The sequence below is a fragment of the Ranitomeya imitator genome, chromosome 3 (genome assembly GCF_032444005.1).
Source record: "Ranitomeya imitator isolate aRanImi1 chromosome 3, aRanImi1.pri, whole genome shotgun sequence".
NCBI lineage: Eukaryota > Metazoa > Chordata > Amphibia > Anura > Dendrobatidae > Ranitomeya > Ranitomeya imitator.
This window is the reverse complement of record NC_091284.1, coordinates 685,419,429-685,707,786: the sequence shown is the minus strand read 5'-3', so window position 1 is coordinate 685,707,786 and position 288,358 is coordinate 685,419,429. Positions and strand designations below refer to the sequence as shown.

The following is a 288,358-nucleotide window of genomic DNA, read 5'->3' as shown; positions in this document are numbered from 1 at the left end:
GTTCATGAGATTGGGGCCTCGACATGGCCTCCAGCCTGGTCTTTGTACAGGAGATCAGGGCCTCTACATGGCCTACAGCCTGGCCTTTGTACAGGAGATCGGGGCCTCTACATGGCCTCCAGCCTCATCTTTGTACAGGAGATCAGCGCCTCTACATGGCCTCCAGCCTCGTCTTTGTACAGGAGATCAGAGCCTCTACATGACCTCCAGCCTGGCCTTTGTACAGGAGATCAGGGCCTCTACATGGCCTGCAGCCTGGCCTTTGTACAGGAGATCAGAGTCTCTTCATGGCCTCAAGCCTGGCCTTTGTACAGGAGATCAGGGCCTCTTCATGGCCTCAAGCCTGGCCTTTGTACAGGAGATCAGAGCCTCTACATGGCCTCCAGCCTGGCCTTTGTACAGATCAGGGCCTCTACATGACCTCCAGCCTGGCCTTTGTACAGGAGATCAGGGCCTCAACATGGCCTCCAGCCTGGCCTTTGTACAGGAGATCAGAGCCTCTACATGGCCTCCAGTCTGGCCTTTGCACAGGTTAGGGCCTCTACATGGCTTCCAGCCTGGCCTTTGTTCATGAGATTGGGGAATCTACATGGCCTCCAGCCTGGCCTTTGTACAGGAGATCAGGGCCTCTACATGGCCTCCAGCCTGGCCTTTGTTCATGAGATTGGGGCCTCTACATGGCCTCCAGCCTGGCCTTTGTACAGGAGATCCGGGCCTCTACATGGCCTCCAGCCTGGCCTTTGTACAGGAGATCAGGGCCTCTACATGGCCTCCAGCCTGGCCTTTGCACAGGAGGTTAGGGCCTCTACATGGCTTCCAGCCTGGCCTTTGTACAGGAGATCAGAGCCTCTACATGACCTCCAGCCTGGCCTTTGTACAGGAGATCAGGGCCTCTACATGGCCTCCAGTCTGGCCTTTGCACAGGTTAGGGCCTCTACATGGCTTCCAGCCTGGCCTTTGTTCATGAGATTGGGGCCTCTACATGGCCTCCAGCCTCATCTTTGTACAGATCAGAGCCTCTACATGGCCTCCAGCCTGGCCTTTGTACAGGAGATCAGAGCCTCTACATGACCTCCAGCCTGGCCTTTGTACAGGAGATCAGGGCCTCTACATGGCCTCCAGCCTGGCCTTTGCACAGGAGGTTAGGGCCTCTACATGGCTTCCAGCCTGGCCTTTGTACAGGAGATCAGAGCCCCTACATGGCCTCCAGCCTGGCCTTTGTACAGTAGGTTAGGGCCTTTACATCGCCTCCAGTCTGGCCTTTGTACAGGAGATCAGGGCCTCTACATCGCCTCCAGTCTGGCCTTTGTACAGATCATGGCCTCAAGTCTGGCCTTTGTAAAAGAGGTTAGGGCCTCTACATGGCCTCCAGCCTGACCTTTGCACAAGAGGTTATGGCCTCTACATAACCTCCAGCCTGGCCTTTGTATAGGTTAGGGCCTCTACATGGCCTCCAGCCAAGCCTTTCTACAGGTTAGTGCCTCTACATGGCCTCCAGCTTCGCCTTTGTATAGGAGGTTAGGGCATCTACATGGCCTCCAGTTTGGCCTTTGTACAGATCAGGGCCTCTTCATGGCCTCAAGCCTGGCCTTTGTACAGGAGATCAGGGCCTCTACATGGCCTCCAGCATGGCCTTTGTACAGGAGATCAGGGCCTCTACATGGCCTTTAGCCTCGACTTTGTACAGTAGATCAGAGCCTCTACATGACCTCCAGCCTGGCCTTTGTACACGAGATCAGGGCCTCTACATGGCCTCCAGCCTGGCCTTTGTACAGGAGATCAAGGCCTCCACATGGCCTCTAGCCTCATCTTTGTACAGGAGATCAGAGCCTCTACATGACCTCCAGCCTGGCCTTTGTACAGGAGATCAGGGCCTCTACATGGCCTCCAGTCTGGCCTTTGCACAGGTTAGGGCCTCTACATGGCTTCCAGCCTGGCCTTTGTTCATGAGATTGGGGCCTCGACATGGCCTCCAGCCTGGTCTTTGTACAGGAGATCAGGGCCTCTACATGGCCTACAGCCTGGCCTTTGTACAGGAGATCGGGGCCTCTACATGGCCTCCAGCCTCATCTTTGTACAGGAGATCAGCGCCTCTACATGGCCTCCAGCCTCGTCTTTGTACAGGAGATCAGAGCCTCTACATGACCTCCAGCCTGGCCTTTGTACAGGAGATCAGGGCCTCTACATGGCCTGCAGCCTGGCCTTTGTACAGGAGATCAGAGTCTCTTCATGGCCTCAAGCCTGGCCTTTGTACAGGAGATCAGGGCCTCTTCATGGCCTCAAGCCTGGCCTTTGTACAGGAGATCAGAGCCTCTACATGGCCTCCAGCCTGGCCTTTGTACAGATCAGGGCCTCTACATGACCTCCAGCCTGGCCTTTGTACAGGAGATCAGGGCCTCAACATGGCCTCCAGCCTGGCCTTTGTACAGGAGATCAGAGCCTCTACATGGCCTCCAGTCTGGCCTTTGCACAGGTTAGGGCCTCTACATGGCTTCCAGCCTGGCCTTTGTTCATGAGATTGGGGAATCTACATGGCCTCCAGCCTGGCCTTTGTACAGGAGATCAGGGCCTCTACATGGCCTCCAGCCTGGCCTTTGTTCATGAGATTGGGGCCTCTACATGGCCTCCAGCCTGGCCTTTGTACAGGAGATCCGGGCCTCTACATGGCCTCCAGCCTGGCCTTTGTACAGGAGATCAGGGCCTCTACATGGCCTCCAGCCTGGCCTTTGCACAGGAGGTTAGGGCCTCTACATGGCTTCCAGCCTGGCCTTTGTACAGGAGATCAGAGCCCCTACATGGCCTCCAGCCTGGCCTTTGTACAGGAGGTTAGGGCCTTTACATCGCCTCCAGTCTGGCCTTTGTACAGGGGATCAGGGCCTCTACATCGCCTCCAGTCTGGCCTTTGTACAGATCATGGCCTCAAGTCTGGCCTTTGTAAAAGAGGTTAGGGCCTCTACATGGCCTCCAGCCTGACCTTTGCACAAGAGGTTATGGCCTCTACATAACCTCCAGCCTGGCCTTTGTATAGGTTAGGGCCTCTACATGGCCTCCAGCCAAGCCTTTCTACAGGTTAGTGCCTCTACATGGCCTCCAGCTTCGCCTTTGTATAGGAGGTTAGGGCATCTACATGGCCTCCAGTTTGGCCTTTGTACAGATCAGGGCCTCTTCATGGCCTCAAGCCTGGCCTTTGTACAGGAGATCAGGGCCTCTACATGGCCTCCAGCATGGCCTTTGTACAGGAGATCAGGGCCTCTACATGGCCTTTAGCCTCGACTTTGTACAGTAGATCAGAGCCTCTACATGACCTCCAGCCTGGCCTTTGTACACGAGATCAGGGCCTCTACATGGCCTCCAGCCTGGCCTTTGTACAGGAGATCAAGGCCTCCACATGGCCTCTAGCCTCATCTTTGTACAGGAGATCAGAGCCTCTACATGACCTCCAGCCTGGCCTTTGTACAGGAGATCAGGGCCTCTACATGGCCTCCAGTCTGGCCTTTGCACAGGTTAGGGCCTCTACATGGCTTCCAGCCTGGCCTTTGTTCATGAGATTGGGGCCTCGACATGGCCTCCAGCCTGGTCTTTGTACAGGAGATCAGGGCCTCTACATGGCCTACAGCCTGGCCTTTGTACAGGAGATCGGGGCCTCTACATGGCCTCCAGCCTCATCTTTGTACAGGAGATCAGCGCCTCTACATGGCCTCCAGCCTCGTCTTTGTACAGGAGATCAGAGCCTCTACATGACCTCCAGCCTGGCCTTTGTACAGGAGATCAGGGCCTCTACATGGCCTGCAGCCTGGCCTTTGTACAGGAGATCAGAGTCTCTTCATGGCCTCAAGCCTGGCCTTTGTACAGGAGATCAGGGCCTCCTCATGGCCTCAAGCCTGGCCTTTGTACAGGAGATCAGAGCCTCTACATGGCCTCCAGCCTGGCCTTTGTACAGATCAGGGCCTCTACATGACCTCCAGCCTGGCCTTTGTACAGGAGATCAGGGCCTCAACATGGCCTCCAGCCTGGCCTTTGTACAGGAGATCAGAGCCTCTACATGGCCTCCAGTCTGGCCTTTGCACAGGTTAGGGCCTCTACATGGCTTCCAGCCTGGCCTTTGTTCATGAGATTGGGGCCTCTACATGGCCTCCAGCCTGGCCTTTGTACAGGAGATCAGGGCCTCTACATGGCCTCCAGCCTGGCCTTTGTTCATGAGATTGGGGCCTCTACATGGCCTCCAGCCTGGCCTTTGTACAGGAGATCCGGGCCTCTACATGGCCTCCAGCCTGGCCTTTGTACAGGAGATCAGGGCCTCTACATGGCTTCCAGCCTGGCCTTTGCTTATAAGAACAGGGCCTCTACATGGCCTCCAGCCTGGCCTTTGTACAGGAGATCAGGGCCTCTACATGGCCTCCAGCCTGGCCTTTGTACAGGAGATCAGGGCCTCTACTTGGCCTCCAGCCTGGCCTTTGTACAGGAGATCAGGGCCTCTACATGGCCTCCAGCCTGGCCTTTTTACAGGAGATCAGGGCCTCTACATGGCTTCCAGCCTGGCCTTTGTTCATGAGATTGGGGCCTCTACATGGCCTCCAGCCTGGTCTTTGTACAGGAGATCAGGGCCTCTACATGGCTTCCAGCATGGCCTTTGTACAGGAGATCAGGGCCTCTACATGGCCTCCAGTCTGGCCTTTGTACAGGAGATCAGGGCCTCTACATGGCCTCCAGCCTGGTCTCTGTACAGGAGATCAGAGCCTCTACATGGCCTCTAGCCTCGTCTTTGTACAGGAGATCAGAGCCTCTACATGACCTCCAGCCTGGCATTTGTACAGGAGATCAGAGCCTCTACATGACCTCCAGCCTGGCCTTTGTACAGGAGATCAGGGCCTCTACATGGCCTCCAGTCTGGCCTTTGCACAGGTTAGGGCCTCTACATGGCTTCCAGCCTGGCCTTTGTTCATGAGATTGGGGCCTCTACATGGCCTCCAGCCTGGCCTTTGTACAGGAGATCAGTGCCTCTACATGGCCTCCAGCCTGGCCTTTGTACAGGAGATCAGGGCCTCTACATGGCCTCCAGCCTGGCCTTTGTACAGGAGATCAGAGCCTATACATGGCCTCCAGTCTGGCCTTTGCACAGGTTAGGGCCTCTACATGGCTTCCAGCCTGGCCTTTGTTCATGCGATTGGGGCCTCTACATGGCCTCCAGTCTGGCCTTTGTACAGGAGATCAGGGCCTCTACATGGCCTCCAGCCTGGCCTTTGTACAGGAGATCAGGGCCTCTACATGGCCTCCAGCCTGGCCTTTGTACAGGAGATCAGGGCCTCTACATGGCCTCTGTACAGATCAGAGCCTCTACATGGCCTCCAGTCTGGCCTTTGCACAGGTGAGGGCCTCTACATGGCTTCCAGCCTGGCCTTTGTTCATGAGATTGGGGCCTCTACATGGCCTCCAGCCTGGCCTTTGTACAGGAGATCAGGGCCTCTACATGGCCTCCAGCCTGGCCTTTGTACAGGAGATCAGGGCCTCTACATGGCCTCCAGCCTGGCCTTTGTTCATGAGATTGGGGCCTCTACATGGCCTCCAGCCTGGCCTTTGTACAGGAGATCAGGGCCTCTACATGGCCTCCAGCCTTGCCTTTGTACAGGAGATCAGGGCCTCTACATGGCCTCCAGCCTGGCCTTTGTACAGGAGATCAGGGCCTCTACATGGCCTCCAGCCTGGCCTTTGTACAGGAGATCAGGGCCTCTACATGGCCTCCAGCCTGGCCTTTGTACAAGAGATCAGGGCCTCTACATGGCCTCCAGCCTGGCCTTTGTTCATGAGATTGGGGCCTCTACATGGCCTCCAGCCTGGCCTTTGTACAGGAGATCAGGGCCTCTACATGGCCTCCAGCCTGGCCTTTGTACAGGAGATCAGGGCCTCTACATGGCCTCCAGCCTGGCCTTTGTACAGGAGATCAGAGCCTCTACATGGCCTCCAGCCTGGCCTTTGTACAGGAAATCAGGGCCTCTACATGGCCTCCAGTCTGGCCTTTGTACAGGAGATCAGGGCCTCTACATGGCCTCCAGCCTGGCCTTTGTACAGGAGATCAGGGCCTCTACATGGCCTCCAGCCTGGCCTTTGTACAGGAGATCAGGGCCTCTACATGGCCTCTGTACAGATCAGAGCCTCTACATGGCCTCCAGTCTGGCCTTTGCACAGGTAAGGGCCTCTACATGGCTTCCAGCCTGGCCTTTGTTCATGAGATTGGGGCCTCTACATGGCCTCCAGCCTGGCCTTTGTACAGGAGATCAGGGCCTCTACATGGCCTCCAGCCTGGCCTTTGTACAGGAGATCAGGGCCTCTACATGGCCTCCAGCCTGGCCTTTGTACAGGAGATCAGGGCCTCTACATGGCCTCTGTACAGATCAGAGCCTCTACATGGCCTCCAGTCTGGCCTTTGCACAGGTTAGGGCCTCTACATGGCTTCCAGCCTGGCCTTTGTTTATGAGATTGGGGCCTCTACATGGCCTCCAGCCTGGCCTTTGTACAGGAGATCAGGGCCTCTACATGGCCTCCAGCCTGGCCTTTGTACAGGAGATCAGGGCCTCTACATGGCCTCCAGCCTGGCCTTTGTTCATGAGATTGGGGCCTCTACATGGCCTCCAGCCTGGCCTTTGTACAGGAGATCAGGGCCTCTACATGGCCTCCAGCCTGGCCTTTGTACAGGAGATCAGGGCCTCTACATGGCTTCCAGCCTGGCCTTTGTTCATGAGATTGGGGCCTCTACATGGCCTCCAGCCTGGCCTTTGTACAGGAGATCAGGGCCTCTACATGGCCTCCAGCCTGGCCTTTGTACAGGAGATCAGGGCCTCTACATGGCCTCCAGCCTGGCCTTTGTTCATGAGATTGGGGCTTCTACATGGCCTCCAGCCTGGCCTTTGTACAGGAGATCAGGGCCTCTACATGGCCTCCAGCCTGGCCTTTGTACAGGAGATCAGGGCCTCTACATGGCCTCCAGCCTGGCCTTTGTACAGGAGATCAGAGCCTCTACATGGCCTCCAGCCTGGCCTTTGTACAGGAGATCAGGGCCTCTACATGGCCTCCAGTCTGGCCTTTGTACAGGAGATCAGGGCCTCTACATGGCCTCCAGCCTGGCCTTTGTACAGGAGATCAGGGCCTCTACATGGCCTCCAGCCTGGCCTTTGTACAAGAGATCAGGGCCTCTACATGGCCTCTGTACAGATCAGAGCCTCTACATGGCCTCCAGTCTGGCCTTTGCACAGGTTAGGGCCTCTACATGGCTTCCAGCCTGGCCTTTGTTCATGAGATTGGGGCCTCTACATGGCCTCCAGCCTGGCCTTTGTACAGGAGATCAGGGCCTCTACATGGCCTCCAGCCTGGCCTTTGTACAGGAGATCAGGGCCTCTACATGGCCTCCAGCCTGGCCTTTGTTCATGAGATTGGGGCCTCTACATGGCCTCCAGCCTGGCCTTTGTACAGGAGATCAGGGCCTCTACATGGCCTCCAGCCTGGCCTTTGTACAGGAGATCAGGGCCTCTACATGGCTTCCAGCCTGGCCTTTGTTCATGAGATTAGGGCCTCTACATGGCCTCCAGCCTGGCCTTTGTACAGGAGATCAGGGCCTCTACATGGCCTCCAGCCTGGCCTTTGTTCATGATATTGGGGCCTCTACATGGCCTCCAGCCTGGCCTTTGTACAGGAGATCAGGGCCTCTACATGGCCTCCAGCCTGGCCTTTGTACAGGAGATCAGGGCCTCTACATGGCCTCCAGCCTGGCCTTTGTACAGGAGATCAGAGCCTCAACATGGCCTCCAGCCTGGCCTTTTAACAGGAGATCAGGGCCTCTACATGGCCTCCAGCCTGGCCTTTGTATAGGAGATCAGGGCCTCCACATGGCCTCCAGCCTGGCCTTTGTACAGGAGATCAGGGCCTCTACATGGCCTCCAGCCTGGCCTTTGTACAAGAGATCAGGGCCTCTACATGGCCTCCAGCCTGGCCTTTGTACAGGAGATCAGGGCCTCTACATGGCCTCCAGCCTGGCCTTTGTACAGGAGATCAGGGCCTCTACATGGCTTACAGCCTGGCCTTTGTTCATGAGATTAGGGCCTCTACATGGCCTCCAGCCTGGCCTTTGTACAGGAGATCAGGGCCTCTACATGGCCTCCAGCCTGGCCTTTGTTCATGAGATTGGGGCCTCTACATGGCCTCCAGCCTGGCCTTTGTACAGGAGATCAGGGCCTCTACATGGCCTCCAGCCTGGCCTTTGTACAGGAGATCAGGGCCTCTACATGGCTTCCAGCCTGGCCTTTGTTCATGAGATTGGGGCCTCTACATGGCCTCCAGCCTGGCCTTTGTACAGGAGATCAGGGCCTCTACATGGCCTCCAGCCTGGCCTTTGTACAGGAGATCAGGGCCTCTACATGGCCTCCAGCCTGGCCTTTGTTCATGAGATTGGGGCCTCTACATGGCCTCCAGCCTGGCCTTTGTACAGGAGATCAGGGCCTCTACATGGCCTCCAGCCTGGCCTTTGTACAGGAGATCAGGGCCTCTACATGGCCTCCAGCCTGGCCTTTGTACAGGAGATCAGAGCCTCTACATGGCCTCCAGCCTGGCCTTTGTACAGGAGATCAGGGCCTCTACATGGCCTCCAGTCTGGCCTTTGTACAGGAGATCAGGGCCTCTACATGGCCTCCAGCCTGGCCTTTGTACAGGAGATCAGGGCCTCTACATGGCCTCCAGCCTGGCCTTTGTACAGGAGATCAGGGCCTCTACATGGCCTCTGTACAGATCAGAGCCTCTACATGGCCTCCAGTCTAGCCTTTGCACAGGTTAGGGCCTCTACATGGCTTCCAGCCTGGCCTTTGTTCATGAGATTGGGGCCTCTACATGGCCTCCAGCCTGGCCTTTGTACAGGAGATCAGGGCCTCTACATGGCCTCCAGCCTGGCCTTTGTACAGGAGATCAGGGCCTCTACATGGCCTCCAGCCTGGCCTTTGTTCATGAGATTGGGGCCTCTACATGGCCTCCAGCCTGGCCTTTGTACAGGAGATCAGGGCCTCTACATGGCCTCCAGCCTGGCCTTTGTACAGGAGATCAGGGCCTCTACATGGCTTCCAGCCTGGCCTTTGTTCATGAGATTAGGGCCTCTACATGGCCTCCAGCCTGGCCTTTGTACAGGAGATCAGGGCCTCTACATGGCCTCCAGCCTGGCCTTTGTTCATGATATTGGGGCCTCTACATGGCCTCCAGCCTGGCCTTTGTACAGGAGATCAGGGCCTCTACATGGCCTCCAGCCTGGCCTTTGTACAGGAGATCAGGGCCTCTACATGGCCTCCAGCCTGGCCTTTGTACAGGAGATCAGAGCCTCAACATGGCCTCCAGCCTGGCCTTTTAACAGGAGATCAGGGCCTCTACATGGCCTCCAGCCTGGCCTTTGTATAGGAGATCAGGGCCTCTACATGGCCTCCAGCCTGGCCTTTGTACAGGAGATCAGGGCCTCTACATGGCCTCCAGCCTGGCCTTTGTACAAGAGATCAGGGCCTCTACATGGCCTCCAGCCTGGCCTTTGTACAGGAGATCAGGGCCTCTACATGGCCTCCAGCCTGGCCTTTGTACAGGAGATCAGGGCCTCTACATGGCTTACAGCCTGGCCTTTGTTCATGAGATTAGGGCCACTACATGGCCTCCAGCCTGGCCTTTGTACAGGAGATCAGGGCCTCTACATGGCCTCCAGCCTGGCCTTTGTTCATGAGATTGGGGCCTCTACATGGCCTCCAGCCTGGCCTTTGTACAGGAGATCAGGGCCTCTACATGGCCTCCAGCCTGGCCTTTGTACAGGAGATCAGGGCCTCTACATGGCCTCCAGCCTGGCCTTTGTACAGGAGATCAGGGCCTCTACATGGCCTCCAGCCTGGCCTTTGTACAGGAGATCAGAGCCTCTACATGGCCTCCAGCCTGGCCTTTTAACAGGAGATCAGGGCCTCTACATGGCCTCCAGCCTGGCCTTTGTATAGGAAATCAGGGCCTCTACATGGCCTCCAGCCTGGCCTTTGTACAGGAGATCAGGGCCTCTACATGGCCTCCAGCCTGGCCTTTGTACAGGAGATCAGGGCCTCTACATGGCCTCCAGCCTGGCCTTTGTACAGGAGATCAGAGCCTCTACATGGCCTCCAGCCTGGCCTTTGTACAGGAGATCAGGGCCTCTACATGGCCTCCAGCCTGGCCTTTGTACAGGAGATCAGGGCCTCTACATGGCCTCCAGCCTGGCCTTTGTACAGGAGATCAGGGCCACTACATGGCCTCCAGCCTGGCCTTTGTACAGGAGATCAGGGCCTCTACATGGCCTCCAGCCTGGCCTTTGTACAGGAGATCAGAGCCTCTACATGGCCTCCAGCCTGGCCTTTGTACAGGAGATCAGGGCCTCTACATGGCCTCCAGTCTGGCCTTTGTACAGGAGATCAGGGCCTCTACATGGCCTCCAGCCTGGCCTTTGTACAGGAGATCAGGGCCTCTACATGGCCTCCAGCCTGGCCTTTGTACAGGAGATCAGGGCCTCTACATGGCCTCTGTACAGATCAGAGCCTCTACATGGCCTCCAGTCTGGCCTTTGCACAGGTTAGGGCCTCTACATGGCTTCCAGCCTGGCCTTTGTTCATGAGATTGGGGCCTCTACATGGCCTCCAGCCTGGCCTTTGTACAGGAGATCAGGGCCTCTACATGGCCTCCAGCCTGGCCTTTGTACAGGAGATCAGGGCCTCTACATGGCCTCCAGCCTGGCCTTTGTTCATGAGATTGGGGCCTCTACATGGCCTCCAGCCTGGCCTTTGTACAGGAGATCAGGGCCTCTACATGGCCTCCAGCCTGGCCTTTGTACAGGAGATCAGGGCCTCTACATGGCCTCCAGCCTGGCCTTTGTTCATGAGATTGGGGTCTCTACATGGCCTCCAGCCTGGCCTTTGTACAGGAGATCAGGGCCTCTACATGGCCTCCAGCCTGGCCTTTGTACAGGAGATCAGGGCCTCTACATGGCCTCCAGCCTGGCCTTTGTACAGGAGATCAGAGCCTCTACATGGCCTCCAGCCTGGCCTTTGTACAGGAGATCAGGGCCTCTACATGGCCTCCAGTCTGGCCTTTGTACAGGAGATCAGGGCCTCTACATGGCCTCCAGCCTGGCCTTTGTACAGGAGATCAGGGCGTCTACATGGCCTCCAGCCTGGCCTTTGTACAGGAGATCAGGGCCTCTACATGGCCTCTGTACAGATCAGAGCCTCTACATGGCCTCCAGTCTGGCCTTTGCACAGGTAAGGGCCTCTACATGGCTTCCAGCCTGGTCTTTGTTCATGAGATTGGGGCCTCTACATGGCCTCCAGCCTGGCCTTTGTACAGGAGATCAGGGCCTCTACATGGCCTCCAGCCTGGCCTTTGTACAGGAGATCAGGGCCTCTACATGGCCTCCAGCCTGGCCTTTGTACAGGAGATCAGGGCCTCTACATGGCCTCTGTACAGATCAGAGCCTCTACATGGCCTCCAGTCTGGCCTTTGCACAGGTTAGGGCCTCTACATGGCTTCCAGCCTGGCCTTTGTTCATGAGATTGGGGCCTCTACATGGCCTCCAGCCTGGCCTTTGTACAGGAGATCAGGGCCTCTACATGGCCTCCAGCCTGGCCTTTGTACAGGAGATGAGGGCCTCTACATGGCCTCCAGCCTGGCCTTTGTTCATGAGATTGGGGCCTCTACATGGCCTCCAGCCTGGCCTTTGTACAGGAGATCAGGGCCTCTACATGGCCTCCAGCCTGGCCTTTGTACAGGAGATCAGGGCCTCTACATGGCTTCCAGCCTGGCCTTTGTTCATGAGATTGGGGCCTCTACATGGCCTCCAGCCTGGCCTTTGTACAGGAGATCAGGGCCTCTACATGGCCTCCAGCCTGGCCTTTGTACAGGAGATCAGGGCCTCTACATGGCCTCCAGCCTGGCCTTTGTTCATGAGATTGGGGCCTCTACATGGCCTCCAGCCTGGCCTTTGTACAGGAGATCAGGGCCTCTACATGGCCTCTAGCCTGGCCTTTGTACAGGAGATCAGGGCCTCTACATGGCCTCCAGCCTGGCCTTTGTACAGGAGATCAGAGCGTCTACATGGCCTCCAGCCTGGCCTTTGTACAGGAGATCAGGGCCTCTACATGGCCTCCAGTCTGGCCTTTGTACAGGAGATCAGGGCCTCTACATGGCCTCCAGCCTGGCCTTTGTACAGGAGATCAGGGCCTCTACATGGCCTCCAGCCTGGCCTTTGTACAGGAGATCAGGGCCTCTACATGGCCTCTGTACAGATCAGAGCCTCTACATGGCCTCCAGTCTGGCCTTTGCACAGGTAAGGGCCTCTACATGGCTTCCAGCCTGGCCTTTGTTCATGAGATTGGGGCCTCTACATGGCCTCCAGCCTGGCCTTTGTACAGGAGATCAGGGCCTCTACATGGACTCCAGCCTGGCCTTTGTACAGGAGATCAGGGCCTCTACATGGCCTCTGTACAGATCAGAGCCTCTACATGGCCTCCAGTCTGGCCTTTGCACAGGTTAGGGCCTCTACATGGCTTCCAGCCTGGCCTTTGTTCATGAGATTGGGGCCTCTACATGGCCTCCAGCCTGGCCTTTGTACAGGAGATCAGGGCCTCTACATGGCCTCCAGCCTGGCCTTTGTACAGGAGATCAGGGCCTCTACATGGCCTCCAGCCTGGCCTTTGTTCATGAGATTGGGGCCTCTACATGGCCTCCAGCCTGGCCTTTGTACAGGAGATCAGGGCCTCTACATGGCCTCCAGCCTGGCCTTTGTACAGGAGATCAGGGCCTCTACATGGCTTCCAGCCTGGCCTTTGTTCATGAGATTGGGGCCTCTACATGGCCTCCAGCCTGGCCTTTGTACAGGAGATCAGGGCCTCTACATGGCCTCCAGCCTGGCCTTTGTACAGGAGATCAGGGCCTCTACATGGCCTCCAGCCTGGCCTTTGTTCATGAGATTGGGGCCTCTACATGGCCTCCAGCCTGGCCTTTGTACAGGAGATCAGGGCCTCTACATGGCCTCCAGCCTGGCCTTTGTACAGGAGATCAGGGCCTCTACATGGCCTCCAGCCTGGCCTTTGTACAGGAGATCAGAGACTCTACATGGCCTCCAGCCTGGCCTTTGTACAGGAGATCAGGGCCTCTACATGGCCTCCAGCCTGGCCTTTGTACAGGAGATCAGGGCCTCTACATGGCCTCCAGCCTGGCCTTTGTTCATGAGATTGGGGCCTCTACATGGCCTCCAGCCTGGCCTTTGTACAGGAGATCAGGGCCTCTACATGGCCTCCAGCCTGGCCTTTGTACAGGAGATCAGGGCCTCTACATGGCCTCCAGCCTGGCCTTTGTACAGGAGATCAGAGCCTCTACATGGCCTCCAGCCTGGCCTTTGTACAGGAGATCAGGGCCTCTACATGGCCTCCAGTCTGGCCTTTGTACAGGAGATCAGGGCCTCTACATGGCCTCCAGCCTGGCCTTTGTACAGGAGATCAGGGCCTCTACATGGCCTCCAGCCTGGCCTTTGTACAGGAGATCAGGGCCTCTACATGGCCTCTGTACAGATCAGAGCCTCTACATGGCCTCCAGTCTGGCCTTTGCACAGGTTAGGGCCTCTACATGGCTTCCAGCCTGGCCTTTGTTCATGAGATTGGGGCCTCTACATGGCCTCCAGCCTGGCCTTTGTACAGGAGATCAGGGCCTCTACATGGCCTCCAGCCTGGCCTTTGTACAGGAGATCAGGGCCTCTACATGGCCTCCAGCCTGGCCTTTGTTCATGAGATTGGGGCCTCTACATGGCCTCCAGCCTGGCCTTTGTACAGGAGATCAGGGCCTCTACATGGCCTCCAGCCTGGCCTTTGTACAGGAGATCAGGGCCTCTACATGGCTTCCAGCCTGGCCTTTGTTCATGAGATTAGGGCCTCTACATGGCCTCCAGCCTGGCCTTTGTACAGGAGATCAGGGCCTCTACATGGCCTCCAGCCTGGCCTTTGTTCATGAGATTGGGGCCTCTACATGGCCTCCAGCCTGGCCTTTGTACAGGAGATCAGGGCCTCTACATGGCCTCCAGCCTGGCCTTTGTACAGGAGATCAGGGCCTCTACATGGCCTCCAGCCTGGCCTTTGTACAGGAGATCAGGGCCTCTACATGGCCTCCAGCCTGGCCTTTGTACAGGAGATCAGAGCCTCTACATGGCCTCCAGCCTGGCCTTTTAACAGGAGATCAGGGCCTCTACATGGCCTCCAGCCTGGCCTTTGTATAGGAGATCAGGGCCTCTACATGGCCTCCAGCCTGGCCTTTGTACAGGAGATCAGGGCCTCTACATGGCCTCCAGCCTGGCCTTTGTACAAGAGATCAGGGCCTCTACATGGCCTCCAGCCTGGCCTTTGTACAGGAGATCAGGGCCTCTACATGGCCTCCAGCCTGGCCTTTGTACAGGAGATCAGGGCCTCTACATGGCTTCCAGCCTGGCCTTTGTTCATGAGATTAGGGCCTCTACATGGCCTCCAGCCTGGCCTTTGTACAGGAGATCAGGGCCTCTACATGGCCTCCAGCCTGGCCTTTGTTCATGAGATTGGGGCCTCTACATGGCCTCCAGCCTGGCCTTTGTACAGGAGATCAGGGCCTCTACATGGCCTCCAGCCTGGCCTTTGTACAGGAGATCAGGGCCTCTACATGGCCTCCAGCCTGGCCTTTGTACAGGAGATCAGGGCCTCTACATGGCCTCCAGCCTGGCCTTTGTACAGGAGATCAGAGCCTCTACATGGCCTCCAGCCTGGCCTTTTAACAGGAGATCAGGGCCTCTACATGGCCTCCAGCCTGGCCTTTGTATAGGAGATCAGGGCCTCTACATGGCCTCCAGCCTGGCCTTTGTACAGGAGATCAGGGCCTCTACATGGCCTCCAGCCTGGCCTTTGTACAGGAGATCAGGGCCTCTACATGGCCTCCAGCCTGGCCTTTGTACAGGAGATCAGAGCCTCTACATGGCCTCCAGCCTGGCCTTTGTACAGGAGATCAGGGCCTCTACATGGCCTCCAGCCTGGCCTTTGTACAGGAGATCAGGGTCTCTACATGGCCTCCAGCCTGGCCTTTGTACAGGAGATCAGGGCCACTACATGGCCTCCAGCCTGGCCTTTGTACAGGAGATCAGGGCCTCTACATGGCCTCCAGCCTGGCCTTTGTACAGGAGATCAGAGCCTCTACATGGCCTCCAGCCTGGCCTTTGTACAGGAGATCAGGGCCTCTACATGGCCTCCAGTCTGGCCTTTGTACAGGAGATCAGGGCCTCTACATGGCCTCCAGCCTGGCCTTTGTATAGGAGATCAGGGCCTCTACATGGCCTCCAACCTGGCCTTTGTACAGGAGATCAGGGCCTCTACATGGCCTCTGTACAGATCAGAGCCTCTACATGGCCTCCAGTCTGGCCTTTGCACAGGTTAGGGCCTCTACATGGCTTCCAGCCTGGCCTTTGTTCATGAGATTGGGGCCTCTACATGGCCTCCAGCCTGGCCTTTGTACAGGAGATCAGGGCCTCTACATGGCCTCCAGCCTGGCCTTTGTACAGGAGATCAGGGCCTCTACATGGCCTCCAGCCTGGCCTTTGTTCATGAGATTGGGGCCTCTACATGGCCTCCAGCCTGGCCTTTGTACAGGAGATCAGGGCCTCTACATGGCCTCCAGCCTGGCCTTTGTACAGGAGATCAGGGCCTCTACATGGCCTCCAGCCTGGCCTTTGTTCATGAGATTGGGGTCTCTACATGGCCTCCAGCCTGGCCTTTGTACAGGAGATCAGGGCCTCTACATGGCCTCCAGCCTGGCCTTTGTACAGGAGATCACGGCCTCTACATGGCCTCCAGCCTGGCCTTTGTACAGGAGATCAGAGCCTCTACATGGCCTCCAGCCTGGCCTTTGTACAGGAGATCAGGGCCTCTACATGGCCTCCAGTCTGGCCTTTGTACAGGAGATCAGGGCCTCTACATGGCCTCCAGCCTGGCCTTTGTACAGGAGATCAGGGCGTGTACATGGCCTCCAGCCTGGCCTTTGTACAGGAGATCAGGGCCTCTACATGGCCTCTGTACAGATCAGAGCCTCTACATGGCCTCCAGTCTGGCCTTTGCACAGGTAAGGGCCTCTACATGGCTTCCAGCCTGGTCTTTGTTCATGAGATTGGGGCCTCTACATGGCCTCCAGCCTGGCCTTTGTACAGGAGATCAGGGCCTCTACATGGCCTCCAGCCTGGCCTTTGTACAGGAGATCAGGGCCTCTACATGGCCTCCAGCCTGGCCTTTGTACAGGAGATCAGGGCCTCTACATGGCCTCTGTACAGATCAGATTCCTCTACATGGCCTCCAGTCTGGCCTTTGCACAGGTTAGGGCCTCTACATGGCTTCCAGCCTGGCCTTTGTTCATGAGATTGGGGCCTCTACTTGGCCTCCAGCCTGGCCTTTGTACAGGAGATCAGGGCCTCTACATGGCCTCCAGCCTGGCCTTTGTACAGGAGATCAGGGCCTCTACATGGCCTCCAGCCTGGCCTTTGTTCATGAGATTGGGGCCTCTACATGGCCTCCAGCCTGGCCTTTGTACAGGAGATCAGGGCCTCTACATGGCCTCCAGCCTGGCCTTTGTACAGGAGATCAGGGCCTCTACATGGCTTCCAGCCTGGCCTTTGTTCATGAGATTGGGGCCTCTACATGGCCTCCAGCCTGGCCTTTGTACAGGAGATCAGGGCCTCTACATGGCCTCTAGCCTGGCCTTTGTACAGGAGATCAGGGCCTCTACATGGCCTCCAGCCTGGCCTTTGTTCATGAGATTGGGGCCTCTACATGGCCTCCAGCCTGGCCTTTGTACAGGAGATCAGGGCCTCTACATGGCCTCTAGCCTGGCCTTTGTACAGGAGATCAGGGCCTCTACATGGCCTCCAGCCTGGCCTTTGTACAGGAGATCGGAGCCTCTACATGGCCTCCAGCCTGGCCTTTGTACAGGAGATCAGGGCCTCTACATGGCCTCCAGTCTGGCCTTTGTACAGGAGATCAGGGCCTCTACATGGCCTCCAGCCTGGCCTTTGTACAGGAGATCAGGGCCTCTACATGGCCTCCAGCCTGGCCTTTGTACAGGAGATCAGGGCCTCTACATGGCCTCTGTACAGATCAGAGCCTCTACATGGCCTCCAGTCTGGCCTTTGCACAGGTAAGGGCCTCTACATGGCTTCCAGCCTGGCCTTTGTTCATGAGATTGGGGCCTCTACATGGCCTCCAGCCTGGCCTTTGTACAGGAGATCAGGGCCTCTACATGGCCTCCAGCCTGGCCTTTGTACAGGAGATCAGGGCCTCTACATGGCCTCCAGCCTGGCCTTTGTACAGGAGATCAGGGCCTCTACATGGCCTCTGTACAGATCAGAGCCTCTACATGGCCTCCAGTCTGGCCTTTGCACAGGTTAGGGCCTCTACATGGCTTCCAGTCTGGCCTTTGTTCATGAGATTGGGGCCTCTACATGGCCTCCAGCCTGGCCTTTGTACAGGAGATCAGGGCCTCTACATGGCCTCCAGCCTGGCCTTTGTACAGGAGATCAGGGCCTCTACATGGCCTCCAGCCTGGCCTTTGTTCATGAGATTGGGGCCTCTACATGGCCTCCAGCCTGGCCTTTGTACAGGAGATCAGGGCCTCTACATGGCCTCCAGCCTGGCCTTTGTACAGGAGATCAGGGCCTCTACATGGCTTCCAGCCTGGCCTTTGTTCATGAGATTGGGGCCTCTACATGGCCTCCAGCCTGGCCTTTGTACAGGAGATCAGGGCCTCTACATGGCCTCCAGCCTGGCCTTTGTACAGGAGATCAGGGCCTCTACATGGCCTCCAGCCTGGCCTTTGTTCATGAGATTGGGGCCTCTACATGGCCTCCAGCCTGGCCTTTGTACAGGAGATCAGGGCCTCTACATGGCCTCCAGCCTGGCCTTTGTACAGGAGATCAGGGCCTCTACATGGCCTCCAGCCTGGCCTTTGTACAGGAGATCAGAGCCTCTACATGGCCTCCAGCCTGGCCTTTGTACAGGAGATCAGGGCCTCTACATGGCCTCCAGTCTGGCCTTTGTACAGGAGATCAGGGCCTCTACATGGCCTCCAGCCTGGCCTTTGTACAGGAGATCAGGGCCTCTACATGGCCTCCAGCCTGGCCTTTGTACAGGAGATCAGGGCCTCTACATGGCCTCTGTACAGATCAGAGCCTCTACATGGCCTCCAGTCTGGCCTTTGCACAGGTTAGGGCCTCTACATGGCTTCCAGCCTGGCCTTTGTTCATGAGATTGGGGCCTCTACATGGCCTCCAGCCTGGCCTTTGTACAGGAGATCAGGGCCTCTACATGGCCTCCAGCCTGGCCTTTGTACAGGAGATCAGGGCCTCTACATGGCCTCCAGCCTGGCCTTTGTTCATGAGATTGGGGCCTCTACATGGCCTCCAGCCTGGCCTTTGTACAGGAGATCAGGGCCTCTACATGGCCTCCAGCCTGGCCTTTGTACAGGAGATCAGGGCCTCTACATGGCTTCCAGCCTGGCCTTTGTTCATGAGATTAGGGCCTCTACATGGCCTCCAGCCTGGCCTTTGTACAGGAGATCAGGGCCTCTACATGGCCTCCAGCCTGGCCTTTGTTCATGAGATTGGGGCCTCTACATGGCCTCCAGCCTGGCCTTTGTACAGGAGATCAGGGCCTCTACATGGCCTCCAGCCTGGCCTTTGTACAGGAGATCAGGGCCTCTACATGGCCTCCAGCCTGGCCTTTGTACAGGAGATCAGGGCCTCTACATGGCCTCCAGCCTGGCCTTTGTACAGGAGATCAGAGCCTCTACATGGCTTCCAGCCTGGCCTTTGTTCATGAGATTGGGACCTCTACATGGCCTCCAGCCTGGCCTTTGTACAGGAGATCAGGGCCTCTACATGGCCTCCAGCCTGGCCTTTGTACAGGAGATCAGGGCCTCTACATGGCCTCCAGCCTGGCCTTTGTACAGGAGATCAGGGCCTCTACATGGCCTCTGTACAGATCAGAGCCTCTACATGGCCTCCAGTCTGGCCTTTGCACAGGTTAGGGCCTCTACATGGCTTCCAGCCTGGCCTTTGTTCATGAGATTGGGGCCTCTACATGGCCTCCAGCCTGGCCTTTGTACAGGAGATCAGGGCCTCTACATGGCCTCCAGCCTGGCCTTTGTACAGGAGATCAGGGCCTCTACATGGCCTCCAGCCTGGCCTTTGTTCATGAGATTGGGGCCTCTACATGGCCTCCAGCCTGGCTTTTGTACAGGAGATCAGGGCCTCTACATGGCCTCCAGCCTGGCCTTTGTACAGGAGATCAGGGCCTCTACATGGCTTTCAGCCTGGCCTTTGTTCATGAGATTGGGGCCTCTACATGGCCTCCAGCCTGGCCTTTGTACAGGAGATCAGGGCCTCTACATGGCCTCCAGCCTGGCCTTTGTATAGGAGATCAGGGCCTCTACATGGCCTCCAGCCTGGCCTTTGTTCATGAGATTGGGGCCTCTACATGGCGTCCAGCCTGGCCTTTGTACAGGAGATCAGGGCCTCTACATGGCCTCCAGCCTGGCCTTTGTACAGGAGATCAGGGCCTCTACATGGCCTCCAGCCTGGCCTTTGTACAGGAGATCAGAGCCTCTACATGGCCTCCAGCCTGGCCTTTGTACAGGAGATCAGGGCCTCTACATGGCCTCCAGTCTGGCCTTTGTACAGGAGATCAGGGCCTCTACATGGCCACCAGCCTGGCCTTTGTACAGGAGATCAGGGCCTCTACATGGCCTCCAGCCTGGCCTTTGTACAGGAGATCAGGGCCTCTACATAACCTCCAGCCTGGCCTTTGTACAGGAGATCAGGGCCTCTACATGGCCTCCAGCCTGGCCTTTGTACGGGAGATCAGAGCCTCTACATGGCCTCCAGCCTGGCCTTTGTACAGGAGATCAGGGCCTCTACATGGCCTCCAGCCTGGCCTTTGTACAGGAGATCAGAGCCTCTAGATGGCCTCCAGCCTGGCCTTTGTGCAGGATATCAGGGCCTCTACATGGCCTCCAGTCTGGCCTTTGTACAGGAGATCAGGGCCTCTACATGGCCTCCAGCCTGGCCTTTGTACAGGAGATCAGGGCCTCTACATGGCCTCCAGCCTGGCCTTTGTACAGGAGAACAGGGCCTCTACATGGCCTCTGTACAGATCAGAGCCTCTACATGGCCTCCAGTCTGGCCTTTGCACAAGTTAGGGCCTCTACATGGCTTCCAGCCTGGCCTTTGTTCATGAGATTGGGGCCTCTACATGGCCTCCAGCCTGGCCTTTGTACAGGAGATCAGGGCCTCTACATGGCCTCCAGCCTGGCCTTTGTACAGGAGATCAGGGCCTCTACATGGCCTCCAGCCTGGCCTTTGTACAGGAGATCAGGGCCTCTACATAACCTCCAGCCTGGCCTTTGTACAGGAGATCAGGGTCTCTACATGGCCTCCAGCCTGGCCTTTGTACAGGAGATCAGGGCCTCTACATGGCTTCCAGCCTGGCCTTTGTTCATGAGATTGGGGCCTCTACATGGCCTCCAGCCTGGCCTTTGTACAGGAAATCAGGGCCTCTACATGGCCTCCAGCCTGGCCTTTGTACAGGAGATCAGGGCCTCTACATGGCCTCTGTACAGATCAGAGCCTCTACATGGCCTCCAGTCTGGCCTTTGCACAGGTAAGGGCCTCTACATGGCTTCCAGCCTGGCCTTTGTTCATGAGATTGGGGCCTCTACATGGCCTCCAGCCTGGCCTTTGTACAGGAGATCAGGGCCTCTACATGGCCTCCAGCCTGGCCTTTGTACAGGAGATCAGGGCCTCTACATGGCCTCCAGCCTGGCCTTTGTACAGGAGATCAGGGCCTCTACATGGCCTCTGTACAGATCAGAGCCTCTACATGGCCTCCAGTCTGGCCTTTGCACAGGTTAGGGCCTCTACATGGCTTCCAGTCTGGCCTTTGTTCATGAGATTGGGGCCTCTACATGGCCTCCAGCCTGGCCTTTGTACAGGAGATCAGGGCCTCTACATGGCCTCCAGCCTGGCCTTTGTACAGGAGATCAGGGCCTCTACATGGCCTCCAGCCTGGCCTTTGTTCATGAGATTGGGGCCTCTACATGGCCTCCAGCCTGGCCTTTGTACAGGAGATCAGGGCCTCTACATGGCCTCCAGCCTGGCCTTTGTACAGGAGATCAGGGCCTCTACATGGCTTCCAGCCTGGCCTTTGTTCATGACATTGGGGCCTCTACATGGCCTCCAGCCTGGCCTTTGTACAGGAGATCAGGGCCTCTACATGGCCTCCAGCCTGGCCTTTGTACAGGAGATCAGGGCCTCTACATGGCCTCCAGCCTGGCCTTTGTTCATGAGATTGGGGCCTCTACATGGCCTCCAGCCTGGCCTTTGTACAGGAGATCAGGGCCTCTACATGGCCTCCAGCCTGGCCTTTGTACAGGAGATCAGGGCCTCTACATGGCCTCCAGCCTGGCCTTTGTACAGGAGATCAGAGCCTCTACATGGCCTCCAGCCTGGCCTTTGTACAGGAGATCAGGGCCTCTACATGGCCTCCAGTCTGGCCTTTGTACAGGAGATCAGGGCCTCTACATGGCCTCCAGCCTGGCCTTTGTACAGGAGATCAGGGCCTCTACATGGCCTCCAGCCTGGCCTTTGTACAGGAGATCAGGGCCTCTACATGGCCTCTGTACAGATCAGAGCCTCTACATGGCCTCCAGTCTGGCCTTTGCACAGGTTAGGGCCTCTACATGGCTTCCAGCCTGGCCTTTGTTCATGAGATTGGGGCCTCTACATGGCCTCCAGCCTGGCCTTTGTACAGGAGATCAGGGCCTCTACATGGCCTCCAGCCTGGCCTTTGTACAGGAGATCAGGGCCTCTACATGGCCTCCAGCCTGGCCTTTGTTCATGAGATTGGGGCCTCTACATGGCCTCCAGCCTGGCCTTTGTACAGGAGATCAGGGCCTCTACATGGCCTCCAGCCTGGCCTTTGTACAGGAGATCAGGGCCTCTACATGGCTTCCAGCCTGGCCTTTGTTCATGAGATTAGGGCCTCTACATGGCCTCCAGCCTGGCCTTTGTACAGGAGATCAGGGCCTCTACATGGCCTCCAGCCTGGCCTTTGTTCATGAGATTGGGGCCTCTACATGGCCTCCAGCCTGGCCTTTGTACAGGAGATCAGGGCCTCTACATGGCCTCCAGCCTGGCCTTTGTACAGGAGATCAGGGCCTCTACATGGCCTCCAGCCTGGCCTTTGTACAGGAGATCAGGGCCTCTACATGGCCTCCAGCCTGGCCTTTGTACAGGAGATCAGAGCCTCTACATGGCTTCCAGCCTGGCCTTTGTTCATGAGATTGGGACCTCTACATGGCCTCCAGCCTGGCCTTTGTACAGGAGATCAGGGCCTCTACATGGCCTCCAGCCTGGCCTTTGTACAGGAGATCAGGGCCTCTACATGGCCTCCAGCCTGGCCTTTGTACAGGAGATCAGGGCCTCTACATGGCCTCTGTACAGATCAGAGCCTCTACATGGCCTCCAGTCTGGCCTTTGCACAGGTTAGGGCCTCTACATGGCTTCCAGCCTGGCCTTTGTTCATGAGATTGGGGCCTCTACATGGCCTCCAGCCTGGCCTTTGTACAGGAGATCAGGGCCTCTACATGGCCTCCAGCCTGGCCTTTGTACAGGAGATCAGGGCCTCTACATGGCCTCCAGCCTGGCCTTTGTTCATGAGATTGGGGCCTCTACATGGCCTCCAGCCTGGCTTTTGTACAGGAGATCAGGGCCTCTACATGGCCTCCAGCCTGGCCTTTGTACAGGAGATCAGGGCCTCTACATGGCTTCCAGCCTGGCCTTTGTTCATGAGATTGGGGCCTCTACATGGCCTCCAGCCTGGCCTTTGTACAGGAGATCAGGGCCTCTACATGGCCTCCAGCCTGGCCTTTGTACAGGAGATCAGGGCCTCTACATGGCCTCCAGCCTGGCCTTTGTTCATGAGATTGGGGCATCTACATGGCCTCCAGCCTGGCCTTTGTACAGGAGATCAGGGCCTCTACATGGCCTCCAGCCTGGCCTTTGTACAGGAGATCAGGGCCTCTACATGGCCTCCAGCCTGGCCTTTGTACAGGAGATCAGAGCCTCTACATGGCCTCCAGCCTGGCCTTTGTACAGGAGATCAGGGCCTCTACATGGCCTCCAGTCTGGCCTTTGTACAGGAGATCAGGGCCTCTACATGGCCTCCAGCCTGGCCTTTGTACAGGAGATCAGGGCCTCTACATGGCCTCCAGCCTGGCCTTTGTACAGGAGATCAGGGCCTCTACATAACCTCCAGCCTGGCCTTTGTACAGGAGATCAGGGCCTCTACATGGCCTCCAGCCTGGCCTTTGTACGGGAGATCAGAGCCTCTACATGGCCTCCAGCCTGGCCTTTGTACAGGAGATCAGGGCCTCTACATGGCCTCCAGCCTGGCCTTTGTACAGGAGATCAGAGCCTCTAGATGGCCTCCAGCCTGGCCTTTGTGCAGGATATCAGGGCCTCTACATGGCCTCCAGTCTGGCCTTTGTACAGGAGATCAGGGCCTCTACATGGCCTCCAGCCTGGCCTTTGTACAGGAGATCAGGGCCTCTACATGGCCTCCAGCCTGGCCTTTGTACAGGAGAACAGGGCCTCTACATGGCCTCTGTACAGATCAGAGCCTCTACATGGCCTCCAGTCTGGCCTTTGCACAAGTTAGGGCCTCTACATGGCTTCCAGCCTGGCCTTTGTTCATGAGATTGGGGCCTCTACATGGCCTCCAGCCTGGCCTTTGTACAGGAGATCAGGGCCTCTACATGGCCTCCAGCCTGGCCTTTGTACAGGAGATCAGGGCCTCTACATGGCCTCCAGCCTGGCCTTTGTACAGGAGATCAGGGCCTCTACATAACCTCCAGCCTGGCCTTTGTACAGGAGATCAGGGTCTCTACATGGCCTCCAGCCTGGCCTTTGTACAGGAGATCAGGGCCTCTACATGGCTTCCAGCCTGGCCTTTGTTCATGAGATTGGGGCCTCTACATGGCCTCCAGCCTGGCCTTTGTACAGGAAATCAGGGCCTCTACATGGCCTCCAGCCTGGCCTTTGTTCATGAGATTGGGGCCTCTACGTGGCCTCCAGCCTGGCCTTTGTATAGGAGATCAGGGCCTCTACATGGCTTCCAGCCTGGCCTTTGTACAAGAGATCAGGGCCTCTACATGGCCTCCAGCCTGGCCTTTGTACAGGAGATCAGGGCCTCTACATGGCCTCCAGCCTGGCCTTTGTACAGGAGATCAGAGCCTCTACATGGCCTCCAGCCTGGCCTTTGTACAGGAGATCAGGGCCTCTACATGGCCTCCAGCCTGGCCTTTGTACAGGAGATCAGGGCCTCTACATGGCCTCCAGCCTGGCCTTTGTACAGGAGATCAGGGCCTCTACATGGCCTCCAGTCTGGCCTTTGCACAGGAGATCAGGGCCTCTACATGGCCTCCAGCCTGGCCTTTGTACAGGAGATCAGGGCCTCTACATGGCCTCCAGTCTGGCCTTTGCACAGGTAAGGGCCTCTACATGGCCTCCAGCCTGGCCTTTGTACAGGAGATCAGGGCCTCTACATGGCCTCCAGCCTGGCCTTTGTACAGGAGATCAGGGCCTCTACATGGTCTCCAGCCTGGCCCTTGTAGAGGAGATCAGGGCCTCTACATAACCTCCAGCCTGGCCTTTGTACAGGAGATCAGGGCCTCTTCATAACCTCCAGCCTGGCCTTTGTACAGGAGATCAGGGCCTCTACATAACCTCCAGCCTGGCCTTTGTACAGGAGATCAGAGCCTCTTCATAACCTCCAGCCTGGCCTTTGTACAGGAGATCAGAGCCTCTACATGGCCTCCAGCCTGGCCTTTGTACAGGAGATCAGGGCCTCTACATGGCTTCCAGCCTGGCCTTTGTTCATGAGATTAGGGCCTCTACATGGCTTCCAGCCTGGCCTTTGTTCATGAGATTAGGGCCTCTACATGGCCTCCAGCCTGGCCTTTGTACAGGAGATCAGGGCCTCTACATGGCTTCCAGCCTGGCCTTTGTTCATGAGATTAGGGCCTCTACATGGCCTCCAGCCTGGCCTTTGTACAGGAGATCAGGGCCTCTACATGGCCTCCAGCCTGGCCTTTGTTCATGAGATTAGGGCCTCTACATGGCCTCCAGCCTGGCCTTTGTTCATGAGATTAGGGCCTCTACATGGCCTCCAGCCTGGCCTTTGTACAGGAGATCAGGGCCTCTACATGGCTTCCAGCCTGGCCTTTGTTCATGAGATTAGGGCCTCTACATGGCCTCCAGCCTGGCCTTTGTACAGGAGATCAGGGCCTCTACATGGCCTCCAGCCTGGCCTTTGTTCATGAGATTGGGGCCTCTACATGGCCTCCAGCCTGGCCTTTGTACAGGAGATCAGGGCCTCTACATGGCCTCCAGCCTGGCCTTTGTACAGGAGATCAGGGCCTCTACATGGCCTCCAGCCTGGCCTTTGTACAGGAGATCAGGGCCTCTACATGGCCTCCAGCCTGGCCTTTGTACAGGAGATCAGAGCCTCTACATGGCCTCCAGCCTGGCCTTTTAACAGGAGATCAGGGCCTCTACATGGCCTCCAGCCTGGCCTTTGTATAGGAGATCAGGGCCTCTACATGGCCTCCAGCCTGGCCTTTGTACAGGAGATCAGGGCCTCTACATGGCCTCCAGCCTGGCCTTTGTACAGGAGATCAGGGCCTCTACATGGCCTCCAGCCTGGCCTTTGTACAGGAGATCAGGGCCTCTACATGGCCTCCAGCCTGGCCTTTGTACAGGAGATCAGGGCCTCTACATGGCTTCCAGCCTGGCCTTTGTTCATGAGATTAGGGCCTCTACATGGCCTCCAGCCTGGCCTTTGTACAGGAGATCAGGGCCTCTACATGGCCTCCAGCCTGGCCTTTGTTCATGAGATTGGGGCCTCTACATGGCCTCCAGCCTGGCCTTTGTACAGGAGATCAGGGCCTCTACATGGCCTCCAGCCTGGCCTTTGTACAGGAGATCAGGGCCTCTACATGGCCTCCAGCCTGGCCTTTGTACAGGAGATCAGGGCCTCTACATGGCTTCCAGCCTGGCCTTTGTACAGGAGATCAGAGCCTCTACATGGCCTCCAGCCTGGCCTTTTAACAGGAGATCAGGGCCTCTACATGGCCTCCAGCCTGGCCTTTGTATAGGAGATCAGGGCCTCTACATGGCCTCCAGCCTGGCCTTTGTACAGGAGATCAGGGCCTCTACATGGCCTCCAGCCTGGCCTTTGTACAGGAGATCAGGGCCTCTACATGGCCTCCAGCCTGGCCTTTGTACAGGAGATCAGAGCCTCTACATGGCCTCCAGCCTGGCCTTTGTACAGGAGATCAGGGCCTCTACATGGCCTCCAGCCTGGCCTTTGTACAGGAGATCAGGGCCACTACATGGCCTCCAGCCTGGCCTTTGTACAGGAGATCAGGGCCTCCAGCCTGGCCTTTGTACAGGAGATCAGAGCCTCTACATGGCCTCCAGCCTGGCCTTTGTACAGGAGATCAGGGCCTCTACATGGCCTCCCGTCTGGCCTTTGTACAGGAGATCAGGGCCTCTACATGGCCTCCAGTCTGGCCTTTGTACAGGAGATCAGGGCCTCTACATGGCCTCCAGCCTGGCCTTTGTACAGGAGATCAGGGCCTCTACATGGCCTCTGTACAGATCAGAGCCTCTACATGGCCTCCAGTCTGGCCTTTGCACAGGTTAGGGCCTCTACATGGCTTCCAGCCTGGCCTTTGTTCATAAGATTGGGGCCTCTACATGGCCTCCAGCCTGGCCTTTGTACAGGAGATCAGGGCCTCTACATGGCCTCCAGCCTGGCCTTTGTACAGGAGATCAGGGCCTCTACATGGCCTCCAGCCTGGCCTTTGTTCATGAGATTGGGGCCTCTACATGGCCTCCAGCCTGGCCTTTGTACAGGAGATCAGGGCCTCTACATGGCCTCCAGCCTGGCCTTTGTACAGGAGATCAGGGCCTCTACATGGCTTCCAGCCTGGCCTTTGTTCATGAGATTGGGGCCTCTACATGGCCTCCAGCCTGGCCTTTGTACAGGAGATCAGGGCCTCTACGTGGCCTCCAGCCTGGCCTTTGTACAGGAGATCAGGGCCTCTACATGGCCTCCAGCCTGGCCTTTGTTCATGAGATTGGGGCCTCTACATGGCCTCCAGCCTGGCCTTTGTACAGGAGATCAGGGCCTCTACATGGCCTCCAGCCTGGCCTTTGTACAGGAGATCAGGGCCTCTACATGGCCTCCAGTCTGGCCTTTGTACAGGAGATCAGAGCCTCTACATGGCCTCCAGCCTGGCCTTTGTACAGGAGATCAGGGCCTCTACATGGCCTCCAGTCTGGCCTTTGTACAGGAGATCAGGGCCTCTACATGGCCTCCAGCCTGGCCTTTGTACAGGAGATCAGGGCCTCTACATGGCCTCCAGCCTGGCCTTTGTACAGGAGATCAGGGCCTCTACATGGCCTCTGTACAGATCAGAGCCTCTACATGGCCTCCAGTCTGGCCTTTGCACAGGTAAGGGCCTCTACATGGCTTCCAGCCTGGCCTTTGTTCATGAGATTGGGGCCTCTACATGGCCTCCAGCCTGGCCTTTGTACAGGAGATCAGGGCCTCTACATGGCCTCCAGCCTGGCCTTTGTACAGGAGATCAGGGCCTCTACATGGCCTCCAGCCTGGCCTTTGTACAGGAGATCAGGGCCTCTACATGGCCTCTGTACAGATCAGAGCCTCTACATGGCCTCCAGTCTGGCCTTTGCACAGGTTAGGGCCTCTACATGGCTTCCAGCCTGGCCTTTGTTCATGAGATTGGGGCCTCTACATGGCCTCCAGCCTGGCCTTTGTACAGGAGATCAGGGCCTCTACATGGCCTCCAGCCTGGCCTTTGTACAGGAGATCAGGGCCTCTACATGGCCTCCAGCCTGGCCTTTGTTCATGAGATTGGGGCCTCTACATGGCCTACAGCCTGGCCTTTGTACAGGAGATCAGGGCCTCTACATGGCCTCCAGCCTGGCCTTTGTACAGGAGATCAGGGCCTCTACATGGCTTCCAGCCTGGCCTTTGTTCATGAGATTGGGGCCTCTACATGGCCTCCAGCCTGGCCTTTGTACAGGAGATCAGGGCCTCTACATGGCCTCCAGCCTGGCCTTTGTACAGGAGATCAGGGCCTCTACATGGCCTCCAGCCTGGCCTTTGTTCATGAGATTGGGGCCTCTACATGGCCTCCAGCCTGGCCTTTGTACAGGAGATCAGGGCCTCTACATGGCCTCCAGCCTGGCCTTTGTACAGGAGATCAGGGCCTCTACATGGCCTCCAGCCTGGCCTTTGTACAGGAGATCAGAGCCTCTACATGGCCTCCAGCCTGGCCTTTGTACAGGAGATCAGGGCCTCTACATGGCCTCCAGTCTGGCCTTTGTACAGGAGATCAGGGCCTCTACATGGCCTCCAGCCTGGCCTTTGTACAGGAGATCAGGGCCTCTACATGGCCTCCAGCCTGGCCTTTGTACAGGAGATCAGGGCCTCTACATAACCTCCAGCCTGGCCTTTGTACAGGAGATCAGGGCCTCTACATGGCCTCCAGCCTGGCCTTTGTACGGGAGATCAGAGCCTCTACATGGCCTCCAGCCTGGCCTTTGTACAGGAGATCAGGGCCTCTACATGGCCTCCAGCCTGGTTTTTGTACAGGAGATCAGAGCCTCTACATGGCCTCCAGCCTGGCCTTTGTACAGGAGATCAGGGCCTCTACATGGCCTCCAGTCTGGCCTTTGTACAGGAGATCAGGGCCTCTACATGGCCTCCAGCCTGGCCTTTGTACAGGAGATCAGGGCCTCTACATGGCCTCCAGCCTGGCCTTTGTACAGGAGATCAGGGCCTCTACATGGCCTCTGTACAGATCAGAGCCTCTACATGGCCTCCAGTCTGGCCTTTGCACAGGTTAGGGCCTCTACATGGCTTCCAGCCTGGCCTTTGTTCATGAGATTGGGGCCTCTACATGGCCTCCAGCCTGGCCTTTGTACAGGAGATCAGGGCCTCTACATGGCCTCCAGCCTGGCCTTTGTACAGGAGATCAGGGCCTCTACATGGCCTCCAGCCTGGCCTTTGTTCATGAGATTGGGGCCTCTACATGGCCTACAGCCTGGCCTTTGTACAGGAGATCAGGGCCTCTACATGGCCTCCAGCCTGGCCTTTGTACAGGAGATCAGGGCCTCTACATGGCTTCCAGCCTGGCCTTTGTTCATGAGATTGGGGCCTCTACATGGCCTCCAGCCTGGCCTTTGTACAGGAGATCAGGGCCTCTACATGGCCTCCAGCCTGGCCTTTGTACAGGAGATCAGGGCCTCTACATGGCCTCCAGCCTGGCCTTTGTTCATGAGATTGGGGCCTCTACATGGCCTCCAGCCTGGCCTTTGTACAGGAGATCAGGGCCTCTACATGGCCTCCAGCCTGGCCTTTGTACAGGAGATCAGGGCCTCTACATGGCCTCCAGCCTGGCCTTTGTACAGGAGATCAGAGCCTCTACATGGCCTCCAGCCTGGCCTTTGTACAGGAGATCAGGGCCTCTACATGGCCTCCAGTCTGGCCTTTGTACAGGAGATCAGGGCCTCTACATGGCCTCCAGCCTGGCCTTTGTACAGGAGATCAGGGCCTCTACATGGCCTCCAGCCTGGCCTTTGTACAGGAGATCAGGGCCTCTACATAACCTCCAGCCTGGCCTTTGTACAGGAGATCAGGGCCTCTACATGGCCTCCAGCCTGGCCTTTGTACGGGAGATCAGAGCCTCTACATGGCCTCCAGCCTGGCCTTTGTACAGGAGATCAGGGCCTCTACATGGCCTCCAGCCTGGTTTTTGTACAGGAGATCAGAGCCTCTACATGGCCTCCAGCCTGGCCTTTGTACAGGAGATCAGGGCCTCTACATGGCCTCCAGTCTGGCCTTTGTACAGGAGATCAGGGCCTCTACATGGCCTCCAGCCTGGCCTTTGTACAGGAGATCAGGGCCTCTACATGGCCTCCAGCCTGGCCTTTGTACAGGAGATCAGGGCCTCTACATGGCCTCTGTACAGATCAGAGCCTCTACATGGCCTCCAGTCTGGCCTTTGCACAAGTTAGGGCCTCTACATGGCTTCCAGCCTGGCCTTTGTTCATGAGATTGGGGCCTCTACATGGCCTCCAGCCTGGCCTTTGTACAGGAGATCAGGGCCTCTACATGGCCCCCAGCCTGGCCTTTGTACAGGAGATCAGGGCCTCTACATGGCCTCCAGCCTGGCCTTTGTACAGGAGATCAGGGCCTCTACATAACCTCCAGCCTGGCCTTTGTACAGGAGATCAGGGTCTCTACATGGCCTCCAGCCTGGCCTTTGTACAGGAGATCAGGGCCTCTACATGGCTTCCAGCCTGGCCTTTGTTCATGAGATTGGGGCCTCTACATGGCCTCCAGCCTGGCCTTTGTACAGGAGATCAAGGCCTCTACATGGCCTCCAGCCTGGCCTTTGTTCATGAGATTGGGGCCTCTACATGGCCTCCAGCCTGGCCTTTGTACAGGAGATCAGGGCCTCTACATGGCCTCCAGCCTGGCCTTTGTGCAGGAGATCAGGGCCTCTACATGGCCTCCAGCCTGGCCTTTGTACAGGAGATCAGAGCCTCTACATGGCCTCCAGCCTGGCCTTTGTACAGGAGATCAGGGCCTCTACATGGCCTCCAGCCTGGCCTTTGTATAGGAGATCAAGGCCTCTACATGGCTTCCAGCCTGGCCTTTGTACAAGAGATCAGGGCCTCTACATGGCCTCCAGCCTGGCCTTTGTACAGGAGATCAGGGCCTCTACATGGCCTCCAGCCTGGCCTTTGTACAGGAGATCAGGGCCTCTACATGGCCTCCAGCCTGGCCTTTGTACTGGAGATCAGGGCCTCTACATGGCCTCCAGCCTGGCCTTTGTACAGGAGATCAGGGCCTCTACATGGCCTCCAGCCTGGCCTTTGTTCATGAGATCGGGGCCTCTACATGGCCTCCAGCCTGGCCTTTGTACAGGAGATCAGGGCCTCTACATGGCCTCCAGCCTGGCCTTTGTACAGGAGATCAGGGCCTCTACATGGCCTCCAGCCTGGCCTTTGTACAGGAGATCAGGGCCTCTACATGGCCTCCAGCCTGGCCTTTGTACAGGAGATCAGGGCCTCTACATGGCCTCCAGCCTGGCCTTTGTACAGGAGATCAGGGCCTCTACATGGCCTCCAGTCTGGCCTTTGCACAGGTAAGGGCCTCTACATGGCCTCCAGCCTGGCCTTTGTACAGGAGATCAGGGCCTCTACATGGCCTCCAGCCTGGCCTTTGTACAGGAGATCAGGGCCTCTACATAACCTCCAGCCTGGCCTTTGTACAGGAGATCAGGGCCTCTTCATAACCTCCAGCCTGGCCTTTGTACAGGAGATCAGAGCCTCTTCATAACCTCCAGCCTGGCCTTTGTACAGGAGATCAGAGCCTCTACATGGCCTCCAGCCTGGCCTTTGTTCATGAGATTGGGGCCTCTACATGGCCTCCAGCCTGGCCTTTGTACAGGAGATCAGGGCCTCTACATGGCCTCCAGCCTGGCCTTTGTATAGGAGATCAGAGCCTCTACATGGCTTCCAGCCTGGCCTTTGTACAAGAGATCAGGGCCTCTACATGGCCTCCAGCCTGGCCTTTGTACAGGAGATCAGGGCCTCTACATGGCCTCCAGCCTGGCCTTTGTACAGGAGATCAGAGCCTCTACATGGCCTCCAGCCTGGCCTTTGTACAGGAGATCAGGGCCTCTACATGGCCTCCAGCCTGGCCTTTGTACAGGAGATCAGGGCCTCTACATGGCCTCCAGCCTGGCCTTTGTACAGGAGATCAGGGCCTCTACATGGCCTCCAGCCTGGCCTTTGTACAGGAGATCAGGGCCTCTACATGGCCTCCAGCCTGGCCTTTGTTCATGAGATCGGGGCCTCTACATGGCCTCCAGCCTGGCCTTTGTACAGGAGATCAGGGCCTCTACATGGCCTCCAGCCTGGCCTTTGTACAGGAGATCAGGGCCTCTACATGGCCTCCAGCCTGGCCTTTGTACAGGAGATCAGGGCCTCTACATGGCCTCCAGCCTGGCCTTTGTACAGGAGATCAGGGCCTCTACATGGCCTCCAGCCTGGCCTTTGTACAGGAGATCAGGGCCTCTACATGGCCTCCAGTCTGGCCTTTGCACAGGTAAGGGCCTCTACATGGCCTCCAGCCTGGCCTTTGTACAGGAGATCAGGGCCTCTACATGGCCTCCAGCCTGGCCTTTGTACAGGAGATCAGGGCCTCTACATAACCTCCAGCCAGGCCTTTGTACAGGAGATCAGGGCCTCTACATAACCTCCAGCCTGGCCTTTGTACAGGAGATCAGGGCCTCTTCATAACCTCCAGCCTGGCCTTTGTACAGGAGATCAGAGCCTCTTCATAACCTCCAGCCTGGCCTTTGTACAGGAGATCAGGGCCTCTACATGGCCTCCAGCCTGGCCTTTGTACAGGAGATCAGAGCCTCTACATGGCCTCCAGCCTGGCCTTTGTTCATGAGATTGGGGCCTCTACATGGCCTCCAGCCTGGCCTTTGTACAAGAGATCAGGGCCTCTACATGGCCTCCAGCCTGGCCTTTGTACAGGAGATCAGGGTCTCTACATGGCCTCCAGCCTGGCCTTTGTACAGGAGATCAGGGCCTCTACATGGCCTCCAGCCTGGCCTTTGTACAGGAGATCAGGGCCTCTACATGGCCTCCAGCCTGGTCTTTGTACAGGAGATCAGGGCCTCTACATGGCCTCCAGCCTGGCCTTTGTACAGGAGATCAGGGCCTCTACATGGCCTCCAGCCTGGCCTTTGTACAGGAGATCAGGGCCTCTACATGGCCTCCAGCCTGGCCTTTGTTCATGAGATTGGGGCCTCTACATGGCCTCCAGCCTGGCCTTTGTACAGGAGATCAGGGCCTCTACATGGCCTCCAGCCTGGCCTTTGTACAGGAGATCAGGGCCTCTACATGGCTTCCAGCCTGGCCTTTGTTCATGAGATTGGGGCCTCTACATGGCCTCCAGCCTGGCCTTTGTACAGGAGATCAGGGCCTCTACATGGCCTCCAGCCTGGCCTTTGTACAGGAGATCAGGGCCTCTACATGGCCTCCAGCCTGGCCTTTGTTCATGAGATCGGGGCCTCTACATGGCCTCCAGCCTGGCCTTTGTACAGGAGATCAGGGCCTCTACATGGCCTCCAGCCTGGCCTTTGTACAGGAGATCAGGGCCTCTACATGGCCTCCAGCCTGGCCTTTGTACAGGAGATCAGAGCCTCTACATGGCCTCCAGCCTGGCCTTTGTACAGGAGATCAGGGCCTCTACATGGCCTCCAGTCTGGCCTTTGTACAGGAGATCAGGGCCTCTACATGGCCTCCAGCCTGGCCTTTGTACAGGAGATCAGGGCCTCTACATGGCCTCCAGCCTGGCCTTTGTACAGGAGATCAGGGCCTCTACATAACCTCCAGCCTGGCCTTTGTACAGGAGATCAGGGCCTCTACATGGCCTCCAGCCTGGCCTTTGTACGGGAGATCAGAGCCTCTACATGGCCTCCAGCCTGGCCTTTGTACAGGAGATCAGGGCCTCTACATGGCCTCCAGCCTGGCCTTTGTACAGGAGATCAGAGCCTCTACATGGCCTCCAGCCTGGCCTTTGTACAGGAGATCAGGGCCTCTACATGGCCTCCAGTCTGGCCTTTGTACAGGAGATCAGGGCCTCTACATGGCCTCCAGCCTGGCCTTTGTACAGGAGATCAGGGCCTCTACATGGCCTCCAGCCTGGCCTTTGTACAGGAGATCAGGGCCTCTACATGGCCTCTGTACAGATCAGAGCCTCTACATGGCCTCCAGTCTGGCCTTTGCACAAGTTAGGGCCTCTACATGGCTTCCAGCCTGGCCTTTGTTCATGAGATTGGGGCCTCTACATGGCCTCCAGCCTGGCCTTTGTACAGGAGATCAGGGCCTCTACATGGCCTCCAGCCTGGCCTTTGTACAGGAGATCAGGGCCTCTACATGGCCTCCAGCCTGGCCTTTGTACAGGAGATCAGGGCCTCTACATAACCTCCAGCCTGGCCTTTGTACAGGAGATCAGGGTCTCTACATGGCCTCCAGCCTGGCCTTTGTACAGGAGATCAGGGCCTCTACATGGCTTCCAGCCTGGCCTTTGTTCATGAGATTGGGGCCTCTACATGGCCTCCAGCCTGGCCTTTGTACAGGAGATCAGGGCCTCTACATGGCCTCCAGCCTGGCCTTTGTTCATGAGATTGGGGCCTCTACATGGCCTCCAGCCTGGCCTTTGTACAGGAGATCAGGGCCTCTACATGGCCTCCAGCCTGGCCTTTGTACAGGAGATCAGGGCCTCTACATGGCCTCCAGCCTGGCCTTTGTACAGGAGATCAGAGCCTCTACATGGCCTCCAGCCTGGCCTTTGTACAGGAGATCAGGGCCTCTACATGGCCTCCAGCCTGGCCTTTGTATAGGAGATCAGGGCCTCTACATGGCTTCCAGCCTGGCCTTTGTACAAGAGATCAGGGCCTCTACATGGCCTCCAGCCTGGCCTTTGTACAGGAGATCAGGGCCTCTACATGGCCTCCAGCATGGCCTTTGTACAGGAGATCAGAGCCTCTACATGGCCTCCAGCCTGGCCTTTGTACAGGAGATCAGGGCCTCTACATGGCCTCCAGCCTGGCCTTTGTACAGGAGATCAGGGCCTCTACATGGCCTCCAGCCTGGCCTTTGTACAGGAGATCAGGGCCTCTACATGGCCTCCAGCCTGGCCTTTGTACAGGAGATCAGGGCCTCTACATGGCCTCCAGCCTGGCCTTTGTTCATGAGATCGGGGCCTCTACATGGCCTCCAGCCTGGCCTTTGTACAGGAGATCAGGGCCTCTACATGGCCTCCAGCCTGGCCTTTGTACAGGAGATCAGGGCCTCTACATGGCCTCCAGCCTGGCCTTTGTACAGGAGATCAGGGCCTCTACATGGCCTCCAGCCTGGCCTTTGTACAGGAGATCAGGGCCTCTACATGGCCTCCAGCCTGGCCTTTGTACAGGAGATCAGGGCCTCTACATGGCCTCCAGTCTGGCCTTTGCACAGGTAAGGGCCTCTACATGGCCTCCAGCCTGGCCTTTGTACAGGAGATCAGGGCCTCTACATGGCCTCCAGCCTGGCCTTTGTACAGGAGATCAGGGCCTCTACATAACCTCCAGCCTGGCCTTTGTACAGGAGATCAGGGCCTCTTCATAACCTCCAGCCTGGCCTTTGTACAGGAGATCAGAGCCTCTTCATAACCTCCAGCCTGGCCTTTGTACAGGAAATCAGAGCCTCTACATGGCCTCCAGCCTGGCCTTTGTTCATGAGATTGGGGCCTCTACATGGCCTCCAGCCTGGCCTTTGTACAGGAGATCAGGGCCTCTACATGGCCTCCAGCCTGGCCTTTGTATAGGAGATCAGGGCCTCTACATGGCTTCCAGCCTGGCCTTTGTACAAGAGATCAGGGCCTCTACATGGCCTCCAGCCTGGCCTTTGTACAGGAGATCAGGGCCTCTACATGGCCTCCAGCCTGGCCTTTGTACAGGAGATCAGAGCCTCTACATGGCCTCCAGCCTGGCCTTTGTACAGGAGATCAGGGCCTCTACATGGCCTCCAGCCTGGCCTTTGTTCATGAGATTGGGGTCTCTACATGGCCTCCAGCCTGGCCTTTGTACAGGAGATCAGGGCCTCTACATGGCCTCCAGCCTGGCCTTTGTACAGGAGATCAGGGCCTCTACATGGCCTCCAGCCTGGCCTTTGTACAGGAGATCAGAGCCTCTACATGGCCTCCAGCCTGGCCTTTGTACAGGAGATCAGGGCCTCTACATGGCCTCCAGTCTGGCCTTTGTACAGGAGATCAGGGCCTCTACATGGCCTCCAGCCTGGCCTTTGTACAGGAGATCAGGGCGTCTACATGGCCTCCAGCCTGGCCTTTGTACAGGAGATCAGGGCCTCTACATGGCCTCTGTACAGATCAGAGCCTCTACATGGCCTCCAGTCTGGCCTTTGCACAGGTAAGGGCCTCTACATGGCTTCCAGCCTGGTCTTTGTTCATGAGATTGGGGCCTCTACATGGCCTCCAGCCTGGCCTTTGTACAGGAGATCAGGGCCTCTACATGGCCTCCAGCCTGGCCTTTGTACAGGAGATCAGGGCCTCTACATGGCCTCCAGCCTGGCCTTTGTACAGGAGATCAGGGCCTCTACATGGCCTCTGTACAGATCAGAGCCTCTACATGGCCTCCAGTCTGGCCTTTGCACAGGTTAGGGCCTCTACATGGCTTCCAGCCTGGCCTTTGTTCATGAGATTGGGGCCTCTACATGGCCTCCAGCCTGGCCTTTGTACAGGAGATCAGGGCCTCTACATGGCCTCCAGCCTGGCCTTTGTACAGGAGATCAGGGCCTCTACATGGCCTCCAGCCTGGCCTTTGTTCATGAGATTGGGGCCTCTACATGGCCTCCAGCCTGGCCTTTGTACAGGAGATCAGGGCCTCTACATGGCCTCCAGCCTGGCCTTTGTACAGGAGATCAGGGCCTCTACATGGCTTCCAGCCTGGCCTTTGTTCATGAGATTGGGGCCTCTACATGGCCTCCAGCCTGGCCTTTGTACAGGAGATCAGGGCCTCTACATGGCCTCCAGCCTGGCCTTTGTACAGGAGATCAGGGCCTCTACATGGCCTCCAGCCTGGCCTTTGTTCATGAGATTGGGGCCTCTACATGGCCTCCAGCCTGGCCTTTGTACAGGAGATCAGGGCCTCTACATGGCCTCTAGCCTGGCCTTTGTACAGGAGATCAGGGCCTCTACATGGCCTCCAGCCTGGCCTTTGTACAGGAGATCAGAGCGTCTACATGGCCTCCAGCCTGGCCTTTGTACAGGAGATCAGGGCCTCTACATGGCCTCCAGTCTGGCCTTTGTACAGGAGATCAGGGCCTCTACATGGCCTCCAGCCTGGCCTTTGTACAGGAGATCAGGGCCTCTACATGGCCTCCAGCCTGGCCTTTGTACAGGAGATCAGGGCCTCTACATGGCCTCTGTACAGATCAGAGCCTCTACATGGCCTCCAGTCTGGCCTTTGCACAGGTAAGGGCCTCTACATGGCTTCCAGCCTGGCCTTTGTTCATGAGATTGGGGCCTCTACATGGCCTCCAGCCTGGCCTTTGTACAGGAGATCAGGGCCTCTACATGGACTCCAGCCTGGCCTTTGTACAGGAGATCAGGGCCTCTACATGGCCTCTGTACAGATCAGAGCCTCTACATGGCCTCCAGTCTGGCCTTTGCACAGGTTAGGGCCTCTACATGGCTTCCAGCCTGGCCTTTGTTCATGAGATTGGGGCCTCTACATGGCCTCCAGCCTGGCCTTTGTACAGGAGATCAGGGCCTCTACATGGCCTCCAGCCTGGCCTTTGTACAGGAGATCAGGGCCTCTACATGGCCTCCAGCCTGGCCTTTGTTCATGAGATTGGGGCCTCTACATGGCCTCCAGCCTGGCCTTTGTACAGGAGATCAGGGCCTCTACATGGCCTCCAGCGTGGCCTTTGTACAGGAGATCAGGGCCTCTACATGGCTTCCAGCCTGGCCTTTGTTCATGAGATTGGGGCCTCTACATGGCCTCCAGCCTGGCCTTTGTACAGGAGATCAGGGCCTCTACATGGCCTCCAGCCTGGCCTTTGTACAGGAGATCAGGGCCTCTACATGGCCTCCAGCCTGGCCTTTGTTCATGAGATTGGGGCCTCTACATGGCCTCCAGCCTGGCCTTTGTACAGGAGATCAGGGCCTCTACATGGCCTCCAGCCTGGCCTTTGTACAGGAGATCAGTGCCTCTACATGGCCTCCAGCCTGGCCTTTGTACAGGAGATCAGAGACTCTACATGGCCTCCAGCCTGGCCTTTGTACAGGAGATCAGGGCCTCTACATGGCCTCCAGCCTGGCCTTTGTACAGGAGATCAGGGCCTCTACATGGCCTCCAGCCTGGCCTTTGTTCATGAGATTGGGGCCTCTACATGGCCTCCAGCCTGGCCTTTGTACAGGAGATCAGGGCCTCTACATGGCCTCCAGCCTGGCCTTTGTACAGGAGATCAGGGCCTCTACATGGCCTCCAGCCTGGCCTTTGTACAGGAGATCAGAGCCTCTACATGGCCTCCAGCCTGGCCTTTGTACAGGAGATCAGGGCCTCTACATGGCCTCCAGTCTGGCCTTTGTACAGGAGATCAGGGCCTCTACATGGCCTCCAGCCTGGCCTTTGTACAGGAGATCAGGGCCTCTACATGGCCTCCAGCCTGGCCTTTGTACAGGAGATCAGGGCCTCTACATGGCCTCTGTACAGATCAGAGCCTCTACATGGCCTCCAGTCTGGCCTTTGCACAGGTTAGGGCCTCTACATGGCTTCCAGCCTGGCCTTTGTTCATGAGATTGGGGCCTCTACATGGCCTCCAGCCTGGCCTTTGTACAGGAGATCAGGGCCTCTACATGGCCTCCAGCCTGGCCTTTGTACAGGAGATCAGGGCCTCTACATGGCCTCCAGCCTGGCCTTTGTTCATGAGATTGGGGCCTCTACATGGCCTCCAGCCTGGCCTTTGTACAGGAGATCAGGGCCTCTACATGGCCTCCAGCCTGGCCTTTGTACAGGAGATCAGGGCCTCTACATGGCTTCCAGCCTGGCCTTTGTTCATGAGATTAGGGCCTCTACATGGCCTCCAGCCTGGCCTTTGTACAGGAGATCAGGGCCTCTACATGGCCTCCAGCCTGGCCTTTGTTCATGAGATTGGGGCCTCTACATGGCCTCCAGCCTGGCCTTTGTACAGGAGATCAGGGCCTCTACATGGCCTCCAGCCTGGCCTTTGTACAGGAGATCAGGGCCTCTACATGGCCTCCAGCCTGGCCTTTGTACAGGAGATCAGGGCCTCTACATGGCCTCCAGCCTGGCCTTTGTACAGGAGATCAGAGCCTCTACATGGCCTCCAGCCTGGCCTTTTAACAGGAGATCAGGGCCTCTACATGGCCTCCAGCCTGGCCTTTGTATAGGAGATCAGGGCCTCTACATGGCCTCCAGCCTGGCCTTTGTACAGGAGATCAGGGCCTCTACATGGCCTCCAGCCTGGCCTTTGTACAAGAGATCAGGGCCTCTACATGGCCTCCAGCCTGGCCTTTGTACAGGAGATCAGGGCCTCTACATGGCCTCCAGCCTGGCCTTTGTACAGGAGATCAGGGCCTCTACATGGCTTCCAGCCTGGCCTTTGTTCATGAGATTAGGGCCTCTACATGGCCTCCAGCCTGGCCTTTGTACAGGAGATCAGGGCCTCTACATGGCCTCCAGCCTGGCCTTTGTTCATGAGATTGGGGCCTCTACATGGCCTCCAGCCTGGCCTTTGTACAGGAGATCAGGGCCTCTACATGGCCTCCAGCCTGGCCTTTGTACAGGAGATCAGGGCCTCTACATGGCCTCCAGCCTGGCCTTTGTACAGGAGATCAGGGCCTCTACATGGCCTCCAGCCTGGCCTTTGTACAGGAGATCAGAGCCTCTACATGGCCTCCAGCCTGGCCTTTTAACAGGAGATCAGGGCCTCTACATGGCCTCCAGCCTGGCCTTTGTATAGGAGATCAGGGCCTCTACATGGCCTCCAGCCTGGCCTTTGTACAGGAGATCAGGGCCTCTACATGGCCTCCAGCCTGGCCTTTGTACAGGAGATCAGGGCCTCTACATGGCCTCCAGCCTGGCCTTTGTACAGGAGATCAGAGCCTCTACATGGCCTCCAGCCTGGCCTTTGTACAGGAGATCAGGGCCTCTACATGGCCTCCAGCCTGGCCTTTGTACAGGAGATCAGGGTCTCTACATGGCCTCCAGCCTGGCCTTTGTACAGGAGATCAGGGCCACTACATGGCCTCCAGCCTGGCCTTTGTACAGGAGATCAGGGCCTCTACATGGCCTCCAGCCTGGCCTTTGTACAGGAGATCAGAGCCTCTACATGGCCTCCAGCCTGGCCTTTGTACAGGAGATCAGGGCCTCTACATGGCCTCCAGTCTGGCCTTTGTACAGGAGATCAGGGCCTCTACATGGCCTCCAGCCTGGCCTTTGTATAGGAGATCAGGGCCTCTACATGGCCTCCAACCTGGCCTTTGTACAGGAGATCAGGGCCTCTACATGGCCTCTGTACAGATCAGAGCCTCTACATGGCCTCCAGTCTGGCCTTTGCACAGGTTAGGGCCTCTACATGGCTTCCAGCCTGGCCTTTGTTCATGAGATTGGGGCCTCTACATGGCCTCCAGCCTGGCCTTTGTACAGGAGATCAGGGCCTCTACATGGCCTCCAGCCTGGCCTTTGTACAGGAGATCAGGGCCTCTACATGGCCTCCAGCCTGGCCTTTGTTCATGAGATTGGGGCCTCTACATGGCCTCCAGCCTGGCCTTTGTACAGGAGATCAGGGCCTCTACATGGCCTCCAGCCTGGCCTTTGTACAGGAGATCAGGGCCTCTACATGGCCTCCAGCCTGGCCTTTGTTCATGAGATTGGGGTCTCTACATGGCCTCCAGCCTGGCCTTTGTACAGGAGATCAGGGCCTCTACATGGCCTCCAGCCTGGCCTTTGTACAGGAGATCACGGCCTCTACATGGCCTCCAGCCTGGCCTTTGTACAGGAGATCAGAGCCTCTACATGGCCTCCAGCCTGGCCTTTGTACAGGAGATCAGGGCCTCTACATGGCCTCCAGTCTGGCCTTTGTACAGGAGATCAGGGCCTCTACATGGCCTCCAGCCTGGCCTTTGTACAGGAGATCAGGGCGTCTACATGGCCTCCAGCCTGGCCTTTGTACAGGAGATCAGGGCCTCTACATGGCCTCTGTACAGATCAGAGCCTCTACATGGCCTCCAGTCTGGCCTTTGCACAGGTAAGGGCCTCTACATGGCTTCCAGCCTGGTCTTTGTTCATGAGATTGGGGCCTCTACATGGCCTCCAGCCTGGCCTTTGTACAGGAGATCAGGGCCTCTACATGGCCTCCAGCCTGGCCTTTGTACAGGAGATCAGGGCCTCTACATGGCCTCCAGCCTGGCCTTTGTACAGGAGATCAGGGCCTCTACATGGCCTCTGTACAGATCAGATTCCTCTACATGGCCTCCAGTCTGGCCTTTGCACAGGTTAGGGCCTCTACATGGCTTCCAGCCTGGCCTTTGTTCATGAGATTGGGGCCTCTACTTGGCCTCCAGCCTGGCCTTTGTACAGGAGATCAGGGCCTCTACATGGCCTCCAGCCTGGCCTTTGTACAGGAGATCAGGGCCTCTACATGGCCTCCAGCCTGGCCTTTGTTCATGAGATTGGGGCCTCTACATGGCCTCCAGCCTGGCCTTTGTACAGGAGATCAGGGCCTCTACATGGCCTCCAGCCTGGCCTTTGTATAGGAGATCAGGGCCTCTACATGGCTTCCAGCCTGGCCTTTGTTCATGAGATTGGGGCCTCTACATGGCCTCCAGCCTGGCCTTTGTACAGGAGATCAGGGCCTCTACATGGCCTCTAGCCTGGCCTTTGTACAGGAGATCAGGGCCTCTACATGGCCTCCAGCCTGGCCTTTGTTCATGAGATTGGGGCCTCTACATGGCCTCCAGCCTGGCCTTTGTACAGGAGATCAGGGCCTCTACATGGCCTCTAGCCTGGCCTTTGTACAGGAGATCAGGGCCTCTACATGGCCTCCAGCCTGGCCTTTGTACAGGAGATCGGAGCCTCTACATGGCCTCCAGCCTGGCCTTTGTACAGGAGATCAGGGCCTCTACATGGCCTCCAGTCTGGCCTTTGTACAGGAGATCAAAGCCTCTACATGGCCTCCAGCCTGGCCTTTGTACAGGAGATCAGGGCCTCTACATGGCCTCCAGCCTGGCCTTTGTACAGGAGATCAGGGCCTCTACATGGCCTCTGTACAGATCAGAGCCTCTACATGGCCTCCAGTCTGGCCTTTGCACAGGTAAGGGCCTCTACATGGCTTCCAGCCTGGCCTTTGTTCATGAGATTGGGGCCTCTACATGGCCTCCAGCCTGGCCTTTGTACAGGAGATCAGGGCCTCTACATGGCCTCCAGCCTGGCCTTTGTACAGGAGATCAGGGCCTCTACATGGCCTCCAGCCTGGCCTTTGTACAGGAGATCAGGGCCTCTACATGGCCTCTGTACAGATCAGAGCCTCTACATGGCCTCCAGTCTGGCCTTTGCACAGGTTAGGGCCTCTACATGGCTTCCAGTCTGGCCTTTGTTCATGAGATTGGGGCCTCTACATGGCCTCCAGCCTGGCCTTTGTACAGGAGATCAGGGCCTCTACATGGCCTCCAGCCTGGCCTTTGTACAGGAGATCAGGGCCTCTACATGGCCTCCAGCCTGGCCTTTGTTCATGAGATTGGGGCCTCTACATGGCCTCCAGCCTGGCCTTTGTACAGGAGATCAGGGCCTCTACATGGCCTCCAGCCTGGCCTTTGTACAGGAGATCAGGGCCTCTACATGGCTTCCAGCCTGGCCTTTGTTCATGAGATTGGGGCCTCTACATGGCCTCCAGCCTGGCCTTTGTACAGGAGATCAGGGCCTCTACATGGCCTCCAGCCTGGCCTTTGTACAGGAGATCAGGGCCTCTACATGGCCTCCAGCCTGGCCTTTGTTCATGAGATTGGGGCCTCTACATGGCCTCCAGCCTGGCCTTTGTACAGGAGATCAGGGCCTCTACATGGCCTCCAGCCTGGCCTTTGTACAGGAGATCAGGGCCTCTACATGGCCTCCAGCCTGGCCTTTGTACAGGAGATCAGAGCCTCTACATGGCCTCCAGCCTGGCCTTTGTACAGGAGATCAGGGCCTCTACATGGCCTCCAGTCTGGCCTTTGTACAGGAGATCAGGGCCTCTACATGGCCTCCAGCCTGGCCTTTGTACAGGAGATCAGGGCCTCTACATGGCCTCCAGCCTGGCCTTTGTACAGGAGATCAGGGCCTCTACATGGCCTCTGTACAGATCAGAGCCTCTACATGGCCTCCAGTCTGGCCTTTGCACAGGTTAGGGCCTCTACATGGCTTCCAGCCTGGCCTTTGTTCATGAGATTGGGGCCTCTACATGGCCTCCAGCCTGGCCTTTGTACAGGAGATCAGGGCCTCTACATGGCCTCCAGCCTGGCCTTTGTACAGGAGATCAGGGCCTCTACATGGCCTCCAGCCTGGCCTTTGTTCATGAGATTGGGGCCTCTACATGGCCTCCAGCCTGGCCTTTGTACAGGAGATCAGGGCCTCTACATGGCCTCCAGCCTGGCCTTTGTACAGGAGATCAGGGCCTCTGCATGGCTTCCAGCCTGGCCTTTGTTCATGAGATTAGGGCCTCTACATGGCCTCCAGCCTGGCCTTTGTACAGGAGATCAGGGCCTCTACATGGCCTCCAGCCTGGCCTTTGTTCATGAGATTGGGGCCTCTACATGGCCTCCAGCCTGGCCTTTGTACAGGAGATCAGGGCCTCTACATGGCCTCCAGCCTGGCCTTTGTACAGGAGATCAGGGCCTCTACATGGCCTCCAGCCTGGCCTTTGTACAGGAGATCAGGGCCTCTACATGGCCTCCAGCCTGGCCTTTGTACAGGAGATCAGAGCCTCTACATGGCTTCCAGCCTGGCCTTTGTTCATGAGATTGGGACCTCTACATGGCCTCCAGCCTGGCCTTTGTACAGGAGATCAGGGCCTCTACATGGCCTCCAGCCTGGCCTTTGTACAGGAGATCAGGGCCTCTACATGGCCTCCAGCCTGGCCTTTGTACAGGAGATCAGGGCCTCTACATGGCCTCTGTACAGATCAGAGCCTCTACATGGCCTCCAGTCTGGCCTTTGCACAGGTTAGGGCCTCTACATGGCTTCCAGCCTGGCCTTTGTTCATGAGATTGGGGCCTCTACATGGCCTCCAGCCTGGCCTTTGTACAGGAGATCAGGGCCTCTACATGGCCTCCAGCCTGGCCTTTGTACAGGAGATCAGGGCCTCTACATGGCCTCCAGCCTGGCCTTTGTTCATGAGATTGGGGCCTCTACATGGCCTCCAGCCTGGCTTTTGTACAGGAGATCAGGGCCTCTACATGGCCTCCAGCCTGGCCTTTGTACAGGAGATCAGGGCCTCTACATGGCTTCCAGCCTGGCCTTTGTTCATGAGATTGGGGCCTCTACATGGCCTCCAGCCTGGCCTTTGTACAGGAGATCAGGGCCTCTACATGGCCTCCAGCCTGGCCTTTGTACAGGAGATCAGGGCCTCTACATGGCCTCCAGCCTGGCCTTTGTTCATGAGATTGGGGCCTCTACATGGCCTCCAGCCTGGCCTTTGTACAGGAGATCAGGGCCTCTACATGGCCTCCAGCCTGGCCTTTGTACAGGAGATCAGGGCCTCTACATGGCCTCCAGCCTGGCCTTTGTACAGGAGATCAGAGCCTCTACATGGCCTCCAGCCTGGCCTTTGTACAGGAGATCAGGGCCTCTACATGGCCTCCAGTCTGGCCTTTGTACAGGAGATCAGGGCCTCTACATGGCCTCCAGCCTGGCCTTTGTACAGGAGATCAGGGCCTCTACATGGCCTCCAGCCTGGCCTTTGTACAGGAGATCAGGGCCTCTACATAACCTCCAGCCTGGCCTTTGTACAGGAGATCAGGGCCTCTACATGGCCTCCAGCCTGGCCTTTGTACGGGAGATCAGAGCCTCTACATGGCCTCCAGCCTGGCCTTTGTACAGGAGATCAGGGCCTCTACATGGCCTCCAGCCTGGCCTTTGTACAGGAGATCAGAGCCTCTAGATGGCCTCCAGCCTGGCCTTTGTGCAGGATATCAGGGCCTCTACATGGCCTCCAGTCTGGCCTTTGTACAGGAGATCAGGGTCTCTACATGGCCTCCAGCCTGGCCTTTGTACAGGAGATCAGGGCCTCTACATGGCCTCCAGCCTGGCCTTTGTACAGGAGAACAGGGCCTCTACATGGCCTCTGTACAGATCAGAGCCTCTACATGGCCTCCAGTCTGGCCTTTGCACAAGTTAGGGCCTCTACATGGCTTCCAGCCTGGCCTTTGTTCATGAGATTGGGGCCTCTACATGGCCTCCAGCCTGGCCTTTGTACAGGAGATCAGGGCCTCTACATGGCCTCCAGCCTGGCCTTTGTACAGGAGATCAGGGCCTCTACATGGCCTCCAGCCTGGCCTTTGTACAGGAGATCAGGGCCTCTACATAACCTCCAGCCTGGCCTTTGTACAGGAGATCAGGGTCTCTACATGGCCTCCAGCCTGGCCTTTGTACAGGAGATCAGGGCCTCTACATGGCTTCCAGCCTGGCCTTTGTTCATGAGATTGGGGCCTCTACATGGCCTCCAGCCTGGCCTTTGTACAGGAAATCAGGGCCTCTACATGGCCTCCAGCCTGGCCTTTGTTCATGAGATTGGGGCCTCTACATGGCCTCCAGCCTGGCCTTTGTATAGGAGATCAGGGCCTCTACATGGCTTCCAGCCTGGCCTTTGTACAAGAGATCAGGGCCTCTACATGGCCTCCAGCCTGGCCTTTGTACAGGAGATCAGGGACTCTACATGGCCTCCAGCCTGGCCTTTGTACAGGAGATCAGAGCCTCTACATGGCCTCCAGCCTGGCCTTTGTACAGGAGATCAGGGCCTCTACATGGCCTCCAGCCTGGCCTTTGTACAGGAGATCAGGGCCTCTACATGGCCTCCAGCCTGGCCTTTGTACAGGAGATCAGGGCCTCTACATGGCCTCCAGTCTGGCCTTTGCACAGGAGATCAGGGCCTCTACATGGCCTCCAGCCTGGCCTTTGTACAGGAGATCAGGGCCTCTACATGGCCTCCAGTCTGGCCTTTGCACAGGTAAGGGCCTCTACATGGCCTCCAGCCTGGCCTTTGTACAGGAGATCAGGGCCTCTACATGGCCTCCAGCCTGGCCTTTGTACAGGAGATCAGGGCCTCTACATGGTCTCCAGCCTGGCCTTTGTAGAGGAGAGCAGGGCCTCTACATAACCTCCAGCCTGGCCTTTGTACAGGAGATCAGGGCCTCTTCATAACCTCCAGCCTGGCCTTTGTACAGGAGATCAGGGCCTCTACATAACCTCCAGCCTGGCCTTTGTACAGGAGATCAGAGCCTCTTCATAACCTCCAGCCTGGCCTTTGTACAGGAGATCAGAGCCTCTACATGGCCTCCAGCCTGGCCTTTGTACAGGAGATCAGGGCCTCTACATGGCTTCCAGCCTGGCCTTTGTTCATGAGATTAGGGCCTCTACATGGCTTCCAGCCTGGCCTTTGTTCATGAGATTAGGGCCTCTACATGGCCTCCAGCCTGGCCTTTGTACAGGAGATCAGGGCCTCTACATGGCTTCCAGCCTGGCCTTTGTTCATGAGATTAGGGCCTCTACATGGCCTCCAGCCTGGCCTTTGTACAGGAGATCAGGGCCTCTACATGGCCTCCAGCCTGGCCTTTGTTCATGAGATTAGGGCCTCTACATGGCCTCCAGCCTGGCCTTTGTTCATGAGATTAGGGCCTCTACATGGCCTCCAGCCTGGCCTTTGTACAGGAGATCAGGGCCTCTACATGGCTTCCAGCCTGGCCTTTGTTCATGAGATTAGGGCCTCTACATGGCCTCCAGCCTGGCCTTTGTACAGGAGATCAGGGCCTCTACATGGCCTCCAGCCTGGCCTTTGTTCATGAGATTGGGGCCTCTACATGGCCTCCAGCCTGGCCTTTGTACAGGAGATCAGGGCCTCTACATGGCCTCCAGCCTGGCCTTTGTACAGGAGATCAGGGCCTCTACATGGCCTCCAGCCTGGCCTTTGTACAGGAGATCAGGGCCTCTACATGGCCTCCAGCCTGGCCTTTGTACAGGAGATCAGAGCCTCTACATGGCCTCCAGCCTGGCCTTTTAACAGGAGATCAGGGCCTCTACATGGCCTCCAGCCTGGCCTTTGTATAGGAGATCAGGGCCTCTACATGGCCTCCAGCCTGGCCTTTGTACAGGAGATCAGGGCCTCTACATGGCCTCCAGCCTGGCCTTTGTACAGGAGATCAGGGCCTCTACATGGCCTCCAGCCTGGCCTTTGTACAGGAGATCAGGGCCTCTACATGGCCTCCAGCCTGGCCTTTGTACAGGAGATCAGGGCCTCTACATGGCTTCCAGCCTGGCCTTTGTTCATGAGATTAGGGCCTCTACATGGCCTCCAGCCTGGCCTTTGTACAGGAGATCAGGGCCTCTACATGGCCTCCAGCCTGGCCTTTGTTCATGAGATTGGGGCCTCTACATGGCCTCCAGCCTGGCCTTTGTACAGGAGATCAGGGCCTCTACATGGCCTCCAGCCTGGCCTTTGTACAGGAGATCAGGGCCTCTACATGGCTTCCAGCCTGGCCTTTGTTCATGAGATTAGGGCCTCTACATGGCCTCCAGCCTGGCCTTTGTACAGGAGATCAGGGCCTCTACATGGCCTCCAGCCTGGCCTTTGTTCATGAGATTGGGGCCTCTACATGGCCTCCAGCCTGGCCTTTGTACAGGAGATCAGGGCCTCTACATGGCCTCCAGCCTGGCCTTTGTACAGGAGATCAGGGCCTCTACATGGCCTCCAGCCTGGCCTTTGTACAGGAGATCAGGGCCTCTACATGGCCTCCAGCCTGGCCTTTGTACAGGAGATCAGAGCCTCTACATGGCCTCCAGCCTGGCCTTTTAACAGGAGATCAGGGCCTCTACATGGCCTCCAGCCTGGCCTTTGTATAGGAGATCAGGGCCTCTACATGGCCTCCAGCCTGGCCTTTGTACAGGAGATCAGGGCCTCTACATGGCCTCCAGCCTGGCCTTTGTACAAGAGATCAGGGCCTCTACATGGCCTCCAGCCTGGCCTTTGTACAGGAGATCAGGGCCTCTACATGGCCTCCAGCCTGGCCTTTGTACAGGAGATCAGGGCCTCTACATGGCTTCCAGCCTGGCCTTTGTTCATGAGATTAGGGCCTCTACATGGCCTCCAGCCTGGCCTTTGTACAGGAGATCAGGGCCTCTACATGGCCTCCAGCCTGGCCTTTGTTCATGAGATTGGGGCCTCTACATGGCCTCCAGCCTGGCCTTTGTACAGGAGATCAGGGCCTCTACATGGCCTCCAGCCTGGCCTTTGTACAGGAGATCAGGGCCTCTACATGGCCTCCAGCCTGGCCTTTGTACAGGAGATCAGGGCCTCTACATGGCCTCCAGCCTGGCCTTTGTACAGGAGATCAGAGCCTCTACATGGCCTCCAGCCTGGCCTTTTAACAGGAGATCAGGGCCTCTACATGGCCTCCAGCCTGGCCTTTGTATAGGAGATCAGGGCCTCTACATGGCCTCCAGCCTGGCCTTTGTACAGGAGATCAGGGCCTCTACATGGCCTCCAGCCTGGCCTTTGTACAGGAGATCAGGGCCTCTACATGGCCTCCAGCCTGGCCTTTGTACAGGAGATCAGAGCCTCTACATGGCCTCCAGCCTGGCCTTTGTACAGGAGATCAGGGCCTCTACATGGCCTCCAGCCTGGCCTTTGTACAGGAGATCAGGGTCTCTACATGGCCTCCAGCCTGGCCTTTGTACAGGAGATCAGGGCCACTACATGGCCTCCAGCCTGGCCTTTGTACAGGAGATCAGGGCCTCTACATGGCCTCCAGCCTGGCCTTTGTACAGGAGATCAGAGCCTCTACATGGCCTCCAGCCTGGCCTTTGTACAGGAGATCAGGGCCTCTACATGGCCTCCAGTCTGGCCTTTGTACAGGAGATCAGGGCCTCTACATGGCCTCCAGCCTGGCCTTTGTATAGGAGATCAGGGCCTCTACATGGCCTCCAACCTGGCCTTTGTACAGGAGATCAGGGCCTCTACATGGCCTCTGTACAGATCAGAGCCTCTACATGGCCTCCAGTCTGGCCTTTGCACAGGTTAGGGCCTCTACATGGCTTCCAGCCTGGCCTTTGTTCATGAGATTGGGGCCTCTACATGGCCTCCAGCCTGGCCTTTGTACAGGAGATCAGGGCCTCTACATGGCCTCCAGCCTGGCCTTTGTACAGGAGATCAGGGCCTCTACATGGCCTCCAGCCTGGCCTTTGTTCATGAGATTGGGGCCTCTACATGGCCTCCAGCCTGGCCTTTGTACAGGAGATCAGGGCCTCTACATGGCCTCCAGCCTGGCCTTTGTACAGGAGATCAGGGCCTCTACATGGCCTCCAGCCTGGCCTTTGTTCATGAGATTGGGGTCTCTACATGGCCTCCAGCCTGGCCTTTGTACAGGAGATCAGGGCCTCTACATGGCCTCCAGCCTGGCCTTTGTACAGGAGATCACGGCCTCTACATGGCCTCCAGCCTGGCCTTTGTACAGGAGATCAGAGCCTCTACATGGCCTCCAGCCTGGCCTTTGTACAGGAGATCAGGGCCTCTACATGGCCTCCAGTCTGGCCTTTGTACAGGAGATCAGGGCCTCTACATGGCCTCCAGCCTGGCCTTTGTACAGGAGATCAGGGCGTCTACATGGCCTCCAGCCTGGCCTTTGTACAGGAGATCAGGGCCTCTACATGGCCTCTGTACAGATCAGAGCCTCTACATGGCCTCCAGTCTGGCCTTTGCACAGGTAAGGGCCTCTACATGGCTTCCAGCCTGGTCTTTGTTCATGAGATTGGGGCCTCTACATGGCCTCCAGCCTGGCCTTTGTACAGGAGATCAGGGCCTCTACATGGCCTCCAGCCTGGCCTTTGTACAGGAGATCAGGGCCTCTACATGGCCTCCAGCCTGGCCTTTGTACAGGAGATCAGGGCCTCTACATGGCCTCTGTACAGATCAGATTCCTCTACATGGCCTCCAGTCTGGCCTTTGCACAGGTTAGGGCCTCTACATGGCTTCCAGCCTGGCCTTTGTTCATGAGATTGGGGCCTCTACTTGGCCTCCAGCCTGGCCTTTGTACAGGAGATCAGGGCCTCTACATGGCCTCCAGCCTGGCCTTTGTACAGGAGATCAGGGCCTCTACATGGCCTCCAGCCTGGCCTTTGTTCATGAGATTGGGGCCTCTACATGGCCTCCAGCCTGGCCTTTGTACAGGAGATCAGGGCCTCTACATGGCCTCCAGCCTGGCCTTTGTACAGGAGATCAGGGCCTCTACATGGCTTCCAGCCTGGCCTTTGTTCATGAGATTGGGGCCTCTACATGGCCTCCAGCCTGGCCTTTGTACAGGAGATCAGGGCCTCTACATGGCCTCTAGCCTGGCCTTTGTACAGGAGATCAGGGCCTCTACATGGCCTCCAGCCTGGCCTTTGTTCATGAGATTGGGGCCTCTACATGGCCTCCAGCCTGGCCTTTGTACAGGAGATCAGGGCCTCTACATGGCCTCTAGCCTGGCCTTTGTACAGGAGATCAGGGCCTCTACATGGCCTCCAGCCTGGCCTTTGTACAGGAGATCGGAGCCTCTACATGGCCTCCAGCCTGGCCTTTGTACAGGAGATCAGGGCCTCTACATGGCCTCCAGTCTGGCCTTTGTACAGGAGATCAGGGCCTCTACATGGCCTCCAGCCTGGCCTTTGTACAGGAGATCAGGGCCTCTACATGGCCTCCAGCCTGGCCTTTGTACAGGAGATCAGGGCCTCTACATGGCCTCTGTACAGATCAGAGCCTCTACATGGCCTCCAGTCTGGCCTTTGCACAGGTAAGGGCCTCTACATGGCTTCCAGCCTGGCCTTTGTTCATGAGATTGGGGCCTCTACATGGCCTCCAGCCTGGCCTTTGTACAGGAGATCAGGGCCTCTACATGGCCTCCAGCCTGGCCTTTGTACAGGAGATCAGGGCCTCTACATGGCCTCCAGCCTGGCCTTTGTACAGGAGATCAGGGCCTCTACATGGCCTCTGTACAGATCAGAGCCTCTACATGGCCTCCAGTCTGGCCTTTGCACAGGTTAGGGCCTCTACATGGCTTCCAGTCTGGCCTTTGTTCATGAGATTGGGGCCTCTACATGGCCTCCAGCCTGGCCTTTGTACAGGAGATCAGGGCCTCTACATGGCCTCCAGCCTGGCCTTTGTACAGGAGATCAGGGCCTCTACATGGCCTCCAGCCTGGCCTTTGTTCATGAGATTGGGGCCTCTACATGGCCTCCAGCCTGGCCTTTGTACAGGAGATCAGGGCCTCTACATGGCCTCCAGCCTGGCCTTTGTACAGGAGATCAGGGCCTCTACATGGCTTCCAGCCTGGCCTTTGTTCATGAGATTGGGGCCTCTACATGGCCTCCAGCCTGGCCTTTGTACAGGAGATCAGGGCCTCTACATGGCCTCCAGCCTGGCCTTTGTACAGGAGATCAGGGCCTCTACATGGCCTCCAGCCTGGCCTTTGTTCATGAGATTGGGGCCTCTACATGGCCTCCAGCCTGGCCTTTGTACAGGAGATCAGGGCCTCTACATGGCCTCCAGCCTGGCCTTTGTACAGGAGATCAGGGCCTCTACATGGCCTCCAGCCTGGCCTTTGTACAGGAGATCAGAGCCTCTACATGGCCTCCAGCCTGGCCTTTGTACAGGAGATCAGGGCCTCTACATGGCCTCCAGTCTGGCCTTTGTACAGGAGATCAGGGCCTCTACATGGCCTCCAGCCTGGCCTTTGTACAGGAGATCAGGGCCTCTACATGGCCTCCAGCCTGGCCTTTGTACAGGAGATCAGGGCCTCTACATGGCCTCTGTACAGATCAGAGCCTCTACATGGCCTCCAGTCTGGCCTTTGCACAGGTTAGGGCCTCTACATGGCTTCCAGCCTGGCCTTTGTTCATGAGATTGGGGCCTCTACATGGCCTCCAGCCTGGCCTTTGTACAGGAGATCAGGGCCTCTACATGGCCTCCAGCCTGGCCTTTGTACAGGAGATCAGGGCCTCTACATGGCCTCCAGCCTGGCCTTTGTTCATGAGATTGGGGCCTCTACATGGCCTCCAGCCTGGCCTTTGTACAGGAGATCAGGGCCTCTACATGGCCTCCAGCCTGGCCTTTGTACAGGAGATCAGGGCCTCTACATGGCTTCCAGCCTGGCCTTTGTTCATGAGATTGGGGCCTCTACATGGCCTCCAGCCTGGCCTTTGTACAGGAGATCAGGGCCTCTACATGGCCTCCAGCCTGGCCTTTGTACAGGAGATCAGGGCCTCTACATGGCCTCCAGCCTGGCCTTTGTTCATGAGATTGGGGCCTCTACATGGCCTCCAGCCTGGCCTTTGTACAGGAGATCAGGGCCTCTACATGGCCTCCAGCCTGGCCTTTGTACAGGAGATCAGGGCCTCTACATGGCCTCCAGCCTGGCCTTTGTACAGGAGATCAGAGCCTCTACATGGCCTCCAGCCTGGCCTTTGTACAGGAGATCAGGGCCTCTACATGGCCTCCAGTCTGGCCTTTGTACAGGAGATCAGGGCCTCTACATGGCCTCCAGCCTGGCCTTTGTACAGGAGATCAGGGCCTCTACATGGCCTCCAGCCTGGCCTTTGTACAGGAGATCAGGGCCTCTACATGGCCTCTGTACAGATCAGAGCCTCTACATGGCCTCCAGTCTGGCCTTTGCACAGGTTAGGGCCTCTACATGGCTTCCAGCCTGGCCTTTGTTCATGAGATTGGGGCCTCTACATGGCCTCCAGCCTGGCCTTTGTACAGGAGATCAGGGCCTCTACATGGCCTCCAGCCTGGCCTTTGTACAGGAGATCAGGGCCTCTACATGGCCTCCAGCCTGGCCTTTGTTCATGAGATTGGGGCCTCTACATGGCCTCCAGCCTGGCCTTTGTACAGGAGATCAGGGCCTCTACATGGCCTCCAGCCTGGCCTTTGTACAGGAGATCAGGGCCTCTACATGGCTTCCAGCCTGGCCTTTGTTCATGAGATTAGGGCCTCTACATGGCCTCCAGCCTGGCCTTTGTACAGGAGATCAGGGCCTCTACATGGCCTCCAGCCTGGCCTTTGTTCATGAGATTGGGGCCTCTACATGGCCTCCAGCCTGGCCTTTGTACAGGAGATCAGGGCCTCTACATGGCCTCCAGCCTGGCCTTTGTACAGGAGATCAGGGCCTCTACATGGCCTCCAGCCTGGCCTTTGTACAGGAGATCAGGGCCTCTACATGGCCTCCAGCCTGGCCTTTGTACAGGAGATCAGAGCCTCTACATGGCTTCCAGCCTGGCCTTTGTTCATGAGATTGGGACCTCTACATGGCCTCCAGCCTGGCCTTTGTACAGGAGATCAGGGCCTCTACATGGCCTCCAGCCTGGCCTTTGTACAGGAGATCAGGGCCTCTACATGGCCTCCAGCCTGGCCTTTGTACAGGAGATCAGGGCCTCTACATGGCCTCTGTACAGATCAGAGCCTCTACATGGCCTCCAGTCTGGCCTTTGCACAGGTTAGGGCCTCTACATGGCTTCCAGCCTGGCCTTTGTTCATGAGATTGGGGCCTCTACATGGCCTCCAGCCTGGCCTTTGTACAGGAGATCAGGGCCTCTACATGGCCTCCAGCCTGGCCTTTGTACAGGAGATCAGGGCCTCTACATGGCCTCCAGCCTGGCCTTTGTTCATGAGATTGGGGCCTCTACATGGCCTCCAGCCTGGCCTTTGTACAGGAGATCAGGGCCTCTACATGGCCTCCAGCCTGGCCTTTGTACAGGAGATCAGGGCCTCTACATGGCTTCCAGCCTGGCCTTTGTTCATGAGATTGGGGCCTCTACATGGCCTCCAGCCTGGCCTTTGTACAGGAGATCAGGGCCTCTACATGGCCTCCAGCCTGGCCTTTGTACAGGAGATCAGGGCCTCTACATGGCCTCCAGCCTGGCCTTTGTTCATGAGATTGGGGCCTCTACATGGCCTCCAGCCTGGCCTTTGTACAGGAGATCAGGGCCTCTACATGGCCTCCAGCCTGGCCTTTGTACAGGAGATCAGGGCCTCTACATGGCCTCCAGCCTGGCCTTTGTACAGGAGATCAGAGCCTCTACATGGCCTCCAGCCTGGCCTTTGTACAGGAGATCAGGGCCTCTACATGGCCTCCAGTCTGGCCTTTGTACAGGAGATCAGGGCCTCTACATGGCCTCCAGCCTGGCCTTTGTACAGGAGATCAGGGCCTCTACATGGCCTCCAGCCTGGCCTTTGTACAGGAGATCAGGGCCTCTACATAACCTCCAGCCTGGCCTTTGTACAGGAGATCAGGGCCTCTACATGGCCTCCAGCCTGGCCTTTGTACGGGAGATCAGAGCCTCTACATGGCCTCCAGCCTGGCCTTTGTACAGGAGATCAGGGCCTCTACATGGCCTCCAGCCTGGCCTTTGTACAGGAGATCAGAGCCTCTAGATGGCCTCCAGCCTGGCCTTTGTGCAGGATATCAGGGCCTCTACATGGCCTCCAGTCTGGCCTTTGTACAGGAGATCAGGGCCTCTACATGGCCTCCAGCCTGGCCTTTGTACAGGAGATCAGGGCCTCTACATGGCCTCCAGCCTGGCCTTTGTACAGGAGAACAGGGCCTCTACATGGCCTCTGTACAGATCAGAGCCTCTACATGGCCTCCAGTCTGGCCTTTGCACAAGTTAGGGCCTCTACATGGCTTCCAGCCTGGCCTTTGTTCATGAGATTGGGGCCTCTACATGGCCTCCAGCCTGGCCTTTGTACAGGAGATCAGGGCCTCTACATGGCCTCCAGCCTGGCCTTTGTACAGGAGATCAGGGCCTCTACATGGCCTCCAGCCTGGCCTTTGTACAGGAGATCAGGGCCTCTACATAACCTCCAGCCTGGCCTTTGTACAGGAGATCAGGGCCTCTACATGGCTTCCAGCCTGGCCTTTGTACAAGAGATCAGGGCCTCTACATGGCCTCCAGCCTGGCCTTTGTACAGGAGATCAGGGCCTCTACATGGCCTCCAGCCTGGCCTTTGTACAGGAGATCAGAGCCTCTACATGGCCTCCAGCCTGGCCTTTGTACAGGAGATCAGGGCCTCTACATGGCCTCCAGCCTGGCCTTTGTACAGGAGATCAGGGCCTCTACATGGCCTCCAGCCTGGCCTTTGTACAGGAGATCAGGGCCTCTACATGGCCTCCAGTCTGGCCTTTGCACAGGAGATCAGGGCCTCTACATGGCCTCCAGCCTGGCCTTTGTACAGGAGATCAGGGCCTCTACATGGCCTCCAGTCTGGCCTTTGCACAGGTAAGGGCCTCTACATGGCCTCCAGCCTGGCCTTTGTACAGGAGATCAGGGCCTCTACATGGCCTCCAGCCTGGCCTTTGTACAGGAGATCAGGGCCTCTACATGGTCTCCAGCCTGGCCTTTGTAGAGGAGATCAGGGCCTCTACATAACCTCCAGCCTGGCCTTTGTACAGGAGATCAGGGCCTCTTCATAACCTCCAGCCTGGCCTTTGTACAGGAGATCAGGGCCTCTACATAACCTCCAGCCTGGCCTTTGTACAGGAGATCAGAGCCTCTTCATAACCTCCAGCCTGGCCTTTGTACAGGAGATCAGAGCCTCTACATGGCCTCCAGCCTGGCCTTTGTACAGGAGATCAGGGCCTCTACATGGCTTCCAGCCTGGCCTTTGTTCATGAGATTAGGGCCTCTACATGGCTTCCAGCCTGGCCTTTGTTCATGAGATTAGGGCCTCTACATGGCCTCCAGCCTGGCCTTTGTACAGGAGATCAGGGCCTCTACATGGCTTCCAGCCTGGCCTTTGTTCATGAGATTAGGGCCTCTACATGGCCTCCAGCCTGGCCTTTGTACAGGAGATCAGGGCCTCTACATGGCCTCCAGCCTGGCCTTTGTTCATGAGATTAGGGCCTCTACATGGCCTCCAGCCTGGCCTTTGTTCATGAGATTAGGGCCTCTACATGGCCTCCAGCCTGGCCTTTGTACAGGAGATCAGGGCCTCTACATGGCTTCCAGCCTGGCCTTTGTTCATGAGATTAGGGCCTCTACATGGCCTCCAGCCTGGCCTTTGTACAGGAGATCAGGGCCTCTACATGGCCTCCAGCCTGGCCTTTGTTCATGAGATTGGGGCCTCTACATGGCCTCCAGCCTGGCCTTTGTACAGGAGATCAGGGCCTCTACATGGCCTCCAGCCTGGCCTTTGTACAGGAGATCAGGGCCTCTACATGGCCTCCAGCCTGGCCTTTGTACAGGAGATCAGGGCCTCTACATGGCCTCCAGCCTGGCCTTTGTACAGGAGATCAGAGCCTCTACATGGCCTCCAGCCTGGCCTTTTAACAGGAGATCAGGGCCTCTACATGGCCTCCAGCCTGGCCTTTGTATAGGAGATCAGGGCCTCTACATGGCCTCCAGCCTGGCCTTTGTACAGGAGATCAGGGCCTCTACATGGCCTCCAGCCTGGCCTTTGTACAGGAGATCAGGGCCTCTACATGGCCTCCAGCCTGGCCTTTGTACAGGAGATCAGGGCCTCTACATGGCCTCCAGCCTGGCCTTTTAACAGGAGATCAGGGCCTCTACATGGCCTCCAGCCTGGCCTTTGTATAGGAGATCAGGGCCTCTACATGGCCTCCAGCCTGGCCTTTGTACAGGAGATCAGGGCCTCTACATGGCCTCCAGCCTGGCCTTTGTACAGGAGATCAGGGCCTCTACATGGCCTCCAGCCTGGCCTTTGTACAGGAGATCAGAGCCTCTACATGGCCTCCAGCCTGGCCTTTGTACAGGAGATCAGGGCCTCTACATGGCCTCCAGCCTGGCCTTTGTACAGGAGATCAGGGCCTCTACATGGCCTCCAGCCTGGCCTTTGTACAGGAGATCAGGGCCACTACATGGCCTCCAGCCTGGCCTTTGTACAGGAGATCAGGGCCTCCAGCCTGGCCTTTGTACAGGAGATCAGAGCCTCTACATGGCCTCCAGCCTGGCCTTTGTACAGGAGATCAGGGCCTCTACATGGCCTCCCGTCTGGCCTTTGTACAGGAGATCAGGGCCTCTACATGGCCTCCAGTCTGGCCTTTGTACAGGAGATCAGGGCCTCTACATGGCCTCCAGCCTGGCCTTTGTACAGGAGATCAGGGCCTCTACATGGCCTCTGTACAGATCAGAGCCTCTACATGGCCTCCAGTCTGGCCTTTGCACAGGTTAGGGCCTCTACATGGCTTCCAGCCTGGCCTTTGTTCATAAGATTGGGGCCTCTACATGGCCTCCAGCCTGGCCTTTGTACAGGAGATCAGGGCCTCTACATGGCCTCCAGCCTGGCCTTTGTACAGGAGATCAGGGCCTCTACATGGCCTCCAGCCTGGCCTTTGTTCATGAGATTGGGGCCTCTACATGGCCTCCAGCCTGGCCTTTGTACAGGAGATCAGGGCCTCTACATGGCCTCCAGCCTGGCCTTTGTACAGGAGATCAGGGCCTCTACATGGCTTCCAGCCTGGCCTTTGTTCATGAGATTGGGGCCTCTACATGGCCTCCAGCCTGGCCTTTGTACAGGAGATCAGGGCCTCTACGTGGCCTCCAGCCTGGCCTTTGTACAGGAGATCAGGGCCTCTACATGGCCTCCAGCCTGGCCTTTGTTCATGAGATTGGGGCCTCTACATGGCCTCCAGCCTGGCCTTTGTACAGGAGATCAGGGCCTCTACATGGCCTCCAGCCTGGCCTTTGTACAGGAGATCAGGGCCTCTACATGGCCTCCAGTCTGGCCTTTGTACAGGAGATCAGAGCCTCTACATGGCCTCCAGCCTGGCCTTTGTACAGGAGATCAGGGCCTCTACATGGCCTCCAGTCTGGCCTTTGTACAGGAGATCAGGGCCTCTACATGGCCTCCAGCCTGGCCTTTGTACAGGAGATCAGGGCCTCTACATGGCCTCCAGCCTGGCCTTTGTACAGGAGATCAGGGCCTCTACATGGCCTCTGTACAGATCAGAGCCTCTACATGGCCTCCAGTCTGGCCTTTGCACAGGTAAGGGCCTCTACATGGCTTCCAGCCTGGCCTTTGTTCATGAGATTGGGGCCTCTACATGGCCTCCAGCCTGGCCTTTGTACAGGAGATCAGGGCCTCTACATGGCCTCCAGCCTGGCCTTTGTACAGGAGATCAGGGCCTCTACATGGCCTCCAGCCTGGCCTTTGTACAGGAGATCAGGGCCTCTACATGGTCTCTGTACAGATCAGAGCCTCTACATGGCCTCCAGTCTGGCCTTTGCACAGGTTAGGGCCTCTACATGGCTTCCAGCCTGGCCTTTGTTCATGAGATTGGGGCCTCTACATGGCCTCCAGCCTGGCCTTTGTACAGGAGATCAGGGCCTCTACATGGCCTCCAGCCTGGCCTTTGTACAGGAGATCAGGGCCTCTACATGGCCTCCAGCCTGGCCTTTGTTCATGAGATTGGGGCCTCTACATGGCCTACAGCCTGGCCTTTGTACAGGAGATCAGGGCCTCTACATGGCCTCCAGCCTGGCCTTTGTACAGGAGATCAGGGCCTCTACATGGCTTCCAGCCTGGCCTTTGTTCATGAGATTGGGGCCTCTACATGGCCTCCAGCCTGGCCTTTGTACAGGAGATCAGGGCCTCTACATGGCCTCCAGCCTGGCCTTTGTACAGGAGATCAGGGCCTCTACATGGCCTCCAGCCTGGCCTTTGTTCATGAGATTGGGGCCTCTACATGGCCTCCAGCCTGGCCTTTGTACAGGAGATCAGGGCCTCTACATGGCCTCCAGCCTGGCCTTTGTACAGGAGATCAGAGCCTCTACATGGCCTCCAGCCTGGCCTTTGTACAGGAGATCAGGGCCTCTACATGGCCTCCAGCCTGGCCTTTGTTCATGAGATTGGGGCCTCTACATGGCCTCCAGCCTGGCCTTTGTACAGGAGATCAGGGCCTCTACATGGCCTCCAGCCTGGCCTTTGTACAGGAGATCAGAGCCTCTACATGGCCTCCAGCCTGGCCTTTGTACAGGAGATCAGGGCCTCTACATGGCCTCCAGTCTGGCCTTTGTACAGGAGATCAGGGCCTCTACATGGCCTCCAGCCTGGCCTTTGTACAGGAGATCAGGGCCTCTACATGGCCTCCAGCCTGGCCTTTGTACAGGAGATCAGGGCCTCTACATAACCTCCAGCCTGGCCTTTGTACAGGAGATCAGGGCCTCTACATGGCCTCCAGCCTGGCCTTTGTACGGGAGATCAGAGCCTCTACATGGCCTCCAGCCTGGCCTTTGTACAGGAGATCAGGGCCTCTACATGGCCTCCAGCCTGGTTTTTGTACAGGAGATCAGAGCCTCTACATGGCCTCCAGCCTGGCCTTTGTACAGGAGATCAGGGCCTCTACATGGCCTCCAGTCTGGCCTTTGTACAGGAGATCAGGGCCTCTACATGGCCTCCAGCCTGGCCTTTGTACAGGAGATCAGGGCCTCTACATGGCCTCCAGCCTGGCCTTTGTACAGGAGATCAGGGCCTCTACATGGCCTCTGTACAGATCAGAGCCTCTACATGGCCTCCAGTCTGGCCTTTGCACAAGTTAGGGCCTCTACATGGCTTCCAGCCTGGCCTTTGTTCATGAGATTGGGGCCTCTACATGGCCTCCAGCCTGGCCTTTGTACAGGAGATCAGGGCCTCTACATGGCCTCCAGCCTGGCCTTTGTACAGGAGATCAGGGCCTCTACATGGCCTCCAGCCTGGCCTTTGTACAGGAGATCAGGGCCTCTACATAACCTCCAGCCTGGCCTTTGTACAGGAGATCAGGGTCTCTACATGGCCTCCAGCCTGGCCTTTGTACAGGAGATCAGGGCCTCTACATGGCTTCCAGCCTGGCCTTTGTTCATGAGATTGGGGCCTCTACATGGCCTCCAGCCTGGCCTTTGTACAGGAGATCAGGGCCTCTACATGGCCTCCAGCCTGGCCTTTGTTCATGAGATTGGGGCCTCTACATGGCCTCCAGCCTGGCCTTTGTACAGGAGATCAGGGCCTCTACATGGCCTCCAGCCTGGCCTTTGTGCAGGAGATCAGGGCCTCTACATGGCCTCCAGCCTGGCCTTTGTACAGGAGATCAGAGCCTCTACATGGCCTCCAGCCTGGCCTTTGTACAGGAGATCAGGGCCTCTACATGGCCTCCAGCCTGGCCTTTGTATAGGAGATCAAGGCCTCTACATGGCTTCCAGCCTGGCCTTTGTACAAGAGATCAGGGCCTCTACATGGCCTCCAGCCTGGCCTTTGTACAGGAGATCAGGGCCTCTACATGGCCTCCAGCCTGGCCTTTGTACAGGAGATCAGAGCCTCTACATAGCCTCCAGCCTGGCCTTTGTACAGGAGATCAGGGCCTCTACATGGCCTCCAGCCTGGCCTTTGTACAGGAGATCAGGGCCTCTACATGGCCTCCAGCCTGGCCTTTGTACAGGAGATCAGGGCCTCTACATGGCCTCCAGCCTGGCCTTTGTACAGGAGATCAGGGCCTCTACATGGCCTCCAGCCTGGCCTTTGTACAGGAGATCAGGGCCTCTACATGGCCTCCAGCCTGGCCTTTGTTCATGAGATCGGGGCCTCTACATGGCCTCCAGCCTGGCCTTTGTACAGGAGATCAGGGCCTCTACATGGCCTCCAGCCTGGCCTTTGTACAGGAGATCAGGGCCTCTACATGGCCTCCAGCCTGGCCTTTGTACAGGAGATCAGGGCCTCTACATGGCCTCCAGCCTGGCCTTTGTACAGGAGATCAGGGCCTCTACATGGCCTCCAGCCTGGCCTTTGTACAGGAGATCAGGGCCTCTACATGGCCTCCAGTCTGGCCTTTGCACAGGTAAGGGCCTCTACATGGCCTCCAGCCTGGCCTTTGTACAGGAGATCAGGGCCTCTACATGGCCTCCAGCCTGGCCTTTGTACAGGAGATCAGGGCCTCTACATAACCTCCAGCCTGGCCTTTGTACAGGAGATCAGGGCCTCTTCATAACCTCCAGCCTGGCCTTTGTACAGGAGATCAGAGCCTCTTCATAACCTCCAGCCTGGCCTTTGTACAGGAGATCAGAGCCTCTACATGGCCTCCAGCCTGGCCTTTGTTCATGAGATTGGGGCCTCTACATGGCCTCCAGCCTGGCCTTTGTACAGGAGATCAGGGCCTCTACATGGCCTCCAGCCTGGCCTTTGTATAGGAGATCAGAGCCTCTACATGGCTTCCAGCCTGGCCTTTGTACAAGAGATCAGGGCCTCTACATGGCCTCCAGCCTGGCCTTTGTACAGGAGATCAGGGCCTCTACATGGCCTCCAGCCTGGCCTTTGTACAGGAGATCAGAGCCTCTACATGGCCTCCAGCCTGGCCTTTGTACAGGAGATCAGGGCCTCTACATGGCCTCCAGCCTGGCCTTTGTACAGGAGATCAGGGCCTCTACATGGCCTCCAGCCTGGCCTTTGTACAGGAGATCAGGGCCTCTACATGGCCTCCAGCCTGGCCTTTGTACAGGAGATCAGGGCCTCTACATGGCCTCCAGCCTGGCCTTTGTTCATGAGATCGGGGCCTCTACATGGCCTCCAGCCTGGCCTTTGTACAGGAGATCAGGGCCTCTACATGGCCTCCAGCCTGGCCTTTGTACAGGAGATCAGGGCCTCTACATGGCCTCCAGCCTGGCCTTTGTACAGGAGATCAGGGCCTCTACATGGCCTCCAGCCTGGCCTTTGTACAGGAGATCAGGGCCTCTACATGGCCTCCAGCCTGGCCTTTGTACAGGAGATCAGGGCCTCTACATGGCCTCCAGTCTGGCCTTTGCACAGGTAAGGGCCTCTACATGGCCTCCAGCCTGGCCTTTGTACAGGAGATCAGGGCCTCTACATGGCCTCCAGCCTGGCCTTTGTACAGGAGATCAGGGCCTCTACATAACCTCCAGCCAGGCCTTTGTACAGGAGATCAGGGCCTCTACATAACCTCCAGCCTGGCCTTTGTACAGGAGATCAGGGCCTCTTCATAACCTCCAGCCTGGCCTTTGTACAGGAGATCAGAGCCTCTTCATAACCTCCAGCCTGGCCTTTGTACAGGAGATCAGGGCCTCTACATGGCCTCCAGCCTGGCCTTTGTACAGGAGATCAGAGCCTCTACATGGCCTCCAGCCTGGCCTTTGTTCATGAGATTGGGGCCTCTACATGGCCTCCAGCCTGGCCTTTGTACAAGAGATCAGGGCCTCTACATGGCCTCCAGCCTGGCCTTTGTACAGGAGATCAGGGTCTCTACATGGCCTCCAGCCTGGCCTTTGTACAGGAGATCAGGGCCTCTACATGGCCTCCAGCCTGGCCTTTGTACAGGAGATCAGGGCCTCTACAAGCCTGGTCTTTGTACAGGAGATCAGGGCCTCTACATGGCCTCCAGCCTGGCCTTTGTACAGGAGATCAGGGCCTCTACATGGCCTCCAGCCTGGCCTTTGTACAGGAGATCAGGGCCTCTACATGGCCTCCAGCCTGGCCTTTGTTCATGAGATTGGGGCCTCTACATGGCCTCCAGCCTGGCCTTTGTACAGGAGATCAGGGCCTCTACATAACCTCCAGCCTGGCCTTTGTACAGGAGATCAGGGCCTCTTCATAACCTCCAGCCTGGCCTTTGTACAGGAGATCAGAGCCTCTTCATAACCTCCAGCCTGGCCTTTGTACAGGAGATCAGGGCCTCTACATGGCCTCCAGCCTGGCCTTTGTACAGGAGATCAGAGCCTCTACATGGCCTCCAGCCTGGCCTTTGTTCATGAGATTGGGGCCTCTACATGGCCTCCAGCCTGGCCTTTGTACAGGAGATCAGGGCCTCTACATGGCCTCCAGCCTGGCCTTTGTACAGGAGATCAGGGTCTCTACATGGCCTCCAGCCTGGCCTTTGTACAGGAGATCAGGGCCTCTACATGGCCTCCAGCCTGGCCTTTGTACAGGAGATCAGGGCCTCTACATGGCCTCCAGCCTGGCCTTTGTACAGGAGATCAGGGTCTCTACATGGCCTCCAGCCTGGCCTTTGTACAGGAGATCAGGGCCTCTACATGGCCTCCAGCCTGGCCTTTGTACAGGAGATCAGGGCCTCTACATGGCCTCCAGCCTGGCCTTTGTACAGGAGATCAGGGCCTCTACATGGCCTCCAGCCTGGCCTTTGTTCATGAGATCGGGGCCTCTACATGGCCTCCAGCCTGGCCTTTGTACAGGAGATCAGGGCCTCTACATGGCCTCCAGCCTGGCCTTTGTACAGGAGATCAGGGCCTCTACATGGCCTCCAGCCTGGCCTTTGTACAGGAGATCAGGGCCTCTACATGGCCTCCAGCCTGGCCTTTGTACAGGAGATCAGGGCCTCTACATGGCCTCCAGCCTGGCCTTTGTACAGGAGATCAGGGCCTCTACATGGCCTCCAGTCTGGCCTTTGCACAGGTAAGGGCCTCTACATGGCCTCCAGCCTGGCCTTTGTACAGGAGATCAGGGCCTCTACATGGCCTCCAGCCTGGCCTTTGTACAGGAGATCAGGGCCTCTACATAACCTCCAGCCAGGCCTTTGTACAGGAGATCAGGGCCTCTACATAACCTCCAGCCTGGCCTTTGTACAGGAGATCAGGGCCTCTTCATAACCTCCAGCCTGGCCTTTGTACAGGAGATCAGAGCCTCTTCATAACCTCCAGCCTGGCCTTTGTACAGGAGATCAGGGCCTCTACATGGCCTCCAGCCTGGCCTTTGTACAGGAGATCAGAGCCTCTACATGGCCTCCAGCCTGGCCTTTGTTCATGAGATTGGGGCCTCTACATGGCCTCCAGCCTGGCCTTTGTACAAGAGATCAGGGCCTCTACATGGCCTCCAGCCTGGCCTTTGTACAGGAGATCAGGGTCTCTACATGGCCTCCAGCCTGGCCTTTGTACAGGAGATCAGGGCCTCTACATGGCCTCCAGCCTGGCCTTTGTACAGGAGATCAGGGCCTCTACAAGCCTGGTCTTTGTACAGGAGATCAGGGCCTCTACATGGCCTCCAGCCTGGCCTTTGTACAGGAGATCAGGGCCTCTACATGGCCTCCAGCCTGGCCTTTGTACAGGAGATCAGGGCCTCTACATGGCCTCCAGCCTGGCCTTTGTTCATGAGATTGGGGCCTCTACATGGCCTCCAGCCTGGCCTTTGTACAGGAGATCAGGGCCTCTACATGGCCTCCAGCCTGGCCTTTGTACAGGAGATCAGGGCCTCTACATGGCTTCCAGCCTGGCCTTTGTTCATGAGATTGGGGCCTCTACATGGCCTCCAGCCTGGCCTTTGTACAGGAGATCAGGGCCTCTACATGGCCTCCAGCCTGGCCTTTGTACAGGAGATCAGGGCCTCTACATGGCCTCCAGCCTGGCCTTTGTTCATGAGATCGGGGCCTCTACATGGCCTCCAGCCTGGCCTTTGTACAGGAGATCAGGGCCTCTACATGGCCTCCAGCCTGGCCTTTGTACAGGAGATCAGGGCCTCTACATGGCCTCCAGCCTGGCCTTTGTACAGGAGATCAGAGCCTCTACATGGCCTCCAGCCTGGCCTTTGTACAGGAGATCAGGGCCTCTACATGGCCTCCAGTCTGGCCTTTGTACAGGAGATCAGGGCCTCTACATGGCCTCCAGCCTGGCCTTTGTACAGGAGATCAGGGCCTCTACATGGCCTCCAGCCTGGCCTTTGTACAGGAGATCAGGGCCTCTACATAACCTCCAGCCTGGCCTTTGTACAGGAGATCAGGGCCTCTACATGGCCTCCAGCCTGGCCTTTGTACGGGAGATCAGAGCCTCTACATGGCCTCCAGCCTGGCCTTTGTACAGGAGATCAGGGCCTCTACATGGCCTCCAGCCTGGCCTTTGTACAGGAGATCAGAGCCTCTACATGGCCTCCAGCCTGGCCTTTGTACAGGAGATCAGGGCCTCTACATGGCCTCCAGTCTGGCCTTTGTACAGGAGATCAGGGCCTCTACATGGCCTCCAGCCTGGCCTTTGTACAGGAGATCAGGGCCTCTACATGGCCTCCAGCCTGGCCTTTGTACAGGAGATCAGGGCCTCTACATGGCCTCTGTACAGATCAGAGCCTCTACATGGCCTCCAGTCTGGCCTTTGCACAAGTTAGGGCCTCTACATGGCTTCCAGCCTGGCCTTTGTTCATGAGATTGGGGCCTCTACATGGCCTCCAGCCTGGCCTTTGTACAGGAGATCAGGGCCTCTACATGGCCTCCAGCCTGGCCTTTGTACAGGAGATCAGGGCCTCTACATGGCCTCCAGCCTGGCCTTTGTACAGGAGATCAGGGCCTCTACATAACCTCCAGCCTGGCCTTTGTACAGGAGATCAGGGTCTCTACATGGCCTCCAGCCTGGCCTTTGTACAGGAGATCAGGGCCTCTACATGGCCTCCAGCCTGGCCTTTGTTCATGAGATTGGGGCCTCTACATGGCCTCCAGCCTGGCCTTTGTACAGGAGATCAGGGCCTCTACATGGCCTCCAGCCTGGCCTTTGTTCATGAGATTGGGGCCTCTACATGGCCTCCAGCCTGGCCTTTGTACAGGAGATCAGGGCCTCTACATGGCCTCCAGCCTGGCCTTTGTACAGGAGATCAGGGCCTCTACATGGCCTCCAGCCTGGCCTTTGTACAGGAGATCAGAGCCTCTACATGGCCTCCAGCCTGGCCTTTGTACAGGAGATCAGGGCCTCTACATGGCCTCCAGCCTGGCCTTTGTATAGGAGATCAGGGCCTCTACATGGCTTCCAGCCTGGCCTTTGTACAAGAGATCAGGGCCTCTACATGGCCTCCAGCCTGGCCTTTGTACAGGAGATCAGGGCCTCTACATGGCCTCCAGCCTGGCCTTTGTACAGGAGATCAGAGCCTCTACATGGCCTCCAGCCTGGCCTTTGTACAGGAGATCAGGGCCTCTACATGGCCTCCAGCCTGGCCTTTGTACAGGAGATCAGGGCCTCTACATGGCCTCCAGCCTGGCCTTTGTACAGGAGATCAGGGCCTCTACATGGCCTCCAGCCTGGCCTTTGTACAGGAGATCAGGGCCTCTACATGGCCTCCAGCCTGGCCTTTGTTCATGAGATCGGGGCCTCTACATGGCCTCCAGCCTGGCCTTTGTACAGGAGATCAGGGCCTCTACATGGCCTCCAGCCTGGCCTTTGTACAGGAGATCAGGGCCTCTACATGGCCTCCAGCCTGGCCTTTGTACAGGAGATCAGGGCCTCTACATGGCCTCCAGCCTGGCCTTTGTACAGGAGATCAGGGCCTCTACATGGCCTCCAGCCTGGCCTTTGTACAGGAGATCAGGGCCTCTACATGGCCTCCAGTCTGGCCTTTGCACAGGTAAGGGCCTCTACATGGCCTCCAGCCTGGCCTTTGTACAGGAGATCAGGGCCTCTACATGGCCTCCAGCCTGGCCTTTGTACAGGAGATCAGGGCCTCTACATAACCTCCAGCCTGGCCTTTGTACAGGAGATCAGGGCCTCTTCATAACCTCCAGCCTGGCCTTTGTACAGGAGATCAGAGCCTCTTCATAACCTCCAGCCTGGCCTTTGTACAGGAGATCAGAGCCTCTACATGGCCTCCAGCCTGGCCTTTGTTCATGAGATTGGGGCCTCTACATGGCCTCCAGCCTGGCCTTTGTACAGGAGATCAGGGCCTCTACATGGCCTCCAGCCTGGCCTTTGTATAGGAGATCAGGGCCTCTACATGGCTTCCAGCCTGGCCTTTGTACAAGAGATCAGGGCCTCTACATGGCCTCCAGTCTGGCCTTTGTACAGGAGATCAGGGCCTCTACATGGCCTCCAGCCTGGCCTTTGTACAGGAGATCAGGGCCTCTACATGGCCTCCAGCCTGGCCTTTGTACAGGAGATCAGGGCCTCTACATAACCTCCAGCCTGGCCTTTGTACAGGAGATCAGGGCCTCTACATGGCCTCCAGCCTGGCCTTTGTACGGGAGATCAGAGCCTCTACATGGCCTCCAGCCTGGCCTTTGTACAGGAGATCAGGGCCTCTACATGGCCTCCAGCCTGGTTTTTGTACAGGAGATCAGAGCCTCTACATGGCCTCCAGCCTGGCCTTTGTACAGGAGATCAGGGCCTCTACATGGCCTCCAGTCTGGCCTTTGTACAGGAGATCAGGGCCTCTACATGGCCTCCAGCCTGGCCTTTGTACAGGAGATCAGGGCCTCTACATGGCCTCCAGCCTGGCCTTTGTACAGGAGATCAGGGCCTCTACATGGCCTCTGTACAGATCAGAGCCTCTACATGGCCTCCAGTCTGGCCTTTGCACAAGTTAGGGCCTCTACATGGCTTCCAGCCTGGCCTTTGTTCATGAGATTGGGGCCTCTACATGGCCTCCAGCCTGGCCTTTGTACAGGAGATCAGGGCCTCTACATGGCCTCCAGCCTGGCCTTTGTACAGGAGATCAGGGCCTCTACATGGCCTCCAGCCTGGCCTTTGTACAGGAGATCAGGGCCTCTACATAACCTCCAGCCTGGCCTTTGTACAGGAGATCAGGGTCTCTACATGGCCTCCAGCCTGGCCTTTGTACAGGAGATCAGGGCCTCTACATGGCTTCCAGCCTGGCCTTTGTTCATGAGATTGGGGCCTCTACATGGCCTCCAGCCTGGCCTTTGTACAGGAGATCAGGGCCTCTACATGGCCTCCAGCCTGGCCTTTGTTCATGAGATTGGGGCCTCTACATGGCCTCCAGCCTGGCCTTTGTACAGGAGATCAGGGCCTCTACATGGCCTCCAGCCTGGCCTTTGTGCAGGAGATCAGGGCCTCTACATGGCCTCCAGCCTGGCCTTTGTACAGGAGATCAGAGCCTCTACATGGCCTCCAGCCTGGCCTTTGTACAGGAGATCAGGGCCTCTACATGGCCTCCAGCCTGGCCTTTGTATAGGAGATCAAGGCCTCTACATGGCTTCCAGCCTGGCCTTTGTACAAGAGATCAGGGCCTCTACATGGCCTCCAGCCTGGCCTTTGTACAGGAGATCAGGGCCTCTACATGGCCTCCAGCCTGGCCTTTGTACAGGAGATCAGAGCCTCTACATGGCCTCCAGCCTGGCCTTTGTACAGGAGATCAGGGCCTCTACATGGCCTCCAGCCTGGCCTTTGTACAGGAGATCAGGGCCTCTACATGGCCTCCAGCCTGGCCTTTGTACAGGAGATCAGGGCCTCTACATGGCCTCCAGCCTGGCCTTTGTACAGGAGATCAGGGCCTCTACATGGCCTCCAGCCTGGCCTTTGTACAGGAGATCAGGGCCTCTACATGGCCTCCAGCCTGGCCTTTGTTCATGAGATCGGGGCCTCTACATGGCCTCCAGCCTGGCCTTTGTACAGGAGATCAGGGCCTCTACATGGCCTCCAGCCTGGCCTTTGTACAGGAGATCAGGGCCTCTACATGGCCTCCAGCCTGGCCTTTGTACAGGAGATCAGGGCCTCTACATGGCCTCCAGCCTGGCCTTTGTACAGGAGATCAGGGCCTCTACATGGCCTCCAGCCTGGCCTTTGTACAGGAGATCAGGGCCTCTACATGGCCTCCAGTCTGGCCTTTGCACAGGTAAGGGCCTCTACATGGCCTCCAGCCTGGCCTTTGTACAGGAGATCAGGGCCTCTACATGGCCTCCAGCCTGGCCTTTGTACAGGAGATCAGGGCCTCTACATAACCTCCAGCCTGGCCTTTGTACAGGAGATCAGGGCCTCTTCATAACCTCCAGCCTGGCCTTTGTACAGGAGATCAGAGCCTCTTCATAACCTCCAGCCTGGCCTTTGTACAGGAGATCAGAGCCTCTACATGGCCTCCAGCCTGGCCTTTGTTCATGAGATTGGGGCCTCTACATGGCCTCCAGCCTGGCCTTTGTACAGGAGATCAGGGCCTCTACATGGCCTCCAGCCTGGCCTTTGTATAGGAGATCAGAGCCTCTACATGGCTTCCAGCCTGGCCTTTGTACAAGAGATCAGGGCCTCTACATGGCCTCCAGCCTGGCCTTTGTACAGGAGATCAGGGCCTCTACATGGCCTCCAGCCTGGCCTTTGTACAGGAGATCAGAGCCTCTACATGGCCTCCAGCCTGGCCTTTGTACAGGAGATCAGGGCCTCTACATGGCCTCCAGCCTGGCCTTTGTACAGGAGATCAGGGCCTCTACATGGCCTCCAGCCTGGCCTTTGTACAGGAGATCAGGGCCTCTACATGGCCTCCAGCCTGGCCTTTGTACAGGAGATCAGGGCCTCTACATGGCCTCCAGCCTGGCCTTTGTTCATGAGATCGGGGCCTCTACATGGCCTCCAGCCTGGCCTTTGTACAGGAGATCAGGGCCTCTACATGGCCTCCAGCCTGGCCTTTGTACAGGAGATCAGGGCCTCTACATGGCCTCCAGCCTGGCCTTTGTACAGGAGATCAGGGCCTCTACATGGCCTCCAGCCTGGCCTTTGTACAGGAGATCAGGGCCTCTACATGGCCTCCAGCCTGGCCTTTGTACAGGAGATCAGGGCCTCTACATGGCCTCCAGCCTGGCCTTTGTACAGGAGATCAGGGCCTCTACATAACCTCCAGCCAGGCCTTTGTACAGGAGATCAGGGCCTCTACATAACCTCCAGCCTGGCCTTTGTACAGGAGATCAGGGCCTCTTCATAACCTCCAGCCTGGCCTTTGTACAGGAGATCAGAGCCTCTTCATAACCTCCAGCCTGGCCTTTGTACAGGAGATCAGGGCCTCTACATGGCCTCCAGCCTGGCCTTTGTACAGGAGATCAGAGCCTCTACATGGCCTCCAGCCTGGCCTTTGTTCATGAGATTGGGGCCTCTACATGGCCTCCAGCCTGGCCTTTGTACAAGAGATCAGGGCCTCTACATGGCCTCCAGCCTGGCCTTTGTACAGGAGATCAGGGTCTCTACATGGCCTCCAGCCTGGCCTTTGTACAGGAGATCAGGGCCTCTACATGGCCTCCAGCCTGGCCTTTGTACAGGAGATCAGGGCCTCTACAAGCCTGGTCTTTGTACAGGAGATCAGGGCCTCTACATGGCCTCCAGCCTGGCCTTTGTACAGGAGATCAGGGCCTCTACATGGCCTCCAGCCTGGCCTTTGTACAGGAGATCAGGGCCTCTACATGGCCTCCAGCCTGGCCTTTGTTCATGAGATTGGGGCCTCTACATGGCCTCCAGCCTGGCCTTTGTACAGGAGATCAGGGCCTCTACATGGCCTCCAGCCTGGCCTTTGTACAGGAGATCAGGGCCTCTACATGGCTTCCAGCCTGGCCTTTGTTCATGAGATTGGGGCCTCTACATGGCCTCCAGCCTGGCCTTTGTACAGGAGATCAGGGCCTCTACATGGCCTCCAGCCTGGCCTTTGTACAGGAGATCAGGGCCTCTACATGGCCTCCAGCCTGGCCTTTGTTCATGAGATCGGGGCCTCTACATGGCCTCCAGCCTGGCCTTTGTACAGGAGATCAGGGCCTCTACATGGCCTCCAGCCTGGCCTTTGTACAGGAGATCAGGGCCTCTACATGGCCTCCAGCCTGGCCTTTGTACAGGAGATCAGAGCCTCTACATGGCCTCCAGCCTGGCCTTTGTACAGGAGATCAGGGCCTCTACATGGCCTCCAGTCTGGCCTTTGTACAGGAGATCAGGGCCTCTACATGGCCTCCAGCCTGGCCTTTGTACAGGAGATCAGGGCCTCTACATGGCCTCCAGCCTGGCCTTTGTACAGGAGATCAGGGCCTCTACATAACCTCCAGCCTGGCCTTTGTACAGGAGATCAGGGCCTCTACATGGCCTCCAGCCTGGCCTTTGTACGGGAGATCAGAGCCTCTACATGGCCTCCAGCCTGGCCTTTGTACAGGAGATCAGGGCCTCTACATGGCCTCCAGCCTGGCCTTTGTACAGGAGATCAGAGCCTCTACATGGCCTCCAGCCTGGCCTTTGTACAGGAGATCAGGGCCTCTACATGGCCTCCAGTCTGGCCTTTGTACAGGAGATCAGGGCCTCTACATGGCCTCCAGCCTGGCCTTTGTACAGGAGATCAGGGCCTCTACATGGCCTCCAGCCTGGCCTTTGTACAGGAGATCAGGGCCTCTACATGGCCTCTGTACAGATCAGAGCCTCTACATGGCCTCCAGTCTGGCCTTTGCACAAGTTAGGGCCTCTACATGGCTTCCAGCCTGGCCTTTGTTCATGAGATTGGGGCCTCTACATGGCCTCCAGCCTGGCCTTTGTACAGGAGATCAGGGCCTCTACATGGCCTCCAGCCTGGCCTTTGTACAGGAGATCAGGGCCTCTACATGGCCTCCAGCCTGGCCTTTGTACAGGAGATCAGGGCCTCTACATAACCTCCAGCCTGGCCTTTGTACAGGAGATCAGGGTCTCTACATGGCCTCCAGCCTGGCCTTTGTACAGGAGATCAGGGCCTCTACATGGCTTCCAGCCTGGCCTTTGTTCATGAGATTGGGGCCTCTACATGGCCTCCAGCCTGGCCTTTGTACAGGAGATCAGGGCCTCTACATGGCCTCCAGCCTGGCCTTTGTTCATGAGATTGGGGCCTCTACATGGCCTCCAGCCTGGCCTTTGTACAGGAGATCAGGGCCTCTACATGGCCTCCAGCCTGGCCTTTGTACAGGAGATCAGGGCCTCTACATGGCCTCCAGCCTGGCCTTTGTACAGGAGATCAGAGCCTCTACATGGCCTCCAGCCTGGCCTTTGTACAGGAGATCAGGGCCTCTACATGGCCTCCAGCCTGGCCTTTGTATAGGAGATCAGGGCCTCTACATGGCTTCCAGCCTGGCCTTTGTACAAGAGATCAGGGCCTCTACATGGCCTCCAGCCTGGCCTTTGTACAGGAGATCAGGGCCTCTACATGGCCTCCAGCCTGGCCTTTGTACAGGAGATCAGAGCCTCTACATGGCCTCCAGCCTGGCCTTTGTACAGGAGATCAGGGCCTCTACATGGCCTCCAGCCTGGCCTTTGTACAGGAGATCAGGGCCTCTACATGGCCTCCAGCCTGGCCTTTGTACAGGAGATCAGGGCCTCTACATGGCCTCCAGCCTGGCCTTTGTACAGGAGATCAGGGCCTCTACATGGCCTCCAGCCTGGCCTTTGTTCATGAGATCGGGGCCTCTACATGGCCTCCAGCCTGGCCTTTGTACAGGAGATCAGGGCCTCTACATGGCCTCCAGCCTGGCCTTTGTACAGGAGATCAGGGCCTCTACATGGCCTCCAGCCTGGCCTTTGTACAGGAGATCAGGGCCTCTACATGGCCTCCAGCCTGGCCTTTGTACAGGAGATCAGGGCCTCTACATGGCCTCCAGCCTGGCCTTTGTACAGGAGATCAGGGCCTCTACATGGCCTCCAGTCTGGCCTTTGCACAGGTAAGGGCCTCTACATGGCCTCCAGCCTGGCCTTTGTACAGGAGATCAGGGCCTCTACATGGCCTCCAGCCTGGCCTTTGTACAGGAGATCAGGGCCTCTACATAACCTCCAGCCTGGCCTTTGTACAGGAGATCAGGGCCTCTTCATAACCTCCAGCCTGGCCTTTGTACAGGAGATCAGAGCCTCTTCATAACCTCCAGCCTGGCCTTTGTACAGGAGATCAGAGCCTCTACATGGCCTCCAGCCTGGCCTTTGTTCATGAGATTGGGGCCTCTACATGGCCTCCAGCCTGGCCTTTGTACAGGAGATCAGGGCCTCTACATGGCCTCCAGCCTGGCCTTTGTATAGGAGATCAGGGCCTCTACATGGCTTCCAGCCTGGCCTTTGTACAAGAGATCAGGGCCTCTACATGGCCTCCAGCCTGGCCTTTGTACAGGAGATCAGGGCCTCTACATGGCCTCCAGCCTGGCCTTTGTACAGGAGATCAGAGCCTCTACATGGCCTCCAGCCTGGCCTTTGTACAGGAGATGAGGGCCTCTACATGGCCTCCAGCCTGGCCTTTGTACAGGAGATCAGGGCCTCTACATGGCCTCCAGCCTGGCCTTTGTACAGGAGATCAGGGCCTCTACATGGCCTCCAGCCTGGCCTTTGTACAGGAGATCAGGGCCTCTACATGGCCTCCAGCCTGGCCTTTGTTCATGAGATCGGGGCCTCTACATGGCCTCCAGCCTGGCCTTTGCACAGGAGATCAGGGCCTCTACATGGCCTCCAGCCTGGCCTTTGTACAGGAGATCAGGGCCTCTACATGGCCTCCAGCCTGGCCTTTGTACAGGAGATCAGGGCCTCTACATGGCCTCCAGCCTGGCCTTTGTACAGGAGATCAGGGCCTCTACATGGCCTCCAGCCTGGCCTTTGTACAGGAGATCAGGGCCTCTACATGGCCTCCAGCCTGGCCTTTGTACAGGAGATCAGGGCCTCTACATGGCCTCCAGTCTGGCCTTTGCACAGGTAAGGGCCTCTACATGGCCTCCAGCCTGGCCTTTGTACAGGAGATCAGGGCCTCTACATGGCCTCCAGCCTGGCCTTTGTACAGGAGATCAGGGCCTCTACATAACCTCCAGCCAGGCCTTTGTACAGGAGATCAGGGCCTCTACATAACCTCCAGCCTGGCCTTTGTACAGGAGATCAGGGCCTCTTCATAACCTCCAGCCTGGCCTTTGTACAGGAGATCAGAGCCTCTTCATAACCTCCAGCCTGGCCTTTGTACAGGAGATCAGGGCCTCTACATGGCCTCCAGCCTGGCCTTTGTACAGGAGATCAGAGCCTCTACATGGCCTCCAGCCTGGCCTTTGTTCATGAGATTGGGGCCTCTACATGGCCTCCAGCCTGGCCTTTGTACAGGAGATCAGGGCCTCTACATGGCCTCCAGCCTGGCCTTTGTACAGGAGATCAGGGTCTCTACATGGCCTCCAGCCTGGCCTTTGTACAGGAGATCAGGGCCTCTACATGGCCTCCAGCCTGGCCTTTGTACAGGAGATCAGGGCCTCTACATGGCCTCCAGCCTGGCCTTTGTACAGGAGATCAGGGTCTCTACATGGCCTCCAGCCTGGCCTTTGTACAGGAGATCAGGGCCTCTACATGGCCTCCAGCCTGGCCTTTGTACAGGAGATCAGGGCCTCTACATGGCCTCCAGCCTGGCCTTTGTACAGGAGATCAGGGCCTCTACATGGCCTCCAGCCTGGCCTTTGTACAGGAGATCAGGGTCTCTACATGGCCTCCAGCCTGGCCTTTGTACGGGAGATCAGGGCCTCTACATGGCCTCCAGCCTGGCCTTTGTACAGGAGATCAGGGCCTCTACATAACCTCCAGCCTGGCCTTTGTACGGGAGATCAGGGCCTCTACATGGCCTCCAGCCTGGCCTTTGTACAGGAGATCAGGGTCTCTACATGGCCTCCAGTCTGGCCTTTGTACAGGAGATCAGGGTCTCTACATGGCCTCCAGCCTGGCCTTTGTACAGGAGATCAGGGCCTCTACATAACCTCCAGCCTGGCCTTTGTACAGGAGATCAGGGCCTCTACATGGCCTCCAGCCTGGCCTTTGTACAGGAGATCAGAGCCTCTACATGGCCTCCAGCCTGGCCTTTGTTCATGAGATTGGGGCCTCTACATGGCCTCCAGCCTGGCCTTTGTACAGGAGATCAGGGCCTCTACATGGCCTCCAGCCTGGCCTTTGTACAGGAGATCAGGGTCTCTACATGGCCTCCAGCCTGGCCTTTGTACAGGAGATCAGGGCCTCTACATGGCCTCCAGCCTGGCCTTTGTACAGGAGATCAGAGCCTCTACATGGCCTCCAGCCTGGCCTTTGTACAGGAGATCAGGGCCTCTACATGGCCTCCAGTCTGGCCTTTGTACAGGAGATCAGGGCCTCTACATGGCCTCCAGCCTGGCCTTTGTACAGGAGATCAGGGCCTCTACATGGCCTCCAGCCTGGCCTTTGTACAGGAGATCAGGGCCTCTACATAACCTCCAGCCTGGCCTTTGTACAGGAGATCAGGGCCTCTACATGGCCTCCAGCCTGGCCTTTGTACGGGAGATCAGAGCCTCTACATGGCCTCCAGCCTGGCCTTTGTACAGGAGATCAGGGCCTCTACATGGCCTCCAGCCTGGCCTTTGTACAGGAGATCAGAGCCTCTACATGGCCTCCAGCCTGGCCTTTGTACAGGAGATCAGGGCCTCTACATGGCCTCCAGTCTGGCCTTTGTACAGGAGATCAGGGCCTCTACATGGCCTCCAGCCTGGCCTTTGTACAGGAGATCAGGGCCTCTACATGGCCTCCAGCCTGGCCTTTGTACAGGAGATCAGGGCCTCTACATGGCCTCTGTACAGATCAGAGCCTCTACATGGCCTCCAGTCTGGCCTTTGCACAAGTTAGGGCCTCTACATGGCTTCCAGCCTGGCCTTTGTTCATGAGATTGGGGCCTCTACATGGCCTCCAGCCTGGCCTTTGTACAGGAGATCAGGGCCTCTACATGGCCTCCAGCCTGGCCTTTGTACAGGAGATCAGGGCCTCTACATGGCCTCCAGCCTGGCCTTTGTACAGGAGATCAGGGCCTCTACATAACCTCCAGCCTGGCCTTTGTACAGGAGATCAGGGTCTCTACATGGCCTCCAGCCTGGCCTTTGTACAGGAGATCAGGGCCTCTACATGGCTTCCAGCCTGGCCTTTGTTCATGAGATTGGGGCCTCTACATGGCCTCCAGCCTGGCCTTTGTACAGGAGATCAGGGCCTCTACATGGCCTCCAGCCTGGCCTTTGTTCATGAGATTGGGGCCTCTACATGGCCTCCAGCCTGGCCTTTGTACAGGAGATCAGGGCCTCTACATGGCCTCCAGCCTGGCCTTTGTACAGGAGATCAGGGCCTCTACATGGCCTCCAGCCTGGCCTTTGTACAGGAGATCAGAGCCTCTACATGGCCTCCAGCCTGGCCTTTGTACAGGAGATCAGGGCCTCTACATGGCCTCCAGCCTGGCCTTTGTATAGGAGATCAGGGCCTCTACATGGCTTCCAGCCTGGCCTTTGTACAAGAGATCAGGGCCTCTACATGGCCTCCAGCCTGGCCTTTGTACAGGAGATCAGGGCCTCTACATGGCCTCCAGCCTGGCCTTTGTACAGGAGATCAGAGCCTCTACATGGCCTCCAGCCTGGCCTTTGTACAGGAGATCAGGGCCTCTACATGGCCTCCAGCCTGGCCTTTGTACAGGAGATCAGGGCCTCTACATGGCCTCCAGCCTGGCCTTTGTACAGGAGATCAGGGCCTCTACATGGCCTCCAGCCTGGCCTTTGTACAGGAGATCAGGGCCTCTACATGGCCTCCAGCCTGGCCTTTGTTCATGAGATCGGGGCCTCTACATGGCCTCCAGCCTGGCCTTTGTACAGGAGATCAGGGCCTCTACATGGCCTCCAGCCTGGCCTTTGTACAGGAGATCAGGGCCTCTACATGGCCTCCAGCCTGGCCTTTGTACAGGAGATCAGGGCCTCTACATGGCCTCCAGCCTGGCCTTTGTACAGGAGATCAGGGCCTCTACATGGCCTCCAGCCTGGCCTTTGTACAGGAGATCAGGGCCTCTACATGGCCTCCAGTCTGGCCTTTGCACAGGTAAGGGCCTCTACATGGCCTCCAGCCTGGCCTTTGTACAGGAGATCAGGGCCTCTACATGGCCTCCAGCCTGGCCTTTGTACAGGAGATCAGGGCCTCTACATAACCTCCAGCCTGGCCTTTGTACAGGAGATCAGGGCCTCTTCATAACCTCCAGCCTGGCCTTTGTACAGGAGATCAGAGCCTCTTCATAACCTCCAGCCTGGCCTTTGTACAGGAGATCAGAGCCTCTACATGGCCTCCAGCCTGGCCTTTGTTCATGAGATTGGGGCCTCTACATGGCCTCCAGCCTGGCCTTTGTACAGGAGATCAGGGCCTCTACATGGCCTCCAGCCTGGCCTTTGTATAGGAGATCAGGGCCTCTACATGGCTTCCAGCCTGGCCTTTGTACAAGAGATCAGGGCCTCTACATGGCCTCCAGCCTGGCCTTTGTACAGGAGATCAGGGCCTCTACATGGCCTCCAGCCTGGCCTTTGTACAGGAGATCAGAGCCTCTACATGGCCTCCAGCCTGGCCTTTGTACAGGAGATGAGGGCCTCTACATGGCCTCCAGCCTGGCCTTTGTACAGGAGATCAGGGCCTCTACATGGCCTCCAGCCTGGCCTTTGTACAGGAGATCAGGGCCTCTACATGGCCTCCAGCCTGGCCTTTGTACAGGAGATCAGGGCCTCTACATGGCCTCCAGCCTGGCCTTTGTTCATGAGATCGGGGCCTCTACATGGCCTCCAGCCTGGCCTTTGCACAGGAGATCAGGGCCTCTACATGGCCTCCAGCCTGGCCTTTGTACAGGAGATCAGGGCCTCTACATGGCCTCCAGCCTGGCCTTTGTACAGGAGATCAGGGCCTCTACATGGCCTCCAGCCTGGCCTTTGTACAGGAGATCAGGGCCTCTACATGGCCTCCAGCCTGGCCTTTGTACAGGAGATCAGGGCCTCTACATGGCCTCCAGCCTGGCCTTTGTACAGGAGATCAGGGCCTCTACATGGCCTCCAGTCTGGCCTTTGCACAGGTAAGGGCCTCTACATGGCCTCCAGCCTGGCCTTTGTACAGGAGATCAGGGCCTCTACATGGCCTCCAGCCTGGCCTTTGTACAGGAGATCAGGGCCTCTACATAACCTCCAGCCAGGCCTTTGTACAGGAGATCAGGGCCTCTACATAACCTCCAGCCTGGCCTTTGTACAGGAGATCAGGGCCTCTTCATAACCTCCAGCCTGGCCTTTGTACAGGAGATCAGAGCCTCTTCATAACCTCCAGCCTGGCCTTTGTACAGGAGATCAGGGCCTCTACATGGCCTCCAGCCTGGCCTTTGTACAGGAGATCAGAGCCTCTACATGGCCTCCAGCCTGGCCTTTGTTCATGAGATTGGGGCCTCTACATGGCCTCCAGCCTGGCCTTTGTACAGGAGATCAGGGCCTCTACATGGCCTCCAGCCTGGCCTTTGTACAGGAGATCAGGGTCTCTACATGGCCTCCAGCCTGGCCTTTGTACAGGAGATCAGGGCCTCTACATGGCCTCCAGCCTGGCCTTTGTACAGGAGATCAGGGCCTCTACATGGCCTCCAGCCTGGCCTTTGTACAGGAGATCAGGGTCTCTACATGGCCTCCAGCCTGGCCTTTGTACAGGAGATCAGGGCCTCTACATGGCCTCCAGCCTGGCCTTTGTACAGGAGATCAGGGCCTCTACATGGCCTCCAGCCTGGCCTTTGTACAGGAGATCAGGGCCTCTACATGGCCTCCAGCCTGGCCTTTGTACAGGAGATCAGGGTCTCTACATGGCCTCCAGCCTGGCCTTTGTACGGGAGATCAGGGCCTCTACATGGCCTCCAGCCTGGCCTTTGTACAGGAGATCAGGGCCTCTACATAACCTCCAGCCTGGCCTTTGTACGGGAGATCAGGGCCTCTACATGGCCTCCAGCCTGGCCTTTGTACAGGAGATCAGGGTCTCTACATGGCCTCCAGTCTGGCCTTTGTACAGGAGATCAGGGTCTCTACATGGCCTCCAGCCTGGCCTTTGTACAGGAGATCAGGGCCTCTACATAACCTCCAGCCTGGCCTTTGTACAGGAGATCAGGGCCTCTACATAACCTCCAGCCTGGCCTTTGTACAGGAGATCAGGGCCTCTACATGGCCTCCAGCCTGGCCTTTGTACAGGAGATCAGAGCCTCTACATGGCCTCCAGCCTGGCCTTTGTTCATGAGATTGGGGCCTCTACATGGCCTCCAGCCTGGCCTTTGTACAGGAGATCAGAGCCTCTACATGGCCTCCAGCCTGGCCTTTGTTCATGAGATTGGGGCCTCTACATGGCTTCCAGCCTGGCCTTTGTTCATGAGATCAGGGCCTCTACATGGCCTCCAGCCTGGCCTTTGTACAGGAGATCAGGGTCTCTACATGGCCTCCAGCCTGGCCTTTGTACAGGAGATCAGGGCCTCTACATGGCCTCCAGCCTGGCCTTTGTACAGGAGATCAGGGCCTCTACATGGCCTCCAGCCTGGCCTTTGTACAGGAGATCAGGGTCTCTACATGGCCTCCAGCCTGGCCTTTGTACAGGAGATCAGGGCCTCTACATGGCCTCCAGCCTGGCCTTTGTACAGGAGATCAGGGCCTCTACATGGCCTCCAGCCTGGCCTTTGTACAGGAGATCAGGGCCTCTACATGGCCTCCAGCCTGGCCTTTGTACAGGAGATCAGGGTCTCTACATGGCCTCCAGCCTGGCCTTTGTACGGGAGATCAGGGCCTCTACATGGCCTCCAGCCTGGCCTTTGTACAGGAGATCAGGGCCTCTACATAACCTCCAGCCTGGCCTTTGTACGGGAGATCAGGGCCTCTACATGGCCTCCAGCCTGGCCTTTGTACAGGAGATCAGGGCCTCTACATGGCCTCCAGCCTGGCCTTTGTACAGGAGATCAGAGCCTCTACATGGCCTCGAGTCTGCTCGTTCACCGCTGCTCACGAGACATAGCCATGTGGAGCACGAACCCTCAGGTTTACGCCAGGCCTGCAGTGCATACACGGCTGTGCACACCTGCACCGTCACTGGCGGTCGCGGACGGAGGACAGCTCCGCTCCGCACGCAGCTGCCTCTCTACTTCCTTTCCACCATCTGTGAAAGACAGTGAAGGACATGACCGCACAGGTCACACCGCTCATAAGCCCCGCCCCCTCCTGACTGCTACTCCTCCAGCGCCTCATCCCGCCCCATTGCCATTTTGGCGTCCGGACGCTCCTCTGATTAGCCAATGGGATTAGAGGAGCTTGTAGAGTGACATTGGTATAGTCCAATAAGGTTTGTAGCACCTCCCCGTGACGTTGAACGCTTCTCATTTGTTTCCTCCCCCAGAGGTAGAGCTGCTGAGTGCGCCGTCTGCCTGTTGCTCTCTCCTTCAGCCGCCGCCATGTTAGGAGCCGTCGGACGCTGCACTGCGCGGGCCCTGAAGGCCTTTAGGCCCTCCGCCAGCTCTCAGCAGCTCGGGCAGACCCTGCTGAGAGCCTCCCCGGCAGCGCTGCACCCCCGTAAGTAGCCGCCGGCGGCCTCTCTGGCTGTGACCTAGCGGTGTCATTGGTGGCGAGGCCTGTGCGGGGAGGGCCGGAGCACGCCGCCGCCGGAGTGTGGTGCCGTACTGGTGAGGACTGACAGCCGGGTGTGTGCTCGGCGGCGGCCTCATCCGGGCTGACCCGGGACACATCACCGACCAGTGACCTTGCGCTCGGCCGCAGGACGCCCTGCCCTTGTGTCCAGCCGCGGAGCGCTCCGCCATGTGCAGCGCCATTGTGGGGAATAGCTTCTCTGGAGACCTCGGGCTCTGTGTGGAGCAGCACACCTCCTCCTGCTGGATGTCGCGGGCCCTGTGTCCTGGGAGGGCACCTGCAGACCTCGGGCACGGGGGTCACTATATCTGGGGCACAGGCTGCCGGTCTGTCAGTAATGCAGCAGGCTCATGTCTCACATGTGCTATTTATTTCTCTTCCCAGGTAGAGACTATGCAGCCCCCGCTACAGCGGCCAAGCCAGGCGTAGCCACCGGCCGCATTGTCGCCGTCATCGGAGCCGTGGTGGATGTCCAGTTTGATGAAGGCCTGCCGCCAATCTTGAATGCTCTGGAGGTCCAGGGCAGGGACACCAGGCTGGTTCTGGAAGTAGCACAGCACTTGGGTAACCCTTCTGACGTCCATTACTTATAATAAATCACTATACACATGTCAGCAAGGTTTGACCCTGTTCTCCTTGAAGATGCTGATGGTCCTCAATGACTTGATGACCCCATGATCGGCCATGTTACTGATAACCGTGCAGTGTCTGTGGCTTAGTATCATACGATGGTTCTGCAAATGCGCCAAATTCATAAGTGTTCCCATCTCCAAGCTCCTATCCCAATGTATATTAATATTGGGGAATGTAGTATAGTTTTTGTGATTAGCTTTGACATGAGCAGGCATTACAGGACCTTAAGTATCCATGGTTACATCCTCTGATAGTGGCATAGTTACTAGTAATGTGTGCATGTGCGATGCCTGCCCATGAGGAAAGAGACATGGTGAGTCATAAAAACTGTACACTTCTTCTAATAGCACTTATTTGCTGATACTATTTTTACACATATTGGGAAAAGATCTTGGAGATGGGAGTACCCCTTTAAGAATTTAGCATATCTCTGAGCACCCATGTGCCAGAGTAAGATGTGGTTGTCATGGACTAGAGTAATTCTAGGCACTTCTGTGGGGTAGATTATGATAAATTTGTTGGCTCACTGTTTCACACACTGATGATTTGATGCCTATGGGACAAGTCATTTTACACACTGGATAACATGGGTGTACCTGGAAGACCTCCTTCTGTGATGATCAATCATGACTTTCGTTCTTCTGAGTCTTCTGAAGCAACTAGTTAATCTGAGAAGGATGTGATCAACAGCTTAAAATGACCAATTCTTTAGATATTGTGGGGCTTATGCAGTCACATAGTAACTAGCACCAGGAGATCTGTGGGCAAATCCTTTGCTTGAAGGTGTGCTTTGTTTTTACATGGACCTTTCCTCTTGGAATAGGTGAGAACACTGTCCGTACCATCGCTATGGATGGTACCGAAGGTTTGGTCAGAGGGCAGAAGGTTCTTGATGCTGGCACACCAATCAGAATTCCTGTCGGTCCTGAGACCCTTGGGAGGATCATGAATGTCATCGGTGAACCTATCGATGAGAGAGGCCCTATTACAACAAAACAGTAAGTTCAACTTTTTTTTTTTTTTTTGTAACTACACTTCTGAGACTTTGTATTTTGTTATTTTAAGCTCTGTGGGAATTAGTATGTTGGCTTTTATTTTCTCGCATACAATTGACCGATTCTCTTTAGTTATGTTGATAGACATTGTACCCCTAAGTTAGTAGTATGGTGCTTTAAATGCTGCTGCCATCGGTCCTTGATCAGCTTTGGTTAGAACTGAATTCTGAAAGGGGTTCTGCCACAATGGTTATTTACCACTTCTGTATGGGATAGATATTAAACGTCTGACTGCTGGGGACCTCCTTTTAGCTTCACTACCACTGTTCTTGGTGACTTTCATTAGCGATATAGACATTGGGTTAACCAAGTGCCCTGCTGCTCCCTACTTCTGTTGTGTAGTGATGGGCTACATTTCCTTGTCTAATTTCTTATGTCTTCATGTCCTTGCAGGTTCGCTGCCATCCATGCTGAAGCCCCAGAGTTTGTTGAAATGAGTGTTGAGCAGGAAATTCTGGTTACTGGAATCAAGGTGGTAGATCTCCTTGCCCCCTATGCTAAAGGAGGAAAAATCGGTATGTTGTCAAGTGATTTGTTCCTTCCAATGATCTTATTTTTCATCTTGTATGTGACATATCTGGGACACTTAATTTGATATGCTGTTCGAAATAAGAGTTGATCCTGCATGTACAAAAATGAATACAAAGTACATACAGAGATGGTAATTACACCTGTTTAAACTTTGCTGTTAAAGTATTAAAAGGCAATCTTTAAAGTGAACCTGTCACCCCCAAAATCAAAGGTGAGCTAAGCACACCAGCATCAGGGGCTCATCTACAGCATTCTGTAATGCTGTAGATAAGCCCCCGATGTATCCTGAAAGATGTTAGATTATACTCGCCCAGGGGTGGGCAGTCGGTCCTGGTTCGATGGGCGCCGCGGTCCGGGGCCTCCCTTCTTCTTACGATGTCGTCCTCTTGTATTCACGCTCCGGCGCAGGTTTACTTTGTCTGCCCTGTTGAGGGCAGAGCAAAGTACTGCAGTGCGCAGGTGCCGGGAAAGGTGAGAGGCCCTGCGCACTGCAGTACTTTGTCTGCCCCTTGAGGGCAGAGCAGTGCCCCGGAGCCGCAGCGTGAATGCAAGAAGATGTCATCGTAAGAAGATGGGAGGCCCCGGACTGGACCACGACGCCCGTCGGACCGGGGACCATCCCTGGGTGAGTATAATCTAACCTCTTTTCCTCATCTTTCAGGTTATATTGGTGGCTTATGTACAGCATTACAGAATGCTTTAGATAAGCCCCTGATGCTGGTGGGCTTAGCTCACCTTCGATTTTGGGGGTGACAGGTTCCCATTAGGTCTTTAAACACGTTTCCACATGACCCAACCTGTGGTATCTGGCCTACAAGCTGCCCAAGAATGGTTTTAAGAGACCTTTTCACCGGTTGCATGATATAATTGTGTAGAAAAGAGGGAGTTGGGAGCCTAAATGCCAGTACTAAGCAAGAACTGCAAATAATATAAAAGTAACATGTAAAGTGTAACAATCCAAAAAGGATATATACAGACCAGGTATGCACTTGACTAGGGGTACAGCACACTGGCAAAGTCTTTTGATTTGTGGTAACATGCTTTCAGACTAGCTTCATCGGGTAGCATACACAGATGTATCTTACTTGAGAAGGTTTGTGTCCATCTTCAAAATGCATTTTAATCTCCAGCTCCATAATAAAGTAATAACTCAACTTACGGTCTTTAGACTTGTCAATCTTCAGCCACTGGCAGACTAGTAAAGAGTGCATCAAAATTACTGTATAGGCTGTATCCATATGTATTAGTATAAACCAGCCCCTTCTACTCACCTGTCGTAGAGATGGTGAGCTGTCTGAAGATCATGTCTAAGGAAAGGCAGCAGTTAGGTTTCTCCACACTGTTTTGCAGAGATTTGTTCACCTCTTTTGCAGTTGCTAAATTGTCATGTCTACAAGCACTAAACACAATGTTGAGGTGTCTCTTGGGTTCTTTTCATGGAAACTGCTTTGTCCTGTAACTGTCTATTTGACACCCTCCTAAAGTTTCTTATGATGAGTTACTTTGACTTTCGTTCTTCTGAAACTTCTGAAGACATCTAATCAATCTGAAGAAACTGTTAAAGAATGACTCTGCATCACGTGTTAAGTTTGATTTCTTTAACTTTTTTTTTTCTCTCTTTCCCCTCTTTCCTTTAAGGTTTGTTTGGCGGTGCTGGTGTAGGTAAAACTGTGCTCATCATGGAGCTGATCAACAATGTGGCTAAAGCCCATGGTGGTTACTCGGTGTTTGCAGGAGTGGGAGAGCGTACCCGTGAAGGAAACGACTTGTACCATGAAATGATTGAGTCTGGTGTCATTAACCTGAAGGACACAACATCAAAGGTTTGCTCAGGTTTTTTTTGTTGATGTTTTGAGCAGTTTCCGCAAAGCTTCAAGCCTCTACACATCCCCTGCACCAAATATTGCATGGGAAATGTTATTTGATGCAGCTCTCATTAGTGTGGACTTGCCATAATGCTGACTGATACTGTAGTGGAGTTGATGAGTTTTGTCAATCAAGACCTCATGTGTACTAAACTTCTGACAAGTCTTAAAATGCAGCTTTCTCATGGTCTATCACTCTAAATCATGGCTTTATCTATAGCCAAGTAGGAAGTCACATCTTCATCTGATCTAAGGGGTAACGTCTCCTTGAGGCTGTGTAGGGAGATTTCTAGGCTATGCAGTGCTTTTGGGAATATAAAGATCCAAATAGCCTCTTCAGAGAGGAGGGCTAGCACTCTAGTTCCACCCATTGGGGGCAGCAATCCTATGTCAGTATTGACCCTCTAACAAGCCTGATTATGTGGCTTGGAACTAGACTTCATATCCTTTTCTTCTCTGAAGAGGCCATTTCCATGTGGTCATCTAGTACAGTTTTTGCTGTCATCAAAGGATGTGGCTGACGTAGCACCCTCTGCTTTGTCTCCGTGTCATTTACCTGATTTGGCTGTTTGCATGCTTGTTAGGCTAGGTTCACACTACGTTAGTGCAGTCCGTTCAACATATCCGTTAAACGGACTGCACTAACGCAAGTGCCGGCACTTGCATAGCGCTAGCGCAGATGGAGCTTCTGCTAGCTCCATCTGCGCTAGCGGCGAGCTAGCAGTGACGGACCCGGAAACGCTGCAGGCGGCATCTCGGGTCCGTCACTCAATGACGGCACTTCGCTAGCGCACGCCCATTGTGGGCGTGCACTAGCGATGCGCTCGCCATTGCTTGTAATGGCGGCGTTAACGGACTACGTTACACCGCGGTGTAACGTAGTCCGTTAAACTGGTTCACACAACGCAGTGTGAACCCAGCCTTACTTGATGGGTTTTTATATATCTTATTTTTTTTCCCCATCCCTTTCGTAGGTAGCCCTAGTATATGGACAGATGAATGAACCACCAGGTGCCAGAGCTCGTGTTGCGTTGACTGGTCTGACTGTTGCTGAATACTTTAGAGATCAAGAAGGACAAGATGTGCTGCTTTTCATTGACAATATCTTCAGGTTTACTCAGGCTGGTTCAGAGGTAAACCCCCAGACTTATTTTTTACATTTGGTCCAAATCATAAATGCTAAACTTCGACTTTTCTCTTAGGTATCCGCCTTACTGGGTCGTATTCCCTCTGCTGTCGGTTACCAACCAACCCTGGCTACAGACATGGGTACCATGCAGGAGAGAATTACCACCACAAAGAAGGGATCCATTACCTCTGTGCAGGTTTGTAGCCGGCTCCTGAATTAAAGTCTCTAGGCGTTGAAAAGGTATTAAATTTAAAAGGTGCTATATAAAATATCACCCCATCCCCCTTAGGCTACGTTCACATTGGCGTTCCGCCAATGTGCGTCGCTGTTGCGCCGGCGACGCGCCCCTATGTTTAACATGGGGGACGCGTGCGTTGTTTTGGTGGCGTTTTTGCCACGTGCGTCGTTTCCGACGCTAGCGTCGGACGCAAGAAAACGCTACATTGTAGCATTTTCTGTGCGTCCGATTTTCGTCAAAAATGAAGCACGCGTCGCAAAACGCGTGCGTTTTTGCGCGCGTTTTTACGTGCGTCGCGCGTTGCGTCGCCGACGCAGGGCGGCGCAACGCTAGTGTGAACCTAGCCTGAGTGCAAAGTTAAGCAACTTTAAAAATGGCCTACATTAAACTTTACTATGTCGCTGCTGCAGAGTGTAAATCCTTTATATAGCGGAATGCTCTGCAATAGTTAGAAATCTATGCTCCCCCACACCCTTCTGTTAGATGTGGCAACAGGGAGAGGTTGGGGCTGTACATAGATCTCCACAGATGGACCGAGGCGGAATTATAGCAAAGAGGAATGCCTGTGGAAAAGGTGGAATGCGCATGAAAAGCAAATTAGTTTATTAGAAATGGCTGTGATAAATGTGTTACTGAAAGGTCTCGGCACTGAGCATACACAGACCTTGCATCCAGCCAGTATTAATAGACTTCACCCTCTTCACAAGCGAGATCCCTAACTACAAACTGCATTATAAGGGGGCTTGAAAAGCAATGAATGACGGCAGTGTGACATTTCATGCAGTTTTAGTGAAAATAAACGTTTGGAGAAAGTCAAGTGTCCATAACTTAATTAGGTAAATGTCTTTTATGCCCCACAAAACCCTCACAGGGTTGGTTTTACTATTGTGTGTACAGTTTTACACAGTGCCTGAAATGATGAGTAACTTCAGACTTTCGTTCTTCTGACTTTGCTGAAGCCATATTTTTCTATCTGAGCAGGCATTTATATCTGATCACTATTCTTGTGAAGTAAAAAAAAAATTAAAATATAATTTATACAATTTTTTTTTTTTTTTTTTTTTTAACGTGTTCCTCTGTGTTCTAGGCTATCTATGTGCCTGCTGATGACTTGACAGATCCTGCCCCTGCTACCACATTTGCTCACTTGGACGCTACCACTGTATTGTCGCGTGCTATTGCTGAGCTTGGAATCTACCCAGCTGTGGATCCTTTGGATTCAACCTCCCGTATCATGGACCCCAATATCGTGGGCCAGGAGCACTATGATGTAGCTCGTGGTGTGCAGAAGATCTTGCAGGTTTGTTCTGTCTAAAATAAAATAACTTGTGTGACTTTTCAGCATTGTTAGGCTTGGGTTATGATTCCGATCTTATTTTTTTTATAGGACTACAAGTCACTGCAGGATATTATTGCTATCTTGGGTATGGATGAATTGTCAGAAGAAGATAAACTTACTGTAGCCAGAGCCCGGAAGATCCAACGTTTCCTGTCCCAGCCATTCCAGGTTGCTGAAGTCTTTACAGGACATATGGGCAAACTGGTTCCACTTAAAGAGACCATCAAGGGTTTCAAGCAGATCCTCCACGGTAATATAAATGTGGCAATGAATCAATTTATTTATAATCAACCTGAATTGTTTGCTATAGCCAAGACTAGATCATTGATGGAACCAGTCATTCCTAAAGTTGATGTCAGCCCCTACAAAGTTGTAGAGTATCCCAGTGATATGGCCACTTTCATTTGTGTGAAGAGAACTGATGTTGCCCTGCCAAGGCAAATTTACAACTAAACTTTTTTTTGCTTCTCATCCTTGCAGGAGAATACGATAACCTGCCTGAACAGGCTTTCTACATGGTAGGCCCTATTGAAGAAGCCGTAGCAAAGGCTGAAAAACTTGCAGAAGAGCACTCTTAAAGACTTGATAAAATGTTTCCTCGAAAGCACTCATCCACAACACCTCATCCTCAGTAATGCTTTTTGCCTGTCTGTATTGGATCCTGTCGGCAAAGCGTATTTAAAATTTACAATAAAACATCTGTGTAAAGACCATGTGTGAGATATTGGCTTCATAGTGAACATGCAGTCGATTGTTGCTGTATCGTGAGTTTAAACTAAAATTGAACATGGGATATTAGAACTATCTCTTGTGAGCCTATATAGTTAATGCACCCCATGTGGTATATTACCCTTAATGGGATTCTGACAATCGCCAAATTGCAAATTAAACTGTTAAATATAGTCAAGTTCCCTAGATATCTCTATCATGCCTGCACTATATAGATGGATACAAATGTATATAAAGTGTTGTAGTAACTCTCTCCAGGAGCTCCATGCACAATGCCTTTCCCTTCTCTGTATCATTGGGTGTGTTGATGAAAGGGAAATTGCCCTGCGATATGCTGCTGGCTTCTTCAGTCAGTGTTCCCATTTCACGTTGCTGTTTGTGTTCAGGCAGTGCTTGCTTTGGCAGCACTTGCTTTACTAATCTGAATAAGGAACTTCTAATAATGGAAAATTAATGGTTGTAGCGGTGCATTGAACCCTTGGCTACACCAAAGGTGCACCGAATCCTCTTTATTTACATATGCAAATACAGTGAGTTATCAAAGTAATTGCAACAACGAAATAAAATCGTACCTGTATAATAAGGTTTAAGTTCTCCCATATAACTTTTGAGTGGTCTGTTCTGCAAAGGTATTCCATGCTTGGACTTGACATTTACTTTGTAGGCTCAGGATTTAGAATTTCATACCGGAAATACTTAATTCAATTAAAGATTATTATTGAGATCCGAATTCCTGTCCTTGACAGTCTGGAATTGGTTTCTCAACTTAGAATAGTCAAATTTATTGAACATGTTTAAGAAGCTGCGCAGTTCAATTAAGGTGGAGAAACATCTACCAAACTGTTCTTCTGTTCCAGTGGGAGTGGATGGCTTCTTCCAAACCTAGGTAGGGTCTAATTTAAGTGGCTTCCATCCAGAGCTATGAATTGCCAATGTCGTTATGAGGAGTATGTGGAGCAAACTTCTAGAAAATGGGTAAAGTTACACAGGACAGAAATGCTGTGGATCTGCAACAGGCTATGTAATGTTTTAAATAAAAAATCTACAGTTTGTTTTTTTTGTCAAACTTGGTATAAAAGTTGTTTGCCGTTTTCTGAAAACTAACCTTTTATTTTCCAGGACACCCTTCCTGAGGAGCACACGAGGAGGTAGTCCTTCTGAACCTCTAGGGACAGGAAGTTAAAAGCCACCCTCAGTTTTTTTTTTTTTTTTCTTTTCCCCCCTTTGTCCCTAGGTGGATAGATGCAGAGCAGATGCGTAGGAATTACCTTGAACAAGCTCAGGGGGATTGGACGCAGTGAAGTCCCTCAGCTGGGTCAGTAGAGCGGGATGCGGCTCCTGACACTTTGCTGCTTTCCTCTTCTGTGGGCTCTCAATTCCCTGCCACAGTCTTTCCCAGTGCATGCTTATAATTATACACATGGCATATGCTCCCAGGGTGGAACACATTTCCTGTTTATAAGGGGAAGGCGCAGATTGATCTGCAGGATTATGGATGGTTATGTCGAGGCATACTCCTAATGGAAGGCCAGGTAAGACACTAACGGCACCTTGTGCACATCAGGAACCCAATGCAGTCTGCTCATGAAGTCTAATCCTATCCATTCAGAGACACCCCCCCCCCTAAAGATAGTTAGAACAATGAGTGCATAATTTCATGTTTCCTAAAAAACATGTATATATGATATGCTGCCAATATTTGTCTAATAAAATTTAACATCTATATGACCACATCTTGGTTTGTTCTCCATGTGGTTTTCACTTATGAAAGCCAGAAGGTTTTGGGATAGAATTTAATTTTAGGACTGGGGAATCCCTATGGGGTCTGGTTCTTCCACCAAGGAAAAAAAAAAAACCATGTAAGGCCTGTTTCACACATCCTGATATTTTTGGTACTAGAGCTATTCATGTACGTGTGTAATGCATACAGGTGTCGGGGAAGCGGCGGTACAGTTATAGCTGTCAGTTACAGCGATCAGCGTGAGCAGGGGAGAGTAAGAGTTCTATTCAACTGATAAGTGAGCAGGCAGCTGCTGGGAGTATTCATCAGCCTGCACTATAAAATAAAAACAAACTGGTTCACCTGTATTCTTTGACAACCAGCCTTGCTAAAGCAAACGGCTGGGGGCTAGTATTCTCAGGCTGATAACGAGCCATGGATATTGACCCCCCCCTCAGCCTAAAAATAGCAGCCCACAGATGCTCAGAAAATGCACATTTATTAGATGCGCCAATTCTGGTTCTCTTCCCACTTGCCCTGTCATCAATGTGCATGCGTGCGGGATACTTAACAGCCCCTTCTTGCAGTGAAAAGAAAAAACTGATATTTCAATGTATTTCGCCCACGTTCTGTGGGGAATTCAGACAGGTGCACAGACCCATTCACTTGAATGGGTCTATGTGTGTAAGTGCCACCACACGTACTGGAGACAGACATCTGAAAGAGGCCTAATGCTAAATTACCGTACCCGAGATACATAAACAGCGGTGTTACAAAAATTGTAAAGGCGGAGCAGACCTCATTCATGGCTGACATGAGTATAATATATAATAATGGAAGAAGTGCAACAGTTTCCAGTCTAGTTCAACCTCAGACAGTACAGGTCTTCTGTTGTAAGAGAGCCAAATGGGAAATGGAAGTTTAATCGGAGGAAGATGAAGGCTCTTTTCTCTTACCCCATGACGGCACTACCGAGAGAGAGGGATCCGCCCTCGGACAGGAAACCCACAGGTTAAAAAGGCGGGACCTCTCCTCCACCTCAGTTCGGTTTCCTGTCCCCGACGGGGATCCCACAGCTCACCATCCAGGAGTCCAGGGACCATCGGGCCGAGTTCTGGCAGCGGGGGGCCCTGCCACGGTCTCAGGTGGATTCCTCCCTGAGGGCGCGTTCCGGGGTCGGCGGGCCTCGTAGATATGCGCGGAGGGGAGGCAGTAAAGAGGACCAAGAAGACAGCCTGCCTCTTCCCTTTCAAAGGAGACGATCGGTAATAGGTAGCGGCGGCTACCTGGAGTTTTTTCTCCGCCGGTCCATGAGGCGCACAGGGGGTGGTGACGCCGGTCACCGACAAGCGGCAGAACGCAGGGAGCAGCAGCGGCTGCGGAAGCTCCGTCCCTCCTGTGAGCCAGTAACTAGTGAGCGCGCGCAAGGTTCGGCGACTTACTGCGCAGGCGCGGGGGTCACTTCCGGGGCGGCGCAGGGTACCTCTGGGTAAACCGGAAGTTGCCTGGCGCCGCTCTGTCAGTATATATCCGAAAGGAAAGGGGCATACCGCTGCTCAGAGATTACCACCATGAGTGGAATAGAGCAGTCGGTGGAAGAAATTTCACAGGCCCCTGTGACAAAGAATCCGAAGGAGCGCCATTCGTCACGAAAACCTACGCAGCGCAGCAGAGGCTCTGGTGGATCCAGGAGGGAGACGGTGGTTCAAGTGGAGGAGGCATCCTCAAGGCCACAACCGGTATCTTCCTCACATTAGGAGGGTAAGTGACCTCCGTGAAAGTGTATATTCTAATAGGGGTTTATTGTTTCCTAGGGAAAGAAATGCCAGGGGAAAAGTAAACATAAAGTGTGCCCGCTTTGTTCAGCAGATTTGCCAGATTCATGGGTTAAAAAACTCTGTGCGTCATGTATTAAGAACACCATTAATGAGGAGACGCCGAGTTTCACATCTGAATTAAGACTTAATTAAAACCCAAGTGGCAGACGCACTAAAAAGTGTAAAAAACCGTAAAAGAAAACGTAAAGAAAAAACTCCAGATTACAGCTCCAGCGAGGGAGATAGCACTAGTGAGGATTCAGATAGCTCTACAGCTTCAGCATCCTCCTCTGCATCTTCAGAAAGCGGTCGCAACTGTTTCCCAATAGATGAAACGGATGCGCTGGTAAAAATGGTTAGGGCGACAATGGGTCTGGCAGACACTCGTTCCAAAAAATCTGTACAAGATCTTATGTTTAGTGGCCTGGAACAAAAGAAGTACAGAGTGTTCCCATTAAACGAAAAAATACAAGCCCTTATAAAAAAGGAGTGGAAAAGACCAGACAAAAAAGTACTGTTAACACCCAAAAGGAAATACCCATTTGATGACCCAGCCTGCGCCTCATGGGGAAAGGCGCCAAAATTAGACGTCGCCATTGCGAAAGCCTCCAAAAAATTCGCTCTGCCTTTTGAGGATATGGGGACCCTCAAGGATCCTATGGATAAAAAGGCCGATGTCTTCTTAAAGGGGTCCTGGGAGGCCGCCAGCGGGGGGCTAAAACCCGGTATAGCTGCTACTTGTACAGCGAGAGCGCTGATGGTCTGGCTGGATCATTTAGAAACTCAATTAAAAAATAAAACCCCGAGAGAGTCTATACTGGACTCCGTGTCGGCGATGAGAGGTGCCGCTGCGTATCTAGCAGATGCCTCAATAGACTCAGGCTGACGGCAAGATCAGCTTCTTTTTCAAATGCGGCTAGGAGAGCACTATGGCTGAAGTGCTGGCCGGGGGACCTGCAAACTAAAGCCAAGTTGTGTTCCACACCGTGTGAAGGTGAATATTTGTTCGGTCCCACCCTAGACGATGTCCTCGAAAAAGCGGTGGATAAAAAGAAAGCCTTTCCAGGATTCCCAAATCAGTCTTACAGGCGGCCCCTTCGAGGGAGGAGGTTCACACAAAGACGCCTCCCAAAAAACCAAAAGGAGGGGTGGGAAGACAGAAAATTCAAAAGAGGAGGTTTTATGTTTAACAAACCGGATAATAAAAAACAGCCACAATGAGGGTGCGCCCCAGGTAGGAGGGAGACTGACGCACTTTCTTCAAACCTGGGAAAAAATTTCTGGAAGTGCCTGGACTTTAAACATCATAAAGACGGGCCTAAGACTAGTTTTTCACACAATGCCACACAGTCAGTTTGTGGTTACACCACAAAGAAAGTCGGAGATCGAGCAACTGAGTATCCAGAGGGAAGTTCTCAGTCTTCTGGAAAAGAAAGTCATACAGGAAGTTCTGCGACAGGAAGAGACGAGGGGATTTTATTCTCCGCTCTTTCTTCGAACGAAGCCGGACGGAACTTTCAGGGTAATAATAAATTTGAAACAACTAAACAAATACCTGGTGATAGAAAAATTCAAAATAGAAACAATAAAATCATGTGTCAGATCCCTTATCCCGTCTTGTTTCATGACTGTTATAGACTTAAAAGACGCATATTATCATGTGCCAATCCATCCGGAGTTCCGAAAATACCTCAGGGTTGCAGTAATGATACAAGGGAAACTGAAACATTACCAATACAGGTATGCAGTAAAAGAGAAGAAACTAATGCGGCACTCACCCCGAATTTGCTGTGAAGATTGTGATCTTTAATGGAGAAAGATGAAAATTACATCCATCCAGGCCTGGACCCGTAGAAGCACCTGTGTGTGCGAAACGGCCGTCGTCCGTGCTCCTATACCGCACCCTCATATGTACCTGATGTCCTGATGGATGTAATTTTCATCTTTCTCCATTAAAGATCACAATCTTCACAGCAAATTCGGGGTGAGTGCCGCATTAGTTTCTTCTCTTTTACTGCATACCGATTACTCTCTGGACATTCATGCAGAGCACCATTACCCTTTACGATTGTGACACCTGAATACACAGCTGTCCATTAACAGTCCTGCATGCTTGGAAACATTCTGCTCTAGTGCCGTTCTGCTCCCTATACTATTACCAATACAGGGCTCTTCCGTTTGGTCTAGCCATTGCTCCGAGGGTATTTACAAAATTAATGGCGGAATTAATGGCCCATATAAGGGAACAAAACATATTGATTGTGCCTTATCTGGACGACCTCCTAGTGATGGGCAGTTCCTCTCTACATTGCAGCCAGCAACTAAACAGAGTGATGGTAGCCCTATCGAATCTAGGATGGTTTTTGAACCTGGAAAAGTCCAGGCTTATCCCGTCTCAAGTGCAGTTGTACTTAGGGATAGTAATAGACTCAACAAAGCAAGAGTCGTCTGCCGGAAGAAAAAGTATCCAATATGATACATCTAGTGAATCAGTTGAGTGTCTCTCCTCTGATCACTTTAAGGAGAGCCATGTCCATACTGGGGTCAATGACATCCTGTATCCCAGCGGTCCAGTGGGCTCAGAGCCACTCGAGAGATCTCCAGTGGGAAATACTAGAGGCGGTATCCCACGCAGGAGGAAATTTAGAGAAGCAATTAAAAATATCCTCTCGGACAAAAACTTCCTTAGCTTGGTGGACAAATCCGTCCAATCTCAGGAGGGGGGTTCCATGGGTGTGGCCGGTCTCGATAATCCTGACCACAGACGCAAGTCCTTGGGGGTGGGGGGCCCACCTAAAAAGGCAAATTGCCCAAGGTCCTTGGTCAGGGGAAGAAAAAGACCTTACTTCAAACATGAAAGAGCTTTTAGCAGTTCAGTACGCCATCAATCATTTTTTAACATCCCTCCGTTCCCACCACGTGAGAGTACTGACGGACAACAGGGTGGTAGTAGCATATTTAAATCATCAGGGAGGGACGAGGTCTCAATCCCTAATGAAAGTAACAAATTTCATCATGTCACAAGCAGAAGCCAACTTGTCCTCCCTGACAGCCCTTCACATAAAAGGGTCAGAAAATCAAACTGCAGATTTTCTTAGCAGAACCCAATTAAAACAGGGGGAATGGGAGTTAAATACAAAAATATTCAAACGCATAGTGGATCTTTGGGGGGCCCCGGATATAGATCTGTTTGCAAACAATCAAAATCGGAAAACGGAGGCCTTCTGCTCGATAGATCCTCGGGGGAGTCCAGTGGCTATAGACGCGTTGTTAATTCCATGGAAGTTCCATCTAGCTTATGTGTTTCCTCCGATAGCTCTAATTCCCTTAGTCTTGAAGAAGATCAGGGAGGACAGAGCCAAAGTGATATTGATAGCTCCGTTCTGGCCGAAAAGAGTATGGTTCCCATGGTTACGCCTAATGTCTATAGCGGATCCATGGGTACTCCCAGATATCCCAGACCTTCTGCATCAAGGGCCAGTGAATCACCCACAATTAAAAAGTTTGCATATGACGGCCTGGCTTTTGAAAGGGAACTGTTAACAAAAAGGGGGTTTTCTTCAAATCTAATTTCTACCCTGCTGGCCAGTAGAAAACCAATAACCACCAGAGCATACGGCAAAGTCTGGAAAAAGTTCCTCTCCACGTCAGGGGTTGTCCTATCAAATCAGATGCCAATTCAGGAAATTCTAGAATTTCTTCAAAAAGGATTAGAGAAAGGCCTAGCAACAAACACTCTGAAAGTTCAGATTGCAGCATTGGGTGCACTTTACAACCAGGATTTGGCGGGGAATCACTGGGTAAAAAGATTTATTAGAGCATCTACTAGGTCTAGACCAGTTATACATCTCACCGCTCCTCCCTGGGATTTGAACCTAGTCCTTTCAGCTCTAACTAAAGCTCCGTTTGAACCTTTATCTCAGGCTTCATTGAAAATAATATCCTTGAAAACCTGTTTATTGGTGGCTCTAACCTCAGCCCGCAGGATTAGTGATTTGCAGGCCTTATCAGCTTACCCACCTCTGACCCAAATATTAGATGACAGAGTAATCCTTAGAACTGACCCTTCTTATCTCCCCAAAGTGGCGTCAAAATTCCACAGAGCTCAAGAGATAGCTTTACCATCTTTTTGCCCTAATCCTAAAAACAAAAAAGAGGAGGCTCTACACACACTAGATGTAAAGAGATGTCTAACACACCATCAGCTACAAGGGAGTGTAGGAAAGGGAGGGCTCTGTTTGTCTGCTTTCAGGGACCAAATAAGGGTCACAAAGCATCGAAAGCCACGTTGGCAAGGTGGGTAAGAGATGCCATCACGATGTCATATACCTCATCCGGGGAGCAAGTTCCAGACACAATTAAAGCCCATTCAACCAGGTCGGTGGCAACCTCTTGGGCAGAACGTGGTGGAGCATCAATAGATCAAATATGTAGAGCAGCCACTTGGTCTTCCCCCTCTACATTCTTCAAGCACTATCAGCTTAATCTATCTTCTCCCTCAGACTTAACTTTTGGTAGGAGAGTTCTTGAGGCAGTTAAGAGAATATCGTAGTTACTTACCGATAACGGTATTTCTCTGATCCCATGACGGCACCTGTATATTCCCTCCCTTCACGTATGGGTGTACACACTACTAATATTTTAAGTCACGAGGTGTCAAAAAAAAAAAAAAATATATATATATAGAGGAGCTTATATAAGTTTATATAGTTATGATTTGTTGTGTATAAATAACCAATTAAGTTACAGCAGAAATTCCCTGCAAGGCTCTGTAAACCAACTGAGGTGGAGGAGAGGTCCCGCCTTTTAAACCTGTGGGTTTCCTGTCCCTGAGCGCGGATCCCTCTCTCTCGGTAGTGCCGTCATGGGATCAGAGAAATACCGTTATCGGTAAGTAACTACGATATTTCTGTCCAAGAGCTGGAGGGTGGAGAAGAAATGCTTCAGGTTCTTACAGAGTAAAGGGAACGGAGTACAATGAAATTTGAGGAAGCACAAGTGGCTTATTTGATACAGGGTGAAATGTTTGGGGGCTTGGGAACCCAGAGAAACAGTCTGTCCCATTAACAAGCACATGAAAGCCATGATAATGGAAAAGTGAGAATAAGCTTGATATACCTAAAAACTTTGTCCACCAGACCCTCAGACTCCCTACAGAGGTTCAAAATAGATGTCAGAAAACGAATAGCATCGGCTGTTAATCCTATTCCCCACTCAGAATAATAGCAGGGACAATACTTTAGTCTCTTTTCCATTAGAAAAAATACATTGAGGGAGGGGGAAGTTTTGTACCATCATAAATTTAAAGCCCTTAAACCAGTGGGTCAGGTGCAGGAAATTCAGAATGGAGACTATAAGATCAACAATCCCTTTAATGGGAAAAGCTATGCTAATGTGCACCTTGGATTTAAAAGATGCGTATTATCATGTACCAATTCATCCATCTAGTCAGCGAGCGCTAAAACATGAAGAGGCAGTTCATCATTTTCAGTTCCAATAAAACAGGAGGAAGTCGAGAACAACGTTCGGTCTTTCCAAGGGAAAAAGTTGATATCAATCAGACTCCTGAGAGTGCTGCGAATAATGACATGCTATATTCCAAGTGTAATGAGGGGCCAAGCCCAATCAAGAAATCTTCAAAAAGTGATATTGTCCACTTGGGACAAGTGACCATCAGAGCTGGACATGATGGTTATAGCTGCAGAAGAAAGGAAGTTATTGACATGGTGGACGTCTCTTAAAAATAAAAAAAAATTCCAGAGAGGGGTGCCTTGGATCCTTTCCTCATGCGTCTGGGTCAGCAAGGTTGGGGTGCTGAGGTAGGTCGGTAACTGCAGGAGACATGTTCTCAAACTACAGGAGCGTCTCTGCAGGCAGTATAGGAGACGCTCCAGGTCTGAGGCCAAGTAAGTGAAGAGTCCAAATTTCAGCTACGAGGGTCTTTTTTGACTATCCATTGGCGAACTATCCCTGAGTCGCTAGATTTTCTAAAGCAATTAGCAAATTGAGACACACAATTAGTAAATTGGTACCCCGCGAGATTTAAACCTAGTACTAAATGCCCTATGTACTGTAAGCAGGGCCGTATTTGCCACTAGGCACTTGAGGCACGTGCCTAGGGCAGGACGATGCATAGGGGGCGGCACCTGAGCAAGTTTAAATTTTTTTTTCTTCTGTCCGGAGTTGTCCCGCCCACCCACCTCAGTCTTCCGGCTGCTGGGGAAGGGGGTCTCGGGCGAGTCACTGCTGAGGAGAGGACATCCAGCAGAAAGCCTGGAGGAATCTCTGCGCAGCGCTCAGGTAGCTGCGACAAAGGCTTTGATAGTTCTGTACAGTTCAGACAATTAATTTAAATGGGCATCATGTACTGCTTAATTTAACATATGGTGGCGCTACAGGGAAACTTGCTGGAGGGTTTCCACACAGACCAGAGGATCGTTGAGCGGCTCTCTGCTCCTAGCTGTGCTGCAGCCCCACGCCTCCCTCCCGTCACCTTTAGCTGCAGCCCACACCTCCGTCCCATCACCCTGTGCTGCAGCCCACGCCTCCGTCCCGTCACCCTGTGCTGCAGCCCCACGCCTCCCTCCAGTCACCCTGTGCTGCAGCCCCATGCCTCCCTCCAGTCACCCTGTGCTGCAGCCCCACGCCTCCCTCCAGTCACCCTGTGCTGTAGCCCATGCCTCCCTCCTGTCACCCTTTGCTGCAGCCCCACGCCTCCCTCCCGTCACCCTGTGCTGCAGCCCACGCCTCCATCCCATCACCCTGTGCTGCAGCCTCATGCCTCCCTCTCGTCACCCTGTGCTGCAACCCCATGTCTCCCTCCCGTCACCCTGTGCTGCAGCAACATAGTTCTTGCTGTTCAAACCATGGACAGCTTGGATCACAGAGCGTGACTGCATAGTCGAAGCACAGTATGAAAAGCTAGCCAGGGAGAGATGTGACTAGTCCAGCGCTGCCCCCAGAGGACTTCTTCATGGGCTCATGCTGTGTATATAGGGAGGCTGTGTGGAGCTCATGCTGTACATGGGGAGGCTGTGTGGGGCTCAGGCTGTATATAGGGAGGCTGCGTGGGGATCATGCTGTATATAGGGAGGCTGCGTGGGTCTCATGCTATACATTGGGAGGCTGTGTGGGGCTCAGGCTGTATATAGGGAGGCTGTGTGGGGCTCATGCTGTATATAGGGAGGTTGTGTGGGGCTCAGGCTGTATATAGGGAGGCTGTGTGGGGCTCAGGCTGTATATAGGGAGGCTGTGTGGGGCTCAGGCTGTATATAGGGAGGCTTTGTGGGGCTCATGCTGTATATAGGGAGGCTGTGTGGGGCTCATGCTGTATATAGGGAGGCTGCGTGGGGATCATGCTGTATATAGGGAGGCTGCGTGGGGCTCATGCTATACATGGGGAGGCTGTGTGGGGCTCAGGCTGTATATAGGGAGGCTGTGTGGGGCTCATGCTGTATATAGGGAGGCTGTGTGGGGCTCAGGCTGTATATGGGGAAGGCTGTGTGGGGCTCATGCTGTATATGGGGAGGCTGGGGCTCAGGCTGTATATGGGGAGGCTGTGTGGGGCTCATGCTGTATATAGGGAGGCTGTGTAGGGCTCATGCTGTATATAGGGAGGCTGTGTGGGGCTCATGCTGTATATAAGGGGCTGTGGGGGGATTTAAAGATATATAGGGGGGTGTCAGCATACTTAATTCTGCTCCATATTATTATTATTTATATAGCACCATTGATTCCATGGCACTGTACATGAGAAGGGGTTACATACAAGTTACAGATATCACATACTGTAAACAAACTAACAATGATGGACTGATACAGAGGGGCGAGGACCCTGCCCTTGCGGGCTTACATTCCATATTAAGTGATACAATTAATATTAATAAATTAATATTGAGTAGAATTATTTTCAAGCTATTGATTCGGCCCTCCACAACAGTCATGGTCTCTCATGTGGCCCCTCGGGAAAATTAACTGCCCACCCCTGATGTAGAGACATGGAGTGAGAAGCCCACAGACGATAGCAACAGATTAGTCAGTTCTCTCACTAAATTACCCACCCAGCTCTTCAAACTATTCTCTCTGAAACCTCAGAGGATTCCAGAGATAAACTTGCCTGTTTGCAGTCTGAGTGATGCTTCCCGTGGTTTTAGTAATATGAATCGACTGACGGGTTCCCTTTAACAATCTGTCAGCCAAACCTTGCAACCATGGCAGAATCAACTGACCGTGTAATGTGTATGAGATTCACCAGATTCTCACATGACAACTAATGGAAAGGTTTGCGAAGGCTACTTTCACATCAGCTATTTTCTCCATTTGCGGCAGATCCTGCAGTTTTTCCCGCATCTACCGTGTAACGGATCACTTACGGACCGGCAACTCTGCGTTCGGCCTCATTCATTCCCTATGGGACTTGCGCCGCACTTGAAGTTTTGCACTTGCGGTGAGACAAAAAAAAACACTGCTTAGCAGCATATATTTTTCTGTTGCTGCAAGCACCGCATTTGCCGGATCACGGCAAAACCGCAAGTGCCGCACTTGTCCTCAAGTCCCATAGGGAATGAATGAGGCTGAACACAGTGTTGCCGTAAGTGATCTGTTACGCAGCACATGAGGAAAAATTGCCGGATCTGCCGCAAATGGCACAAATCGCTGATGTGAAAGTAGCCTAAGTCACTGCCGACAGTGTCTGCATTAGTCATACTCACCAATAGGGGAGGCAGCATGAAAAGTGCCTAGGGCAGCATAAACTCTAAATACGGCCCTTACTGTAAGTCTTATGAACCCTAGGAAGACATTAGTATCAAAATGCTATTTTTGAAGTTAAGTTTCTTGGTAGCCATCACTTCAGCAAAAGAATTGGGTAAATTATCATACTTAGACCAGTCCCAACATTTCTTCCAAAAGTTGTGTCCAGTGCCAACATTTTGCTAACAACCGAAAAACCCGAAGGAAGGAATATTTCTTTCACTGGATGTAAGTCAGACTGTTCTGCTGCATTTGGGGGCTACTTAAGGTTGGAGGTGGGATTCAAACCTCTTCATCCCATTTGCAGGGAAAAATTAAGGCAAGAAGACTTCAATGTCAACATTGGCCAGATGGATCATATCTGCAATTTCCCTGGCGTACATCTCAGAAAGGAAAGCACTGCTGGAAGGTGTTAGAGCGCATTCAATGAGGGTGATCTACGCTTCGTAGGCTAAACGGGCAGGAGCCTCGGATCAGATTTGTAAGACTGCAACCTGGTCCAGCCTGAATACCTCTGTAGACATTACAAGTTGGACGTCGTGTTATCTGGGCTACAGATGGCGTATGAAGGAAAGTCCTTCAGGCAGCAGTCCCTCCCTAAATAGATTAATTTGGTATTTCTCCTGGGGTGCTGTCAGGAGGGACATCCTGGAAAATAGAAATTAGTCCTACCGGTAATTTTATTTCCAGGAGTCCATCATGACTGCATCCAATCTATCCTTGTGTGGTGATTGGTAAAGACACTGAAGGTCAGATAGGGGGTGGAGGTTTTTAACCTCTAGTGTTTCCGTCCAGAGAGCATGAGAACTACCTCCTGTTATGCTGTCATGATGGACTCCTGGAAATACAATTACCATTAGGACTAATTCCTACTTTTTACATCTATGGAGTTGTATGAGGTTTTTCTTATACACCACAAGCTGTCATTTAACATTTTTGTCGTAGATATGATTTGACACCTTATTGCATTCTTTTGGCATAAATTGCAATTATGACATCTCAATTTCCTCCCTCCGTCAGATTTTACTTGTTAATTTTATATTGGACTTTTCCAGATGCAGCAATACCAAATGTTTTTAATGAGGGTGAGATATAAATTTATAATTCTACCCTTTTTTTTAGGGGAGGGGGTAACCCAATGGGTGAATGTATTGAATGCACAGCAGCAACTGGCCTTCAAAGAGTTGCACTTATTGCACACATAGGGACCTTCCGCAAGTGCCTGCAGTCATGGCAAACTATTCCACACCGTGCACCTTAAAGGTGTATGGTCCAAATCAGTAATTCTGCAGTCTGTGTAACTACAGACTTATGAATCCCCCTCCCCCCCAGTGCACACAATGTGCACTATGGGGGTTTGCTGGTTTCTGATCCGGGACCAACGGGTATGTATGAGTTATTTTTTATTATAGCACCATTTATTCCATGGCGTTTTACATGTCAAAAGGGGTGTACACCAAAAAAAACAAGTGCAATAATCTTCAACAGAACGAGTCACCGACTGGTCCAGGAGGAGAGAGAACCCTGCCCGCGAGGGCTCACAGTCTACAATGAGTTAGGCCGGAGTCGCACTACAGAGAGATACAGCCGAGTCTCGCAGGTTAAAAACAAGCTCTGGCATCGGCACTCCGGAGCGGAGCGTGCGGCTTCATATATTGCTATGTGGCCGCACGCTCTGCTCTGGAGTGCCGATGCCAGAGCTTGGTTTTAACCTGCGAGACTCGGCCGTATCTCGCTGTGTGTGATCCCGGCCTTATACATATTCCCGGCCAGTAGATGGCTGTGTCATCAATCCGGGTGCAGCCTCGCTCAATATAAGTGAATGGAGCGAGGGCTCGCCCACTGGACAGGCTCTGGCCCAGAGTATGTATAACACATACCTGCTGGTCCCAGCTCAGAAACCAGTGAATACCTGCAGCACACTGTGCGTGCGCTGGGGGGATTCATAAGTGCAGTCACACAGAGTGACTGCAGACTTATCAATTTGGTGACCAGACAACCCCGTTAAATTCCATGATGAGAGATTGACAGCAGCAATGTGAGAGGCAGATGCTGACTGTGTAACACAGCAATACTGAGTATGGTGAGCCTCCTTCTTGCATGTGGACTCGACCCTGAATGTACCAATACGTTGGATGTTATAAGGGGCTAAAGCACCATTAATTTCCATGTCCTGCCCAATGAGGAGGGTTTGCAGATATCAAATAAAGCAAGTACAAAAAAAAAGGATGACTGGCTGGTACAAAAGGAGAGGACCCCTAGAATCTACAAGGTGGCAGGGAGACAGTAGGTCAGGGGATAAGAAGCAGCTCTGGGGGTAATGAGGTGCTAACAGCGTTTTTACAGATTTGCAATATGTACAAAGATTCTCATTTTGCTCTTCAATGATGTGTTGTCTGATGTGTTGCAGTACTAAGTTCTAGCTAGAGTATGCAGGATGAGACGCTTGTGTGAGGATCTCACGAGGAGAGCACAGAAGGCCTTGTGCAGACTGGTAATGTATGGGTCAAGTTATGGACAGTCATGTATTCCATTGATAACACATTAAACTGAATTTTCTAGGTCATGGGGAGCCAGTAAAAGGGTTGGCAGATGGAGTCAAATTAGCTGTGGCAGAATGGAGGATGGATTCGAGAGGCACAAGGGAGTACTAACATTTTTTTGACTCAAGTCTGAGGAAAGGGTGGATTCGAGCAAAGATTTTCTAGTTTGTAGGCAGGGTGTCAAAAGGACATTTCTGACGAAGGCACATGGAATTTGTAAGATGTTTAATTTGTAATGAACCGGGATCTTCATTCTGGAAAAATCAAAATCTGATGCCACAGAATGAGACAATTTGTAATAGGAGGGAGTGGTTGATTGTGTCAGAACCAGAGGACAGGCGTAAGAGGAAGAGAACATTGTTGAATGATTTTCATAATCAGCAGGCCACTTGTGAATAGTTCACATGCTGCTTTTGGTAAAAGTGTAGCAGCTTTAGTGCTTTTGGAATGTTGCAGCAAAAAAAAGCATTGTGTGAATACTGGCTTAAGGTACCGTCACACTAGACGATATCGCTAGCGATCCGTGACGTTGCAGCGTCCTGGCTAGCGATATCGTCCAGTGTGACAAGCAGCAGCGATCAGGCCCCTGCTGTGCTGTCGCTGGTCAGGGAAGAAAGTCCAGAACTTTGTTTCGTCGCTGGACTCCCCGCAGACATCGCTGAATCAGCGTGTGTGACACCAATTCAGCGATGTCTTCGCTGGTAACCAGGGTAAACATCGGGTTACTAAGCGCAGGGCCGCGCTTAGTAACCCGATGTTTACCCTGGTTGCCATCGTTAAAGTAAAAAAAACAACCGCTACATACTTACCTACCGCTGTCTGTCCTCGGCGCTCTGCTTCTCTGCTCTGGATGTGAGCACAGCGGCCGGAAAGCAGAGCGGTGACAGACAGCGGTAGGTAAGTATGTAGCGTTTGTTTTTTTACTTTTAGGATGGTAACCAGGGTAAACATCGGGTTACTAAGCGCGGCCCTGCGCTTAGTAACCCGATGTTTACCCTGGTTACCGGGGACCTCGGGATCGTTGGTCACTGGAGAGCTGTCTGTGTGACAGCTCTCCAGCGACCAAACAGCGACGCTGCAGCGATCCGGATCGTTGTCGGTATCGCTGCAGCGTCGCTTAGTGTGACGGTACCTTTAGAGTAGGTACAGAGGAATGATGGGGACGAAAGCTGGTCAAAAAGTGTCTGAGTAGAGGTGGGAGACGAGTTCAAGTTGGTGTAATTCAAAGAGTTTTGAGACAAATCAAATGGGCATAATGATATCGGGTTTTTAGCTCTACTAAATGTCAAATAAATGGCTGCAGCCCTGATCAGAGCCTTGAGGAACACCAAATAGAGATGGTGTGAGTAGAAGAATATAAATGTGAGCAGTGATGCCAAGGGATGTGGATTTGTAGTAGGAGCGAGTCATAGACTGAGCTTCTCCTAAACTTCTCCTGTGCCTTTGATCAGGAAAGGTAAAGGATCCAGTTTCCAATATATACGCTACAGCATTTGAAAGGAGTTGGTTTTTTTTATGGAGGGCATGCACTTCAACTTTTTGCAAAGTACGGTATGTATATTTTGTCACTTTTTTTTAGTAAATTAAATATAATTTGATGCTTGCTTTTATATGTACTGGAATCTGGATCCTTTACCTTTCTTGGACATATCTACCTAAAATGCCATGCAGTGGTGTGCGTTCCGGGCTTCCCCATTGAATGGTTTAATTTGGGGAACGGGGACCTCGATCATTTTATTTATTTGAACTTTGCCTTTGACACAGGGAAATATTGGTTGCCTTTGGCATTCAGCAAGTTGTACGTGATTAGTAGGGCAGATTTAGGAAGTTGGTAGGGAAAGAAGCCAGATTGTAGCTTCTCAAAAAGTGTGTTGGATAAGGGGTTGGTGGAAAGTTTAAGGTGGACATGCTATTCATGGACCTTTTAAGCAACTGGGAGTAATGGGGTATTGGTTAGAAGTAGAGGGCAGATCAAGGAATGGCTTCATGTGGATGGCTGTGATGGGGGCATATTCCAAAGGAGGAAAGGAAGTCACCAGTGGTCACGGCTGAGATACATACACTAAGGCCGGGATCACACTTGCGAGTTCAATGCGAGAAACTCGCACGAGTCTCTCGCATCAAGTCCCGTCACTGCCGTCGGCACTCGGGAACGGAGCGTGTGGCTGCATGTATTTCTATGCAGCTGAATGCTTCGTTCCCAGGAGCCAGCGGCAGTGACGGGACTTGATCTCGCAAGTGTGTGATCCCAGCTTAAGGATAATATGGGGTCAAGCACTCGGTTAATGGTGGAGGAAGACTATGCAGTAAAGGGGTTGTGTGGTTTGTAGGTTACAGCTTTCACTAATCTAGTTAATCTTATTTCTGAAATGTGAATCGGAGGATGGAGCCCGGAGTTAAAATAATTATAGTTTGGTGTAGTAGGACAGAGGTAGTAGGACAGAGAAGATATGAAAGCAGTTTAGTCCTGCTCTCCAGACATGAGGGCAGACTTGGAATTAAAAACTGCTTTTTCTACAGTAGTATTCAAAATAATAGCAGTCCAATATGACTAACCAGATTAATAACCGTTTTTGGTATAATTTATATTACTACATGTCAAACAACTTACCAGTTGGTGCAGTAGATTCTAAGAAAACTAACACACTCCGCATTCATGAGCTGCATGTTTTTGAGTCTGTGTATTACAATAATTAATTGAAAGGGGCTGCGCTCAAAATAAGAGCAGTGTGGAGTTCAATGAGTGAGGTCAATCATTCTGTGAAGAAACAGGAGTGGATCAGGTGGCCCTTTTTTAAGGGTGAAGCCAGGATATGTTGTACATGCATTTCTCTTTGAAAGCCTGAGAAAGATGGGTCGTTTGAGACATTGTTCAGAAGAACAACGTACTTTGATTAAAAAGTTGTTTGGAGAGGGTAAAACTTATAAAGAAGTGCAGACAATGATAGGCTGTTCAGCTAAAATAATCTCCAATGCTTTAAAAGGGAAAGCCAAACCAGAGAGAATGGAAGAAAATGGAAGACTACCATTCGAATGGATGGAAGAATAGCCAGAATGGCAAAGGATAAGCAAATAATCAGTGATTAAAGACAGTCTCACGTTATGTGTGAGCAGCTGGCATAACTACCACGGTCGCAGCAGTCGCCACTGCGACCGGGCCCGGGGGGGTCAGGGGCCCAGCAGATCAGAAGCATGCCGACACAAGCAAAAAAGTTAAAATCTGTTGCCGTGCAGGAGATTCCTCCCACACAGCAACAGACAGACCTGCCCTCCACCTGATCTGCAGGGTACACACGTCAGCTCAGCAGCCAACACCTGAACTGTTAGAAAGGAAGAGCTGAAGGACCTGTGGTGACATCATCACTCCTTTGGACTTTCTTTACTCCTTTGGAATATGCCCCCATCACAGCCATCCTCATGAAGCCATAGGTCCTTCACCATTTATCAGCTCCGCCTCCTGATCATATGACGATGACATCACCACAGGTCCTTCAGCTCTCAGCAGCAGCTGAGTTGTGTGCAGCTCATGTTCTCTGGTATCAGCCAGCAGCAGATTTTCGATTCCTGCCGTTCCGGTGAGATGTGGAGTCAGATGGGGCAGAATCATGGGCAGGATGTGGATTTGGGTGGGGAATATTTTGGCGGGGGGGGGGGGGGGGGGTTCCCATGTGAAAGATCGCACCAGGACCCATAACTTTGTAGTTATGCCACTGCCTGTGAGTACTGTGACAGAAGATGCCTGTGTAAAGCTAATCTCTTAGCAAGAAGTCCCTGCAAAATCCCATTGTTAAAACAACAAAAAACGTACTGAAGCTGATACAATTTGCCAAAGAACACATCAATTGGCCTAAAGAGGAATGGAGAAACATTTCTGGACTGATAAAATAAAATTGTTCTTTTTCAGTCCAAGGGCCGCTGACAGTTCTTCAGACAACCCCCAAACTCTGCATGCATGCCACAGTACACTCTGAAGACAGTGAAGCATGGTGGTGCAAGCATCATGATTTGGGCATGTTTCTCTTACTATGGTGCCAAACCTATTTACCGCATACCAGGGATCATGGACCAGTTTGCATATATTAAAATACTTGAAAAGGTCATGTTGCCTTACGCTGAAGAGGAGATATGCCCTTGAAATGGGTGTTTCAGCAAGACAATGACTCTAAACACACCAGTTAACGAGCAAAATCTTGGTTCAAGTCCAACAAAATTGAGGTTATGGAGTGGCCAGCCCAATACCCGGACCTTAATCTGATAGAACACTTGTGATGTGAAATAAAAAATGCTGTTTCTGAGGCAAAGCCAACAAATGCCAAAAAATTGTGGGATGTAGTCCAATCATCCTGGGCTGGAATAACAGTTGACGGGTGCCAGAAGTTGGTAGACTGTGCAACATACCGTATTTTTCGGACTATAAGATGCACCTGACCATAAGATGCACCTAGGTTTTAGAGGAGGGAATTAGGGGAAAAAAAGTTGAAGCACAAAATGTGGTCGGTACTGTACTTATTATCCCCTATCCTGGTATATATGTTCCCCTCATCCCCATCCTGATACACATGGCCCCCTCATCCCTACCCTGGTATGCATGGATCTTGTTATACATGGATACCTCATCCCTATCCTGGTATGCATGCCCCCTCATCCCTATCCTGGTAGAAATGGTCCGCCTCATCCCTATCCTAGTATGCAGGGCCCCCATCTCGTCCTAGTATGCATGGCCCCATCCCTATCCTGGTATGCAGGGCCCCCATCCTTATCGTGGTATGTAGGGCCCCATCCCTATCATGGTATACAGGGCCCTATCTCTATTCTTATATGATTGGCCCCCACCCCCATCCTGGTATGCATGGCCCCATCAGAAATCATTAAACAACAAACCTCTACACTTACCTTCCCGAGGTGAATATTCATTTCTCTTAAGTAGCAGCACATGTGACCACCCAGCAGCTACAGGAAGGTACCGGCCGACTATGACAATGAATATTCACTGTTCTCTGCATGCACAGTCCCGGCGTGCAGAGCAGTGAGTATTCCGGCAGCTGCCCTTCGGCTTGCAAGCAGCACATGAAATCCCTGTCATGCGCTGCATACAAGCATAAAGCAGCTGCTGGCAACGTAGAAGGAAACTGCAAGGGAGTGCCGGGAAGGTAAGTGTAATGTTTTGTTTTTTTTAATGATTTCTGATGGAGCCATGCATACCAGGAGCAGGGTTGGGGGCCAATAATACCAGAATAAGTATGGGGCCATGCATACCACTACTGGGATGAGGGAAATAATCAGACCAGGATGCTAAAGAAAAATGAATGGATGTGGAATGCAGTGAATATTCATTTCTCATTAGCAGCGGGCGCAGGAGTTAGCCACCGGTGCCAGCCTCCTGTGACCCGCTGCTCTGTCGATGCCGCTCTCCCACCTCCCCACCACAGCCAGAGCCGTTACATCCGGACTATGAGACTCAAACTAGCATTTTCCTCCACATTTTGACAGCACCACAAGCATGAGAAAGTTATCCTGCTCACGGTGCCTTCAGACAGGTCCTGCGAGTTCACAGCCAATAAACTCACTACACCTTTCTGACATCAATGTGAGCGCCATCACAGGAGAACTTTCTCACGCTCGCGGTGCCATCAGATAGGTAATAGGAGTTCACAGCTGGATGATGGGCTGCATGGTCGCATCATGCAAGCATGCCGCCTGCCATCTAGATGTAGCAGAGCTGGACCCGTCGTGGGACAAATGGTTTAGCAGCATCTCTGCGGAAAGGTGAGAAATATTGATGTTTGGGTTTTTTTTTACCCTTTTGCAGATGACGAGGGCATCGAGGGAGTGGGCGAGGTCGTAAGTATGGTTTAATTAGGATTATTAAAGGAGTCTGTGTCATTCTTTCAATTAAAGGACTTTTTCTGGGTGTCTAACTATGGGGTTAGTAATGGGGGCGTCTTTTTGATGCCTCTCCATTACTAACTTCCGGGTTTGATGTCATCTCACAATACAAAGGTGACATCAACCTCCCCCAACTATCACTCCACTTGCCACCGCTACAGGGTAAGTGGGAAGAGCGAGGCTAAGTACCAGAACTGGCGGGGCAGCTGAGAGCTGATGTTTTTAGCCTGGGGGAGGCAGTATCCATGACCTCTTCCTAGGCTATTAATATCAGCCCGTAGCTGTGTGCATAGCCTTTGCTGGTTATTAATTTTAGGTCATTTTTTTTTTTAGGGTCCCCCATTTTAATAGCCAGTAAAGGCTAAGTATACAGTTGTGAGCTGATATTAATAGCCTGGGAAGCTCCATGGGTATTTCCCCCTTCCCAGGCTATAAACATCTGCTCCAATCATCTGCTTTCCCTCTGCTGGTTACGAAAATTGCACGGAAGTCCATGCCATTTTTTCTGAAAAATAATCTTTTATTAATTAAATACATGTGCATTAATTTGCACACACACTGCACTAATTGTATTTGTCACTGACATCTAAATATCTATCTGTTCTATGTGTATTTACTGTATGTAATCCATCTTCTCTATCCTGTTGGCTCCTGCTGTGTTTTCACAGTACGTGGCACATGAATTGCCAGCTTTTCTTCTATGTATGTACTATATATATATGTGTGTGTCACTGACATCTATATATCTATGTATTCTATGTGTATATATCTGTTCTACATGTCAGTGTGATTTTACTGTATGCGGTACATGAAGTGCCAGCTTTTCAAAGGACACCGCTGCTTAAAAATTGGACAGTACTAGCATGGTCCGAATGCTGTGTGATTTTTTTTTTTTTTTCTCACACCTATAGGCTTGCATTGGCGAGTCTCGGCCGAGTCTTGGTGACAATCGCAGCATGCTGCAAATTTTTTTTTTTTTTTTTTTTACACGCACGCTGAATACGCCCGAGAAAATATTGTGAGCTTCCCCATATATTTACACTGGTCCAAGTGCTATGCGATGTTTTCTTGCATAGCCCGTATTCTACGGTAGTGTGACGCTGGCCTAACACCATTTATTCTAGCACATGGGTTGAACCTGCACACTTTTTAATGTGGGTTCTTTTGCTGTAGTTGTCCTTCATTCATTTACGAACCCAGTGGCGTAGGAATGGGGTGCGGGGGGGCGGTCCGCCACGGGCGGCACAATGCGGGGGGCGGCCGGCGCTGCAGGAGGAGAAAGAGAAGAAAAAAAAGACGCCCCTTTAAATCTTCGGGCGGCGCCGTCCGCCGCTACGACCAGGCTCCCCCCACCCCCGGGCCCCCGCCCCCGCCCCCCGCTCTAATACTCACCTCTCCTGGTTCCTGCGGCGCCGGCAGCTGCAGCGTCCTCTGACTCTGCGATGTCTCAGAGCAGAGGGCGCGATGACGTCACTACTGTGCGCGCCGCTCAGCCTCTCTGTCCTGAGCGTCGCAGAGCCGGAGAGACGCTGACTACTGCACCGGACCTGCGCTAGGAACGGGAGAGGTGAGGATTTTACTTTTTTTTTTTTTCTTTATGTCTGACTCTGTCTGGGGGCAATGCTGGACACACTGGGGCAATACTGAAGACCATGGGGCAGATTGCTGGACACACTGGGGCAATACTGGAGACCATGGGGCAGAATGCTGGACACGCTGGGGCAATACTGGAGACCATGGGGCAGAATGCTGGACACACTGGGGCAATACTGGAGACCATGGGGAAGAATGCTGGACACACTGGGGCAATACTGGAGACCATGGGGCAGAATGCTGGACACACTGGGGCAATACTGGAGACCATGGGGCAGAATGCTGGACACACTGGGGCAATACTGGAGACCATGGGGCAGAATGCTGGACACACTGGGGCAATACTGGAGACCATGGGGCAGAATGCTGGACACACTGGGGCAATACTGGAGACCATGGGGCAGATTGCTGGACACACTGGGGCAATACTGGAGACCATGGGGCAGAATGCTGGACACACTGGGGCAATACAGGAGACTATGGGGCAGATTGCTGGACACACTGGGGCAATACTGGAGACCATGGGGCAGAATGCTGGACACACTGGGGCAATACTGGAGACCATGGGGCAGAATGCTGGACACACTGGGGCAATAAAGGAGACTATGGGGCAGATTGCTGGACACACTGAATACTGGAGACCATGGGGCAGATTTCAGGACACATTGAGGCAATGCTGGAGACCCTGGGGCAGACTTCTGGACATACTGGGGCAATACTGGAGACCATGGGGCAGATTGCTGGACACACCGGGGCAATACTGGAGACCATGGGGCAGATTGCTGGACACACTGGGGCAATACTGGAGACCATGGGGCAGATTGCTGGACACACTGGGGCAATACCCGAGACCATGGGGCAGAATGCTGGACACACTGGGGCAATACTGGAGACCATGGGGCAGAATGCTGGACACACTGGGGCAATACTGGAGACCATGGGGCAGAATGCTGGACACACTGGGGCAATACAGGAGACCATGGGGCAGATTGCTGGACACACTGGGGCAATACTGGAGACCCTGGGGCAGATTTCCGGACACATTGAGGCAATGCTGGAGACCCTGGGGCAGACTTCTGGACACAATGGGGCAATGCTGGACACTGGGGCAGATTGCTGGACACACTGGAGGTAATATGCTGGACACACTGGGGCAATGCTGGACACTGGGGGTAATATGCTGGACACACTGGGGGTAATATGCTGGACACACTGGGGCAGACTGCTGGACACACTGGGGCAATGCTGGACACTGGGGCAGATTGCTGGACACACTGGGGGCAGTGCTGGACATACTGGGGCAGATTGCTGGACACACTGGGAGTAATATGCTGGACACACTGGGGCAGATTGCTGGACAACATGGGGGTAATATGCTGGACACACTGGGGCAGATTGCTGGACACACTGGGGGCAGGACTTGAGGCATGGGCAGAATGTAGATACGGGGCATGATTGGAGACACGGGGCAGGATTGGATCATGGGGCAGGACGGATACGATGGAGGCTGGTGGGGCAGGATGGGGAGATCATATGGGGTAGAATGGATACTCATGAGGGCAGGATGCGAGAACATATGGCTGGAGCCAGGAATGAGATAAACGGGGCCAGGGTGGGGAATAGTGTTACCATAGGGGCTAATTAAGGGATATTATTACTGCAGTGATGTATTTATTTTATTTTTTGAGTATACTGTTTTAAATGGGGGGGCGGTCCTGTTACTGTGCAGAGTGACACTATATCACCTTTTTTTCTTCATGTGATGTAATGTAGAAGTTGTGAAAAATTAAGTAATGTGTTCTGCAAGCGGAGCTCGAGATAACTGTGTTATTTCCTGCAGAAACGAGTGCTGGCTGGAAGGAATGATGGCGGTCTGTGCTGGATGAAAGATGAAGGACTTCACCTAGAGACGTCACTGGTGAGTCAGTGTTACCTATACACTGAGACTATACACTGTATACTATATAGAGGTCCTGTGTATAATGTCACCAGTGATCTCTGTATTACCTCTACACAGACACTGCATACTAAGTACAGATCTCCTGTGAATACTGGCACTTATGGTGATAGTATTGTGTTTTGTTTTTTTTTATTACTGATCAGTAGGGTTGAGCGAAACGGATCGTTCATTTTCAAAAGTCGCCGACTTTTGTGTGGGGTCGGCCATGCGGTACACGACTTTCGCGCCAAAGTCGCGTTTCGTATGACGCGCTTGGCGCCATTTTTTTCAGCCAATGAAGGGGCGTGGGCAGAGTGATGACATAGGTCTTAGGGGCGTGGACGCCTATCGCCATGTTGTCGCTTGTGCGCTGTAGCGATTTGCACTGTGTAACACCAGCTTTTCAGTTCAGGGACGGACGGGGAGAGAGAGAGAGAGAGAGAGAGACTAAAAAAGTCAAGGTCGCTCAACCCTAGTACTGAGTACAGGAGTCATTTTGGTTATCTGGAACCCATTTCGGGTAAAAATGCGTGAATCCTATGAACGTTGTATTTCATTATACATTGCAAGTCCATTACATGAGTTCTCCAGCAAAAGCAAGGCGATGCCTGGGCCTAACTATTCATGGATAAGTGTTAAAACAAAATGTAAAATATTGCTCTGATTAACTTTTATTATGTCTCCTACAACCAATAATAACATAAACCCCTTCATGACCATCAGATTTTCCCTTTTATTTATTTGTTTTTAATCTTTTCTTCCTCTTATTCCAAGAGACATAACATTTTCTTTTTCCGTCTCCATAGCAGTATGATGGCTTGTTTTTTGCAGGTTGAATTGTACTTTAAAATGACACCATTCATTTTATCATTTAATGCGCTGGAAAACGGGAAAAGGATTCCAAGTACGTTGAAATTGCAAAAAAAAGTGCAATTCTGCAATTTTTTTATTTATTATGTACACAATACTGTAAAACTAACCCTACAATATGATTCTCCAGGTCAGTATTATTACACGATATCAAATGTATAGCTTTTTTCATTTCATTTAAATATTTAAAAATTAATTTTTTTATGTCAGTGGTAATACACACCTCTTTTTTATGGGCACTGCATTCAGGAATCCTCTGTGCAGGTGCCGGTGGCTTCCACTCCAATGATCTCCAGCGTACACGATGATAAGGTGCTCTCCCCATTTCCTCCCTGCATAGTCAACATGGTTCCTAGTGATGACTACGCAGGGAGGAAGTGGGAAGAGCACCTTATCTGCGCGCACTCCGGAGGTCACAATGACTCACCAATCCCTGCGCAGAAGATACCTGAATGCAGCGCCCATAGAAGGGAGGAAAAGGTGTGTATTGTGGAAGGAGTGCAAGGTGCAGGATTCCAGCACCAGAGCTAACATGGATAGGAGGGGGGTAGTATAATGAAGACAGGAGGCAGGGATGTCTTCCAGGCACCGCACACCCCGTTGCCTGGAAGAAATCGGTAGCATAAAGAGATAATATAAGATTTCTCAACAACAAGACCACTAATATGAGGCATACAGGTAGGACTAGTGTAACATTTCTATTTCCTGTATGCCAATATTAATAGGTCATATACCTCCCCAACTCTGGTCCATCCAGATGGTGTGTCGAGCAATGACCTGAGTAATGTGACCACTCAGCACGTCAGTCAGAACACACCGATAGCCGTACACGAATCAAGCTGCTGCGACAAGCGTCAACTTCACTAAGGTTATCGCAGTTCATAGCCGATGAACTGCGGTAACCTCACTGACGTCACTGCTCGCTGCGTGACAAATTTCTGACATTAACCCCAAAACCAATACCCTGCTTGCCAACACACCAGGACAGGCTGGATGAGCATAGGCTAAGAGCCAGAGTTGTCATATCTAATGGATGCACTATTTATGGGGCGGCTGAGGGCTGGTGTTATTAGTCTGAGAGGCGACTGATATTTCCTTGATAGGGCATTGATCCAGGGAACTAGTCTGATTGCCGTATGTGGAGTCGGGAAGGAATTTTTTTCCCCAATGTGGAGCTTACTCTTTGCCACATGGTTTTTTTTTGCCTTCCTCTGGATCAACATGTTAGGGCATGTTAGGTTAGGCTCTGGGTTGAACTGCATGGACTTAAAGTCTTCCTTCAACCTTAATAACTATATTACTATTTTACATTACATACAGATAGCATACTCATGTCATATGATGCTAGATGAGGCGAAACGCACACTCGCTTGACACTCTCATGGCATACAGACAGAGGTGCAGCTAGGGTTTTGGTTCGGGGGGACGAAGCTTCTGAGTGGGCCCCTAACCAGGTAACCTTGATTACAGCTCGGTAACACACCTTTATGGTGTGTGCACACTTTGCGGATTTTGCTGCGGATCCGCAGTGGATTGGTTGTTGCGGATTCACAGCAGTTTTCCATGAGTTTACAGTACCATGTTAACCTATGGAAAACAAAATCCGCAGTGCACATGATGCAGAAAAAAATGCGAGGAAAACCTGCGTTGTTTATTCCGCAGCATGTCAATTCTTAGTGCGGATTCCGCAGCGGTTTACACCTGCTCCATAATAGGAATCAGCAGGTGTAAAACCGCAGATGAAATCCGCACAAAAACCGTGCCAGGAGCACTGCTCTGTATCCAGATATTACCAGGCAGCTTATTATTGGTCCATCACCTACTTCTGGACCACAGACCTCCACACCACTAGAAGGTTACCTACAATGGTCACAAGAATAGTGGGACAGTAATAGCCGCCTTCTGGCACTAAGCGGAGATCTACCCCTTATTCTGCACCTTATCTATTATCTGGCTTTGGATTAAGCGATTAAGTGAATAAGGCTCTGGCAGAGCCGAAACGTCAGTGTTGATATCGCTTCTACTATATATTCTTGTTTCTTCTCCCATATATTGTGTATATATAATAACATTTAAAGTAATTAGCATGAAATCTATATGAGTGTGTTGTGAAATCATACTATACTGTTACTAGGGCCAATTGGTCCATTACACTGGCACCTCACATTTTGGACCGAGTGCACGCTAACCTTACCCCTATTCTGTTAAATGGGACATTCCTAAGGTCGACTCACAAGTAGCAAGAGTTGCAAAAAGAACCGCCCTTCCTTTTGAGGATTCTTAGCAGCTGAAGGATCCAATGGACAGGAAAAATGAAAGTCTCTTGAAAAAATCCTGGGAGACTTCTACGGTAGCATTAAAAGCAAATATTGCCTCTACTTGTGTAACTAGAGCTCTGGTTCGCTGGTTGGGGGAATTAGAGTCCCATATATCTCAGGGTACCTCCAGAGGTGAACTGCTAGACTCCCTACCCAGTCTTCTTAGAGCTACTGTTTTTTTGGCGGATGCCTCCCTGGAAACTATCAGCAAGGCCGGCTCCAGGTTTTCATGGACCCTGGGCGAAAGAGTCCCAGTGGGCCCCTTTAACACATACCACAATTCATAATGCACCGATACGGCAGAGAAATAATAAAGGTATAGTACAATGCCAAAGATTTCACTTACTTCTTACATTACATGAGTGATATCTATTGTACATTCTACATTAGCTCAGAAACCGGACAGTATAGTCCTCTATACAGAATAATGAGCCCCATATATTGCTCCAAACAGAATAATGAGCCCCATATATTTCCCCAAACAGTATAATACCCCCATATAGTGCTCCATGCAGTATAATTGGCACCACATAGTCTTCTATACAGAATAATGAGCCCCATATATTGCTCCAAACAGAATAATGAGCCTCATATAATGCTCCATACAGTACAATGGGCACCACAGAGTGCTCCATACAGAATGAGCCGCATATATTGCTGCATACGGAATTGACCCCATATAATGCTCCATACAGTATAGTGAGCCACATATAATTCTCCATACAGTATATGATGGGCCCCATCTATTGCTCCATATATAATGGGCCTCATATAATGCTCCATACAGTATATGATCGGCCCCATACAGTATACTGAGTCCCATATATTGCTCCATACAGAATGGGCCCATATAATGCCCCAAAATAATTGGCCCCATAAGATGCTCCATGTATAATGGGCCCCATATAATGCTCCATATATAATTGGCCATATAAAATGCTCCATATATAATTAGTCCCATAAGATGCTTCATATATTATTGGCCCCATATACTGCTCCATACAGTATGTAATTGGCCCCATATACTGCTCCATATTGGTGTTAGAGCATATGTTTGCAGCCAGGTCTAGTGCCTTTGATCATGTAACCTCCCCTGGGGTGTTGGCCAATTCCTAATTTATCCCAAATAAGGACCCACAATCCCTCTCACCTGATCCGTTAGTCAGTCCTATAAATTTAGTAGCATCTTAAGGGGGACATGCGTGTGGGTCAGGCACGCGCATCCCTGCAGCAAAGCATCACGGCAGCTAAGCATACAGACGCCGCAGTTATTTCAACGGCAGTTAGTCACGGCAGGTGTCAGGACCCAACTCTATGTTCTGTTTCTTCTGGGTGCGTCTTCTGAGTAAGCACTTCTTATTACTAGGATCTAGCTTTTCTATTAACCCATCTTACTTCTTCGCCATGTTTACCTATGCCCCTACAGTGTTTGCTCCACTAGTCCTCTCTCTCCTTCGCTATCACAAATCCCAGCACTCTCTAACCTAGTAATCATCTCCCCCTCCCTCTTACCTCCCCACCTGTCCTCTGCTGACTGCTCCTCAACCTCAAATCTGTCCTACAAACACATAAAACAAGTTGTCCACTCTCTTTCTCCCACCTGCTCTCTCTCTCTCTGCTTCTCCTCACTGCTGGAGACATATCTCCCATCCCTGGACCCCCACAGCTCATACCTCCTATTACTACCCCCTCCTATCACTCCCTATCCAACATGAACTTCCGCAATCTTTACAACATAAAACCCGTGCCCGTGACGCCCACCCCCCTGCTCCCTCTCTCTGGAGCACTCTGGAATGCCCGCTCAATCTGCAATAAGCTTCATGTGATTCACGACCTTTTTTTCTCCCGCAACCTTGCCTTCCTTGGCCTCACAGAAACATGGCTAACACCCTCTGACACCGCCTCCCCTGCTGCGCTGTGTTACGGAGGCCTCCACTTCACCCACCCCTCGAACTGGGAACAAATATGGTGGAGGAGTGGGTCTTCTCATTTCTTCAAACTGCGCCTTTAACCCAATCCCACCTCTTCCCTCCCTTATCCTCCCCTCTTTTGAAGTCCATTCTGTCCGCATCTACTCTCTCTCCAACCTCCAAGTGGCCATCATATACCGACCTCCGGGCCCGGCCACTGCCTTTATTGTCCAATTCTCCACCTGACTTCTTCACTTTCTCTCTGCTGACATTCCCACCATCATCATGGGTGACTTCAACATCCCCATTGATACCCTTCAGTCAACAGCCTCCAAACTTCTGTCCCTTACCTCATCCTTTGGACTTACTCTGGTCCTCCGCAGCCACCCACACGGATGGGCATACACTAGACCTGGTATTCACCCATCTCTGCTCTCTATCTAACTTCACCACCTCCCCTCTCCCTCTATCTGACCACCATCTGCTCACCTTCTCATCCCTGTCCTCCTCACCAGTCATCCATGTCCAGCAACATGCGCACCCACGCAGAAACCTTGCACACCTAGACACCCACACACTCTCTGACTCCATCCTACCACTGGCATCCATATCCTCACTCCATGACACAGACACTGCCACTGCTTTCTACAATGCCACTCTCGCATCAGCTATTGACACGGTTGCCCCTCTCGTCCATGGCAGAGTGCGACGTATCAATAGACAACCTTGGCACAATAACGCCACCAAAAAGCTCCGGCAAGTGTCCAGGGTTGCGGAGCGGTGTTGGAAGAAAACGCACTCGCAAGATGACTTCACTGTATTCAAACAAGCAACACTCGCTTTTAAATCTGCACTCACCTCTGCTAAACAGGCCTACTTCACAACCCTCGTATCTTCCCTATCCTACAACCCCAAACAGTTATTCAAAACCTTTAACTCCCTCCTCCGCCCCCCACTGCCCCCTCCAACCTCTCTCATCTCTGCTGAGGACTTTGCCACACACTTTAAAAATAAGATCGACCAGACAAGGCAAGTCTTTATTGTTCAACTACCACAACCCCTTTGTATGCCAGACCAATGCCCAAACCCCATAACCTCCCTATCCAACATCACTGAAGGGGGGCCTAATTGTCTCCTCTCCAAATCACACCTCACCATCTGTGCGCTCGACCCCATCCCATCCCACCTCCTCCCCAACCTCACCACCACACTTATCCCATCCCTAACCCACCTCTTCAACCTATCACTAACTTCTGGCACCTTCCCCTCTGCGTTCAAACATGCCACAATCACGCCTATCCTTAAAAAGCCAACCCTCGATCCAACTGCTATGTCCAGCTATTGGCCAATATCGCTGCTCCCATTCGCTTCCAAACTCAAACTCCTGAAGCAGCACGTCCATGCTGAACTCTCCTCCCACCTCTCATCTAACTTGTTGTTCGACAATCTACAATCTGGTTTCCGCCCCCATCACTCAACTGAGACTGCCCTGACCAAAATCACTAACGACCTACTTACCGCCAAAGCTACTGGACAATACTCTGTACTCCTCCTTCTAGTCCTATCCTCTGCTTTCGACACAGTTGACCACTGCCTCCTACTACAGATCCTCTCCTCCTTTGGCATCAAAGACCTCGCCCTATCCTGGATCGCCTCATACCTTTCCAACCACACATTCAGCGTCTCCCACTCCCATACTACCTCCTCATTCCACCCTCTCACTGTTGGAGTCCCCCAAGGCTCTGTTCTAGGACCCCTACTCTTCTCAATCTATACACTTGGCTTGGGACAACTCATAAAGTCCCATGGATTCCAGTACCACCTCTATGCTGATGACACTCAGATCTACCTCTCTGGCCCAGACGTCACCGCTCTGCTGTCCAGAATCCCAGAGTGCCTATCAGCCATATCCTTTTTCTTCTCCTCTCGCTTCCTCAAACTCAATGTGGACAAATCTGAACTCATCATCTTTCCTCCATCCCACAAATCTTCCTTACCTATCTATCGCAGTCAATGACATCATGCTTTCCCCCGTACCCGAAGTCCGCTGCCTCGGAGTAACCTTCGACTCTGCCCTGTCCTTCAAACCACACATCCAAGCTCTTTCCACCTCCTGTCGCCTCCAGCTCAAAAATATCTCCAGGATCCATCCTTTCCTCAACCCCCAATCTACTAAAATGCTTGTGCACACCCTCATCATCTCCAGCCTTGACTACTGCAACATCCTTTTCTGTGGCCTCCCTGCTAACACCCTTGCACCTCTCCAGTCCATCCTTAACTCTGCTGCCCGACTAATCCATCTCTCTCCTCGTTACTCCTCTGCTTCCCCCCTCTGCAAATCTCTTCACTGGCTCCCATTCCCTCAGCGTATCCAGTTCAAATTACTAATACTGACCTACAAAGCCATCCACAACCTGTCATAGTAACATAGTAACATAGTAACATAGTTAGTAAGGCCGAAAAAAGACATTTGTCCATCCAGTTCAGCCTATATTCCATCATAATAAATCCCCAGATCTACGTCCTTCTACAGAACCTAATAATTGTATGATACAATATTGTTCTGCTCCAGGAAGACATCCAGGCCTCTCTTGAACCCCTCGACTGAGTTCGCCATCACCACCTCCTCAGGCAAGCAATTCCAGATTCTCACTGCCCTAACAGTAAAGAATCCTCTTCTATGTTGGTGGAAAAACCTTCTCTCCTCCAGACGCAAAGAATGCCCCCTTGTGCCCGTCACCTTCCTTGGTATAAACAGATCCTCAGCGAGATATTTGTATTGTCCCCTTATATACTTATACATGGTTATTAGATCGCCCCTCAGTCGTCTTTTTTCTAGACTAAATAATCCTAATTTCGCTAATCTATCTGGGTATTGTAGTTCTCCCATCCCCTTTATTAATTTTGTTGCCCTCCTTTGTACTCTCTCTAGTTCCATTATATCCTTCATGAGCACCGGTGCCCAAAACTGGACACAGTACTCCATGTGCGGTCTAACTAGGGATTTGTACAGAGGCAGTATAATGCTCTCATCATGTGTATCCAGACCTCTTTTAATGCACCCCATGATCCTGTTTGCCTTGGCAGCTGCTGCCTGGCACTGGCTGCTCCAGGTAAGTTTATCATTAACTAGGATCCCCAAGTCCTTCTCCCTGTCAGATTTACCCAGTGGTTTCCCATTCAGTGTGTAATGGTGATATTGATTCCTTCTTCCCATGTGTATAACCTTACATTTATCATTGTTAAACCTCATCTGCCACCTTTCAGCCCAAGTTTCCAACTTATCCAGATCCATCTGTAGCAGAATACTATCTTCTCTTGTATTAACTGCTTTACATAGTTTTGTATCATCTGCAAATATCGATATTTTACTGTGTAAACCTTCTACCAGATCATTAATGAATATGTTGAAGAGAACAGGTCCCAATACTGACCCCTGCGGTACCCCACTGGTCACAGCGACCCAGTTAGAGACTATACCATTTATAACCACCCTCTGCTTTCTATCACTAAGCCAGTTACTAACCCATTTACACACATTTTCCCCCAGACCAAGCATTCTCATTTTGTGTACCAACCTCTTGTGCGGCACGGTATCAAACGCTTTGGAAAAATCGAGATATACCACGTCCAATGACTCACCGTGGTCCAGCCTATAGCTTACCTCTTCATAAAAACTGATTAGATTGGTTTGACAGGAGCGATTTCTCATAAACCCATGCTGATATGGAGTTAAACAGTTATTCTCATTGAGATAATCCAGAATAACATCCCTCAGAAACCCTTCAAATATTTTACCAACAATAGAGGTTAGACTTACTGGCCTATAATTTCCAGGTTCACTTTTAGAGCCCTTTTTGAATATTGGCACCACATTTGCTATGCGCCAGTCCTGCGGAACAGATCCTGTCGCTATAGAGTCCCTAAAAATAAGAAATAATGGTTTATCTATTACATTACTTAGTTCTCTTAGTACTCGTGGGTGTATGCCATCCGGACCCGGAGATTTATCTATTTTAATCTTATTTAGCTGATTTCGCACCTCTTCTTGGGTTAGATTGGTGACCCTTAATATAGGGTTTTCATTGTTTCTTGGGATTTCACCTAGCATTTCATTTTCCACCGTGAATACCGTGGAGAAGAAGGTGTTTAATATGTTAGCTTTTTCCTCGTCATCTACAACCATTCTTTCCTCACTATTTTTTAAGGGGCCTACATTTTCAGTTTTTATTCTTTTACTATTGATATAGTTGAAGAACAGTTTGGGATTAGTTTTACTCTCCTTAGCAATGTGCTTCTCTGTTTCCTTTTTGGCAGCTTTAATTAGTTTTTTAGATAAAGTATTTTTCTCCCTATAGTTTTTTAGAGCTCTAATGGTGCCATCCTGCTTTAGTAGTGCAAATGCTTTCTTTTTACTGTTAATTGCCTGTCTTACTTCTTTGTTTAGCCACATTGGGTTTTTCCTATTTCTAGTCCTTTTATTCCCACAAGGTATAAACCGCTTACACTGCCTATTTAGGATGTTCTTAAACATTTCCCATTTATTATCTGTATTCTTATTTCTGAGGATATTGTCCCAGTCTACCAGATTAAGGGCATCTCTAAGCTGGTCAAACTTTGCCTTCCTAAAGTTCAGTGTTTTTGTGACTCCCTGACAAGTGCCCCTAGTGAAAGACAGGTGAAACTGTACAATATTGTGGTCGCTATTTCCTAGATGCCCAACCACCTGCAGATTTGTTATTCTGTCAGGTCTATTAGATAGTATTAGGTCTAAAAGTGCTGCTCCTCTGGTTGGATTCTGTCTCCTCCATATATCTCTGAACTAATCTCCCGATATCTTCCCTCACGTGATCTCCGGTCCTCCCAAGACCTCCTTCTCTCCTCCACACTTATTCGCTCCTCATCCAATCTGTTATGAACTGGTGGTTTAGGAGCAACATGGGACGAGCTCTGAAGGAGATGGTACCTATACTGACCGCAGTTCCTAAGCTTAACACAACACTAGAAGTAGCCGTGGAATGTTCCTGCCACTCCCTAGACATCTCGTCACAGCCGGAGAACTAACTACCCCTAAAGATAGAAATAGGAAAGCTATCTTGCCTCAGAGAAAATCCCCAAAGGATAGACAGCCCCCCACAAATAATGACTGTGAGTGGAGAGGGAAATGACATACGTAGAATGAAACCAAGATTGTTATGGACCTGGTGGTTAGGAGCACCCGGAACGACCTGATGGTTAAACTCACACAGGACAAGCTCTGGGAAGTGGGAGCTCTGCTGACCGCAACCCCTAATCCTATCACACAACTAGAAATAGCCGTGGAGCGTACCTAACTCGACCTAGACGCCTCTTCACAGCCTAAGAGCTAACTAGCCCTAAAGATAGAAAATAAAGCCTACCTTCCCTCAGAGAAATTCCCCAAAGGAAAAGGCAGCCCCCCACATATATTGACTGTGAGTTAAGATGAAAGTCATAAACACAGAAATGAAACAGGTTTCAGCAAAGGGAGGCCAGACTTACTAAACAGACTGAGGATAGGAAAGGTATCTTTGCGGTCAGCACAAAAAACTACAAAAAGACCACGCAGAGTGTGCAAAAAGACCTTCGCAACGACTCACGGTGCGGAGGTGCCACTCTGCATCCCAGAGCTTCCAGCTAGCAAGGCAAAATCATGATAACCAGCTGGACAAGGAAACAATGAACAAATAGTTAACTAGCAGGGACTTAGCTTCTGCTGGAGTAAACAGGTCACCAGAAAGATCCAAGAGCGAACTGAACCAGTACAAGAACATTGATAGCTGAAATGGAGTAACAATCTGAGTGGAGTTAAATAGAGCAGCCAGCCACAGAATAAACTACGTCACCTGTGGAAGGAACCTCAGAAGCAGCAGCTCCACTCACAGCCACCAGAGGGAGTCCATGGACAGAACTCGCCGAAGTACCATTCATGACCACAGGAGGGAGTTCGATAACAGAATTCACAACACAAGATGTAGCAAAGGAGGCCAGTCTAGCTAGATAGATAGAACAGGACAGAATACTGTGCGGTCAGTATTAAAAAAACTAGAAAAATCTACCACCACAGAGTTTACAAAAATCTCCACACCTGACTAAAGGTGTGGAGGGTAAATCTGCTTCCCAGAGCTTCCAGCTTAACTGAATAAATCCATACTGACAAGCTGGACAAAAAACATAGAATGTACAGAACAATTAAGTCCACAGCATGTGGACAGAAAAGAGCAAAGCAAGGACTTATCTTTGCTGAACTGGTCAGGATATCAGGGAAATCCAAGCAGAGATGTGAATCCAACCAGGAACCATTGACAAGTGGCACAAGCTGAAGGAAAGAGCCAGGCTAAATAGCCGAGCAGAATAGACAATCAGTGGAAGCAGCTGCTAACTGCTAAATCCAAGGAGCAGCCATTCCACTTAAAACCACTGGAGGGAGCCCAAGAGCAGAACTCACAAAAGTGCCACTTAGAACCACCGGAGGGAGCCCAAGAGCGGAATTCACAACAGTACCCCCCCCCTTGAGGAGGGGTCACCGAACTCTCACCAGAGCCCCCAGGCCGATCAGGACGAGCCAAGTGAAAAGCATGAACCAAATCGGCGGCATGGACATCGGAGGCAATAACCCAAGAATTATCCTCCTAGCCATAACCCTTCCACTTGACAAGATACTGAAGCCTCCGCCTCGAAAAACGAGAATCCAAAATTTTCTCAACCTCATATTCCAACTCTCCCTCAACCAACACCAGGGCAGGAGGATCAACCGAGGGAACAACGGGCACCACATATCTCCGTAACAAAGATCTATGGAAAACATTATGAATGGCAAAAGAGGCTGGAAGGGCCAAACGAAAAGACACAGGATTGATAATCTCAGAAATCTTATAAGGACCAATAAACCGAGGCTTAAACTTAGGGGAAGAAACCTTCATAGGAACATGACGAGAAGACAACCAAACTAAATCCCCCACACGAAGCCGAGGACCAACACACCGATGGCGGTTAGCAAAACGCTGAGCCTTTTCCTGAGAAAACGTCAAATTGTCTACCACATGAGTCCAAATCTGCTGCAACCTGTCCACCACAGAATCCACACCAGGACAATCAGAAGGCTCAACCTGCCCCGAAGAAAAACAAGGATGAAAACCAAAATTACAAAAGAAAGGTGAAACCAAAGTAGCCGAACTAGCCCTATTATTAAGGGCAAACTCGGCCAATGGCAAGAAAGACACCCAATCATCCTGATCAGCAGACACAAAGCATCTCAAATAGGTTTCCAAGGTCTGATTAGTTCGCTCAGTTTGGCCATTTGTCTGAGAATGAAATGCCGAAGAAAAAGACAAATCAATGCCCATCCTAGCACAAAAGGCCCGCCAAAACCTAGAAACAAACTGGGAACCTCTGTCAGACACAATATTCTCCGGAATGCAATGCAAACGAACCACATGCTGAAAAAACAATGGAACCAAATCTGAGGAGGAAGGCAACTTAGGCAAAGGTACCAGATGGACCATCTTAGAGAACCGCTCACAAACCACCCAGATAACAGACATCTTCTGGGAAACAGGAAGATCTGAGATAAAATCCATGGAAATATGCATCCAGGGCCTATTAGGGACCGGCAAAGGCAAAAGCAACCCACTAGCGCGGGAACAGCAAGGCTTGGCCCGGGCGCAAGTCCCACAGGACTGCACAAAAGCACGCACATCCCGCGACAAGGAAGGCCACCAAAAGGACCTAGCAACCAAATCTCTGGTACCAAAAATCCCAGGATGACCGCCAACACTGAACAATGAACCTCAGAAATCACCTTACTTGTCCATCTATCAGGAACAAACAGCTTCCCCACTGGACAGCGGTCAGGTTTATCAGTCTGAAATTCCTGAAGCACCCGCCGTAAATCAGGGGAGATGGCAGAAAGAATCACCCCTTCCTTAAGAATGCCAACCGGCTCAAGGACTCCAGGAGAATCAGGCAAAAAACTCCTAGAGAGGGCATCAGCCTTAACATTCTTAGATCCCGGAAGATACGAGACCACAAAATCAAAACGGGAGAAAAACAGAGACCATCGAGCCTGTCTAGGGTTCAGCCGCTTGGCCGACTCGAGGTAAATCAGATTCTTATGATCAGTCAAGACCACAACGCGGTGCTTGGCTCCCTCAAGCCAATATCGCCACTCCTCAAATGCCCACTTCATAGCCAACAACTCCCGATTGCCGACATCATAATTGCGCTCCGCAGGCGAAAACTTTCTGGGAAAAAAAGCACACGGTTTCATCAAAGAACCATCAGAATTCCTCTGAGACAAAACGGCCCCTGCCCCAATCTCAGAAGCGTCAACCTCAACCTGAAAAGGAAGAGAAACACCCGGCTGACGCAACACAGGGGCAGAAGTAAATCGGCGTTTAAGCTCCTGAAAGGCCTCAACAGCTGCAGAGGACCAGTTCGTCACATCAGCGCCTTTCTTCGTCAAATCAGAAAGGGGCTTAACCACACTGGAAAAGTTGGCAATGAAACGGCGATAGAAATTAGCAAAGCCCAAAAGTTTCTGAAGACTCTTCACAGATGTGGGTTGAATCCAGTCATGAATGGCTTGGACCTTAACAGGATCCATTTCCATAGACAAGGGAGAAAAAATAAAACCCAAAAAAGAGACCTTCTGAACTCCGAATAGGCACTTAGACCCCTTCACAAACAAAGCATTATCACGAAGGATCTGGAATACCATCCTAACCTGCTTCACATGAGACTCCCAATCATCGAAAAAAATCAAAATATCATCCAAATACAAAATCATGAATTTATCAAGATAATTGCGGAAAATATCATGCATGAAGGACTGAAATACAGAAGGAGCATTAGAAAGCCCGAAAGGCATCACAAGGTATTCAAAATGGCCTTCGGGCGTATTAAATGCGGTTTTCCATTCGTCACCCTGTTTAATACGAACAAGATTATATGCCCCTCGAAGGTCAATCTTAGTAAACCAACTAGCCCCCTTAATCCAAGCAAACAAATCAGAAAGCAAAGGCAACGGGTATTGGAATTTGACCGTGATCTTATTAAGAAGACGATAATCTATACAGGGTCTCAAGGAGCCATCCTTCTTTGCAACAAAAAAGAATCCCGCCCCCAATGGCGACGAAAACGGCTGAATATGCCCCTTCTCCAAAGACTCCTTAACATAACTCCGCATGGCGGCATGCTCTGGCACGAACAGATTGAAAAGTCGGCCCTTAGGGAACTTGCAGCCAGGAATCAAGTTAATAGCACAATCACAGTCTCTATGTGGAGGAAGGGAACTGGACTTGGGCTCATCAAATACATCCTGGAAATCCGACAAAAACTCAGGGACTTCAGAAGAGGGGGAAGAGGAAATTGACATCAAAGGAACGTCACTATGTACCCCTTGACAACCCCAACTAGTCACAGACATAGTTTTCCATTCCAGCACCGGATTATGTTCCTGTAACCATGGAAAACCCAGTACAACAACATCATGCAGGTTATGCAACACCAGAAAACGACAATCTTCCTGTTGTGCTGGAGCCATGTACATGGTCACCTGCGTCCAGTACTGAGGTTTATCCTTGGCCAATGGTGTAGCATCAATGCCCCTCAAAGGAATAGGGCTCTGCAAAGGCTGCAAGGAAAAACCACAGCGCCTGGCGAATTCCAAGTCCATTAAGTTCAGGGCAGCGCCTGAATCCACAAATGCCATGACAGAAAAGGACGACAATGAGCAAATCAGGGTCACAGATAAGAGAAATTTAGGCTGCACAGTACTGATGGTAACAGACCTAGCGACCCTTTTAGTACGCTTAGGGCAATCAGAAATAACATGAGCAGAATCACCACAGTAAAAACACAGCTTATTCTGACGTCTGAATCCCTGCCGATCTGCTCTAATCAAAATCCTATCACATTGCATAGGTTCAGTACTCTGCTCAGAGGACACTGCCATATGGTGCACAGCTTTGCGCTCGCGCAGACGCCGATCAATCTGAATGGCTAGAGACATAGATTCGCTCAGACCAGCAGGCGTGGGGAATCCCACCATAACATCTTTAAGGGCTTCAGAAAGACCTTTTCTGAAAACTGTTGCTAGAGCATCCTCATTCCATTTAGTGAGCACAGACCATTTTCTAAATTTCTGGCAGTATAATTCTGCCGCATCCTGACCCTGACACAGGGCCAACAGGGTTTTTTCGGCATGATCCACAGAATTAGGTTCGTCATACAATAATCCGAGCGCTTGAAAAAATGCGTCTACATTCAGCAATGCCGGATCCCCTGATTCAAGGGAGAATGCCCAGTCCTGAGGGTCACCACGCAGCAGAGAGATGACAATTTTAACATGCTGAATGGGATTTCCAGAGGAACGGGGTTTCAAAGCAAAAAACAATTTGCAGTTATTTTTAAAGTTCAAAAACTTGGATCTGTCCCCCCAAAAAAAATCAGGAGTAGGAATTTTAGGCTCTAAAGCCGGAGTCTGGACAACATAATCTTGGATACTCTGTACTCTTGCAGCAAGTTGATCCACACGAGAAAACAAACCCTGAACATCCATGCCAGCGCCAAAATCCTGCACCACCCAGAGATTAAGAGGAAAAAAAAAGACAAACTGCAGAGAGAAAAAAAAAAAAAATGGCTCAAAACTTCTTTTTTTTTCCTTCTTTTGAGATGCATTTAATTCATTTTTGGGCAACTTGTACTGTTATGAACTGGTGGTTTAGGAGCAACATGGGACGAGCTCTGAAGGAGGTGGTACCTATACTGACCGCAGTTCCTAAGCTTAACACAACACTAGAAGTAGCCGTGGAATGTTCCTGTCACTCCCTAGACATCTCGTCACAGCCGGAGAACTAACTACCCCTAAAGATAGAAATAGGAAAGCTATCTTGCCTCAGAGAAAATCCCCAAAGGATAGACAGCCCCCCACAAATAATGACTGTGAGTGGAGAGGGAAATGACATACGTAGAATGAAACCAAGATGTAGCAAAGGAGGCCAGTCTAGCTAGATAGATAGAACAGGACAGAATACTGTGCGGTCAGTATTAAAAAAACTAGAAAAATCTACCACCACAGAGTTTACAAAAATCTCCACACCTGACTAAAGGTGTGGAGGGTAAATCTGCTTCCCAGAGCTTCCAGCTTAACTGAATAAATCCATACTGACAAGCTGGACAAAAAACATAGAATGTACAGAACAATTAAGTCCACAGCATGTGGACAGAAAAGAGCAAAGCAAGGACTTATCTTTGCTGAACTGGTCAGGATATCAGGGAAATCCAAGCAGAGATGTGAATCCAACCAGGAACCATTGACAAGTGGCACAAGCTGAAGGAAAGAGCCAGGCTAAATAGCCGAGCAGAATAGGCAATCAGTGGAAGCAGCTGCTGACTGCTAAATCCAAGGAGCAGCCATACCACTTAAAACCACCGGAGGGAGCCCAAGAGCAGAACTCACAAAAGTGCCACTTAGAACCACCGGAGGGAGCCCAAGAGCGGAATTCACAACACCAATCGCCTCCAAGACTTCTTCCGAATATCCCCCATCCTCTGGAACTCTCTGCCCCAACACGTCTGACTATCAACCACAGTCGGATCCTTCAGACGGAACCTGAAAACTCATCTCTTCAGGAAAGCCTACAGCCTGCACTGACACCGCTGCTGCCCCATCTCTATCGAAGCTACCGCCTCACCAACACCGGAGCTCCTGCAACCCTCAACCTACTGTCTCCTCCCCCATAATCCTGTAGAATGTAAGCCCGCAAGGGCAGGGTCCTCGCCCCTCTGTATCAGTCCGTCATTGTTAGTTTGTTTACTGTATGTGATATCTGTAACTTGTATGTAACCCCTTCTCATGTACAGCACCATGGAATCAATGGTGCTATATAAATAAATAATAATAATAATAATATTGAATTGGCCCCATATAATGCTCCCTATAGAATTGGCAACATAAGATGCTCCCTATATTATTGGCCCCATAAGATGCTCCATATAAAATTAGCCCCATATAATGCTCCATATATGGGCCCCTTCTGATGGTCTCCATATATTGCTCCAAATATTAAAAAAAAGATGGAATACTCACCTCTCGCTTCTCTGCTCTGGACTCCTCACCGTTAGCGTCTTCCTGCTCTCTGTGCTGCGACTGCTCAGGCAGAGGGCGCACACTGGTGACGTCATCACGCCCTCTGACCTGAACGTCACAGTCAGAGGATGGAAGACGCTGCAGCGCTGGAACCGGGAGAGGTAAGTATTTCAAGTGCTGGGGCCCGGAGCAGGCAGGGGGTCCACTCGCGGGGGCCGGCACTATAGCAGGCCAGTGTCCCCGACAGTGAGTGGGCCCCCTGCCTGCTCAGGGTCCCAGCACTTGCCCAGGTGTGCCGGGTGCTGACGCCAGCCTCGACTATCAGGGTTGCCGCCTGATCTCTGGTACAAACCAATTCAGCTAGGAGAGCCCTTTGGCTTAAGATGTGGTCTGGTGATATCACCTCTAAAAACAAATTATGTGCTATACCCTTTAAAGGTGACTACGTCTTTGGACCTTCTTTAGATGAAATCTTAGAGAAAGCAACAGTTAAGAAAAAAGCTCTCCCGGAACAAAAACGTCCTAAGAAAAGATTTTTTTGTCCCTCACAGCCACAAGCCTCTCAGAGAGGAAAAGGCAAAACTGGGAGGTGGAGTTATCCAAAAGGTGGAGGAAAGAATATCCTTATTTCCCAACAACAACAGCCCCAGCAGGAGAAGCGGTGACTTCGACCCGATGCGGGGGAGACTCTCAAAATTTTTTCCTCAGTGGCAAAATATTGCCAGTTGTCACTGGCCCTCAATGTCGTCAGAGACGGCCTACTAATAGAGTTTATATCCTCCCCTCCACGGGGTCTGAAAGTCACCTCTCTTCCCTCCCTAAAAGACCGAACTTCTTTAGTAGCCGGTCTCAGAGACCTAACAAATTCAAATGTAATATCTCAAGTTCCAGAATTGGAAAAAGGTCTGGGACATTACTCCCGTCTATTTTTAGTACCCAAGCCTTTGGGCGAGTCTCGTATGATCATAAATCTGAAGGGTCTCAACCAGCATGTCAAATACTGCAGGTTCAAAATGGAATCGATAAAATCTGCCATTCCTTTGATAACTCCTCACTCCTTCATGTCAACCATAGACTTAAAGGATGCTTACTTTCATATCCCAATTCACCCGAGTCACCGGAAATATCTCAGGTTTGCGGTACAGAACAACATCTAATAAAACATTATCAGTACAACGTCCATTTGGAATCTCCTCTGCACCAAGAGTCTTTTCCAAGATAATGGCGGAAGTAGTCTTCTTTATTCGGGATCAAGGGATCTGTATAGTTCCTTACCTGGATGACCTGTTAATAGTAGCATCCTCCAAAGAAATCCTAGAGTCCCATGTCTCAAGAACTCTAGATATTATAACATCAGTTGGGTGGGTCCCAAACCTGAAAAAATCCCAGTAACAGCCCTCCAAATCCAAGAAATTCCTGGGAGTTTTCTTGGACTCTGCAAAACAAATGTCCTTTCTTCCAGAGGACCACCGCCTAAACTTAGTCTCAAAGGTCAAAACATTCAGAGACATGAGATCTCCTACACTCAGGGAGGGTATGTCACTTCTGGGCTCCATGACGGCCTGCATCCAATCAGTGCCCTGGGCTCAGGCCCACTCCAGAACCCTACAGACACATATTCTACAGAACTGGAACTGACATCCCAGCTCTTTAAACAAAAGACTATATACACCAGGTCGAGTCAAAGCCTCCTTAGCGTGGTGGACAAATCTGAAAAATCTTCGGAAAGGTGTCAGCTGGACTCAGATCCCGTTAACTACAGTTACAACAGATGCCAGCAAGAGGAGCTGAGGAGCCATGATAAACAACATCCCTACCCAAATATGCTCCTGGGCAGAGAAATCCCTACTGTCACTAACAGCAGTCCATTTAAAAGGGTCCTCCAACACCCAGGCAGATTATCTAAGTCGCCAAGATATGCAGCCGGGGGAATGGAGTCTGAACAACCGGATATTCATGATGCTTGTAAACAGATGGGGCATGCCAGATATCGACCTTTTCGCATCTCGTCAGAACACACAGGTCGAGGTCTTTTGCTCCCTAAATCCCTGGGACAACTCCAGAGGAGTGGATGCTCTAGTCCAGAAATGGAATTTTCGTCTGGCTTATGCGTTCCCACCAATTCCGATTTTGGCGAAGGTTTTACGGAAAATCCGAGAACAAACCCCAACTATATTAGTAGCCCCGTTGTGGCCAAAAAGAAGTTGGTACAACCTGATCATCGATCTACAAGTAGATGGCCCAGTCCAGTTGCCAGTAGGGAACGACCTTCTCTTACAAGGACCCATTCGTCATCAAGATCCCCAAAAATGGAATCTAGCGGCTTGGTTACTGAAGCCCAAATGCTGAAAGCTAAAGGACTGTCAGACTCAGTGGTTGCTACGCTTCAAAAATCAAGGAAGCCAGTAACCAATGCTATATACAATAAAGTTTCAAAACAATTTTTGTCTTTTTGCCTTCCTAATCCACCAGATCCCCTCAATCCAAATCTGTCAAAAATCTTAGATTTTCTGCAGAGGGGTTTAGAAATAGGCCTCAGGCCTAGTACATTAAAAGGTCCAGGTCTCCACCCTCAGTTCTAATATTGATCAAGATCTGGCAAATCATCGATGGATTAAAAGGCTCATGTTGTCAGCCTCCAGAATGAACCCTAAAAAACAATTGGTGGTTCCCCAATGGGACCTTAACCTAGTACTTCAGGGGCTTACAGGTCCACCATTTGAGCCTTTATCTTCCTGTTCTCTGCAAAATCTTATCTACAAAAATTTTTTTGGGTGGCTATAACCACGGCAAGAAGAGTAGAACTCCCAGCTCTATCGATAAGAGAACCCTACCTATCTATTAGAAATGATATGATTTCATAGTACTGCGTCTTGATCCTTCTATTCTCCCAAAAGTAGTTTCTGAATTCCATCGTTCTCAGGAAATTATTTTACCTTCCTTCTGTCAAAATCCAGCAAATTCAAAAGATGAAAGATTCCATACTCTAGATGTCAGACGTATTGTACTATATTACTTAGAGCAAACTAGCTCTTTTAGAAATCGATCAGAATCTTTTTGTCCACCTCTACGGAAAAAAATAAGGGAAAAAAAGTAGCAAAAAGCACTATCGCTTAGGCTACGTTCACACTAGCGTTGTGCGCCGCTGCGTCGGCGACGCGACGCACAATGCACCGAAAAACGCTGCGTTTTTCGACGCGTGCGTCATTTTTTGACGAAAATCGGACGCAAGAAAAATGCAACTTGTTGCGTTTTCTTGGTCCGACGCTAGCGTCAAAAAAGACGCACGTGTCGGAAAACGCAACAAGCAAAAACGCATGCGTCCCCCATGTTAAACATAGGGGCGCATGACGCGTGCGTCGCCGCTGCGTCGCCCGACGCTAGCGCGACGCACACTAGCCAAACGCTAGTGTGAACGTAGCCTAACTGGATAAAAGGAGCCATAGCAGAAGCCTACTTATCTCAAGATAAAACACCCCCAGTAGGGATCAAAGCCCCCTCGACCAGGCCAACTTTAGTCTCCTGGGCAGAACAGATCTGCAGGGCAGCTACATGGTCTTCGTTACATACTTTCTCCAAGCATTATAGATTGGACATCTTGCCCAACAAAGATTTAGTCTTCGGCTGGAAAGTTCTCCAGGCCCTTGTCCCTCCCTAGCGCCAAATTAGTTCGCATTCCTCCGTATGCCGTCGTGGAAGGTGACTAGAGAAAATAGAATTAGACTTACCGGTAATTCGGTTTCTAGGAACCTTCCACGATGGCGCTAGTTCCCTCCCTATATCGTGGATAAAAATCTGGGATTCAAAGGTAAACTGGTGTTACGGGTTTCAGTTATAAGTCACTGATGAGTGGGAGGAGGGAGGGCCTTTTAACCTCTCCATAGTTCCTTTTCCCCATCAGGGCAAAGAGGCAACCTCCGTGTGCCGTCGTGGAAGGTTCCTAGAAACCGAATTACCGGTAAGTCTAATTGTATTTTTTCTTGAACGATACCGACTTCTTCCTGTACCACTGCTTGAAGAAATTGTCTTCCAGAAACTGGCAGTCAGTCTGGGAGTTGAGCTTCACTCCATCCTCAACCCGAAAAGGTCCCACAAGTTCATCTTTGATTATACCAGACCATACCTGTACTCCACCTCCACCTTGCTGGTGTCTGAGTCGGAGTGGAGCTCTCTGCCTTTTACTGATCCAGCCTCTGGCCCATCCATCTGGTCCATCAAGAGTCACTCTTATTTCATCAGCCCATAAAACCTTTGAAAAGTCAGTCTTAAGATATTTCTTGGCCCAGTCTTGAAGTTTTATCTTACGTTTCTTGTTCAAAAGTGGTAGTTTTTCAGTCTTCCTTACCTTGGCCATGTCCCTGAGTATCTCACACCTTGTGCTTTTTGTTACCCCAGTAATGTTGCAGCTCTGAAATATGGCAAAACTGGTGGCAAATGGCATCTTGGCAGCTTCACGCTTGATTTTCCTCAATTCATGGCCAGTTATTTTGCTCTTTTTTTGCCCAACACGCTTCTTGCGACCCTGTTGGCTATTTGCCATGAAACGCTTGATTGTTCGGTGATCACGCTTCAAAAGTTTGGCAATTTCAAGACTGCTGCATCCCTCTGCAAGACATCTCACAATTTTGGACTTTTCAGAGCCCATAAAATCTCTCTTCTGACCCATTTTGCCAAAGGAAAGGAAGTTGCTTAATGATTAAGCACACCTTATATAGGGTTTTGATGTCATTAGACAACACCCCTCCTCATTACAGAGATGCACATCACCTGATTTACTTAATTGGTAGTTGGCTCTCAAGCCAGAACAGCTTGGAGTAGGACAACATGTATAAAAAGTATCATGTGATCAAAATACAACTTGCCTAATAATTCTGTACACAGTGTATAGCAGTGCTGCAGGACATATAAGAGATCACAGCACAGTTAGAGATATTGACTTAGCACTGACGTTCTTTCTGATGGAATCGTTCATTTTTCCCGTCTTTTCCATCTGTCCCAGACCGACATGACAACTTCTTCCAGCCACGACTCTACTGCAGAGAATTCAACAAAGACACATTTGACTTCTCACATTCCAGCCTCATCACCATCTATTCCCAACCTACATAAACTACTCATCCTGCTGATACCTCAATACTGAGCCGCTGCTGCCGTATGTGCCCCTATTACTGCACCTGCTGTGTGGTTCTCTGTGCCCTCTAAATTCTAAAGCAACCCTCTATAATATAGTAATGCCGGGTGCAAGTGCCCTAGAAAACAGAGCCCATATTTTGCCCCCTAGAAAGTAATAATGCCCTGTGTGCCCCTTTGATAGTCATAGTAACCTGAGTTCCCCTATAACAATAAGTGCCCACTTTACATTTAATAATGTCCCGAGTCTCCCTCCTGTACAGCTCCCCTATACAGAGTATGATGCTCTCTTATACACAGTATAATGCTCCTCACTGTATAGTACCAACCACACAGTATACTGCTTGATGGCTCCAACACTGTATGATGGCCCCCTCACTGTAATCTCCATACTGTATGATGGCCCCTAGATAGCCTCCATATAGTATAATGCACTCCCCATAAGCCTCCATATAGTATAATGCACTCCCCATTGGCAAACTCTATACTGTATAATGCATCCCCCATAGGCGGACTCTATTTCACAAGGCAGCACACATAGGCAGACTCTGTAGTATCAGGCAGCACCCCATAGGCAGACCCGGTAGTATAAAGCAGCACCCCCATAGGCAGACCCTGTAGTATAACACAGCACCCCAAAGGCAGACCCTGTAATATAAGGCAGCACCCCCATAAGCAAACCCTGTAGTGTAAGACAGCACCCCTATAGGCAGACCCTGCAGTATAAGGCAGCACCCCTATAGGCAGACCATGTAGTATAAGACAGCTCCCCAATATGCAGATCCTGTAATCTAAGGCAGCACCTCCATAGGCAGACCCTGTAGTATAAGGCAGCACACCTATAGGCAGACCCTGTAATATAAGGCAGCACCCCTATGGGCAGACCCTGTAGTATAAGGCAGCACCCTTATGGGCAGACCCTGTAGTATAAGGCAGAACCCCCATAGGCAGACCCTGTAATATAAGGCAGCACCCTCATAGACAGATCCTGTAGTATAAGGCAGCACCCCTATAGGCAGAACCCCCATAGGCAGATCTTGTAGTATAAGGCAGCACCCCTATAGGCAGACCCTGTAGTATAAGGCAGCACCCCTATGGGCAGACCCTGTAGTATAAGGCAGCACCCTTATGGGCAGACCCTGTAGTATAAGGCAGAACCCCCATAGGCAGACCCTGTAATATAAGGCAGCACCCTCATAGACAGATCCTGTAGTATAAGGCAGCACCCCTATAGGCAGAACCCCATAGGCAGATCTTGTAGTATAAGGCAGCACCCCTATAGGCAGACCCTGTAGTATAAGGCAGCAACCCCATAGGCAGACCCTGTAATATAAGGCAGCACCCCCATAGGCAGACCCTGTAATATAAAGCAGCACCCCTATAGGCAGACCCTGTAGTATAAGGCAGAACTCCCATAGGCAGACCCTGTAATATAAAGCAGCACCCCCATAGGCAGACCCTGTAATATAAGGCAGCAGCCCTATAGGCAGACCCTGTAGTATAAGGCAGCACCCCTATAGGCAGATCCTGTAATATAAGGCAGCACCCCCATAGGCAGACCCTGTAATATAAGGCAGCAGCCCTATAGGCAGATCCTGTAGTATAAGGCAGCACCCCTATAGGCAGACCCTGTAAAATAAGCAGATCCTGTAATATAGGGCAGCACCCCCATAGGCAGGCCTCGTAATATAAGGCAGCAGCCATATAGGCAGACCCTGTAGTATAAGGCAGCACCCCTATAGGCAGATCCTGTAGTATAAGGCAGCACCCCTATAGGCAGACCCTGTAAAATAAGCAGATCCTGTAATATAAAGCAGCATCCCCATAGGCAGACCCTGTAATATAAGGCAGCAGCCCTATAGGCAGACCCTGTAGTATAAGGCAGCACCCCTATAGGCAGATCCTGTAGTATAAGGCAGCACCCTTATAGGCAGACCCTGTAAAATAAGGCAGCACCCCCATAGGCAGACCCTGTAGTATAAGGCAGCATCCCCATAGGCAGATCCTGTAGTATAAGACAGCACCCCTATAGGCAGATCCTGTAATATAAGGCAGCACCCCTATAGGCAGACCCTGTAGTATAAGGCAGCACCCCCATAGGCAAACCCTATAGTATAAGACATCACCCATAAAAAAAAAATATTCACCTCTCTTCTTCCTGGTTCCTGTGCTGCTCTGAGCGCCCGCTCATCTCCTGACAGCAGGTGCCGGCTAGTGACGTCATCGTACCCCCCGTCACTGTCTGCGTCGTTGAGATCAATGAGATCAGCTGTATCGGCTAAATGCCAGTACAGCTGACCTTCCGATGACGGGCTGGGAGCCCACTGCTGGCACAGATTCTCCCTGCTCTGCCGCAGAATGTAACAGAATGCCGTAGAATGTAACTGTATCGTAGCTCCATGTGGGCCCTCCTCAGTGCGCGGGGCCCTGGGCGCCCGGCTCCTCTGCCCCCCCCGGTAGCTACGCTACTGCATACAGATATTAGGACGGAAGAAAAACGCATGGTACTCGCTTGACACTCTCCAGCTTTTCTGGCTGAAAATCAAAGCTACTTTATATATGCAGATGTGAGCGTACCCTTAGCATTGCTACTTCCAATAGGTGGCACCAGAGTTCTAGTCTTCTTTCTGAAGAGACAATTTACACCTAATAAACAGGAAGCCATTTATAAAATGGATCACATTTCCAATGGCTCACAGGAGTAGACTGCCATCTAGTGGATGTCGAGGTGTACTTCATGTACACTTCATTCTACCCTAGTAAGGTTAGAATTTGTTTCTGTTTTAAAGAGAACCTGTCACCATGAATATATGGTCTAATCTGCAAGCACCATGATATAAAGCAGGGAGAGCTGAGTAGATTGCTATATAGTTTTGTGAGAAAATATTCAGTATAAGGCCGGGGACACACACAACATATAAAAAAACGGTCCGTTTTTGACGGACGAGAATCGCACAAATGTTACCAAAACAGTGATCCGTGTGCAGTGCGAGGATGCGATTTTCTCGCATCAAATGATCCGTGTGACATCCGTGTGACATCCGTATGGCATCCGTATGGTGAGATTTTCTCACACACTTGCAAAATGAGCAAATAATGGCTGAGCCTTTCCTGTCACCTGCCCAATGCCTGAGAATTTCTCACAAGTCACACTGATGGTCCGTGTGCTGTGCTATTTTTTCTCACCCCCATAGACTTTCATTGGCGATTCTCGGCCCAGAAACGCTGACAATCGCAGCATGCTGCGATTTCACTCGGATCCTGAATACGGCCGAGAAAATATCGGATGATGGGAGCTGCCTCATAGATTAACATTGGGACGAGTGCTATGTGATTTTTTATCGCAATGCACTCGTCCGTATTACGGTCTAGTGTGACCCCGGCCTTAGGCCAAGTTCACACAGTCAGTATTTGTAAGCCAAAATCAGGAGTGGAACAGTCAAAGTATAATAGAAACATATGCACCACTTCTGCATTTCTCACCCACTCCTGGTTTTGGCTTACAAATACTGACGTAAAATACTAAAGGTGTGACCGTGGCCTTACTTGTGATTTAATCATTTAAATAATTAATAATAAATAATTTATTTCGCTTTAATTATTGTATTGTTAATGTTGTTATGACTGTTGTGTTTTAAACTGTTAAACTGTAAAGTGCTGCGGAATATGTTGGCGCTATATAAATAAAGATTATTATTATTATTTAAAGGTAACCTGTCACCTGATACATGGTTTGGGCAGCATTTATCAGCTGACCGTTTCCCTTAAAAACTCTGCCCTTTCTGTGATTTGCGGTCCAGAGGGTGGTCCTATCAGTGACTGTCAGCCTTTTTTGTGTAACTGTGTATACAGAGATAGCTGTCAGTCTCTGACAGGACCGCCCAGTGGACCGCAAATCCTAGAAAATGCAGAGGTTTTAATTATTAAAGGGAACCTGTCACCTGAATTTGGCGGGACTGGTTTTGGGTCATATGGGCGGAGTTTTCAGGTGTTTGATTCACCCTTTCCTTACCCGCTGGCTGCATGCTAGCTGCAATATTGGATTGAAGTTCATTCTCTGTCCTCCATAGTACACGACTGCACAAGGCAGTCACTACAATTTTCTTGTAGTGTAAATGCTCCTTAAATCCATTTGAGAAAAAAAAAAACACAGACGGGAATATGCATAATGGTTATCTGTTGTTTCTGTGAAAGAATGTTTATCAGCAAAAAACAAACATGTCTCATCTTGGTTCTATTGTAGATCAAACTCGCCTATTCAAGTGAATGGGTACATGAACAAAAACGCATTGCACTTGGATGGCTTTCTTAAGTTATGCGAGGATTGTTTATTTTTCACTGAACAGTTGATATGAGAAGCTTTGAAGAACTTCTAAAATTATTTTTTAAAAATTTCATACGGGGGAAAACTGATACCGATGATAAACCTAGATCAGCATACTGGAAAAATGGAAATCTGCAGGAGGTCTAATAGTAATAAATTTTTATTATATCTGCTCAGTCATAAAACAGGACTGTAGTTAATTAAACACAAAGGCCTCGATTCGTCAAAGCTTTTACAACAGAACTCTGGTGTAAAAAAAACTTTGAAGCGTCACAAAAATTTGTCGCATCGCAAGGCTGTGCTAAAATTTTGTGACTTTTGGCCTCATGCCATTTTTGACCAGCTCCAACAAAGTGAGCGGACTGGGGTCGTGGTAAGACTGGTCATCAAATTCATGATGAGCGGCAGTGTCCCTAACTAGAGTAAGGTTGATGGCGAGGCACTCGTGGAGGTGCACGTCATTTTTCTGACACGCCGGATTCAGTAAAATACTGACCAAATACTAAAAGTGTGAACATGGTCACGTGGTCTTACAGACAGATTCTGGCGGCTCCCGAGTCTGCTCCAGGCACAAACACCTGGCAAGAACCCCCTAGCTAGGGGAACGCACCGGGCATAGGCCCAGTCATCTTAGTATTAATTACTGTTATGGTGTTTTACACCCCCCTGTTCTCTCTATTGCTGTCTCCTAACCCCCTCTTTTCTACTAAGGATAAAATTTGAATGGTGCTTACCTATTTTTTAGGTCATCTACAGGTCACAAGTAATTGCCAGATAAAAATGCGGGAAGAAGGGGGTTGTTGGTTTGAGCGGGAAGGAACCTTTGACTTTATTGGATTGGAACTGAAAAGTGCAGGAAGATCAGTTTTATAAGAACCTTCTTCCTCGCACTCTGGGCAATCTGTGTACAGCAAGACAGAAAAGTCGCCCTCCAGCAACAACAACAAAAAATAATTGCCATATTTGTTAGATGGTATAGTGGGCTAGCTAATGCTGGGTGGACTTGGTTCTTTTTAAAGGTCATATTCATTATTTGATTACTTATTCATGAATTATTAATGGTTTTAATTATTTATTAAATTAATTGGTGTTGGTAACCCTTAATAAATAGTGTGGCCTATTTTATTCAAATAATTGGGCCTTGTGCCTCCGTGACATAGGTTGTATGGTTTAGTCTCAGTTCAAGCTATTACACAGGATAAGTAAATCTGCTCCAATATGTTGATGCTTTTTTTTTTTTAATCATAACATTCCTAATCCTGTAACATATATAAGATGTGGTACCATATTATACAGTTCTATTCAGAATTAAGACCTCAGTAAACACCCGCCCCTGCCGGTTCCTTATTTCTGATGATAAACGCTCTGTACTGTATTGGCCGCTGTTTTATCTCCTGCTTGGAGGCTTTATTCCTGCTCCAGGGCGGCTGCTCCCTCACAGTTAATACACAAGGAGCCGCTCACACCCCACTACACCGCTCACACCCCACTACACCGCTCACACCCCACTACACCGCTCACACCCCACTACACCGCTGGGACCTGCAGTCAGACTTCCCCAACCCACCACCACACACTTCCAAGACAATAGGACTGGGCACATGTGATATATTTCCACCAATCTAAGGCACCAATTCTTTTTTTTTTTTGTTTTGCTGGGCGGTCTTATCAATTACCAGAGATTGCCTTTAACCCTTTCATTGAACGTAACACTATCCTAGGCAGACATGAAAACAATGGTTCTATCACATATAGAGAACTAGCAGGAACGCTTTAGGCCTGATGTCATCAGTGTTTTGCCATCCGTTTGTGCTGCACGTGTTTTTCACAGCTATAAACTTGTATTGACCTTTGTCATCCGTCCTGTTGGGAAAAAACACAGATATGTGAACAGCTCCATAGATTATAATGTGAATGTGCTATATCCCTGGGAAAAAATGGATACATGTGCAACATGGACGTGTGAATGCGGCCTAACACATATAAAATATATAAGGCCTCAGTTATCGAAAGAGGCTAAAGGGAAAATTGTCTTTGTTACTCATATCAACCAATCACAGCACAGCTTTCATTTCATAAACTGCTGTGGTAAAATAAAAGCTGCGCTCTGATTGGTTGCTATGGGTAACAAAGACAAGTTTCCTTTTAGCCACTTTTGATAAATCTTCCCCATATGTTACAATATAGTTATGGTAGAATGTAAATGCATGAAATTGTATTATTAAACAACGCCAACAATGGAAAATGACTTTAGAAACAGCCCTTCTGTATTTTCTTTAGTGATTACAGAACAGCTAGGGGTCATTTTCTTTTGTATACAGTCGCATCGGTCACATGTTCAGACTGGATATCCGCTGTGTATTATAGTAGCGGCTATGTGGGTAACATTTTATGAAATATCATCTATACTGCAGACAAAATCGACAATGTAAATTGACACGCGCTGCAGATTTCGCATCCACAGTCAGTTCAGGCTGTAGGTTTCCATTGCTGCAGCAAATCCACAGAACTTCCCATCAGCACTGCTGATTCCCTGTGGATATTGCACAGAAGAAATGTCCTGTGCAGTGGTGTCACTGGAGTCCGATGGGCCCCGATGCAAAATTTGGGCCTGTGCCCCCGCGTGTTGGTCAGATGTATGGGCCGCTGTAGTGTTCTAAATACTATAAGGACATATGAGTTTCACCGCGTCCCTATTATGTAGCAATGTTCCTCATTTTGGGCTCCTTCCTGGTATATAGAGCCCATCCTCCACTGGAGGCGGCGTCTGCACAGATTGGGATCTTGACCCAGCCGAGATCTCAATCTGCGCACGCACTGCCTCCAGTGGCCATTTTCCTGAGGCTTTGGGCTTCAGGGAAATGGCCGCCAGAGGCCACGCATGCGCAGATTGAGATCTCAGCTAAGCCGAGATCTCAATCTGCACATGCGCTGCCTCCAGTGGCCCACGGCTTCAGGAAAATGGCAGCCAGGAAACCAATGGTGTACTGTACTCGACTCACCGCCGACACCGAACCCGTAGCATCGCACCGCTGGGATACTCCCTCCTTTTACCAAGGGCCCGCAGCATTGCCCCACTTCTGCTCCCGCCGGCTTCCTGTGGAGAGGACCATGCTTCTTGTGACCCCACACCGCCGCCACCAGCCCCCAGGTAAGATACCTTAAATTCAGACAATAAGACAGACCCCCATCTTATAAAAATCTTTTTTTCCCTATTTTCCACACCAAAATTTGGGTTGCATCTTATGGTCCGGTGCGTCTTTTAGACTGAAAAATACGGGAAATAGTACCTGCCTGACAAAGTGAAGCAGACCAAAAGATCCTCTAAAGCTAGACACCATGCTGCGATCCAAGGAAATTGTGGAACTAATGTGAAACAAAGTAACTGAGATATCAGTCTGGAAAAGGTTATAAAGCCATTTCTAAATCTTTGGGGTTCCAGTGAACCACAGTGAGAGCCACTAGCCACAAATGGCAAGCATTGTTCTCAGATTATATTATATTGGCCTGTTTCTTCGAGTCACTGGTTATAAAAGCAAAATACAAACGTGAAATTAATTAGCCAATCAGCAAAACATATTTAAGTGAACATTTTCCTCATATCTTGCCAGTAGTGAACACTTTACTTAATACAAAATGCTGTTATTACAGGTTGAAATAAAAAAAAAATCCCTGTGCATTATGCAGCCCAGATAACTGAGGATATAATCACTATTAAAGGAAAGCTATCATTAGAAAATTACCTTTTTTGTGTTACCTGTATTTTTTTTAATGTACGGGGATGCTTTTATTTTAATATCTTGCAATCTTTATTAAAATACAGATGAGTAATCTTACAATTTTCACACTGGCCACTGAGACTTTTTCCGACTCACACTTCCTGTCCTTGCAGGAAGAGTTTTCAGCAGGCTACTTATCATTAAAGGCAGGATTGCAAAGACAGGCAACACCTCTTTACACAACTGATAACACAGAATCCACCAGTTAGGTAATGCCATAGCTGACCCTGCTCCCCCTCCCTATACAATGACCTTTGTACAGGCTCATTAAATCATTAGGTGCCTTAATACAAAAAATGCAAATAGGGTCGTAGTCTTTTCATTATTGTTATACGCATGCATTATTTTCTTAAAGAACAGGGAGACAAAGTCTAAAAATCCCAATTGGCCAGTGTGAAAACTGCAACATTTCTTTTTTTATTTTTTAATACAAATTATGATATGGAAGAAGAATTTTTGTAAAAAAAAAAAAACTTTTAACATAAGAACCTGATTTAAAGAGCTTCTCTATAAGAATTACTTAGCAAGAGGAGGGCATAGCTGCTTTTATAGGGTTAATCTGCAAAAAGAGGACATATTTGCTTCTAAAGGGTTAATTTACTAGAAGAGGAGACAGCTGCTTGTAACAGGTTATTCTTCTATGGAGAGACATAACTGCTTCTCAAGGTGGTTTCACAAAAATGCCAACATAGTAAGACAGTGGAGAGCCCAACTTTAGCATCCTTAATTTTAATCCAAGGTAGTTGACCCCAAAAGTTCTCTCCTGACTTCTCAGGAGCAAACAGCAGCTCATCTTGTCGAATTTTTCTTGTGTAGACCTTGTTCTGCACAGACTGGCTGGTGGAGGGAAAGCGGCATGTACCTGCTTGCCGTTTCGAGAGAGCTGGCGCAGCGGCCATACTGGGACACTCTTATAAAATAAACCTTATTTAAAATGTAAACCTGTGGCACTGAGTAAACGTTGTCGGACTTTAGAATTTGAGGCCGTTGCGTATCGATTAGTGATGAGTGAATATACTTGTTTCTCGAGATTTCTCGAGCACGCTCGGGGGTCCTCCGAGTATTTTTTAGAGCTCGGAGTTTAATTTTTATTGCCGCAGCTGAATGATTTACATCTCTTAGCCAGCATAAGTACATGTGGGGGTTCTCTAGCAACCAGGCAACCCCCACATATAATTATGCTGGCTATCAGATGTAAATCATTCAGCTGCGGCGATAAAAACTAAAACTCCGAGCACTAAAAAATACTTAGAGGACCCCCGAGCGTGCTGGAGAAATCTCGAGTAACGAGTATATTCGCTCACCACTAGTATTGAGGTGTACGGCAAATGATCCTTATCCATCTTGGGACCAGCAACAAGATGCTGTTCTTCTGTTTCTCTCTAGGATTTTAAAAGCTTAAAAAAATGCATGTACAAAATGTTTTAATATTAAAAGCGCTATTAGAAATGTTTTTTTTTTCCCCCTGGAAAAAATAAACCAAACAACAAAACAAAAAAAATTTACATAAAAACAACACTTGAAATTCGTGTAGATTTTTTCGAGTGTAAAAAATGATTAGAGTGTGTAGTACGGCTTAATTTCTATAAGCTTTCCAGTTTAGGGATCCTTTATTGTGACCGTATTGCCATTACACATCTCCAGCTGGACTATTAATCGTATGTTATTTTTTTAATATAACGTTGCATCCTCCAGCTTCTTGATGATGAAAACGGATCCTGCTTCTTTAAATAATTCATGTTAATCTAGCTGCTGGATGGAAATGATGGGCCGTGAATACAGTGACATCAGCAGCGCAGCAATATCAGCCACCTGCTTCCAGCAGAAAGACTCCGAGAGAGGGTGGAGGGAGAGCCCAAGATACTCCCCCTCTTTAACTCCTCACTACTCCTGAGCACCAAGGCAGGACATCCAGGTGAGTGACCCACCCCACACCTCTCTGATCTCCTCACTCCTCTTCCCTCTCATTCTAGACTTTGCAGTAAGCTCTGGCCCCATTTCCTGCTTCTGCTGAGCAGCTGGTGAAGGCCTCAGTTTACAGCCTGGAGCCAGATCTCACATCTTACCTATGTGATGCAGCAATATTGGCCGCTTATCTGGCCCAGGAGGGTCTCACTGTGCCAGTGTAGATTGGGCGGTGTGGGTCAGAGTTACCTTACCAGAAAACCACCTGGTCTCCCATACGATAGAAGTTCAAGAAACGTCCCCCCACCGTCAGTTCTCCCGTTGAGTTAACCGTTAAGGTGCTGGGATATTAGTAAATTGGAGGCTGATATGGGAAATCATATAACAGCGGGACACTCCAAAAAATGGCGAAAAAATGAACACTTATGACATCCATCTTTATCAATAGGCACACCACCACTGTAAGGGTAAGTCTTCATAGGTCGGGGATCATTTCAGAAGCATGTGGACGGGATTCATCAAAATCTCATTCATTTGCTTGCTACTGGATTCTTCTATGGATTTTTTTTTTTCTAAAGAAATGTTTGCACCATTTCTGTGAATTTACCATAAGAGAGTGTTTGGTGGCGTATAGTATTTATTACAGGGTTCTGGACGTCCTAAAACTGTGGGAAGGTGGAGTTCGGATACCTGATCAGGTGGCGGCCACAGATGGGGTGAGTGACAGTCCTACATGTAGGACTAGCCAAACAGCACAGGGTTTCTTTTAATTTCTTATTTCTCTACAGGAAACCACAATTTAACAATCTGTATCATTGTGCTGTGGAATAAAGATGTGAGATCGTCAGCTTCCTGCGTTAATCAAGGATTGTAAAGGGTGCAGGAGCCCCAGGGCTGTAGGATGGGCCGAGCCCACTATCCAGAGAGCTGTCTGTGTGCGGCTTATGATGTCGGTTTAAAAATAAAATAACACAACACTGGCAGCTTGTGAATGAAAACAGGTTCAGCCAATTCTAGTTTTTGCCTGAGCTTGTGCGCTTGGTAAGGGGGGAGCGAGGGGACTAGGAAGGAGCACAGACTGATTCGAATCGTGACCAAAAATAAGGGCCGGATGGGAGGGATCAGTGTGTCTGCATGTTAGATGGTATGTCAGTGTACACAAGACATATATCTGTATGATTATATATATGTATAATGTCTGTGTGTGACTGTACTCCACCAAGCCTATATATATGTATAATGTTTGTATGTGACTGTACTCCACCGAGCCTATATATATATGTATAATGTCTGTGTGTGACTATACTCCACCGAGCCTATATATATATGTATAATGCCTGTGTGTGACTGTACTCCACCGAGCCTATGTATATGCATAATGTCTGTGTGTGACTATACTCCACCGAGCCTATATATATGTATAATGCTTGTGTGTGATTATACGCCACCAAGATTATATATATGTATAATGTCTGTGTGATTATACGCCACCAAGGTTATATATATGTATAATATCTGTGTGTGACTGGACTCCACCGAGCCTATATATATGTATATGAATATCCGTGACAGAAGGACAGACAGAAAGACGGAAGTGACCCTTAGACAATTATATAGTAGACTAGATGGTGGCCCGATTCTAACGCCTCGAGTATTCTAGAATATGTATATGTATATAGCAGCCACATAGTATATAGCACAGGCCACGTAGTATATAGGAGTACTACGTGGCCTGTGGTATATACCATGTGGCTGCTATATACATACATACATATTGTAGAATACCCAATGCGTTAATATAGGCCACGCAGTAAATAGCACAGCCCACGTAGTATATAACACAGCCCACACAGTATATAGCAGCCACGCAGTATATAACACAGCCCACGTAGTATGTAACACTGGCCACGTAATATATACCACAGCCCACATAATATATAGCACAGCCCACATAGTATATAACAGTGACCACGTAGTATATAGCACGCAGTATAGAACACAGCCTCGTAGTATATAACGCAGCCCACGCAGTATATAACACTGGCCACGTAATATATAGCACAGCCCACGCAGTATAAAACACAGCCGACATAGTATCTAACACTGGCCAGGTAGTATATAGCAGCCACGCTGTATCTAACACAGCCCATATAGTATGGGACTGTGGCCATCGCTGATTGGTCGCAGCAGCCATGACAGGCAGCTGGCGAGACCAATCAGCGACTTGGATTTCCATGACAGACAGAGGTCGCGGCCAATGAATATCCATGACAGACAGAAAGACAGAAGGACAGACGGAAGTGACCCTTAGACAATTACTGTATATAGTAGATAATGCCTGTGTGTGACTGTACTCCACCGAGCCTATATATATGTATGTCTGTGTGTGACTATACTCCACCGAGCCTATATATATGTATAATGCCTGTGTGTGACTGTACTCCACCGAGCCTATATATATGTATGTCTGTGTGTGACTATACTCCACCGAGCCTATATATATGTATAATGTCTGTGTGTGACTATACTCCACCGAGCCTATATATATGTATAATGCCTGTGTGTGACTGTACTCCACCGAGCCTATATATATGTATAATGCCTGTGTGTGACTGTACTCCACCGAGGCTATATATATGTATAATGTCTGTGTGTGACTGTACTCCACCGAGGCTATATATATGTATAATGTTTGTGTGTGACTGTACTCCACCGAGCCTATATATATGTATGTCTGTGTGTGACTATACTCCACCGAGCCTATATATATGTATAATGCCTGTGTGTGACTGTACTCCACCGAGCCTATATATATGTATGTCTGTGTGTGACTATACTCCACCGAGCCTATATATATGTATAATGCCTGTGTGTGACTATACTCCACCGAGGCTATATATATGTATAATGCCTGTGTGTGACTGTACTCCACCGAGGCTATATATATGTATAATGTCTGTGTGTGACTGTACTCCACCGAGCCTATATATATATATGTATAATGCCTGTGTGTGAATGTACTCCACCAAGCCTATATATATGTATAATGTCTGCATGTGACTGTACTCCACCGAGCCTATATATATATATGTATAATGCCTGTGTGTGAATGTACTCCACCAAGCCTATATATATGTATGTCTGTGTGTGACTATACTCCACCGAGCCTATATATATGTATAATGCCTGTGTGTGACTGTACTCCACCGAGCCTATATATATGTATAATGCCTGTGTGTGACTGTACTCCACCGAGCCTATATATACAGTGGGGCAAAAAAGTATTTAGTCAGTCAGCAATAGTGCAAGTTCCACCACTTAAAAAGATGAGAGGCATCTGTAATTTACATCATAGGTAGACCTCAACTATGGGAGACAAACTGAGAAAAAAAAATCCAGAAAATCACATTGTCTGTTTTTTTATCATTTTTTTTTGCATATTATGGTGGAAAATAAGTATTTGGTCAGAAACAAACAATCAAGATTTCTGGCTCTCACAGACCTGTAACTTCTTCTTTAAGAGTCTCCTCTTTCCTCCACTCATTACCTGTAGTAATGGCACCTGTTTAAACTTGTTATCAGTATAAAAAGACACCTGTGCACACCCTCAAACAGTCTGACTCCAAACTCCACTATGGTGAAGACCAAAGAGCTGTCAAAGGACACCAGAAACAAAATTGTAGCCCTGCACCAGGCTGGGAAGACTGAATCTGCAATAGCCAACCAGCTTGGAGTGAAGAAATCAACAGTGGGAGCAATAATTAGAAAATGGAAGACATACAAGACCACTGATAATCTCCCTCGATCTGGGGCTCCACGCAAAATCCAACCCCGTGGGGTCAGAATGATCACAAGAACGGTGAGCAAAAATCCCAGAACCACGCGGGGGGACCTAGTGAATGAACTGCAGAGAGCTGGGACTAATGTAACAAGGCCTACCATAAGTAACACACTACGCCACCATGGACTCAGATCCTGCAGTGCCAGACTTGTCCCACTGCTTAAGCCAGTACATGTCCGGGCCCGTCTGAAGTTTGCTAGAGAGCATTTGGATGATCCAGAGGAGTTTTGGGAGAATGTCCTATGGTCTGATGAAACCAAACTGGAACTGTTTCGTAGAAACACAACTTGTCGTGTTTGGAGGAAAAAGAATACTGAGTTGCATCCATCAAACACCATACCTACTGTAAAGCATGGTGGTGGAAACATCATGCTTTGGGGCTGTTTCTCTGCAAAGGGGCCAGGACGACTGATCCGGGTACATGAAAGAATGAATGGGGCCATGTATCGTGAGATTTTGAGTGCAAACCTCCTTCCATCAGCAAGGGCATTGAAGATGAAACGTGGCTGGGTCTTTCAACATGACAATGATCCAAAGCACACCGCCAGGGCAACGAAGGAGTGGCTTCGTAAGAAGCATTTCAAGGTCCTGGAGTGGCCTAGCCAGTCTCCAGATCTCAACCCTATAGAAAACCTTTGGAGGGAGTTGAAAGTCCGTGTTGCCAAGCGAAAAGCCAAAAACCTCACTGCTCTAGAGGAGATCTGCATGGAGGAATGGGCCAACATACCAACAACAGTGTGTGGCAACCTTGTGAAGACTTACAGAAAATGTTTGACCTCTGTCATTGCCAACAAAGGATATATTACAAAGTATTGAGATGAAATTTTGTTTCTGACCAAATACTTATTTTCCACCATAATATGCAAATAAAATGTTAAAAAAACAGACAATGTGATTTTCTGGATTTTTTTTTCTCAGTTTGTCTCCCATAGTTGAGGTCTACCTATGATGTAAATTACAGACGCCTCTCATCTTTTTAAGTGGTGGAACTTGCACTATTGCTGACTGACTAAATACTTTTTTGCCCCACTGTATGTATAATGCCTGTGTGTGACTGTACTCCACCGAGCCTATATATATGTATGTCTGTGTGTGACTATACTCCACCGAGCCTATATATATGTATAATGTCTGTGTGTGACCATACTCCACCGAGCCTATATATATGTATAATGCCTGTGTGTGACTGTATTCCACCGAGGCTATATATATGTATAATGTCTGCATGTGACTGTACTCCACCGAGGCTATATATATGTATAATGTCTGTGTGTGACTATACTCCACCGAGCCTATATATATATGTATAATGCCTGTGTGACTGTACTCCACCAAGCCTATATATATGTATGTCTGTGTGTGACTATACTCCACCAAGCCCATATATATGTATAATGTCTGTATGTGACTATACTCCACCGAGCCTATATATATGTATAATGTCTGTGTGGGACTGCACTCCACCGAGGCTATATATATGTATGTCTGTGTGTGACTATACTCCACCGAGCCTATTTATATTTATAATACCTGTGTGTGACTATACTCCACCGAGCCTATATATATGTACAGTATAATGTCTGTGTGTGATTATACGCCACCAACGTTATATATATGTATAATGTCTGTGTGTGACTGCACTCCACCGAGGCTATATATATGTATGTCTGTGTGTGATTATACTCCACCGAGCCTATATATATGTATAATGTCTGTGTGTAACTATACTCCACCCAGGTTATATATACTGTATAATGTCTATGTGTGATTATATTCCACCGAGGTTATATATACCGTATATACTCGAGTATAAGCTGACCCGAGTATAAGCCGACCCCCCTAATTTTGCCACAAAAAACTGGGAAAACTTAATGACTCGAGTATAAGCCTAGGGTGGAAAATGCAGCAGCTACTGGTAAATTTCAAAAATAAAAATAGATACTAATAAAAGTAAAATTAATTGAGACATCAGTAGTTTAAGTGTTTTTGAATATCCATATTGAATCAGGAGCCCCATATAATGCTCCATACAGTTTATGATGGGCCCCATAAGATGCTCCATATTAAAATATGCCCTATATAATGCTGCACAAATGTTGATTATGGCCCCATAAGATGCCCCATACAGATATTTTCCCCCATATCATGCTGCACATGGCCCCATAAGATGCTCCATACAGATATTTGCCCGATGTAATGCTGCACATGGCCCCATAAGATGCTCCATATAGATAACTGCCCCATATAATGCTGCACATGGCCACATAAGATGCCCCATACAGATATTTGCCCCATATAATGCTCCACAAATATGGATTATGGCCCCATAAGATACTCCATACAGATAATTGCCCCATATAATGCTGCACATGGCCCCATAAAATGCTCCATACAGATTTTTGCCCGATCTAATGCTGCACATGGCCCCATAAGATGCTCCATACAGATAACTGCCCCATATAATGCTGCACATGGCCACATACAGATGCCCCACTGTTGTGAATTCTACTCTTGGGCTCCCTCCGGTGGGTGTTGATGGTAATGCAGTTATTCCTGAGCAGCAGTCTTGGACAGGTGTTTCGGCTAATTGCAATTCTGACTGGGGTATTTAGCTGTGCAGGACTCATTAATCCTTGCCAGTAGTCAATGTTCCTTTGGAAGTGTTGGTCCTCTGCCTGGCCTCTCCTGCTTGCTGCCATTTCAGCAAAGATAAGTGTTTGCTTCATTTTTTTAGACACACGGCTGTGTGTTTATTTTCTGTGCTGATCTTGTTTCTATTTTGTTCCTGCTAGACTGTGCCTGATGTTTTTCTCAGTCTAGTTGGATTCGCTGGAGTCGCAGATATACTCTCCACATCCTTAGTTAGGTGGTGGAGTTTTTGTATTTTTCTGCTGTGGATATTTTGTAGTGTTTTATGCTGACCGCATAGTATCCTGTACTATTCTTTCCTATCTAGGTAGAAGTGGCCTCCTTTGCTTATCCCTGTTTTCTGTCTGCGTGTGTCTTTTCCTCTCCTACTCACAGTCATTATTTGTGGGGGGCTACCTATCCTTTGGGGATCTGCCCTGAGGCAAGAGAGTTTTCCTATTTCCATCTTTAGGGATATTTAGTCCTTAGGCTGTGTCGAGGTGTCTAGGTCTGGTTAGGCACACCCCACGGCTACTTCTAGTTGCAGTGATAGGATCAGAGTTTGCGGTCAGTAAAGTTACCACTGCTCCAGCGAAGGTCATTTCATGCTGCTCCAAGGCCACCTGATCATAACAGTACTACTGGCCAACAATGAGTTAATTGCATCTCAGAAGAAGGGAGGAAAGTTCTTGAGACATTTTTTTTTTCTCCAGTCTGTTTTGTCTTCTCCTTCCTCTTTATCTCTGGGTGGCTGAAGAGCCTTGTGCTAGCATTAATGTTCAGGAATTAGCTTCTCGTATATACCAGCTGGCTGCTAGAGTACAGGATATTTCTGATTACATTGTTCAGACTCCTGTTTTAGAACCGAAGATACCTATTCCTGATTTGCTTTTTGGTGACAGGTCCAAATTTTTGAGTTTTAAAAACAACTGTAAACTGTTTTTTGCATTGAAACCTCGATCCTCCGGTGATTCCATTCAACAAGTTAAGATCATCATTTCCCTGCTGCGTGGTGATCCACACGATTGGGCATTTTCCCTGGAATCTGGGGATCCTGCTTTGCTTAATGTAGACTCCTTCTTTCAGGCGTTAGGATTACTGTATGATGAACCTAATTCGGTGGATCAAGCTGAGAAGACCTTGTTGGCCCTGTATCAGGGTCAAGAGGCGGCAGAATTATATTGTCAGAAATTCAGAAAATGGTCTGTATTGACTAAATGGAATAATGATGCTTTGGCGGCAATTTTCAGAAAGGGTCTTTCTGAATCCGTTAAAGATGTTATGGTGGGGTTTCCCACACCCTCCAATCTGAGTGTCTGAGTGATTCTATGTCTCTGGCCATTCAGATTGATCGGCGCTTGCGGGAGCGCAGAACTGTGCGCGCTATGGTGTTATCCTCAGAGCAAATTCCTGAGCCTATGCAGTGTGATAGGATTCTGTCTAAAACAGAACGACAAGGTTTCAGACGTCTCAATAGGTTGTGTTATTATTGTGGCGACGCTTCCCATGTCATTTCTGTCTGCCCTAAGCGGACCAAGAGGATCGCCAGTTCATTTACCATCAGTACTATACAACCTAAATTTCTGTCATCTGTGTCCTTGATCTGTTCATTGTCATCATTTTCTGTCATGGCGTTTGTGGATTCAGGCGCTGCCTTGAACTTAATGGACTTTGACTTTGCCAGGCGTTGTGGTTTCCCCTTGCAGCCTTTGCAGAACCCTATTCCTTTAAGGGGCATTGATGCTACACCCTTGGCTAAAAATAAGCCCCAGTTTTGGACACAGGTGACCATGCGCATGGCGCCAGCCCATCAGGAAGATTGTCGATTTCTGGTGTTGCATAATTTGCATGATGCTATCGTGCTGGGTTTTCCATGGTTGCAGGTACATAATCCTGTTTTGGATTGGAAGTCCATGTCTGTGACTAGTTGGGGTTGTCAGGGGGTTCATAATGATGTTCCTCTGATGTCTATCGCCACTTCTACCTCTTCTGAAATTCCGGGGTTTTTGTCTGATTTTCAGGATGTATTCGATGAGCCCAAATCCAATTTCCTTCCACCACACAGGGACTGCGATTGTGCTATTGACTTGATTCCAGGCTGTAAGTTTCCTAAGGGCCGACTTTTCAACCTGTCTGTACCTAAACATACCGCCATGCGGAGCTACATTAAGGAGTCTTTGGAGAAAGGGCATATTCGGCCATCTTCTTCACCGTTGGGAGCGGGGTTCTTTTTTGTTGCTAAACAAGATGGTTCCTTAAGACCCTGTATTGATTATCGCCTCTTGAATAAGATCACGGTCAAGTTTCAATATCCTTTACCTTTGCTTTCCGATTTGTTTGCTAGGATTAAGGGAGCTAGTTGGTTTACTAAGATTGACCTTCGGGGGGCTTATAATCTTGTTCGTATTAAGCAGGGTGATGGATGGAAAACTGCGTTTAACACGCCGAGGGCCATTTTGAATACCTTGTGATGCCATTCGGACTCTCTGCTCCATCTGTTTTTCAGTCTTTCATGCATGATATATTCCGGGATTATCTTGATAAATTCCTGATTGTATATTTGGACGATATTTTGATTTTTTCCGATGATTGGGAGTCTCATGTGCAGCAGGTCAGGATGGTATTTCAGATTCTTTGTGACAATGCCTTGTTTGTGAAAGGGTCTAAGTGTCTTTTTGGGGTGCAGAAGGTTTCCTTTTTGGGCTTTATTTTTTCTCCCTCGTCTATAGAGATGGATCCGGTTAAGGATCAGGCCATTCATGATTGGATTCAGCCCACATCCGTGAAGAGCCTTCAGAAATTTTTGGGTTTTGCTAATTTTTATCGCCGTTTCATTGCTAATTTTTCCAGCATGGTTAAACCCTTGACTGATTTGACGAAGAAGGGCACTGATGTGGCGAATTGGTCCCCTGCGGCTGTCTCTGCCTTTCAGGAACTTAAACATCGCTTTACTTCTGCTCCTGTGTTGCGTCAACCGGATGTTTCTCTTCCATTTCAGGTTGAGGTTGACACTTCTGAGATTGGGGCAGGGGCTGTTTTGTCTCAGAGGGATCCTGTTGGTTCCTTACTGAAACCATGTGCCTTCTTTTCCTGTAAGTTTTCGCCTGCTGAACGCAATTATGATGTCGGCAATCGGGAGTTGTTGGCTATGAAGTGGGCGTTTGAGGAGTGGCGACATTGGCTTGAGGGAGCTAAGCACCGTATTGTGGTCTTGACCGATCATAAGAATCTGATTTACCTTGAGTCTGCCAAACGGTTGAATCCTAGACAGGCTCGATGGTCCTTGTTTTTTTCTCGTTTTGATTTCGTGGTCTCGTACCTTCCGGGTTCTAAGAATATTAAGGCTGATGCCCTCTCTAGGAGTTTTTTGCCTGATTCTCCTGAGGTCTTGGAACCAGTCGGTATTTTGAAGGAAGGGGTGGTCCTTTCTGCCGTTTCTCCTGATTTACGATGGGTTCTTGAGAAATTTCAGGCTGACAAACCTGATCGTTGTCCTGTGGGGAAGTTGTTTGTTCCTGACAGATGGACTAGTAGAGTGATTTCTGAGGTTCACTGTTCTGTGTTGGCTGGTCATCCTGGCATTTTTGGTACCAGAGACTTGGTTGGTAGGTCATTTTGGTGGCCTTCTTTATCACGTGATGTGCGGTCTTTTGTGCAGTCATGTGGGACTTGTGCGCAGGCCAAGCCTTGTTGCTCCCGTGCTAGTGGGTTGCTTTTGCCATTGCCGGTCCCTGAGAGGCCCTGGACGCATATTTCTATGGATTTTATTTCCGATCTTCCTGTTTCCCAGAGGATATCGGTTATCTGGGTTGTTTGTGACCGATTCTCTAAGATGGTTCATTTGGTGCCTTTGCCTAAATTGCCTTCTTCTTCTGATTTGGTTCAGTTGTTTTTTCAGCATGTGGTCCGTTTGCATGGTATTCCTGAGAATATTGTGTCCGACAGAGGTTCCCAGTTTGTTTCTAGGTTTTGGCGGGCCTTTTGTGCTAGGCTGGGCATTGAATTGTCTTTTTCTTCTGCATTTCATCCTCAGACAAATGGCCAGACCGAGCGTACTAATCAGACTTTGGAGACTTATTTGAGATGCTTTGTATCTGCTGATCAGGATGATTTGGTGGCTTTTTTGCCATTGGCCGAGTTTGCCCTTAATAATCGGGCTAGTTCGGCTACTTTTGTTTCGCCTTTTTTTGTAATTTTGGTTTTCATCCTCATTTTCTTCTGGGCAGGTTGAGCCTTCTGACTTTCCTGGTGTGGATTCTGTGGTTGACAGGTTGCAGCAGATTTGGGCTCAGGTGGTGGACAATTTGATGTTGTCTCAGGAGGAGGCTCAACGTTTTGCTAACCGACGTTGCTGTGTTGGTTCCCGGCTTCGGGTTGGGGATCTGGTTTGTTTATCTTTCCGTCATGTTCCTATGAAGGTTTCTTCTCCTAAGTTTAAGCCTCGGTTTATTGGTCCTTATAGGATTTCTGAGATTATTAATCCGGTGTCTTTTCGTCTGGCGCTTCCGGCCTCTTTTGCTATCCATAATGTCTTCCATAGACCTTTGTTGCGGAAATATGTGGAGCCCGTTGTTCCCTCTGTTGATCCTCCGGCCCCTGTGTTGGTCGATGGGGAGTTGGAATATGTGGTTGAGAAGATTTTGGATTCTCGTTTTTCGAGGTGGAAGCTTCAGTACCTTGTCAAATGGAAGGGTTATGGCCAGGAGGATAATTCTTGGGTTTCGGCCTCTGATGTCCATGCCGCTGATTTGGTTCGTGCCTTTCATCTTGCTCATCCTGACCGGCCTGGGGGCTCTGGTGAGGGTTCGGTGACTCCTCCTCAAGGGGGTGGTACTGTTGTGAATTCTGCTCTTGGGCTCCCTCCGGTGGTTGTTGATGGTAATGCAGTTATTCCTGAGCAGCAGTCTTGGACAGGTGTTTCGGCTAATTGCAATTCTGACTGGGGTATTTAGCTGTGCAGGACTCATTAGTCCTTGCCAGTAGTCAATGTTCCTTTGGAAGTGGTGGTCCTCTGCCTGGCCTCTCCTGCTTGCTGCCATTTCAGCAAAGATAAGTGTTTGCTTAATTTTTTTAGACACACGGCTGTGTGTTTATTTTCTGTGCTGATCTTGTTTCTATTTTGTTCCTGCTAGACTGTGCCTGATGTTTTCTCAGTCTAGTTGGATTCGCTGGAGTCGCAGATATACTCCCCACATCCTTAGTTAGGTGGTGGAGTTTTTGTATTTTTCTGCTGTGGATATTTTGTAGTGTTTTATGCTGACCGCATAGTATCCTGTACTATTCTTTCCTATCTAGGTAGAAGTGGCCTCCTTTGCTTATCCCTGTTTTCTGTCTGCGTGTGTCTTTTCCTCTCCTACTCACAGTCATTATTTGTGGGGGGCTACCTATCCTTTGGGGATCTACTCTGAGGCAAGAGAGTTTTCCTATTTCCATCTTTAGGGATATTTAGTCCTTAGGCTGTGTCGAGGTGTCTAGGTCTGGTTAGGCACACCCCACGGCTACTTCTAGTTGCGGTGATAGGATCAGGGTTTGCGGTCAGTAAAGTTACCACTGCTCCAGCGAAGGTCATTTCATGCTGCTCCAAGGCCACCTGATCATAACACCCCATACAGATATTTGCCCCCATATAATGCTGCACATGGCCACATAAGATGCCCATACAGATATTTGCCCCATATGCTGCTGCTGCGATTAAAACAATAAAAAAATTACATACTCACCTCTCAGGCCCCGGCACTTGCTATACTCACCTTTCCCGTTCCACCGCTGACCGCCGCTGTGTCTTCCCATCCTCTGTGTCTTCCTGCGCCGACGTTCAGGAAGAGGGCGGCGCACACTAATCGTGTCACCGCACCCTCTGACCTGAGCGTCACTGCGGAAGACACAGCGGCGCCGACGGTGGAATGAGGAGCAGGTGAGTATCGCGCACTGCCCCGTCATACTTACCTGCTCCTGGCGCCATCGCTGCACGTCTGTTCCCCGGCGCCGCATTTTCTTCCTGTAGTGAGCGGTCACCGTTACCGCTCATTACAGTAATGAATATGCGGCTCCACCTCTATGGGAGGTAAGCCGCATATTCATTACTGTAATGAGCGGTACCATGTGACCGTTCACTACAGGAAGAAGCTGCAGCGCTGGAAGAAGCAGGGACCGCGCCAGGAGTAGGTGAGTATAATTAGACAGCCCCCGCTCCCCCTTCCCTGCCGACCCCTGGGTATGACTTGAGTATAAGCCGAGAGGGGGACTTTCAGCCAAAAAAAGTGGGCTGAAAATCTCGGCTTATACTCGAGTATATACGGTATGTATAATGTCTGTGTGTGACTATACTCCACCCAGGTTATATATACTGTATAATGTCTATGTGTGACCAGGGGTGGATTAAGAGTAGCCAGGGCCCCGGGCTGTTGAGACACTGTGGGCCCCCCGGTCATGCGACGGGGTCATGCGACGGGGTCATCATATACCTTAACCAGATTATTCCAGAAACATTGTTGCTGTGTGAAACTATAACCTGTCAAACATCCATTGATCTAGTCAATTTACCCTTCAGTTAGGATGAACAAAAAAACAACAAAAAAAACCCACAATACTATCACCATAAGTGCCATTATACACAGGAGATCTATACTTAGTATGCAGTGTCTGTGTAGAGGTAATACAATGATCACCGGTGACATTATACACAGGACCTCTGTATATAGTATAGTGTATAGTGTCAGTGTATAGGTAACACTGACTCACCAGTGACGTCTCTAGGTGAAGTCCTTCATCTTTCATCCAGCACAGACCGTCATCACTTGTTAGGGCATGTTAGGTTAGGCTATGGGTTGAACTAGATGGACATATAGTCTTCCTTCAACCTTAATAACTATGTAACTATGTAACTTCATCCAGCCAGGACTTGTCTCTGCGGGAAATAACACAGTTATCTCAAGCTCCGCTTGCAGAACACATTACTTAATTTTTCTCAACTTCTACATTACACGACATGAAGAAAAAGAGGCAACATAGTGTCACTCTACACAGTAACAGGACCGCCCCCCGTTAAAACAGTGTCCTCAAAAAAAATAAATAAATACATCACTGCAGTAATAATATCCCTTAATTAGCCCCTATGGTAATAATAATATCCCCCATCCTAGCCCCGTATATCTCATTCCTTGCTCCAGCCATATGTTCTCCCATCTTGCCCTCAAAAGTATCCATCCTGCCCCATATGATCTCCCCATCCTGCCCCATCAGTCTCCATCGTATCCATCCTGCCCCATGATCCTGCACGATCTGTCTCCAATCCTGCTCCATGTCTATAATTCTGCCCCGTGTCTCCAATTATGCCCCGTATCTACATTCTGCCCATGTCTCCAATCCTGCCCCATCTGTCTCCAGTCTTGCCCCCAGTGTGTCCAGCATCTCTGCCCCTAGTGTCCAGCATCTCTGCCCCCAATGTCCAGCATCTCTGCCCCCAATGTGTCCAGCATCTCTGCCCCCCATGTGCCCAGCATCTCTGCCCCCAATGTGTCCAGCAACTCTGCCCCCAATGTGTCCAGCATCTCTGCCCCCAATGTGTCCAGCATCTCTGCCCCCAATGTGTCCAGCATATTGCCCCCAGTGTCTCCAGCATATTGCCCCCAGTGTCTCCAGCATATTGCCCCCAGTGTCTCCAGCATATTGCCCCCAGTGTCTCCAGCATATTGCTCCCAGTGTGTTCAGCATATTGCCCCCAGTGTGTTCAGCATATTGCCCCCAGTGTGTCCAGCATCCAGCCCCCAGTGTGTCCAGCATATTGCCCCCAGTGTCTCCAGCATTCTGCCTGTTATGAACTGAAGCACAACAAAATACAGCATAATCGAAATTATCTATTGCTGACCAAAAAGAAAGGACTAAATAAACAGACTAGTCGCTAGCAAAATATAACTGAAAATGGGTCACAAGGGCCCGAAAAAACGACCTTAAAGTCCATGTGATACAAAATATGAAAAATCTTTATTAATGATAAAACATCATAGTGGGACAATCATGGAACAGGTAAGACAAAGGTGCAACCCGGTGTACGGGGACGCTGCACCGACTAAGATGTTACACAGGCGTATGGAACCGGGACGGAGTCATAAAAATATCCAAACAGCTGACAATATTATAAATCTGAGCCTAATGTCATATGGCAATACATATAGGCGCCATCTATACACAGGGACACAGATCCGCAGTATAAATAGAGTATAGCTATCAGAGCCCTGTGTATAATAAACAAGTGGCGCTAGGACATAAGAGAAGACATAGGCACCAGATAATATGTTACCTCTAAGTAGAGCGCAGTGTACAGACTCCTCCCGGGGCCAAACGCCTACCCCAACGCGCGTTTCGGCCCCCTGAAGGAGTTTGGCCGAAACGTGCGTTGGGGTAGGCGTTTGGCCCCGGGAGGAGTCTGTACACTGCGCTCTACTTAGAGGTAACATATTATCTGGTGCCTATGTCTTCTCTTATGTCCTAGCGCCACTTGTTTATTATACACAGGGCTCTGATAGCTATACTCTATTTATACTGCAGATCTGTGTCCCTGTGTATAGATGGCGCCTATATGTATTGCCATATGACATTAGGCTCAGATTTATAATATTGTCAGCTGTCTGGATATTTTTATGACTCCGTCCCGGTTCCATATGCCTGTGTAACATCTTAGTCGGTGCAGCGTCCCCGTACACCGGGTTGCACCTTTGTCTTACCTGTTCCATGATTGTCCCACTATGATGTTTTATCATTAATAAAGATTTTTCATATTTTGTATCACATGGACTTTAAGGTCGTTTTTTCGGGCCCTTGTGACCCATTTTCTGTTACGAACTGGTAGTTTAGGAGCAACATGGGACGAGCTCTGAAGGAGGTGGTACCTGTACTCAACACAACACTAGAAGTAGCCGTGGGATGCTCCTGTCACTCCCTAGGCACCTCGTCACAGCCTGAGAACTAACTACTCCTAAAGATAGAAACAGGAAAACTATCTTGCCTCAGAGAAAATCCCCAAAGGATAGATAGCCCCCCCACAAGTAATGACTGTGATTGGAGAGGGAAAAGACATACACAGAATTAAACCAGGATGTAGCACAGGAGGCCAGTCTAGCTATATAGATAGGACAGGATAGAATACTGTGCGGTCAGTATTAAAAACTACAAAAATCCACACAGAGTTTACAAAAATCTCCACACCTGACTAAAGGTGTGGATGGTAAATCTGCTTCTCAGAGCTTCCAGCTTAACTGAATTAATCCATACTGAACAAGCTGGACAAAACATAGAAAGCACAGAACGAATAAGTCCACAAACTGTGGACAGAAAAGAGCAAGCAAGGACTTAACCTTGCTTGAACTGGTCAGCATAACAGGGAAATCCAAGAGAGATGTGAATCCAACCAGGAACCATTGACAAGTGGCACTGGCTGAAGGGAAGAGCCAGGTAAAAATAACCGAGCAGAAAGACAATCAGTGGAAGCAGCTGCAGACTGCTAAATCCAAGGAGCAGCCATACCACTTAAAACCACCGGAGGGAGCCCAAGAGCAGAACTCACAAAAGTGCCAATTACAACCACCGGAGGGAGCCCAAGAGCGGAATTCACAACATCTGCCCCAGTGTGTCCAGCATATTGCCCCCAGTGTGTCCAGCATCCTGCCCCCAGTGTGTCCAGGATATTGCCTCCCAGTGTGTTTAGCATATTGCCCCCAGTGTGTCCAGTATCCTTCCCCTAGTGTGTCCAGCATCCTGCCCCTAGTGTGTCCAGCATCCTGCCCCCAGTGTGTCCAGCATCCTGCCCCCAGTGTGTCCAGCATATTGCCCCCAGTGTCTCCAGCATATTGCCCCCAGTGTGTCCAGCATATTGCCCCCAGTGTGTCCAGCATATTGCCCCCAGTGTGTCCAGCATCCTGCCCCCAGTGTGTCCAGAATATTGCCCCCCAGTGTGTCCAGCATATTGCCCCCAGTGTGTCCAGCATATTGCCCCTAGTGTGTCCAGCATCCTGCCACCTGTGTGTCCAGCATCCTGCCCCCAGTGTGTCCAGCATATTGCCCCCAGTGTCTCCAGCATATTGCCCCCAGTGTGTCCAGCATATTGCCCCCGGTGTGTCCAGCATCCTGCCCCCAGTGTGTCCAGCATCTTGCCCCAGTGTGTCCAGCATCCTGCCCCCAGTGTGTCCAGCATATTGCCCCCAGTGTCTCCAGCATATTGCCCCCAGTGTGTCCAGCATCCTGCCCCCAGTGTGTTCAGCATATTGCCCCCAGTGTGTTCAGCATATTGCCCCTAGTGTGTCCAGCATCCTGCCCCCAGTGTGTCCAGCATATTGCCCCCAGTGTGTCCAGCATATTGCCCCCAGTGTGTTCAGCATATTGCCCCTAGTGTGTCCAGCATTCTGCCCCAGTGTGTCCAGCATATTGCCCCCAGTGTGTCCAGCATCCTGCCCTCAGTGTGTCCAGGATATTGCCCCCCTAGTGTGTTCAGCATCCTGCCCCTAGTGTGCCCAGCATCCTGCCCCTAGTGTGTCCAGCATCCTGCCCCCAGTGTGTCCAGCATCCTGCCCCCAGTGTGTCCAGCATCCTGCCCCCAGTGTGTCCAGCATCCTGCCCCCAATGTGTCCAGCATCCTGTCCCCAGTGTCCAGCATGTTGCCCTCAGTGTGTCCAGCATATTGCCCCCAGTGTGTCCAGTATCCTGCCCCCAGTGTGTCCAGCATATTGCCCCCAGTGTGTCCAGCATATTGCCCCCAGTGTGTCCACCATATTGCCCCCAGGGTGTCCAGCATCTCTGCCCCCAGTGTCCAGCATTCTGGCCCGGACCCCCGGATTGACAATAACATCAGACGCCGGCGACGTGCGCACTGCGGCTGACGTCATCTGCCAGTCTCCAATTGGCTGGCGGCTGTTAACTATAGCGTTAAACTGCCACAGCGCCGGTAGGGGCCCGGTGAGAAGATGAGACGGGGGCCGATGCGGGCCCCCTCTGCCCACCGGGCCCATACGCCAGTCAGGACAGTAATGCCCTGAGGGTGGCAGTCAATCTGAGCGGTAGCCCAGGGCCCCCCCACACCACTGGGCCCTGGGCTACCACCCAGATTGACCTCATTATAATCCGCCACTGTGTGTGACTGTACTTCACCGAGCCTATGTATATGCATAATGTCTGTGTGTGATTATACTCCACCAAGCCTATATATATGTATAATGTCTGTGTGTGACTGTACTCCACCAAGCCTATATATATGTATAATGTATGTGTGTGACAGTTGGAGCGCCCCCAGACACAGGGCCACTAGTCACTCGGTACCGGTCCTTTCGGCTCAGTTATGTGGTTGTCACGGTGGCTGGACCCGGTCGTGACCCTGCTAAGGGGCGTCCAATGAAAGTGGTAGTACAGTCTGCCAGGGGTTCGTGACGCCACCTGTGGTGTTCGGTCAGGGTGAACGACGCTGCTGTGGGGTCTGCTGGGGTGATGAAATGGCAGCTGGATGGTATACCTTCCCACAGGTGAAGTATGTCCCCAGGGCTTCCCAGTAAGGTGGATGGTGATGGTGTGAGGTGCAGGCAATAACGAGGACACAGGGTTGCAGTCTCTTTACCTTTTTACTGAAGGCTTCAATACACTCAGTCCAGAGCATGTTCAACCAGGCTATCAGAGACCGGCCGGTCCGATGGGCACATCCAGAGTTTCCCTCGCAGATGGAAATCGTTGCCTACCAATAGCGCCTGTGTGTTGTAGTCCTACCCTGCTGAGCATTCGGAATAGTCCTCACAACTGCTGTTCTCCTTTGTTCGTTCTCTACAGCTTTCTCTCTCTCTCTCTTTCTTTGGTTCCAGATGTTGCTAGTTTCTAACGTCCCCCAGATATGTTATGGCTAAGACGCCACCCGTTTGAAGGGAAGGCTTGGAGGTCTTCCGGGACCCTAGAGACGCCCCTCTCCCAATGTTGCCCCCTATGTCTTCGTAGGTGTAAAAGGTAGACAGCCAACCTATAATCAACTGTCCAGCGGAATTTGAAGTAAGGCCTGAAGTCAGTTACTCCTACGGTGATCCGGCCACCGACTACGCGCCTCAGTAAGATGTTGCCTTCCTCTCTCGGCACGACTCTTACTGGCTCTCCTTTGTGCTGATCTCGTTTACACTGTTCCACAATATTCTTCCCCTCTTGTCTCTCTCTTAGGATACCGCCGCAAGGTGTGCAGGCGTGGTTCCGTCACGTTCTGTTCTGTTCGCTAGGCACCTGCCAGGTTCCCACGCCTGCCAGGGACCCCCCTGCGTCTTCTCCCTGCAACAACCCTGCCACGGGATGTTGCCTGGTTCCAACCCAGTCAGCTTCTGACTAACTTCCTCCCCAGCCCCTAGTTTTACCAGTGTGAGGAGTGGCCCAATAAATAAAGCCTTTTTCTCCCCCTAGTGGCCGGAGTGTGAAGTGTAATGTGTTCTGGTGATACCTGGTCAGGAGAACTCTTTAGTGCCATCGGACGTACCGCTACTCGCCTTGGGGCCATACTGCAACGACCAGGTCTCTGGGGCGCTGCACTCCCCCCCGGTTAAATCCAGTACTCCTGGACTGGGAAGAAGAACAACAATATAATGCAGTGAAAGACATACAAAATTTTTGGATGCTAAGAACAAATAAATAGAAAAGGTGCTTCCCTTTATGGGAGGTAAGGACACTTGAACGTTGCAAACAAAAACAAGATTAAATATTTTTAAATAACATTTCTGACTATAAATAACTCTCAGTACCCAGCTGGGTATTCTACTAAGTGCAAACTTTGGTTAACTTTTCCTTTAAGGGCGTATACGCTGAACCCACTAAAGGCCTACTATCAAGTACTACAACAACTCAACTTTCTTTTCCGTTCTCACTTCACCAATGCAGGACCGCCTAGCTCCTTGGCTGAGCCTACTGCCATTGTGCCAACCATCTTTCTACAGTTCTCAGGAGGACTCTCTCTTTAACCCCTACGGGTTCACTTCAAGCTTTCCTGTCCTCAATCTTTATTAACATTATTAAACTATCTAAATTCTTCAACATTATTAACGTTTCAACCTTTATCAAAGTTATCATCAAACATTCCCTTTAAGAGGGACCCAAGTCTCTGGTGCAGACTCTCTCTCAGCAAGCAAGTTCACAGCAAGCAAGTCCTTCTGCATCATGTCTTCACAAAGTCTTCTTTGGCTTATAAAACCAGTAGGGAGCACCTTTAAGAAGGTGCAACTATTTACAAAGCCAGTTTGTGAATCATTCACCGTCCATGATTCGGCAGTCTTTAAACAATGATGAACTTGTGCAACAGTAGCAAAACAGGAAAAACAATAGGGATCCCGGGTAAACAAAGGGACCCTAGGAGTTAACCTTGGACGGGTTGAAGGTAGCAGCAGGAAACAGTTAACTATTTACAAATCGGGTCTCCGAGGTTTATTTCTGAGGAGGTTGTGGTCTTACCTCACAGACCACACCTTTCCGTTGGGCACGGGTGGAATCCGCAGCTGCTCGCGGGGCCGGGCCCGCTTGGTGGTCCACCACAGGGACCCCTTCCTCTGGAGCTCCAGCTTCCACCTGTAGGGCCGCGCATAACTGGACACCTCTGGCCACCCAGCCGGCCTCTCTCCGCCACTGGGTATACGTCACCGCGTCGCCTGGCCTCAGTTCACGGGTCTCCTCCCTCGTCCCATAGCGGGGCTCCACTTCACTCCGGTCGACACGGACCTGCAGGCGTTCTCCGATCTCCTGGATAACCCCCCTCTCCTGCCTGGGGTTGTAGAAGACCACCACTCTCCAGTGCGATGGCGGGACCTTCTCCTCTCTGGTGAGTTCTATCACTTCCACAGGTCGTGGCTGTTTCCTCCAAGCCGCCACTAGACGTCGCTGGTGCTCCGTCACCGGCAGGATTCTTAAGTCCCGCTCCTGCGGGGCACAACTCCCTGGCCAGGTGCAAAGTCCTGACGCAGCCGGAGTGGGCAGAGGAGGGGACACAGGGGACAGACGGATCTCCGTCGGGTGGCCCAACCGGGAACTCACTCGGGCACGGGCTTCCAGGTAACGTGCCAGCTGCCGAGCCTCGGCGGCGGCCACCCAGCCATCAGGCATCCGCCCTCCAGGTTTTCCCTCAGGCGGCTTTACAGCAGTCAAGTCCTGCAGTAGCGGTGACTCTGGGATCGCCGCAGGCGATACAGGCCTGTGCCTGGCCGGGTCATCTCCATGCGGTGGCCTGGGAGTCGCCATCTTTGTCCCCTTCTCCAGATCTTCTTCTCGGGCTCTCTTTCGGGGGCAGCTCTGTCCCCACCCTCCATAGAGGATGAGAAGGCAGACCTCAGCGGCTGACGGGCCCGCCCTCAGGATACAACAGTACTTAGACTGGGCGGCCATTATCTTTCGCGCTCTTCAGTCCTTTCACACCCACTTCGACGCCCTTCTTCTTCTCTTGCGCTCCTCGTGGCGCTATAATGGCAGTTTTGGCAGGAATCTTGCGGCAGATAGCAACACACAGTCCTTGCAATAAATCACAGTCCAACACGTTTCAATCACAGTTCCAAGGCACACATGACCCAATTCTTCAGGCTTAAGTACGATCCTGGTCGTGACGCCAAGTTGGAGTGCCCCCAGACACAGGGCCACTAGTCACTCGGTACCGGTCCTTTCGGCTCAGTTATGCGGTTGTCACGGTGGCTGGAACCCGGTCGTGACCCTGCTAAGGGGCGTCCAATGAAAGTGGTAGTACAGTCTGTCAGGGGTTCGTGACGCCACCTGTGGTGTTCGGTCAGGGTGACCGACGCTGCTGTGGGGTCCGCTGGGGTGATGGAATGGCAGCTGGATGGTATACCTTCCCACAGGTGAAGTATGTCCCCAGGGCTTCCCAGTAAGGTGGATGGTGATGGTGTGAGGTGCAGGCAATAACGAGGACACAGGGTTGCAGTCTCTTTACCTTTTTACTGAAGGCTTCAATACACTCAGTCCAGAGCACGTTTAACCAGGCTATCAGAGACCGGCCGGTCCGATGGGCACATCCAGAGTTTCCCTCGCAGATGGAAATCGTTGCCTACCAATAGCGCCTGTGTGTTGTAGTCCTACCCTGCTAAGCATTCGGAATAGTCCTCCCAACTGCTGTTCTCCTTCATTCGTTCTCTACAGCTTTCTCTCTCTCTCTCGTTCTTTGGTTCCAGATGTTGCTAGTTTCTAACGTCCCCCAGATATGTTATGGCTAGGATGCCACCCGTTTGACGGGAAGGCTTGGAGGTCTTCCGGGACCCTAGAGACGCCCCTCTCCCAATGTTGCCCCCTATGTCTTCGTAGGTGTAAAAGGTAGACAGCCAACCTATAATCAACTGTCCAGCGGAATTTGAAGTAAGGCCTGAAGTCAGTTACTCCTACGGTGATCTGGCCACCGACTACGCGCCTCAGTAAGATGTTGCCTTCCTCTCTCGGCACGACTCTTACTGGCTCTCCTTTGTGCTGATCTCGTTTACACTGTTCCACAATATTCTTCCCCTCTTGTCTCTCTCTTAGGATACCGCCGCAAGGTGTGCAGGTGTGGTTCCGTCACGTTCTGTTTGCTAGGCACCTGCCAGGTTCCGACGCCTGACAGGGACCCCCCTGCGTCTTCTCCCTGCAACACCCCCTGCCACGGGATGTTGCCTGGTTCCAACCCAGTCAGCTTCTGACTAACTTCCTCCCCAGCCCCTAGTTTTACCAGTGTGAGGAGTGGCCCAATAAATAAAGCCTTTTTCTCCCCCTAGTGGCCGGAGTGTGAAGTGTAATGTGTTCTGGTGATACCTGGTCAGGAGAACTCTTTAGTGCCATCGGACGTACCGCTACTCGCCTTGGGGCCATACTGCAACGACCAGGTCTCTGGGGCGCTGCAACTGTACTCCACCGAGGCTATATACCGTATATACTCGAGTATAAGCCGAGATTTTCAGCCCAAATTTTTGGGCTGAAAGTGCCCCCCTCGGCTTATACTCGAGTCACGGTAGCGGTGGGGTCGGCGGGTGAGGGGGTGAGGGCGCTGAGGTATACTTACCTAGTCCCAGCGATCCTCGCGCTGTCCCTGCCGTCCCACGGGCTTCGGCGCTGCAGTTTCTTCCTCTCTTCAGCGGTCACGTGGGACCGCTCATTACAGAAATGAATAAGCGGCTCCACCTCCCATAGGGGCGGAGCCGCTTATTCATTTCTCTAATCAGCGGTGCCGGTGACCGCTGATAGAGAATGAAGCTGCAGCGCCGAAGACAGGAGGGGACTGCGCGAGGATCGCCAGGACTAGGTGAGTATGTTATATTCACCTGTCCACGTTCCAGCCGCCGGGCGCCGATCCATCTTCCCGGCCGGCGCCTCCATCTTCCCGGCGTCTCTGCTCTCTGACTGATCAGGCAGAGGGCGCGATGACGCATATAGTGTGCGCGGCGCCCTCTGCCTGATCAGTCAGAGCAGAGACGCCGGGAAGATGGAGGCGCCGGAACGAGACGCCGGGAGCTGCAATCAAGGGAGGTGAGTATGTGTTTTTTTTTCTTTATTGCGGCAGCGGCGGCACAAATTTATGTGGAACATCTATGGGGCACAGTGAACGGTGCAGAGCACCGTATATGGCACATCTATGGGGCACAATGAACGGTGCAGAGCACTATATGGGGCACACCTATGGGGAAATATGAACGGTGCAGAACACTATATGGCACAGCTATGGGGAAATAATGATCTATTTTTATTTTTGAAATTCACCGGTAAATGCTGCATTTCCACCCTAGGCTTATACTCGAGTCAATAAGTTTTCCCAGTTTTTTGTGGCAAAATTAGGGGGGTCGGCTTATACTCGGGTCGGCTTATACTCGAGTATATACGGTATATGTATAATGTCTGTGTGTGACTGTACTCCACCAAGCCTATATATATGTATAATGTCTGTGTGTGACTGTGGAGCGCCCCCAGACACAGGGCCACAGGTTACTCGGTACCGGTCCTCTCTGTCTCAGTTCTGGGGTTGTCACGGTGGCTGGACCCGGTCCGTGACCCTGCTAAGGGGCGTCCAATAAAAAGAGTGATGGTAGTTTGTCAAGGGTTCGTGACGCCACTTGTGGTGTTCGGTCAGGGCGATCGACGCTGCTTAGGGGTCCGCTGGGGTGATGGAATGGCAGCTAGATGGAATACCTTCCCACAGGTGAAGCATATCCCCAGGGCTTCCCAGTAGTGTAGGTGGCGATGGTGTGAGGCGCAGTTAATAACGAGGACACAGGGTTGCAGTCTCTTTACCTTTTACTGAAGACTTCGGGATCCTCAATCCAGAGCCCTGTTAGCAGGGCTGTCTGAGACCGGCCGGTCCGAAGGCACATCCAGAGTTCCCTTTGCAGGTGGAAATCAGTGCCTACCACTAGCGCCTGTGTGTTGTAGTTCTTCCCTGCTGAGCATTCGGGATAGTCCTCACAACTTCTGTTCTCGTTCTTTCTCTTTCTCTCTCTCTCTCTCTCTTCGTCCCCCAAGTTATCTGGATAGGACACACCCGTTTGACAGGAAGGCTCGGAGCTATTCTGGGACCCTAGAGACGCCCCCCTCTCCACGCTTGCCCCCTATGTCTGCTTAGGTGATGTATGGTAGACAGCCAACCTATAATTATCTGTCCTGCGGTATTTGAAGTAAGGCATAAAGTCAGTTACTTCCTCGGTGTTCCGGTCACCGGATACGCGCCTCAGTAGGAAGTTGCCGTTCTTGAGGCATGACTCCTACTGGCTCTCCTTTGTGCTTGATCTCGTTTCTCAATTTCCACAATATCCTTCTCTTCGTGTCCTTTCTTAGGATACCGCCGCAAGGTAGTGCAGGCGCGGTTCCATTGCTCTCTATTCATTCTGCTAGGCCCCTGTCAGGAACCCACCCCTGACAGGTCCTCCCTGGATCTCTCCCAGGCTGCGTTCTGTTCTAACTTCCTATCCAACCCCTAGTTTTACCAGTGTGAGGAGTGACCTAATACATAGTGCCTTTTGCTCCCCCTAGTGGCCGGAGTGTGAAGTGTAATGTGTGCTGTGATACCTGGTCAGATGAACTCCTTTTGTGCAATCAGACATAACATCACTCCCCTTAGCGGCAGAGCGACATTACTGCAACGACCAGGACTCTGGGGCGCTGCAACTGTACTCCACCAAGCCTATATACAGTGGGGCAAAAAAGTATTTAGTCAGTCAGCAATAGTGCAAGTTCCACCACTTAAACAGATGAGAGGCGTCTGTAATTTACATCATAGGTAGACATCAACTATGGGAGACAAACTGAGAAAAAAAAAATCAGAAAATCACATTGTCTGTTTTTTTAACATTTTATTTGCATATTATGGTGGAAAATAAGTATTTGGTCAGAAACAAACAATCAAGATTTCTGGCTCTCACAGACCTGTAACTTCTTCTTTAAGAGTCTCCTCTTTCCTCCACTCATTACCTGTGGTAATGGCACCTGTTTAAACTTGTTATCAGTATAAAAAGACACCTGTGCACACCCTCAAACAGTCTGACTCCAAACTCCACTATGGTGAAGACCAAAGAGCTGTCAAACGACACCAGAAACAAAATTGTAGCCCTGCACCAGGCTGGGAAGACTGAATCTGCAATAGCCAACCAGCTTGGAGTGAAGAAATCAACAGTGGGAGCAATAATTAGAAAATGGAAGACATACAAGACCACTGATAATCTCCCTCGATCTGGGGCTCCACGCAAAATCCCACCCCGTGGGGTCAGAATGATCACAAGAACGGTGAGCAAAAATCCCAGAACCACGCGGGGGGACCTAGTGAATGAACTGCAGAGAGCTGGGACCAATGTAACAAGGCCTACCATAAGTAACACACTACGCCACCATGGACTCAGATCCTGCAGTGCCAGACGTGTCCCACTGCTTAAGCCAGTACATGTCCGGGCCCGTCTGAAGTTTGCTAGAGAGCATTTGGATGATCCAGAGGAGTTTTGGGAGAATGTCCTATGGTCTGATGAAACCAAACTGGAACTGTTTGGTAGAAACACAACTTGTCGTGTTTGGAGGAAAAAGAATACTGAGTTGCATTCATCCAACACCATACCTACTGTAAAGCATGGTGGTGGAAACATCATGCTTTGGGGCTGTTTCTCTGCAAAGGGGCCAGGACGACTGATCCGGGTACATGAAAGAATGAATGGGGCCATGTATCGTGAGATTTTGAGTGCAAACCTCCTTCCATCAGCAAGGGCATTGAAGATGAAACGTGGCTGGGTCTTTCAACATGACAATGATCCAAAGCACACCGCCAGGGCAACGAAGGAGTGGCTTCGTAAGAAGCATTTCAAGGTCCTGGAGTGGCCTAGCCAGTCTCCAGATCTCAACCCTATAGAAAACCTTTGGAGGGAGTTGAAAGTCCGTGTTGCCAAGCGAAAAGCCAAAAACATCACTGCTCTAGAGGAGATCTGCATGGAGGAATGGGCCAACATACCAACAACAGTGTGTGGCAACCTTGTGAAGACTTACAGAAAACGTTTGACCTCTGTCATTGCCAACAAAGGATATATTACAAAGTATTGAGATGAAATTTTGTTTCTGACCAAATACTTATTTTCCACCATAATATGCAAATAAAATGTTAAAAAAACAGACAATGTGATTTTCTGGATTTTTTTTTCTCAGTTTGTCTCCCATAGTTGAGGTCTACCTATGATGTAAATTACAGACGCCTCTCATCTTTTTAAGTGGTGGAACTTGCACTATTGCTGACTGACTAAATACTTTTTTGCCCCACTGTATATGTATAATGTCTGTGTGTGACTATACTCCACCGAGGTTATATATATGTATAATGTCTGTGTGTGACTGTAGTCCACCGAGGTTATATATATGTATGTCTGTGTGTGGCTATACTCCACCGAGCCTATATATATGTATAATGTCTGTGTGTGACTGTACTCCACCGAGCCTATATACAGTATATGTATGTCTGTGTGTGACTGTACTCCACCGAGGTTATATATATATATGTATGATATCTGTGTGTGTGACTATATGCAATGAAGGCTATATGAGAAAATCCTAAAATATAAAAAAAACTTCCTTCTCACCCCCAATGGGGATGATCTTTGTTGTCCTTTCATATTCTCGGGTCCTCTACCAGAGGCCTGGGAGTTTGAGTGTTCTGCGCAAGATCTAAGTTGTTCCCAGCATTGCTCTTTTCTGGACAGAGAGTTCAAATGTTGCTCCTGGGATCTGTTGTAGCCATTTTCCCAACTTTAGGGGTCACTGCTCCAAGTGCTCCTATCACCACTGTAATCATTGTTGCCTTCACCTTCTACATCTTATATTCACTGCTCAAAAAAATAAAGGGAACACTTAAACAACAGAATATAATTCCAAGTAAATCAAACTTCTGTGAAATCAAACTGTCCACTTAGGAAGCAACACTGTTTGACAATAAATTTCACATGCTGTTGCGCAAATCAAATAGTCAACAGATGGAAATTATTGGCAATTATCAAGACAAACTCAATAAAGGAGTGGTTCTTCAGGTGGGGACCACAGACCACATCTCAGTACTATTGCTTTCTGGCTGATGTTTTGGTCAGTTTTGAATGTTGGTTGTGCTTTCACACTCGTGGTAGCATGAGACGGACTCTACAACCCACACATGTGGCTCAGGTAGTGCAGCTCATCTAGGATGGCACATCAATGCGAGCTGTGGCAAGAAGGTCTGCTGTGTCTGTCAGGCTGGAGGCGCTACCAGAAGGCAGGCCAGTACACCAGGAGACGATGAGGGGGCTGTAGGAGAGCAACAACCCAGCAGCAGGATCGCTACCTCTGCCTTTGTGCAAGAAGTAACAGGAGGAGCACTGTCAGAGCCCTGCAAAATGACCTCCAGCAGGCCACAAATGTGCATGTGTCTGCACAAACGGTTAGAAACCGACTCCATGAGGATGGTCTGAGTGCCCGATGTCCACAGATCTGGGTTGTGCTCACAGCCCAATACCATGCAGGACGATTGACATTTGCCAAAGAACACCAGGATTGGCAAATTCGCCACTGGCGCCCTGTGCTCTTCAGAGATGAAAGCAGGTTCACACTGAGCACATGTGATAGATGTGACAGAGCCTGGAGACGCCGTGGAGAGCTATCTGCTGCCTGCAACATCCTTCAGCATGACCGGTTTGGCAGTGGGTCAGTAATGGTGTGGGGTGGCATTTCTTTGGAGGGCCACACAGCCCTTCATGTGCTCGCCAGAGGTAGCCTGACTGCCATTAGGTACCGAGATGATATCCTCAGACCCCTTGTGAAACCATATGCTGGTGCGGATGGCCCTTGGTTCTTCCTAATGCAGAACAATGCCAGACCTCATGTGGCTAGAGTGTGTCAGCAGTTCCTGCAAGATGAAGGCATTGAAACTATGGACTGGCCCGCCCGTTCCCCAGATCTGTATCCGATTGAACACATCTTGGATATCATGTCTCGCACCATCCACCAACGTCATGTTGCACCACAGCCTGTCCAGGGGTTGGCGGGTGCTTTAGTCCAGGTCTGGGAGGAGATCCCTCTGGAGACCATCCGCCACCTCATTAGGAGCATGCCCAGGCATTGTAGGGAGGTCATACAGACACACAACAGAACATCATTTCCTTGTCTTGAGGCATTTCCACTGAAGTTGGATAAGCCTGTAATTTGATTTTCCACTTTGATTTTGAGTATTGTTCCAAATGCAGACCTCCATGGGATATTAATTTTGATTTACATTGATCATGATTATGTTTTATTGTTCTCAACACATTCCACTATATAATGAATAAAGATTTGCACTGAAATATTTCATTCAGTGATATCTTGGATGTAGGATTTTAGTGTATTTTTTTGAGCAGTGTATATACATACTGTAAAGTCATGGTCAAATGTGTCGGTACCCTTGAAATTGTTCCAGAAAATGAAGTGTTTTGCCCCAAAAATTATTGCAATTGCACATTTTATTATACATGTATATTATTTAATTTGTGTCTATTGGAGCAGCACAAAAAAAAAAACAGAGAAAAATAAGGCAAATTTCACAAAACCCCCAAAATGACACGGACAAACTTATTGGCACCTTTCCAAAATTATGGGTAAACAACTTTGTTTCAAGCATGCGATGCTTGTTGAAACTCACTTGTGGCAATGTCACGCAATGTGTAGGAAAGGCTAACTGCAAGAAGAAGGGATAAGGGAAAGTGAATCATACACTAGGGAAGGGGGGTGGAGAACCCTAGAAAGATCTAACATCACCCTGGCTGTCCTATCGTCTCTATATAGGTTCCGCAGGATACCTAATCCCTGCCTGACCCTGGCGATAAGCCCTGCATCGGGAAGGACAGTATAAGAGCTAGTCAATCCCCACTACCACTAAAGACAGATGGGATACACAAACAAGGAACACTTAGCTTGAGTAGAACACTTAGCTTGAGTAGACTCAGAGAGAAACACGGGTGTCCTCCAGCAACGCCAAGGAGGAAGATATCTGACTGCAATAGCTCCAAGCAGCAACAGGAACTGGAAATAGAAATATCAACTGCAACTTCCAGCAGCAAGCTGGAAGTTATATACACCCCTGTCCAGGTGTGTCAACTAGAGCCGGGGGGAGGTTGTCAGAAGGCCCAGGAAGAAGTCTGCAAAGCAAACTGCTGACACCTTCTGCAGTCAGATGCAGAGTGATGGTCTGCAGCCTCTGACACACCCGTGACAGGCAAGTAACAGGTGTGGGCAATATGAAAATCACACCTGGAGCCAGATAAAAAGGGGAGACGTTTACTCAGTGTTTGAATTGTGTTTGTGTGTATGCCGCACTAAGCAAAAAGAACAAAAAGAGGAAAAGACAACTGTCTGAGGACTTGAAAACCAAAATTATTAAAAAAAATATCAACAATCTCAAGGTAACAAGTCCATCTCCAGAGATCTTAATGTTCCTTTCTCCATGTTGCGCAACAAAATGAAGTTTACAACCCATGACAATGTAGCTAATCTCCCTGGACTTGGACAGCAGAGAAAAATTGAAGAAAGTTTACAACGCAGGATAGTCTGGATGGTGTCTAAGCAGCCCCAATCAACTTCCAAAGAAATTCAGGCTGTTCTGCAGGCTATGGGTGAATCGGTGTCAGCGCAAACTATCCGTCTACATTTTAATGGCAGGAGACCCAGAAGGAACACATTGCTAGCACAGAAACATAAATAGACAGCAGTTTGCCAAAATGTATGTGAGTAAGACAAAATAAGACAAAATCCTTCTGGGAAAGCGTCTTGTGAACAGACAGCTTTTTGGTAAATCAAATAATTCTACTGTTTGCCAAAATGGCTACAAAGAAGAGAACACAGTACCCACAGTTAAATATGGTAGAAGTTCAAAGATGTTTTGGGGTTATTTTGCTGCCTCTGGCACTGGGTGCCTTAACTGTGTCTAAGTCATCATGAAATCTGAAGATTACCAAATTATTTGGGGTTGCAATGTAGTGCCCAGTGACAGAAAGGCAGGTTTGCGTCCTAGGTCATGGGTCTTCCAGCAGGACAATGACCCCAAACATTCTTCAAGAAGCACCCAGAAATGGATAGAAACAAAGCGCTGGAGAGTTCTGAAGTGGCCAGCAATGAGTCTGGATCAAAATCCAATTGAACACCTGCGGAGCGATCTTAAAATTTCTGTTGAGAGAAGTTACTCTTCTATTATAAGAGACGTGGAACAGATTGCAAAAGAAGAGTGGTCCAAAACTTCAGTTGAGAGGTGTAAGAAGCTTATTCATGGTTATAGTGATCGATTGATTGCAGTTATTTATTCCAAAGGGCGTGCAGCCAAATATTATGTTGAGTGTGCCAACAATTTTGTCCAGCCCATGTTTGCGGTATTGTGTGAAATTAAGTCCAATTTGCCTTTTTTTTCTCTCAATTTTTTTTGTGTTGTTCCAATACACAAAAAGGAAATAAATGTGTACAACAAAACATGTGTAATTGCAATAATTTTTTGGGAGAACTATTTTTCTGGAACAATTTCAAGGGTGCCAACACTTTCAGCCATGACTGTATAGTGTATACACATACATACACACAAACACACACACACGCACAGATACACGTATAGTTGTGTGAACAAGTGTTTGCCTCCTTCCAGATTTCATATTCTTTTGCATGTTTGTTACACTTTAATGTTTAAAATCACCAAACAAATGTGACAAAGATAACACAAGTAAACACAAAATGCTTTTTTTAAATTAAGGTCTTTATTATTAAGGGAAAAAAAATCCAAACTTACAGGGCCGTGTGTGAAAAAGTGATTGCCCTCCTGCCCTTAAGACATAAATTAACTGTGGTTTATCACATCTTTGGGAAGCTGAGTTCAAATTCCCTAGCCACATGCAGGCCCGATTACTGACACACCTATTCTAAATTATGAAATAACTTAAATAGAACCTGCCAGACAAAGTGAAGTAGACCAAAAGATCCTCAAAAGCTAGACACCGTGTCGGGACAAATGAGAAACAAAATAACTGAGATCTATCAGTCTGAAAAATGCTATAAAGCCATTTCTCAGCTTTGGGACTCCAGCAAACCACAGCAAGAGCCATTATCCACAATTGGTGAAAACATGGAACAGTGGTGAACCATGAACAGTGATGATCCCCAAGACTTTTGGGAAAATACTCTGTGGATTGGCGAGACAAAAGTTGAACTTTTTGGAAGGTGTATGTCCCATTACATCTGGCGTAGAAGTAACACAGCATTTCAGAAAAGTAACATCATACCAACAGTAAAATATGGTGGTGGTGATGTGATGGTCTGTAGCTGTTTTGCTGCTTCAGGACCTGGAAGACTTGCTGTGGTAAATGGTATCATGAATTCTGCTGTCTACCAAAAAATCCTGAAGGAAATTGTCCAACAATTTGTTCGGGACCTCAAGCTGAAGCGCACTTGGGTTATGCAGCAGGAAAATGATCCAAAACACACCAGAAAGTCCACCTCTGAATGGCTTTTGAAAAGCAAAATTAAGACTTTGGCGTGGCCTAGTCAAAGTTCTGACCTTAATCCTATTGAAATGCTGTGGCATGACCTTTAAAAAGGCGGTTCATGCTCGAAAACCCTCTAATGTGGCTGAATTACAACAATTCTGCAAAGATGAGTGGGCCAAAATTCAGCTATTAGGTTTAGGGGACAATCGCTTTTTTACACAAAGCCCTGTAGGTTTGGATTTACTTTCCCCTTAATAAAGACCTTCATTTATAAACTGCATTTTGTGTTTACTTGTGTTATCTTTGTCTAATATTTAAATTTGTTTGGTGATCTGAAACATTCAAGCGTGACAAACATGCGAAAGAATAGGAAATCAAGAGGGGGCAAATACTTTTTCACACAACTGTATATACATATAGATATGAAAAAGACATGTAGACACATCCTTACAGTTATAATATAGTGTAAATGCTGTAAAATTTCTTCAGGTCATTAATTTAGGATTTCCAGATTCCAGACTTTCAGATGATCATATAACACTGTTAAAAATGTTTTAATAATAATGGCCACCCAAAAAAAGATTTTTATTCTTTCTGAATAACAAATATCAGGGTTAAAGTTAATTGATTTATCTTTAAAAAAACAAAACAAAAAAAAAACGTTGTGCCACAGAGCCATTTGTGTGAATGAACCTAGTGGAGGCCATACAATTTCAATAGATGTTGGGCGAACAAGCTCAATCAGTTGTTGACAGCTATTCCTCCTGAATTCCTCACTATACCCATTTGCACTTCTAGAGTGGCTTTCATCAGAACACTCCCTATTATAGTGGTCATATCAAACATACCCAATACTTTCCTCCTCTCACAACGTCTTCCATAGTGAGAGGATGGGGACTCTCCTGTACACAAATGAGGGTGTACTGGTCCCAAGAAAATCAGCAGGTTTGGCCAACAATTAGAGCTGTTGTCCACTACTGGATAAACCCTGCTTAAGGCCTCCTTCACACGTCAGTGTGTCCGGTATGTGTGGTGACACTGTTCACACGTACCGGAGATACTTACACGTGTTTCCACAGATCGTGTGTCCTTGGCAAAACACACTGACATGCCTGTTTTTTAACAGCAGCATGGGCCGCAAAATGTCTTGCATATGTGCACACTGATGATACAAGGATGACATCCGTGTGTCATCAGTGGGACACGTACCAGTGCACTATTGGAAATGGACTTCATTTGAGAAATCTGTTCCTATGAAGTGTTTTTGAGCAATTTTTTCATTAATCGTTGTTGAAAAATGCATGGTGGGAAAAGTGTCACTTCTTTGAAATGGATCCTGAAAGAAACCTCTTTAAGCATAGCCTTGTCCAATCAAAAGGCTACAAAAATTGCGTCAGGAAAAAACTCTGCCAAAAGTTCTTTAGAGCTACTTCAGGAAAAGAAAAACTCCCCTAAAAAGTTGCATTTCCTAAGTACTTCCCCCTTGAAAAACATTTTATATTTGTCCTCAAAAAACTCTATGTGAACATAGCCTTAGAGTCAACAAATGTGGATGGAACTGCCAGCACATGACAGACTCATCTGCATGTGAACATATAGATTGTAACTCCACATTTGTTTTATTACCAGGGAAAAATGTAACGCAACCAGTAAGGGGGAATTCACACTCGACAGATTTGTTGCAGAAATTTTGGCAACTGAAAATAATCTATTCACCTTAATGGAGATGTCATGACCTGCAAGAGAAGAAAAATAACTTTTATTATACTCACGTGAGGGCGATCCGGTCCGATGGGTGTCGCAGGTCTTGGTCCAGCACCTCCCATCTTCTTACGATGTCGTCCTCCTTCTTGCTTCATGTGGATGATGCGTCCCTGCGTCATCCACACAGGCTCCCCGGCATCGCGCGTACTTATCTGCCCTGTTGAGAGCAGAGCAAAGTACTGCAGTGCGCAGGTGCCTGGAAAGGTCAGAGAGGCTCGGCGCCTGCGCACTGCAGGAATTTGCTCTGCCGTCAGAGAAGTACACCTGCGAAGGAGCACCATCCTGGGAAGACTGTGAAGCAAGCAGGAGGGCGGCATTGCAAGAAGATGGGAGGCACCGGACCAGGACCTGCAACACCCCTCGGACTGGACCGCCCCACAGGTGAGTATAATAAGTTATTTTCTTCTCTTGCAGGTCGGATCGGGGGCTTATCTACAGCATTATAGAGTGCTGCAGATAAGCCCTGAAAGGCTGTGGCCGTAACTCATATCAGCCAAACCTGGTGAAAGGCTCCCTTTAAGCATGCATAGAGCTATTCCATTTATTCTTTATGGGACTGATGGTCGATGGCCGTGAGCTGTACTCGGCTGTCTTCAGCAGCACTATGCAGAATTAATAGAGGAGAAATGTCCCCATTCTGGCAATCTATATGGGTCTTTAGTGGTCAGACCCTCATGATATAGTAGCTCTGACTAATCCTTTGGATTAATTCTTACCTCTATTCACACAATTTACAGCTTATTAAAATTATTGTAGCTGATTTTCCATGCTATGAACAAATAATGTGCCCAATGGACAAAAATAAGTCTACCACTAAGAAATGAATCAATATGACTTTGAGAACCACAGCTAAATAAATTATTAACCACAAGCTTGTAATAGGGAAAAATGAGTCAATGATGTTCAGAGCTGTCCGCTCCTAGAAATCTCGATGTAGCTACAAAAAATGTTAGTCTGGAACACTGTCCATAAAGTGCTAACATGTCTGTCATAAGTCATTCACCAATCACTCGCCACCCTCCCCCTTCCATCTCTAGCATTTTGTTTTATGAAATTGAACTCCTGTATTGTGGCAGCGAGTGCTCTGGTGCTGGGCATACTTTTATTTCAGATATGTACGTCACATGGGTACCAATAAGAGAACTAGGCTACGCTCAGGCATATTATTTGGCATAGCTCCTAGTAATAAAAGGATTGACACTTTGCCCTAAAATTTGGTGTAGCAACGTGCTAAAGTACATTCATTAAAGGGGTTCTCCACAACTAGGACAGCCCCTTCTCAATCTGAGTGTTTTCACTCGTCAAAATAAAACCACTTATACTCATTTCTCATGTTGGCGCCATTCCAGCGGTGTTGGCACTCGCTCTCCCGGGTTCAAGTGAGGTGTTTACGTCACGTGAACCCCGCACCCAATCAGCCCCAGCTTCTCTTTCCTGCCTTTGGACGATTAAGTAATTGACAGGAAGTGAGTGACAGCGGCAGTTCTGACTTCCTGATATACAAGTACTGCGGCTGCCACTCACTTCCTGTCAATTACTTAATCACCTGTAGGTGGAGAGAGAGAAGCCACCGCTGATTGGGTGCAGGGCTCACATGACATAAACACCTCATATGAGCCTTGGGAGAGCGAGTGCTGACAACGCTGAAACTGCACAGGAGGTGAGTGTAAGTACTTTTATTTTGATGCGGAAAAACGCTCAGGTTGAGAGGGGGTTATCCTAGTAGTGGACAAACTCTCTAACTCCTTTCTGACATTAGGTGTAATAATATGGCTCTGTGTCTTGAGCCTTATTGACCAGGGACGGATTATTACATCTACGTGATTGTGCACGTACACAGGCTGTGTATGTGAGCGATCACAGCCAGATGTCAGCTGATTCTGATAGCTGACACCCAGCGCTAAGTGCCAGTAGCGGTCGCGGCACTTTTATCCACTAAATGCTGCAATCATACTCAATCACAGCATTCCAGGAGCCGGCAGAGGCTTCTCTTGGATCGGAGACCCAGCGTCGTGACAAGGGGTCCATATCATTGCCATGGTGATCCGATGTCATCATGACAACATCTGAGTCACCAGAGCTAGGAAAGTTGCTTGATCATTCGCAGTGCATGATTAGCAACTTTCTCTCTCAGTGCAGAGCTTACAGTTTGTAAAGCAAGGGAATGCTGCAGAGGGGTTTAGTTTCCAAAATGGAGTCACTTGTGAGGGGGTTCCATGCACATCAGGGGCTCTCCAAATGGGACATGATGTCCAGGAAATTTTACATTCAATATCAAATGACGCTCCTTCCCTTCCAAGCCCTGTTGTGCGCCCAAACAGTAGTTTTCTCCCTCACATTGGGGATGCAATTTTTCCTGTTACCCTTATGAGGAGAAACATGTTTGTCCTTCAGGATGGCCTGTGGCCAGGTCTTTCCTTGGTTTCTCTGGTCTAGAGCAAGAAGATAAGCCTACAGTCCTGTCCTGGAGCACAGGAATATCATTAACTGAAGACTTCTAAAGGTACCTTCACACTGAACAACTTAACAACGATATCGCTAGCGATCTGTGACGTTGCAGCGTCCTGGATAGCGATATCGTTGTGTTTGACATGTAGCAGCGATCTGGATCCTGCTGTGACATCGTTGGTCGGAGCAGAAAGGCCAGAACTTTATTTTGTCGCTGGATCTCCCGCAGACATCGCTGAATCGGTGTGTGTGACGCCGATTCAGCGATGTCTTCACTGGTAACCCGGGTAAACATCGGGTTACTAAGCGCAGGGCCGCGCTTAGTAACCCGATGTTTACCCTGGTTACCAGTGTAAATGTAAAAAAAAAACAAAAAACTACATACTTACATTCCGGTGTCTGTCGCGTCCCCCGGCGTTCTGCTTCCCGCACTGACTGTGAGCGCCGGCTGGCCGTAAAGCACAGCGGTGACGTCACCGCTCTGCTTTACGGCTGGTGCTAACACAGTGCAGGGAAGCAGAACGCCGGGGGACGCGACAGACACCGGAATGTAAGTATGTAGTGTTTTGTTTTTTTTTTACATTTACACTGGTGACCAGGGCGGCCCTGCGCTTAGTAATCCGATGTTTACCCTGGTTACCCGGGGACTTCGGTATCGTTGGTCGCTGGAGAGCTGTCTGTGTGACAGCTCTCCAGCGACCACACAGCGACGCTGCAGCGATCGACATCGTTGTCTAGATCGCTGCAGCGTCGCTAAATGTGATGGTACCTTTACACGGATTTCTTGACCCCAGGTATCATTATAATCAGTATAATTACAGTGTCAACCTGACAAAGCCTGTAGTTTACTTAGCAAAATACTGCCGACAGGTTCGTTTTAAGGTTAATTACTAGAAAATAAATATTGTTTTTTCTGCTAAAAATCTACAATAAGATAATATAAAAACTGGAAATAATATATTATATCCTACCCTAATCCAAACCTATTTTTCTCTGTATATTGGCTCCATTCCTTTAAACCCTTCCCAACCTGTGACGCCACGTAGGCGTCATGAAAGTCGGTGCCAATCCAACCTGTGATGCCTGTGTGGCGTCATGGCAGGATCGCGTTCCTGCAGACTAAACTAAACTAAAATTTCACCCGACCTGCAGGGACAGGGGGAGTGGTACTTGAGCCCAGGGCCACCCCCTCCTCCCCCCCCCCCCCCCGTGGCTACGATCGCTCTGATTGGCTGTTGAAAGTGACCTTTCACTTTTACTTTCAGTCAGAGCAATCGTAATATTTCACCAATGAAAATTGGTGAAATATTACAATACAGCCATGGCCAATGCTGCAATATCATCGGCCATGGCTGGAGACCATGATCTGCCCCCGCCACCGCCACCGATCCACCGCCCCATCCTCCGTCCTGTCTTCTGCTGTCCTCTGCTCCCCTCCGTCCTCCTGTCCGTTCCCCCCACGCTCCGATCCCACCCCCGTGCTCTGATCCTACCCCCCCATACTTACCGACCTCCGGTCTCCCTCCCGATGTCCGTCCGTCTTCTGCATGGGCGCTGCCATCTTCCAAAATGGCGGGCGCATGCGCAGTGCGCCCGCTGAATCTGCCGGCTGGCAGATTCGTTCATTCATTTTGATCATAGTCTGTAAGCTTGCGAGCAGGGCCCTCATTCCTCCTGGTATCTGCTTTGAACTGTATTTCTGTTATGCTGTAATGTCTATTGTCTGTACAAGTCCCCTCTATAATTTGTAAAGCGCTGCGGAATATGTTGGCGCTATATAAATAAAAATTATTATTATTATTATCACTGTGATAGAGCATATCACAGTGATCAAAATAAAAAAAATAGTAAATAACCCCCCCTTTATCACCCCCATAGGTAGGGAACATAATAAAATAAAGAAAATATATTTATTTTTATTTTTCCACTAGGGTTAGGGTTAGAACTAGAATTTGGGTTAGAACTAGGGTTAGAGTTAGGGTTAGAACTAGGGTTAGGGTTGCAATTAGGGTTAGGATTATGGTTAGAATTAGAGTTATGATTAGAATTAGGCTATGTGCACATGGTGCGGATTTGGCTGTGGATCCGCAGCGGATTGGTCGCTGCGGATTCATAGCAGTTTTCCATGTAAGCCTATGGAAAACCAAATCCGCTGTTCCCATGGTGCGGAAAATACTGCTCGGTATTTTCCGCAGCATGTCAATTCTTTGTGTAGATTCCGCAGCATTTTACACCTGTTTCTGTATAGGAATCCGCTGGTGAAATCCGCACAAAAAAACCCACTGCAAATCTGCGGTAAATCCGCAGGTAAAACGCAGTGCGTTTTACTTGCGGATTTTTCAAAAACAGTGTGGTAAAATCCGCACACAAATCCGCAATGTGGACACATAGGCTTAGGGTTGGAATTAGAGTTAGGGTTGGAATTAGGGTTAGGGTTGGAATTAGGATTAAGGTTAGGGGTGTGTTGGGGTTAGGGTTAGGCTTGTGGTCAGGGTTATGGTTGGAATTAGGGATAGGGGTGTGTTGGGGTTAGGGTTATGGTTAGGGTTGGGATTAGGGTTAGGGGTGTGTTGGGGTTAGGGTTGTGGTTAGGGGTGTGTTGGGGTTAGGGTTGTGATTAGGGTCATGGTTAAGAGTTGGGATTAGGGTTAGGGATGTGTTGGGAGTAGTGTTGGAGCTAGAATTGAGGGGTTTCCACTGTTTAGGCACATCAGGGCATCTCCAAACGCGACATGGCGCCACTTATGATTCCAGCCAATCTTGCGTTCAAAAAGTCAACTGGTGCTCCCTCCCTTCCGAACCCCCGACTGTTATGACCTGGTGGTTAGGAGCACCCGGAATGACCTGATAGTTAAAACTCACACAGGACAAGCTCTGGGATATGGGAGCTCTGCTGACCGCAATCCCTAATCCTATCACACACACTAGAAATAGCCGTGGAGCGCTCCTGAAGCTCCCTAGGCGCCTCGTCACAGCCTAAGAGCTAGCTAGCCCTAGAGAAAGAAAATAAAGCCTACCTTGCCTCAGAGAAATTCCCCAAAGGAAAAGGCAGCCCCCCACATATATTGACTGTGAGTAAAGATGAAAGTCACAAACGCAGAAATGAAACAGGTTTCAGCAAAGGGAGGCCAGACTTACTAAATAGACAGAGGATAGGAAAGGTAGTTTTGTGATCAGCACAAAAAACTACAAAAGACCACGCAGAGTGTGCAAAAAAGACCTCTGCACCGACTAACGGTGCGGAGATGCCACTCTGCATTCCAGAGCTTCCAGCTATCAAGACAAAATCATGATATCCAGCTGGACAAGAAAACAATGAACGAATTAGATACTATCAGGAACTTAGCTTCTGCTGGAGTAGACAGGTCACCAGAAAGATCCAAGAGCGAACTGAACCAATGCAGAAACATTGACAGCTGGCATGGAGTAACGATCTAAGTGGAGTTAAATAGAGCAGCCAACCAAAGGATAAATCACTTCACCTATGTAAGGAACCTCAGAAGCAGCAGCTCCACTCACAGCCACCAGAGGGAGCCCACGGACAGAACTCACCGAAGTACCATTCACGACCACAGGAGGGAGCTCGACAACAGAAATCACAACAGTACCCCCCCCCTTGTGGAGGGGTCACCGAACCCTCACCAGAGCCCTCAGGCCGATCAGGATGAGCCAAATGAAAGGCACGAACTAGATCGGCAGCATGAACATCAGAGGCAAAAACCCAGGAATTATCCTCCTGACCATAACCCTTCCACTTGACCAGGTACTGGAGTTTCCGTCTTGAAATACGAGAATCCAAAATCTTCTCCACCACATACTCCAACTCCGCCTCGACCAACAACGGGGCAGGAGGATCAACGGAGGGAACCATAGGCGCCACGTATCTCCGCAACAACGACCTATGGAACACATTATGGATGGCAAAAGAAACTGGAAGGTCCAAACGAAATGACACAGGATTAAGAATTTCAGAAATCTTATATGGCCCAATGAAACGAGGCTTAAACTTAGGAGAGGAAACCTTCATAGGAACATGACGAGATGACAATCAAACCAAATCCCCAACCCGAAGTCGGGGACCAACACAGCGCCAGCGGTTAGCGAAACATTGAGCCTTCTCCTGGGACAATGTCAAATTGTCCACCACATGAATCCAAATATGCTGCAACCTGTCCACCACAGTATCCACACCAGGACAGTCCGAAGGCTCAACCTTCCCTGAAGAGAAACGAGGATGGAAACCAGAATTGCAGAAAAAAGGAGAAACCAAAGTAGCCGAGCTGGCCCGATTATTAAGGGCGAACTCAGTCAAAGGCAAGAAGGACACCCAATCATCCTGATCAGCAGAAACAAAGCATCTCAGATATGTTTCCAAAGTCTGATTAGTTCGTTCGGTTTGGCCATTAGTCTGAGGATGGAAAGCCGAAGATAAAGACAAATCAATGCCCATCTTAGCACAAAAGGACCGCCAAAACCTTGAAACAAACTGGGAACCTCTGTCCGAGACGATGTTCTCCGGAATGCCATGCAAACGAACCACATGCTGGAAAAACAATCGTACCAAATCAGAGGAGGAAGGCAATTTAGACAAGGGTACCAAATGGCCCATCTTAGAGAAGCGATCACAAACCACCCAAATGACCGACATCCTTTGAGAAACAGGGAGATCAGAAATAAAATCCATGGAAATATGCGTCCAGGGCCTCTTCGGGACCGGCAAGGGCAAAAGCAACCCACTGGCACGAGAACAGCAGGGCTTAGCCCGAGCACAAGTCCCACAGGACTGCACAAAAGAACGCACATCCCGTGACAAAGAAGGCCACCAAAAGGATCTAGCCACCAAATTTCTGGTACTAAAGATTCCAGGATGACCAGCCAACACCGAATAATGAACCTCAGAGATAACTCTACTAGTCCATCTATCAGGGACAAAGTTTCTCCGTTGGACAACGGTCAGGTCTATCAGCCTGAAACTTCTGCAGCACGCGCCGCAAATCAGGGGAGATGGCAGACAAAATTACCCCCTCTTTAAGAATACCCGCCGGCTCCGGAACACCCGGAGAGTCAGGCACAAAACTCCTTGACAGGGCATCAGCCTTCACATTCTTAGATCCCGGAAGGTATGAAACCACAAAATCAAAACGGGAGAAAAAGAGCGACCATCGAGCCTGTCTAGGATTCAACCGTTTGGCAGACTCGAGATAAGTCAAATTCTTGTGATCCGTCAAGACCACCACGCGATGTTTAGCTCCTTCAAGCCAATGTCGCCACTCCTCGAATGCCCACTTCATGGCCAACAACTCTCGATTGCCAACATCATAATTGCGCTCAGCAGGCGAGAATTTTCTAGAAAAGAAGGCACATGGTTTCATCACCAAGCCATCAGAACTTCTTTGCGACAAAACAGCCCCTGCTCCAATCTCAGAAGCATCAACCTCGACCTGAAACGGTAGCGAAACATCTGGCTGGCACAGCACAGGGGCAGAAGAAAAACGACGCTTCAACTCCTGAAAAGCTTCTACAGCCGCCGAGGACTAATTGACCACATCAGCACCTTTCTTGGTCAAATCAGTCAACGGTTTAGCAATACTAGAAAAATTAGCGATGAAGCGACGGTAAAAATTAGCAAAGCCCAGGAATTTCTGTAGGCTCTTCACAGATGTCGGCTGAGTCCAATCAAAAATGGCCTGAACTTTAACAGGGTCCATCTCGATAGTAGAAGGGGAAAAAATGAAACCCAAAAATGAAACCTTCTGAACTCCAAAGAGACACTTAGACCCCTTCACAAACAAGGAATTCGCACGAAGGACCTGGAACACCATTCTGACCTGCTTCACATGAGACTCCCAATCATCCGAAAAGACCAAAATGCCATCCAAATATACAATCATGAATCTATCCAGGTACTCTCGGAAGATGCAATGCATAAAGGACTGAAACACAGATGGAGCATTAGAAAGCCCGATTGGCATAACCAGGTACTCAAAATGCCCCTCGGGCGTATTAAATGCTGTTTTCCATTCATCGCCCTGTTTAATTCGCACAAGATTATACGCCCCTCGAAGATCTATCTTGGTGAACCAACTAGCCCCCTTAATCCGAGCAAACAAATCAGACATCAGCGGCAAAGGATACTGAAATTTGACTGTGATCTTATTAAGAAGGCGGTAATCAATACAAGGTCTTAAAGAGCCATCCTTCTTGGCCACAAAAAAGAACCCTGCTCCCAATGGTGACGACGACGGGTGAATATGACCCTTCTCCAAGGATTCCTTTATATAACTCCGCATAGCAGCGTGCTCTGGCACAGATAAATTAAACAGTCAGCCCTTAGGAAACTTACTACCGGGAATCAAATTAATAGCACAATCGCAATCCCTATGAGGAGGTAGGGCACCGGATTTGGGCTCCTCAAATACATCCCGGTAATCTGATAAAAACTCAGGGACTTCAGAAGGAGTGGAAGGCGAAATTGACAACAATGGAACATCACCATGTACCCCTTGACAACCCCAGCCGGACACAGACATAGATTTCCAATCCAATACTGGATTATGGACCTGCAGCCATGGCAACCCCAAAACGACCACATCATGCAGATTATGCAACACCAAAAAGCGAATATCCTCCTGATGTGCAGGAGCCATGCACATGGTCAATTGCGTCCAGTATTGAGGTTTATTCTTGGCCAAAGGCGTAGCATCAATTCCTCTCAATGGAATAGGATACTGCAAGGGCTCCAAGGAAAAACCACAGCGCCTGGCAAACTCCAAGTCCATCAAATTCAGGGCAGCGCCTGAATCCACAAAAGCCATAACAGAATAGGACAACAGAGAGCAAATCAGAGTAACGGACAAAAGAAATTTAGACTGTACCGTACCAATGGTGGCAGACCTAGTGAACCGCTTAGTGCGCTTAGGACAATCGGAGATAGCATGAGTGGATTCACCACAGTAAAAACACAGTCCATTCCGACGTCTGTGTTCCTGCCGTTCAGCTCTGGTCAAAGTCCTATCACACTGCATAGGCTCAGGCCTATTCTCAGAGAACACCGCCAAATGGTGCACAGCTTTGCGCTCACGCAAGCGCCGATCGATCTGAATGGCCAAGGACATAGACTCATTCAGACCAGCAGGCGTGGGAAATCCCACCATGACATCCTTAAGGGCTTCAGAAAGACCCTTTCTGAAAATTGCCGCCAGGGCACATTCATTCCACTGAGTAAGCACAGACCACTTTCTAAACTTCTGACAGTACATCTCCGCTTCCTCCTGACCCTGACACAATGCCAGCAAGATTTTCTCTGCCTGATCCACGGAATTTGGTTCATCATAAAGAAATCCAAGCGCCAGAAAAAAACGCATCAACATCACGCAATGCAGGATCTCCTGGCGCAAGGGAAAATGCCCAGTCTTGAGGGTCACCACGCAACAAAGAAATAATGATTTTTACTTGTTGAGCGGGGTCACCAGAGGAGCGGGGTTTCAAAGCTAGAAACAGTTTACAATTATTTTTGAAATTCAGAAACTTAGATCTATTCCCAGAAAATAAATCAGGAATAAGAATTCTAGGCTCTAACATAGGATTCTGAACCACAAAATCTTGAATGTTTCGTACCCTTGCAGTGAGATGATCCACACAAGAGGACAGACTTTGAATGTCCATATCTACACCTGTGTCCTGAACCACCCAAAGGTTTAGGAGTAAAGAAAGACAAAACACAGTGCAAAGAAAAAAAAATGGTCTCAGAACTTCTCTTATCCCTCTATTGAGATGCATTAATACTTTGTGCCAGCTGTACTGTTATGGCCTGGTGGTTAGGAGCACCCGGAATGACCTGATAGTTAAAACTCACACAGGACAAGCTCTGGGATGTGGGAGCTCTGCTGACCGCAATCCCTAATCCTATCACACACACTAGAAATAGCCGTGGAGCGCTCCTGACGCTCCCTAGGCGCCTCGTCACAGCCTAAGAGCTAGCTAGCCCTAGAGAAAGAAAATAAAGCCTACCTTGCCTCAGAGAAATTCCCCAAAGGAAAAGGCAGCCCCCCACATATATTGACTGTGAGTAAAGATGAAAGTCACAAACGCAGAAATGAAACAGGTTTCAGCAAAGGGAGGCCAGACTTACTAAATAGACAGAGGATAGGAAAGGTAGCTTTGCGATCAGCACAAAAAACTACAAAAGACCACGCAGAGTGTGCAAAAAAGACCTCTGCACCGACTAACGGTGCGGAGATGCCACTCTGCATTCCAGAGCTTCCAGCTAGCAAGACAAAATCATGATATCCAGCTGGACAAGAAAACAATGAACGAATTAGATACTATCAGGAACTTAGCTTCTGCTGGAGTAGTGTTATGATCCGGTGGTTAGGACAAATAATGGACCTGGTTGTAACTGATAATAAGGACGAGCTCTGGGACGTGGGAACTCTGCTGACCGCAATCCCTAAACCTATCAAAACACACTAGAAATAGCCGTGGATTGCGCCCAACGCTCCCTATGCAACTCGGCACAGCCTAAGAAACTAGCTAGCCCTGAAGATAGAAAAACAAGCCTACCTTGCCTCAGAGAAATTCCCCAAAGGAAAAGGCAGCCCCCCACATATAATGACTGTGAGTAAAGACGAAAATACAAACACAGAGATGAAATAGATTTAGCAAAGTGAGGCCCGACTTGCTGAACAGACCGAGGATAGTAAAGGTTACTTTGCGGTCAGCACAAAAACCTACAAAAGACCACGCAGAGAGTGCAGGGAAAAATACCTTCCGCACCGACTCACGGTGCGGGAGGCGACCCTCTGCGTCCCAGAGCTTCCAGCAAGCAAGGCAATATTGACAAAAGCAAGCTGGACAGAAAAAATAGCAAACAAGCAAAATAGCACAGAGGAACTTAGCTTCTGCTGGAGCAACAGGAACTCAGAACGATCCAGGAGCAAACTAGAGCCATAGTACAGCATTGACAGCTGGCATGGGGCAAAGATCTAAGTGGAGTTAAATAAAGCAGCCCACTAATGAATTAGCCTCGTCACCTGTGGAAGGAAACTCAGAAACACCCACAGGCACCAGAGAAAGTCCATGGACAGAACCAGCCGAAGTACCATTCATGACCACAGGAGGGAGCACGACAACAGAATTCACAACAGTACCCCCCCCCTTGAGGAGGGGTCACCGAACCCTCACGAGGGCCCCCAGGCCGACCAGGATGAGCCAAATGAAAGGCACGAACCAGATCGGCCGCATGAACATGAGAGGCAAAATCCCAGGAATTATCCTCCTGACCATAACCCTTCCACTTGACCAAGTACTGGAGTTTCCGTCTCGAAATACGAGAATCCAAAATCTTCTCCACCACATACTCAAACTCCCCCTCAACCAACACCGGAGCAGGAGGGTCAACAGATGGAACCACAGGCGCCACGTATCTCCGCAACAACGACCTATGGAACACATTATGGATGGCAAAAGAATCAGGAAGGGCCAAACGAAATGACACAGGATTAATAAGCTCCGAAATTTTATACGGACCAATGAAACGAGGCTTAAACTTAGGAGAGGAAACCTTCATAGGAACATAACGAGACGACAACCAAACTAAATCCCCAACACGAAGTCGGGGACCCACACAGCGCCGGCGGTTAGCGAAACGTTGAGCCTTCTCCTGGGACAATGTCAAATTGTCCACCACATGAGTCCAAATCTGCTGCAACCTATCCACCACAGTATCTACACCAGGACAGTCCGAAGACTCAACCTGCCCTGAAGAGAAACGAGGATGGAAACCAGAATTGCAGAAAAACGGCGAAACCAAAGTAGCCGAGCTGGCCCGATTATTAAGAGCAAACTCAGCCAACGGCAAAAAGGACACCCAATCATCCTGATCAGCAGAAACAAAGCATCTCAGATTTGTTTCCAACGTCTGATTAGTTCGTTCGGTTTGGCCATTTGTCTGAGGATGGAAAGCCGAGGAAAAAGACAAATCAATGCCCATCCTAGCACAAAAGGATCGCCAAAACCTCGAAACAAACTGGGAACCTCTGTCCGAAACGATGTTCTCCGGGATGCCATGTAAACGAACCACATGCTGGAAAAATAATGGCACCAAATCAGAGGAGGAAGGCAATTTAGACAAGGGTACCAAATGGACCATCTTAGAAAAGCGATCACAAACCACCCAAATGACAGACATCTTTTGAGAGACGGGGAGATCCGAAATAAAATCCATAGAAATATGCGTCCAGGGCCTCTTCGGGACCGGCAAGGGCAAAAGCAACCCACTAGCACGAGAACAGCAGGGCTTAGCCCGAGCACAAGTCCCACAGGACTGCACAAAAGAACGCACATCCCGTGACAAAGACGGCCACCAAAAGGATCTAGCCACCAAATCTCTGGTACTAAAGATTCCAGGATGCCCAGCCAACACCGAACAATGAAGCTCAGAGATAACTCTACTAGTCCATTTATCAGGGACAAACAGTTTCTCTGCTGGGCAACGGTCAGGTCTATCAGCCTGAAATTTTTGCAGCACCCGCCGCAAATCAGGGGAGATGGCAGACAAAATTATCCCCTCTTTGAGAATACCTGCCGGCTCAGAAACACCCGGAGAATCAGGCACAAAACTCCTTGATAGGGCATCAGCCTTCACATTCTTAGAGCCCGGAAGGTACGAAACCACAAGATCAAAACGGGAGAAAAATAACGCCCATCGAGCCTGTCTCGGATTCAACCGTTTGGCAGACTCAAGATAAGTCAAATTTTTGTGATCTGTCAAGACCACCACGCGATGCTTGGCTCCTTCAAGCCAATGACGCCACTCCTCGAATGCCCACTTCATGGCCAACAACTCTCGATTACCAACATCATAATTGCGCTCAGCAGGCGAAAACTTTCTAGAAAAGAAAGCACATGGCTTCATCACCGAGCCATCAGAACTTCTTTGCGACAAAACAGCCCCTGCCCCAATCTCAGAGGCATCAACCTCAACCTGAAACGGGAGCGAAACATCTGGCTGGCACAACACAGGGGCAGAAGAAAAACGACGCTTCAATTCCTGAAAAGCATCCACAGCCGCAGAAGACCAATTGACCACATCAGCACCCTTCTTGGTCAAATCAGTCAACGGTTTAGCAACACTAGAAAAATTAGCGATGAAGCGACGATAAAAATTAGCAAAGCCCTGGAACTTTTGCAGGCTCTTCACAGATGTCGGCTGAGTCCAATCATGAATGGCCTGGACTTTAACAGGGTCCATCTCGACAGTAGAAGGGGAAAAAATGAACCCCAAAAATGAAACCTTCTGAACTCCAAAGAGACACTTTGACCCCTTCACAAACAAGGAATTAGCACGAAGGACCTGGAACACCATTCTGACCTGCTTCACATGAGACTCCCAATCATCCGAAAAGACCAAAATAACATCCAAATACACAATCAGGAATTTATCCAGGTACTCTCGGAAGATGTCATGCATAAAAGACTGAAATACTGAAGGAGCATTGGAAAGCCCGAATGGCATCACCAGGTACTCAAAATGGCCCTCGGGCGTATAAAATGCTGTTTTCCATTCATCGCCCCGTTTAATACGCACAAGATTATACGCCCCTCGAAGGTCTATCTTGGTAAACCAACTAGCCCCTTTAATACGAGCAAACAAGTCAGACAGCAACGGCAAAGGATACTGAAATTTGACTGTAATTTTATTAAGAAGGCGGTAATCAATACAAGGTTTCAAAGAACCATCCTTCTTGGCCACAAAAAAGAACCCTGCTCCCAACGGTGATGACTATGGGCGAATATGGCCTTTCTCCAAGGATTCCTTTATATAACTCCGCATAGCTGCGTGTTCTGGCACAGATAAATTGAACAATCGGCCCTTAGGAAACTTACTACCAGGAATCAAATTAATTGCACAATCGCAATCCCTATGAGGAGGTAGGGCACTGGCTTTGGGCTCATCAAATACATCCTGATAATCCGACAAAAACTCCGGAACTTCAGAAGGAGTAGAAGACGAAATTGACAAAAATGGAACATCACCATGTACCCCCTGGCAACCCCAGCTGGACACAGACATAGATTTCCAGTCCAATACTGGATTATGGACCTGTAGCCATGGTAACCCTAAAACGACCACATCATGCACATTATGTAACACCAAAAAACGGATATCCTCCTGATGTGCAGGAGCCATGCACATGGTCAATTGGGTCCAGTACTGAGGCTTATTCTTGGCCAAAGGCGTAGCATCAATTCCTGTCAATGGAATAGGATGCTGCAAGGGCTCCAAGAAAAAACCACAGCGCCTAGCATACTCCAAGTCCATCAAATTCAGGGCAGCGCCTGAATCCACAAATGCCATAACAGAGTAGGAAGACAAAGAGCAAATCAGAGTAACGGACAATAGAAATTTTGACTGTACCGTACCAATGGTGGCAGACCTAGCAAACCGCTTAGTGCGCTTAGGACAATCGGAGATAGCATGAGTGGAGTCACCACAGTAAAAACACAGCCCATTCTTACGTCTGTGTTCCTGCCGTTCAGCTCTGGTCAAAGTCCTGTCACACTGCATAGGCTCAGGCCCATGCTCAGATAGTACCGCCAAATGGTGCACAGTTTTACGCTCACGCAAGCGCCAATCGATCTGAATAGCCAAAGACATAGACTCATTCAGACCAGCAGGCATGGGAAATCCCACCATGACATCTTTAAGGGCTTCAGAGAGACCCTTTCTGAAGATTGCTGCCAGGGCACATTCATTCCACTGAGTGAGCACAGACCACTTTCTAAACTTCTGACAATATATCTCTGCTTCATCCTGACCCTGACATAGAGCCAGCAAGATTTTCTCTGCCTGATCCACTGAATTAGGTTCGTCATAAAGCAATCCGAGCGCCAGGAAAAACGCATCTATATCACGTAATGCCGGATCTCCTGGCGCAAGGGAAAATGCCCAGTCTTGAGGGTCGCCACGTAACAAAGAAATAATGATCCTTACTTGTTGAGCAGGATCACCTGAGGAGTGAGGTTTCAAGGCGAGAAACAATTTACAATTATTTTTGAAATTCAAAAACTTAGCTCTATCACCAAAAAACAAATCAGGAATAGGAATCCTAGGCTCTAACATCGGATTCTGAACCACAGAATCTTGAATTTTTTGCACACTTATAGTGAGATTATCCATCAAAGAAGACAGACCTTGAATGTCCATGTCTACACCTGTGTTCTGAACCACCCAGAGGTAAAGGGGAAAAGAGAGACAGAACACGCTGCAAAGAAAAATAATGGTCTCAGAGCTTCACTTATCCCTCTATTGAGATGCATCAATACTTTTGGGCCAGCTGTACTGTTATGATCCGGTGGTTATGACAAATAATGGACCTGATAGTTACTGATAATAAGGACGAGCTCTGGGACGTGGGAACTCTGCTGACCGCAATCCCTAAACCTATCAAAACACACTAGAAATAGCCGTGGATTGCGCCCAACGCTCCCTATGCAACTCGGCACAGCCTAAGAAACTAGCTAGCCCTGAAGATAGAAAAACAAGCCTACCTTGCCTCAGAGAAATTCCCCAAAGGAAAAGGCAGCCCCCCACATATAATGACTGTGAATAAAGACAAAAATACAAACACAGAGATGAAATAGATTTAGCAAAGTGAGGCCCGACTTACTGAACAGACCGGGGATAGTAAAGGTTACTTTGCGGTCAGCACAAAAACCTACAAAAGACCACGCAGAGTGTGCAGGGAAAAATACCTTCCGCACCGACTCACGGTGCGGGAGGCGACCCTCTGCGTCCCAGAGCTTCCAGCAAGCCCCTTGACAAAAGCAAGCTGGACAGAAAAAATAGCAAACAAGCAAAATAGCACAGAGGAACTTAGCTTCTGCTGGAGCAACAGGAACTCAGAACGATCCAGGAGCGAACTAGAGCCATAGTACAACATTGACAGCTGGCATGGGGCAAAGATCTAAGTGGAGTTAAATAAAGCAGCCCACTAACGAATTAGCCTCGTCACCTGTGGAAGGAAACTCAGAAACACCCACAGGCACCAGAGAAAGTCCATGGACAGAACCAGCCGAAGTACCATTCATGACCACAGGAGGGAGCACGACAACAGAATTCACAACAGAGTAGACAGGTCACCAGAAAGATCCAAGAGCGAACTGAACCAATGCAGAAACATTGACAGCTGGCATGGAGTAACGATATAAGTGGAGTTAAATAGAGCAGCCAACCAAAGGATAAACCACTTCACCTGTGTAAGGAACCTCAGAAGCAGCAGCTCCACTCACAGCCACCAGAGGGAGCCCACGGACAGAACTCACCGAAGTACCATTCACGACCACAGGAGGGAGCTCGACAACAGAAATCACAACACCCGATGTGTGGCCAAACAGTGGTTTATCCCCACATATGGGGTACCAGCATACTCAGGACAAACTGGACAACAATTTTTGGGGTCCAATTTCTCCTGTCACCCTTGCGAAAATAAAAAATCATTTTTTGAGGAAAGAAAAATTATTTTTTATTTTCACGGCTCTGCGTAATAAACTTCTGTGAAGCACTTGGGATTTGAAAGTGTTCACCACACATCTAGATAAGTTCCTTGGGGGGTCTAGCTTCCAAATTGGGGTCACTTGTGGGGGGTTTCTACTGTTTAGGCACATCAGGTGCTCTGCAAACGCAATGTGACGCCCGCAGACCATTCCATCAAAGTCTGCACTTCAAACCGCCACTACTTTCCTTCCGAGCCCCGACGTGTGCCCAAATGTGGTTTATCCCCACATATGGGGTATCAGCGTATTCCGGGCAAACTGGACAACAACTTTTGGGGTTGAATTTCTCCTGTTACCCTTTTGAAAATAAAAAATTTGCTGGCTAAAAAATAATTTTTGAGGAAACAAACATTATTTTTTATTTTCACGGCTCTGCGTTATAAACTTCAATTGGGGGTTCAAAGTTCTCACCACACATCTAGATAAGTTCCTTGGGGGGGTCTAGTTTCCAAAATGAGTCACTTGTGGGGGAGGTCCAATGTTTAGGCACACACGGTTTCTCCAAACACGACATGTGTCCGCTAACGATTGGAGCTAATTTTCCATTCAAAAAGTCAAATGGCGCTCCTTCCCTTCCGAGCCCTGCCGTGCGCCCAAACAGTGTTTTACCTCCACATGTGAGGTATCAGTGCACTCAGGAGAAATTGCCCAACAAATTTTAGGATCCATTTTATCCTGTTGCCCATGAAAATGAAAAAATTGAGGCTAAAAAACTTTTTTTGTGAAAAAAAAGTACTTTTTCATTTTTACGGATCAATTTGTGAAGCACCTGGGGGTTTACAGTGCTCACTATGCATCTAGATAAGTTCCTTGGGGGGTCTAGTTTCCAAAATGGGGTCACTTGTGGGGGAGCTCCAATCTTTAGGCACACAGGTTCTCTCCAAACGCGACATGGTGTCCGCTAAAGATTGGAGCCAACTTTTCATTCAAAAAGTCAAATGGCGCTCCTTCCCTTCCGAGCCCTGTCGTGCACCCAAACAGTAGTCCCCCCCCCCCCTCATATGGGGTATCGGCGTACTCAGGACAAATTGGACCACAACTAATGGGGTCCAGTTCCCTTTTACCCTTGGTAAAATAAAATAATTGTTGCTAAAAGATCATTTTTGTGACTAAAAAGTTAAATGTAAATTTTTTCCTTCCATGTTGCTTCTGCTGCTGTGAAACACCTAAAGGGTTAATAAACTTCTTGAATGTGGTTTTGGGCACCTTGAGGGGTGCAGTTTTTAGAATGGTGTCACTTTTGGGTATTTTCAGCCATATAGACCCCTCAAACTGACTTCAAATGTGAGGTGGTCCCTAAAACAAATTGTTTTGTTAATTTTGCTGTAAAAATGAGAAATCGCTGGTCAAATTTTAACCTTTATTACAAATTTTAACCTTTCCTAGCAAAAAAAAAATGTTTTTCCAAAATTGTGCTGATGTAAAGTAGACATGTGGGTAATGTTATTTATTAACTATTTTGCATCACATAACTCTCTGGTTTAACAGAATAGAAATTCAAAATTTGAAAATTGTGAAATTTTCAAAATTTTCGCCAAATTTCCGTTTTTTTCACAAATTAACACAAAAATTATCGACCTAAATTTACCACTAACATGATGCTCAATATGTCACGAAAAAATAGTCTCATAATCGCTATGATCCGTTGAAGCGTTCCTGAGTTATTACTTCATAAAGGGACACTGGTCAGAATTGCAAAAAATGGCCAGGTCATTAAGGTCAAAATAGGCTCGGTCATGAAGGGGTTAAATGCATATTACTATTACTATTTATCCGCTGTATAAATTGACTTTTTAGGTTTGAAAATGTCCAAATGTTAATGCTTGGCTTCATTCCCTCGGTGCGATTGTAAGAAAATAATTACCGGTTGCTGATTAGGTTTAAATGCGTTTGCCACATGAATACTTGATCAGGATGTCTTTACTGGGACAAGCAATAAATCCCAACATAAGAGACGTATACCTAATGTCGGCAATGCTATACAGGCAGACATTAGGAGACAGCGTGGTCGTTTAGGGTTGGCTCTTGGATTTCAAGTCATACAAGATCCAGATGCTCCACCCAGATTTTATTAGTGATCATAGGACTTTGTGAGATATTGTCTTCAAACACTTTTTTTTTTTATCAAACAAGTCACATTTCTTTTGATATCTGTCATAATTTGGCTTCAGTCTGCCACTTTTGGGTTTTATTTACCATAAAAGACAGTAACTACGCCCATATCACTGAAATCAGCTTAAAGGGATGTCTGACACTTTACCACTGATGTACTATCCTTAGGATAGGTCAACAATATCTTATCGATGGGAGTGAGACACCTGGCACCCTGCCCATCAGCTGTTCCAGGTGCTAAAAATGTCGGCCATCAACGGTATAGTGGCCAAGGCCGGGTACTACACTTCTGCCCCCTATTGATTCAAATAGAAGGCGAATGCTCAGTAGTCCAATGTGGCCACTATACAGTTGACAAAGCTGTACAGCTCCACAACCGAGAACGCCCACCCACCGCATACACCGGGAACAGCTGATAAGCGTGGTTCCGAGTGTTGTAGCCTCACCTAAACATAGGCCATCAATGTAAAGGTCTTGGACAACCCCTTTAAACTCATCATTATTGCACTAGGAAAAGTTTACTCACAATTATCTTTGTTTCTTGCCCACAACAGAGGGGCATGAGAGCAAAATATAATGTCTGCTTGACGAAAAACTGGATGAACTTTGGAAAATATCAGTCATTGTAGATGCTACTCGTTACTTGACTATTGCATAATATCAAGAATGTTAAACTATGTGAATATGTTGCTAATTAGGAATTTGTGTCTATAGCAATGGCTATCTTTTTCGATCAAAAAACTTTCTTGCAATCCTGTATTACATTCCAAGCCAAGGGTGACATGTACTGTACATTTGTTGGCTGCACATTCATATTGGAATCTTCCTAGAGTGAGATATGATCACTATGTTGTCCAGTTGAGTAGGTATGAGTTGGTAGTTCAAAGGTAGCAGTGGTAACGGGCCCCTGTCCCTCATTCACCAATTTATTAGAACATAAGGGTCTCATGCAGGTCTGACATAGTCCAGTGCTTCCCATGACATTCCCCATTTCCGCTGTTGAAAGCCTATGGAGACTCGTTCTATGGAGACTCGTTCTATGGAGACTCGTTTTATGGAGACTCGTTCTATGGAGACTCGTTCTATGGAGACTCGTTCTATGGAGACTCGTTCTATGGAGACTCGTTCTATGGAGACTCGTTCTATGGAGACTCGTTCTGAGTCTCCATAGGCTTTTAGCAGCAGCTACTCCCGGCTCACGCTGATCTCCGCGAGGAATGGCAGTGGAGATGTCAGTAATGACAACACTCATCAGTCACCGAGTCACACCGCCCTCTGTGAGATTTGGCGACTCTGATGAGCGTTGTCATTACTGGCATCACCGCTGTTCAGAGCCGCCGGGTCTTGCAGAGATCAGCGTGAGCCGGGAGCGGATGCTGCTAAAAGCCTATAGAGACTCAGAACGTTTTTTTTTAAAATAAATGAGTGAAACAGGGAAAGTGTCAGAGAGTTTTTTTTTTAAATAAAGTGTTTTTATGTGTGTTGTTTTTTATTACTGGGTTAGTAGTGGGGTGTCTGATAGACACCTCTCCATTACTAACACTAGGGCCTAATGGCAGTTGTGTTTTTGGGCAAATTACAGCCGACATCAACCCAAAGCCCCATTACCCCGATTGCCAGGGCAATTGAGAAAAGCAAAGGCGAAGCGCCAGAATTGATGCATCTAATGTGATGCGCCACTTCTGATGCAGCTGCGGGCTGGTACTTTTAAGCCTGGAAGGGCCTAGTAACCATGGACCTTTCCAGTCTCATATATTATCTGCCCTCAGCTGTCTGCTTTTCATTTGCTGGTTATTAAAAATATGGAGGGAACCCTACATTGTTTTTTTTTTTTTTTTATTATTTATATGGTCCGTGTTCTGTCTGTTTTTTTCTCACACCCAGGGACTTGCATTGGCGAGTCTCGTCCGATATGAGGTCATATGTAACATGCTGCGATTTTGTTCATCAGCCCGATTACAGCTGAGACGCAGTAGACCAGTCGGACAGGTGGGTCCCTGGTGGCTTCTCCCCACCTTATGCCCTGGATTGACTGGTCTCTACCTACGCGCATATATATTTTAATCACATGGCACCTGGAATACTTCAGGTAGTGTTTTTTTTATATTGGCACACTAGGATAAAATGGTTGCCAATTGCTGTCCATTATAACATTGGCAGCTTCTTCCTTCTTTGATAAAGGAAAGGCTTATATAGGGTTAATCGGAGCAAGTATATTGAGGGCTTCTAGAGAGGGCAAGAGCTTTCCTTAGTGGAAAAATGCTTATTTGTGCATGAAGAGTTATATACATATAAGAATGACAGGTCAGCCATTTATAACTAGACACACATTAAATATGAATGTCGGGGGCCGGACACATGGAGATTTACTTACTTGCAGTTCATTATGCGAATTTCAGAAAAGACCATTTTATATTTTCAGATTTCCCAATGGCTGATGTAAGGGAAGATATCTTATGTGAGGTTTCAGCACCTGCAATTGCCAGTCTGTGCACCATCTCACTGCATTGCCTAGAGAGCGCGACATATTGCTCAATGGCTCCGTTCACATTAGCTATACTGGGTTTCCATCAGTATATAACGTTCTCAAACATACTGAAACCCCAACCGACCCCATAAAGTCAATGAGATCAATCAGGAATTGTATCCTTATGAAAACTGAAATGGTATAAAGCCCGCGCCCTGGCGCAGATTGAGGTCAGGTCCACTGGCTATCTACGTAGCGATGTGGCAGGGGGACTTTTTGGATACTTTTGTAGCACTCATAGCTATGCCATTATCCACCTTCCTCTGATACTACACGGCAATGATGAAAGATGATGGATAACATTGTAAGTCGAGTAGCGGTTGTGGTCAATAACCCTGCACTGAGTCAATAGATGTTTGCGGTGACGTGACCACAGCCGGCACATGACTCCTGTATGGCACAATACCGGAGACCATCTTCATTTACCTTTATTTCTATGGGAATACAATGGCGGTTGGTTTTGTACCAATAAACCATCACCCGGATCTTTGCTATAAGGCCATCCCTGTGCAGGTTATACTGCTTCTCAAAGCAGCTTTACATGGACTGGTTTTGGTGCAATTACCCCTTCCACCCACCAAACGCCAGAACAGGGGTCTCGTGTCAGCCGTTCTCCTCTTACCACAAGATAGCAGAATTGAATGGAGACGCAGGTAATAAATGTTCCCTGCCACTCCATTATCCTGACAAGGCCAGGCTCGGCACCCAGCTATTTCCTGATCTTTAATGCCATAGACTCAGAATTCATGGAAATAGTGCCAAGGTGGTACTGTAAGGCGACAGGACGATCCTATTAACAATTCCCATCAGAAGTCGTCAATCACTGAACGACTTGTGTGCACTCGACTCTCGTTAATGGCGCCTTGCTTGGCCGGGGTCTAAACGCTTTCCTGAACATTGAAATTCAACGCCAAGAAGGACAAGCCGTAAGGTTCCACAAATCAAGGGAGCAGCAGGTGCCGACAAGATCTGCAAATGACCAAATTCTCAAGCGCCCAGCTCCGATCTGTGGCATATGGCCAGGGCCGGCGTCAGCACCCGGCACAGCGGGCAAATGCCGGGACCCTGGGGAGAGAGGGGGGCCCACTCATGCTGTCATAGATACAGCTGGGAGAGCAGAGCAGGAGATAACATGCTCTCTCCGCCTACAAAGTCACTGCTGGCTGCGTTCTCTTAACCCCTATGTGCCAGCTCTGACACAAGCATCTTATCACTCAGTGAGTGCAGCCAGGCAGGCACACATAGGGGTTAAGAGAAGGCAGCCAGCGTGAAATTGTTTGTGGGGGGAGAGAGCACCTTCTCTGCTCTGATCTCCGCCCCTGGCTGGCTGCCATGCTGCTGAAGTTATGAGGCAGATTCAGGAGGAGCTCCTAGTCCTACCAGTGCCTGAGTGAGTGGCGCTGCTATATACTATGTGGGCTGCTATATGCTACTTGGGCTGCTATATACTACATGGCTGCTATATACTATGTGGGCAGTGTTATATACTACATGGCTGTGTTTATATGCGATCATGAATCGGGGTATGTGTTAAAGGGGGGGCCCACTGAGACTCTTTCGCCCGGGGCCCTCAAAAACCTGGAGCCGGCCCTGCATATGGCCATTGTATAAGCCAGGCTGAAAGCAATTATTTCTCTTTAACCACACGAAACCTTAAAAATGTGATGAAGTCTTGTGGGACGATTGTGCGATGCCTCCTGTTCATTGACGTGCCAGATAGCGCCATTTGTTGCTATCTGAGAGAAATAGTGAGTCTTTGGTCTATCACCCTGGAAGATCGCTACGTGCATACCCCGAGAGGTCCGCACTGCCCCATGGGGCATGTACCAATGGCTGGGAGAACCATGACGAATGGCATGACAACGTAAGGAGCACAAAGGCGAACCTCTGCCCGGACGGACGGTCACAGAATGGCGCCTAGTAATCCATTGTGTACTGCCAGTGAAATTGGACGTCACATGCCAAGCCCAAGATATCAAACGGTGTCTACACAAACCATCCGATGGCGTCTGTAAGACATTGGGCAACAACACACCACCACTGGAAAAGGCTCTCATGGTGCAGAGTGAGACAGCAATGGGGCCGGAATAGGGGTCTATCGTCTTCAGCCATGAGTCCTGCACACAATGATATCTGGAGATGGAGGCCAGGTGGGCAACACCATGAAGGAGCCGTCATGAGGGCGCAGCACACAGATCCTACACCTGGAGTATGGGGTGCGGTGGTAAAATGTACAGTATGTGGACCCCTCTCGTTTTCATTCCAGGTACACTGCAAGATCAACACTACAATGGCTTGCTCGTGGAACCAACTGTGCCGCCATTTCTCCAAAGTGTCACAGGAGCCATTTTTCAGCACGACAAGCCAGGCCGTATGTTGTTCGTGCTACTGAGCAGCCTGCGTGGCCTGAATGTGCTGTCATGGCCTGCAGTGTATCCCATCGAGCACATCTGAGATGTAATTGATCGGCAACTGCACGGGGAGCTGCCAGCAGCGGATCATGATGATTTGCCCCAGAATATTCAGAGAGGCAGAACGTTCCTCAGATGAACATTAATGACCCCAGTGATGGCAGCCAAGGCTGTAAGTGCGGCGGACTCAGCCTGGGGGCCTCACACCAGATACTGAATAAACTGAGCTGTTAGAAATATCTCCATAGGCTCATCATTTGCAGATCATTAACTTGTGTATGGATCCAGCGATTGCCATGGAGAGTGTGTACAGTGCAGAGCCCTGGCCTCTCGTGCACACTGGCTGTGGCTTTCCCCATACATCTAGGACCTGTACACCGGGTGATAACGGCAGCTAGACCTGTGAGGAGGACGAGGCCACAGTGTCACTGAGAGGACCCTAGCGGCGCTCCGTACACCCCGCCGTGTGCGGGACAGTCTCTATGACACCAGCCTGGGTGTAGCCGGCTGCTCTAGGACCCGGCGGCCTCCGGCAGCACTTCCTGCCTCACTCTCACACACAGCTTCCAGCCCCCGGAGCCGCGGCTTCGACCTGCTACCTCCCCCAGGCCAGGCCGGGGACACCATGTGAGACCAGGCCGCGACCGGCGCCGCCTCAGGTGAGTACACGGAGCCGCGCAGTGACGCGGGAGAGGCCGAGGCTTGTGAGGGGAGAGTAGGCCCCGGTGACTTCAACAGGCGGGACCCGACTCGTGTAGCGGCCACTTCCCAAGTTCTTTATGTAGTGATGGGAGTTGTGGCTGCGGCCGGGCGCAGTGTGCGCGGACCGGGGGAGGGCTCTGCTACCTGACGGCTCGTCCCCAGCAGCACGGTAATGGCCTCCGTGCTAATAATCACTGACATTATTAATATGGCGATCGTGACATCATCCCCGGCCTGTGATGGCACCCTAGAAGGCGCTCCGTTATCACCGCGCTCCTCCCGGCCTCTCTCCATCCTCTGGTCCCACAGTGTCCCTGCGAGGGAGTCACACATGGAGCAGCTGAATCCCGGCGGGGTCCCCATTGTTACCGGCCCGGGCTCCCCTGGCGTCCCCCCTCCTCTCCGGCCCGGGCTCCTCTGACGTCCCCCCCCCCCTCTCGTGCCCGGGCTCCCCTGGCGTCCTCCCCCCCTCTCTCTGCGGCCCGGGCTCCTCTGACATCCCCCCCCTCTTGTGCCCGGGCTCCTCTGGCGTCCCCCCCCCCCCTCTGGCCCGGGCTCCTCTGGCGTCCCCCCCCTCTCTGGCCCGGGCTCCCCTGGCATCCCCCCTCTCTCTGGCCCGGGCTCCTCTGGCGTCCCCCCTCTCTCTCCGGCCCGGGTTCCTCTGGCGTCCCCCCCTCTCTCTCCGGCCCGGGCTCCTCTGGCGTCACCTCTCCGGCCCGGGCTCCTCTGGCGTCACCTCTCCGGCCCGGGCTCCTCTGGCGTCACCTCTCCGGCCCGGGCTCCTCTGGCGTCACCTCTCCGGCCCGGGCTCCTCTGGCGTCACCTCTCCGGCCCGGGCTCCTCTGGCGTCACCTCTCCGGCCCGGGCTCCTCTGGCGTCACCTCTCCGGCCCGGGCTCCTCTGGCGTCACCTCTCCGGCCCGGGCTCCTCTGGCGTCACCTCTCCGGCCCGGGCTCCTCTGGCGTCACCTCTCCGGCCCGGGCTCCTCTGGCGTCACCTCTCCGGCCCGGGCTCCTCTGGCGTCACCTCTCCGGCCCGGGCTCCTCTGGCGTCACCTCTCCGGCCCGGGCTCCTCTGGCGTCACCTCTCCGGCCCGGGCTCCTCTGGCGTCACCTCTCCGGCCCGGGCTCCTCTGGCGTCACCTCTCCGGCCCGGGCTCCTCTGGCGTCACCTCTCCGGCCCGGGCTCCTCTGGCGTCACCTCTCCGGCCCGGGCTCCTCTGGCGTCACCTCTCCGGCCCGGGCTCCTCTGGCGTCACCTCTCCGGCCCGGGCTCCTCTGGCGTCACCTCTCCGGCCCGGGCTCCTCTGGCGTCACCTCTCCGGCCCGGGCTCCTCTGGCGTCACCTCTCCGGCCCGGGCTCCTCTGGCGTCACCTCTCCGGCCCGGGCTCCTCTGGCGTCACCTCTCCGGCCCGGGCTCCTCTGGCGTCACCTCTCCGGCCCGGGCTCCTCTGGCGTCACCTCTCCGGCCCGGGCTCCTCTGGCGTCACCTCTCCGGCCCGGGCTCCTCTGGCGTCACCTCTCCGGCCCGGGCTCCTCTGGCGTCACCTCTCCGGCCCGGGCTCCTCTGGCGTCACCTCTCCGGCCCGGGCTCCTCTGGCGTCACCTCTCCGGCCCGGGCTCCTCTGGCGTCACCTCTCCGGCCCGGGCTCCTCTGGCGTCACCTCTCCGGCCCGGGCTCCTCTGGCGTCACCTCTCCGGCCCGGGCTCCTCTGGCGTCCCCCCCCCCCCCCTCCGGCCCGGGCTCCTCTGGCGTCCCCCCCCCCCCCTCCGGCCCGGGCTCCTCTGGCGTCCCCCCCCCCCTCTCTGGCCCGGGCTCCCCTGGCGTCCCCTCTCTTTCTCCGGCCCGGGCTCCTCTGGCGTCCCCCCCTCGCTCTCCGGCCCGGGCTCCTCTGGCGACGGCTCCACCCCTCCCCCCCCCCTATCCGGCCCGGGCTCCTCTGGCGTCCCCCCTCTCTCTCTGGCCCGGTCTCCTCTGGCGTCCCCCCTCTCTCTTTGGCCCGGTCTCCTCTGGCGTCCCCCCTCTCTCTCCGGCCCGGGCTCCTCTGGCGACGGCTCCCTAAACCCCCTCCCCCTCTCCAGCCCAGGCTCCTCTGGCATCCCCCCTCTCTCTCTGGCCCGGGCTCCTCTGGCATCCCCCCCCCCTCTCTGGCCCGGGCTCCTCTGGCGTCCCCCCCCTCTCTGGCCCGGGCTCCCCTGGCGTCCCCTCTCTTTCTCCGGCCCGGGCTCCTCTGGCGTCCCCCCTCGCTCTCCGGCCCGGGCTCCTCTGGCGTCCCCCCTCCTCTCGTGCCCGGGCTCCCCTGGCGTCCCCCCTCCTCTCGTGCCCGGGCTCCCCTGGCGTCCCCCCTCCTCTCCGGCCCGGGCTCCTCTGACGTCCCCCCCCCCCTCGTGCCCGGGCTCCCCTGGCGTCCTCCCCCCCTCTCTCTCTGCGGCCCGGGCTCCTCTGACATCCCCCCCCCTCTTGTGCCCGGGCTCCTCTGGCGTCCCCCCCCCCCCTCTGGCCCGGGCTCCTCTGGCGTCCCCCCCCCCCCCTCTGGCCCGGGCTCCTCTGGCGTCCCCCCCCTCTCTGGCCCGGGCTCCCCTGGCATCCCCCCTCTCTCTGGCCCGGGCTCCTCTGGCGTCCCCCCTCTCTCTCCGGCCCGGGTTCCTCTGGCGTCCCCCCCTCTCTCTGCGGCCCGGGCTCCTCTGGCATCCCCCCTCTCTCTCCGGCCCGGGCTCCTCTGGCGTCACCTCTCCGGCCCTTGCTCCTCTGGCGTCACCTCTCCGGCCCGGGCTCCTCTGGCGTCACCTCTCCGGCCCGGGCTCCTCTGGCGTCACCTCTCCGGCCCTTGCTCCTCTGGCGTCACCTCTCCGGCCCGGGCTCCTCTGGCGTCACCTCTCCGGCCCGGGCTCCTCTGGCGTCACCTCTCCGGCCCGGGCTCCTCTGGCGTCACCTCTCCGGCCCGGGCTCCTCTGGCGTCACCTCTCCGGCCCGGGCTCCTCTGGCGTCACCTCTCCGGCCCGGGCTCCTCTGGCGTCACCTCTCCGGCCCGGGCTCCTCTGGCGTCACCTCTCCGGCCCGGGCTCCTCTGGCGTCACCTCTCCGGCCCGGGCTCCTCTGGCGTCACCTCTCCGGCCCGGGCTCCTCTGGCGTCACCTCTCCGGCCCGGGCTCCTCTGGCGTCACCTCTCCGGCCCGGGCTCCTCTGGCGTCACCTCTCCGGCCCGGGCTCCTCTGGCGTCACCTCTCCGGCCCGGGCTCCTCTGGCGTCACCTCTCCGGCCCGGGCTCCTCTGGCGTCACCTCTCCGGCCCGGGCTCCTCTGGCGTCACCTCTCCGGCCCGGGCTCCTCTGGCGTCACCTCTCCGGCCCGGGCTCCTCTGGCGTCACCTCTCCGGCCCGGGCTCCTCTGGCGTCACCTCTCCGGCCCGGGCTCCTCTGGCGTCACCTCTCCGGCCCGGGCTCCTCTGGCGTCACCTCTCCGGCCCGGGCTCCTCTGGCGTCACCTCTCCGGCCCGGGCTCCTCTGGCGTCCCCCCCCCCCCCTCCGGCCCGGGCTCCTCTGGCGTCCCCCCCCCCCCTCTCCGGCCCGGGCTCCTCTGGCGTCCCCCCCCCCTCTCTGGCCCGGGCTCCCCTGGCGTCCCCTCTCTTTCTCCGGCCCGGGCTCCTCTGGCGTCCCCCCCTCGCTCTCCGGCCCGGGCTCCTCTGGCGACGGCTCCACCCCCCCCCCCTATCCGGCCCGGGCTCCTCTGGCGTCCCCCCTCTCTCTCTGGCCCGGTCTCCTCTGGCGTCCCCCCTCTCTCTTTGGCCCGGTCTCCTCTGGCGTCCCCCCTCTCTCTCCGGCCCGGGCTCCTCTGGCGACGGCTCCCTAAACCCCCTCCCCCTCTCCAGCCCAGGCTCCTCTGGCATCCCCCCTCTCTCTCTGGCCCGGGCTCCTCTGGCGTCCCCCCTCTCTCTGCGGCCCGGGCTCCTCTGGCATCCTCCCTCTCTCTTCGGCCTGGGCTCCTCTGGCGTCCCCCCCCTCTCTCTGCGGCCCGGGCTCCTCTGGTGACGGCTCCCTAAACCCCCTCCCCCTCTCCAGCCCAGGCTCCTCTGGCATCCCCCCTCTTTCTCTGGCCCGGGCTCCTCTGGCGTCCCCCCTCTTTCTCTGGCCCGGGCTCCTCTGGCATCCCCCCTCTCTCTCTGGCCCGGGCTCCTCTGGCGTCCCCCCTCTTTCTCTGGCCCGGGTTCCTCTGGCATCCCCCCTCTCTCTCTGGCCCGGGCTCCTCTGGCGTCCCCCCTCTTTCTCTGGCCCGGGTTCCTCTGGCGTCCTCCCTCTCTCTGCGGCCCGGGCTCCTCTGGCATCCTCCCTCTCTCTTCGGCCTGGGCTCCTCTGGCGTCCCCCCCTCTCTCTGCGGCCCGGGCTCCTCTGGCGTTTCCCCCCCCCCCCTCTCCGGCCCGGGCTCCTCTGGTGTTCCCCCCTCTCTCCGGCCGGCTGTTAATCATTAGTGAAGATTATGCTCCTTGAATATGGATTATCATATTAGAACTGTATGGTCAGAGATGTAGTACCTTCTGCCCCACAGGTTATATCATGGACATGAGTAACTAAACAGCTTGAGGTGAGCGAACCCTAAATGTAAAGTTCGGGGGTTGTAGTGGACACCTAGTGTCCTGTGCTGAACTCTTAATGCGGACTGCTCCTGGTAGTTCGTTTTACAGTTCGGGAGAGAGAGATTTTCTATCTCCAAAGATCGGGTCCCCATTGATTTCTATGGGGTTCGGATACTGGTTTGGTACCTGAACCGATCTTTGGACTAAAGTTCAGTCGAGCCCCAACTTCCACGGGTCCGCTCATCCCTACGGGTAGCTATGGGCAGGCAGGGCTTATGGACCCTGGTGCAGGCTTCACTGTATGGAAGGATAGGTTTACATTGCATTTATGAAAAAGGGAAAGGTTTCACATATTTCTCTGAACTCCAATATGCCGATTATAGCAGGAGTGAGCTGTAATTTTCCTAACGTTGTCTTTTACTTTTTAGGCCACGTTCACACTATCAGAATTTGTAAGGTGAAACCAGGAGTGGGTGATAAATTCAGAAGTGGTGACGTGTTTCTATTATACTTTTCCTCTGATTGTACCTCTCCTGGTTTTGACTTAAACATAGTGATGTGAAATATTGAATGTGTGAACATGGCCATATACATGAGAGAAATGCTGGCAGAACCCACAGATCTTAGTGGGACCTCATGTATAAGGGGTGTCCGCACTGTCCTGGAGATGTCTGATGGAAGAAGGATTCGGCATGTCACATGTAGATTTACATGGCTGTGAAATCTTCCCACATACACTAATTATGCCCATACATTGGCATGCAGTTGTCACCGTGCGGCTGATACATGCCCCTGTGTGGCCTCTGTCGGATGCCCTGTTTAGTGTTTACGTCAGAAGAGCTAACTGGCATACAAGTGAAATAATGGCTGTATTTATGGCGTGACCCGGGACAAGTGAACAATGTGACTCATCTGGAATTGTCACATGTGATGCATTTAATGTCATTGTTTCAATTTATTGGTTATGTAATAATTATTTATTGTTGTCATTTTAGACATGGAGACAAACAATCACTTTGGAAGCACTGGCCAGCCTCCTTTATCCAGCGCCTCAGGACTGAAACAGCTGCCTCAGTTGGTGGAACCCGTTTACACAAATAATTCTCTTGTAATATTTCCTCAACAAGCAAAAGGTGACAGTCCCTTCTATTTGTAAATCTCCCTATAATTTATTCTATATATGTACGGTCGTATCATCCATCCATATATTTTAGTAATTCTGTACCTTGTGGAAAGACTCTTAACAAAACTGTTGCCACATTCATGAGCATGTGGTGATTCTGTTGTTAATTGTGTTCTTTGTTTTTTTTTCTTTTTTTATGTATTGCTCCTAAAGTTTATCCAGGATTTATGGTAATTTTGTGTCCATTTAGGTCTGAATTGCGACATGCCGGTGAATGGCCTGATCTCCCCTTCCATACCGACTAATCCTCATGGGACATATGCATCCGATGCCAGTACTACCAGTCACCCTGCATCCAGTAACTTCGACTACCTCTGGAACTTTCCCAAGTCTACTATTGTGATTGACAGTCATGGGTCAAGTTCACATCAGGTTAATGGTTCCGCATCTCCATTGAGAAATGGACCATTTTCTAAAGGAAGCTCGCAGGACGCCTGGGAAAACTCTGCCTCCAGTCATCCGACATCTCTCACAATCAATGGTCAAGACTTGTGCAACTTCAGTAATTCTCATATAAATGTGTCATCTGCAATTAATGAGACAGATTGCTTATCAGAGATCTCGAGTGCAAGTCCAGCTCCTCCATCTCCAATATCTAGCGTTCAAAGCATCTCTGTTACGTCTCAATGCCAGGAAGATCAGCAGGAAATGGAGTCAAATGCTGGAGACGAATTAGAAAATGATGAACGATTGACAGAAGTCCTCTGGTCCTCTGATGTGCCAGCAGGTGCGTATTGCACTTATATTGGAGCTATAATATGTAACTCAATTACCTCCTTGTATAAGAATATTGGCAAGACCACAGATAACAGAAGTCAGGCAGATAGTCTCTGGTCGCACTTAAAGGGAAGGTACAGCGTTTGTAGGTCATTAATAAATCACTGTAATGTAGCATAACATGCTGCTATAAGCAAGTTTGAAATGCATGTGAAACAGATTTCATGTGTTATATGAGTTTAAAGAATGCACTGGGGGCTGACATCTTGGTTTTGCAGCAGTAGCAGGGCACTATCAGTGTCAGATTACGGCACCCCATGGACATAGGGTCAGCGCCAGTCTATTATCTCCTATCTGTAACATTGCAGCAGCATTAGCAGTGAGCTGGGCACGCCTCTGTGGGCTGCACAACTCACTGCTGTAGGTGTGACTAGCTGCCATTTTATTATAGCCCTGTGCTCTCTATCGCAGGACAGAAGAAGCCCTCACTGCTTCTCTGTACTCCAAGCAGGCACACATCCTCTGCTCCTCACACGCTGCCCTGTGTGCTTCTCCTGCTGTGTCTCTGCCTCCCCCTCACACACAGTCCCTGTGATCTCCAGTAAGCTGCACTCACAGCCTGCAGAGAGGGAGGTGACACCTGGAGAGAGAGAGCAGGGCAGATGACAGGACAGGGATTATGGTGGGGGAAGGGGGATGGCAAGAATGTTATTCACAAAAAATGCTGCTGAGTCCACTGTGTTCTGCTCCTCTGTAACCAAGCTGTGCCTCTGATGCAGTAACTGCTGGTGATAGCAGGTCACAGGGCAGTCGCACACAAAATGGTGCTGCCCTGTGATGCTGCTCTTCATTCTTACTGTTAGCAGAAAAATTGGGGCAGTAACTGCTGACATCACCATTTCCCTCCCCTTTTGGGTGGTCTAATATCCCTGCGGCAGAGCTGCTAAATCTTACTATAGCTGCTTGAGTATAATCAACAACGTCCATGATGGTATAATAGCCCATGGACAAAAAGTGAAAAGGCAACCGCCTGTTCTTCGAAAGTCTCCTGTTGGGAACAAATTCTTCGAGCCCGGAGAAATTGGCCAATCGGTATTCCTCTAATCGTGGATGCAGGATGTGATGAGGAATAATGCAGTAGGGAATTTGTAGAAGTTGGCTTTCTATACAAGTCTGTTGTGATGGTTCCATCATCGAGGGCCTCAATTTTTAAGTCTAGAAAATCCAGTTTCCTTCCACATTTGTAGGTTAAATGGATATTTAAGGAGTTGTCATTGAGTTTATCCATGAGGTGATGTAGTTCATCCATCGTCCCCTCCCACACAAACCATATATCATCGATATAACGCATCCATCCCTGAACCTTATCCATTTCAGGGATGGTGCCGTCTTGGAAAATGCTTCTCTCCCAAGCCCCCATAAATAAATTGGCATAAGAGGGGGCACAAGCGGCCCCCATAGCTGTGCCTTGTAATTGGAGGTATGTCTGGTTGTTAAATGTAAAGATGTTATGGGTTAAGACATATTCTAGAAGAGTCAGAATCAATTCGGTCAGCTCGGGCGTAAAGTTGGTGGATCTTAAATAGAATGCCACTGCACGGAGGCCGTCTTGATGTTTAATCGAAGTATATAGTGCCTCGACGTCTGATGTCACCATGATCATGTTGTCCTCTAAACTGAGGCTATCCAATCTCTGTAAGGCGGCTGTCGTGTCTTGTATGAAAGAGGGCAATGTTGACACCAGGGGGTTTTAACCCTCCGTCACATACAATATTCGGACTAACGAGTTCACATACAATGTGCCTGTCAGGCGCCTGCTGGAAAAATACCTATAATATCTAATGTTTGCAATTTCAGTGCTCTAAAAGTGATCAGTGACCTTCATAGGGATGTAATAAAAGAGACTACACATAATCAGTTGCAAAAAAAACCATTTACTTAACATAAAACTAATAACTATGAAATACAAACTTTTCAAAACTCCCGCCAAATAGTCCCCAGTTCGACTCTCTCAAAAAAATGTACAAAGAAAATTTTTGAACACAAACTTAATTTTAAGGTACCTTAAGTACTATTAAAAACATATTCAATCAGAAGTAGATGCTGAGGTTTCCCCAGAAAAGTCACACTTGCAGAGCAAATAGCAAGAATTACACACCATTTTTGCATGTGTCAGGCAAATTGCTTTGACATTTGAGACATTCATAATTTGAAAGCCTTCTGGTTCCGCTTTCCGTTTGGCAGGTGGTGCATCTCCTTCTTTTGTGAGGTGGTGCAGATGGTGACTTTTCACCATCATCTTCTGGGCGGAACCTTTTGAGCTGAACTTGAAGGCGAGAGGGGATACCGATTGTTTTCACGTCACGCTTCTCCTACGTAGCTCTCCAAGTACTAGTTCATGGGCCAATTTTTTCAGATACAATCGTCTACGGAGTGGTTCAAGCTTGTTTTCAAGATAAATTACTTGTGAATTTATACCACCCAAATTCAACATAGCAAAAAATATGACCATTGGCCAGCGTTTGATGTTTCTGCTGACGTTGAAAGTGGAGCACATCTGATCTGCTGTATCCACACCCCCTTTGGTGGCATTGTAAAATGTAATTATCTCCGGTTTTTTTCCTGCCCCAGTCCCAGGATCGATGGCAGCATCATCATGAAGTGTTGATAGAAGAAGTACGATTTTTTTGGCATGTGGTACATAGGAAACTAAAGCCTTTCCATTATGGAATGCAAACATACTGCTGTACTGTTGTCTCTCTTTCACACTTACAAACTGTGGCGGCAATTCCCTTTTGTTTTTTCTTACAGTTCCCACATATGACAGCTTCTGAATTTTCAGATAATCAGATCACAACTTGTAAACCAATTGTCAGCTGTAATATTGCGACCCGATCCAAATAAGGGTTCAGCCAGTCTTTTTACAACATCAATGGGTTTGTTGCTCACACAGTAAGGACCTTCTGGTTGTTTTCCTGCATAAACTTCCAGGTTGTAAGTGTAGGTCTTACTGGCATCAACAAGGGCATAAATTTTTATTCCATATTTGTTTGGCTTTGATGGAATATATTGACGAAAGGCACATCTACCACGAAAACCAGGGAGCATTTCGTCAATAGTGAGATTCTCTCCAGGGTAATAACTTTGTTAACAGTTTACAACAAATCTTTGAAATATATCACGAATTGGAGCAAGTCGGTCATGTGTTTTGCGTTCGGTTCGGGTAGTTCTGTCGTCAAACCGAAGGCAACGAATTAGAATCTTGAATCTGTTTATGGACATAACAAGGCTAAATTTTTCAACTCCATCCCCATCTTTACCCCAAAGTTCCTCCAAACTTTGTCTATTTGCCCTATAAGCTCCTGCAAGGTACAGTAATCCAAAAAAAGCACGCAGTTCTATTTCATCTGTGGGCTTGATGGTTCTGTTGCAGATGTACTTGTCCTTTATAATGTCTATATATTGGTTGGTATATGTGACAATAGAGTCCAGAATGTCATCTGTAAATATACTGTTCCAGCATTCAACTGCAGTTTTTGCATTACGTGCAGTTCCTATTACTGCAGGAAGGTGAGTAATAATGTTTAAAGGTTCCCTACGTTTTTTCTGGAATGGCTTCTTGTTCCATTTAGTATTTTTATCTTTTCCAATATAATATGATCCAACTTCTTCATCCTCACCACTGTCACCATCTTGCTCTGTTTCAGAATCCAGGACACATTCTTCCACCTCATCATGAGAATCAATCTCACTTTCCTCTCCTAAATCCTCATTCAGTGTGAGGTCTCTATCATCTAACAGCATGTTTGTTACTTCCTCAACATCAAGTTGTTTGGATAAATTGTACATTTTCCTCTCCATTTCAGCAGATAATCTGAAGCAAGAGAAGGAATATGTTAGGGAACTACTGTATATGCCTGAGCAGCACACTTTCTTTTATAAAATCTCCCTTATTTCTATGAAATATCCGCACATTTTGTGCTATACATTCATAAAACAAGCTAAATAAACTATTGTGATGAATAAAAACATAAAATACCAACCTTACTGAATGTGACGTATTCACATACAATGAGGCTGAGAGATCTGTGCAGCTATATCCTCTCCCCTGAAGCTCTGAAATCCAACTGTGATATCAGGTTTCACAGACCTTCAAGAGACAGGAGACTACCTGGAGAGAGGGGGTTTCCTCACAATCTGGTGAGGAAGGGGAAATGAAAGTAAAAGAGAAGCGCCTGTCAGATCAGTTGTATGTGACGGAGGGTTAAGTACCAATCGATGAAACTACAAATCATTTCATTAAGTCCCCCATTCCCGGCCACAATTGGTCTTCCGGGTGGGTCAAGAGTTTTTGTGTAATTTCGGGATCAAATAAAATGTGGGCAATTTTGGATGTAGATTCCGAATTGAATCTACCATCTTTTTTGAAATAATGCCTTGATCCCATGCCTTATTTAAAATACTAACCAACTCAGTTTGAAAATTGGGGGTAGGGTTAAAACTCAATTTTTTTTATATCCTAAGGGGGCATTCAGTAATTTGTAGGCTTGCCTCTCATATTGGTCAATAGGCCAAATGACTAAATTCCCACCCTTGTCGGCTTCTTTGAATACAACATCACGAAGTGACTGTAGCTCTCCCAGGGCCTGTTTTTCTTCTTGAGTAATGTTAGTACTATATGTGGGCTTAGATGCTAGGTCCTCAATATCTGCTGTAACCATTTTGGTAAATATTTCTATGGCCGAGCAAGTACTAAGTGGTGGGAATTTCTTAGATTTACCTAGGAGACTGTCAGGAAAGGTACTTACTGTTGTTGGAGTCATATATTCTTCCAGTAAAGATTCCAAAATTTGTAGAGTCTCACTTTCTTCACAAGTCACAGTCATATCCCCAGTATTTTTCTTATGATGAAACTTCTTGAAGATTAGTTTCCTGGCGAACAGGTGTAGATCTTTTACCGCTGTAAACGGGTCTAAATGGCATGAGGGAGAGAATGTTAGTCCTTTTTCCAAGAGGCGCAATTGCGTCTCTGTTATCATATGTTGTGATAGATTCACTACCTTAGATTGTTCGCCGAAGGATTTCTTCCCCTTGGTTCTTATGAAGATATCATGTAGGCGTTTGTCATTCCTTGGATTGCCCCTACGGGGTCTTCTCTCTCTAGTATAGTTCTCACGCTCACTTGTCGAGGTGTTGTGATTATCCGAAGTTGAAGCACAAGAACTTTCTGATACTATTCTTTCCTAAGGTGAATCTGATCTGTTTCCCTCTGTATCTTCTTTATTAGCCTTTTTGACATTTTTATATTGCCATCGATAAATTTTATCGTTTTCATAGTCTTTAAGATCTCGTTGTAGTTTTTTCAATTTATTTTGGCTAATTTGACTTTCCCATTTGTCCACCTCTTTATTAATTTCTGCCAAGCTTATATCGAAATTATCCACGGGTATCTGTTTTAGAATGTTTTTTTTCCATTTCATCAATTTCCTCATCGAGGATTTTTAAAGATTGGGAATTCTTATCAACAATAATCTGCATAAAATCCAACGAGCATGTCATAGCAGCAGATATCCATCTTTTTATGAGTGTATCATCACCCAACTCAAAAGAAGGGTATATCTGAACCCGAAGGCCCCGTGGTATTATCTGTTTATCCAAATAGTTTTCTAACGATGATTTATTCCACCAAAGGCGTTTTTTTTTTATAAAGAGCATTTTTATAGGATTTCATAAGGTCCTTATTAGCAGTGGTCGTTTCCTGGGTTCCTGAGGAGGTGCCCTGTTTGAATAGATCCGATGCTTTGGCCTGCCAGGCTTTCTCCCTAGCTTTGAAGTCCATATTATATATCTAGGACAAAAGTCTGTCACGCAAAACAGAAAATATATATTATTACTGAATGTCTCTAGAAAAAATATATATTGTTGCCTAAAAACCAACACTCCCATAGAATATAATCAACAACGTCCATGATGGTATAATAGCCCATGGACAAAAAGTGAAAAGGCAAGGGTAAAGTTAAAAAGTTATATCTTTATTACAAATAAATAGTAATTTAAAAAGGGACCAAAACCAGTGACAACAGGGCTAAAGAAAACCTCCGTAGGGAAGGACCAATAGTATAGCGGACGCAACAAATACACTGTTAAATTCCTTGCAGTATACAACAAACTAAATGTAGATATGCTGATGCGTCAATAAATATGAATATAAATATAGCTGCAAGTAATAAAGGAACAGGTGTACAAGACAGCGGATGCTCAGTCTCCACAGCCTAATTGCCGGTACAAAATAGCAATGATAACTATCTATACATGCACAGTGTCACTAAAAAAGTATCACCCTGGCAGGTCATGTAAGGACCGTACCGAAAATATATGTGTATATACTAAAACTGCGACTGAGACTGCTGGAAATATTAATGCTGCAGTATACCAGATGGTAACCTAAAAGGATAGTAGTAATAGCCAAAGTATGGCCACTAGCAAGATCAAGATGCCATATAACAATATACCAAGCAGCGTGTACATACCGCAGTATACTGCAGCATTTTTAACTTTACCCTTGCCTTTTCACTTTTTGTCCATGGGCTATTATACCATCATGGATGTTGTTGATTATATTCTATGGGAGTGTTGTTTTTTAGGCAACAATATGTCTCTAGAAAAAATATATTCAGTAATAATATAGCTGCTTGAGGTCTAAAACGGAAAATGCTGCCCCTAGTGGTAAATATGTATATTTGTAGAAAAATATATAATATTTTTCATACATAAATGTTTGCAAACAGTGCAAACATTGCATTAATACATTTTAATTACTATTTTAAGCTTAAAGGGAACCTGTCACCCCCGTTTTTTGAGATTGAGCTATAAATACTGTTAAATAGGGCCTGCGCTGTGTGTTCCTATAGTGTATGTAGTGTACCCCGATTCCCCACCTATGCTGAGATATAACTTACCAAAGTTGCCGTTTTCGCCTGTCAATCAGGCTGGTCAGGTCGGGAGGGCGTGGTGACATCGCTGGTTCTTCCTCAGCTTTACGTTGGTGGCGTAGTGGTGAACAAGCAGCACGCGATCTGCGCTGTAATCCCTTGCATCGGTGGGGGCGGCCATCTTCCTGGGGCCGCGCATGCGCAGATCGAGTGCTCTGCTGCACGGGGCTTCAGGAAAATGGCCGCGGGATGCCGCGCGTGCGCATTAGAGATCGCGGCGGCCATTTTCCCAAAGCTGAGTTTGCATCTCGGCTTTGGGAAAATGGCCGCCGCGATCTCTAATGCGCACGCGCGGCATCCCGCGGCCATTTTCCTGAAGCCCCGTGTAGCAGAGCACTCGATCTGCGCACGCGCGGCCCCAGGAAGATGGCCGCCCCCACCGATGCAAGGGATTACAGCGCAGATCGCGCGCTGCTTGTTCGCCACTACGCCACCAACGTAAAGCTGAGGAAGAACCAGCGATGTCACCACGCCCTCCCGACCTGACCAGCCTGATTGACAGGCGAAAACGGCGACTTTGGTAAGTTATATCTCAGCATAGGTGGGGAATCGGGGTACACTACATACACTATAGGAACACACAGCGCAGGCCCTATTTAACAGTATTTATAGCTCAATCTCAAAAAACGGGGTGACAGGTTCCCTTTAATTTCACAAAAAAAACAAAAGACAAGAAAACTGGTGTCAGCTTCCCTTTAACCCCTTCATGACCCAGCCTAAAAGACCTTGCCATTTTTTGCAATTCTGACCAGTGTCCCTTTATGAGGTAATAACTCGGGAGCGCTTCAACGGATCCTAGCGATTCTGAGATTGTTTTCTCGTGACATATTGGGCTTCATGTTAGTGGTAAATTTAGGTCAATAAATTCTGTGTTTATTTGTGATGAAAAGGAAATTTGGCGAAAATTTTGAACATTTTGCAATTTTCACATTTTGAATTTTTATTCTGTTAAACCAGAGAGTTATGTGACACAAAATAATTAATAAATAACATTTCCCACACGTCTACTTTACATCAGCACAATTTTGGAAACAAAATTTTTTTTTGCTAGGAAGTTATAAGGGTTAAAATTTGACCAGCGATTTCTCATTTTTACAACGAAATTTACAAAACCATTTTTTTTAGGGACCACCTCACATTTGAAGTCAGTTTGAGGGGTCTATATGGCTGAAAATACCCAAAAGTGACACCATTCTAAAAAATGCACTCCTCAAGGTGCTCAAAACCACATTCAAGAAGTTTATTAACCCTTCAGGTGCTTCACAGCAGCAGAAGCAACATGGAAGGAAAAAATGAACATTTAACTTTTTAGTCACAAAAATGATCTTTCAGCAACAATTTTTTTATTTTCCCAATGGTAAAAGGAGAAACTGAACGACGAAAGTTGTTGTCCAATTTGTCCTGAGTACGCTGATACCTCATATGTGTTGGGTAAACCACTGTTTGGGCGCACGGCAGGGCTTGGAAGGGAAGGAGCGCCATTTGACTTTTTGAATGAAAAATTGGCTGCACTCTTTAGCGGACACCATGTCACGTTTGGAGAGACCCTGTGTGCCTAAACATTGGAGCTCCCCTACAAGTGACCCCATTTTGGAAACTGGACCCCCCAAGGAACTTATCTAGATGCCTAGTGAGCACTTTAAACCCTCAGGTGCTTCACAAATTGATCCGTAAAAATGAAAAAGTACTTTTTTTTCACAAAAAATTTCTTTTCGCCTCAATTTTTTCATTTTCACATGGGCAATAGGATTAAATAGATCCTAAAATTTGTTGGACAATTTCTCCCGAGTACGCCGATACCTCATATGTGGGGGTAAACCACTGTTTGGGCACACGGCAGGGCTTGGAAGGGAAGGCGCGCCTTTTGACTTTATGAATGGAAAATTAGCTCCAATTGTTAGCGGACACCACGTCGCGTTTGGAGAGCCCCTGTGTGCCTATGCATTGGAGCTCTCCCACAAGTGACCCCATTTTGGAAACTAGACCCCCCCAAGGAACTTATCTAGATGCATACTGAGCACTTTAAACCCCCAGGTGCTTCACAGAAGTTTATAACGCAGAGCCATGAAAATCAAAAATAATTTTTCTTTCCTCAAAAATGATTTTTTAGCCTGGAATTTCCTATTTTGCCAACGGTAATAGGAGAAATTGGACCACAAATTTTGTTGTCCAGTTTGTCCTGAGTACGCAGATACCCCATGTGTGGTGGTAAACCACTGTTTGGGCGCACGGCAGGGCTCAGAAGGGAAGGCACGCCATTTGGCTTTTTAAATGGAAAATTAGTTCCAATAATTAGCGGACACCATGTCGCGTTTGGAGAACCCGTGTGCCTAAACATTGGAGATTCCCCACAAATGACCCCATTTTGGAAACTAGACCCCCAAAGGAAATAATCTAGATGTGTGGTGAGCACTTTGAACCCTCAAGTGCTTCACAGAAGTTTATAACGCAGAGCCATGAAAATAAAAAAAAATTTCTTTTCTCAAAAATGATTTTTTTAGCCCGCAATTTTTTATTTTCCCAAGGGTAACAGGAGAAATTTGACCCCAATATTTGTTGTCCAGTTTCTCCTGAGTACGGTGATACCCCATATGTGGGGGTTAACTACTGTTTGGGCACATGCCGGGGCTCGGAAGTGAAGTAGTGACGTTTTGAAATGCAGACTTTGATGGAATGGTCTGCGGACATCACGTTGCGTTTGCAGAGCCCCTGGTGTGCCTAAACAGTAGAAACCCCCCACAAGTGACCCCATTTTGTAAACTAGACCCCCCAAGGAACTTATCTAGATATATGGTGAGCACTTTGAACCCCCAAGTGCTTCACAGACGTTTACAACGCAGAGCCGTGAAAATAAAAAAATCATTTTTCTTTCCTCAAAAATGATGTTTTAGCAAGCAATTTTTTATTTTCTCAAGGGTAACAGGAGAAATTGGACCCCAATAATTGTTGCGCAGTTTGTCCTGAGTATGCTGGTACCCCATATGTGGGGGTAAACCACTGTTTGGGCACACGTCGGGGCTCGGAAGTGAGGGAGCACCATTTGACTTTTTGAATACAAGATTGGCTGGAATCAATGGTGGCGCCATGTTGCGTTTGGAGACCCCCTGATGTGCCTAAACAGTGGAAACCCCTCAATTGTAACTCCAACACTAACCCCAACACACCCCTAACCCTTATTCCAACTGTAGCCGTAACCCTAATCGCAACCCTAACCCCAACACACCCCTAACCACAACCCTAACCCCAACACACCCCTAACCCTAACCACAACCCTAATTCCAACCCTAACCCTAAGGCTATGTGCCCACGTTGCGGATTCGTGAGATTTTTCAGCACCATTTTTGAAAAATCCGCGGGTAAAAGGCACTGCGTTTTACCTGCGGATTTACCGCGGATTGCCAGTGTTTTTTGTGCGGATTTCACCTGCGTATTCCTATTGAGGAACAGGTGTAAAACGCTGCGGAATCCGCACAAAGAATTGACATGCTGCGGAAAATACAACCCTGCGTTTCCGCGTGGTATTTTCCGCACCATGGGCACAGCGGATTTGGTTTTCCATATGTTTACATGGTACTGTAAACCTGATGGAACACTGCTGCGGATCCGCAGCCAAATCCGCACCGTATGCACATAGCCTAATTCTAAAGGTATGTGCACACGCTGCGGAAAATGCTGCGGATCCGCAGCAGTTTCCCATGAGTTTACAGTTCAATGTAAACCTATGGGAAGCAAAAATCACTGTACACATGCTGCAGAAAAACTGCACGGAAACGCAGGGGTTTACATTCCGCAGCATGTCACTTCTTTCTGCGGATTCCACAGCGGTTTTACAACTGCTCCAATAGAAAATCGCCGTTGTAAAACCGCAGTGAAATGCTCAGAAAAAACGCTGTAAATCCGCGATAAATCCACAACGGTTTAGCACTGCGAATTTATGAAATCCGCTGCGGAAAAATCCGCAGAGGACCAGAATACGTGTGCACATATCTAACCCTACCCCTAACCCTAACCCTAGTTCTAACTCCAACCTTAGTGGGGGGAAAAAAAAAAATCATTATTTTATTATTGTCCCTACCTATGGGGGTGACAAAGGGGGGGGTCATTTACTGTTTTTTATTTTTATTTTGATCACTGTGAGGTTTTATCACAGTGATCAAAATTCACATTGGAACGAATGTGCCGGCCGGCAGATTCGGCGGGCGCACTGCGCATGCGCCCGCCATTTTGGACGATTGCGGCGCCCAGGAAAGAAGACGGACGAACCCCGGGAGGCTAGGTAAGTATAAGGGGGGGGGGAGATCAGGGCACGGGGGGGGCATCGGAGCATTGGGGGGGGGGAATCGGAGAACGGGGGGGTGGATCGCAGTGCGGGGGGTGGATTGGAGTGCACGGGGGGGTGATTGGAGCACGGGGGGTGGGATTGGAGCACGGGGGGAGCGGACAGGAGGACGGGGGAGCGGAGCACAGGACGGAGGGGAGCGGACCACCGATCGGAGGGCTGGGGGGGGCGATCGGTGGAGTGGGGGCACATTAGTGTTTCCAGCCATGGCCGATGATATTGCAGCATCGGCCATGGCTGGATTGTAATATTTCACCAGTTTTTTAGGTGAAATATTACAAATCGCTCTGATTGGCAGTTTCACTTTCAACAGCCAATCAGAGCGATCGTAGCCACGGGCTAAAGTACAACTCCTCCTGTCCCTGCACGCCGGGTGAAATTGGAGTTAACCCTTTCACCCGGCCTGCAGTAACGCGATTCCGCCATGACGCATACGCTGCGTCATGGGTCGGAATGGCACCGACTTTCATGACGCAGCGTATGCGTCAAAGGTCGGGAAGGGGTTAACTCCTTCATGACCTTGTGATTTTTCGTTTTTCCGTGTTCGTTTTTCACTCCTCTCCTTCCCAGAGCCATAACTTTTTTATTTTTCCATCAATATGGCCATGCGAGGGCTTATTTTTTGCGGGACGAGTTGTACTTTTGAACGACATCATTGGTTTTAGCATGTCGTGTACTAGAAAACGGGAAAAAAAATTCCAAGTGCGGTGAAATTGCAAAAAAAGTGCAATCCCACACTGGTTTTTTGTTTGGCTTTTTTGCTAGGTTCACTAAATGCTAAAAATGACCTGCCAGTATGATTCTCCAGGTCAGTACAAGTTCATAGACACCTAACATGACTAGGTTATTTTTTACCTAAGTAGTAAAAAAAAATTCCAAACTTTGCTAAAAAAAAAAAAAATTGCGCCATTTTCCGATACCCTTAGCGTCTCCATTTTTCATGATCTGGGGTCGGTTGAGGGCTTATTTTTTGCGTGCCAAGATGACGTTTTTAATGATAGCTTTTGGTGCAGATACGTTCTTTTGATCGCCCGTTATTGCATTTTAATGCAATGTCGTAGCGACCCAAAAAACGTAATTCTGGCGTTTCGAATTTTTTTCTCGCTACGCTGTTTAGCGATCAGGTTAATGCTTTTTTTTAGTTGATAGATCTGGCGATTCTAAATATGCGTAGATTTGATATTTTTTTATTGATTTATTTTGATTGGGGCGAAAGGGGGGTGATTTAAACTTTTATATTTTTATTTTTTTCACATTTTTTTAACTTTTTTTTTTTTACTTTTGCCATGCTTCGCTAGCCTCCATGGGAGGCTAGAAGCAGGCACAGCACAATCGCCTCTGCTAAATAGCAGCGATCTGCTGTTCGCTGCTATGTAGCTGAAAATCAGGTGTGCTGTGAGCGCCGACCACAGGGTGGCGCTCACAGCTGCCGGCGATCAGTAACCATAGAGGTCTCAAGGACCTCTATGGTTACAATTCTGAAGCATCGCCGACCCCCGATCATGGGACGGGGGTCGGCGATGATGTCATTTCCGGCCGCCCGGCCGGAAGCGGTAGTTAAATGCCGCTGTCTGCGTTTGAAAGCGGCATTTAACTAGTTAATAGGCGCGGGCAGATCGCGATTCTGCTCGCACCTATTACGGGCACATGTCAGCTGCTCAAAACAGCTGACATGTCCCGGCTTTGATGCGGGCTCACCACCGGAGCCCGCATCAAAGCAGGGGATCTGACCTCGGACGTACTATCCCGTCTGAGGTCAGAAAGGGGTTAAAGGTGTCCAGGACTCTGAACTATAAGGCTACATTCCCATGATCCGAAAGTAACAGTGCTTTGGACACAGCCTAATTCTGCTGCGTCCAATGCACTGCGATCTAATCACGCAGGTAAATCCGCATGTGATCACTGAGCCATGCAGATTTACTGCATCCAATACAGACCTATAGTGCAAATTTCTGTTGTGGAGACGCTAGTTTGATGTGCTGTGGCTCGTAAACCCACGCTGCGGGTGACTATACACTGTGTCAGATAGAAGCACAGTTGGCATGGGATTTCTATCAATCTCATCCACTGGCTTGTACTGTACAATGCAGTGTTTTAAGTGCAGCACAAGTGCTATCCCTGATCGTGGCCACGTACCCTAAGGTGATGATTTTGTTGTGGTCAGTACACTGTCTATGTGATCTGAACACCGGAACTATTACCACAGACCTCTAAGACTGACTTTTTTTTCTGCAGTGGAACCGCGTCAGGTTAAGACTCTTAGGCTGGGTTCACACTTTGCGGTTTTTACGGCGGAACCGCTGCGATTTTGCAGCTGCGGGTCCGCAGCAGTTTCCATAGCGTTTCCATTTACATGTAAACCCTATGGAAACCGCAAACCGCTGTGCACATGCTGCGGGAAAAACCGCGCAGAAACACAGAGGTTTAAAACCCTCAGCATGTCACTTCTTTGTGCAGAATCGCTGCGATTCTGCACCCATAGGAATGCATTGAACCGCTTACTTCCCGCATGGGGCTGTGCCCACGTTGCGGGAAGTAAGCGGCTAATGTGCGGTTCCTACCCGGGGTGGAGGATAGGAGACTCTCCTCCAGGCCCTGGGAACCATATTTGGGGTGAAAAAAAGAATTAAAAAAAAAAATCATGTTATACTCACCCTCTGAAGTCTCAGCGCTGCACGCGGCCGTCCGGTCAGAGTTGCTGTGCGACCAGGACCTGCAGTGACGTCACGAAGGGTCCTTCTCGCATAGCATCTTTGGAACCGGACCGCCGGGTGCAGCGTCGAGGAGATCCGGACATCAGAGGGTGAGTATAACCAATTTTTATTATTTTTAACATTACTATTGATGCTGCATATGCAGCATCAATAGTATAGGCGGAAACCCACAGCGGAAACCGCGGAACAAACCGCGATAAATCTGCAGGGAGAACCGCAGTTGTTTTGCCCTGCAGATTTATCAAATCCGCTGCGGGAGAACCCGCAGAGGGACGCCGCAAAGTGCGAACATGGCCTTAATGTTCTTTGACTTTTATTTGTGGCAGTAATTAGGTGACTGATTACCCAACTGCTGAGGGTCCCAGTGGCCACAAGTATAAAGGGCAACTTTATAGCCCCAATCACAGCTGCACGCTCACGCTGTCTTTTGACAACATGAGAACCACTGCTGTCTGATTGGCGGTGATGACAGCGTGGCAAACACTGGATGTTCGGACCCCCCATTCAACTGAATAGGGTCCGGGTACTGTTCTGGTACCCAAACCCGAACTTTTTGTAACTTTTCGGCCAAACCCTCCTGACCTGAACATCCAGGGGTCCGCCCATCTCTAGTCACCACACCACCCCAAAAATGCAATTAATGAAGCGATGAAAACATGTTATACCCCAACATGGTAACAATAAAGACTCCAGTAGGTCTCGGACACTGATCTCTCGTGAGCGTTCTTAGCTGCAGTTGAGAACTGTCATGTTGTTCTCTGTCACAATAGACCAGGTATTTGTTGTGTCCTTATTAATGTGGCTCACACCAACTTTTTATCCATTACAGATGATTACCACCATACAGGCCTCCGAATATCTGAGCACAACGGACCAGACCTCGCAACTGAACCACTTAGTCCAGCTGCATCGAGCCCCATTCCAGAGGTCACCAGTGTAAATGACCCATCTCTGCTTTCTACCAAACTTGAAGATTGTCCAGTTCTCAACCCTGATACTACCACAAAGGATACCTCTGAAAATGAAGATGGTAAGGGACATGGGGTTCTTTACAATGGGAATATATTGGCGTATATTATGTATATATCTGTAGATTTTATTTTTTATCATGCTCTGTATCCATCAAGCTCTGAAGGACAGATAACCCCTTCACATTGCCACCAGTTGAGATTCTTGTGTCTCTGTTTTTTTCCTCCCTTTTTCCCAGAGCCATAGTTTTTTTTTTTTTTTTTTTTTTTTTCCATTTACGGTGTTTACCGATCGGGTTTGATTTTATATATCTTGATAGTTCTGACTTTTCTGAATACGGCGATACTACCGCATGTGTATATTTTTTTTTAGATGTTTACTTTAGGCCATGTGAAAACACAGACAAGTATTCAATATGAATTATACTTCTATATTGAATATTTGTCTGTGTTTTCACATGGCCTAGATTTCACATGCTGCTGTGTTCTTCTTTGTCTATATGATGCAGCTTGCACGTGTTCACATTGGGAGTGCTGGTTGTTTTGGTTTTTTTTCTCTCTATAATATATAATTTTTTTTTTACTGTTCTAGTTAACCCTCTAAGGGGTACTTGATGCTGCAATCATCCGATTGCTTGTGCGATATACAGCGATGTCATGACATTGCTGCGTATGGCAGAAATCACGGTTTCCTTTGAAGCCCGGCCACAGGGAGGTTTTCAAAGGAGCTCCATAATGACAGGAACCCCCGGCTGTCATAACAACCCATCAACGACCCACGATCACTTCACGAGCACGCCGATGGGCAGAGAGAATGACGCACAACCGTTAGCAGCAGGTTCTGGCTGTAATACACAGCCTTCACCTGACAGGTATGGGGTGGGCGTCTGCATGAGCCCTCTCCATACAGCTGATTCCGACTTGCCCCCGTAGATGTACGGCAAATGTCGTGAAGGGGATAAACTGACCTGCGCTGACTACATGGACATAGTCCTGGTGTATTAGACAACAGGTCCCCATTACAACACTTTCTGTATCTTATTGATGACCTACAGCCATTTTCACTTTGATCATAACTGTTAGTTGGGGTTGGCCTCTTCTTAGGATACTGTTCTATTCAAGACCCCTCCAGTGTGCTCTAGCTGTACAGAAATCGGCAAGATTATGGTGGTCACCCATGTCACGCAGCACGCCTACAGAATAAATAAATGCTGATGAGTGCAGTGGGCTATCCATGGATGCTGTAAGGCTATGTGCACACGTCAGGATTTTCTAGCAGAAATATCCTGACAAAAACTGGACATTTCTGCCAGAAATCCGCATGCATTTTTGACGTGTTTTTTGCGCGGATTTTGTGCGTTTTTTCCCAATGCATAGAATAGCGTGAAAAACGCGAAAAATCAGCAAAATTAATGAACATGCTGCTTTTTTTTTTTACCGCAATGCGTTTTTTTTTGCGGAAAAAAAAACGCATCATGTGCACAAAAATTGCAGAATGCATTCTAAATGATAGGATGCATATGTCTGCAGTTTGTAATGCGTTTTTATTGCGAAAAAACCTGAATGTGTGCACATACCCTAAGAGCTCTTTAATGCGAAGCTCAACTTTTACATTCTTATGCCAGAGTTAGACGTATGCAAAGTTCTCTAAACCGGGCAACCCCCTTCATTGTTTTATTCAACAGCTTGACAGTGCCGACATCAAGAGACTAATTGTGTGTGATTTCTCAAAAGTTAAATCTTTTCAACTGCACAAGATTAGATATTACTCGTTCTTGTTTACGTCCAAAAGATGTTTGGACAAAATGACTAAAGATTCAAATCCTCATTTTATTTTCAACTTGTAATGTATTTTCTCCCCAGTTTACTCTCCACATGTCATATACATGCATTGGCTTTTTCATTGTTATGGAAATATTTAGGAGCTTTGCTACCCATGAATGTGAAAAGTGGGTTTAGGTGCTTTGAAAGACCAACAGCAGTGTAGTGGGAAATTATTCATGGGGGGTGGTGATCTTTTCCTGAGGAAGCATTTTAAATGTGTTTTAAGAGATTAAAAGAGTTAAGGTACCTTCACACATAACGATATTGTTAACGATATCGTTGCTTTTTGTGACGTAGCAACGATATCGTTAATGAAATCGTTATGTGTGACAGCGACCAACGATCAGGCCCCTGCTGGGAGATCGTTGGTCGCTGAATAAAGTCCAGAACTTTATTTCGTCGCTGGACTCCTGCTGACATCGCTGGATCGGCGTGTGTGACACCGATCCAGCGATGTCTTCACTGGTAACCAGGGTAAACATCGGGTAACTAAGCGCAGGGCCGCGCTTAGTAACCCGATGTTTACCCTGGTTACCATCCTAAAAGTAAAAAAAAACAAACAGTACATACTTACCTACCGCTGTCTGTCCTCCAGCGCTGTGCTCTGCTCTCCTCCTGTACTGGCTGTGAGCGTCGGTCAGCCGGAAAGCAGAGCGGTGACGTCACCGCTCTGCTTTCCGGCCGCTGTGCTCACACAGACAGTACAGGAGGAGAGCAGAGCACAGCGCTGGAGGACAGACAGCGGTAGGTAAGTATGTACTGTTTGTTTTTTTTTACTTTTAGGATGGTAACCAGGGTAAACATCGGGTTACTAAGTGCGGCCCTGCGCTTAGTTACCCGATGTTTACCCTGGTTACCGACATCGTTGGTCGCTGGAGAGCGGTCTGTGTGACAGCTCTCCAGCGACCAAACAGCGACGCTGCAGCGATCCGGATCGTTGTCGGTATCGCTGCAGCGTCGCTTAATGTGAAGGTACCTTTATTCAACAACTAGATGGTGGCCCGATTCTAACGTATCGGGTATTCTAGAATATGTAGGTAGTATATAGCACAGGCTACGTACCATATTGCACACTGACGTAGTATATAACATAACCAACGTAGTATCTAACATAGCTACGTAGTATATAACAGAGCTACGTAGTATGTAACACAGCGTACGTAGTATATAGCAGAGCTACGTAGTATATAATACAGCCACGTAGTGTATTGCGCAGGTATGTAGTATATTGGTCAGCCACGTAGTATATAGCAGAGCCACGTTGTATATTGTAGAGCCACGTAGTATATAACACAGTCACGTAGTGTATTGCACAGCTACGTAGTGTATTGGTCAGCGATGTAGTATATAACAGAGCCACGTAGTATATTGTAGAGGCACATAGTATATTGCATAGCTACGTAGTATATTGCACAGCCACATAGTATATAACAGCCACGTAGTATATTGCCTACGCAGTATGTAACACAGCCCACGTAGTATATAGCAATGTGGGCACTATATGCGTGGTTAAAAAAGACTTAAAATAAAAAATAATCATACTCACCTTCCGAAGGCCCCTTGAAGTCCTGGCGCTTGTGTGCGGTGCACGCAGCAGCTTCCGATCCCAGGGTTGGTATGAGCGCAGGACCTGTGATGACGTCGCGGTCACATGATCGTGACGTCATGGCAGGTCCTTCTCGCATAGCATCCTTGGCACCGGAACCTGCCGCTTGCACTGCCGAGGACAGCGCGCCACGTCGGAGGGTGATAATAACCTTGTTTTTTTTAATTATTATTTGTAACATTAGATCTTTTTACTATTGAAGCTGCATAAGCAGCATCAATAGTAAAAAGTTGGTCACACAGGGTTAATAGCTGCGTTAAGTGTGTTACACCGCGGTCCGTTAATGCTGGCATTAACCCTGTGTGAGCGCTCAGCGCTGAATGCAAGGCAGTAAAACAGCGGCCATTTCGCTGCCAGACTATGGCCGTCGCTGATTGGTCGTTGCAAAATGCCCACGACCAATCAGCGACTTGGCTTTCCATGACAGACAGAGGCCGCGACCAATGGAATATCCATGACAGACAGAAGGACAGACGGAAGTGACCCTTAGACAATTTTATAGTAGATATTTACTCTGTCGCCTCATTGGGGGACACAGGACCATGGGTGTTATGCTGCTGTCCACTAGGAGGCGACACTATTCATAATCTGAAAAAGATTAACCGTGGCTCCTCCTCTGCAGTATACACTTTTGGACGGCGTTAGCCTTCTCCAGTTTTGCTTAGTTTCGCATAGGAGGCACACCTAAGATTTTTTTACTCCGTTTTTTTCCGACGGATTACAGATGATGAAAAGTGGGTCTCCTGTGAGACTCCCGTCACGGCTCCTTCCTCGGCCCCCTATTACGGGGTGCCCGGTTGAAGTCGAGATGGCTATTCCCCATGTCGCTCCTTCACCTGTCCCTAGGGTGCTGGTTCGAAGTCATGACCCCCCCCTCCTTCCCCAATTCCTTCTGGTTTCTGGGTTGAGGTCGAGGCGAGGATAAAGCCCCCTGATGGTGACAGCAGCATCCTCCCTAATCCCCCTCTGGGGGGCATTAGGTTGAGACGCCTCAGGTAGGGCCTGTACAGGCAGCACTCTGCAGCTCCCAGCAGCATGGGCCAGCACACTGTGCAAGCATGGCACATCTGAAACACAGGGTTCCCTGCGCCCTGTCTCTGCGGCAGCAGCAGGAGGTGGGAACCCTTCAGCCCACCCCCCCTACCAATTATAGCCCCACCGCTATCCTGCTTTTCAAATCCGGGAGGGTCCGGTTCAGATCCGATCCCCTCCCGGACTTCTGCGCCAGCCTGGAGCTCTCTTGGGCATCAGGCATCTACTTTAGGCCGCGGCTTCGGCCTAGCCGAGGCCAGCGGCTTGTTTCTGCCCCCGGATGACAAATATGACACTCTACAGTGTCATAGAGGGGGCGGATCGAGACTGAAAGGGCACGTTTTTACACAGCCCTGCCGCCTTTTTCTCCGCTCTCCGCCCCCTTTCTTCTTCTTCTTCCTCTTCTCCTCTGGGGCCATTTCTGCTGCAGGACAAGATTAACCCTGCATATCTCGGCGTCCAGGCCAGCCAGTCTCCGGGGGGTACAGGACTGTGGATCTTCGGCGTTGGACCTAGGGGCAAACTGGTGGGGTAAGATCACAGCTGGGGTTCTTACTCGGCTGTGATTCCATATTCCTATAAGACCCCCTATAGGTTCCTCTGCATAGCCACCCCTGTAGGGATCTCTGCATAGCCATCCCTCTCGCGCACTATGCTGGGCTCAAAGTCCAAGAAAACCAGGCAGGACTGCTTTTATGCATTCTGTACTGCCTGCAGGACCACTCTCCCCAGTGGCAGCATGTACCCGCACTGCCGGGACTGTATCCAGACTACTGTGTCAGAGCCCCAAGAAGCCCCTGCCAATGCTTCGGTGTCTAATGCCACGCAGGAATGGGCTACTCAGATGTCGCAATCTATGACGCAGTCTATAGATAACCTAACCTCCACATTGCTTCAGGCTCTGCAGGGTCATGACTCGGCTATGAACATTACCCAGCAAAGGGAGAGCTCGACTCAGGGACATGACGTCCCGGGCACATCCATGTCTAGGTCAGGACATAAGCGGACCCACAGGTCACGTTCATCTGCGTCATCCCATAGCACATGGTCATCCCCCTCTCGGGAGAGACATTGTAGTTCCAGGTCACCTAGACCGTCCCCTACCAGGGACAGACAATGCAGATCTCCGCAGCGATCCCCGACCAGAGAAGACCTCCGCCCCAGTTCACCCACCAGGGGACGCCTCAGTGATACACAGGATTCGGAAGGCATCTGTGACTCCGACTCGGACAAGGAAACGGAGGGGTCCCTGATCCCAATATCCCCTTGCAATACAGAGCTAGTTGAGGACGTAATCTCTTCCATCCATCGGGTGCTGGACATTTCTGATTCGTCCCTGGAGGCCCCAGAACACAAGATTTCCTTTGAAGGAGTTCTGAAACCGCCTAAGGTCTTCTCTAACCACCCAGAGTTTAAGGCGATCCTTAAAGGGAACCTGTCATTACCCCCCCCCCCAGGCGTTTGTAACTAAAAGAGCCACGTCGTGCAGCACTAATGCTGCATTTGGGCAAGCTGGCTCTTTTAGTTATGCTCCCTGTACACGTTGAAATAAACACTTATAAAATGTGCCCCCTCATACTGTGAAATCGCCAGGGAGGCGGGACTTTCCTTCCTAATCAGACGCAGCACAGCCATCACTCATTCCCCCTTGGCGCCGGGCGCTGCCTCCTCAGCGTTGTTTGAATCTGTCCCGGAGCCTGCGCTGTTATGCCCGTCTTCTGACATCATTTGATGTCAGGCTGACTGTGCCTGTGCAGCTGCGTTGCCCGAGATCCCGCCCCGCAGTGTCTTCTGATTTATTCACACTACGGGGCTGGGATTCATGGGCATGCGCTGTGCAGATCTTCACCTCTCACTCCTCTCCCTCCGCCTTCTTCAGACTGTGCGGCGTCAGCTGATCCCTAATCGCATGCCACGGCGATTAGGGATCAGCTGACGCCGCACAGTCTGAAGAAGGCGGAGGGAGACAGATCCAGGACAGATTCAAACAATGTTGAGGCGGCGCTCGGCGCCACGGGGGGTATGAGTGACGGCTGTGCTGCGTCTGATTAGGAAGGAAAGTCCCGCCTCCCTGGCGATTTCACAGTATGAGGGGGCACATTTTATAAGTGTTTATTTCAGCGTGTGGAGGGAGCATAACTAAAAGAGCCATCTTGTCCAAATGCAACATTAGTGCTGCACAAGTTGGCTCTTTTAGTTACAAACGCCTGGGGGGGGTGTGACAGGTTCCCTTTAAAAAGCAGCTCTCACAGCCTGAGAAGAAGTTCGCTAATCGCAAATATCTGGAGGCGAAGTACCCCTTCCCACAGAAGGACACCAAAGAATGGACAGATCCACTCGAAGTGGACACCCCAGTCTCTAGACTAGCAGCGCAGACCCTCCTTTCACTGCCAGATAGCTCAACCCTCAGGGACGCAGCAGACCGGCAGGTAGAACGCATGGCTCGTTCAATTTTCGAGGCTGCAGTGGCCTCCCTGGCTCCCACGTTCGCTTCAGTTTGGGCTTCGAAGGCATCCTGGCTTGGGCCCAAAATTTGCAAGCTGGCCTCCAAGCATCTGCTCCTGAGCTGTCGGACCAAGCGGTTCAAATAGCAGTTGTAGCAGATTACATGCTTCATGCAGCTCTGGATTTAGCAAGGAGTGTAGCGGGGATAGCATCAAACGCCATCACGATTCGGCGTATCCTCTGGCTGCGGGAATGGAAAGCGGATGCAGCCTCACAGAAGTCCATCATTCACCTCCCGTATCTCAGTGGGCGACTTTTCGGTGAAAAGTTGGACACAATGATATCCAACGACACCGGGGGTAAGAGTACCTCTCTCCCTCAACTGAAACCTAAAGGCACTTACAAGAAGCGTAACCAAACCCGATTCTGATACTTTCGGAATTCTTCGGGGTGGTCCGTCTCGCGTCCAGCACAAAATCGTAACCGTTCCCCACACAGGGACAACTCACGGTTGGCGCAAAGGTCGGACAAGACCTGGCAGTCAAAAGCAGGCCAGTCAAAGCCCAAAGGAGGAAAACCTCAGACTTTCTCCTCATCATGACTCACGGATTCCGGAAGACATCCCACCCATAGGCGGCCGACTTTTGCTCTTTCATCAAGTCTGGCTGCCTATTACAGAAGACAGGTGGGTCAGGAAACTAGTGTCTTCCAGATACAAGATAGAGTTCACTTCCAACCCACCAAACCGATTCTTCCTCTCTGTTCCCCCAAAACCGCCAGCCAAAGCTCGTGGTTTCCACCAAGCGGTTTCCTTGCTTCTTCAAGCAGGAGTTATAGTAACGGTTCCCGTGGCCGAGCGCTTCCGAGGGTTGTACTCCAATCTGTTCGTAGTCCCCAAGAAAGGAGGCAGCGTATGGCCCATACTGGACCTAAAACAACTCGACAAATATGTACGGGTCTGTCACTTCCGCATGGAGTCTCTTCGATCCATGGAGAAGGGAGAATATCACGCCTCCATATACATACAAGACGATTGCACCTGCCCATCAGAGATTTCTCAGGTTTGCAATCGACCAGGACCACTACCAGTTTGTGGCTCTCCCGTTCGGACTCGCCACAGCTCCCAAAGTGTTTTTACCAAGGTCATGGCAGCCACCATGGACGTCCTGCACTCCAGAGGCATAGTAGTCGTTCCATACCTGGACGATCTCCTCATCAAAGCTTCCACCTTCAAGGACTGCGAGCTCAGCTTCTCAATCACAATCGACACTCTGAGTCGCCTGGGCTGGTTAGTCAACCTACAAAAGTCATCGCCAACCCCGAGTCAGTCTCTGACCTTCCTGGGAATGCTATTCAACAACTCCAGGGGTCTGGTGCTCCTTCCCAAGGACAAGGCACTGGCTCTCACGCCGAGGAGTTCGCACCCTCCTCCGCAACCCCCCCCTCCCGATCTCCGGTTTGTCATGAAAGTCCTCGGCAGGATGGCGGCAGCAATAGAAGCGGTGCCATTTGCCCAGTTTCACCTCAGGCCTCTCCAACTAGCCATTCTCAAGTCCTGGGACAGGAATCCTTTTTCTCGACAGGGAGTTCCAGCTAATGTCGTCAGCCAGGAGGTCCCTGCACTTGTGGCTCAAGCCAGCCTTTTTAGCAGTGGGGAAATCCTTTCTCGCAGGTCAATGGAAGGTCCTGACCACTGCCGCGAGCCTGACGAGTTGGGGTGCGGTGCACCTACACCACAGGGCACAGGGCAAGTGGTCACCAGTGGAAGAGACCATGCCCATCAACATCCTGGAAATTCGTGCCATCCTCCTGGCGTTGAGAGCCTTCCGTCACTTACTGGCAGGCTCTTGCATCAGAGTACAGTCGGACAAAGCCACGGCTGTGGCATATGTGAACCACCAAGGAGGGACCCGCAGTACCCAGGCGATGCGAGAAGTGACACACATCCTCCATTGGGTGGAAGACACAGGGTCGGTGCTCTCTGTGGTCCACATTCTGGGTGTGGACAACTGGGAAGCCGACTTCGTCTGCCGACAAGGAATGGACTCGGGAGAGTGGTCTCTCCATCCCGAAATTTTTCGCCAGATCTGCCATCGCTGGGGGACTCCGGACGTGGACCTAATGGCATCCCACTTCAATGCCAAGGTCTCCAACTTCATGGCCAGAACACACGATCCGCGGTCGCTTGGAGCAGATGCCCTGGTTCAGGACTGCACCCAGTTCCAGCTTCTGTACATTTTTCCACTTCTCCCCCTGATATCCAGAGTGGTGAGGAAGATCAAGCAAGAGGGAGTTCCAACCATCCTAATCGCACCGGACTTTCCCAGACGTACATGGTACACCGACATCGTACAACTTACAGCAGACGCCCCCTGGCGTCTCCCTGACCGCCCGATCTTCTATAACAAGGCCCGTTCTACCACCAGAACTCAGGGGCTCTCAATTTGACGGCGTGGCACTTGAGACCTGGGTTCTAACCCAGGCAGGGCTCTCGCCGGACATCATTGGAACCATGATCAGGGCACGGAAGCCAGCCTCTGCCAAGATTTATTACCGTACCTGGAAAGCTTTCTTTACCTGGTGCGAATCTCGTGGACAGTCCCCACTCCCTTATTCCCTCCCCAAAGTACTTGGTTTTCTCCAATCGGGTCTGGAGGCCAGGCTGTCCCTGGGCTCACTTAAGAGCCAGGTGTCAGCTCAGTTTCCCGATTTGGTTCCCCCCTACAGACGACCACTAGAAGCGTGGGACCTCAACCTGGTCCTGACAGCATTGCAGGGACCACCTTTCGAACCCCCTAGGGAGGTCCCACTCCGCCTTCTATCTCAGAAGGTGGTCTTTCTGGTGGCAATCACCTCACTACGCAGGGTGTCTGAACTGTCAGCACTCTCCTGCAGACGGCCCTTCCTTGCTTTTCACCAGGACAAGGTAGTTCTCCGTACGGTCCCATCCTTCCTACCGAAGGTTGTGTCCAACTTCCACCTCAATGAAGAAATTTCACTGCCATCCCTTTGTCCGGTTCCGGTTCATAGAGTGGAGAAGGCTCTGCATACGCTTGACCTCGTCAGGGCATTGTGTGTATATATGTGTCTAGGACTGCGCCCTTCCGGAAGTCTGATTTTCTTTTCCTTCTGGAAGGTGACCGCCAGGGTCTGCCGGCTTCCAAAGCTACCCTTGCCAGGTGGATCAAATCCACCATACAAGAGGCCTACCGCCTTAAAAATTCTCCTCTTCCGGCCGGTATCACGGCACACTCTACATGGGTGGTAAGGGCCTCCTGGGCCATTCGGCACCAGGCTTCGGCACAAGTGTGTAAGGCGGCCACTTGGACTAGCCTACACACGTTTACTTAACACTACAGAGTTCATACCCAGTCCTCAGCGGATGAGAGCCTGGGTAGACGGGTTCTGCAGGCGGTGGTGCCCCAAGTTTTGGGGCGTGTCTGCGCAATATTCGTCCATTGCTTCCCACCCAGGGACTGCTTTGGGACGTCCCATGATCCTGTGTTCCCCAATGAGGCGACAGAGTAAAGGAGATTTTTGTGTACTCACCGTAAAATCTTTCTCTTAGCCTCTAATTGGGGGACACAGCTCCCACCCTGTTGCCCTTTACGGGCCGTTGTTACTGTTGAGTTCTCATATTGTTCTTTGAGCTCGTACATAGTGGCCTTCTTATAGGCATGGTTATGTTATTCATGTTACGTTCCTCCTAATGCTTTTGCACAAAACTGGAGAAGACTAATGCCGTCCAGGGGTGTATACTGCAGAGGAGGAGCCACAGTTAATCTTTTTCAGTTTATGCATAGTGTCGCCTCCTAGTGGATAGCAGCATAACACCCATGGTCCTGTGTCCCCCAATTAGAGGCTAAGAGAAAGAGATTTTACGGTGAGTACACAAAAATGTCCTTTTTTTTTTTACATGGATTAAATATTAATAGAGGTATATTACTCTTCCAATGGCCAGGGCTGCTCCAATAACTTGCTCTCCTAGTTACCTGACCGCTGCAGCCAGTTGTAGGCTGCAGCGGTACTGTGACTTCCAAACAGGCCAGACACTGTTTCCAGACCCAGCAGTAACATCTGGAGCGGCTTGTGCCCGAATGGTGTGGGCGCTGGAAAGTCAGTTTGCCTCAGTTTATTATTTTCAATCAATCCCCATGCCAAAAAGAAATAATCATTTTGCTGTCAAAATCATTTAATGTGTGAAATATTACATTTGACTTCTTTTACTGACACATTTACTTATTTTTTGGTAAAATTATTAGAATCAGTCAACAGTTCATTGCGGGATCCGGAGGAAGATGAAGTTGGGATTCTACAAGAAGCCACAAGTCCTGTCGTTGAATCTCCTGATTTGGGTGGTCTACCACAGCCAGACACTGCCTTCTGCCCAGTGGTTGAAGAAGTCACAAACTCATCCCGTTCAGTGTCTCCTGAGCTGGGGGACTCGGCAGAACAAGGTAGCTCCATTTCATATATTAATAAGTGTTAGCATATTGCTAGTGTTTGACATCACTTTATGGTCAGTACTAGTCCAATATCGAAGACCCTTCAGGATCCTGAAAATGCAGAGAACACATTGCTGGTGTAGTGTTGCATCCCCTGTTTGTTTCCCCTGAAAAGTGCCTTCCCTTGAATAGGGCCTGCACATTGACCGGTGAAGCTGCCGTACAGGGGTAAAAAGGTGACTTACCTTCCTGCATTGTTTCACCTTAATTTTGCAGGTATAAAGGGGGTCCTAGATGTTATACACCTTTCTGTCCGCTACTCGGACAACCCCTTCTCAAGTCCAGTATTCACCTACATAGAATAAATACACCTTACGCTCTCCTCAGGTGCCAGGTCTCCCGAGGTTTGTGTGATGTTATGTCATCCCAGTGCCGATCAGCAGCTAATAAACACTTCACTCACCCGTCCTTTAGATAATACTGACATCTGTAAGAAGTGATAATTACTGCTGCTTTCTGACGTCCTCCTTTAGCAGCCGCTGATTGGCTGCAGGACTCACGTGACATTGCATACCGACGCCAACGTTGCTGTAACAGTGTAATAAGGAGGACTAATCTGAATAGGTTAAAAAGATATCAATTTCAAAAGAAAAATAATCTTAAAATGTATATCGTTATATAGTTATAGGTACAGTTGTTATGTAAACCCAAGGTGCACAGTTGTGACTAAAGGTACCGTCTCACAGTGGCACTTTGGTCGCTACGACGGCACAATCCGTGACGCTCCAGCATCGCTCCAATATCGCTCCAGCGTCGTAGACTGCGGTCACACTTCGCAATGCACGACGCTGGAGCGATAATTTCACGACGTATGTGCGATGTAGAAGCTGTTGGTTACTATGCGCACATCGTATACAATATCGTGCACACCTTTGTTACACCATGCGATCATGCCGCCACAGCGGGACACTAGACGATGAAAGAAAGTTTCAAACGATCTGCTACGACGTACGATTCTCAGCGGGGTCCCTAATTGCAGGAGCGTGTCAGAGACAGCGAGATCGTGCCGTCGTAGCAATCAAAATGCCACTGTGTGACGGTACCCTTAGGAATAGAACAGGACATGATAGTTAAGATACCTGCAGCAATAAATCCTACAGCTTCAAAGAAGGAGGCATATGAGTAATCTGATGTCAATAATAAATGTGATGCAAGGTTTAGGCAGTAAGACAATGGCTCAATGCCTGTTAGAAAATAACAACAGGTTCATGCTGGACGTATTATGTATTGGGCTGGTAAAGGTTAGAGGAAGTTATTTGCCCATTGTATTAAGTAGTCCTATCTGCTCCACGGCCACGTTTCGCGTCAATGTTGCTTCCTCAGGGGGCGTGCTGGAACAGTGCATACAATGTAGGTGAGAATAATATAAGGTATTTTATTCTAGATCGGGTGACGATGTAATTGCTAAGGGGTTGTCCGAATGTGTGCAACCCTATTAAAGGGACACTGTCACCTGAATTTGGAGGGAAGAATCTTCAGCCATGGAGGCGGTGTTTTTGGGTTTTTGATTCACCCTTTCCTTACCCGCTGGCTGCATGCTGGCTGCAATATTGGATTGAAGTTCATTCTCTGTCCTCCGTAGTACATGCCTGCACAAGGCAATCTTACCTTGCCCAGGCACGTACTATGAATGACAGAGAATGAACTTCAATCCAATATTGCAGCCAGCATGCAGCCAGGGGGTAAGGAAAGGGTGAATCAAAAACCCCGCCTCCATGGCTGAAGATTCTTCCGTCCAAATTCAGGTGACAGTGTCCCTTTAAATCATCTGGTGCCCCTCTTAGTCTGGTTTCTTTGACTTTTCTCGCCTCTTCTCATTTGTAAAATGGCGGACAGTTTTTTCAGACTACAGTGTGCACAGTGTACTTTGGTAGTCCTCCCTACTCTCAACTGTGGTCCATATACACTGCAAGATTATCTTGAACGAGGGGTCCTAAGAACGCAAGTTTCATGATCATCCTGCCATCTAAATCAGACATTCATGTGACAAACAAGCAAAACTCGTGATCGTCGGGTGCAATGATCTTTCGTGCTTCACAAAGGTTCATTGTTCTTGCCAATGCATCACAATGTGTAAACAGGACTCGCGCTGCTGAGAACAATGGCTGCCTATGCGCACTGAGCGGCCGATTACAGATCATTCAGTGCAGGTATGAAGCATATAAAGAGGCCATTAAATGACCACCAATCGGCAAATGATCAGGGGTTGTGTAATGCTGCCTGCAAGTTCTTGTGCACAGACCTCAAGCGGGGAAACGTGCCTCAGACTTCCAACATAGATCTGCAGCTGGCAGCCATGGCACAGAAATGAAGAGGGAGCTGTGCTAGATGGGCTAAAAAGTAGGGCACCTGGTATTTTAGTTATGTGATAATTTTATTGTGAATTGAAGGGTTGTCCCCATTGTGCCCAATAATAAACTGCTATGTAGTCAGCTGTTAAGCTCCCTCTGCGGCATATACAGCTCACTGGACAGACTTCTGCCTCCAGTTCTGTGACAGAAAGCAGGAGAGTCATAAAGATTTATATACAATTCATTTGTGGAGAATTTTAACTAAAAATAAAAACTTTCCCTACAAAAATGTCCATCAATCTGATCATCTCCTCCTGCTCCATAACTTCCTGTCTGCAGATCCAATACCATTTTCAGCGTGACCGGGTCCCAGCATAGCTATCAGTAATGTATGTTAAGTGTATACATTAAAATGACCCCTCTCCGTCTCCTGCCGTTTCCAGCGCTGTTCCGAGCCTCTCCTGCATCGTGCGGCTGCATTTGTGACCTTCCATCGCACACAGCGTCTTCTGCGTGGACCGGATGTCACTTTCTCATGGTGAATTTATGAGACTAATGATTCTCTCACAGACTTGTATCAAGAAAGAAAGTAATGGTTGTGTGAGCCGGCAAGATAGCGCTGTGATCACATTATGCAGGAGAGGACGAGAGCAGCGCTGGAAACTGCAGAAGATGGCGACCTCGAAAGAATATCAGTGCACACACACCGCCTAATCTACGGATGGCTAACGGATGCAAAAGTAAAATACAATACGCTGGACTGGTTCTTTAAGCCTTTTACTTTAGTGTATGTGCTTGCTGAATAAAGATATGTTTACAGATAATGGGTCTGAAGTGGCTAAAAGTCCAGATGGGAGTAAAGCAGAAGAGCCCGCTGCTGCATTAGAGAGCAGTGCTCTGTGTGAGATGGACACGGGGAACACAACCCCAGAACCAAGTGCTGTCCCTGACCCTGAGGAGGAAGACCTGGAGCCTGGGGAAGTAAAGGGTGAGAGCGAGTTCTGTGCCGTGGTGTGTACATCACTCCTATGGACCATTTAGCATTAGATGAATTTGTAATACAACTATATACATTCAGGGAAAATAGGGAGTCCTTGTGGTATAGTAGCATTTGCTATTGACACTGTGGGAAGGAGCGCAAACCGAGGGCAGAGTTTAATGCTGTGGACTCTGTTTAATGGATGTCAGTGGCTCTGGTTAGGAGTTCGGCAGCCGTGGAAGGGGACACAAATGTGATGTGAATATAGGATATGCAGAGTTACTTACATGCCATGTGTCAGTAATCGCCAGCAGTGAAGAGCCCAACAATCTCTGTATTCTAGATACAGCCACACATGCAAGTTATGGGGCGGACAAGTGTGGGGATTAGGTGCAGGGGTGATCATATGTGTAATGTATTAAATGCTAATAAATGTACTTCAGTAGCCATAGAAACATCCGACGATAAGGCCTAAAAGCACTGAAGCGGCAAACTGTGAAAACCAGAATGTCAGTCTCAAAAGTTTTGGTGATGACTGTATGTACTGTACAATATCAGGAATGCACAGCGAGTTTTGTATTATTTTTATTAATAATTAGTGGCTAGTTGGTGATTGGTGCCCTGCGTGGTATCCACACCATTTAAGCAGGCACTTTGTACCTTGCTGTATGCTTGAAAAAGACCAGGATACTGGTCGAAACGTCGCGTATTCATGGCTTAATAAAGTTTGTTTGAGATTACGACACCCGGCTGGAGCGCTGTTCATCTTCTCTTGGACTGAATGCACAGCGAGTGTCATTTATGGATCATGTCTGCCACAAATACTACAACTTTCCAGTAGATCCAGAAACCTTCCCATGTTTATGGCTGGTTAATGACTTCTGCTGCTTCTTTGAACATGTTTTTTGATTCTCAATGCTTTAAATTGTCAGGTGCTGCAGTAAGAAGGCGGGTCGCTACTCCGGAAGAGGTGCGGTTCCCTCTCCTCCATGGGTAAGTCACTAACTATAATCTGGTTCACATGTAACTTCAGCCCATCCTAGTGGACCACCACATGGAAATATTAAGTAGTTTGCTTGACCTGATCATTTAACGCGCGGCTGTGACCATAGTGTATCCTTGGCTTTTGCAGTTGGAGGCGTGAAGTTCGAATAAAGAAAGGCAGTCACCGGTGGCAAGGAGAGACCTGGTACTATGCTCCCTGTGGGAAAAGAATGAAACAGTTCCCTGAGGTTATAAAGGTAATGCTTCTTTCATTAATCAAATGGATTAGGATTATTGTGCCGTGATAGATGTATACCTGTAGTTCCAGTGCTGTCCCGATGTAACTTTGTCAGTCACTGTCATTCACCATAATGATGGTGGTGGTCACATTGTGTTTTTCTCTTGCTGTTGTCATCGGGATGTATTGTGTAATTTTTCACCCGCTCTGTTGTGTTGTCTAGTATCTCACTAAATACTCCGGTCCTCATGTCAGAAGGGAACACTTCAGTTTTAGTCCAAGGATGCCAGTTGGAGACTTTTATGAAGAGCGTCACACTCCAGAGGTGAGTCTGTTGCCTCTCTTATTACTACTACTACTTATTCAGTGCAGTTTGGCTTTTTTTTTTCTATTTCTAATAAAGTAACTTTAGCTGCTCCCTGGTAATAGTTTTATGATGTGTTATGCCACAGGCCATATGGTAGACCACCGTAACACTTCTGCTTGCACCAATCAAAGTTTTCAGAAGTTCATTTGTTTAGTATCCTCTACTTTCCTTACCCAGGGCACAAAGTGGATATTGTTGAACTCGGAAGAAATACCGTCCCGCATTTTGGCCATCACAGGGAAGAGGGGGCGTCCTCGAAATATGGAGAAGGCTAAAGCAAAGGAGAGTAAGGTGAAGCGTGGAAGAGGTCGTCCTCCAAAGGTGAAGATGATTGATCTGCTGAACAAACCTGATGCTAAACTCTTAAGGAAGCTGGAAAATCAAGGTAAGGACACCCGATATTTATAAAAAATGGAGCTTTGTTTGGGTTTTACGCTGCTTCATTTATTTCAGTCTGCTGCTTTCTTCCGTTTAGATATTCTTAGTGATGTTGAAAAGGTGAAGCTCAGTAAGCTAAGGAAGAAAATGCGAAGGAAGGTGAGTTTCTGTCAAAAATATTATATTTTGAGAATACCCTAGTGATGAGTAAACGTGCTCGGACATAGTGTTATCCGAGTATCAATATGCCAGAGTCCCTGCGGCTGTTAGACAGCCGCAACACATGCTGGGGTTGCCTGTTTTTTAGGCAGTCCTTACAAATGTTGCAGCTTTCTAACAGCTGCAAATCATGGAGCCACGGGGATTCTAACATATTACTCAAGCACCCACAATTAGAGCTCAGTGAATTTTTCAAAATTCGGTTCTGATTATGATTGGTGCTGAATATTGTATTTGCAATATTCGCTAAACACAGCTGAACGTCATTGGAGTCAATGGGAGTAGCTATGAACGAATATGTTTGGAACCGATCATCAAGCATAAATTCAGCACGAATAGGGAACCAATATGTCACAAATCTGGCAAATACAGATTCGGCAACCGATTCCGAACATATTCTCTCAACTGTACCTACAATACTCAGATGACACCTGAGCACGCTCGCTCATCACTGGTGTACATGCCACACAATTTATCTTTAATAGAAAATTTATAAACTTTAAGTTCTTATACAGTTTCTGGGGAAACACTTGCCATCAAAATAACATCTCGCATAACTTTTTGCATTGTAACTATATACCCTCCACTATGGCTCTGCTGAACATTCCTGCTCCTATATTAGGTTTCATGGTGAATAACAGTCGGAAGCGAGAGCTTTGTGCACCTCGCCTCTCTTTTGCTGGTGGCTTTTGTTTTATATTTTGTTTTATATTGCTGATGTGGTAGGCAGGGAATTATATGAATAACCCAGTTGTTATATATATATATATAACATATATATACCGTATAAACTCGAGTATAAGCCGAGATTTTCAGCCCATTTTTTTGGGCTGAAAGTCCCCCTCTCGGCTTATACTCGAGTCATATACCCGGGGGTCGGCAGGGGAGGGGGAGCGGGGGCTGTGTAGTTATACTTACCTGCTGCGGCGCGGTCCCTGCAGTCCCTGGCTTCCCCGGCGCTGCAGATTCTTCCTGTATTGAGCGGTCACATGGCACCGCTCATTACAGAAATGAATAGGCGGCTCCGCCTCCATAGCCGCATATTCATTGCTGTAAATGATCGGTAACTGTGACCGCTCAATTACAGGAAGAAGCTGCAGCGCCGGGGAAGCCAGGGGCCGCGCCAGGAGCAGGTAAGGGGAGCGCAGCGCTGCGCGATATTTACCTGCTCCTCGCTCCGGTGCGGCTCCGTCTGCAGCGTCCTCTAGCAGTGACGCTCAGGTTAGAGGGCGCTGTGACGTAGTCAGTGTGCGCCCTCTGCTGAGCGTCAGTGCTGGAGACGGAGCCGCACGAGGAGCAGGTAATTATTGAAAGCGCTGCCATCCTGAGCAAGAGAGGTGAGTGTGATTTTTTTTTTTTTTTTTTTTTTTTTTTTTTATGGCAGCACCAGCAGCATTATATAAGGAGCATCTATGGGGCCATAATCAACGGTGCAGAGCAATCTATATGGCACCGCACAGCGTGATAAGGAGCATCTATGGGGCCATAATCAAAGGTGCAGAGCATATATATATATGGCACAGCTTTATAAGGAGCATCTATGGGGCCATAATCAACGGGTCAGAGCACTATATACGGCACAGCTTTATAAGGAGAATCTATGGGGCCATAATGAACAGTGCAGAGCAATATATAATATATATATATATATATATATATATATATATATATATATATATATATATATATATATATATATATATATATGGCACAGCTTTATAAGGAGCATCTATGGGGCCATAATCAAAGGTGCAGAGCATTCTATATGGCACAGCTTTATAAGGAGCATCTATGGGGCCATAATGAACGGTGCAGAACATTCTATATGGCACAGCTTTATAAGGAGCATCTATGGGGCCATAATGAACGGTGCAGAACATTCTATATGGCACAGCTTTATAAGGAGCATCTATGGGGCCATAATGAACGGTGCAGAGCATTCTATATGGCACAGCTTTATAAGGAGCATCTATGGGCCATAATCAACGGTGCAGAGCAATATATCTATGGCACAGCTTTCTATGGAGCATCTATGGGGCCATAATGAACGGTATAGAGCATTGTATATAGCACAGTTGTATATGGAGCATCTATGGGGCAATAATGAACGGTATGGAGCATCTATTTTTATTTTTGAAATTTAATTTACCAGTAGCTGCGGCACTTCCTACCCTAGGCTTATACTCGAGTCAATAAGTTTTCCCAGTTTTTTGTGGCAAAATTAGGGGGGTCGGCTTATACTCGGGTCGGCTTATACTCGAGTATATACGGTATATACATTTGTACTTTATTTTTAAGGCCAGAAGTCAAGAAGCTAAAGAAGAGGCAGCAAAGAAACTAAAGGTAAGTATCTATTAGTCCCTTTCATTAATGCTCATAGTAGCCTTCACTAATAAAGTATACTGTACAGACCAAAAGTTTGGACACACCTTCTCATTTAAAGATTTTTGTGTATTTTCATTACTATGAAAATCGTACATTCGCACTGAAGGCATCAAAACTATGAATTAACACGTGGAATTATATACTTAACAAAAAAGTGTGAAACAACTGAAAATATGTTTCATATTCTATGTTCTTCAAAGTAGCCACCTTTTGCTTGGATGACTGCTTTGCACACTCTTGGCATTCTCTTGATGAGCTTCAAGAGGTAGTCACTGGGAATGGTCTTCCAACAATCTTGAAGGAGTTCCCAGAGATGCTTAGCACTTATTGGCCCTTTTGCTTTCACTCTGCGGTCCAGCTCACCCCAAACCATCTCGATTGGATTCAGGTCTGGTGACTGTGGAGGCCAGGTATCTGGCGTAGCACCCCATCACTCTCCTTCTTGGTCAAATAGCCCTTACACAGCCTGGAGGTGTGTTTGGGGTGATTGTCCTGTTGAAAAATAAATGATGGTCCAACTAAACGCAAACCGGATGGAATAGCATGCCGCTGCAAGATGCTGTGGTAGCCATGCTGGTTCAGTATGCCTTCAGTTTTGAATAAATCCCAACAGTGTCACCAGCAAAGCACCCCCACACCATCACACCTCCTCCTCCATGCTTCATGGTGGGAGCCAGGCATGTAGAGTCCATCCGTTCACCTTTTCTGCGTCGCACAAAGACACGGTGGTTGGAACCAAAGATCTCAAATTTGGACTCATCAGACCAAAGCACAGATTTCCACTGGTTTAATGTCCATTCCTTGGGTTCTTTAGCCCAAACAAGTCTCTTCTGCTTGTTGCCTGTCATTAGCAGTGGTTTCCTAGCAGCTATTTTACCATGAAGGGCTGCTGCACAAAGTCTCCTCTTAACAGTTGTTGTAGAAATGTGTCTGCTGCTAGAACTCTGTGGCATTGACCTGGTCTCTAATCTGAGCTGCTGTTAACCTGCGATTTCTGAGGCTGGTGACTCGGATAAACTTATCCTCAGAAGCAGAGGTGACTCTTGGTCTTCCTTTCCTGAGGCGATCCTCATGTGAGCCAGTTTCTTTATAGCGCTTGATGGTTTTTGCCACTGCACTTGGGGACACTTTCAAAGTTGTTCCAATTTTTCGGACTGACTGACCTTAATTTCTTAAAGTAATGATGGCCACTTGTTTTTCTTTACCTAGCTGCTTTTTTTTTTTTGCTATAATACAAATTCTAACAGTCTATTCAGTAGGACTATCAGCTGTGTATCCACCAGACTTCTGAGCAACACAACTGATGGTCCCAACCCCATTTATAAGGCAAGAAATCCCACTTCTTAAACCTGACCGGGCACACCTGTGAAGTGAAAACCATTCCCAGTGACTACTTCTTGAATCTCATCAAGAGAATGCCAAGAGTGTGCAAAGCAGTCATCAAAGCAAAAGGTGGCTATTTTGAAGAATCTAGAACGGGTCGGGAACCTATGGCTCGCGAGCCAGATATGGCTCTTTTGATGGCCGTATCTGGCTCGCAGACAGGGGGCCCGGGGCCGGCAAGTCAGACGCCCCTGGTCACCGCACTATGTCTGCCTCCTGCTCCCGCACACTTCCGTCACTTCCAGGGGCGGATTATCAGAGGGTCAATATGGGCGGTAGCCCAGGGCCCAGTGGATTAACCCTCTGATAATCATTTGTGAATGCCGGCCCGTGCCGGCCGCCGCCGCCGGCGTTTATGTGCCCCCCGGACCCGGTGGGCGGAGAGAGGGGGCCGCATCGGGCCCTTTCTCATCTGCTCACCGGGCCCCTTGCAGCGCTGCGGCGGTTTCCTATTGATGTGCGGGCGCGCGCCCGCACATCAATAGTTAACAACAGCCGCCAGCCAATTGGAGGCTGGCGGCTGATGTCGGCCGCAGCGCACACGTCGCCGGCGTCTGACGTCATTGTCAGTCGCCGGCGAGTGTGCGCTGCTGCAGGGAGCTCGCCGCCTGGAGCGCGGACAGGTGAGGAGACTGCTTGTTTTTTTTTTGTTTTTTTTTGGATCAGTTATCGGTGGACACACTGGGGGAATGGGGGGCAATGCTGGAGGACACACTGGGGGGCAATGCTGGAGACACTGGGGCAGATTGGAGGACACACTGGGGGCAATGCTGGAGACACTGGGGCAGATTGGAGGACACACTAAGCGGGCAAAGCTGGAGACAGTAGGGCAGATTGGAGGACACACTGGGGGCAATGCTGGAGACAGTGAGGCAGATTGGAGGACACACTGGGGGCAATGCTGGAGACAGTGGGGCAGATTGGAGGACACACTGGGGGCAGATTGCTGGAGGACACACTGGGGGCAGATTGCTGGAGACACTGGGGGCAGATTGCTGGAGACACTGGGGGCAGATTGCTGGAGACACTGGGGGCAGATTGCTGGAGACACTGGGGCAGATTGCTGGAGACACTGGGGCAGATTGCTGGAGACACTGGGGCAGATTGCTGGAGACACTGGGGCAGATGATTGCTGGACACACTGGGGCAATGCTGGATACACTGGGGCAATGCTGGAGACACTGGGCCAGATTGCTGGAGACACTGGGGCAGATGATTGCTGGACACACTGGGGCAATGCTGGATACACTGGGGCAATGCTGGAGACACTGGGCCAGATTGCTGGACACACTGGTGGTAATATGCTGGACACACTGGGGCAGATTGCTGGACACACTGTCTGGGGGCAATATGCTGGACATACTGGGGCAGATTGCTGGACACACTGGGGGTAATATGCTGGACACACTGGGGGTAATATGCTGGACACACTGGGGGCAGGACTGGAGGCATGGGCAGAATGTAGACACGGGGCATGATTGGAGACATGGGGCAGGATGGATACAATAATAAAATAGACAATTGACATAACTGACAATGCGTTGTGTGACATGTCCAACATTCCAGCTTCTTTCTTCTGCGAATGCCTCAAAGCTGGCATTCTCTCAACATCAGGTGGGAAGAATGCCAGCTTCCAGTCATGCGCAGGAAAAAGAAGAAGCCAGACTGCTGGACTGATGTCATGCATCGCAAGCTCACAATGTAAGTTATTTATTTAATTTTTTACTGCTAATTACCATTGTTTCAGTCCAGTTGTGGCTTTATACAGCAGGGAGGAGCATTCCTTGCTGTACTAAGTGAACATTGGAGCGATTGATCTGTCAATGGCCCTTTAAACATATTGTACGGCTCTCGCGGAATTATATTTCAAAATATGTGGCGTTTACGGCTCTCTTAGCCAAAAAGGTTCCTGACCCCTGATCTAGAATATAAGACATAATTTCAGTTGTTTCACACTTTTTTGTTACGTATGTAATTCCACATGTGTTAATTCACAGTTTTGATGCCTTCAGTGCGAATGTACAATTTTCATAGTCATGAAAATATAGAAAAATCTTTAAATGAGAAGGTGTGTCCAAACTTTTGTTCTGCACTGTACACCCTCTTTGGCTTGTGGTACATATACCGGTGTGACCATGGTACATAATTTCATGTGTTCCACTATTGTTTACTTGATTTTTTTCCCCCTCATTTTTGCCACATTTCTGATAGCTAAGAGAAAAGAGAGAGAAGGAAAAAGAAGAAAAGGAGCGAAAGCTAAAGGAGGCAGAGCAGCTCGAAATAAAGAAGAAAGAGAAAGCAAAGAGAAAACTGAGGGAGAAGGACAAAGTAGTAATTCCCCCTGTCCCAAAGCCAGACAGGAAGCAGCTTGCACAACAGCGGCGCCTGGAAGAACGCAAGCGCCAACAGTTTATGTTGGAGGAGCTGAAGAAACCCACTGAAGACATGTGTTTGCCTGATCATCAGGTACGAGACCTTTTACAGTATTACTGTATAGAAAAATAGATGTTGTTACTAGCAGGGCTGTGGGGGCAGTAAGCCTAACATCCGACTCCCCAGCACTGGTCACTACTGACCATGTACATAAAGTGCAGCACAGATGCTTGGATCAGGAACAGAACAGACATTTATAGGATGTTTCATAACCTTCCCAAATTATGAAAACATTTACAGCACATCCTGCATTGTACTACCAAACCCAGTGTATTATATATTATAGGAGTCTGTCCATGTTATATTGGCTCCACAAAAATGGACACCGACTCCACAGTCCTGGTTACTAGACGTAGTGTCCTTGATTGTGTGCTGAATTGGAATTTTAATCAATCCCATAGTCTTTGTAGAGAGATTCATGGCTAATAGTCGGATTAGTAAAGCTAATACGTCGGCCATAACACATATTGTGTCTTGAATACGTGCGGCACTCAGGCTTTTAAGATTGCTTACTTAAAAGGTTTGTCCTGTAGTCCTGTCTCACATGGGACAGTGGAGGTGAGCAAAAAAGAAAGAGATACTCATTTCTTGGATGGACGCCACTATAGTCAGCTCTGCTGTTGATGGCAGGACATCGATGGGGGATGCAGCATTCAGTGTGAAGGAGTGGCGCCGAGTCCCCCAGCCTGGCCCTTTATTAAGCAGTTATCCAATAGTGGACAGCAGTTTACCATTCCTAGGTGGATTTCAGGAATCTTCATCACAATTATTGTCCATTGATTTCTTTGCAGCCATTACCCGACTTTCCACCTGTTCCAGGAGTAGTGTTGCCCGGCAGTGCCTTCCATCATTGTTTAATGACTGTGGAATTCCTACAGACTTATGGAAAAGTGTTTGGATTAAATGATGCTAAGGATGTGCCCAGCCTCTTCACCCTGCAGGAGGGACTTTTCAATATGGGTGACAGTTTAGGAGAGGTACAAGACTTGCTGGTGAAACTATTGAGGGTTGCATTGTTTGACCCTGGGCTTCCATCATTCTTCCAGGTAACCACATGGCTTTTGAAATGATTGTTTCATTTTAAGCTTTTTATATGATTTACACTAGAAGTACCGCTTGGATTTGATGTTAATATCTTTGTATCTTCAGTCTTTGAAACTCCTAGGAGAAAAAGTTTCTGAAATCCTTATAACCAGGGAAAACGTGTCTGAAATACTCCGTATCTTCCTGGAGGCATATAGTGGTGACATTGAGCTCTGTGACAGCCTCCGCACTCATCCATTTCAGGCACATCCACCCCACTCCAAAGCTGCTGTGCTTGCGTTTCTTATTAACGAACTCAATGCCAGTACCCTGATCATCAGGTGCGGTTTTATTGCTATTTTCAAGACTTTCAAAACTTCTCTCTAGAATATAAAGCTTTTCTTCTTACCTGCCTTTCAGATGTTAAGTTTAGTTCGTATAAACTCATTAACATTACATTTTCATTGTTTCCTCAGTGAAATTGATAAAACTCTAGAGAACATGTCCAATTATAGAAAGAACAAGTGGATAATAGAGGGCAAAATTCGCAGGTAACAACAACAATGCTGAAAGGTCTTCTCCCCATTTTTCCTTTTTTAGTAATTTTTCTTCTATATTTTGCTGATATTTTATTCTCTTTTCAAGTTTGTTAGTTTATTACTTTGTATTTGAGACTTGTAAAACCTGGGCATGGGTGTAAATTTTCATACAAAAATGCCTTATTATGTTTGTTTTCATTTTACCTCTTGTTATCAACGATACCTTAGCGCAGCGCCTGCGGGTTTCTAGCTGGAATTTTTTTCCCCTACAATAACACCTACTTTTTAGTACTGTGTACAACCGAAACACATAAGGAAAACCATTTATGATAGTACACACTGGCATTGTATCATAATATCCTACAGGTTGAAATTTGCATTAGGAAAGAAGGTGGAACGACCGGACCCTCAAGTCAGCAGTGCTGAGGAGTGTCGGACCAGACGCAGCACGCGCATTGAGGAAAACGAGGACGCCATGGGTGATGAATCAGCCTTACTGAAAGCAGATGAGGAGGTAATGTACACATTCTAAATATTATTCTCTAAAAGAGAAATCTGCTTTGTCTTTCTCCTGTCGAATGACTAATAGACCTCAATTGAATACCCATATCTTCAGATCCTAGTTAGATTTGAAGATTTTCTTGTAGGATGATGGATTAACAATAACTTTTGGAGAGGAAGATATATTTTAACAAGCAATAAAATTGAGTAGAAAGAATAAATATATAACACATGTACAGTGATAATAATTGGTGTTTTTTTTTATGTTTTTATTGCAGGAAGAAGTTTCCTCTAATGTGAATACTTTAGATCTAGAAAGACAGATAGAAAAGCTCACAAAGGTAACTTTTGTTCAAGATGTCAATGAAAACATAGAAGTCTTGCATGAAAAATAGCCAAAACGGCAATTTATGTATTGTAGTGTAGTCTCCAAATTCATGCGGTCTTACCTGGGGTCCTTCATTTCTGGGCACATGGAGAAGTGTTCGCTGGGTGGCCCTCCTGTTGAAGGACTCGGCCGCTAATTGTTTATTGATGACCTATCGCTAAAATAGGCCATGAATATCTGATCGGTGGAGGTGCGACAGCCAGCACCCATGGCGATCAGCTGTTATCGGTGACGGCCAGAAGTTCTCAGATGCCGCCAGAACACAGCAGCGCCATCATTTCTATAGTGTCCGTGGCTGGCTACTGCAGATCCAATCTTACTCAAATGAATACGGTTTGGATTTGTAGTACTCGGCTACAGCAACTAAAGTTTTCACAGAGCTGCTGTGTTCGGGCAGCATCCTCGATTCTGGCCGCCGCTGGTAACAGCTGATCACTAGCTGTATAACAATAGTTATAATCAAAAAACCTGTAGGGAGTGCGAACACGTTAACTGCACTATTTGTAAGAAACTTTGCATGGCTTTCTCTGGAATAAGATATCGGATCTCAGATATTAAGGTATCATGTTATTCAGCTTCCTATGACTTGCATGCCCATGTAGACTGCTTAGGAGGGCTGATCCTACTGACACTCCCTTTAACCGCTTAGATGCCGCAACCATGGCATCTAAGCAGTCAGATGGAAGGCATTGTCTGTCACTTTATCCGCCCATCTGCAATTTGGGATGTTAGTGGGTTATTATGGCAGCCCACGGCCAATGACCTGCCCTCTTAGTACTCCTATTAAGCCCTGCCAGAGTCAGATCTTATTAAATCAACACTGACTGCAAAAAATACTGAATATAAAGTGATCGAAAATGTATTTATACTTCTAAAAACTATGGCTTGCCCTGCAAAAAAAAACCAAAACCTCTCAAGCGCCTTTGACAAACAAAATAAAATGCGTGTATGGCTCAGAATATGAGTATGGTGAGGGAAATGTATTTTGGTATTGCCGTCACCACACCAACCGGTAGAATAAACTTCGCTGCCAAATGTGTTGGAACAACATTAAATGTATATATGTTTTTAATTGTGTTTTTCATTGTCTCTTGTAATATTGGTTTACAGCGTCAGATGTTTCTGAGAAAGAAAATCATTAGCTGTTCTCAGCGACTGCGATGTATGTCTCTGGGACAGGACCGGTACCGCCGATTCTACTGGCTGCTTCCACACATAGGTGGCATCTTCGTAGAGGGATCCACGGACGGCTGCGGTGAGGAAACACACAGAATACTAAACCTTATGTTATCCTTCATTGACCCTTAATGACAAAGTCTGAATGGGCCTTAACCAATTAATGACCAAACCAAAGTTATCCAATCTGAGTATATTTTCTGATAATGGTAAATTTAGGTTGATATGTTTTATTGATAAAAATGTCAGACATTTGACAAAAAAATTACTGAAAATTAGCAGCTTTCAAACTTTCATTATCCCTTTAATCCAGATAACCATACCACACAAAATAGGTAAATGCCACTTATCCCAGGTCTGTTTTACATCAGCGCCATCTGTAAAATGTTTTTAATGTTTTGCGTGTTAGAAGCTTTAAAATTGTAGCAGTCATTTTTTATTTTTCAAGGAAATTTATAAAATTTACTGTTTTAGGGACCTACCGCATTCAGTTTTGAAGTGTCTTTAGGGGTCCCATATATTGGAAACCCCCCAAAAGTGATACCATTTTAAAAACTGCTGCCAGGTAGATTATTAACCCTTCAGGTGCTTTTTAGGAATTCGTGCAGTGTTATGACAGGAACGGACTATGGTTATGTTTGCCTCCTGAATGTCGCTAGCTTCTGATTAGGTCACTATAGCCGGCAGATCCTAAGGCCATTACTTGATCTTGAATTGGCTTGGCAACCATCAGGACCACACAGTCATGATCTTAAAGTGCCGATGAGGTTAAATAGGATCTCCCCACACTCAGTTAACCATCCAAATGCTGTAGTCCCTATTAACGGTAGCATCTAAGGGGTAAAACAGGCATGGTCGTTGCCAACACTGATCGTGCCTGATGCAGCAGGGTGTCAGCTATAGTGTACCGCTGACAGCTGCTGGGTTGTCGCCCATCGGGGGACGCTATTTACTTACTGTATATACCCGAGTTTAAGCCGACCCCCCTAATTTTGCCACAAAAAACTGGGAAAACTTAATGACTCGAGTATAAGCCTAGGGTGGCAAATGCAGCAGCTACCAGTAAATGTCAAAACTCAAAAGTAAAAATAGATACCAATAAAAGTAAAATTAATTGAGACATCAGTAGGTTAAGTGTTTATGAATATCCATATTGAATCAGGAGCCCCATATAATGCTCCATAAAGTTTATGATGGGCCCCATAAGATGCTCCATATTAAAATATGCCCCATAAAATCCTGCATAAAGGTTAATAATGGCCCCATAAGATGCTCCATAAAGATATTTGCCCCATATAGTGCTGCACATGGCCCCATACAGTGCTGCACAAACGTTATGGCCCCATATAGTGCTGCACAAACGTTATGGCCCCAAATAATGCTGCACAAACGTTATGGCCCCATATAATGCTGCACAAACATTATGGCCCCATAGATGCTCCATACAGACACTTGCCCCATTTGCTGTTGCTGCGATAAAAAAAATAAAAAAATCACACTCGCCTCTCCGTCGCTCAGGCCCCCGGCACTTTCAATATTCACCTGCTCCTCGTTCCGGCGCCGCTCCATCTTCAGCGTCTCCTGCACTGACATTCAGGCAGAGGGTGTGCACTAACTACGTCATCGCGCCCTCTGACCTGAGCGTCACTGCTGAAGACGGAGCGGCCCCGGAACGAGGCGCAGGTGAATATCGTGCAGCGCTCCCCTCCCAGTTATACTCACCTGCTCCTGGTGCGGTCCCTGCACGTCCGTTCCCTGGCGCTGACGGCTTCTTCCTGTACTGAGCGGTCACCGTTACCGCTCATTACAGTAATGAATATGCGGCTCCACCTCTATGGGTGGTGGAGCCGCATATTCAACACTGCAATGAGCAGTACCATGTGACCGCTCAGTACAGGAAGCTGTCAGCGCCGGGGGAAAAGACGTGCAGGGACCGCACCAGGAGCAGGTGAGTATAATTAGACAGGCCCCGCTCCCCCTCTCCTGCCAACCCCTGGGTATGACTCGAGTATAAGCAGAGACGGGGACTTTCAGCCCAAAAAAATGGACTGAAAATCTCAGCTTATACTCGAGTATATACGGTATATTTCGGGTCAGTTTTAAGTCGTTTTGGTCATCACTAAGGGGTTAAAGTGGTTTTCTGAGATTTGACAAAGCTTGGACAAGAGAAGGGAATGTTTTAAAATAAAGAATTGATTATTAGTTACCCATTGAATCTTCTGCCGGTCCTGCAGCCATTATGTCATACAACTTCTTATGACCGCTGCAGCCAATCACTGGCTTCAGCAGCGTCATGTGCTTGTATGTTACATGTCCACCGAGACCCATGAATGCCTAGAGTGATAGAAATCGTTACGGACGCTGGAGTTTCAGGTAGGTAATGGCTATTTCTCCTACGCCTCATTGGGGGACACAGGACCATGGGTGTTATGCTGCTGCCACTAGGATGACACTAAATTAACACATAAAGAATAGCTCCTCCCCTGCAGTATACACCCTCCTGCTGGCTCTAAGTGAACCAGTTCTTGCTTAGTGTCTGTAGGAGGCACTTTGGTCTGCTTTCAGACCCCACCGTTTTTATTTTCATTTTTTATTTTTATTTTATTTTTTCCCTTAACGGAGCGAATGGGGGCGACGGACCCTTTCTAGGTTCTGATCTCCCCCGAATCATCAACAGGCAAGTACATGGACCGTTCCTCCCGTATCCTTTCCTGCAACGTTGGATGCCAGCCCTGAGCTCACCTTACGGGCGACGGTTCCTTAGCGTTCCGATCTCCCGCCTCCATAGCAGGCGACCACATGGAATAGCCCTCCATCTACCTCTCCTGGAGCCAGGTGCATAGCCGGACATATTATGTTTGGCGTCCGTGCAGCCCCCCACTGCATCACCACTGATATAGTGGATGATGCAAGGCGGCAGAAGCTCTCCACCCCCTTCCTGACTATGGCGACGGTGGATTGAGCACCGGCCCACCGCATCTGCCATGAGTACACGGCGAGGGCCGAGGCGCTGGGAGGTCCTGGTCCCCGGGGTATGGAAGGTCCGCACCTCTAACAGGGCATAAAGCCTTGGTCCCTGGGTGGTCCGCAGTGCGGCTTTTCTATGAAGGAGCGCGGCTGACGATGGCACTAATAGCAGTTGTGACGCCACAGGCCGCATCCGCAAGTTTTTTAAATTTAGTCCCCGGCGTTTCCCTTCATACAGACCAGAGTTTTTGGCCACGCCCACCAGCAATTACCGTCGCCCATCTTTTCTACAGCTTCTAGTTCCCTGATGCTGCAGCGCTGCTCCAGCTTTCCTAATCACAGCCTTCAGGACCATACATTGCGGACCTTCCCTGGGGACTCAAGACACAGGACCTGGGTAAGCTGCAGAAACATAGCTTAACCCTTCCCCTGCTAGTAAGCGCTCTCCTCAAGACTACTATGTCTCAATCAAGGCCTCAGAAAAAGTCTGGGAAAACCCACACTGTATTCTTAGCTGCATGTTCCTCTTGTAAGGTCTCATTACCCCGGGGTCACAATACTGCATTGTGCACAGCTTGTGAACCGGTGACTGTTCAGGAACCACCTGTTACTGATAGCGAACCTAGTGAGCCTGGTCCCCCTGAGTGGGCTACCTCCCTTACCCGGTCTATGGCATCCCTTGTAAAAGCCTTAGAATCATTCCGAGACCCCTCCTCTAACCAGGGCACTCTTACGGATGACGCTTCCGATCCCCAAAACCCCTCGTACTCTAGGGGTCGTACCTTGCCAAGGAGCTCTCGCTCTTCCAGGAAAAGGACTCATGCCATATCCCCAGACCATCACCGGGTTTCGGGTTCTGAGAGCTCCATTTCTCGCTCCCCTTCCATTGGGGCTAGTAGAGAACCTGTTTCAGAGGATGATTCTGACACGTCCCTAGATCAGGAATTTCATCACGAGCAGGAGACTCTCGACTCTGAGTCAGTGAATAAGGCTTTGAATCTTGAGAAGGAACCTTTATCTAAAACAGATCATGCCGTGTCCTTTAAGAGGACCAAGCGAGCTCCCAGAGTATTCGCCACTCATCCCGAATTTAAGGAAATTGTTGAATCTCACAGGATCCATCCTGATAAATGATTCACAGGGCAGAAGCCCATGGAATAAAAATATCCCTTTGCCCAGGATCTAAGAAAAGATTGGTCTCAATCTACCCCGGTAGATCCTCTGGTATCACGCCTGGCTACTAAATCTATTTTATCCTCTTTGGAGGGCGCCTCTATTAAAAACCCAAGCGATCGTCAGATCGACAATATGGCGCTTTCAGCCTTTTGAAGCCTCAGCAGCCGCACTCTTCCCATCTTTTGCCGCTACGTGGGTGGCTAAGGCTATGACCCACTGGGCTGAGGTCTTGTCTGCAGCGGTGCTGGATACCGATCTCCCCCCCCCCCCCCCCCCAATATAGCAGACCTCTCTACTCAGATAGCCAGAGCTGGAGATTTTGTAGTTACCGCGTCCCTGGACACTGCTAACTGCTTCGCAAGCAGCAGCAAACACCATCACCATCCGGAGGTCCTTATGGCTCAGGGACTGGCGTGCGGATTCGACTTCCAAAAAATCATTGACTTCTCTTCCATGTCAGAGCGGTTGCCTTTTTGGCGAAAATCTCGACCAATTAATTTCTGACACCACTGGAGGGAAGAGTAAATTTGTTCCACAATAGAGACCCTTTCGGCCCTTTCCAAACCAGCAGCAGCAGGCTCTGTCCCAATTTTTTCCGCTTCAACTCAAATTGGTCCTCTACTTCGAGATCTTCCAGACATGGGTGGGCACAACGTATGGATAGAGGTCCTCAGACCTCTTACAAACCTTCCCCTTCTTGGAGATGCAGGCCTAGGCAGTCAGGATCCAGGGGGTCCAGACCGGGCAGGTCTCCCTCACAATAACTTTCTGCGGTATCTGGAGGACACCCTTAAAGTAGGCGGTTGCCTGCTTTCCTTCAGCGACATGTGGCTCTTGGTCGTGCACGACGAATGGGTCCGCAACCTAGTGTCCTCAGGATACAAGATAAAATTCTCCTCTCTTCCACCAAATCGCTTTTTCCTTTCTTCTCCTCCCAGGGCAAAGGCATCAGAGTTTTTCCAGACCATAAGCTCTCTAAAAGAAAACGGGGTTATTTTCCCGGTCCCTCAAAGCGAAAGGTTTCAAGGTTTTTATTCAAACCTGTTGATTGTTCCAAAGAAGGACGGTACAGTACGGCCCATACTGGACCTAAAACTGCTGAACAAGTTTGTCAGGGTGCGACGGTTCCGGATGGAATTGCTTCGTTCTGTCATCGCTTCCATGGAGAAAGGCGAGTTCCTGGCGTCTATAGACATCCAGGACGCGTACCTCCACATTCCTATTTTACCTTCTCACCAAAGGTTTCTTCGCTTCGCAGTTCAGGAAGATCACTTTCAATTTGCTGCTCTGCCCTTCGGCCTCGCCACCGCTCCCAGGGTATTCACCAAGGTCATGGCGGCCGCTGTGGCCATCCTTCGTACCCGAGGTGTGGTGGTTTTACCGTATCTAGACGATATCCTCATCAAAGGCCCCTCTTTCTGCACCTGCAAGGAGGCCGTGACCATCACAATAGGTACTCTTTCTCGCCTCGGTTGGAAGATAAACTTCGAAAAATCTTCCCCAGTACCGGCTCAGCAAATTTCCTTACTAGGAATGATACTGGACTCGTCCCAGGGGTTGGTACTTCTTCCCCCGGAAAAGATCTGTCTTACAGCGGGAAGCTCAGAAGCTCTCCCAACCTCATATTCACTGTATGCGTTTCAGTATGAGGGTCCTCGGCAGGATGGTAGCAGCCTTGGAGGTGGTCCCATTCACTCAACTACACCTCCACCCCTTACAACATGCTCTCCTGGCTGTGTGGAACAGGAACCCATTCTCTCTCAATCGTCTTTTTCTCCTTCCCCAGCGAGTCAGACAGTCTCTCAGGTGGTGGACTTTGAAGTCCTCCCTGAATCAAGGGAAGTCTTTTCTCCCAGTACATTGGCTAGTTGTGACAACAGATGCCAGTCTTTTGGGTTGGGGAGCGGTGTTCCACCATCACACTGCTCAAGGCCGCTGGTCTCTTCAGGAAGCTCACCTGCCCATTAACATCCTGGAAATACGGGCCATCAGGTTGGCTCTTCTCCAATTCCATCCCTTCCTGGCGGGTCGTCCCACCAGGATTTAGTCCAACAATGCCACGGCAGTAACATGCATCAATCGGCAGGGGGAACACGCAGCAAGGCAGCCATGACCGAGGTAGGCCACATTCTCCCTTGGACCGAGGAAAACCGCTCAATGATCTCAGCGGTTCACATCCTGGGAGTGGAAAATTGGGAGGCAGATTTCCTCAGCTGTCAAGGTCTCGACTCCAGAGAGTGGTCTCTCCATCCGGAGATCTTCTACCAGATCTGCTGTCGTTGGGGAACCCCGGACGTGGATCTGATGGCGTCACGGCTAAATTCCAAGGTTCCCAACTTCATAGCTCGGTCCCACGATCCGGCAGCCATCGGGGCAGATGCACTCGTTCACTCGTGACATCAGTTCCAGCTTCCGTACATATTTCCCCCGCTTCCTTTACTGCTGAGAGTCATCAAGAAGATCAGAGCGGAGGGGATACCAGTAATCCTGATTGCGCCAGATTGGCCGCGCAGGGCCTGGTACGCCGAACTAGTTCAACTAGTCGCCGATGTTCCCTGGCGATTACCGAAACGCGTAGACCTGTTGTCCCAGGTCCCCATTTACCACCAGAACCCCGAGGCCCTGTGTTTGACGGCATGGCCGTTGAGTCCTGGGTGCTAACACAGGCAGGCTTCTCTCAGAAAGTCATTTCTACCATGATCAGCGCTGGAAAGCCTACGTCTATGCGTATTTATCATCGCATTTGGAAGACCTTCTTCTCACGGTGCAAGGACCGAGGACGCTCTCCTCTTGAATTTCCCATTCCTTCCATCCTCGAATTCCTTCAGTCGGGTTTGGACTTAGGTCTCGCCCTTAGATCTCTCATAGGGCAGATTTCAGCCTTGTCAGTCCTGTTTCAACGTAGAATTGCCAACAGATTACAGGTGAAGACGTTCATTCAGGGAGTCTCCCATGTGGTGCCGCCCTATAAGATGCCGTTGGAACCATGGGACCTTAATTTGGTCCTCAGAGTCTTGCAGGAGTCCCCTTTTGAACCTGTGCAGGACGTTTCCCTGTCTTTTCTGTCATGGAAAGTTGCCTTCCTGGTTGCAGTCACGTCCATCCGATGAGTCTCAGAGATGGCGGCTTTGTCTTGTCGAGTTCCTTTCCTCATTTTTCATCAAGATAAGGTGGTTTTAAGAACATTCCCGTTTTTTTCTACCGAAAGTTGTCTCATCTTTCCACCTCCATGAGGAAATTGTCTTGCCTTCACTTTGCCTGGCACCAGTACATCGCACCGAGAAGGCTCTTCACACACTGGACTTGGTGAGAGCTCTTAGGAGATGCGTCTCGAGGACTGCATCTTTCTGCAGGTCAGATGCCCTGTTTGTGCTCCCGGAAGGGCCAAGGAAAGGTCTAGCCACTTCCAAAACTACGATAGCCAAGTGGATTCGTTCGGCTATCCAGGAGTCCTACTGAGTCAGAGGTCACTCCGTCCCAGCAGGGATTAAGGCTCATTCTAATCGGTAAGTGGGTACGTCTTGGGCCATCCGGCACCAGGCATCGGCAGCACAAGTCCGCAGAGCTGCGACTTGGTCCAGCCTTCATACCTTTACAAAACATTACCATGTCCATTCTCAGGCCTCGGCAGATGCGTCTGTTGGCAGACGAATTTAGTAAGCGGCAGTGCCACATCTGTAACTTGTGGGTACAAGGAGCAATTGCAGTGGATTGTTTCCCACCCAGGGACTGCTTTAGGACGTCCCATGGTCCTGTGTACCCCAATGAGGCGTAGGAGAACTAAGGATTTTTGTGTACTCACCGTAAAATCCTTTTCTTCGAGCCAATCATTGGGGTACACAGCACCCACCCTGTTAGCCTATTGGCTTTGGTTTTTTCCTGTGTTGACTTGGTTTTGACATAGTTCATTCTTGTTAAAGTTAAGCTCTCCTACTGCTTTGTTACCGAACTGGTTCACTTAGAGCCAGCAGGAGGGTGTATACTGCAGGGGAGGAGCTATTCTTTGTGTTAACTTAGTGTCCTCCTAGTGGCAGCAGCATAACACCCATGCTCCTGTGTCCCCCAATGATTGGTTCGGAGAAAAAGCTTTTACGGCGAGTACACAAATCCCTATTTTATAGCATTCCCTCCTCTTTTCCAGGTTTTGTTAAAGGAAAGGTTTTTAAGTTGATTGTCATTATTACACCTCCGTACTGGATGATTGCGCCGACATACAATTTTTAAGTGAAACTTGTTTTAATCCTTGATCACACGTCTGATGTATGTCCAGGTATATTGTTAGTAACGTTGCTTAAACCTTAAATTGTTGATATTCAGTAATCTAAAATGCCACAAGTTCCTGATTTTGCGTTATTTTCTTGTAGGTAATATTTCAGATGCTCCACAAACTCCTCTTCTGAATCCTTATGGATTGAAGAATGAAGAGGAAGTAGGGACAGAAGACTCATATTACTGTTCACTTAATCGTTCACGAGGACGACCGAGGAAGTCCGAGCGTTGTAAATACTGTCAGTGTCCTGGATCTCAGCTGACTCCACTCAATGGCTTTTTGCAGCCAAATCCGCATCTTTATGAAAGCCACCAGGGCATAAGCCAAACAACAATGCTGTCGTGGCTCACACATTGTCAAACATCTATCATGCACAGCGCTGTATTAACACCTGAGAATAGTCCTCCTCACACTGAGGGGACATCTACGTATGACATTGGGCCCTGTCCAGGGGCTACCGACACAGATGAGAAGGATAACAGGTTGTTCAACTCCCTCCTTAGGACTTCTTACACTGAAATTTCCTCGAATTCCAATTCACAGTCAAAGATCCTCATTTCTTCATCATCTCTCACTGCAAAAACACAGCCATTACAGGTAATTGCCAATACAGGTATTACCATTTAAGTGTTACCCCTTTTTTTAATGCAAAAAGTACATAATATATTTCACAATGCAGCGAAACATAAGTAAAGATGAGGGAGCTCTAACTTTCTCAGGCGTAAGCTTCCACTAAGATTGTATCAATTTATTTTTGGGAGGAAATATGAGTGCCATTCAGCCGAGATCTTAACCGGGTTTTCCCTTTTTCGTGTTGATAGTCTGCTGTCACTCTGTGTGACCGCAGACTTCTGAATCCTTCCAGTCTGCTCACTGCACACGGTCAGCTTTCTCCCGTGTAGCTACCGAGAACAGGCGGGCATGTGACTGCGAGTATGTGGTCTGCATACTGCTGGCCACATTCTGACTAGATGTGCTCAGACTTGCTCAGTTCGCTTTTATTGATCGAAGCCGAGCATGTCTTGTCGGCACGTGACCTGACATACGCAGATTGGATACTTGCAGTCACATGACTGCTCACTCTCTGCATCAACACCGGAGTATTCTGATAGTGTGCAAGCTGTAAGGATTCAGAAGTCTGCAGGCTCATAGTGACTGCAGACTTTCACCACAAGACCAGACTACTTTCATGGTGACAAGGAAAAGCAATATTGGGACGTGAAGCTGCTCATCATTACATCAGAGTTGTCCAACTTGGCAAATTATTTTCTGTACATAAGATAGGTGAAAATTTGCTGATCCTTAAGTGTCTGTGAATGGAGTGATGGCCGTACATGTATGCCTTTGCTTTTTCTTTATCGCCTCTCATTGGGGGACACAGGAACCATGGGTGTATGCTGCTGCCACTAGGAGGCTGACACTATGCTTAAAAAAAGTTAGCTCCTCCTCTGCAGTATACACCCCACTGACTGGCATTATGCACTTCAGTTTAGCTTAGTGTCAGTAGGAGGTGGACACAGGTTTTTCATTAGACCCTTATCTACCTCAGTGTGCGTCGTTTTTCTTTAAGGTTTTCTTCCGGAGGGATACAGGGTGAACGGTCACACCTGTAATTCCATAATACGGACTATGAGTACGGCGTGTACTGCCACCCTGTATCCTGATAGATCCCTCAGTAGGACCAAGATCCTGGCACACAAGCATGCTCAGAAGTTTGGTCCTGGCTCCGTCCCCCACCCACTCGCCCACCAGAGCCTGTCGGTTGGAGGAGACGAGGACGTCCATCACCAGCTCCACGGACGTCTAATACTTTCCACGTTTTAAGATTAGTACCGGACGGCGTGGGATGTTAGGTGAGTATCTTTTCCCTCCCTATCAGTCTCTCCTTGGGGGGTCTCTGCAGATTCTCTGCTACAAGAGCCGGGGAAATATGGGCGCTTCCACACTACCTTTCCTGCGGCCGCACTTTTTTCTAGCACAGACCTCCACAGCACCCTGGGCGACAGTCCGATCGTTTGCGCGACGGCCCTGGTGACCGGCCGCGCTGCTTCCTCCACGGCGGCCGCACTTTTACAGGCAGTCGCACTGCCTTGCCTACGGCCACATCCTTGCTCTCTGCGGCGCAGCCCCCTTACAGGCAGCTGCGCTGTTTTCCCCGGCGGCCGTACCTTTCGGAGCTGACTCGCGGACCCGCGGTCCTCTCCAGCGGCCGCTGGCTTTTAATATAGGCCCCGCCTTCGGCCGGGGCCTACTTCCGGCGCCGCGTCTCCACCACTTCCGGTTTGCTCGGGCGGGAGAAAAACAACCTTCTCCCCGCATTCCCCGCCCACCAGCGCCATCTTGGTGCTCAGCAGGCTCCGCCCTCCCCACTTCGCTGGCGCCACACATCGGCGCTCCACCACCTTGCAGAGCGCACATCCTGGCGTTTTTCCTGCAGTTCCTCTTGATTTGCGGCAGGAGCTCTTATCGCCTTCCCACCTATACACTTCCCCAGAGGTCCACCGCAATCCGGCCGACGTCCTTCACCTGGATTCAGTTTTCGTCTGCCGTAGGTAGCTCTGCACTGCAAACTGACACTCCCCTCTGCCCCCTGTCCCATAACCCTCTGGCATTTTCTTCAGGGACTTTCTAAAAATGTCTACCTCTAAAGGGGGCCGCTCTCGTCCTCCTACTTCTTACTCTAATTCCTCTGCCTTAGTCAAATTCTTTGCATGTTCGTCTTGTAACTGAAAACTTCCCTCAGGTCAGTCCTCTCCACTCTGTCAGGCCTGCAGCAATCCGATTGTTCCCACCGCCCAGGATAATTCCCCGGCTGCTCCGCTTGAGAGCGATACCCCCACCCCAGACTGGGTTTCCTCTCTATCACAATCGGTGGCGGATCTAACATGAGCGTCTCAAGCTCTGGTGTCAGTGCTGGACCGATTACCCCTGCAGACTCCCGCAGTAGCCAGCGGGTCGCAGGAAGCTCCGTTGGAGCCCTCCATTGCAAGCCGCAAAAGGACCAGACAGGAACGCCGGTCTGAGTCCTCTTCTCGCTCCATCTCACCACACGGTCCTTCTCTGCGGTCGACTTCCCCCCGGTACTCCTCCCCTGAGTCAGGTGAGGCGTTCTCAGATGCCCCTTCGGAGATTATGACCAGAGAAAGAGATAACCCGACCAGACGCTTTCAGAGAGGAAAGCGACTTGGCGTTTTATATCCCTTTACTCCGGAGCTCACCGCTAATTGGACTGCTTCTCCATCGGTGGATCCTCCAGTTTCCAGACTGTCCACCAACACGGTCCTTCCACTGTCCGGCGGAGCATCTCTGAAGGATTCTAACGATAGTCATAGAATCTTTCGCGAAGTCAGCCTTTGAAGCGGCCTCAGCTAGTCTTTGCCCGGCCTTTGCTTCCACTTGGGTTTCAAAATCCATATCCAAATGGGTCAAACAACTCCGGCGGGGCATTCTGGACAGGGCTCCACCCGGACAGCTGGCGGAACTTGCCAACCAGATTTCTCACGTGGGTGAATATCTGGTCTCCGCCTCCTTGGATGCCGCGTCTTGTGCAGCTGAGGCATCCAGCAACGTGGTTGCCATCCGCCGGACCGTTTGGCTTAAGGCCTGGCAGGCGGATTTGTCTTCTAAAAAGTTCCTTACCAGCCTGCCTTTTCAGGGGTCTCGTCTCTTTGGTGCTAAGCTGGACCAAATCATTAAGGACGCCACCAGGGGCACAAGTTCTCTTCTTCCCCAGGCCAAACCTCGTTGTCCTCCTCCTAGACATCAATTTAGGTCTTTCCGGCCTTTACGTCGCTTCGCGGCGTCAAACTCCTTTCCCTTGCAGCAACAGAGGCCACAGGCACGTCAGGAGAAGAAGACCGTATCCTTTAGGCCCACTTCTTCCTGGCGTCCTCACTACTCCCAGGGTAGATCCAGGTCCAGGACTGGAAGATCCACCTCGGCATGACTCTCGGCAAGACCCCAGCCCACCTCCCAGGCTGGGCGGCCGTCTCTTCTTCTTCAGGGACGACTGGATCTCCTCAGTATAGGACGCATGGGTCAGGGAAGTTGTATCCTCGGGATACAAGATAGTTCGTTTCACGACCCCGGGATCGTTTCTTCGAATCCCGACCTCCAAGAGACCCCGCTCTAGTTCCGGGTTTCTTCGCAGCCATCGCTTCTCTCCTCAAAGCTGGGGTAATCGTTCCCATCCCAGAAAAAGAACGGTTCACAGGTTTCTATTCAAACCTTTTTGTGGTACCGAAAAAAGACGGCAAGGTTCGTCCCATTCTGGATCTCAAATTACTGAACAGGAGAGTTCATTTAAAGCACTTCTTCAGGATGGAATCCCTTCGCTCTGTAATTGCTTCCATGGAGACTCAAGAATTTCTGTGTTCCATAGACATTCAGGACGCCTACCTCCATGTTCCGATATTCCCGGGATATCACCGATTCCTGCGCTTTGCGGTGCTCCAGGAGCATTTTCAGATCGTCGCCCTGCCGCCCCAAGAGTTTTCACGAAGATCATGGCGGCGCTGATGGCCATCTTGAGTCAGAGGCCTGGTTCTGTTTCCATACCTCGACGACATCCTCATCAAGCCTCCGTCCTTTTCTCAGGCTCATGAAAGCCTGTACATCGTGCTCAACACCCTAGCTCATTTCGGGTGGCTGGTCAACCGGAGGAAGTCTTGCCTTATTCCTTCTCAGCGCATCATCTTTCTGGGCATGCACCTCGACACTCGTCAGACCAAAGTCTTTCTTCCTGAAGACAAGAGATCCATTCTTCGACGAGACATACACTTGCTCCAGGGTCCTCCCTCTTTCCGATCGGCCATGAAGGTTCTGGGGAGGATGGTAGCAACATTGGAAGCGATTCCCTTCGTCCAATTTCATTCGCGACCCCTTCAGCAAGCCATTCTGTATCAGTGGGACAGGTCTGTCTTCTCCCTGGATCGTCCGATCCGACTTTCTCCCCGGGTCAAACGGTCTCTCAACTGGTGGCTGATGTCGCCTCTCATCTCCCAGGGCAGGTCCTTCCTTCCAGTTCACTGGCAAGTGGTGACGACGGACGCCAGCCTGCTCGGCTGGGGTGCGGTGTTTCGCCACCTGACTGGTCAGGGCTGTTGGTCGGCGCAGGAGTCATCTCTGCCGATCAATGTCCTCGAGATTCGGGCCATTTTTCTGTCCCTCCATCACTGGGAAAGGATTCTCAAGGGCCTACCAATCTGTGGCTTATGTCAACCATCGAGGGGGGGACTTGGAGCTCCTTGGCCCTTGCCGAGGTATCCAAGATCCTCTTCTGGGCAGAGGCAACGGTTCCAGTGATATCCGCGGTGCATATCCCCGGTGTGGACAATTGGGCCGCCGACTTCCTCAGCCGCGAGGGTCTCGCGGCAGGAGAATGGTCTTTGCAGCAGGGAGTCTTCCATCAGATTCGTCTTCGATGGGGGACTCCGGATGTGGACCTCACGGCATCTCGTACGAACAGGAAAGTCCCTCAGTTCATCTCAGGTCTCGAGATCCTCTTGCAGTGGGCGTCGACGCTCTGGCCATTCCTTGGTCACGGTTCGTGCTGCCCTACCTTTTCCCACCCCTTCCCTTGCTTCTCAAGCTGTTGAAAAAGATCAAAGCAGAAGGGGTGCCGGTCATTCTGATCGCCTCGGACTGGCCCTGGAGAGCTTGGTTCGCAGGGATCGTCAACCTTCTCGCGGATGCCCCCTGGCGCCTTCCAGACAGGCCCGATCTGCTGTCTCAGGGTCGGGTCTAATCTGCCACCCGAATTCTCGGTCGCTCAGTTTACCGGCGTGGCTTTTGAGACCGCAGTTCTAATAGCGTCCGGCCTTTCAGACCGGGTGATTCACACCTTGATCCAGGCTCGGAAGCCTTCGTCTTCCAGGATCTACTATCGTACCTGGGAAGGCTTACTTCCGTTGGTGCGAGTCCAACCGCGTTTCATCTATGTCCTTTTCCCTGTCTTCTATCTTGGCCTTCCTTCAGGCAGGACTGGATTCGGCCTTGCTCTTAGTTCCCTAAAGGGCCAGGTTTCTGCGCTCTCCATCCTTTTTCTCGGCCACAGGTTAAGACCTTCCTTCAAGGAGCAGCCCATGCTGTCCCTCCGTATAGGGCCCCGGTGGATTCATGGGATCTTAATCTTGTTGGACGTTCTGAGGGTTTCCCCCTTTGAGCCTCTCAGGGAGATTCCCCTGTCAGTTCGATCGTGGAAGGTGGCCTTTCTTGTAGCTATCACTTCTATCCGCCGCATGTCCGAGTTGGCGGCCCTCTCTTGCCGACCTCCATTCTTGGTCATTCACCAAGACAAGGTGGTCCTCAGGCTTCCGCCCTCCTTCCTTCCTAAGGTGGTTTCCACCTTCTACCCCAACGAGGACATCGTTCTACCTTCCTTTTGTCCAGCTCCGACTCATCCTCTGCAGCGATCGTTGAATAAGCTTGACCTCGTCAGGGCAGTGAGGATCTACCTGATTAGAACGTCCGCTTTCCGGAAGAAGGATTTTCTTGTCGTCATTCCTGATGGCACGCGTAGAGGCCTACCGGCTTCTAAAGCGACTATTGCTTTACGGATCAGAACGGCAATTCTGGAGGCTTACTGGGTCAAGAACAGAGTGCCCCCTCCTGGGATAAAGGCTCACTCTACCCGGGCAGTCGGCGCCTCCTGGGCAGTGCACCACAGGGCTTCCGCCCTACAGCTTTGCAAAGCGGCAACCTGGTCTTCCATCCACACGTTCGCAATACAGCAAAAAAGGACTAATATTAGTCCTTTTTTGCTGTATTGGGATTATTATTTATAGGATTATTTATTGTATTCATTAGATAGATTTTGCTTTGTTACCATCCACACGTTCGCCAAATTTTACAAGGTCCATACCTACGCTTCGGCGGACGCCAGCCTACGCAGAAGGATCTTGCAGGAGGCAGTGGTGAGTCCTCTGACCTGATGGAAGTCTGTTTTTCCCGCCCTAGGGACTGCTTTGGGGCGTCCCATGGTTCCTGTGTCCGCCCATGAGAGGCGATAAAGAAAACAGGATTTTTGGTTGCTTACCGTAAAATCTGTTTCTTGGAGCCTCCATTGGGGGACACCGCACCCTCCCAATGTTTTTCAGTTTCTTTTGTTTTATGTTCTATGACTGTTCTCACATTTACAGTTCTCAAGTTTGTGTTTGTTTCAGCCTTGTTTTTCTCCTACTGCTTTCTCACTAACTGAAGTGCATAATGCCAGTCGGTGGGGTGTATACTGCAGAGGAGGAGCTAACTTTTTTGTGCATAGTGGCAGCATACACCCATGGTTCCTGTGTCCCTCAATGGAGGCTCCAAGAAACAGATTTTACGGTAAGCAACCAAAAATCCTGTTATTTTCCCTTTCGCCACATTGAGGGACACAGAACCATGGGTGTTATGCTGCTGTCACTAGGAGGCTGACACTAAGTTGAGACAAAAAAAAGTTAGCTCCTCCCCTGCTGTATACACCCTCATGCTGGCTTCCAGAGACCCAGTTCAAGCTCAGTGTCCGTAGGAGGCACACTGGGTCTGCTATTCAGACCAGAACTTTTCGGACTTTCTACTTTTTATACCTTTTGGACGAAGGGGCGATGGAACCTTTCAAGGCTCCGATCTCCCCGAACCAACAACAGGGGAGCACGGGAGTATTACCTCTCCGTATTCTCTCCTGCGACGTGGGATGCCACTGCCTGAGCTGATTATAGGGGCGACAGGCCCCTTCAAGGGCACCAATCTCCCCCCCCGCTCTCTATCAGACGAGCACTGGAGTGGTACCTCCAGTATCCTTTTCTGCAGCCAGGCCATATTGCAGGAGATTTTGCCCTGCCCACCAGGTTTTACCCTCAGCTGTTCAGAGGCACTTTCCTTTGTGGCGTCCATGCAGCCCCCACTGCATCACCCCTGTCTAAGCGGATGATGGAAGGAGGCGAACGGTTCCTCTCCACCCCCTTTTCAGGGGATGGTGGATGGAGGCTCCCCAACCCTGCACCGTCCTAACTACCCCGGGCACAGCTCTGACCTTCTGAACCATCCCCATCATATCGGGGTAAGTGCATCGGGAGGGGTTGTTTTTTCGGCGGCATACGAGGGCTCCATAGCGGCAGGGTCCCCACAGAGCTCCGCGGCACATTTCCCGGCGGTTCGCGGGTGCGCGCCGGCTGAAGTCATAAATTTAGTCCCCGGCTTCGGCCTTGTGTAGGCCGCATCCCGTAAGCTCCGCCCACCGCTTGCATCATTCCGGCGGCTCCGCCCCCAGTCTTGGTGCTTCTCGCTCCTTGCGAGACTACCTCCCAGCTCTCGGCAGCCATCTTTCCCACTGTAAGCAGCTCTGCCGCCCTCTGCACATGTCGCCCTGGATGCCGGTTTACTCAGCGCCATCATCTTCAGATTGCGGGACACAGGACCTGGGTAAGGAGACTGCACTAGGTGCTTCCCTGCAGCTTTACCCCACATCGCTTCCACTAGCAGTGTTTTTTTTTTTCCACTCATATTGGGGTACATCATGTCGCAGTCAAAGGCTAAAAGACTGCAAAGGTACATACTACCTTTTTCACTGCGTGTACCACCTGCCAGACTCCCTAGGCCTCAAACCTCCCCTCTCTGCTTAGCCTGTGATACCCAATGTGCCCAAGAGCCCTCCGCTGCTACCGACCCCAGTGTATCTAGCCCCCCTGAGTGGGCCGCGTCACTGACACAATCCATGTATTTGCTGGCCAAAGCGATTGAATCCCTCCATGACCCCTCTGGGGAGCGACACACTCGTCTTCCTGGCTTAAGAGACCCCTCCATTACAGGGGAATCATCGGCCAGCAGGGGCCGCTCACACCTGAAGGAGGTACAGACATTCAAAAAACGGATCCGCACTACCTCTCCTGAGCATTCACCATGCCATTCAGCCTCTGGTAGCTCCACTTCTCGCTCTCCCTCTCCAGGGGTTCGCAGCGATCATGACTCGGAGTATGAGTCTGAGGCATCCTTGGACCCGGATTCTCCGGAGTTTCAAGCGACTGTGGATTCCCTCAGTGAAGCTGTCAATCATGTGCTAAAGGTTGATGATGACCTTAATTAGGCTCCGGATCATGCGGTTTCTTTTACAAGAACCAAGCGATCTCATAGGGTGTTCGCCTCTCATCCGGACTTTTTGGAGATAGTCAGGCGACACAGGGAGCGACCGGATAAGCGCTTTATGGGTAAAAAGACCCTGGGACCGAAGTATCCCTTTTCCGCAGATCTTGTCAAAGATTGGACGGAACCTCCACTAGTAGATCCTCCGGTATCGCGTTTGGCTACCAATTCGCTTTTGTCTGTACCTGATGGTGCTTTAGTTAAAAATCCCACAGAACGCCAAATGGTTTCCATGGCTCGCTCAGTGTATGAGGCCTCAGGTTCCTCGCTATTCCCTTCCTTCGCTGCGGCATGGGTCGCAAAAGCAATGGTTTTCTGGGCAGATGCCCTTGCAAAATCCATTCAGGACCAGGCACTTCCATCTGAGGTGGCTGATCTCGCCAAACAAATCGCTATGGCTGGAGACTATGTGATGTACGCGTCTTTAGACGCAGCAGACTGTGCGGCAACTGCTGCCTGAAACGCCGTCACCATTAGAAGAGCACTATGGCTTAGAGAGTGGCGCGCAGATTCATCTTATAAAAAGTCTGATATCTCTGCTTTTTCAGAGCGGACGTCTGTTTGGAGAAAAACTAAACCACCTTATTTCCGATGCTACAGGAGGGAAAAGCAAATTCCTCCCTCAGCACAGGCCTAAAACTGCTTTTCATCGTCAGCAACATTTTCGCTTTCGGCCCTTTCGCAGTAGCCCTTTCTGGTCCACCTCCACAGCCTCGTCCACAGCCTCGTCCAGATCAGAACGTTCTCCACGTACAGACAGAGACTCTCGGCCCTCATACAGGCCAAATCGGTCCTGACGAGGTAAGCCTAGGCAACCCAGAACTAGGGGGTCCAGGCCATCCAGATTTCCTTCACAATGACTCGGGAGTCTTCCGGTCGACACCACCAAAGTAGGCGGATGCCTGCTTCTCTTTCAACATGTCTGGCTTTCCATCATTCACAACGAATGGGTCAGAGATCTAGTGTCTTCCGCTTACAAAATAGAATTTGCCACCCCTCCAGATCGTTTTTTTTCCCCCTCTCGTCTTCCAAGTTCAGGAGCTCAGTCTTGCGCGCTTTACCGCGCCATCGAGTCTCTCCGCCAAAGCAGGGTCATTGTTCCGGTTCCAGAACACGAGAAGTTCAGAGGTTTTTACTCAAACCTCTTCGTCTTTCCAAAAAAGGACAGGACGGTGCGCCCTATTTTGGATCTAAGGCTCCTAAACAAATATGTAAAGGTTCGGCATTTCAGGATGGAATCCCTCCGGTCAGTCATCTCCTCAATGGAGAGAGGAGAATTTTTAGCATCAATAGACATAAAAGATGCTTATCTCCATATCCCAGTCTTCCCGCCACATCAAAGGTTCCTGCGTTTTGCTATCCAAGAGGACCATTTTCAATTCACGGTCATACCCTTCGGCCTTGCCACCGTGCCCAGGATATTCACAAAGGCCATGGCGGCGGTCATGGCCATTCTTCATTTCCGAGGAGTGGTCGTGTTGCCATACTTAGGACGGACCTTTGATCAGAAGGTCGTCTATCAGGCCTGCGAAGCAAGAGTCCGCATTACCTTGGATACCCTTTCACGCCTGGGCTGGCTAATCAACTTAGACAAGTCTTCCCCCCTTTCCATCTTGACAAATCTCCTTCCTAGGCATGATCCTGGACACGTTAAAGGGGCCGGTCCTACTTCCTTGGTCCAAGGCCCAAGTGCTTCAACAGGGAACCCGGACACTTTGTCATCCCTTCCCTCTTTCCATTCGTTTTGCCATAAGGATCCTGGGGAAAATGGTGGCCGAAATGGAAGCGGTTCCCTTCGCCCAACTGCATCTCCGTTCCTTACAACAGGCTCTACTGGACAATTGGGACAGGAGTCCCTTATCGCTCGATCGGCCATGTCCTCTGCCCCCACGGATCAGGCAAGCGCTCAAATGATGGATGTTGGAGTCATCTCTCAGCCAGGGAAGGTCTTTTCTCCCAATTCACTGGCTGGTGGTAACTACCGACGCCAGTCTCCTAGGTTGGGGAGCGGTATTTTGCCACCAAACTGCCCAGGGACGTTGGACGATTCGAGAGTCGAGACTTCCGATAAACATCTTGGAGATTTGAGCGGTCAGATTTGCCCTGAGACATTTCCACTTCCTCCTTGCGGGTCACCCAATTCAAATTCAATCAGACAACGCCACAGCTGTGGTGTACATAAACCATCAGGGGGGTACCCGCAGCAGGCCGGCGATGCGGGAAGTCTCTCACATTCTCCGCTGGGCCTAGCACAACCGCTCCACTATTTCTGCAGTGCACATTCCAGGCATCGATAACTGAGGGGCGGACTTCCTCAGCCGTCAGGATCTCGCCTCGTGGGAGTGGGAACTCCACCCGGAGGTCTTCCAGCAGATTTGTCTTCGCTGGGGGACTCTGGACGTGAATCTGATGGCGTCCAGACTGAACGCAAAGGTTCCCAACTTAATATTGCATTCTCGGGATCCTCAAGCCATTGGGGTGGACACACTGATATTCCCATGGCATCAGTTCCATCTCCTTGTACGTGTTTCCTCCGCTTCCTTTACTACCGAAGGTAATCTGGAAAATCAAGATGGAGGGGGTTCCTTTGATCCTAGTCACCCCGGGTTGGCACATCGCATATGGTACGCAGAGCTCGTTCAACTCGTATCCGATGTTCCCTGGCGGCTACCAGATCGCCCAGATCTGCTTCGCCAAGGGCCGATATACCACCAGAACTCAGGGGCCCTACGTTTAACGGCGTGGCTGTTGAAACCTGGATCCTAACTCAAGCTGGCTTCTCCCACCAAGTCATTGCCACCATGATTAGCGCTCGCAAGACGTCTTCCGCTCACACTTATCACCGCACCTGGAAAGCCTTCTTCTCATGGTGCCGGCTCTGTGGACGTCCTCCTCTTGCCTTTTCTATTCCTTCCATTCTGGAATTTCTCCAGTCCGGCTCAGTTCTCTCAAGAGTCAGATCTCTGCATTATCCGTGTTGTTCCAATGTAGGATTGCTGCTAACCTGCAGGTCAGGACTTTCGTTCAGGGGGTCACGTGGTACCCCCCTATAGAATGCCGTTAGAGACTTGGGATCTCAGTTTGGTTCTGAGTGTTCTTCAGGAGTCCCTTTTGAACCTCTGCAGGATGTCTCGCTGATTGTCCTCTCCTGGAAGGTCGCCTTCCTTGTGGCAGTAACCTCTATCAGGCAAGTCTCAGAGTTGGCCGCCCTTTCTTGCCGGGCGCCCTTCCTTTCCTTCCACCAAGATAAAGTAGTCCTATGTCCATCTCCGTCTTTTCTTCCCAAGGTGGTTTCATCCTTCCACCTTACTGAAGATATTGTTCTTCCCTCCTTTTGCCCACAGCCAAGGCATTGGGTTGAAAAGGCCCTTCACACCTTGGACGTGGTAAGGGCCCTCAGGAGGTACGTTTCTAGGACTGCCCCCTTCCGCAAGTCTGACTCTCTCTTTGTGCTCCCAGAGGGTCACAGAAAGGGTTTAGCCGCTTCTAAAGCCACGATAGCCAGATGGATCCGATCAGCTATTCAAGAATCTTATCGGGGCAGGGGCAGACCTATCCCGGCGGGGATTAGGGCACACTCAACTCGGTCGGTGGGTACTTCCTGGGCCATTCGGCACCAGTCATCGGCAGAGCAGGTTTGCAAGGCCGCAACATGGTCCAGCCTGCACAACTTCACGAAGCAATACAATGTCCACACTAAATCTTCTGTGGATGCGGCCCTTGGCAGACGTGTTCTGCAAGCGGCTGTTGCGCATTTATAGTCCGTTGGTACACGGAGTTATTGGGTTATATTGTTCCCCACCCAGGGACTGCTTTGGGACGTCCCATGGTTCTGTGTCCCCCAATGTGGCGAAGGAGAAATAGGGATTTTTGTGTACTCACCGTAAAATCCTTTTCTCCGAGCCACTCATTGGGGGACACAGCTCCCACCCTGTTAGCCTTATGGCTTGTTTTCTTTTTGGCTCTTTGCTTACTCTGTCATGCTGTACTCTAATATTATGTTTTATGTTGTTAATAATCTCCTCCTGCTTTTACACCGAACTGGGTCTCTGGAAGCCAGCATGAGGGTGTATACAGCAGGGGAGGAGCTAACTTTTTTTGTCTAAACTTAGTGTCAGCCTCCTAGTGACAGCAGCATAACACCCATGGTTCTGTGTCCCCCAATGAGTGGCTCGGAGAAAAGGATTTTATGGTGAGTACACAAAAATCTCTATTTTTGCCTGAACTGGACTGCTGCAGATCGCCAATTACAGTCCCACTTGTCAGTCAATCCTATATATAGCGGATAACTTGCTAAGTCAGGACAATCCTATTGAGGGTGTTACATTTTTTGGAGTGGACTTTCCCTCTCTTAGCCTCTCGCTCCTCACTGTCCCCCTTCTGAGAGATGAAAAGTCCCATGCACAAATTGTGTGAATATAGTGTACAGATCTGGCTGAGCAGCAGGTGAAAGCAGTATCTAAAACAGCATGAACTGGGCATTGTAGCAGCAGTGTAGCATGCTAGTGTGAACGACTGAAACCGTGTCAGGTAATGAAGTATATTGCTAAAATTCAGAACTTATTAGTGTATTTTGCGGATTATAAGACTCATCACAAATTTTGTGGAGGAAAATAGGAAAAATAATGCTTTAATAAAAGTGTTCTTTCTTATTGTAGCTTATCTGAGGGGCGGTGGCGGGTAGGGCAGGGTCACTGCTTCAGGAAGCTGGCAGATGCAGGAGTGGGGCTATGTTTCGGGCCCCAGGCTGGTAGGAGGGGGTGTTCGGCGGGGTCTTGCACTTTCCATGGTTTTCAAAGTGGTAGGCTTCGGGGGAAAATGGCCACTGGAGGTGATGCATCTCCCCTCTCCTGCCACCACCAGCTTATTGAAGCAGCGACTCTTGGACCCCGCTCCACCGCAGCTGGTGAGCTACATTTGGATTATAAGACACCCCCCTGTTTTCCCCCAAATTTCTGGGAAATAAAAGTGCGTCTTATAACCAGAAAAATACATCAGTTACTTTTCAGTATTGATGTTTTTAGGACACGTGCCCTGTTGCATATTAACTAGTTAAATATCCATAGTCAGTCATACATTAGTTAGAAAGCAGGGTACATGTGCTTACTGCAGCCTGTTCGGAAGTCTCTTATTGATGCTGTCGTGACATTGGAACACTTTGATACCAGCTTCTTGCATTACACAGGTCAGTGAATTGGCAGACAAACGTCACCAGTCTTCGGGTTCTCAGCTGCCATCTGTATCTACGGTGTGCCAAGTGTGTAACAAGCCTGTAAGCAATGCTGCCATACACAGCTTGGCAATGGAGACACGGAGAGGGCGACCATCCAGAAAACTCCTAACACAGATAGAGCAGAAGTACTACAATCAACTGATAGAAAGACCCATACCAGAAAGTAAGTCGCTGAGTAGGAGTTTTCCTCTAATGGCCAGCGCTGCACTAGCGGAATAAAATCTCAATGTCTTATGCAGTAGTGTGTTGGATCTGTTCAGACATGAAGGTGGTTACTGGTTCATATTACAACCACTTGTTGCATGTAACATACTGAAGGTGGAAGTAAAGTTTTATTTCAAGTGTTCCTGCCCCACCTAGAGAGCTGCATTGCTTTGGAAATTACCTCCATGGGTAACTAGAAACTTGTGTTTCCACTGTTTGCCCTCAAGTAACCTAAGATTGCTTCTATATAAAGCAGGACTGGTTCGGTTAGTAGATGCTTAGAATCCATTCTCTAATACACAAAGTTTTCCCCATTGATCCTTCCAAGGTAGTTCAGGAATGTGGTATTGGTCATCAATGTGAGAGAGGTGGGGATCTTACACCTGCCCCCTGATTAATTGGCTGTTTCTTTCTCCCTTCATTGGGGGACACAGGTAACTATGGGTGTATGCTGCTGTCGCTAGGAGGCTGACACTATGCAAATAAGGTAACGTTAACTCCTCCTCGGCAGTATACACCCTCCGATAGGCACAATGCAACTCAGTTTTTGCTTAATGTCTGTAGGAGACGGACCTGGATCTAACCACCAGATCTGCATTATTTTCTTTTACAGGGTTTTTGTGTTTTATTAATAATTTCCCTTTCTCTTTCAGATTCCCTTTCTCTTTCAGATTCACTTTTTCGGGTTACAGGGTGCAGCTTCTCACCCTGTTTTTCCCACATTTAAGTGACCGAGAGAGCAGTGTGGTACTCCCCACATTGCTCCCTCTCGGATCCGTGGCAGGACTTTGTCCCCTGTCACCCTTATTGGTGTTTCAGGGTGACTTCTTGGTGGCCAGTCCACACTTTTTCCCCTCTTCACCCCTCTCCTCGGAGAGTGCTGAGAGGAAGACGGTGGTCATCTATAGAGACCTCCCCCCTTCTCGTAAGGGGTTGACGCCGTCTTCTGCACCGTCCGGAGATGGTGCGGGAAAGAGGATCTTACTCCCAGAACCCTCTTCTTCTCCGAGGGATTCTGACGCAATCCTCAGACACCAAGGAGCCAGATTCAAACAAGGTAGCAAGTGGGACAGGAGCCTACTTTTTCTCCCCCACCCCCCTTCCACCCCATGGCAGAGCTCACCGCTCTGTAGATTTTCAAATTTCCCGCCTAATCGCTCGATTCCCGGCATAGTGCAGCCTTTCTCCTTCCCTCGGTAGCCAACGCCCCCTTGCCGGTCTAGGCCTGTCAGCGCCGCACTTTCATTTTCTCCAGCACCGGACACGCCCCCTCTGCTGTGAACTGCCTCGACTCTCCACTCCGACACGCCTCCTCAGGTGCGTCTGCCTATCACGAAGCCGGTTTCTTTTTCCCAGGTACGCCCACTCTTCTGTGCGCCCGAACACAGCTTTGCCCGCCCACCGCTCTCTCCAGCGTCACATGGCCAGAGAGAACTGCAACCATCTTGGCAGGCTCCTGCAGCGTCTTCAGGATTCGGAGGGGGACACAGTACCTGTGCTGCTTCTGCAATCGCTGGGTGTCTGGTAGGCTCGGCATTCCCTGCCTCCTTTCTCGGCTGTACTCCCTTCAGCAGCATCACCTTCTTAGCGTTCTGCTGCAGTCCTCACTTAAGCAGTATCGCCTGCATATCGTTCTGCTACAGCCTTCTTCAGTAGTATCTTCTTTATAGCGTCCTGCTGCGTTCCTCATTCAGGCTCTACCTATGCCCAACCCCACACAGACCTCTGGCTACAAACCCACGGTGACCCATTACGCTTGTGCCCGCTGTTAGAGAAAGTGGGCTTCAGGCCAGCCGTCGCCTTTCTGCCTGTCCTGCAGTCCTTTCACCATGTCCGTCTCTCAGGAAGCTCCTAATGCTCGGGATGAGTGCACTCCTCCTCCCCCAAAGTGGGCTGTTGCTATGTCTGTCAGTCTCAGACCTGACAAGTGTCCCAGTCCCTGGTACAGGTCCTGGAACGCTTGCCGCTTCTATCTTCTGCCACCAGTGCCACGAACGCCTCCCACGGCGATTCGCTCGCACCTGACCACGACCCGCACAGGGTCAGATTGGAGAAAGGTTCCAAAAAGAGGACTCTGTCTAGCTCCTCATCCAGCTCTCTGGAACCCGCAGCACCATCTAGAATACCCCTCTCCACCCGTTCCCCCTCCTCTGAGGCAGACGTCGGGTCAGATGTACTTTCGCACTCAGTCTGATTCAGATACAGATCAGACCTCTGGCATGCAGGACATGGTAGATAGCCTTATTTCGGCTATTATTAAAACCCTTGAACTTGAGGATTCCACCTCCCAGGAGGACTCCGTTAAATTCAAACGGGTGAAACGGCCCTCTAGTTTTTCCCAATCACAAAGAGTTTGAGAATACTACCTCTAGACACTGGGAACAACCCGGAAAACGTTTTCCAGGAAGTAAGCGTCTTGTACCCCTTTATTCCAGACCTAGTCAGCAAATGGTCTGATTCCCCTAAAGTAGACCCGCCGGTCTCTCGTCTATCCTCGCAGACAGTTTTGTCTATCCTAGATGCAGTGTCTATTAAGGACGCTATAGACAGGCAAATTGAGGCTTTAACCAAATCAGCCTTTGAGGCGTTCGGCGCCTCCTTTGCCCGAATTTTGCCTCCTTGGGTGGCGAAAGCTGTGTCTGCCTTGGGCAAGATACTTCGTAGGGGCATCGTGGCTTCGGTTCCTTCGGAGGAACTAGCTGATTTAGCGGACCAGATTGCACACGCGGGGAAATATCTGTTAAATGCCTCCTTGGATGCAGCTGCTTGTTCCGCAAGAGGAAACAGCAACATCATTGCCATTCGCCGTGTCCTTTGGCTGAAGGCGTGAAACGCTGACCCCCGCTTCTAAAAAGTCTCTCACTGGCCTTCCGTTCCAGGGCTCTAGGCTCTTTGGAACTAAGCTAGACCAGATCATCTCCGACGCTACAGGTGGAAAGAGCACCTCTCTCCCTCAATCCAGGCCTAAGCATCCCTTTCATCGTAGGGGACCTCAGTCCTTTCACCCCTTCCGGCCCTTCTTCTCTGGCGGTTCCTCCCAGCAGGAGCGTTCTTCCACTCAGGGGGAATGGAGAAAACCTTCCTTCAGACCTACCCCTCACTGGAGGGCTAAGAGCCGCTCCTCTAAACCTTCCGGATCTCGCGGCCACAGATTCTCTTCAAATGATGGATCACCCCCACCTGGAGATCTTTCCAGGGTGGGAGGCAGTCTTCTTCTGTTCACAGAGGCTTGGTTATTGGTAGTCGACGATGCCTGGGTCAGGGAGATCGTCACATCAGGCTACAAAATAGAATTTTCTTCGTCCCCAGGAAGACGTTTCTTCCTCTCCCATCCACCCAAGCAGCCGTCCCATGCCCCAGGGCTCATCCAGGCCGTCAATGCCCTCCTCACCTCAGGAGTGATCGTTCTTGTTCCTTACCTCGAGCGTTTTTCGGGTTTTTACTCAAATCTGTTCGTGGTTCCGAAAAAAGGCGGCTCTCTCCGCCCGATTTTGGATCGCAAACAGTTGAACCGCCACCTTCGGGTGATCACTTCCATGGAACCGGGGGAATATCTGTGCTCTGTGGACATTCAGGATGCGTACCTGAACATTCCTATTTGTCAGCAGCATCAGAGGTTCCTTCGTTTCGCGATCCAGGAGCAACATTACCAGTTTACAGCTCTCCCGTTCGGCCTAGCATCCGCCCCCAGGGTCTTTACAAAAGTAATGGCAGCGGTCATGGCCATCCTTCGTTCAAAGGGGAACTTCATAATCTCGACGATCTTCTGGTCAAGGGTCCGTCTCATCGGGACTGCGACCAGAGTCTCCACATCATTCTGGACACGCTCATCCGCCTCGGCTGGATAATCAACAGGGACAAGTCGACCTGGATTCCAACTCAACACCTCGAGTTTCTGGGCATGGAATTAAACATCATCCAAGCTCGGGTCTTCCTCCCGAAAGTGAAGTTCTTCTCTCTCCGCCAGGGCATCAAAGCCTTAAAGCGCCCGGTCCCTCTGACTCTGCATGAAAGTTCTAGGGAAGATGGTCGCTTCAATGGAAGCAGTACCTTACGCTCATTTTCACTCTCGCCCCCTCCAGCTGGCTCTCCTGTCTGCCTGGGACAAGAACCCACTTTCCCTGGATCGCCCAATTCGCCTTCCTCTCAATGTGAGACAGTCTCTCACTTGGTGGATGCTTTCCACCTCCACCCTGCGCGGGAGGTAATTTCTCCCCCTCCGCTGGCAAATCGTCACCACCGACGCCAGTCTTCAGGGGTGGGGTGCGGTCTTTCTCCATCACAAAGCGCACGGTCGCTGGAAGGTTCACGAGACCCTTCTCACCATCAATCTCTTGGAGATGAGGGTGATCTTCCTCGCCCTCCTCCGCTGGCAGCCCCTCCTCACGGGAAATCCGGTCTACGTTCAATCGGACAACGCCATGGCTGTGGCTTACATAAACCATCAGGGAGGGACTCACAGCAAGCAGGTCATGATGGAGGTGTCAAACATTTTACGCTGGGCAGAGAACCACGTTCCCGCCTTCTCAGCTGTCCAAATTCCAGGGCTGGACAATTGAGAAGTCGACTTCCTCAGCCGTCAGGGCCCTCGCGTCAGGGAGTGGTCTCACCATCCCACCGTCTTCAACCAAATATGTCAGAGATGGGGAGTTCTGGACGTCGACCTAATCGCCTCCCGAACGAACCACAAGGTTCCCCAGTATGTAGCCAGGTCTCGGGACCCGATGGCCGTCGGTTGCGATGCCCTGGGGATCCCGTGGGCCCAGTTCCACATATCCTATCTTTTTCCTCCTCTTCCCTTGATCCCAAGGGTCGTAAAAACGATAAAGGCAGAGAAGGTCCCCGTTTTTCTTAAAAGCTCCAGATTGGCCTTGCAGGTCCTTGTACGCGGAGCTAGTAATCATGCTGTCGGACGTCACCTGGAGACTCCCAGACCTCCCGGATCGTTTATCGCAGGGGCCCCTCTTCCACCTGAATTCTCGGTCTCTGAATTTAATGGTATGGCCGTTGAGGCCGCAATCATAAGGGACGCAGGTTTTTTTCACAGCGTCATACAGACCATGATAAAAGCTAGGAAACCGGCTTCTTCTCGCATCTGTCATAGATGTTGGAAGGCCTTTTTCCGATGATGCGACAACAGCTTGTTCCCTATGGTTTTTTCCCTTCCTTCAGTCCATGGCTTCCTTCAAGCGGGTCTCAATTCAGGCGTTTCTTTGAGTACTTTAAAGGGCCAGGTTTCCACCCTGTCCATTCTTTTCCAAAGTGACCTAGCTTCCCTTCCCCAAGTCAGGACCTTCCTCCAAGGTGTTGCCCACATAGCACCTCCTTACCATTCCCCGGTTGAGCCATGGGATTTCAACCTCGTTCTCGGTGCCCTCCAACACGCGCCTTTTGAACCAATCTAGGACATTTCCTTTTCTCTCCTATCTTGGAAGGTGGCCTCTATTAGGAGGGTATCCGAGTTGGCGGCATTATCCTGCTGTTCTCCTTTTCTGACTCTGCACCAGGGCAAGGTAGTCCTGCGGCCTGTTCTTTTTGGTCAGGGCTATCCGAATCTATCTTACCAGAACTGCTTTTTTTCGCCAGTCCGATCCTCTGTCGTCTCTGAAGGTCGTCGAAAAGGGCTCCTCGCTTCTAAATCCACTATTGCTTGTTGGATTCGTTCGGCGGTTCTGCAGGTATACCGCGGTCAGGATAAACAGCCTCCTTCCGGGGTGAGGGCTCACTCTACCCGGGCTGTGGGAGCTTCTTGGGCCTTTCGTCACCAGGATTCGGCTTTGCAGGTTTGCAAAGCTGCAACCTGGTTGTCCCTTCACACCTTCGTAAGGTTCTACAAGTTGCATACTCAGGCTTCTGCGGATACATGCCTGGGTAGGAAGATACTGCAGGCGGCGGTTTCCCACCGGCCGACTTGTCGTCTTTTCTTGGACTATTTTTCCCCACCCTTGGGACTGCTTTTGTACGCCCCATGGGTAACTGTGTCCCCCAATGAAGCGAGAAAAAAAGAGGGAATTTTGGTTCTTACCGTAAAATCTCTTTCTTGGAGCCTTCATTGGGGGACACAGCACCCTCCCTTTATTTTATACCGTGTTGGCCAACGTGCCGTTGTTTTGGGTTGGTACATAGGTTGAGTTCCTTATACTTACTCCTACGACTGCTTTAGCACCAAACTGAGTTGCATTGTGCCTATTGGAGGCTGTATACTGCCGAGGAGGAGTTAATGTTTCCTTATTTGCATAGTGTCAGCCTCCTAGCGACAGCAGCAATACACCCATGGTTACCTGTGTCCCCCTATGAAGGCTCCAAGAAAGAGATTTTACATTAAGAACCAAAAATCCCTCTCTTCCGCATCAGCCAGATGTACATGGTAGTGGCCGTTCTCAGGTACTGCAGCTCCACTCCTACTCTGCTCAGTAAGACCACCCTTCAGGGTGTAAAGCCTACCTCTTATACAGAGCGTACGAAATGCACAGTGTTTGCCTCATGCTGCTATCGGGTTCTGGGCATCGGCTTATACCCCCCGTCCTACCCAGAACATGTATAAAGTAATGTGTCGGAAGGAAGTGCTAATACACACATTGTCAAAATTGTTAGTACCCCTCACTTAACAACAGAAATAATTTGAATCTGACAAAAGTAATAATAAATAAAAGATCTATGAAAATAAACAAATGAAAGTCAGACGTCGCTTTTCAACCATACTTCCACATAATTTAAAAAAGAAAAATAAAACTCATGAAATAGGCCTGGAGAGAAATTATGGTACCCGTGAAAATAATGTGACAAAAGGGACATGTTAAATCACGGTGTGTCCACTAACTAGCATTACAGGTGTCTACAACCTTGGACTCAGTGAGTGGGCCTGTATATAGAGCTACAGATGCTCACTGTGCTGTTTGGTAACATGGTGTGTATCACACTCAACATGAACCAGAGGAAGCGAAGGAAAGAGTTGTCTCAGGAGATTAGAAAGAAAATTATAGACAAACATGTAAAAGTTATAAGACCATCTCCAAGCAGCCTGATGTTCCTGTGACTAAAATTGCACATATTATTCATAAAGATCCATGGGGCTGTAGCCAACCTCCCTGGACGTGGCCGCAGGAGGAAAATTGATGACAAATAAGAGACGGATGGTAACTAAAGAGCCCATAAAAACTTCTAAACAGATTAAAGGTGAACTTCAAGCTCAAGGAACATCAGTGTCAGATTGCACCATCCGTCGTTGTATGAGTCAAAGTGGTCTTCATGGGAGACGACCAAGGAGGACACCATTGTTGGGAAAAAAAAAAATCATAAGAAAAACCAGACTGGAATTTGCCAAATTACAGGTTGACAAGCCACAAAGCTTCTGGAAGAATGTCCTATGGACAGATGAGACAAAAATTGAACTTTTTGGGCAAAACACATCAGATCTATGTTCACAGATGGGAAAATGAAGCATATTTAAGAAAAGAACACTGTCCCGACTGTGAAACAAGGAGGAGGCTCTGTTATGTTCTGGGGCTGCTTTGCTGCATCTGGCACAGGGTGTCTAGAATCTGTGCAGGGTACAATGAAATCTCAAGACTATCAAGGGATTCTAGAGAGAAATGTGCTGCCCAGTGTCAGAAAGCTTGGACTCAGTCGCAGGTCATAGGTCTTCAACAGGATAATGACCCAAAACACACAGCTAAAACACCCAAGAATGACTAAGAGGAAAACATTGGACTATTCTGAAGTGGCCTTTTATGAGCCCTGACCTAAATCCTATTGAGCATCTTTGGAAAGAGCTGAAACATGCCGTCTGGTAAAGGCAACCTTCAAACACGAGACAACTGGAGCAGTTTGCTTTTGAGGAGTGGGCTAAGATACCTGCCGAGAGGTGCAGACGTCTCATTGACAGTTACAGGAATCATTTGATTGCATCAAAAGGTTGTGCAACAAAATATTAAGTTAAGGGCACCATCATTTCTGTCCAGGCCTATTTCATGAGTTTGATAATTTCTGGTTATAATGTGGAAGCATGGTTGAAAAGCAATGGCTGACTTTCATTTGTTAATAAATATAAGATCTATGAAAATTATTACTCTTGTCAGATTCAAGTTATTTCTGTGGCCATTGTGGGTTTTTCTGTCATTAAACGAGGGGTACCAACAATTTTGACCACGTGTGTAGCAGTCACACAGAGGCTCTGAATCTGCTGTCGGGGAAGTTCTGAGGTCTTCATACACACAAAGCGATTTCTGCCAAATTCAATATATTGTGTGTGACCAGCGTTACTCCCTTCAGTTGTCTCATCACTTGTTGCGTGAGGTTTGTGTCATGTTTTTAGTAGTATGTGAGAGAGAATTGTTGAATGCTGAAATATAATGTCCGTACCAGAGTAAACTAGGTGTGATTACCTGATCTGCTTTCTAATTTGCAGATATGACAAACGCCTGGTGGTGGATAAAGGACCCAGCTGTGCTGGAATCACTGCTGAAAGCTTTACATCCCCGAGGGATGCGTGAAAAGTCTTTGCACAAACATCTCACAAAACATCTTGTGCATCTCAAGGAGATGTGTGCCCGGTCTGCCACTGGTAAGAGACTTTATTTCCTGCCTACCATATTTGCATGGTTTTATAAATAATTTGATAAAGTAGTTATCACTAATTCTCCTTGTCTTTGTACATAGATGCACTCTTCCAGTTCACACCCACTGAAGGTCACCCTGTGAGTCGGGAAAGACTGGACAATTGGTCAGTGGAGCAATGGACATTTCAAGTGGATCTCTCTGTTCTACAATGGGTGGAAGACTTGGAACTGAGGGTCATGATGTCAGACTTGCAGCTACGGGTCAGTCTAACTTACCATTCGTGTACATCGACAATGTCAGAATAGCCTAAGAGAATGCACTGTAACTTTCATGGCTTTAACATTTTTACAGGGCTGGACCCCTCCTAGTTTAGACTCCATTCGGAGTGACCTAAAATACTTTGAGCACAAAGTAGAAGCATCAGATGATATCCTTGCAAAAGTGAAAAGAGAAGAAGGGCGAGCACACCGAGAGCCAGGTAATCCGCTAGACATAGCTGTGCTCCGGCTGCTGGACCTGGAGCAGAATGTGGAAAGAAGATACCTGAAGGAACCACTGTGGATATTGAGCGAGGTGCAGCATGAGAAGATTGTCATCACTGACCCAGAGACCTCGTCTACCACTGAAACGTAAGAGCAGTAATCCCATCCTCCAATTCTACGATGCCTTTACTATCTTTATAACTTTTTCATGATATACAAATCTTTACATCATCATTTGTTTGTGGCAGTCAGTACAGCATTACATCCCGTCTGCGTCTGTGGCGCCAAACAGTGGAGCGATGCCGAAGTTCAGCTCAGTTATCTCTGTGTGTGCAGCAGCTGGAGAAGTCCTTCGCTTGGGAGCGTTCAGTTAATAAAGTGGTAAGAGACTGAGTGAGCTCTTGTAGCTTTTATTTTGTGCACCTCAGTAACTGCTTTTTTTTGCGTCTTACTCTATATGTTTTAAAGAACCCTGCCGTTATTTTTTCCAGACTTGTATTTATTGTCGAAAAGGTGACAATGATGAAAGCTTGCTGCTCTGTGATAGTTGTGATCGTGGTTGCCACACTTACTGCCATCGGCCTCGGATGACTGAGATCCCAGACGGGGACTGGTTTTGCCCCAACTGTATTTCTTTGGTAAGTGATTTATAATAGTGTTTGTTTTAAAAGGAAACCGGGCAGGACTATGAGTCAGTGGATGAATGACATTGCTTGGCAGGGTGGTGATTGGCATGGTCAAACACGTTTCCTTTCAGAAGTGGATATTCCGCTGCTGATAAAATCAACTTTGATTGTTTATATAATGAAACATCAAGTGATGATTTTCAGCAAGCGCATCCACCGTCGCAGCATCCCGTCCACCATGCTGCTGTATTAAGCATTGTCTGCCTGAAACATCCTCTGCATATCTGACCCATGTGGACGCACACTTACCAAAGGCAAACACAAAGTGTTTGCAAAATTACTCTTAATGTTACTACATCTATATAGACCTATGTATATAAATTAGTTGTGTGTAATTTATTTTCACTTTTTTTTTTTTCTAGCAAAGCGAAAGCGAGTATCTACGACCCAGCGGCTCCTCAAAAAGAGCCAAAAAAAGCGTGCAACGCTATCAAGATGACAGTCCCTTGAAGCAGTCGCGTCGAAAAGAGCCAACAGCAGTCTCACAACAATCCCCAGTAGATGTGTCACTAGCAAAACGGAGACGAATCGGAACTCGAAGCCAGTGCCCTGACTTAACGTTCTGCGAGTGAGTTGGAGAGCGCATTTTCTTTGCCTCTTGACAGTGGTGCAATCACCATAAAATACTATTTCTGTATCGCTTCATTGAGGGACACAGCAGAGTATGGCTGTAAGCTGCCGCCACGCGGAGGCTGGCACTAGGCACAAATAGCTCCTGGCCAGCTGGGTCAGAAAGCACTTTTTTTTGTGTGTGGGGGGAGGGGGGGTGCCTTTTCAGTGGTGCAATAACCATAATATACTATACTATATACCTCTATACCGTTGATGGGAATGCAATGTCATGTTGCACTGCTCGCCATTAAAATATTAAAATCCATAGAATATTTCTGAAAGAAAAAGATACAGACATCTATAACTTCTAAAGATGCAAATAAATCCATTTTCTTGTGGACACTATGAAATCTTGTTCCAAGCTTTCCCAGGAGAGCGGAGGCGGTTATTCACAAAAGAGGCCATATACTATGTTAAAACCCATAGTTTGGGCATTGATCTTCCAAGAAGCTCGTATATAAGTGATGGTCAAATATTCACCTCCTTCGTGTGTAATTTGGTGTAGCTTATATTCTCCTGATGGAACAGCAGACACAGACTTGTTCACACCAGTGATATATTCTGGACTCTGGACTGCAATAATGATTTTTTTCCAATTTATGCAAAATATAATGTGGCTTGTCCAACTGTTTGGGTAATTTTGGTCAACTATAGTGAATTGCTGGCGACATCCTTTTGAAGTATCTCATTTTGTGCCATTGATGCCTCTGTCTGCTGAAGATCTGACCCTTGGCAATCTGAATGCCAGCCAGTTTCTTTCTTTTATACCAGAATGCTCATTTTGATTGTAAAAATACCTTTCTAATCTAAGAGTAGGGCTAGCGCCCGTGTAACCATGACTTCTGTTATTTAGAATCATCTTGATGGAGATGGAGTCCCATGATGATGCCTGGCCGTTCCTAGAACCCGTGAACCCACGCCTTGTACCTGGCTACAGGAAAATCATCAAGAACCCTATGGATTTTTCCACCATGCGGAACAAGTTGCTGAATGGACGGTAAGTTTTTAATAGCAGAGTGAGTACTATATTAACATCTACTATATAATTGTCTAAGGGTCACTTCCTTCTGTCTGTCTGTCCTTCTGTCTGTCACGGTTATTCATTCGCTGATTGGTCTCGGCAGCTGCCTGTCATGGCTGCCGCGACCAATCAGCGACGGGCACAGTCTGGAAGAAAATGGCCGCTCCTTCCTCCCCGCAGTCAGTGCCCGGCATCCGCATACTCACCTTCGGTCAGCGCTCACACAGGGTTAATGGCAGCGTTGACCGCGGTGTAACGCACTCGGTTACCGCCGCTATTAACCCTGTGTGACCACCTTTTTACTATGCATGCTGCCTATGCATGAATAGTAAAAATATCTAATGTTAAACTAATAAAAAAAATTAAAAATAGTTACATACTCGCCCTCCGGTAGCCCCCCCCCCGGATCAGGAACCGGCCTTTCCTGCTCCGCGCGACGCCTCGATGACCGCTGCATGCATTGCGGTCTCGCGAGATGATGACTTACGGTCTCGCGAGACCGTTACGTCATCATCTCGCGAGACCGCAATGCAACCAGGAGGAGGATGGTGCCGCTGCTGCTGCTCCTGTTGTTCTGTGCAGGGAGCCTCCGCGCTGCCGGGTGTCCGGAGGCTGTGAGAGCGGAGCCTGGTGTGGGGGCCGGGGCTGCAGGTGGACATCACCCTGCCCGTCCGACACTTACACATCTAGGCTGTGAGCGGCGCCGGCCAGAACTTCACCTCCTCCCCAGTTAACCACGTGACCGCGGCTAATCATCAATTATCCCAGACAGACGGGAGCCGCGGCCACACAGCCCCGTCCTCTGACGTCACCGCCCCACCATTAACCCCTTAGACTCCTTATCTACTATATGTGACTGGGCAATATACTACTTAGCTGGGCAATATACTATGTCACTGGGCAATATAGTATGTGAACTACGTGGCTGGGCAATATACTACGTGGTTGGGCAATATACTACGTGGACATACATATTCTAGAATACCCGATGCGTTAGAATCGGGCCACCATCTAGTTGTAGAAAATAACCCTGGATTGCCCTAATTTAGATTTAGGAGTTTATTAGAGCAAACTTGTGAAAGGTTTACAATGGCTAGTAGTAAGGATAGCCATTTGGTCACTCTTACTAGGATCACTGCACGGTGGTCAGATTTTTGCTTTGTCTTTGTTTTTTTTTACGGTCACATGTTATTGATTGGTGGGTGTCTGACACATGGCACCCGCAGGGCACAGCTCCATTGTGCCAGGTACTGCAGATCTGCTCTTATTCTCTTGAGCTGATTAATACCTGCTAGCACGCAGTACGCATTAGATGGATGTGTGCAGTGCAGCTCTGGTCAATGATTACATCCAGCGAAAATACTACCAGGTAATTGCTGGGGGTGCTGGTGCTGGACCCTGTGATCTGATATTGGTGACCTATTACATAGAGTGGTCACAGGAAATGGATGACCAGACCACCCCTTTAGATGCATGCTTTCTGTTGATATGCTTTCCAGGGTAGGAAGGGAATACATCTGTATATCTTATCATAAAGCTCTTGTGTAGTGAAATTCCCACTCGGTGTGTATAATACACAGACTGCTCCCCTCCTATATCACCGTTTTCTCTCTTCACGTCTGTAGATATACCAGCTACCAAGAATTTGCAGAAGATGCCGAGCTCGTGTTCAGTAATTGCCAACTGTTTAATGAGGATGACTCTATCGTTGGGAAGGCTGGACTGGTTCTGAAAAAGTTCTATGAAAGCCGATGGGAGGAATTCAACCAAGAGCGAGAAAACAATTCCCTTTGAGGCTGGAACGCAATTTCTCTTAGTTTTACCATTTGTTCGTGCATCTCTGCAACACTGAAAAACGGGTTCATCTCTCTTATTGTCCGTATATCTTTCAAGGTGCGCACCCCACTTTGAAGAGAAATTTTGACAACTTCAGGTTTGATTTCTCATTACCTGGGGCCCTTGCACCCCTTCTCAAATCCATTTTCCCAGTGTGTCTGAATTCCTTTCATTCCCTCTGAGGTTGGACTTTTCACCGTTGTCACCAGGGCGGCCCACCCTTAACCAGAAGTAGCTGTGCTACCGTGCCCGGCTCATCTTGGCCATATCTTCATTCATATCTCAGTGTTAAGTATGCTTATGTAGACCTGCTACTAAGCGTCCATGAGCCAATATGTTTCACGCCTACTGAACCTGGATATCCCCGCTGAAATACGCACGTTTACATGTATTCCACTGCGACATCTGCGTTAGCATAACATACAAAATGCATATATTTATACTGTACATGTATACATAGTCCATCCATTCACCCACCATGGGCACCAAGCTGCCTAATGATGAGCTACATCTTAGCTGTACTAGGGTTGGTCAGAAGTTGTCACATGGCCATGTTCAACGCTTTCAGTATCTGCTCACTCCTGTTCCTGTCGCTGGGTTTTTAACCCCTGCATCAGGATTTATTCAATAGCAATAGCGACTTTGTGCATTTTTTTTGGACCATAGATGAGTTATCTGCTTTCTAGCGTGTGGTGTCATACGGCCAGTGTTCAGTGCCAGAACAATAATTTTGTGTGTCCCAGGCCTGAACTTGGATCTTATCACCTCCAATCATATCTTGTTCAATGTGCTGCTTCTTTTAGTTAATCACTGTTTGTTATATAAAGTTTTTCTTATTTTTTTTTTTAGTCTCCTTCCTTTTCCGGCACTACCTCCTCCCATGCCAGCGGCTCCACTTCTGTCATTTTCCCCCTTATGTTGAGATTGAGGTACTTGCTATTGCCGAGTAGAAGTACCCTTGGCCTTCATTGGCCTTAAGCACTACAGGGTTCCAAGAGGACATTTGCTACAATCGTTTTTTTGTTTGTTTTTTTGTATTTTTTTTTTATTTGACTTTATAGTACGTTGTGTAGAATCAATGTTACCTCTTCCTTTTTTATTGACTGTCTATTTATTTATCATGGTGTCGGCTCTATAGCCATTTGCTTTTGGTATTTAAAATCTTGTCTGTTTGAACATTTTCCAACCTCCGAAAAACTATTTTACCAGTAAGTGCTATAGCAGTCTGTGCACCTCCACCCTGACGGTGACCTTTTATTAGGTTAGAGATCATTCATTTGGTTCCCCAGAAGCATCATGAGGTTTATTTCAAAAACTGGTCTGCATCCGTGCGTTACTGAGAAGTTTCGTCATTCAGGTAGTACAGGACCATTGTGTGGATTGAAGATGTAGTCTAGTTTTCTTCTATTCATTCCCTGATTGGTCTGGCCAGAGAGTTATACATTGATCCATACACTAATCCATTGAATATGTAATACTTGGCAAATATAGAAATGGGAACAAGTTCTTGGTGTAAACCAGAGGGGATCTGTACACTCTGATTCAGCCAGTCCATTATATGTTGTTTTGCCTTGAATTTTTTTTTTCAAAAGACATTCTCCTTCCATTCTAAAAAAAAAAAAAGCGCAGTGCTAGCACATTCTACCCCATTCCTTTGATCTAAGTTCTGCCTGTAAGCATAGGTTTTAGGATACCTTCTCATTTCAGGTTAGTCTTCTTCAGGTTAGTCTGGTATAACTGATCTTGCACTTTACGAAGGTGGTCTTTCCTAGTAGAACATCCTAAAAATCTCAAATCTTTACCCCTTCAGATCTGAAAGTCCATGGCTC

At 50.0% G+C, this 288,358-nt stretch overlaps 2 protein-coding genes and 3 non-coding genes across 7 annotated transcripts; all 5 read left to right on the top strand.

Annotated features, from left to right (window-relative positions):
- Positions 1-79,753: 79,753 nt before the first annotated feature.
- ATP5F1B (ATP synthase F1 subunit beta) lies at positions 79,754-87,639 on the top strand. The gene is made up of 10 exons (XM_069758459.1): positions 79,754-80,063; positions 80,523-80,702; positions 81,595-81,769; positions 82,220-82,341; positions 83,996-84,180; positions 85,197-85,355; positions 85,425-85,547; positions 86,677-86,889; positions 86,977-87,178; positions 87,409-87,639. Exons 1-10 carry the CDS (start codon positions 79,946-79,948, stop codon positions 87,504-87,506), a joined length of 1,575 nt encoding a protein of 524 aa, XP_069614560.1. The 5' UTR covers positions 79,754-79,945; the 3' UTR covers positions 87,507-87,639.
- Positions 81,379-81,448, top strand: LOC138673243 (small nucleolar RNA SNORD59). Its single transcript, XR_011319898.1, has one exon. It is a non-coding gene; the product is annotated as a small nucleolar RNA SNORD59 (small nucleolar RNA).
- LOC138673246 (small nucleolar RNA SNORD59) lies at positions 83,842-83,912 on the top strand. The gene has a single exon (XR_011319901.1). It is a non-coding gene; the product is annotated as a small nucleolar RNA SNORD59 (small nucleolar RNA).
- Positions 86,499-86,571, top strand: LOC138673245 (small nucleolar RNA SNORD59). The gene has a single exon (XR_011319900.1). It is a non-coding gene; the product is annotated as a small nucleolar RNA SNORD59 (small nucleolar RNA).
- A 56,504-nt stretch (positions 87,640-144,143) lies between the features above and the next one.
- Positions 144,144-288,139, top strand: BAZ2A (bromodomain adjacent to zinc finger domain 2A). 3 transcript variants are annotated; one of them, XM_069758457.1, is made up of 30 exons: positions 144,144-144,261; positions 144,898-144,967; positions 207,753-207,890; positions 208,131-208,667; positions 223,532-223,732; positions 234,840-235,034; positions 238,194-238,361; positions 239,285-239,345; positions 239,485-239,593; positions 239,798-239,899; positions 240,119-240,326; positions 240,417-240,478; positions 242,837-242,881; positions 246,518-246,772; positions 247,531-247,785; positions 247,889-248,103; positions 248,239-248,313; positions 248,668-248,815; positions 249,081-249,143; positions 250,301-250,445; positions 258,874-259,376; positions 273,082-273,292; positions 281,741-281,896; positions 281,992-282,152; positions 282,244-282,521; positions 282,623-282,755; positions 282,866-283,012; positions 283,423-283,628; positions 284,526-284,669; positions 286,319-288,139. In XM_069758457.1, the coding sequence occupies exons 3-30, from the start codon at positions 207,755-207,757 to the stop codon at positions 286,485-286,487; spliced, it is 5,088 nt and encodes a 1,695-aa protein (XP_069614558.1). In that variant the 5' UTR covers positions 144,144-144,261; positions 144,898-144,967; positions 207,753-207,754; the 3' UTR covers positions 286,488-288,139. The 3 variants fall into 3 exon arrangements, with proteins under 3 accessions (XP_069614558.1, XP_069614557.1, XP_069614559.1); XM_069758456.1 differs by lacking the exons at positions 144,144-144,261; positions 144,898-144,967 and adding an exon at positions 201,878-202,144; XM_069758458.1 differs by lacking the exons at positions 144,144-144,261; positions 144,898-144,967; positions 238,194-238,361 and adding an exon at positions 202,026-202,144.
- Positions 288,140-288,358: the final 219 nt, after the last annotated feature.

Excerpts from the sequence above, each read along its gene's own strand:
- ATP5F1B (XM_069758459.1), top strand. The coding sequence starts at position 79,946 with ATGTTAGGAGCCGTCGGACGCTGCACTGCGCGGGCCCTGAAGGCCTTT. Across the intron at positions 84,181-85,196 it reads TGAAGGACACAACATCAAAG|GTAGCCCTAGTATATGGACA; the intron begins GTTTGCTCAGGT and ends TCCCTTTCGTAG. Across the intron at positions 85,356-85,424 it reads TTACTCAGGCTGGTTCAGAG|GTATCCGCCTTACTGGGTCG; the intron begins GTAAACCCCCAG and ends CTTTTCTCTTAG.
- BAZ2A (XM_069758457.1), top strand. The coding sequence starts at position 207,755 with ATGGAGACAAACAATCACTTTGGAAGCACTGGCCAGCCTCCTTTATCC. Across the intron at positions 250,446-258,873 it reads GGGATCCACGGACGGCTGCG|GTAATATTTCAGATGCTCCA; the intron begins GTGAGGAAACAC and ends ATTTTCTTGTAG. Across the intron at positions 282,153-282,243 it reads TGTCAGACTTGCAGCTACGG|GGCTGGACCCCTCCTAGTTT; the intron begins GTCAGTCTAACT and ends ACATTTTTACAG.